General features: G+C 37.2%; 11 protein-coding genes across 16 annotated transcripts in view; 5 read left to right on the top strand and 6 right to left on the bottom strand.

Moving 5' to 3' along the window:
* The first annotated feature begins 46,890 nt into the window (after window positions 1–46,890).
* mkln1 (muskelin 1, intracellular mediator containing kelch motifs) lies at window positions 46,891–75,913 on the top strand. The gene is made up of 18 exons (XM_046872487.1): window positions 46,891–47,014; window positions 48,282–48,351; window positions 53,513–53,655; window positions 55,537–55,625; window positions 58,123–58,232; window positions 60,430–60,622; window positions 61,259–61,336; window positions 61,632–61,697; window positions 62,260–62,372; window positions 63,854–64,066; window positions 64,361–64,582; window positions 65,481–65,610; window positions 68,894–69,041; window positions 71,054–71,168; window positions 71,375–71,514; window positions 72,867–72,969; window positions 73,685–73,739; window positions 73,859–75,913. The coding sequence occupies exons 1-18, from the start codon at window positions 46,935–46,937 to the stop codon at window positions 73,978–73,980; spliced, it is 2,190 nt and encodes a 729-aa protein (XP_046728443.1). The 5' UTR covers window positions 46,891–46,934; the 3' UTR covers window positions 73,981–75,913.
* podxl (podocalyxin-like) lies at window positions 75,721–91,744 on the bottom strand. Its single transcript, XM_046872489.1, has 8 exons — window positions 91,346–91,744; window positions 80,618–81,502; window positions 79,945–80,003; window positions 79,816–79,842; window positions 78,224–78,341; window positions 78,074–78,117; window positions 77,872–77,991; window positions 75,721–77,179 (listed from the first exon to the last, which is right to left on the bottom strand). The coding sequence occupies exons 1-8, from the start codon at window positions 91,374–91,376 to the stop codon at window positions 76,988–76,990; spliced, it is 1,476 nt and encodes a 491-aa protein (XP_046728445.1). The 5' UTR covers window positions 91,377–91,744; the 3' UTR covers window positions 75,721–76,987.
* Window positions 91,745–108,294: 16,550 nt separating this feature from the next.
* Window positions 108,295–117,284, top strand: LOC124401114 (histidine ammonia-lyase-like). The gene is made up of 19 exons (XM_046873095.1): window positions 108,295–108,538; window positions 109,242–109,288; window positions 109,390–109,464; window positions 110,171–110,243; window positions 110,852–110,918; window positions 111,000–111,037; window positions 111,945–112,070; window positions 112,468–112,607; window positions 112,704–112,751; window positions 112,836–112,983; window positions 113,742–113,837; window positions 114,116–114,171; window positions 114,247–114,327; window positions 114,907–114,972; window positions 116,065–116,230; window positions 116,324–116,458; window positions 116,545–116,653; window positions 116,922–116,991; window positions 117,165–117,284. Exons 1-19 carry the CDS (start codon window positions 108,295–108,297, stop codon window positions 117,234–117,236), a joined length of 1,857 nt encoding a protein of 618 aa, XP_046729051.1. The 3' UTR covers window positions 117,237–117,284.
* A 6,071-nt stretch (window positions 117,285–123,355) lies between these two features.
* LOC124401544 (histidine ammonia-lyase-like) lies at window positions 123,356–130,719 on the top strand. Its single transcript, XM_046873934.1, is given in 21 exon segments — window positions 123,356–123,618; window positions 123,852–123,869; window positions 123,976–124,006; window positions 124,090–124,164; window positions 124,664–124,736; window positions 125,099–125,165; window positions 125,298–125,335; window positions 126,117–126,242; window positions 126,409–126,548; window positions 126,711–126,758; window positions 126,847–126,994; window positions 127,627–127,722; window positions 128,273–128,328; window positions 128,410–128,490; window positions 128,616–128,681; window positions 129,567–129,732; window positions 129,813–129,947; window positions 130,043–130,093; window positions 130,096–130,150; window positions 130,284–130,353; window positions 130,498–130,719. Coding segments are annotated over 21 exon segments (1,641 nt in total). The 5' UTR covers window positions 123,356–123,616; the 3' UTR covers window positions 130,597–130,719.
* Window positions 130,720–131,465: 746 nt separating this feature from the next.
* On the bottom strand, window positions 131,466–172,153 carry stab2 (stabilin 2). The gene is made up of 68 exons (XM_046873931.1): window positions 171,997–172,153; window positions 169,403–169,530; window positions 168,932–169,050; window positions 166,966–167,051; window positions 166,790–166,856; window positions 166,541–166,636; window positions 165,765–165,887; window positions 164,677–164,873; window positions 164,434–164,564; window positions 164,190–164,323; window positions 163,968–164,053; window positions 162,444–162,587; window positions 162,128–162,271; window positions 161,849–161,911; window positions 161,644–161,760; window positions 161,423–161,473; window positions 161,239–161,319; window positions 160,422–160,574; window positions 159,875–159,934; window positions 159,215–159,310; window positions 158,314–158,400; window positions 158,087–158,198; window positions 157,811–157,991; window positions 157,327–157,420; window positions 157,007–157,165; window positions 155,367–155,462; window positions 155,001–155,096; window positions 154,258–154,305; window positions 154,022–154,158; window positions 153,366–153,474; window positions 153,189–153,266; window positions 153,015–153,104; window positions 152,813–152,920; window positions 151,649–151,780; window positions 151,299–151,427; window positions 150,872–150,940; window positions 150,675–150,755; window positions 148,806–149,001; window positions 148,589–148,684; window positions 148,388–148,433; window positions 147,532–147,611; window positions 147,278–147,403; window positions 147,096–147,169; window positions 146,339–146,410; window positions 145,237–145,356; window positions 144,576–144,620; window positions 144,204–144,284; window positions 143,072–143,218; window positions 142,863–142,997; window positions 141,929–141,988; window positions 141,664–141,840; window positions 141,475–141,564; window positions 140,712–140,858; window positions 139,663–139,725; window positions 138,738–138,861; window positions 138,452–138,601; window positions 137,785–137,889; window positions 137,553–137,660; window positions 136,834–137,027; window positions 135,340–135,481; window positions 134,585–134,718; window positions 134,341–134,506; window positions 133,694–133,800; window positions 133,288–133,407; window positions 133,033–133,182; window positions 132,636–132,884; window positions 132,069–132,176; window positions 131,466–131,909 (listed from the first exon to the last, which is right to left on the bottom strand). The coding sequence occupies exons 1-68, from the start codon at window positions 172,084–172,086 to the stop codon at window positions 131,850–131,852; spliced, it is 7,644 nt and encodes a 2,547-aa protein (XP_046729887.1). The 5' UTR covers window positions 172,087–172,153; the 3' UTR covers window positions 131,466–131,849.
* cped1 (cadherin-like and PC-esterase domain containing 1) lies at window positions 169,351–245,553 on the bottom strand. Of its 4 annotated transcripts, none has more exons than XR_006928583.1 (22): window positions 244,222–245,553; window positions 234,616–234,787; window positions 232,435–232,529; window positions 231,315–231,396; window positions 229,218–229,302; window positions 228,954–229,110; window positions 225,211–225,341; window positions 225,039–225,111; window positions 221,814–221,972; window positions 221,105–221,209; window positions 220,801–220,933; window positions 219,724–219,777; window positions 219,462–219,648; window positions 218,082–218,250; window positions 197,464–197,560; window positions 196,671–196,807; window positions 192,831–193,051; window positions 192,520–192,621; window positions 192,110–192,197; window positions 191,331–191,477; window positions 189,322–189,764; window positions 169,351–169,402 (listed from the first exon to the last, which is right to left on the bottom strand). XR_006928583.1 is itself a non-coding variant. In XM_046873932.1 (21 exons), the coding sequence occupies exons 1-21, from the start codon at window positions 244,495–244,497 to the stop codon at window positions 189,543–189,545; spliced, it is 2,892 nt and encodes a 963-aa protein (XP_046729888.1). In that variant the 5' UTR covers window positions 244,498–245,553; the 3' UTR covers window positions 188,496–189,542. The 4 variants fall into 4 exon arrangements, 2 of the variants coding, with proteins under 2 accessions (XP_046729888.1, XP_046729889.1); XR_006928584.1 differs by lacking the exon at window positions 169,351–169,402 and having other exon boundaries at window positions 188,496–189,357; window positions 189,465–189,764; XM_046873932.1 differs by lacking the exon at window positions 169,351–169,402 and having other exon boundaries at window positions 188,496–189,764; window positions 219,724–219,776; window positions 220,800–220,933.
* Window positions 176,537–178,643, top strand: LOC124401113 (parapinopsin-like). Its single transcript, XM_046873093.1, has 4 exons — window positions 176,537–176,870; window positions 177,734–178,062; window positions 178,151–178,396; window positions 178,491–178,643. Exons 1-4 carry the CDS (start codon window positions 176,537–176,539, stop codon window positions 178,641–178,643), a joined length of 1,062 nt encoding a protein of 353 aa, XP_046729049.1.
* wnt16 (wingless-type MMTV integration site family, member 16) lies at window positions 182,060–187,741 on the bottom strand. Its single transcript, XM_046873936.1, has 4 exons — window positions 187,462–187,741; window positions 186,909–187,135; window positions 184,933–185,219; window positions 182,060–183,207 (listed from the first exon to the last, which is right to left on the bottom strand). The coding sequence occupies exons 1-4, from the start codon at window positions 187,554–187,556 to the stop codon at window positions 182,743–182,745; spliced, it is 1,074 nt and encodes a 357-aa protein (XP_046729892.1). The 5' UTR covers window positions 187,557–187,741; the 3' UTR covers window positions 182,060–182,742.
* A 1,199-nt stretch (window positions 245,554–246,752) lies between the features above and the next one.
* ing3 (inhibitor of growth family, member 3) lies at window positions 246,753–255,313 on the bottom strand. The gene is made up of 12 exons (XM_046873935.1): window positions 255,160–255,313; window positions 254,946–255,017; window positions 253,715–253,815; window positions 253,369–253,434; window positions 253,062–253,158; window positions 251,257–251,328; window positions 250,949–251,065; window positions 250,591–250,754; window positions 249,993–250,183; window positions 249,221–249,413; window positions 248,224–248,262; window positions 246,753–248,031 (listed from the first exon to the last, which is right to left on the bottom strand). Exons 1-12 carry the CDS (start codon window positions 255,185–255,187, stop codon window positions 247,915–247,917), a joined length of 1,257 nt encoding a protein of 418 aa, XP_046729891.1. The 5' UTR covers window positions 255,188–255,313; the 3' UTR covers window positions 246,753–247,914.
* Window positions 255,314–260,575: 5,262 nt separating this feature from the next.
* tspan12 (tetraspanin 12) lies at window positions 260,576–281,050 on the top strand. 2 transcript variants are annotated; one of them, XM_046874300.1, is made up of 8 exons: window positions 260,576–260,998; window positions 261,142–261,245; window positions 264,272–264,354; window positions 266,182–266,317; window positions 272,194–272,259; window positions 275,177–275,284; window positions 275,788–275,931; window positions 280,154–281,050. In XM_046874300.1, the coding sequence occupies exons 2-8, from the start codon at window positions 261,180–261,182 to the stop codon at window positions 280,442–280,444; spliced, it is 894 nt and encodes a 297-aa protein (XP_046730256.1). In that variant the 5' UTR covers window positions 260,576–260,998; window positions 261,142–261,179; the 3' UTR covers window positions 280,445–281,050. The 2 variants fall into 2 exon arrangements, with proteins under 2 accessions (XP_046730256.1, XP_046730254.1); XM_046874298.1 differs by having other exon boundaries at window positions 260,576–261,245.
* A 3,273-nt stretch (window positions 281,051–284,323) lies between these two features.
* kcnd2 (potassium voltage-gated channel, Shal-related subfamily, member 2) overlaps window positions 284,324–288,358 on the bottom strand; it is a 152,111-nt gene continuing 148,076 nt past the window's right edge. For both annotated transcript variants that reach the window (XM_046874287.1, XM_046874288.1), the window contains one exon: window positions 284,324–286,660. In XM_046874287.1, coding sequence (XP_046730243.1) covers window positions 286,480–286,660 — 181 coding nt within the window. In that variant the 3' untranslated portion in view covers window positions 284,324–286,479. The remainder of the gene's footprint in view (window positions 286,661–288,358) is intronic.

The following is a 288,358-nucleotide window of genomic DNA, read 5'->3' as shown; positions in this document are numbered from 1 at the left end:
CAGAGACAATGGAACAAATATGTGATTCCTTATACGCATCCTCAACTACTTTTTGTCAACCTGCTGCTCCTTTTGTTTCACAAAGCAGTGTAACAGTGTATCCGCCCGCTTCAGCGTACAAGAGTTCACAGACACCCATAACGTTAGAGTTAATTGACAGCTGAGGGAGAGAATGGCAGGGGTCCCAAAACTTTTTTCCTGTGAGGGCCACAATTTTTCCTTTTTTTAATGGGGGCCCAGGTCAGTCTGTAACAAAAAATTACATGGGCCGAAGTGACTACAGTATTATTTTCAATATTTTACTATCATTTTAAATGTATTTATTATTCCTCCTAATGCTAGATTATTTGATTTTGTTATGAACTATACCGACAAATGAGCATTACTTTTTAAGAGATACCTATTAAAAGAGCACTATAACCATCAAAATTAATTCTACTGAAATCAAAACATTTACTTACTTTTTTTTTTGTTTCGTTTTTTGGTTTTACCGATACCGATAGCTAGGCTGAATCGTATTTGCCGATAACCAGTTAATCAACTGATGATTTGTTTTAAATGAATAAAAAAGAAAAATAACACTCATAACGTAAAACGGTGCTGAACTTTATTACAAAAAAAAAACACAAAACAAAAAAAAAAAAAAACAGTACTGAATCATAAAAAATGTGCTAAAGAAAATAAATATTTCTATAAATATGATTATATAATTAAAAAATTATAAATAATAATTATAATACAGCACTCTGTGCACAGTCTCGTGTAAAAGAAACAGCACGTAATGTCAGCGATTCGCCTCTAGAGGCCGCTCTCGTGAAAAACAGCGGACCGGAAGCTGTACGGATATTTGACGCTATTAACTAGCGGTGCCTTTATTAACAACTAAGGGAAATTTTTGTTTGATCTAAGCTTAATTATTAAACACACTTGATATTAGTTCAACATATTTAAAATGTAATTTTCAAAATATGTCTCCGGCATTGTTCATAGGGCCGTTTCAAATGTGGGAGCGGGACGTACTCGGCCTTAGTTTGGAAAACCCGTGCCTCACACCATCACAGATGGCCACGATTGTCTGGTTTGGACCTTGGGACATTTTTCTTTTCTCACCGAGATATAAAAATATTTCCAGACACACCCATTGAGAACTCGGGATAAAATGAGAGTTTGCATGCATGACAAAGAACACTTCAGTCTGGAACAGTCGACGTAATCAATTTGCAACTCGGGTGTTTCTGTTTAAACATGCAAAATACAGTGTTTGTAAATGCAAATAATGACATGTTAAGTTATAATAAAAAAGAGCTGTCAAAGGGGATAACAATGGGCCAAGATTGTTAATTCATTCTGATTTACATATAACAAATCATCTAAATTGTAACTTTAGTCAGAACATTGTTTTACAAAATAATGAACATGGCTTTACTTTGTCCCACAGCTTAATCTGTCTGACCACATCCCCATACACAAGGATAAAATCTGTCCTTTCATGTAGCTTTTTGAGTCCTAATTCATTCATCCTGCTTGAAATTTAAAATAGGTTGCTTTGTAAAAAAACATCAGGATGTACCCCAAAATATTGTGGACACCTGACCATTACAGCCATTTGTGTTTTTTTCTCCACTCCATTTCCATGGAGTTAAATTCACACAAATGTATGACTGTGCTCTTTTGCCTAAAATAGAAGAGCCCCAAACTTGTTCAAGCATGACAATGCTCCTGTATACAAAGCAAGCTCTATGAAGATTTGACTTAGCTGCAGTGGAAGAATTCAAGTGGCCTTGTCAGAGTCCTGACCGCATCCCCACTGAACATATACGTGATGAACTGGACACCCAACATCAGTGCCTGACCACACTAATAGTCTTGTGGCTGAATGTGCACTTCCTCACAGCCCCACTCCAAATTCTAGAGAAAAACCTTCCCAGAAAAGAGTTTTTATTTATTTAATTTTTTGTTTATTTATTTTGTATAAAAGCAAAATGAAGAAAATACTTTTTCTGGTAATAGCAAGTTTCCAAACATCCACATTTCCAAACATCCAAATTAGTGCTCTTTATAGTAAATTGGAGTCAACAGCCTTTCTTACTCTGTTTCTGGGGATTTCCATTGTTATGTGTATTACTGAAGCTTACATTTGGCATATGGCCCAGAACAAAAAAAAAATCACCCACAGAACTGTCATGCATTTCCATCATAATGGAGGCTATTTGGTTTCCACAATATGCTAATCCCAGACACACAGTGACATTTTCACACATACGCGAACACACACACACACACACACACACACACACACACACACACACACACACACACACACACACACACACACACACACAGTCACCACATTCATATATAGGAAGAATCACTACTGTGGCAGGTGCCTCTCCAAGCAATAGCACAGGAATCCAGTAATAGAATTTTCACTCACACAGACAGACATACAGACAGACACACAGACACACACAATGTTTGGATTTGAGAGTGGCGCCAGAAAGTGGAAAGCTTAAAGACCGCAGAGGTACAACTCATGCTGTGGTCATGTGACTCAATCCACAGGAACGTGATGGTCAGTAACTAAAAAGTGTGTGTGTGTGTGTGTGTGTGCGCACGAGCACAATATATGCATTCTTCTTCCCTTATATTTGTCATTCACAGCCCAAACCAGTCCGGATGTATAGGAATCAGTCAGCAGTCGCAGCCTCACTGCCTTCTTTTCTTTCACTCCTCTGTTCTTTTCATTCCTCAACCATAGAGTTCTTCAACTATCATTTTCCCCCCCACTGAATCATGTGCAGTCAATAAAAAGTAAATATACATGATACAATGTATACATGATGGCTGTATCATATACAAACATAAAATACTAACATTTAGTTTGATCATAAACTGACATGCGTGCAAAACTAATACAGATTTTTAAAATGTCATTTTTGACTTTGATTTAATCGTTAGTATACCGTAGTTTTGTTGCACAATAGCTTACACACAGCACAAAGAAGTTTCTTTTTACATCTAATTTCTCTCAATACTCACCAAGATGGACATTTCTTTGACATAAGTTTGTGTGCAGGATTCAAAAAATCATCAGTGTTATGTTATGGAGGAATACATGTAAAGGGCGTGGCCTCAGTGGCCCTGCAGTAAGTGTGCTGTGTGCATGTGATTGATGAATGTGCAGAGTAGAAATTGCATTAAAGCTGGTTGTTTTAACTGAGATTACCCTGCAAGATATTTTTTCCACTACATTTAAGTTCCCTGTTACAGGCGAACCTGCAATTTTGTAAATTTCCAGGTTATTTCCTTTTATTCCAGTTAATTTCCCTTGGGAGGTTTCCAGCCTTAAAAATTCTTGGAATTTTGCAAACCTAAGACAATGCCACTGTGTACAAAGCAGACTCTGTGAAGGCATAGTTTGCCAAGTTTGGAGTGGAAGAACTCAAGTATCCTGCAAAGAGTACTGCCCTCAACCCCATTGAACACCATGGGTCAGGCAAGATCTAGGCTGCTGATTAAACCTCTGTACTCCTCACCTGACTTTAGTGCCTGACCTCAATAATGCTCTTGTGAACGAGCACAAATCCCAATAGCCATGCTCCAAAATCTAATGGACAGCTCTCCCAGATCAATTTGGAATGGCATGTGTCCACATGAGCCTGCACATCCAGAGATCTGCTACAAATGCAATTTGTTTTCGACCATAAAAAGAGGAAAAATTATCTGAAGGTAGGAGGAAAAGTTTAAGTCTCTTGTAAAAGAGATTATTCATCTCAATGGGACTTCCTGGTAAAATAAAGGCAAATAAATGAGTGAACATATGAGCAGCCTGGTGGTGCTAAAGCGTTGGCAGTACTTGGCTCAAATTTGGTCAGAATGTTCCTTAGTTCCTCCCCAAATGATGTGCCAAACTTAACACCTTATTTATTTATTTTTTTCTCTTTTTCAAATGTTTCTGCAATAGAAGAAGTAGTAGGTAGAATAACAATAGGATGCCTATAACCATTCAGTGCCTGGCCCTGTAATTATCGCTAACCCTTTCTAGCATCATCAAACATATGGATTTACAGATAAAATTAGGTGATTTTCATGTTCCACGGATTTCCTGGAAATGTTTAAAATGCACACGGCTCTTAAAATGTTTTATAGTAGAACCGCACCAATCGTAAACAACGGCTAAACACACCAATGTGATATATTTTACATGTGAACATGTGAAGATATTGAATGTTATATATAGAATATATATGTTACGTGCTCTAGCATCTCTGAGCTGCATACTAGTTCTTCTGATATATTCAGCAAGTATTAAATTAGCTGAATGTGAACTCAAGATCCCCATAAAACCACACCTCTAAACATAAACTCTGTATAGGCTAGAAGACATGATTGTTAGTAAGATACTGCATTTGACTGAAGCTTGTTACTTTATTACAATTTCATTAATTTTTTCTGGTCAAAATTTATACTTAGTAGCTTTTTCTCTCTTTGTAGTTGGAATAATAGTGAAAAAGAGCTAAACACAATTAAAAAAAAAAGGTCTCTGACAACACACTCCTTTTCGTCTTGATTGCCCGATTATTGGTTTGTCACATTTTGTCAACAGAACCTGGATTTGTTTCCTCTGAGAAGGTGAGAACTTCACCAAATATCCCTGACATTTTAACGCTCATTTTTGAGGTAATCAAATCTGTTTCCCCCGTGCGATCACAACATCCGACAATGAAATGTCAGATTTTCACTTCCTGTAAACAGCACATCTATAATATCCAGGCGATATATAACGACCTGTTCTAGGATCTGATCCGTGCTCGCTTTTCTCCACGGCACTGTTTTTAGCATGATGTGACACGGGCTGCTCTGGGATCAGTGCTGCTCATTGCCTGAAGGGGATTTTTTTTTTTTTCACGTGGCTCTCAGTAATCCCCTCTAACCGCAGTTCACAGGAGACAAAGTTTAGTGTGGAAGGCGTGGTGAGAGTCACAGGCCATGTGTAAAGGATGGTTACACAACAGGTACCATCAGGCAAACACCTGCCCACACACACACACATTCCTGACATTGTCCTAGTGACATAAACACTCTTTACACATAAAAGACCTGATGGAAAAAATGCCCAATCTGTAGCCTTTTACACATTTGTGCAAAGTATATCAGCTTGACTCATTTGTGTAGCCTGTGATGAATCTTAATTAGGTAAGGGTGTGAAAAGGGTTATTAAAAAATGATCATCACCGAGGCGGATTTACAAGCCCCCTAGAATTGACTGATTTCTTACAACAGCAATTCAAAATGTTTTATTCCACTTATTAAACTGCAATTTGCCAGAAGACATTATTGGATTAACAGTCATTTCAACACAGTATTTTGAATCTGTTTGCAATTACATTTAATGCAAAATAAACTGTGGAATGTCAACACTAAAAATTAGTTCCTGTAATTACCTACATTATAGCAGAAGAAAGACGACAAAAAAAAAGGTCACTTGTTAGTAAAAATAAAAATACAGCACACCATCCTCAGTCCTGAACATTTCCTAGTGTTGGAAAAAACTTATTACCACAAAGCGTCAACACTGGATCCTCATATAGAAGTTAAATAAGAGAGAACACACAGACACTAGTCATTCTTTCGGTTGTTTTTGCAATTTAGCCGACATCAGACATGATAAAAAAAAAGCTACGTGAATCTGTAATGTCTGCGGCAGGTGTAAATGCTTATATAGCCTTATATATTTACAGTTCTAGCCCTTCTGGTTTCCCTGTTTGGATGCAGAATACACACTACTGCCACCTGCTGGTTATGCTCTTTCATGCAAGCGCAGAACAAACACGTTAGTTGGCCATTGGCTGTAGTCTATCCGGTGTGTTCGCAGATGCGCCTGCCTATAACTCGACCTAATTTGCAGCACAATCGAGTGATGCTGAATAATAAAAAAATGGCAAATATCAACCCAATCAATCGGTCAACCTCTAATTTAAACAAGTGCTTGTTTATATACTGGGTGTTAAGAAAATAAATCTCCTGACCAATCAAATTTGAGAATTCAACATTGCTCTTGTACAAAATGTTACCCGACCTAAATTGCATGTCATTTTGACACCAAATTTCTCTGCAACCGTCGACTCATATTACAGAAGCCCAAATGCTATATATCTCCCGAATGAACTCGATAACGTGAGTGCAAACACACAAACGCTTGATTAACCTTGGCCACTCAGCCCACCTTAACCTTCACTACAAGAATTCTACACAAAATAATCGGCATGACGAATCTTGCGAACACGCTCCGCACTCGTTTGCTCTCTCTCGCACCTCTCGCTGCTCATTCTTTCACACGTCATTGCTCTGAACTGAAGCAACCAGGACATTCATTGTCTGAGCGATTACATAACGTCGTCATATAATCGTCCTTGGAGGTGCGAGCTGCCGCTTTAACAACCCTTTCAAAAGTTTATTCTTTTGTTGCCATGGCAATATGGATGCAGTCATACAGCACCTTGGACAACATGTAGCAACATCGGGAAGTCAGGGCGATTTTACTGCAGGCACAAAAGAAAAACCCCACTATGGATGTTGTGGATTGCAGTAATGGGAAAATCCCACACATGCTGTGTTACACTGTATGAATACGAGCATGTTTCATCATGCTGGGGAACGATCGCCAGAATTTAGCATGCATGAATGTGTATGTGTAGGTGTGTTATTACTCTTCGGGTTGGAGAAACCTTAGTGAGAATCGAGTTTCTCGAGTTGTATTTATATATATTCAGATATGTTCTTTATTTATTATTCTGTTCCTTGGGACATGCATGAGTGCCCTTTAAAACAAACTGAGCCAAAGTAACACACACACACACACACACACACACACACACACACACACACACACACACACACACACACGTCTGAATACCTTTGGCTGACCTTTGATTAACATAAATTAGCCCAGTATTACAGCTAATTAATGCAACACTACCATTAAATCCAACATTTATTTCATTTAAATCTGCATATTTTATTTTAAAGCAATTTTCAGATGTTTAGTTTTTCTGACCATCTGAACATTTACCAAAAAGGTAAAAAAATGCAACCTATTCCTAATGGCCCTGGTCTTAATCAAGACATAAAAGCCTGTCCTCATACACCTTATAAGTGCTGTTAAAACCTCTTCTGTTATTAGCATAATGATGTTAATAGCTCTTCGTTTTTTTCCCCCTTTACTTCCCATAAAACCCAAGAGTATCTTTCTATTTACTATGGCAATCTGTCACCATTTAGGACCAACCCCTTTACACCACCGCTTCACCATCATCGCTACTCTTGGGAATGAATTATCGAACCACTTACACGATATTTTATTTAACTGTTTATGCACATCCTGAGAAAAGAGGCAAATCAGCCCTGATTCTTTGAGTTGTTAAAAGGAGGTCATTCTGCGGAAACTAAAGAACGATTCGCTTTACTTCGAGGTTTATTAAAGATTGCAGATTAGACATGAATTCCCGTTTGGAATTGCACTCAGGGACCACCGATAAACCAAGGCTGAACTGCACTCAAGGATAACCCATAAACCATCATAAAAATCTGCATGTGGCTGTGAATATTGCTTCCATTTGAATAAAAGCAAAAAAAAAAAAAAAAAAAAACAGCTCGGAGAGAACTCATGCATTTACACAAAATCACCACTGAGAGTGCGAGAGGCACAGAAAACTGGCACACAGGCCGAGTGAGTCCATATACAGAGCTCGATCAGGCAAAAAAGCATCCAGGTGGTGAGATGTGGTTAGTTGAGAATATCGGCCTCTGCAACGCTCTGCCATCCCACGGACACAGAGCAACAGCTTTGCTAGTTAGCTCAGCCTATTATACACTCTCTCTTGCTGCCTCTCTCTCAGTCTCTCGTTTCAACCTCAACAACATCTTTCCTGGGAGAACTGAGCCTGCTGTGCCATTTAATAACGCCTTAACTGGTCTTTTTCTGGACACGTAATGGGATCATTAAGAGGTTTTGCGCCACTGAGTGCTGCTTGGGTGCAAGATAAAGATGCTGGCGCTTTGGGCATATACACACACACACACACACACACACACACACACACACACACACACACACACATCTGCACATCTGCACATTAGATTCTCTTTCAATTAAACCTGACTGACATACAGTACACCAACATAAAATACCGTAATAAGGTTTTGGGCCACCAGAACAGCATCAATGCTCCTCGAGACAGATTAAACAAGCCTCTGGATCTGTACTGGAGAGTAGAGGTCGGCCAATAGTGGATTCTCGATACCGATATATATGTTGGATCGTACTTCACTTGCCGGTAACCGATTAATTGACCGATACTGCATACGGGATAAAACACAAACAAAGCACTTCATGTAAAATAGTACTGAACTTTATTACAAACATTAAAAAATAACAGTACTGAATCATGAAATCGTGCTAAATGAAATACATATGAGTATATTAAAAAATATAATTATATCATTAATAAATTATAAATAATAAATATAATAGGCTGTGCAGCCTGATATATTAAAACAAACAGAACGTGGTGTCAGTGATTTGCCTCTAGAGGCCGCTCTCGTTATAAAAGCGACCCGGAAGCGATAATCAGTATGGATTATTGCTGAAAGTTCCAGCACACAACTATCGGCTAAATCGGTGGACCTTTACTGGAAAGTTGAACACACCTTCTTCTGAAAGATATTCTCTCGGTTACTCATTTAATGCCGGTAGTGGAACAAATACAACACACTGAAATGTCTCATAGGTGTTCAGTGACTATGAAGGGCTATAACATATGATTCGTTTATTTTTATCTTCAGCGAATGAATATAGATATTCATATATAATATTATAGATTTTGATTTTTATAAGCCGCTTGACTATAATTTAAATTCTCTCCTTCCCACCAGCACTGTTTCTAAGAAACTCAGACTAATAATAATAAACTTTCCCTGACACAAACTGAAAGCCTGTGAATGGTCTCACACGGTCTTCTCATACAACACCGCACCTAAAGTTATCAGAGACGTTAATTGCTAATGCTCTGCGTGAGCTCCTTCTATTGTTCAATATGTACAGCTGGCTCACATTCACACAGCTCTATCTTCAAAGAAAAACTAATTGGGTTATAAATTTAATATACCAGGTAATCAGGCTGTGTCATCGTATTGGGCATGACTGATACCAAAATTTGGTGCACAGCAGGACCAGGAAATAGTCACGGTTTAATGCACAAAGCCTTTGCGGAAATAACACGTAGACAAGCTGGCATGCTCGCAAAATGGCAGTCATGCAAAGTTAATTGTTAAATCTTTCTACCCAGTATATACATTATGTGGTTTAAACCCGAACCTATAGAAAATGAATCATTACTCGCATATATATAAACATCAGATATTGGAAAAGTGCAACAACCAAAATATCAGTATACATGGATTAAAAATGCTGGTTTTAATACAAAGTAATAATAAAGTTTCTTAATGATATGTGTTTGAAGGATACAAACTTCACCTTGTGGGTTGATTATGAATCGTAATAAAGAAAACCACGTATGTCAATTTTTGCTACAGTCTATTAAACAAAAACATTTACAATAATCACAATAAGACCTTTTTTTCATTTTTCAGCTCAAATGCATGAGAATTTATTTATATTGCTATAAGATTACATGTTTTATGATACAGTGATTTGAATTTCAGCTGGAAAAATTCACAATTAGATTTCATTCTGAAAATCTTCTTTATAGTGACAGGACTACATTTCAAATCAAATACAATGAACTGGAGAATAAGAACGACATCATAAAAGTGTGTGTATATGTGTATGTAAATGATTGAATATTCATAAATACAATAAGAAATTGTATTTTACTCAAATAACCAACTAATGGTATAAACTCTTCTGATTTGGTTCTCATTTAAACTCTGTACTGCCACCTTGTGTTAGGCGTTAGAAGTACACACTTTAAGACAGTCAGCTGCCAAAAATATTTCTTCAGCACAGAGAGTTGCACAAGATGCCCAGGGTCATATTTATCACTTTCAAGTTCTTAAGCTGAAGTATTAATCTTGCGGAAATAATAGATTATTGCTCATGAAACTGAGCTAACACAGACCATAGGATAAGGATTCCTTATTTTGTCATTTTTTGGCTGCCTTTTCCATTCTGGCCTCCTCTGCAGCTGATACACACTTGACAAAATACTGACAAGTGTCTTCTAAATTAACATTTACAAATAGCATTTTCTACATTGATTACATGATTAGTTTACAACAGAAACCCATATTTTAAAGTAAAATGGAAAATTTCTCTGTGCAATGAAGCACTTAAGATGATAATTTAATCATTTGACTTCCTCTTGCTCAGTTATTTTGGGTTAGCTAGCCGCCAGCATAAATAGTTAACATTGTGTGTGCAAATCCTTCCGGAAACCTTAGAATGTTTGTGTTAATTACAATGATCAAGTTTATATTCTAACCATGTGGCTAGAATTATACCCACAACATTAATGAGTAAAAGATTATATCAGAACCAATTAACTTGTATTCATTAAGTGGATAGTATTGGAAGAGAAGGTATTGAAAATGCTTACATTTGAACTAAAAGTCTACTCAGAAAGACTGCCAGGCTAGCCAGTGAGCTAGCCAGTGAACTAGTCAATGAGCTAGCCAATGAACTAGCCATTCATCCAGTCTGGTTATCTCAGGTTAGCTTACTGGCTAAACGAAATCTCATATCCATATTTTTATCCAAATACACACCCACAATCCTAGCTTCGGCCTATCGCGCACATCCGCACGTCTATTCAGACACATTTTCTGTGGAAAGAATCCGCTTCGATATAAAGAGAAGGAAAAAGGCTGAACTTTTTTTACACAACATTTTTGGGACTAGTATTTGCAGGGTTACTGTGACACAATTGTAATCCCTGTTTATTCTCGTGGCGTCTCTTGGCATGGGCAACGGCGAACATTGTGTTCTAGTGTCGTCTTTTTTGTCCGAACAGCCATTTACCTTGCCAAAGAATGTGCTTTTTGGCTTCACCATCGTGCCTGAGCAGGGCTCCAGGTTCCCTTTCTGATGATCTGCCTGGCCAATTTTTCTGGCTTTTCCTGCTTTTCCGAAGCATAATTTCGTGGGGTTTTGCTCTTAATTAAAGCATAGCTACATATCTAGCTACTAGCCAGCTAGCTTCACTCTGTACTGGAGATTTACTGCAGGATAGTATTTCTGGTTTGTCCAACAACATGTAAATTACTCATATTACTAGCATGCTATTTGAAGAATTTGGTAAATGGCAATGTTACAATATTAGTAAAACTGATGAATACCTTTAAATGCACAAGTATTGTAATCTTATCAATATATTTCTACAGATCTCATAGAGAGTTTATTTTTAACATGTACGCCCACCTGCCCCCTCCGCCTCCGAAATGAATTCCTTACTACGCCACTGCTTCTGTTTACTACCTCTGACTTTCTTCTCTTCTGTCACTCTCGATCTTCACGTTGCCTACAGTACATTCTGCACTTTGTCTTCATCTACATGCTACAATCTGTAGAAATCTCATCTTTCTCGATTTTTTATTTCCTGCCTCTCTCTATTCAGTTTAAAAACTTGAATAAATTTAACAGGTTTGCATGCGGTAGACCGTCAGGAAATAAACACTTTATTTATAATCAGAGCAAAGTAGGTGAGGGAAGAAAAAAAACCCTTCTGAGCAAGAAAACCTCATTTGTGGCCTGGACTTTTACAAGAATTCTCAATCTGAGAAGAAAAAAAAAAAGAGAAAAAACACACACCAAAGTTTTTTACTCCGAGTACATTCTCACAAAAGGGGCCTCGGTCCGCCGGAAACCCCAGCCGATACATCTCTTTCCTAAGAAAAGGTAAAATCCCCGCGGGAGGTCTGGCACGAGGCCAAGCCCACGTTACCCAACAGTACGACACTTTTTCTGACTGACGTGTCATGCGGCCAATCAGCAGCCAATCATTTCCGAACTAGTCTACCATGATACAGGTCCCACCCTTCCTGTTCTGTTTTGACTGTGCATGCGCTCTCAGTACCCCCACACACCCATACACGCGAGCACTCATTTTTACTCGCTCTCCTTCGATATTACAGGTGGGAAAAGCGCCAAAAGCGCTGGTCCATTGATCCAGCTGCGTTTATTCTGACCTGGTCCGTGACATGAGGTCACAAGTTGCAAATTCACACGTGAGCCAGAAAATATATATTTATAACAAGATATAACAAAGATATAACAATAAACTAAAAATACAAAATGTACAAAAGTCAGTGACGCACTTCGAATAGCAATACAGAATTTGAGAAACTTTAATTTTTTTAACAAAAGTTCTTCAGATACACGAATCACGAATATCCTGCTTTCAAGCAAAATACAACTAACGTAATGAGCTGCATTTATTCATGTATAGGGAAAAACAGAAAAAAAGATGATTTAAATATATTTAGAAAAGGCGTAAAGATTAAAATATTCTGACAGAAAATATGAGCGGAAAAAAAAAAAGATAGAAAGTGAGACAGAGTGCAGGCTACTCACCCCGGTCTCACATCACTCTGGCCCCTGTTTCAGCGCTTGTAAATCTCTCCCTCGTTCTCCCAAGCGCAGAAAGGAAAGAACCACAGCAAAAGAAGAGACAAGTGCACACTGCCGAGTCGTTTCCCCTCCTTAAACTGAGCTGTCACTTCTCTCTCTCTCTCTCTCTCTCTCTCTCTCTCTCCCTCCCTCTTTCTTTTCTCTCTCTATTAAGAAGCAGCAGCTTGCTATCTATTTCTCTCTCTCACTAATGAAACTAGAGCATGACTCACTAACATGCACACACACACTGCCATCACAGGTAAAAGTGTCCTCCTTTCCTGTTCCTCCAAAGTCCAGGATGTTTTTTTTTTCCCACTGGGCTCCTTTTTATCACTTGTGGCCTGATGATTCATTCGCTTGCACAACTAGGCCGAAAAAACACACTTTTACAAACAGCCAGGAGTGAGTGGGACAACAGGCCATCTTTACTCCCACACGCGTGCTCGTGCGCACACACACACGTACACACACAGAAAGAGTGATTGTGAGCATAAAACATGGAGCAGGATTAAACAAGGGGAAAATGGTTTTTTTTTTTTCTTCTCCACAGACAGTTACATCCTTTTGAGCTTATTAAGCAAAACTGCCTCCGTGTTACGGCTGTCAATTAGGAATAATCACTATACGACATTGAGCCAACCGCACACACACACACACATTCATACACACGCCTGCGCACACGCACGCATTCATCACAACCCTTAAGCAACCACATAAAACAATTCATTCATTACTAGCAGTTGTAAAAGCTGTTTTTTTTGCTTACAGACACACAGGACGCATTTTTGCATAATCATCAACAATCGGGGATCACAAGCACCTGCGTGTGTTTGTGTAAGCGTGTGCGAGCCGGTGCATGAAATGTGTAGAAAGCAATTTTGCCAAGGAAATCTTCTCTCAAGTCAAACTAGACAATATGCCAAGTTCGAAGAGGGATGATGATGATGATGATGCAGCATTGCAGTTTTACATCACGTTAGAGCATCAACAACAAAAACAGCACCAGTTTGGGGAACTCGAGCTCGAAGTCAGTGAAGAACCAGCAAATGCTTACTGAGACGCACATTTCTTAACCTGATTACTGGAAACAGACAGGATGTGTGTTTGAACCTGCTCTAAAGATATATCAAATATAACAACTTCAATAAAGACGAAGTAGATCATTTCATTCGGTTTCCCCTAAACAAATTATACAAATATGAACAGGTAGAAATTTGAGAATGCTCTCTTCCAAGGTTTTCAGTTGAATGTCGCATTGTTAGGTTTATATAATATGTAACCTCAGAATTCATTTCTACACTTATTGCAACACAAAATATAAAATAATTGAATAGCAGTTTTCATAAATGTATACATTATTTCTATAAGTAACTATAATATTCTACTAGTCAGAAAAAATAACTATGTTAAGATGTGGTTCTGTGAATATATATATATATATATATATATATATATATATATATATATATATATATATATATATATATATATTTTAAACAATATTGCATTATTATATGTACTGTATATAGCAGGTTTTCATCATGTTTCCCTGCGGATTAAAAGAAGTCGAGGAAAAAGTAGGTGCGATTAAATCAATTAAGGATCACATCAACTTTGTGTTTGTTTTGCTGATAAATCATAATTATTTACATTCAAATGTGACTTCTTTTAAACAGAATCTATTACATGCATGACACATTTGAATGTTCAAAAATAATTTGCATAATTTATGTGTTTGATATTTACAGTAGCATAATATCATCTCTATATTTAACAGAACATTCATGGTGACTGGTAGAGTGTTTGGTTCACATGTTCTAAAGCTAATAAAAAACATTAAAATGTATTTAGAGATAGAAAAATATATATAATTGCTAAAATATGTTATATATGTTATGTTATATGTTATATGTTGATGTAAACTGGATGGAAGGAGTCCCCAGTGTTACAGTTCTGTAACTGGACATTATTTCTCAGTAACAGTCAACAGTTATAGTCTGATTTATATTAATAATGTAATCTAGTGTACCAGTGTAGATTTATTTATTGCTAGAGACTCAAAGCACTTTTGTACGTCGCTCTGGAACAGGGCGTCCGCTAAATGTTGCAAATGTAAATGTGACATGACAATCATATTTTTGTTTTTCTCCTATTTGCTACTAACTGCTGGATGATCTACCACACAAAGCACGATAATGCTGCATCACGTGGCTGGATAAGGAAATAAGCATTTGTGATGGTGAATTACTGAGAATCTAAGGCTTCATCATCTTCAATCCGGATACATTTGAAAACATTTCCGTCTTTAAAAAAGCTCTGCGTGTGTCCACAATGTCGTTTCCAATCATATACCAAAAGTCCCTCATCCACACTGAAACGTCTAAAAATGCTTATGTCTCTGTACTGCGCAGGAGTTAAACATAAGATAGTTCGATCTGTGTCAATTCCATCTCCTGTTTATTTACTTTCCGGCACTTTGGAACCTCGTGGCAATTTCGAGGAAAGGCACCGGCACATGAAATAAAAAAAAGTGTGTCATCAGTATTGAAAGCCTCCGTTTTCACAGACATTTGTGGACAATCAGAATGTCATGCAATAAAATGGTGTGCTTCATAAAATAACTGAGAAATGATATGGATCATTTCAGATTTATACTAGATATCGTTTCATACTGGACATTATCGAGGGAATAGAAAATTGTACATGTAGATTTGGCATTAGGGGTTTTTTTAGATCCATTTTCTCAGAATTATTTCTCTCTCTCTCTTTCTAGGATTCTTTTTTGCACCACCCGACAACGTATTTCTACTAATCCCAACAAGCCATACTTCATACAAATGTAAAAATAAAATAAAAAATGCTAAGCTCTAGCACCACCTCAGTTTAAATACTAATAAGTTGGTTTGGGATTTGCTTTTTTTTTGTTGTTTTCTTCCTAAACTGTGATTTTTAACCACAGGCTCATACTTGATGCATCACCCATGTACATCTCACTGCTAAATCTCACATTGGCATCTACACAAAAACATACGAAATAGGGTAATTTCAGGGAAATGCCACTTTTATTATGTCCCTACTAAGTAAGTGTGTGTGTGTGTGTGTGTGTGTGTGTGTGTGTGTGTGTGTGTAAACTTCTCTATATTACTACAGCAAATGTACTCAAATGAAAACCTATGAGCTGTAACAGTCATCTGTTATAAATTTTTTTTTTATTAAAAGCCCCTTTAACTTGCCCTTTTAATAAACTGGACAGTCTATGTGACAAGGCGTAAAGAAAAAAGGACACTGTTTCCAGTTATTAGAAGGGGTGGGATGGTCAGTGGTTGTGAAAACATGACTGCATTCAGGAAGACCAGGAGCTTTGTGAGAAGCTGAAAGCAGACAGGCAGGACCACAGAACATGACGGTTAATTATTTCGTTAGTGTGTAATGACTTAGTCGAGTTTCTGATTGACTGATCTCCTAAATGACTGGAAGATTACATGCTGCAGTCTCATCATTAAAGCATTGCTGGTTAACAGGGGTGATTTCTGTGTGGATGACTGATTCTGTGGCTCTGGAAGGGGGTGAACGACATGATGGTGCAAATTGTTCGTTAGTTTTGTTCAAGAACAATACTAAAAGTACTCTAAAAATCATGGCTACAAGTTTGTGTTTTGTGAAATTACCTTTAACTACCTCTTTGACTCACTAAGCACACCTTATAGTTATTAACATTCATGAACATACCTCAATGATCAGTAATAGTCATGAAACATTATTAAGTGGCTTTTATTAATCATAGCAAGAGTTTAACATAAGGGACTTGAAAGTGAAAAATAAAATTGTCACACAGCAATGTGTAATACTGAAACATTGTTCCCCAGCACTACAGTAGTACAATTTCACTCATGCACCCCATTTAATTACTAAAACTAACCCCTGTGTACTGTCCCACAGAATACTAGACTAGAAGACTAACAGCTACTCAATTACCACAAAAAAATGCTCAAATAACTTACAAGACAATATCTTCTATTTAATAGGTTCTATTTAAGTAATTGCTTGATTGAAATGGTTCGGCAGTAATCAGTAATCTGGGTGTGGCAAGTAAATGTGCACTTTTCCACAAGTGTGGTTAATCGCAGTTCATATATGATTTAGGTGGGGGTGGGAGGGGTCGATGGGGGTGTTGGGGGTAGTTGGGGTGGGGGGACCAGGCAGGTTTAGACAGTTTTGTTTTTTGCACTCAGGTTATCAGTGTTAAATGAATAATCGTTTCATGATCTCAATTTTATACCTGCCAAATATGAAAAAATTTATAAAATTAGGAATGGGACAAATACTTTTTAATAGCACTGTATATCACTGTTGTTAACATTTTTCTGTACATTGATGGAGGAAGTCTTCAGTGCCTGTGCTTTGGAAGTCACAGCAAAAGCCATAATGTGTGTTCTGGTTTCTCAGTAACATCTTATCAAAGTTTAGCACAGAGATAGAAAAGGCTCTGAGGGAAAATGTTATTAATAATGGGAACACACCTATTTTATAGACATTCCACTATTTATAAATCAACTATAAACAGAGTTTGGGGGCTTGAATCCATTGTTTTTAAAATTTAAACTAGATTCTTAGAATTTATTAGGAAATTTGAGATTCTGGATTTACATTCTATTAATTGTTCATTTAGCCTGCAACAGCAAAGGAAAAACCATGGCTATGAACAAATATTAACTGAAGCCTAATCTAAACTAATATCAATGCTACAATTAAAAAGTCATATCCAATGCAACAAAATTATGTGGCGAAAAGCTATAAAATACCCTCTTAATACAAAAAGTCATGACATGGATTGTGTAATGTGATATTATCAATGGAAAAGGGAGTAATTAGGCACACTCAGATTGTCTAAGCTTGCTTACTAAATACAAAATAATCAAATCCACTACTTAATTAATATTTTATTATGAATTGTATCCACTATAAACATTATTATATAAACTGAGTTAAAATAGTGAAATAATATCCATCAAGTCTACTCCCTCGGGTGCTTTTTGAAGCAAATATATATATCATGTATAATTATATATTTTAAATTTTAAATATAGTTTTCAATTTTTTTCAGCTGGACACAATATTATGTACAACTAAGTCATCTAAAATATAATTCAGGGAGGAAACAAATAATCAACATAATTTCACAGAATGAATCCTTCAAACTAATGTTTCCTGGTGCAAAAGTTTCAAAATGCTTTTAAGAATTCCTTCCAAAAAGTCATTAATTCTACATTATTTATTACTTTAATAATAATAATAAAAGAAAATGGGTTGGTGAGTTAATATTTCATGGCTAGGTAATGCATTGTGTTACTTATTATACATGCCAAGAAAACAACACACAATTCCAAGCTAAAGTGTGAAGGTCTTAAAAAATTTAGCGAGCCCAGAGGAATAACTATTCTTGAAAAAACTGACCGCGTGTTAAAATAGATGGCTGCAAAGATGGTAAAGATGAAACAGGGAAAATTCAGCAAAGAGAGCAATGAGGACAAAAATCAAAACAGTCAATTAGTCAAACGGAAATACAAAAACGTTTGGTCTTTGCAATTTACTCAATGTTCAAAGGCTTTATGTACACAGATCAGCCAAAACATTAAAACCACTGACAGGTGACGAGAATACCACTGATTATCACGATACAATGCCACCTGTCAAAGAGTGGGATATATGAGACAGAAAGTGAACAGTCAGTTCTCAAAATTGTTGTGTTAAAAGCAAGAAAAATGGGCAAGAATCAGACTATTTTGTTAGAAGCCAATTTGTGATCGATAGTTAATTGGGTCAGAGCATCTCCAAAACTGGAGGTTTTGTAGGGTGTTCCTGGTGTGGTTAGTTTTTACCAAAACCGATGTAAGTGGTTTGGAAATCGAACAGTTGACGCAGGATGTTGACGTGGCACTAATAAATAATTTCAGGTGATAATTTGGTTTCAAACAACAAAATGTTTATTGTACAACCGCAATTTCAATAAATGAAATTGAATTAAAAACAGCATGCAATGATTTGCAAATCTCTTAAACCCACATTTTATTCACAATAGAACATAAACACATCAAATGTTTAAACTGAGGAAATGTGCCATTTTAAGGAAAAAAATAACCCAATCTCAAATTTGATGGCTGCAACACGTCTCAAAAAAGTTGGGACGAGGTAAAAAAAAAAAAATAATAAGTTGGAGAAACATTTTGCAACTAATTAGGTTAATAGAGAGCAGTTCAGTAAGATGATTGGGTATAAATAGTGCAGAGTCTCTCAGAAGTAAAGATGGGCAGAGCTTCAGCAATGTCAGTGGTCCTCAAGCCCTCAGGCGCCACTGCATTTAAAACAGTCATGATTCTGTATTTCACTGCATGGGCTTATTAACACCTCCAGAAATCATTGTCTGTGAACGCAGTTTGCCATGTCCTCCACAAATGCAGGTTAAATCTCAATCATGCAAAAAATGCATGTGTGAACATGATCCCGAAACGCCGCCATCCTCACTGGGCCAAAGCTCATTTAAAATGTACTGAGGCAAATTGTAAAACTGTTCTGTGGTCAGACAAATTGAAATTTCTATTTGTATTTACAAAAACATTGTGCCTCCAAACAAAAGTGGAGCGGGATCGTCTGGCTTGTTATCAGCGCTCAGTTCATAAAGCCGCATCTCTGATGGTATGGGAGTGCATTAGTGCTTGTGAACTGGGCAGCATGCACATTTGGAACGGCTCCATCAATACTGAATAGTCTATAAAGGTTTTAAAGCAACAAATGCTTCCATTCAGGAAGCATCTTTTTTTTAAGGGAAGTTCTTGCATGTTTGAGCAAGACAGGGCTAACTACCAGAACACCCAGAACTGTTGAGCAGCTAGAATCCTGTATCAGACACATACAGACAACATTCCTCTAATAAAACTTCAGCCAATGGTCTCCTCAGTTTCCAGATGGACAGATGATGTGATGCAACACAGTGGTAAACATGGCCCTGTCCCTGTAGCAGCCATCAAATTCAAAATTACCTTATTTTTTTTCCATTAAATAATAGATTCTTTTTCTATTTTATTTGGAATAGAATATGTATTTATGAAATTTGCAAAATCACTGAATTCGGTTTATTTTACATTTTGCATCCCAACTTTTTTCGAATTGGGGTTGTACTTTGACGTACATTCATTTACGATCATTTTATACTCAGCAATAAATGCTGACATTCTTTTCATCTTAAGGTCAAACATTAACCGCAGGAGCGAAGGCTTGAATATCAACTGTAGATTAGCAGGCCCTCTCCTACATCTTGTAACATTTGGAACGGACTGTGTTACATTCTAACCCAGAGAAAGCTTCAGTCTTATGTTTGTTGCTGTTCTTGTACGCCTGCGATAATGGATGACTCATGTGGCATACGTGTACTTTGTACTTACACAACAAAAGGTAACACAACATGATTACGAGTAGTAGTGTTTCAGAGTCAACAGATTCGTTAGTTTACAACATTGATGCCTACGCTGGGCCAGAAACCGTGGAACTGGGTCAATGGTCAAGGACAGAGTGGAAGATAAACTCAAGGCATTTTACTATTCTTGGGGAAGCTTTATGTAGATAAAGTCATATACATTTTTTTTGTCTTTTAAATTTTGGATAATATGACAAAAATACATTTCTTTGATACATACTATTTATCATGATGGTGCTGCTTTTTATTTATTTTATTAAGTGATATTCTTTTAATAAATTAAATTAGAAACTGATATGAGTTTGGTGCCATTAGATAAGTAAAATGTGATTGAATAAAAATCCAGTTCCCTGATTGTGATTTATAAAACCTCCGCATTAACATTTTAGAAAATCCCAAGCCGGCAGCTGGTCTGATAGTACAGGACATTTGAAGCATTTCAGGTTTAACATGATTATGGGATGGAATATCATCATCAGCTGGACAATCAGTAACTGTAGCTTTTCTTGTCCTTTTTTAACCCTTTTACAAGAGGTTGTCTAACATTAACCTTTTCACTGTTTATGTTACTAGGCTGAACATGGTTTAGACAATGTGATATTTCGATTTTCATAGATATTTAGTTCATTTTGAATTTTAATTGTAAGCCTAATTAATCTTTAATCTTTTAACTTTATTTACAGAAGGTATACACAGTGTTTATACAGTGTTCTAACGGTGTAGTGTAGAGTTCAGTAGTGTGATGGTGGATGGAAAAAATGTAACCCTGAACCTGCTGGTTCTGGTGCGTATGTTCCTGTATCTCCTTTTTGATGATAGGAGGTTAAACAATTTGTTAATGGAATAGTTTCTCAAAGCATTTCATAACAATAGGGGTAAGTTCAACTGGGCGAAAATCATTCAGCTATTCTGCAGCTGAGTGCTTAGGCACTGGTATGATAGTCTTCAGGCATGTAGGAACCGTGGCTTAGGCCAGTGACAGGTTGAAAATGTCAGTGAAGACCTATGCCAGTTGTCCAGCGCATGCTCTGGGAACACGTCCCGACCTGCTGCCTTGCGTGCATCCACTCTGCTAAACGCTGAATAGACGTCCATTGTTGAGAGTGACAGTGGACTGTAAGGAGAAGAAGAGTCAACGATTATGGTGAAATGTCCTATGCCTTGATAGAAGTTTGTCCGGTAGGAAGGCACTGCTGGTTGGTTGAGATCGTGGTATCAGTGTGTAGACTATAATGGTCTGGATGCCTTTCCACATGCATCTGGGGTCAGAATTGTGGTTGTTCTTCTCTATATGGAGTTTGTATGTGTGTTTAACTCTCCTTATACCCCTTTTCAGGTTTATGTATATTGTATATACCTGATCCAGTGTGTCATCCAATCTGGTAGAGCAGGAGACATTATGGTGTAATTTTGATGAAAGCTCCTTTGGGATGTGCAGACTGTTTGCTAATAGCTGCGTGCAGTTCCTCCATAGCTAATTTACAGTTAGTGTCCGGGGGAATGTACACTGCAGTAACAACAATGGCTGAGAATTCTCTCGGTAAAAAAAAGGGCCTGCACTTAATCATCAAATACTCTATATGAGCAGACCAATGACTTGCAGTTACAGTAGAGACCGTGCACCAAAATTTGTTAACAAAAATGCACAGACCTTCACCCTTGCACTTAAGCAGAGTCCACTGCCCTCCTGTCCGCCCGAACAACACTGCGACCCTCAAGTTTAGTGGCGCTGCTGGGAATGTTGTAGTTGAGCTGTGTTTCCATAAAAATCATGACATTACATTTCTTAATCTGCTTGTGCAATGTTAACCGAAGCAGCAGTTCATCCATTTTGTTCACAAGAGACCGTACATTAGCAAGAAGGTGCTTGGAAGAGATGGTTGATGCGGGTATATCCTCAGCCTAACCCTAATGCCGGTGCTGGGGTTTTACTGCAGGCCGAGCTGGATCAGCGGCTACCGGCTGTATGAGATATGTGTAAGATTATTCTGAGTGAATAAACTTGCAGTTCTTGAAGAAATTACTACCGAATCATGAAATCTGGAGAGACGCTGGGTCTGCGTTGTGCTTGCATGCATTTAAATACATTATGGGCAAAGATATACTAGCAATTTCTGCTCAACTGTTGTGGTGGTGTTCGTTAGTATAAACGCAGGGTGCGGTTTACCCTCCTACGATCTGGTGTCAACCAGATGAGAATGGGGTTTCTATTTAGTCTGGTTCTCCTCTCGTCTTCATGAGGTCTTGAGGGGATCCAATCAGATCTGTATATCCGGATCTCTGCTTGGTGACAATGTCTGTTAATGCGCTCTAGAAATAAAAGTAAATTGAACTAAACTTATAGAGGAGACTATTAACATTATTTACTGCGTTTTTGCTCAAGGATCGAATTCAGAACCATCCAGTCACAAGCACAGAAACCTAACCGATGTGTCTCAAACCGAAACATGAAGTGTGGTTCTTCTTTTACACATCAAGTGCCTGTTTTCTTCACTACACCGCCTGGTAATTAAACTGTAACCTGTTTTTGTGAACGGCATCTCTCTCTCTCTCTTTCTGTTCTTATGTCTCATTTCTTTTCCCTCGCTGTCAGCTTTAAATCAGAGGTCTTTGTAAAGGAGGGCGAAAGTATAATGAAGGAACTTTCATTTCAAATAAATCATGCATTCTTTCCTAGAAAAGATGGTCAAGGAGTTTTTGTGAATTCATCAAAAATGACAAACGCTTCAGCTAATCTGCTGCTGCCATGTCATGACTTTCATGCTAAATTTACTGTGCAATACTTTAACATAGAAATGACACTTCTTTTACACTGGACTGGACTTTCTGGACCGTCACTTTAACTCCGGACTTGAACAGCACAGTGTCACTTTGTCATATTAGACATGGACACTTTAAGGATAAATCACACTGAATGATTTTAATCTGGTCTCTGTCAATATCTGCCGAACGCATTACTTTATTTTATACTTTATTTTTATCCTTATATTCTATTTCTGTTAATGTTTAGCTGTTAAACAGTCGAAAAGAATTTCACTACATGTAGGTATGCGTTCATACGTACTCTGTGTGAATGTGTGTCACAAATAAAATAAATAAATAAATAAAATTAGAATACACACATTTGACCTTTATCGCAGGGTTCACTGGCATTTAACCCGTTTACTGTATGTATATATTTATTTTGATGTGGAAGCACGAACACAAGATAGAAGCCTCCATGGAAGTGGAAGAAAGTGTAAAAGAGAAGTTTGCTGAAAGAGAAAAAATACAACACGAAAGCACAGAATGTTTATGTCAGCAATGAAGTACTTCCTTACAGTGGTTCTTAGGGGTCGTTTACAGTAAATGGAAGTCAATATAAATGTTTATTGTGTGTGCCTATGTGTAAGATCACATCTGCTGTTATAACTTCCTCCATTACCAATTTATCACTTCCTGCTGTCTCATGCCGAGTACACATGTCCTATTGTTCTCCACAGTTGTGAAGTTGCTATTGCTTATTATTTTCTCTCACTATATATATATATATATATATATATATATATATATATATATATATATATATATATATATATATATATATATATATATAGCTATAGACCATTACCGCCCTGCATGGAGGAAAAATAAGAGAGAGAATGACCAAAGGGAAGTGCGTTTTGTGTGTGTGTGTGTGTGTGTGTGTGTGTGTGTGTGTGTGTGTGTGTGTCTGTCAGTGGGGAAAAAAGGCTTCTAGTGTGCTCGAAGGCAGCTAGAAATAATTTATAAAAAAAACTATATGATGTAGTTATAATCCCACAGTCTTCACTTAATGAAGACTTTAAGAGCCATGTTTGTATAAATCAGTGGTTCTCAAATGTTTTTCTGCCATTCCCACTTTAGAGGGGGATGGATTTCCAAGCCCACCTGTCCTCAATCGCCCCAAAAAATAATAATAATAAAATCTTTTAAGTTCAAACATGTCTAATTCATTGAAATATCAAGTTCTAAATCATCAATAGCATCAAGTTAACGTTATAATTGAACTTTATTTTTAATAGAGAAAACCATAAATGAAGTACACATAAAAAAAAAAAAAATCATAAATTCTGCCGTACATTGTGCCCCACCTGTCTTGCATTTATTCTCCACTAGAGGGGCGCACGCCATACTTGAGAACCACTGGTATAGAGAACCCACCCTGACCCGTATGTTCAGTGTATCTATGATTTTGTTACGTTTCCCGTGCGTTCCCTTGTGTCCTTCTGTTTCGCTCTCAACTAACCCCGCAGCTCGTTTGATTATTTCTCAAACACGCAGTACATGTTAATATGACAAAAACAAACAGAAGCAATACTGCCCTCAACTGCTTCATTACTGTATTACAGTCTTATTATTTTTTTTATTTTTTTGTAGAGTGCACACTTTTTCACTGCAGTACTGCTCATATAATAACACAAATAAAACAAAATATAAATATAAAAGGATGAGTTTTCATTACTGATGTTGTCTGGTTTGTCTGCTATTGTTGCAACCCCAATTATACGATCAACTTTAACCTCTGACCAGTTTATCTTAAACACCATGAAGGATCAGATGATTTCCTTAATAACTGATGTTACATTATATTTGTGCACAAATTATGATCTGTTCCATTAGCTTTTTAGAATATTGTGCAATCTCAAGATCAACACACATACATATACACACATACATACATATGTATATACAATATGACACTGTATACTTCAATATTCATCCTAATACAGTCACACATTTATGTTACTAGTAACACTTCCTTTAAAAAACAAGGAGAGATCTGAAACTGATTAAGGAATGGAAACAGACATGACATTAACTGAAAGCAACTGGACATCTGTCCTGTGTGTGTGTGTGTGCATGCGTGCGTGCATTTGCAATGCAGTGTGAGGGGGAATACAAAAACAAATATTAGACATGAAACAAATTCTTCCATCTGTGCGTACTTACATCATACGGGTTGAAAGTATTTGTGTTTGCGAATGTGTGTGTTAGTGTGTGAGCACGCACGCATGTGTGTTTGTTTGCCTACAACTGTGTTATTGACTCATTCTTACGTCGTGTGCCAGGAAAGATTAGCACTATAGATTTGCTTGTTTGTGTGTGTTTATCTGCAGACAGCCACTAGATGGAGGCAAGCGTTGGTTGGGCCACAGTGTGTGGAAAGGGAATATGGAGAGAATAGTGCATGGTCATGATGACCAGACTGCCAGATCAATGACAGGTTGCGTCAGCGTGGTTTTGGGGCTGATGTAACAACAGCGTGATGCAGATGAGCTCATTTTAGGGAAAGAACGTTCAGCTGGAATGTTGAGATTAGAGGCACGGTTGTATAATTTGCGTAATTGGACACTCTGTGATAAGAAAGGCACTAACCCCGAAAAGTGATATCCGGATAAATATAATTTTAAGTTTTTAAATCGTATTTCTAACCATTTCTAAAAGTTCTCCATAACTCTCAGAATTTTCAACCGATCGAAAAACTATCCAAGGTTCGATCCTATATAAAATACATAGTTTGACATATTTCATTATCCTCCTGCAAGATAGAACAAAATCTCAATGCCTCACTCACATGCTCATATAATAACCAGCGTTTTAATACTAACAAATTAGCTCTATATCTACAGGGATTACTACTGTATATATCATTAAGTCCTTCCCACAGGCCTGTCTCAGCTAGGTGGGGTATATATACACTGCTTTCAGAGATCTGTGAGACAAACCATGGTTTAAATCAAAGCTACTACTCACATTTAACTTTATATGTGATGAGCATAGACGTGGAATGTAACAGGCAGCCTGTATAGCTTGAATAACATGCTGTGTCTTTCGTTTCCTTGGTGCCTTTAGATTTACTCGACGTGTCGTTCTTTGGCCTTTCCTTCTTACTCTACTGTAAGGCAGAAAATATCCTGGTCATGAGGGAGACTCAGAGGGAATGTGGCTAAATTAGGTGGGCATGCCAGGTCCATTTTTATCAAATGTAGGACGATCAGGGACAGAGGCACAGTGAGAGAGAGAGAGAGAGAGAGAGAGAGAGAGAGAGAGAGAGAGAGAGAGAGAGCGAGAGACTTAAGAAAACAGAAGCCGCAGTGAAATCATGGATTGCCAAATAGTGAGAACAGAGAGCGAGACCCAAGCAGCATGGCCTCATCAAAATGACAAACACTTCTGTATTGCTACAGATGGGTGACATGACAAGATGCACAGTATACCAGCATTTGATCACTGGGATGGATGGATGGATGGATGGATGGATGGATGGATGGATGGATGGATGGATGGATGGACGGACAGACAGACAGACAGACAGACAAATTCTGTATCTGTAAAACTATCTATCATTTAACATTCTGTACAAATCAGTTAATATTTTTGCAGGTAATAACACAAGCTGCACTGACAATGCATTCAGTACCTTCATGAATGTCTTTTTTTATAAAACGCTTTCATTAGCACACCAGCCTCTCTTCTCCTTCTCTCTAGCTGTTGATAGAACAAACAAAACTTGTCACGTTATGAGAAACCACAAAGTGCGATCTTCTTTGTCCCTGCAGAGCCTCAAATACTGTCACTTGCAGTTACAGGTTACAGATGTGTTACAGGTGTCAAGTGCAAAATCTGAATTGATCTTTTGAATAGGTATTATAAAAACAAAAATAGAGACCAATAATGAAGGTGTACAATAAAGCAAGTTTAACTGTATATTCCTATGGTTGCAATTGTTAATATTTGAGCATTTATTTATACGGGTGATTAAACTGACCTCAACATGCAACGGTTTAAGCACACCTGCTAGCCAATCAGAATTGAATAATCAAACAAGACAATGGTATAAATCAGTTATCACTCTGACTAACGACTAGAGCAATTCGAACACAAGTGGCACGTCCATAAAAAAATGTCTAGTTGATTCGCACTTCATTGTCAGCTGTTTAAATCTGCCCTATAATTACAGTTTCGCACCTTACAGTATGGCATGCCCTTGCCACCTTGACATTTATTTGTCTAACAATCTTTTATGGCTGTTTATATTAGACCTCGAACGCAAATGTGATTTATTATTCAAGGAACCTGCGTGTCAATCACGATGTTAATGAAGGAGCAGTCCATCAGAACACTCCTTTGCCATACTGAGGTACTTTATGGGTTATCATTTGTTTGAACTGCCCTAGTCGTGACTCTTTAAAGCACTAGTGCATCACTAGATGTTTACTAGGGCCATGACTCAGCTGTTTCACGCCTGCTCCAGAATTAAAGGATAGATGTGTCTGAGCTTGAGACGTGATAAGCCCAGAGAACAGTAATGAGGTTGCAAATCAGGCTCGGTGAAGAGACTGACAACATGCTGTTCGCTGTGCAAATGGGTCCCATTGATTTGTTTGTGTGCTTTCCTTCTACACTGCATTCAGATCCATCAGACTCCTTACAGAGACAAAGTAAAATAGTGTGGGTTTAAATACGAGACATGGCTTGCTTTTCCTGTGACCAGATGGAGTTGACCTGATTTTCATTTGCCCCTGAAAGGCCTTGTTCTCTATAAAAACAAGTGATCCTACCGCCCGGCTCGTTTCTGTATCGCAGAGGACTCGTCAACGGTCAAATACATCGGAATTTGTTAATTTGTGTCCTGTTTTCCAAACTAAAGCTCTGCCAAAGTCTGAAAATGACCCATTACCGTTAAATCGGAACAAAACAAGATGTTCTGATGGACGGGCCAATGATTGTTTCATGTTATGAGAAATGTTTACTTAATCCCAGCCAAACTCTGAGACACCACAGCGTTTTTGGCACTTGGCTTTCTATAGTAATGGATAGAGAAACTTTGACATATTTCAACACTGTTCAGACTGTTAACCCTTGGTGAATAAACATTCCACCTAAAATCTACTTCATAAACATTTTACCAAATGTAACTGCTGCTAATTTCCACCAGAGGTGGCAGAGTGGCCACGTCACAGTTCAAGGATCCTCTTAGAAACATGCCAGTAGGTGGATTGTTGGTGCTACATTGCTGAGTAAATCATCTGGACCATTAACGGTCCACCCAACTTCTGCACAACCGTTATGGCATGCCGAAAGCTGAAACTTAATTTCCTTTAGAAAATGTCATAGGACAGCTGAACAGCCTTAGAGGAGACCACTAACTTCTACATGAGATAAACAAACAAACAACAAACAGCTTCTGAGTATTCCACAAATACATTTTGAAACGACACAAGTTCAGAAACGCTCTAGTCTGCCAGGTCTCCACTGCCCTGTATGCGGTCCTGTCTCTGCAGTACTGGGTTTTGATGTCCATCCCTGCTGCGGTGCAGCAACAGGTTGTGCAATAGGAACATCTTGTCCTCTCTCTGGTTGCTTACAATCAAAGCATTTTTGGCGGTATCTGCCAAGTCAAGCTTGTGTAATTACTCTGTGTAAAAAGTATCCCTCTTTCATGGCAGCCACTTTCAAAGCTAGGGTTTGTCTTTCTTACCTGCCATTCCCTTTCTCTTGCTTGCACTCACACGCACACATGCAATCGCAGGCCGGGTCTTGATGGATGTGGTTTTGAATAGGTAGAGCGAAGTGCCCATAGAGAATTGCTCTTTGTGAGGGACATTTTAAGAGAGATGAGATTTCACATCAAGTGGAGCACAGGGTCAAGGACGATGCCAGGTCTTGCTTGCCTGGCCACATTCCTCTCCCTTTGAGTGCTTGGGAACCAAGGTTTCAGTGCAAAGTACAGTGTAAATATTGCCTATCCCACAATGCCCGACTTTGACCGGATTGGGGGAAATATAGAGGGGTTGCTGCTTTGAATCAGCAATGTAATGATGTGGGTAATAATAATTGACCATAAATCCAATCCAAATACAGAGAATCATTACTACACTTATAACCCTAATCAGCTTTATGTTGCATTACAAAAAAAACTTTAGATGCACCATCATTGCACCAGCTGCCATCGACATATACAGCAATATATTACCATAAAAAGGAAGAAACCATTTAAAACAGTGGTCCCCAACCTTTTTTTGCACCACAGACCGGATTAATGTCAGACAATATTTTAATGGACCGACCTTTAAGGTGTGGTGGATAAATACAACAAAATAAAATGATCCGAGTGGCATAAAAACTGTTTTTTTTCTAAATATTATAATAAACGTTGTTTTTTGTTCATTTTGCTGGCTTGGGGGTTTGAATTTAGCAGTAATGTATTATGTGTTAGCGGCCGGAGCAGCCCCTTTAAGAAGGTAGTGGATGGAGGTAAAACGTGTGACCGAGGCAAACATCTTGACATGCATCAAGAGTGAGTCATAGACAGATGTGGCGGAGAGAATCCGGTCATTTTCCAAAAGTAAACATCGTTCAGAATCAGATAATAAATAAAGTTATGTATTCTTTCTGTGCGGCGCGGTACCAATCGACCCATGGACTGCTTTAAAAGACATAGTTGTAAGCAATTGGAAGTCAAGAGAAAAAAGTATTTTCCATGTTGCAGAGGTCTGTGGTCCATTGCTTGCAAAGTAGCTTCACAGCTCTATTCTTTTACAAGAAAATCATTGATGATTGTTAGGCCTGCTGTCTTGAAAAACAAGATCTCCAGAACAACTCCGGTTGCTAAAGCTGTTGGAGCATTAGAGAGCCGGATGCACTTGTGGTAAGCTTGTGTGAGGTTTAATGTGTACGTGTGCTCAAAAAGTTTGAACTTCATCGATGTTTCGGTGTTAAGTAAATTAATCATGTAGGTGTTAGCATGCAGCACTGTTCTTAGTGAGAATCCAGTCAGTATGAACCTTAGTATGTTTTTAAACTTCATGTATATGTGGAACAGGTTCCTCCAAAACATGGAAATATTTACCAGATTTCAATTTCACTTTTTCTTACTTTGTAAATAGAAGTTAAACCTAGCAAATGTCACAAGAAGAAAGGATACATACAGTAAATAATCAGAACAGAATCTTATATACATCCAGCATTTAAGAAATTTGTCATTAAAATTTTTGCATTTCGTTCAAGTATTTCTTTTTAACCGCCGTAGATTTTATACCAGATCACTATTTACACTGCTTTACTGTTTGCTTTTAAACACTAAATAACAAAATATGCTATGATAATATCTTTATATAATCACAATAGCATATTTATTGTCATGATGCTCCTATAATGTTGTTTGGATGGTCTGTGCTATTGAGTGGGGTGAAAACTGGGTTTGTGTATTATGGATATGTGAGCAGAAAATTTCCGTTTATCAGTGACAGAGTTTAAAAGCTGACTGATTTTGGTTTATTGCGCAGTTTAATATTAGCGTGCGACGCCGAGTATACGCTTGTCTGTGTTCTGTCTCGCTCATCTGCCCCTCCCATTGCTTTTCTCTGCCTGGCCATTCTTATCTTTCATCATCTGCCTTTCAGTTTTGCTGTCTCTTATTTTTTCTTTTCTTTTTTTTTTTTACTGTACACAACCTCTTGCTATAAGCTTCCTTCTCTCGCTCGCTCATTTTAACCCTCCCTTCCTCCTTCTCTCCCTCTCTTGGTCTCTGCACCGCAGTAATGGCAGCAACCTCTGCTTCTGCGTGCCTTTTTTTTTCTCCTGCGTCACTGCTCACCACCGCCGAATGTAAACACATGCACTCACATAAGAACGACAGATGCGTGACCACGCGCATGCAAGCCGTTGTACAGCTGAGACCTGTTCGGATCGCGGTCGCATAAACAGACCTGACTTCCTATAATGAGCACGTAGTCTATATTGTTAAGTAATTATGATAAATGTATTGCCTGCTACCGATCTGAGTGCTTGCTGGCATGACTGAACGCATTTTGCTAAACTTGGCATGTAAACTAGGCTGCCAGGACAGTAAAAGCTGCTTTGTGTCATCATAATCGTACACCATCACGACACGTTCCTATACTACAGTCATTACAACTAGACAAACATGTATACGTCTGAATATGGCCACTGCATAAACAAATGTAAATAGCAACTCCTGCAGACAAAGGCTTCCATTTAGATGTTTAACACATGTAAGCGCCACAGAAATGTCAAGAGAACTTGCTTTGCCTGGAAAATGGTACAGCCAGAGTCCCTTCGTTCTTCTTAAGGAAGTGGGTTTGCTGTATATTTGCATCAAAACCTTTGCCACTGTTGACTCATCAAAACCCTGAGCAGCTTACAGCAAGTCAGCTGATGTCCCAAACTGTGTAATGCCTGAATGCTCCTAAACGAGGCAGGTTATTTGCAAACGAGGCACTTTAATGTGGTAGAAAAGCCATCTGCATGGTATCGACCATTACTGTGTAAGCTAGTCGTGAAAAAGGTCCCGGCGTGGCTGTCTTTATTGCGCTTTGTTTTCTCTCTCACACGTACGCAAAGTAAATTCTCACGCAGCAGATGTGATTACCTGAACGACTTATTGATTGTTTCAGATAAAGTTTGTTTCAGATGCTAATCTTGTTGTTCTTCGGCGTGTGGACATGTCTGGCTCGAAAAGAACTGCCCAGACATTAATAATGCCTAATAAAAAACATATAAAACACCACCAGGTGTGGACTTCAGCCAACCAACCTTATTAAACATCCTGAGGGAAACTCGGGGCAACCTGGTTGTGTGACTGGTTTATTACTTCTTATTCGCTGTTGCCCAGAGGACTAGAAAACAAACTCCTACTCCTTAATGACTTTCACAAAAACTAAAGTTTGATATACAGCTATGCGTTACATTTACGTTTACGTTACGCACATGGCGGACACACTTATCCAGGGCGACTTCCAAAAGTGGCTTGAAGTCTGCTTCAATAAGTACATTCTGATGTTGGATCATTAGGACACAGACAAAGAATATCATTAGTCTGAAGCACTTTTGGGAGAGAATATAGATTATAGTCAGAAGACAAGCTTTGTATCTATAGGAGAAGTGCTAATTTGGGTACTGAAGGTAGGTCTTTAGATGTCATGTAAAAGACTGCTAGTGACTGTTCAGACATCATGTGGAAGTTCGTCCCACTACTTAGCAAAGCCACTTAACAAACCAAGAGAGGGGTCTTAAGGCATGTCTTAAGACTTGGTGGGCCAGTCAAGCATTGGTAAAGGACTGCAGGTAGCACGATACACTGTGGGGTGGGATAAGTGTGAGGTGTGAGGGTTGTTTATTCTTGGCTTTGTAGGCAAGCGACAGTGTTTTAAATCTGACGTGGGCTGCTACAGTAAAACCAGTGGAGAAAGCGTAGCAATGGGGAAACAAGTTGAAAACAAGCCGTGTGAGATGCTAGCACAAGGTGCAGTCACCTCCGAATTAAACATTCTGAGAGACATGCTAAGTTAAATTGAATAATCGAATACGTATTATGCGAAAACCGATCCCAACCTTTCATGCTGCATTTTTGCTGAGAAAAGTATAATGATAGTTTTGAGTTGGAAGAAAATAGGGGTGTAGCTGGACATAAGTAAAATGTGTTGTTATTATATCAAAAGAAACAAAACATGACTATGACTCAGCAAAAACGTTATAAGCTGTAACTAAGATTTGTATAACTTCTAAATAACATTCTGCATTGTATACTTCACACTGCACGGTTAGAGAGGAGGATATTGAGGTTTGTATAGGAAACAAAGCAGATAATCAGGTAAACGCATGTTTTGAGACAACACGTTTTATTTTTATCGAACTTCGCTACAGACACCATGTTTCCCAAGAGAAATTTTAACCACGGTGATCAGTCAAATAAGAGCCATCTATGAAGGATTCCCAATTCTATCATCATTAATCCTATGCCTGTTACCTAAGCCTTCATTAATGCTAATAGCTAGCTAAATAGCTACCAGATTATAACCTTAAGTTTCCAGACCACCAAATCACAAAGCATGCTGACTCACTTGGTATGGTATCCAATAAATAAAAATCATTTACCATTAGTCCACCCTTGAGTAGTCATCTGACTGCAATGCATACACGAAATTTCGTTCAGCTTTTGGGTAAAACTACAATGACAAATCACATTGGTGTCACAACAGAACAGCTGGAATGTAGAGGTCGTTGGCCACGCAATAAAACAGCTTTTTGTTTTGATGGCTGAGGGGCCCAAAGATTTAACAACATTTTCTCGTCCCACATTTTAGTGTTGCTTACAGTTACCTACTTTCTAGACTGATCAGCAATAACATTCATACCATTGGCAATTGTAGATTCCACCATTTGTGCCTCCATAACAGCTTAGACCCTTTGATGCATAGACTCAAGACCTCTAAAAGTGTGAGCTGAAGCCTCCAAGGATCTGAATTGTTTGTCCATTACATCCCACAGATTAATATCTGAGGAGTTTAGAGGCAAGACTTTGCAGTGAGGCAGGCTGCACAATTTTTCCCAAGCAGGCTATTATTATTGAGTACTGTTGTAACAAAGGGGTGTACTTTGTTTAACAACAATGTTTACTTAGATGGTATTAGTCACAGCCACAAAAACGCAAGCAAAACATTGTTCAGACCAGCACACCGTTTCTGCCAGACTCAGTCGTCTTCTAGTGCACCCAGGTGTCATCTGTTCTCCAGGCAAGCCATACACATACGCAGGAACATCAACCTGATGTAACACAAAATGTGATTCATCAGACCAGGCCACCTTCTTCCACTGTTCTACAGTTCTGTTCTGAAGCTCACATGCTCACTGTAGACATTTTTAGCAAGCTCTGGTACACTATGTGTTCGAACACCTTTCGATAATAGCAATTTGTGCTACAGTAATCTTTCTGTTGGAGGCAAGCTTTTGCTCCTTACACATATTAGTTAGCCTCTGGTTTCCATGGTCTGGTGGCCAATTTACTGGGTGATTTTAGTAGGCACTGATACCAAGAACTGCATACCAGTAACAATCTACAAGACCTGCTGTTTTGGAAATGCTGACCCAATCATCTATCCATGTCAATTTGATAGTCAAAGTCACTCAAATACTTACGCCATTCTTCCTGCTTTCAGCACATCAACTTTGAGAACGGACTTTACACTTGCTGTTTTATATTTCCCACTTTCTTGACCAGTGCCATTAAACCGAGACAATCAACATGGTTCACTTTATCTGTCGGCAGTTTTAATGTTATAGCTGACCAGTGCATGTCCGTGTAGATTTACTGTACGTAGTGGTCCATCATTGTCTCATGTGTGCAACTTTGTCATTTTTATTCCCAAATACCCAGCTGTCTGAATAGATAGAAAATCTAAAAAGATTCCTATAATCCGAGGCTGAAACGTTTTTAATCGCTGGTTTGACGTGTTCGCCGACAGCCAATTAATGGCCCTTGTGATTATTTTTCCTCTGATGAAATTCTAGCAGTGTTTCAGATTTCAGACACTGTAGTGTGACGTCTCCTAGGATGACCGTCAAACCAAGAACCAACAGGAGCGTTCAACCTGATGAAGCAATTAGCAACTTTACAGATTGCTTTTGTTTGCTGCTAGCTGGCGAGAGAACACGTGTCTGAACGAGTCACGGATTGATGGCGTTTTTGACTGTAGTACAGTCTGACATTATGACAACGGACATCCTACAGTGTGACACGAGGATCATGTTTGTAAAGTCTGACAAGCAACGATCGCAAAAGGACTATAAAAAAAAGAAATGGCACAGTGTGTGTCCAGAATTAGGGATAGGTTTAGGAGCGGTGTGTCAGCTTTCATAGCTTTTTTCAGTTGATTTGAATGATTTACATAGGGTTGGAGTTGACAATTACTGGCACATGCTTTTATTCAGAACAACCAGGGAGAATGCGATGAAAAAAAAAAAAAACATTTAAATAAATTCTAGTTTATAATTATATTTATTTCAATTACGATGTGTATTTTTTCATCGCATTCTCCGTTTATTCTGAATAAAAACGTTTGCCAGTATTTGTCAACTCTGACCCTATGTAAAGTAATCCAAACCCGGTCATGCAAATCAGAATGGCAGCAACTTAGCTGACATATATTTTAGTCAGTAATAGTGATCACTCATATATATATATATATATATATATATATATATATATATATATATATATATATATATATATATATATATATATAGTTACATACATTTTCAGTTTTCACGCTAAATTTTCACAAATTTCCTGTGTTAATGCAACTGCGAATAATTTACAAATAAACCCGTTCACGTCCAGTTTCACTCCTGTCTGTGAAAAACCAATGTAGCAGCACGACTGTTTAATCAATGTGCTTTATTTCAATGGAAATTGACATCAAGGAAATATCTGGGAAGTGCGTCTAAAACAAGTTTTTATACAACAAGGTCTTTAAACTAGCAGACTGACAGGAAAGCGCCAGCTTCAGTGGGATCGGATATCCGATCTCTGTGCAACAGTGATATCTGATATTGATCTAATATTGTTATTCTTGCAGTAACTATGCAGACGCTCTGCTAGTTATGCAAAATGGCAGATGCGCAGTAGCGAAGCCCCTGTGTCGTGTTTATGTGCTGAACGTGTGTCCTCTGCCCTCAGCCAATGGTGCAAACCGCCACTGAACCCTAATGACTCCAAAGAGACTCGCAAAGCTCGAAAAGAAGATCTAACCACATCTGAGAAGATCTAACTAGCTATAAACCACTTCACTCTTCAGGTGCCTTCTTTGCAAACTAGATGATCTCAGCTGTGATTAAGTCTCATGTGCAGATTTAAACAGACCCCCTGTGCTGTTTACTGCTTTCTCTCTTTCTAGCTCTCTCTCTCTCTTTTCCCTCTTGCTTATTTCTGTTTCTTCTTCCTCGCACTCCTCTTTTCTCTCCCTTTCCTTCATCTCTCTCTCTTCAATCTCGCTTACTTCTATCTCTCATCTCTCTCTTTTACAGCATCTCTCTGTTCTCCCTCACTCTTATATCTCTTTCTTGTCTCCCTTCTCTCACTCTTATCTCTCTCTCCTCCCTATTTCTCTCCTCTCTCCCTTTCTCTCTCTTCTTTCTCATCTGTGTGTGTGTGTGTGTGTCCGACGCGCGCCGCACCCGGCCTGCGGTTCGTGTTGCGCGCGCGCGCGCGCCCGCCTCCACAGACGCTAGCGCGCGCTCTCAACCCGGTGATCAGGTGTAAAGGAAGATTGTGGCGTCACACCATAATCATCATAAAGACTTCAACATAATATACAGTCTGTGAAAACCGGGCCTTTCCTCCGTCACCTGCATGCACACCAATCACTTCATTATTTACTGAACATTCATACCTGCGACATCAAAATATATAATAACAGGAAAACAATTCTGACTAATAAACTCCAGCTCCAGACCTCTGATAAGTTTCATGAAGCACCTAATGAAACATGCCTGAGCAGGATACCTTTCATCTGCACTACTGGCAAAGTTAAATAATAGTAATATCTCTTTTACAATAAGAAAGAAATTAAGAGATTAAGAGATGAATATTAGGTTTCCAGCAACAAACACACACCACCACCATCATCATCATCATCATCATCAAGAACAACAACAAATGTCGCAAGAGCTGCATTATGTGCCGAGATGATTTTCAAGGCAGCGTCGGTTTTAAACCAGCAGAAGAAAACAGCGCAAATAAACCCGCAAAAATCTCACGCAAGGAGGCAGCGAGCAGGATCTTCTGGCGTCTCTTGCGCAGTTTGTAATCCTGCTTTGAGGACCAAGCGGAGGTCTTGGTTCCGCTTTTGCCCCGTCAGTGCACTGATGACGCCGGTGCTGGAGGGGAGAAAAAAAAGAAAGAAAAATAAAAACTTACGAAAGTGTTTTCCATTTCTGTATTGAATCCGATCAAAACTTAGCATCTATTAGACTTAGCAAAAAAAAAAAAAACCCGCACGCGCTCAAATACGCCGTCTGTACCGGAAAAACTCCGACGCGCTCGCGCTTAGACGCAGCTTTTTTTTCCCCCTGCTCTATAAGCTGTAATGATGAGCTCAGGGATCAGGAGTCGGTTCAGCAGACACGACTCTTTTAAGTGACTCGAGAGAATCGATTCACAAGGAAGAATGGCCCTAAAGTTAGGCACAGTCAACAGAAGAGCTGCTAGTTTCTTGCTTCCTATTGACAAATTAGTTTACTCTTCAAACACTGTGCAGATGTGATCGACAGGATAATAACACAAATATCTTAATTTGTGTTTTAAAATTGTTTCTAAGATATTATATATACTAATGGATTTGTTGGTGGAAACGCTATTCATAAAAACATATGCTGTTCATATTAATATATTATTAATGTAATAATTCAAGTATCCACCGTGCAACCGTGGTGAGCAGAAAAGCATCTCAACACACCAAACCTTAAGATTGATAGGCTACAACACATTCCTGTCAAGACCATCCTGGACATGGACCCACCCAAACTCAAGAGTTTCAATGAGACTGTGTCCATGATGTGCCTCAGATTCCTGTTCTTGGCTGACAGGAGTAAAACCCACTGTGATCTTCTGTTGTAACCCGTTTACCGCATAAATTAAAGCTTTGTATATTTCAGTTACTGTAGACGTCTTGCCAACTTAAACCAATGTGGTTATTTGAAAACAATGTACCAACTGTTGCCTACACAATGGTGTGTATAGTAGTTTTTTGTCTTCTTTGCCCAGTTCAGTGTGACCTTTAAAGCAGAGATGCCCAAACAAGGGCCCATGGGCCAAACCTTTGATTTGTCCCACCATGCAATATATATACGAAAAGAGGGGGAAAATGCCATTTTTTCATTCCACAATGATTGACAAAGCAAAGGATTTGGTCCCAGATACACTTTCAATGACAAGAGTAGCTCAATATTGTGAGGAAAGTTCAGTCAAAACAGTTCAAAACAGGACCAGGAGTTTAATGTAATGTGTTTAACAGAAACGTGGATTAACCCGAACAAATATTTAGCATTAAATGAAGCCTCCTGAGTATATAGTTACATACACAAGCCCCGTCTAAATGGCGATGAGGTGGAGTCGCAGCTATTCATAATAATAATAATAATCTAAGCGTCACACAAAAAACTAAACACAAATGTAACACATCCGAAGTTCTTTACACTAACATAAAATATTTAGCGTCCGAAAGCAGGTCTAGTCAGTCAATTCCATTAATTATTATTTATAGACCCCCAGGGCCATGATCTGATTTTCTCATAGAATTTGCAGATTTCATCACAAATCCGTTGTTATCAGAATAACAGTTTTTATCATTTTTTTTGCATTTTCTTCCCTGTAGAATTTGCACAAAACACACAATTTGCCTTTATTTTACATCCCAAGAAAACCATAATGCACAGAAAACCCCGGAGTTATTTTATAAGATTATATTGATGCTTCTGCTAGAGATGATGCATGTCAGAGGTGCAGCTGTGGCTGCGGAGAAAGGAGGTTTATGTTTATTGGGTTTCTTGTTTTAGTAATGGCATTCATTCTCACTGCAGAAGATACCTGTCTGTGATGCAGCACTCTGTTATACTGAGTTTCTGTATAAAATAATAAAAAAAATTAAAAAATAAAAAATAATGATGCTATTAAGAGGTGGACTGATTCAGGAAGGACACCACTGAAGGCCTAGGTGTGAAATGCATATTTTTATATACATACAGTCTCCCTCCCACCCTCCCTCAACTCCTCCTCCTCCCTCCCTCTTCCCTCCCTCCTCCCTCCTCCCTCTTCCTCCCTCCTCCTCCCTCCTCTTTCCTCCTCCCTCCCTCTTTCCCTCCCTCCTCTTTCCCTCCCTCCTCCCTCCTCTTTCCCTCCCTCCTCCTCCCTCTCTCCCTCTCTCCCTCTTTCCCTCCCTCCTCCCTCCTCTTTCCTCCTCCTCCTCCCTCCCTCTTTCCCTCCCTCCTCCCTCCCTCTTTCCTCCTCCCTCCTCCTCCCTCCTCCCTCCCTCTTTCCTCCTCCCTCCTCCTCCCTCCTCTTTCCCTCCCTCCCTCCTCCCTCCTCTCTCTCTCTCTCGATACGTGAATGTTGTGTACCGAGTTGTGTACATGGCAGATTCTCCAGGCTGATAGTGCTTGCTGGTGGAATTGCGACAGCTTAAAAAGGCAATTTGGATGGCGAAAAAAGAAAAAAAAGAGAAAAAAAAAAATCGCAAGACAACAATAATTGTGACCCACCACTTTAGTTGAAAATGTGCACTTGTATAAAAAAAATAAAAAGACGTTTATAAGACATTTTTTAACCAATTCATCATGGTTGACGTCATGAAAGTCCAATACTTCAAGGCCTCCCTCTGTTTTCTTATTTGCAAAAACTGACTGTTTTTTGTGATTTTTTTTCCCACCTTACAATTATTAATGTATTAAGGAAATAACGTGTAAAGATAAAGTGCCAGGTAAACAAAATGGGACAAACTGTCTGCTTTACAAAAGGAGTACCTTTGTCGAGTCTCTTTGGAGCCAATTATTACATATACTAGGTACTTTCTTCAGTCTGTTGTCTCTCAGCCACAGACTGCGAAACGGAAATGCCCAAATATTTAACAGTATATTTGCAATTGTGGTGTGATTGCGAGAGTGGATTTACATAATTTAATCTTACATTAAAAAATATTAAGAGAAAAACCATGGGCTATAGAGAATTGTTTAATCACAGATAAAGCATATGATACTTGAGATTTGCCCTTCAAAAAAAAAAAAAAAGTCTAGGATCATTCTGAATATCGAAAGACTCCAAAACCTTGTCTGACTCCTCATTCTAAATTAAACCTGTAGTATGACAGAACAGTTTATATCATTATAGAATACGCTGACTATATCAATAAATGTCAGAGAAACCAAAAGGTTTAAGAGACAAATGACACCCTGCTTCATTAATACACTGAAATAGGGGCATTTTAATCACATCCCAAAAGTGCTGGTAGAATTCAGAAGATAGACCATCATAACCATGTGATTTGTGGTTTTTAGGTGAGAAGACAGCTTCAGTTATTTCTGCGTGATCTGATATCTGCATCGCAATCTGATTTTCTCCTTCTCAGTGATGACCGGTACAAACAGGAATTTTATTTAAATAATCGGAGCACCGTTTTGATTGTATATTGGACTTGTATAGATTCTCATAAAAGCAGGAGACGGCACATGAGATTTCTACTGGGTCTGTGCAAAGCACGCCATTAATCATGAGAGTACAATCATTTTCTAGAGCAGAAAAAGCTAGTTTTTTTTCACCGTTCTTAAGCCTTTTGGTATAAGACCTAATGAAAGCAGCTTTTGCCAAATCCAAATATCTTTGATCAAATTCAATTTGTATACTAGTTAATTTTGTCTCTTCCTCAGGTTTAACAGTGTCTAAACTCATCAAGGATTTCAGTTTGTTCAGTAAGTTAGTTTCCTTCGTATTCTTGGTTGAATTCTTTAGATCGTTTTATAGCTTCGTTTCGAAACCGATACTCAAAAAATTCCCATTTAGTTTTATATTTCTTTTGTCAAATTCACAAATAGTTATTTTGCTGTTTCCTGTACAGTAATATTGAAAGTTTCATCTTCAAAGAGCTGATTGTTAGATTTTCAATATCCCCTTTCACCTTTAGATTCCTGAGCAGATTTTAACTGAAAAATAATGAATTTATGATCAGATAAAGGAGCAGAGATGTCGGATACATCTGTGACAAATTATAGAGCCGTATAGGAAATTGAAATGAAATCAATCCTAGATCTCAGAGATTATCCTTTACTGTGCCAAGTAAAGTCTTTAATGTCTGAATAAAAAAAAAAAATACCATGTGTCAGTCAACGAGAGCACAAACAGATGAAATAATGTTATAAGAATGTGAACCTGTGAATTGTCTTGGTGGAAAATGATCCATAGATTCATCTGGACATAAGTTGAAGTCACCACATAATGCGGTGAAGATTGTAAATACAGTATTTGATCTTACTAGCAGTATCCATAATTAAGTCTTTATATAAGATAGAATTAAAGCTATTCACATTGTCTATAATGAAAACAAACAACTGTCCAATTTAACCAGAATTAGCCATCTGCCAACATCTAAAGTGAATTTTGCAAAAGGATACAATATCCAGCAGAATGGTTGGACCAATGACTCAAATAAATAGTACTTCCCCACTGTGATTTCCAAAACCATGAATCACTTTTAACCGAATGAGTCTCTTGCAATAATATGACATCAGAATCAGTTTGTTTACAATGCAAAAAAAAGATTTCCTCTTAGTGATGTCTCGGATATATATTACACTTACAAGAAGTAGTAACTAAACGTCCAGCAAAACCAACACTGGAATATATTGATCAACCTACACACAAAAAAATGAGAAATATAATTCAGTACGACACAGTGAGAATCATCTTCAACCAGTGCTCTCACTGTCCATCTTCTTTCCACTGATGATAATGGAGCAACCATACCATGATACCATACCATTATCTTCCTCCCTCGCTTTATAAGCAAAGGCCACAATTTGTCCCTAGCAGCTTTATCCTCTGAAGACTGAGCTTTAGTAAGGTAAAGATTGTTCTTTAGGGAATCTATTTCCCCAAATATGATCCCGGTAGTAGCGCATGGAAAAGATCACAACGATTAAACAGATAGATCCGTCCTTTCAATCTGCAATGTCAATTTCATCTGTCAGCTTGTTCCCAGATTCAGAGACCACTTAGCCCAAAATATTGAGGATGACCTGTCGTGTATCCCCCCCTATTCTCCTCCTTTAGATCGTGCAGTTTCGTGCGGCTGTATCTCTGCATGTCCACTATTTTCATCTTTAGCTGTTGTTTTTTTCAGCTTTAATTTGCTCCGCCATTTCTTCCAGTCAAATCATTTTCGTTTTTGATCACTTACATCAACAACAAGCTGGTTAACTGTAGCCATGAGAGATGACAGAAAGAAACTTTTTCAACGGCAGAGACTTTATCACTAAAGCTTTCAAGGTCTCATGTTAAGCCAAACGTCTCTGGATAGCTTTCAGCACTGCATTAGTGTCACCCTCGTTCATGTTTTTCTCTTGTCTTTGTCTCTTTGGAGGAGGCCAATTTTTTCTGGAGTCTCAGAAAGGGACTGAGCAAGAACATCTAGATGTATTTTTGGGTTATTTATTTTTTATTTTTAGTCGTCCCCCCCAATAACCCTGTCACCATTTTACCACTATCCCATCCTTAGATCACTTTTGATAGATATTGACCACTGCAGACCAGGGACACCACAAAATAGCTGCAGTTTTAGAGATTCTCTGACCCAGTCGTCTAGCCTTCACAATTTGGTCCTTGCCAAATCATCATGCTTGCCCATTTTTACTGCTTCTAACACATCAACTTTAGGACAAAATGTTCACTTGCTCCCTACAATTTGTCACACACCAACACGTGCCATGATAAAGAGATAATCAGTGTTATTCACTTCACCGCTCATAATGTTATAATATCATGCCTGGTCTGTGTATAAACACATTATATCAAGCACCCGGAATGAGTCAGTCTAAATGAGTCGATTCTTTTAAAATGAGGATTCGAACGAATTGACTCAGAGACTCGTTCTACCCCGGCGTGTTTCACGCGAACTGCGCACTTTGAGACGCGGTGGATATTTTTTTCAAGACTAGTGCGTGGATCACAAAAAAAAACACATCGAGCTTTAATCTCGAATGATGACACGGCAAGCCGCTAGCATAGCGCTGCTCGGGGTGGGGGTGTTTGAGCAGCTCGCTGCCCGTGGAGCGCTGTGTGTGTCTGCGCCGCTGCTTGTCCGCGATCCGCCTTTCAATTTTCATCTGCGCCACAGCGCTCGGAATGCGGACGTTGGCAACGCGCGCACCGGCCGAGCGGAGCTGCGTGCCAATCGTGCTAAAGCATGTCGTACCAGCCCGGTGTTGTGGCTGTTCCTAATAGCGACCCGCGCCTTCTAGAAGCGTAAACAGCGGCTCTATTATAGACACACACGCAGTAACACGCGCGCACACACACCTGCGCAAGCGGAGTTCTTACAAAGCACAAAAAAGAACTTTACTTACTCCCAGACTTGTCCTCGTGCGCCCGGTGGAAACACCCCAGTTGAAAAGAACGAACAGAATAAAAAAAAAGGAAGGAAGGAAGTGATGGTAGTGCGGCAGGTGCAGTCCACCATCGGGTCCGGTGTGTACCGCAGCAGCTGCAATGCTCAAACTAACCATTGCAAAGCTCTTCAAGTCCACCGAGAGACACCGGGAAGCGTGGACGAGCTCGTGCGCGTGGGGGGGTTACGCGGTGGCCATGCGCGCGCTTTCGGCTTCTCCGGTTATGTCATCGTTCGTCATGTGACGGCGCGCGTGGCCGCCCTTTAAAGCCCTACTTTAAAGGGACCCCACCCACGTGACTTGGTGATTTCTTGGGGCCACGGTACTGCACATAGTGAAGTTTAATTGGTCTGGGGTGGGGGGGATAATACCGAATGGAGCTGATCTGAACTGGGTGTGTGCAGACGCATCCAGATCAATCCAGCTGAATCCAGTCTTGTCCATCTTGCTTTTATCCGAAATAAACCTCAAATTGAAAATATTGTAGTAAAATTCATATCCAGCTTTATAAAATCCCATTATGAGCTGATATCCATTCATCCATCTATCTATAAAGTTCATGGCTGCAATTCAGGTAGCTTATAAAATACTTTAATTATGTTCATGCTGCCAATCCAGGTTTCTAATTGCAGCCCATACCCTGAGATGATGCTTTAATAAATATGTATGGTTTTGTCATCAAAAACATTTTAAGAGAAAAAAAAGACATGCTATTAAAAAAAAAACACACGAAAAATACATACACTTCATGTGAAAATATTTGATGCTACAAGACGAGAATTGGCTGATCCCAAAGAACACTGAGGAAGAAGAGCAGTAAAACACTTTCCATTCTTGTTGAGCGAATTTGAGGTCAATTTACACATTTACACTGAAATGCATGAGATGGACTTCATCAACCAGCAACAGGGTCTGATGCAGAAGATGTGCTCATGTGTTGTGCAAAAAAAAAAGTTTCTTTCATACGATATTTGGTTTAATTCGCTGAAATACTTTCCTAGGTCTGCATCCAGACCATAGTATAGCATTCAGGAAACGTTGTAGCTCTGTGATTAAGGCTCTGGAATACTAATGGGAAAGTCAGGGGTTCAACTCCTAGTATCTCCAAGCTGCCTCTATTGGGCCCTTGAGCATGGCCCTTAATCTTTGTGCTCCAGGGGTGCTGTATGATCCTTACCTTCTTCTTTGATGAGTCCTGCTATACAGGATATGGTTGATTAGTTACAGCATTTTACATCCTGTCAAACATCCATTAGATTTTATCTTTATGCTTGAACCCTTCCACTTTTCACATCACTGAGCAGCAAAATTATTTTCGGACCATAAACGATTGTTTATGATGATTCTGATCAGCATTAAAATTACAATTAAGCTTGTTTAGGAATCTTTCATTCATTCATTCACTCATTCATCCATGCATTTATCCTAGGTCAACTTTTATTTGCACGGAGGGGAATTTTAGATTAGCATTCATCTACCTGCACGTTTTTAGGAGGTGGGAGGAAACAAGAGAACCCCGAGAAAATCCTTTGGGAGAAACTGCAAAACTTCAGACTACTACAACTGAAAGTCAGGTGTTTATGCATTACTGAACTGAAGTACAACGGAAACTAAAGTCTTTTTATGTAAAGTTACAGGTCATTAATTCTGCACTCTAATGTTAAATTTCCACATAACTGAGCGGTGGTTAACTATGAATCAGAGTCACCTACAATCCCGCCATCATTTACGGTATATTAAAAAAGTTCTTGCCAAAGTCCAAGACATGCACTTAGCAGAAATTGCATTATCTCTGACTACTTACATCAGCTGACTTCCGGTAAAAGACACCGTCACAGAATGATTCACCAGAGCCAAAGTGCCTTTATCTGCAAGGTCGTTTCTTTGCAGTGAATGATGATCAGACACCAGAACTCGTTAAACTCATGTGGCTAATGATTTTTTTCTCCACCTCACACTATTATGGTCAGGACAATGTGCATTTTTGGACAATCATATGTAAACGCTTGTCATCATATTAAGTTATATCTTGGACATAATGCTGCAGGACGTTGCTTTGTCTTTGGAGAAAAGTTTATGCGCATATAAAAACAATATAGTAATAATATTAGTAATAATAATAATAATAATAATAATAATAATAATATCAATGATAATGATAATAATAATAATAATAATAATAATAATAATAATAATAATAATAATATCAATGATAATGATGATAATAATAATAACAATAATAGACAATGTAATTTGCAGTTTGAGATTCTAATAAACTTTTACACCTGCAATATCAAGAGCTTCCTTATAGTCTGCATCACAGCCTAGTTTGTAAACAGCACCAAGCAGATTCGGTGGCTCTCAAATGAGTGGTGTGATCAGCTGAGTGTACGATCTGCACTGAGCTCCCTGACCTGCAGTCTATCTGCAGCAAGTGTTGCTGGACCAAATCCAGGAAGATAGTAAAAGACAGCCAAATGAACAACAGACTCTTTTCTCTGTTAGAGAATTGCTTCCAGCTTTCTAAAGGCCAACACAGAGAGAATAAGGAGGAGCTTCTACCCATAGGCATTTCAGACCTTCAACCAGAACAATATGTAGGACTAGAATTTAACCTTGATTGATTATCCACTATTCCAGCTTGATGCTGCAAACCATATACTGCATGAAAACTGCATATATTTTTCCTACCTGTAAAAAAATGACATTCTGGCTTATGCCATTACAGTTCATTACATACATCATACTGTGTATGGTTGTGTATGAGATGCACAATAAGATAAATCTAGAAACAGATTCATATCACAAATGCAATGTGATGTGAGGCTTTGCTTTCTTTAGGTTTTATCTGAGATTTAGTAATTGCAAGATGAATGCACATAAGATGTAAAGAACATTCATTTTTCTATAACAGAGATGCCCAAACTTAGTCCAAAGCTGGCCTATTGTGACCTTTGATTTACCCTGCGCCATATATTATTTAAAAATAAGAAAAAAAAAATGCCTTTGACACAGATATTCATTTTTAATTGAACAATAAACATAACAGAAAAATGTAAAATAAAATTCAATAGAGGGAATATGAATTAATTCGACTTGTTTTATTTGGTGTAAACGCATACTTTAAGATTGTCTGCTGTTTAAGAAGAATATAGTATTTGTTATAATGAAGCTAAACATTATTTGGCTTTCTCAAATGATGATGGCAACAACATTGACTCTCACGCAACATTAACTTTTGGCCCAAAAGTTTGGAGCACCTCTGTTGTATAAAGAATGGTAAAAAGAATTGTAAAATACAAAATAACTACTTAGAGGTGCAATAGGCAACATTAGACCACTATTATTTTGAGTCTACTTTTTGAGTTTTATGAGTTTACTATTTGAATGTACACGCCCCTTTGGATGACGAACCCCGCCCCCAGACCTACACGACAACACGCTATGCACTGTCAAACTCGAGCACTTCTTTTAAGTGTTTTTTCCCTGCGACTTAATACATCCTTTATCCTAGAACACTGACTTATTCACTTGTGTTTATCACGTTATACAAATTATTATTATTTGTACAAGCAAAGAAAAAAACCCGACTATTGCACCTTTAAAGCACAGTGTTTTTGGAGATTAATATCAGCAACCGGGGTTATATAACAAAATTATATAGTATATATACATGACAATAAAATATCGAATATAATACAATTATTTTTACAATTATATAAATTAAGCCTTGATTGTCGCATTATTATTATTGTTATAATTAAGTTGAAACTTCTCGCGCGCGGCCCCTTTAAGACCGCCGCCACGCCCACAAGAGGCTCGTGCACGCGGCGCGCGGCTTGTTGTTTGTGCTCCAACAAGATGGCGGTGGCTCCCGAGAGCAGAGTGCTTACCTACACTGTTTATAAATGGAGTTCCTACTCCTCGACATACTTACCCGAGTGAGTAACGCCACGAAACACTACTGCGACTCCTCCAGCTCGTACCCACTCCGAAATTGTGGCTGTGAGCTGGATCAAATAACAAAAAAACAATAACGAGGCCAAGCGCTCTTTCCTAATGGAGACTCGAGCTAGTTGCAAAGTCAGCTGGGCGGTTAGCGGCTAACTCTGCTTAGCTTAGCTCATCTTAGCCCACGAGCGGCTCGTGGGAATGTTGCAATATTAATTGACAGCGGAAATCGCACTGCATGGCAGGAGAGGAAGAGCAGCCATCAGCTTCTAGTAGTTTACCCTGCTAGCAAGCTGATAACCGGTCTGGTTTAGTGACTAGCCATCGAGCTCGCGCCTTCGCTCGCGCGCGCGCTCCATACCCACGCAGTCATATCGGCTAGCGAACTTTCAAGTGAACTTGAGTGCACGAAAGAAGGAAATATTAGCGATATTATTAACGCGTTTTGTGCATTATGCATGTTTTTGTATGCAAATGAGAAACACAAAAAAATAAGCATCGTGTTCACAAGTTAACTAGCATGTCTACTTTCAGTCAAAGTTCAAGCTAACGGTTTCGGTTTAGTCATCATTTTACATTTACTTTAAAAAGACAACTTTACGTCACTTATGACCTAATAGAAACACTATTATCCAGGGTTTGTAGCTTTACACGCTGTGTAACTGTTACTCTGTGTGTAAGTATTAGATATTTTGCCACCTGTCATTCCAGTGAGCAAAGATGTCTAGTTTTGAGCATATTAGTGTGCTGTATAACTCTAATACAACTTTTATTAGAATTTTCTTTACTATTTTCACGCATTTTTCATGCAATACTTTTTGCAGTACTTTGACAAGATCAGTAAATATTGTATCGTTAAGTGTTTATACGTATATTTGTATACTTGTGCCATTCTCCTATCTATCTATCTATCTATCTATCTATCTATCTATCTATCTATCTATCTATGACACACATCTAAAACATTTGTATTGTTTTCCTGCAATACTATTTACAATGCACAATATAATGTATGTGTGTGTGTGTGTATATATATATATATATATATATATATATATATATATATATATATATATAAACAGTACTGTGACAATGTGAGTGAATATACTGTGTATGCACATGTATATCTCACTTAAACCTATAAACACAATATGTTGCTTGAAATGCATTATTATCTGTGTAGAATTCAGCATGATGATAATGTAATGGATGATTGGAAAATTAGTCTCACATGGTTTGTTCTTTCCTTCCTTGCAGGAACATTTTGGTGGATAAACCCAATGACCAGTCTTCCAGGTGGTCATCAGAAAGTAATTATCCTCCACAGGTGTGTATTCGTGTAGCGTTCAGTGTGTCACTGTGGTTTATATTCGGATCCAACAACCATAAAATGTACCGATACCTTTCCATGTAGTGTTTCGAAACTCTGTTGTTTCGTTCTTGCTCATCTCTCTGTGTAGAGGCAGGTCTCGGGATCGTTATTGTTTGGTGTTTTTGTGATAACATTTTATATATGGATGACATGAAAATACTACAATTTAACACTTACTGTATTTTGGCTACATGAGGCATCATTAAAAAAAAAAAAAAAAATGTAATCCTAGTTATCATTAAGAGCTAAACTATACATATTACCTAGACAAAAATAATTAAATATGGATTTTATTTACAAATTAAAAGTCCTGTTCACACTAAACACACCAGTACTGACAGGATTCATAATTAGATCTCAGGTGAAAATGCTTTGAAATGATACATTTCATCTGTAAACGTGCATAAAATGTGTTGTGAAGGAGTATTTCAACACAATAATGATATAAACCAAACATCATCAACTAAAGAACTAATATTTTATAGGTCTAATGCAGTATATGAGTTGAAATTAAGCGAAGAATGTTCCCTCTTCAGTGGCGTTTTTTTTCCGCTGAATGTTCAGGTAAAACGATCTAGAGTTGATTTCAAGAGTGACTTTCGCTTTGGAATCAGTTGCTGTTAATTCTGAATATAAGTCTGAAATGATGTCAGTGAAGCAAGCCATCTTTAGGCTTAAAAGATATACCGTATTTTTCGGACTATAAGCCGCTTTTTCCCACGCTTTGAACCCCGCGGCTTAAACAACGTAGCGGCTAATTTATGGATTTTTCCTGGGTTTTTCCCGGTTTCACAAACTTCAAAGCCAAAAAACTGAGACCCATAACATTAGACCAATGAAATTGCGGAACGGGTTCAGGTGAACCAATGAAACTCTTTATATTAAATCAGATGCGCTCCCACTGAATCAGACCGCACCACATCATAAATATGGATGAGGTTCCTCTGACGTTTCACCTGCCGCTCACTCACTAACTCCAGTTGCAACAGAAATCATATAAGCACAGACAGGTTTCCAAAACTCGTGCTTTTTTATTTTTCTTGGCAACAGCATTACGGGTTTAGTCAAAGAAACTTAGAAATTAGCATCAGAAAATAATAAGGACATATTCCTCGGTCTTGCACACATGCAGTAATACCGGAAAAATTCGGCGGCAGCCTATTCCCAAAATGCCGCTCTGCTCTTAAAGGAGCCACAACATATTTCACCCGTTACACCGTGTTACAGACACTGTCTTTCGTTAAAGCCTGTGTAAATTTCATTAGTTTCAGTGTAGACAGGTGCGTCTTATGCACAGGTGTGGCTTATTTATGTTCAAAATAAAAATCTTTGTCAAATTCAGTGGGTGCGGCTTATATATGGGTGCGCTTAATAGTTCGGAAATTACGGTAAGCAATTTAGTACAATGTTAAAGTTCCTACACTTTTGATTGTAAAGACCATTAAGTTGATTTAATTTAAACTCTTGTGTATTTTTATTATCATATGCTTTGATTATGGTATATATAGACAGACAGACCGTATTGTATAGAACCTGTCTGGAAGTGAGAGCAAGTTTGGTGATTGTTCTGGAAAATTCTATGTAATGTGTTCCCGCTATCCATTGTACTTGTGTCAGTTCTGATCGGAGTTGTAATTTTCCCGAGTGCACTGGATTGAATCATTTGTTCGTTTCTGGAAAGTTTTTTTTTTTTTTTTTTTTTTTAAAACCTGATGCTCGTCCTGTAAAAACCGAAGTGTACGACGCACTTCAGAATTCTATAACAGTTCAAATCCAAACGAGAGTTATAACAGCATAAAACCACAGGTTTCAGGCATGGCCTTTGGGGTCTGTGGTCTTATGCATTCTATTGTGTGAAGATGATAACACTTTGGTCTAAATTCTGGCTAATCTTAAAATGGAAAGAGGAAGCAGCTAGTTCGTCACATTGGCACACACCAGGCAGTGCAGACGGTCTTGTGGTTAGGCGGAGAGGAAATTGAAAGTGTTTTTTTAGAGCTGCTTTCACATATACATTCAACTTTTAACCCCTGATTTCACAAGCACACCTGCCATTTCCTGTCAGTCGTTTTCCTTACCACCAAATTTCCTTCACAAAGCTGTTCACTAACTATTATAATTCATTGTACTGCGGTGTGTATACTTACAGTCACATATTAAAGATGGCTTTAATTGTAGATTCTTTGGTGACTAGGAAGCGATTAAAATGGTTTTGGAAGCCCTGAGAGGCCATGCATTATTATACTTGTTTCTTTCCTGTTTTCTTGTGATCTTGAAGTTTTCTTTACACGATCACGGCCTAATTTTCCTCATGATCTTGACATAACAAACATTGCTTCCTCGTGATCAGTACCCTAATTTTTCTGTGTGTTTACCATAAGAGCATGTTCTACAGGCAGCATCATCGCGGCATCATTGATAATAACGATAACCATTTGTGGTTATCCATGCGCCCGCTGCCACAAATGGTTATGGTTATTATCCATGAAGCTGCCTCTAGAACACGCTCTAATTCCGAATACACCGTACTGATCGCGAGGAAACAATGTCAAGATCACGAGAAATTTAAGTTGTGCTCACGGCCAAACAGCTTATGTCGAGATCACAAGAAAATATGAGAGAAAGAAAAAAGCTCTTAATACTTCTGTACTGTGGTGCAGCAGTCTGTCATTTCACATTAAGATCGCAAGTTTGAATGCGGACAGCTTTTTATGGCCAGGGTCCAAGAGGGTGTTGGGTTTTCTCATTTCTTTATTTACACTTCATTGCCCTTAAACACTGCAGGTCTTACTATGACGATGTGACTAGCAGGGTGAGAATCGAGGACAGAGGAATCGATTGCAGACAGGTGTGATGTGTCTGCTCAAAGCAGCGTTACTTATCGTTCAGTGCTCCCACCTTTCTCAAGGCACCTGACCGTGTGATTATACACTGAATTAAATAGACGATTCGTTCATATGTACGTTATATGCTTAAAAAAGTCGTTTATTTCTATTGCACTTTTCACAATGGACATTGTCTCAAAGCAGCTTTACAGAATTTAACAGTTAAGGTGAACTATGTGTATTTATCCCTGATGAGCAGACATGGCGACTGTGGTAAGGAAAAACACAAGTTGATAATGTGCATGTGATCAGATGTACTGGAGCACAAGGTTATAATATGTGACGTGTGTTGTGTAGGTCTCAACAAAAAGATACGTCTTTAATCTGCACTTAAACTGGGAGAGTGTGTCTAAACCCTGAACACTGTCAGGAAGGTTATTCCGAAGTTTAGGAGCTAAATGTGAGAATGTTCTACCGCCTTTAGTGGATTTTGCTATTCTAGGAACTACTAGAAGTCCGGAGTTTTGAGATCTCAAGGAGCGTGAAGGATTGTAGCGTGTTAGAAGACTAGATACTGTAGATACATGGGAGCTAAATCATTTAGTGTTTTCTAAGTAAGTAGCAATAGTTTGTATTCAATTTGAATACTTAACAGGAAGCCAGTGTAGGGATGATAAGATTGCGGTTATATGATCATATTTTCTCGACCCTGTGAGAACTCTGGCTGCTGCATTCTGGACTAACTGTAGCTTGTTTATTAATGATGCAGGACATCCACCTAGTAATGCATTACAATAATCCAGTCTGGAGGTCATGAACGCATGGGCGAGCTTCTCTGCATCAGATATAGACATGTTTCTTAGCTTAGCAATATTTCTAAGGTGGAAGAAGGCTGTTTTTGTAATATGTTTGATATGATATTTAAAAGACAAGTTGGTGTCTAAAATAACTCCCAGGTCTTTTACTGTTGAATGAGTAGTTACAGTACATCCTTCTAAATGCAGGTTGAAATGCTGGAGCTTCTGCGTACTGTTTTTTGGGCTGATTAACAAAATCTGTTTTAGCAGAATTTAACAATAGAAAGTTATGAATCATCGAACCTTTTAATTCTTTGACACACTCAGTTATCCGAGTCAATTGAGCTGTATCGTCTGCTTTCCATGAGATATATAGTTGGTTATCATCAGCATAACAGTGGAAGCTTATCCCATGCCTTCTAATAATATTTCACAAGGGAAGCATGTATATTGTGAAAAGCAGGGGTCTTAGAACTGAACCTTGTGGCTCCCCGTAATTTACTTGCATTAACCTGGATAGCTCTCAATTTAAGTCTACAAAATGGTAACGATTAGACAGGTAGATTTAAACCATCTTAATGTTCCTGAATGCCGATGTAATTTTGTAAGCGATCTAGGAGAAGATCATGATCTATAGTGTCGATTGCAGCACTAAGATCTAACAAAACTAACAGAGATGTAGCCTTGGTCTGAAGCTAAAAACAGGTCATTAGTAATTTTAACTAGAGCAGTTTCAGTGCTATCATGGGGCCTAAAAAAATAGTTCTCTTGTAAGTATTTGTAAGTAAAAAAGTGTTTTATTTATTCAGGGTTTTATAGATAATTGAGGGTGTGTACAGAATGAATAGCCGACGCGGTCGAGTGATTTTCAGGTTTCAGGCATTGCGAGGATGAGAAAAGAACTTGGAATGACCCTGAACAAGGGTGGCATTGTTTCGATTCTCTGATTAGTACAATGAAAGGCTGTCACAGGCATCTATCTGTTCATGTAAACAGCTTTGTAAAGCATTGTTTTAATCCTGGGTGTCAATTGTCAAACTCGATTTCCTCTTGGACCATGTTGGCATTTTATGTGGGCTGCTTTTATCACCGGGTGCAGCAGTGAAGTAGAGACATGGTGAAATCGAACACCTTGTATTATATGAAGTTATGAAAGGGACAAAGTGTTTTTATGTTGTGCATGAAGCTCAACCAGCGTAAACATACAGAATTTGAGTGTGGTGAAGTTTGACAAGGTGTAGAGGGAGAATGTTGCATTTAAAGATTTTATTTAAAATTCTTTGAAATATAGCTGTGCACAGATTATGTAAAAGCAACTGTTGATTGAGTGCAGTTGCATTCAATTTAATATGTAATGAATAATGTTGGGAAATCAGTGAGCTCTGCTGGACTCTGAACAAGACCGGAGGTAACCCTGTGTGTACCGTTATGCCATGTCTGCCTCTTGTTTCTTCACAAATAATATTTGCTAAAACTTTTTCTGCCTTTTTACAGTACTTGATCTTAAAGCTGGAGAGGCCGGCTATCGTATTAAGCATTACCTATGGCAAATATGAGAAGACGCACGTCTGCAACCTGAAGAAGTTCAAGGTGTTTGGCGGTATGAGCGAGGAAAACATGACCGAACTCTTGTCCAGGTGTGTCTAGGGTACTGGTGATTGGGTTACTTTCACCACTCAAATTTTTATTCCTATTTTTGCATATACATATCCGGTTAGTTTGTCTGGAGGCACTGCGAATAGATTTTAAAGAGTCTCAACACTGATAAAACTCTTGCATCCAGACGCCTATAAAATTATGACAGGCGCCGTGAGTTTTTCGTTATCAGACAACCGAATAATTTGGTAAATACAGTAGGTCATTTGGCCTGTAATATTTTCAGAGGAACAGAAGGCACTTTGTAACCAATGCAATGTTATTTGTATAGTGCTTTTCACAAAGGACATATAAGGTTATATAAAAGAATGCGCAAGTTATTGGCTCTAAGTTAGTTCCTTATAATTGTTTATCCCTGATGAGCGAGCCAGTGGTGACTGTGGCAACAAAAAACTTCTTGCCACATATGTATGAGGAAGAAACCTGGAGAGTAACCAGACTCAAAAGGCAACCCAACCTCATCTTGGTGGCACCAAATGTCCATTCATTGCAGTTACATTGTTGATGTGTAGAAGTATTCATGCATTTTGTGGTCCTGAGCCATTGTGTTTATATTAATTACAGTCTGGATCAGTCCTCAAAGTTCATGAGTTGCTTAGAGGCTTTATGCATCTTAGACTGTAGGTAGGACATCGGGATGAACCCGGCAGATTCGAATAGTAGAAAGGACAGGAACACTGATCACTGCAAGCGTAAGGGCATGTTTACTTAACGGAGAAAGAGCGAGAACAGGGTTTACAAGAAGAGAGAAAATAAAGATTAAGCATTTTCATTGCTTAAGTGTTTAAGGACGCTATATTGGGGCTCCGTAGAGGAAACCTTGAAGACCTACTGACAAAAGGCTAGACTAAATAAATGTGTTTTCAGTCTATACTTAACACTGAGACTGTGTCTGAGTCCTGAACACTAATTGGAAGGCTGTCTCATAACTGTGGGGCTTTTGTGGGGGAGCTTTTCCCTTCTGTCTTTATTATTTTAGGTACCAACAAATAGCCTGCACCTTTTGATCTAAATAGGCGTGAAGGATCATAAATTATGAAAAGTTCACCCAAATACTGTGGCGCAAGACCGTTCAGTGCTTTATACCTCAGTATTAGTGTAGACTGATTAAAACAGGGGTGATGTGGCTGTGTGGATTTCCTGGTTCTGGTAAGGACTTGCTGCATTCTGGACTAACTAAAGCTATTTATTTATAATATTTATTATATTTATTATTCATGCCCTTACTAGAACATCCAGACAGTAAAGTGTTACGTTAGTCTAATCTTGATGTAACAAATGCATGGATTAATTTTTCTGTATCCTGTAACATTATTAAGAGATATTTTGGCCTGTTTGGATAAAACTTTAAAACACAAGAAGCGGTCAAAAATTGCAATTTAAAAATTGTCAATGCAATTTTTTTTTTATTATTATTATACATTTTCTAGTTATATTTAATGGCTTTTGAATTTTTATTTTATTAATAATTTTTTTTTTTTTGTGCTGGTAACAGGCACCCAGAATCCACTTTATCCTGTAACAGAATCCACTTCATCCTGTAAACTTTACTGACCCTTCAGTGCAGACACTGTTGAATCCTTCCATAAATGTTAACGTATACCACTACTTACAGAGTGCGTCACAAACTCTAAAAGATCTGTTGATCATATGGAGCATCCACCGCCCACATGTAAACTTTTACTATAACAATGATAACGATTGTGTTAATATAAACCTGTAATGTGAATTGCATTTGGCAGTAAAGTCAAAGCTGCTTTTATAGATAAATTCAAGTAATCAGCAACTACTGTATGTAGTATAGTCAAGGTATAAAATGGTTTGACTTCATGGCTGCATTTTTATTAAATTTTTTGTCATAGTGGCCTTAAGAACGACTTCAACAAGGAGACATTCACGCTGAAGCACAAGATCGATGAGCAGATGTTTCCTTGCAGATACATTAAAATAGGTGAGTGATTCACTAAAGGAGTGACATCAGAATAAACTCAGCAGGGTGACACAGTCCGGATCACTGAGTGCATAAATGATTATAGGCAAAATGAAGTCAAGTGGCATGTCTTTAAATTGTTGGTGGAAAGTGGATATTTATTTAGTTATATAAAAGCATTTTAAATTGCATTTGAAGACATTTCTGCTAATGGATTTTCATCTAACCTGCTATAAAGAGATGTTTGCTATAAAGAGAGGCTGAAATGCTAGTTGTAAACACTTTTATTATTTCCATTTCAAACAAGAAGGTAGAAAGTGTAATGCCCACAACTCGTCGTTTTGTATGATGGGGGGAAAAAGCCACGTTGAGAGAGCACTAATGTGTGTTTCAGCTACTCACTATTTCAGAAAATAGTTCCGCTAGTGATGGCAAAGTATCGTTTTCTATTAATCACTTTAATTATATTTGATACATAATTGATTAATTTTTTTATATACAGCACACGTTTTGGGCAGCTGTGAATCAATATTTCTCCTTTTTCACTATGCTGAAGTTTTTAATGACACTATCTGTACGGTCATTGTCCTGCAACAGAATAGATTTGGTTCCAATCAGACCTGATGTTGTTGTATGATTGATTGACCCATGTTTCTCACACAATTAATCCTGACCAATACTCTAAATAAGTTTGTGGAAAATGCAGCCCCAAACGTGCAAGTAACTCCCACCATGCCTCATTGTTGCGTGCAGATACTTTTTATTGTACCACTCTCTAGCCCTTTAGCAAATGACTATTTTATTTTTGAATTTTTTTACTCATCAGTGAAGAGCACCTGCTGCCATTTTTCTGCACCCAAGTTCCATGTTTTCGTTCACAGTTGATTCGTGTAGATTGCTTACATTTTGGAGACATGGCTTTTTGTCCGCAATTCTTTCAAGACCACCACATCTGGCTAGTGTCCTTCAGACAGTAAATAGGTCTACCTTGGTCCCACTGGTTTCAGTTCATTGCTCGTGACACTGCTGGACATCTTCAGATGTCGAAGGGAAGTAAGCATATGTCGTCTTATCATAAGTTTCCTTGAATGACCACTGCTTCTGTGGTCCTCAACATTGCATGTTTCTTTGTGCTTCTTCAAAATAGCTTGAAACTACAGTCTGCTTTGAAATCGCTGCCTGGAAGAAATCTTGCTGAAGTAGTAAACTACATTGTGCTTGTTGCTGTGCTCAGTCTTGTACCCGTGACATTAAACTGTCATTCACAACCTCACCTTAGTAGCAGAGTTTGGCTGTTTCTCAACCCATGTTCCAAACCCACATAGGTGCTTCAACCTACATATGGAATTCATGATCATTACCGCCTGCTTGGTATAATTGTTTAATCCCACCCCTGACTCTCTTACATCATCTGACTTTTAGCAAGTGAACAATGTGTGCAAGTGTAAGAATTGAAAGCCATTTTAGTTTGTTAATTTACTTTGATAAAAATAAACTTATAAAAATGTTTTAAGAACTTTCGCCTGGAATTTTTGCATAGTAATATATAATTTATTTAAAAAATAGAGCAATTCACCAATGATGGAGATTAAATCGTATTTGTATGTTTATAGTTACGTTTTGTGTGTGTTTAACAAGTTACTTCTAGTTATCACTTCGGTTCCAGCAGCTATTAACACTCATCTTTTACGAGCATCTCTCATTAATTCCTGCCTTATTTAAAATTTTTTAAATGCAATTCTTCCGAGAACAGAGAAGCTTAAATATTAGTGAAGACTTTTCAGTGTTATAAACATAGAAGGAATAATGAACGAATGTGTGTGTAAGTGTGATTTTCTTGCAGCTGGAACTGCTGTCAGAGCTGCCTGTAAAAATGATGAACATCTAAATTTGACAAGTTCAGAGGTAAATTCTCTATGAGGAGCTTCTTTAAATGGCAGCTGCTGCTGATGAAGAGGTGGTAGCTTAGTGATTTAAGGCATTGGACTTTGGATCTGAAGGTCATGAGTTCAAGTCCCAGCCATACCAAGCTACCACACCTGGGCCCCCAAGCAAGGTCCTTAACCCCATATCTGCTCAGTTGTATGAATGGGATAAAATGTAAGTCGCTCTGGATAAGGGCGTCTGCCAAATGCTGTAACTGTAAGTAGGGAAGTGGTAGTTCAGAGGTTAAGGCGCTGGACTCCGAATCGAAGGTCGCAAGTTCAAATCCCAGCGCCGTCAAGTCAAGAAGCTTTTATTGTCATTTCATCCATATATAGCTATAAACGAGACAACGTTCCTCCAGATCCCTGGTGCTACATAAAACAACATGAAGCTACAAAACAGAAAACACAGAGATAGGGACTAGTGATTTGTCTTCGCCACGTAAAGTTCATTGTGTGCTACCTGGTGCAACTTGCTGGGCAGTAAAGGAATTTCCTTAACCCCTAAACTGCTCAGTTGTAAGTTCTGGATAAATGCTGTAAATGTAAATGACGACCTGCATGTGTTCTTATTTCCATTTCTGTGTGTTCAGTGCCTCTGATGTCATGGGGTCCCAGTTTTAACTTCAGTATCTGGTACATTGAGCTGCACGGGATAGAAGATCCAGAAGTAGTCCAGCCCTGCCTTAACTGGTACAGTAAGGTAAGTTGTTCTGTTTTCCAGATCGATGTGTTGGTGTTCACGTAAATTGGAGGGGCTCCAGGGAGCTGAGCTGGCACAGTGTTATGTTCTCTAAATGGCAGCGCTCCAAATGCTTGTCCTTTCCGTCATAGTGTTAATTCGGATGAGTGAAGTCACTGCCTTGACCTGTAGTCAGATTCTCAGAAACTCTATTTTTGCTTATTACCGTCTGCTTGTAAAGTGAGTGTAAGCCAGTTTTATAGATGATGTCTGTATTCATCACTCCCCCTCGTTTAAAAAAGGAATAAAAGAATACTTTCAGCTCAGCATAACAACCATTACAACAGAATCCTCGAGCGTAAATCCAAGCACAGTCACCGTTGACATTTGTGTTCAGCTTACCAAAGAGCGTACTGCTCTTTCACTCTTTACACATTGTTTCGATTATTGTTTTGCTCTTTCTTTCTTTTTCTTTCTTTTCATTTTACTCCTTTGCTTTCACTTTTACTACTTCTGTATTTTGCTTTTGCTTTCTTTCTTTTTTTCCTTTCACTTTTGCTTCATTACTTGTTCTTTCTGTCACCCTGTATTTTGCCATCTCCTTTTTTCCTTTGTAAGCCTTTTTTTTTTTAATGATTATTTTCTTTATGATCATCTATAATAACCTATAATCTTGTTTATGGAACACAAATGAAGCACATCTGTCCAACCTCAACACCAGCAGTTTGAGCTCCTTTTCTCTTTGCTCTTTTGCCTTTTTGTGTCCATGTTTTGTAGCTCAGTAATGAATAATTAGTTTTTATAGCCTCCGTTTCACATCATCTGCATAAATTGGGTCTTTTTATGTAAATCATTTGCGTATGTGGTAAATCAGGCGTGTCGTATGCATATGAAATGTAAATAAGCGCCCGATATATGGGTTCTTTTTTCCACTTGACTGAAGCTGTATCCTCAGTCACTGATCGTTTTACTTTCGTTACTTAGCGTCAATCATCAGAATAGATTTCACGCTATTTAATGCCAAGGCCAGGACCCTTGCATATGCACTCATTTCTCTAAGTTTAATTAATGAGTCATTATTGCATTTTAATGCTTTTTAATATTAATTACATGATTGTGTTGATTGAAATTGTTACTTGACAAGATTCCTCCATGCGTACTTTTCATCTAGAGGTGTAGCTGCAAGAGAAATCTTATGATTACTTGCTGTTGCTTTCAAACATATATTAATGGACTGCAATATTTTTAACACGATTGCTTTTCTACTCATGAAGTCCTTATGTAGGAGTTATCCAAAATGCATCACCGCAGAAAATTCTAAAATACTTATGGAAATTGAAGGACTCCATATAACTTAACGTCCCATTATACTTACCTTGATCCTTTATCCATGTAGTAAAAAAAGTACAATAAACAATACAAACAGCCTGTTGCTTTCTGTCTTTACCACTTTTGCAAATCTTTACACAAAATTGTTACAACATTCATTTTTCAACAACATTGTATCATAGCTTTTGCTACAAAAATCATATTTCGAGTTTTTCCTCTATTGCTATCATGACTGCAGTATTTTAAATTTCAGTTTAAATAGAACAGTCAACATTTTCTGTAATCTGATTACTGTATGAAATCTGGGCTGAATTAGCTTTATAAATGTTTGAATCCACAATCCCAATTACTTTGTCTAGTCCATGAGGTTTGAGTCCAAGACATTCAAAAATAAATCTTAAACTGTAATGCATTCTACTTAAGACGATGCGTTATTTAGATGATAATTATCTTATCTTTTTTATTTATTTACAAAAGGTGATTGAGTGTAATGGGATTCTTTTATCATTGCTGGTATACGTTTTTTATGACGAGGATGGACAGGATTAGAAACGAGACATGGGGTATATCGGCATGAGAATACTGAGGATGGAGACACCAGGAAGGAGGAAAAGAGGAAGGGCAAGGAGGAGGTTTATGGCTGTGGTGAGTCAAGGTAGTTGGTTTGAAAGAGGCAGATGTAGAGGACAGGGTCATATGGAGACTGATGATCCGCTGTGGCGACCCCTAACGGGAGCAGCGGAAGAAGTAGTAGTATACGATATAAATGCTTTTTTTCCCCCTTCAGAACGAGTTTTCAGTGGTGGTGTGGTCAAAGCCAGAAATTGTTCACACAGCCCTGTCACATCGTATAAACAGTCTTCTGATGTTTACTTCTTTCTGTCTCTAGTACCGTGAACAGGAGGCCATCCGCCTGTGTCTGAAGCACTTCCGGCAGCACAACTACACCGAGGCCTTCGAGTCATTGCAAAAGAAGACACGCATCGCGCTAGAGCACCCCATGCTCACGCACCTCCACGAGCGACTGGTCCTTCGCGGAGACTTCGACGCCTGCGAGGAGCTCATCGATAAAGCTGTGAGAGGTACTTTTTCTAAATGAAATACTTCTTTTTAGACAAGAGGTACACAATATATGATGAGCACACAGGGCATTAATACTACACCATGTAGCACAAAACTACAAAATGAGCAAATTATTGACAGTGCGATACAAATAGTGAATGTGATCATTTACAGTAAATGCACAGGACAGTGCACGCTATCTACACACTTATATAGAACTATAGTGAATTGATTACATTTTCTATTTAAATCAGCTAGCTTATCACTGGCATTATGTAAGTGAGCAAATGCATCTTGAATGCAAAGGGATGAAATTTGAAGAAATGTAAAGGTTTGTATGTTTGTAAAGATGTTATAGTTCCTTGCAGAATAAAGGCTGGATAATGTAGATGATACACTTAGATTATTTGAATGCTTTAACATTGATTTCATCGTTAAACTTATTTCATCGTAATCTATTTAAACAGTCTCAAGGTAAAGCAAGAATGTGATGAAATAAAAAATGAATAGGCTTTTCGTTTTGTTTCAAGTTCAGCTCCAATAGCTGTCTCCAGGTTGAAAAGTATTTATAGCTCAGATTAAAGTTCTAACTGGCTCATGCTTCTTTTCTCCTGGTTTGACTCCCATGTCTCTTGTTTCCTGTGCTCGTTTTGTAGATGGCTTGTTTAATCAGTACATCAGCCAACAGGAGTACAAGCCACGCTGGAGTCAGATCATCCCCAAATGCACCAAAGGTAGTACCTCTGGTCCACTGAGCAGCCTTAACGCTAACAGTCAACGTCTCTGAGAAGACACAGCAGCATATTAAATGTCTTGCATGGCTCAGAGATTAAAGGCTGTTTTCATTTTCTCCTGTTCTGTCCTCTCCTCTTCTCTCCTCTCTCTGCCACCTTTCTGCTGCGGCTTCTTTTTTTTTTCTAAATTCTCTCCCACTTACTGAGATTGATATTTATTTATTTTTGCATTTATTTTATTCTGTTCTTTCTCCTTGTTTCATCTCTCTCGTTTACTCTGTCTCTCTCGGACTAGGTGATGGGGACGACAGTAGGCCCGGGATGAGAGGTGGTCATCAGATGGTGATAGATGTGCAGACAGGTAAGATGTCTCGTCTCAACATAAATCATTAGATTCCACGCAAAATAGCTGCATATGCGTTTTAGCCCCACATTTAGCCTCGGAGTGCAAGAAATCATTTCCTGTGACCCTATTTAACCCCTCTGGTCAGAGTGGCTTTGAGTTCCCCCGCTACCTCAGAGCTCAGTTTTGCGTCAACACAGTCCTTCCTATTGCCATAGCAATGCTGCCATGGAGACCTGTTCTGCACTCCCCTGCTGCACCGCGCTGCCACTTGAAACAAGTTATTTCTCTTTAAATGGCCGATTAAAGCTAGGATTCCATCCCAGAGTGTTTTTGTTGACTGTATTATCATGCATGCGGATACCACTACTGCGGCAATGCCATAATAGTCTTGTTGTTGTCTGATGCTTTTTATAACACAAGAATAAAGCAGCTTTGTTTGTTTGAGGGGGTCAAGCTTTAAGACATCTGGTTGCAAACAACTTCTCACGCAGAGTGACCAGAGGCTATAACTGTTCTGCCAAATCTTTCACTCGCTCTCACTCTCCCTCCCTCCACCTTTTTTCTTTTTTTAATATAGAGACCGTATATCTGTTTGGAGGTTGGGATGGCACTCAGGATTTGGCAGATTTCTGGGCCTACAGTGTACAGGAGAATCAGTGGGTCTGTATCTCCAGAGACACAGAAAAAGAGGTAAGACAAACAAATTTATTATGGTGACTCAGCAACAACAGCAGAACAATTCCTCTGCTGATCTAGCGAGAATCAGAATATGACCCCTCACCCTAGAGATCATCATGTAGCAGTGGAAAGTGAAACTTAAAATCTTAATAGTAGTGGTGTTTAAATTTCTTTCACCAGGCACTAAAAGTGAAATGTATTAGCACCAGCATTGTAGTAAAAAAAAAAACTGATTTTACTGTAACCTCAAAGGCCCTTAGTTATCGGTTGTGACTTCATCAATAACGCCAATGGAGAAACCCACATGTAAGCACTATTGCCAAATGTTTAGGGTCACCTGACCTTCACATCCATGTGTGGGTCTTTCTTAAACTGTTTCCACACAATTTACCACCGAACAGGCATGACTTTATTACCACCGAACAGGAATCACATTATGACCACCTGCCTAAGATTGTGTTGCTTCGCCTTTTGCTGCAGAAACAGTCCTGACCTGTCGAACATAAAAGCATTAGTTTCAGCAATTTGAGCTACTAGAGCTCGTCTGTTGGATCGGACCACACGGGCCAGCCTTCATTCCCCACGTGCATCAATGTGCCTTAGCCCCCCATGTCTTGGTCACCGGTTCACCACTGTGCCTTCGTTGGACCACCTTTAATAAATGCTGACAGACTGCAGACTTGGAACATCCCACAAGAGTTGCAGTATTGGAGCTGCTCTGATCCAGTCGTCTAGCAATCACAATTTGATCCTCGTCAAGCTCACTCAAATCCTTACGCTTGCTTCTAACACGTCAACTTTGAGGACAAAATGTTCATTTGCTGCCTAATAATATCCCACCTACTAACGGGTATATGATGAAGAGATAATCCGTGTTATTCACTTCACAAGGTTATAATGTTATGCCTGATGTGTGTAGTTTTCCTCTTTATTGGAGCTTAAAACATAAAAATGCTCTGAAGCACGAGGAAGAGTCCTGACCTCAAATCCTACTGAACACCTTTTGGATGAACCTGAATGCTGGTGGTGCTTCAGGCCTGCTCACCCAACATCAGAGTCTGACCTCGCTAATGCTTTTGTGGCTGATTGGGCAGGGCTGCAGTGGCCAAAAGCTGCTGTTATAGAACATTGATCAACATAATTTTACTAGTTAAATTGAGCAGTTTTTTGCTGGTATAGTTTTTTTTATCTCCCTGAGTGATATAGGAATTTTAACACACAAGACTTAGTGACTGAAATATTAACTTTGGTAGATTTATTGTGAACATGGTCAGAGTTTAGAAATGAAAAGTTGGGCAAGTTTTGCTTTATCTTTCACACAGCTGGAAACGTTCACATATCAGGCAAATTCAGACCAGTTTTTCACACTTTGAAGCTAAATTGATGTATTCAATCAAATAAAATCTGTGTCCCAACAAAACCACGGACAATAAGATTTGGTTAAGTGTTGAAATATGGGAGTAAGCAGTGAAGCTGTGGTGTTTTTGTGTCAGAATGGTCCCAGCGCACGTTCCTGCCATAAGATGTGCATCGACTCTCAGAGGAGGCAGATATACACGCTGGGCCGCTATTTAGACTCGTCTGTTCGAAACAGCAAGTCTCTGAAGAGTGACTTCTACCGGTACGACATTGATGCTAACACGTGGATGCTTCTCAGTGAGGACACCTCGGCAGACGGAGGTCCTAAACTTGTGTTCGACCACCAGGTAATCGCCTGAAGCTCACCACCTGACCATAGCAGGGTTTCCTTAAAAAAAAAACTTGAAAAGCCTAAAATGTACAAATCTAAATTTGTGAAAAAGTGTTAATTTTAAACAGGTCTCAATTTTCTGATGTCCATCTAAAGCTACCTTTAATGCTCAATAAAATGCTCTTGCAGAGCTTTAGAATGTGTGTTTTAACATTATAGAGCTCCAAAGTAATTGCGGTGTAAAACAATTTTTGTTGCACTGGTGTAAATAATGCAACAAACCTATAAATAAATAAATTCACTCATGTAGATGTGCATGGATTCGGAGAAGCACATGATCTACACATTTGGAGGGCGGATCCTGACGTGTAATGGCAGTGTCGACGATGGGCGCACGTCAGAGCCACAGTTCAGCGGCTTGTATGCGTATCAGTGCCAAGCGGGTACCTGGAGCCTTCTGAGGGACGACTCGTGCAACGCCGGCCCTGAAGACGTGCAGTCTCGCATCGGCCACTGCATGCTCTTTCACACGGTCAGTTCCCATGCTTCACAGAGATCAAGATTTTATGAACGTTTAAAAATTTGAAGAAACATTTAATCATCGTAAAAGTTAGAGCTGCGAATTTAAACAGATTTTATACGCTGTTTTACGGTCAAGATTTTTTTTCATTGGAAGTTCTTTATTTTTGTGCAGTTTTTCTATTGGTTGCATTGGTTGAATTTCACGAGAGAGAACCTGTTTATGGTTGCTATAACAAGTGATAACCTTTTGCTTTACAGCATTGAACAACTACATAACAAACATCTGCAAATTGCAGTATTTTAGGAAATGATCTTGGAATCAACTTCAGAGTGGGAAGATTTACTCTGCTTTTTGCCATCGCAGCACACCACTCTGCCATCGATTATTTTTCTACAACGGCGTTCTGTTTTATTCCTTACGTACCCATTATTTAAATATTCGGTTTCTCAATTGATCAAATATAATTGACTGCAATATTTTATTTATTTATTTATTTATATTTATGAAATATTTTTTTACAGTTTTATGCTTCATGAAATGTGTATATTTATGTTGAACAGGCTATTTGCTGGATTAATTCTGAGTTTTATATTTATCAATAAAAAAATATTTGTGTAGGGAGCAGGTATTATGATTTAAAGTTCATATTTGTGAAAATATATAACGATTGTCCCGTTAATGTCTTGGTCCTGAGTTGTGACTAATTGTGCAAAATAATTCAGTTTTCAATTTTGAACAACTCCCACGCCCCCCATCCCACCCCCACACTCACACTGTGTTTCGTTGTTTTGTGTCTTTGCTATAAAGAGATATTATTGTGTGTTATGGAGTGTTTTCGTTTTTTTTGGTTAGGTTGTTACATAAAATGCTTTATAATAACAGTGGTTTATTTGGTTCTTTTGCTCAGAGGAATCGCTGCCTGTATGTGTTTGGAGGCCAAAGGTCTAAGACGTACCTAAATGACTTCTTTAGCTACGACGTGGATGCTGACCACGTTGAAATCATCTCAGATGGCACCAAAAAAGATTCTGGCATGGGTAAGCTTTTACTACTTTACTAATGTGTTTGTATGGAGTGGAATAGAGGTTGCTTTTGAGGGCTTTGTGCTATGATGCTTTTGCAAACTCGTCCACCGCTTGTCATTTGCCCTCGCACATAGTGCAGGTATGACTTCATTCTCTGGGTGTAAAGGGTGGCGTTTTCAGAAAACCCTCCATAAAAGGAAACAAAGGACTCTCGGGAATGAGAGTGACCTCATTCCGAGAAATAGACAGGAGTCAGCGTGCATGATTTCACTCTGTACTGTAACTCTGGGACATGGGAAAAACTAAAGCTCATCGCTTACTAAACAGAATGTATATCATCTCTTTTCTGATCAGCCATCAGTCATCGGTCAGACTGTAAGGCACGAGGAACAACGGGAATACCCAGATTACAGAAATACAACAGCAGCAATGATGAAGCAAAAAGTGTTTTTTATCGTCAGTTAGTGTAAAAAAATAAATAGTATTGTCTGATATATATTTTGTATATATTTAAAAAAAAAAAATACATTTGTAATAATTAAAAATATATATATTATTAAGAATTGAATAATACCTAATGATGCAAAGTAATCCATGACTGAATGGTATGATGATGATCACCCCAAAGTTTCCAGATGTGGAATTTTATTAAAAAACTGATTAAAAATGGCATCAATGTAAAGTTACATTTAATAGTGTGGAAATCTATGAATCAAATAGCTTTTTTTTTTCTTCTGTGATGACATAACAGCTATAAGTAGCCTTCTTCCACATTATTTTGTATTTAATAAGGCAGGCAGATTATCATATTACAAATAAAATGCATTTTATCATATTGCTGAGAAACATGAAGCACAAAATGTCCCCAGTCCTGAAACCTGTCTGTTACTAAAGCCCCGGACTCTCTTTCTATAAATATTAAATAAATGGCCACAATTTAGAAAACACAACGTTTTTTTAATCTGTTTGTCTGTCTAGTTTTAGGAACACGATCCTCACACTAATTACCGGCTGTTCTACCATTCATTTCATACACTGAGTGAACAGAGTCTTCCACAAAATTCTGAGAAGTCGACTCTCATTCTAGAGAAGCAGTGGAGTTCTTAGAAATCCTGTACACCCACGCTGTTTTATGGTAATTTACAAACCTGATGGTAATTTCATTGCTCAACCACACCATCCCGCGCATTTATATTCATGTGGTGTTGCAAATTTAAAAAATTACGTGTCCGAGCATTTTCAAACAAGACAAGATCTATTAGCTGAAAGGTTTAAAATGGGGGTCTGATATGGTGGCTAGTTTTGTAATGCTGCTTTTTATTTCCTTTATTTCTTTCAAAACTTTGCATCACCATTAATCAGCACCTATGTGACCCCTATGGCGCTTGTAGATGGTTATGGATGATGCAGATAGTGTCATGCTTGTAGAAGAGAAAAAGAAAAACCCAGACACAGGCAGTGACACGTTTCCTGTCCTCGTAAACAGCTTTATACTTCAGTAGGCGACTTGACGCAATATAAAAGGTCTCTGAGGTCTCGGCGTTCTCTCTCTCTCTAATTGTGCTATTGGTTTGTCTGTCTGTCTGTGTATGTGTGTGTGTGTGTGTGTTTGGAAGAGAGTGAAACAGAAAGAAAGGGGTGGAAGAGAGCAAGAACCCGGCCAGAAAGAACGGAATGTTTTTTGCCAGCAAGGAAGCAGCAAGTCCAAACACTGTGCACATAATCAGTCTCAAATGTTTATCTTGCTTCCTCTTGAAGTAATGAAAAATATTTCCATTTTGGTGCCAGGCCTTTTGTTGTTCAAATCCAGGATCTTGGCCTTGATCCGATCCAGTGTACCGAGAGTCAGTTTTTGTACCACTGCATGGTTTAGTGTGCTGTTTTGGGCTTGTGTGTGCCATTTCCTGTTAAAGCACGGCTTTGACGCACGTACTCATGCGTGTGATGTGCGACAGGGCTCTGTTGGTTGTAACCTCAGTTCGGTAAATCCCACGTTCAAGATTAAGTGCCTCAGATAAGCTGGTTTTGTAAATTAACTAGATAATCAGGCTTTCAATCTCGGATCTTTTTCTCTGAAAACTCGTTTTGTTATATTTATGGGTGGATATGTGGACACAGCTGCATGAAGCATGTGACAGAAAGAGGATGCTTGTTAAACTCCCTTTTTAGTGTCATATATAAGTAATAAAGGCAGTAGTGTGATGCTGCTTTGATTAATCTGTTACGATTTAGTGTTTTCCAATTGCAGTGCTTTATTTCTCTTTTCAATGATTATAAAGAATGTGTGCTACACCATATTACCAGAAGTTTGTGGACACCAGGTCATTAATATGTGCTTTTTGAGCATCGCATTCCACATTAGCCCCAATTTGCTCTTGGACTTTTCTTCACAGTCCTGGGAAGATTCAATAGGTTTGAGATCAGACCTCTATATCAGGAGATCTTCCACCCCTACCCATGCAAATAAATCTGAAGAAAAAAAAAAAAAGAGATTGGGGCATTTTTAAACTGGAAGAGGTTTGGGTCTCCTAGTTCAAGTACAGGGAAATTGTCATGGTACTAAACATGAAGACATTTTATACAATTCTCCCTTCAGCTTTGCGATAACAGTTTGGGTCCCAGTACTTTTGTTTTTCCATACAGTGTATAGAAGTCCCTGTAAATGTTTAGAAAGAACATTAATTACAGAAATATTTATAGATAATTCAGTCATTGCTAGAGATCCACGGTTTATTCCTGAATGAATTACAACTGAATGTCTGTCAATATAGAGGTCTTTCCACATGGTAATATAAGAATAAAACAATAATGAAATGAAAAGTCTTGTAGGCTTTGTGCTACATGAAAGCAAATCCTGTAATTAAATACGAGCTGTATCGACTTCACCAACAATATATAAGTGCATTTTTATGGACGACGTCAGCTACTTTTTTACTTTTTTCTTTCAGTATAGCCCTTGTTGTTTACTAGTGTCCTCCCAACCTCTCCTGCTGTTTTCAAAGAGCGATTCCCGTTTGCCGATAGCTTGAGCTCTTCTTCTTTTTTTTTTTTTTTAAACCCTTAGTTACAATGTAAACAATGTGTCCTGCTGCTTTCTAGTGTGGTTAGGAAATTGGAATCCAAACAAAGAAGTGGTGTATTTTGTGTGTGATCTCCCTGGTGGCATTCCGGGGAAAACGAACACTGTCCATCAAGCAGAAGTGCTCTTTGTCTTTCCTCCATGTTTCTTTGAATCCACTGGGGGGTTGTAGCAGTTGGATGCATGGCTGATTACACTACAACTTCTGTGTTTTAGTGCCAATGACTGGCTTCACCCAACGTGCCACCATCGACCCAGAACTGAACGAGATTCATGTTCTGTCAGGCCTCAGCAAAGACAAAGATAAACGAGAGGAGAATGTTCGCAACTCCTTCTGGATCTACGACATCACTCGCAACAACTGGTAGGTTGTCATTCTTTTGCTCGCTCTCTTTCTCTTTCTTTTTCTTTCATTCTCACACATTCTGTCGATCTCACACTCATTTGAACTATTCTCAAAAAAACTCCATTTCCTCTTGTGAGCAACTCTTTACAGTAGCTGACGATGAACTCTTTACTGCTTTACATAGTCAGATTTTACCCCCAGCTATATTTACAACATTGATGATAAGCGCATGCAGCCATATTTACACATAGATTTGTGCACTCACTGTGTCACTCTGTCCAGGTGTTGATGAATGATTAATTCAAAAGCGTTTTGCAAGTTAGTAGAAGCTTTATTTTTCATTTTATCGTCCTTGACCTACAAAACCATTCTGGGGCCCAAGCTACCGATTTGTCCACCTCTGTTGTCCATGCGCAATTAATTCTCTCTGAAGCATTACCAAAGTAAATATTAGAATGAAATGGAGTCTTCTGAAAACAAATGCTGAAATGAAACTGCTGAACCAAAGAGTTAGTGTACAGTTACAAAGGGTTTCCTTTCCCAGCAAAAGAAACTCGACACCTAACAGACTAAAGTCTTCTGACCAAGCGGGCATGTTCTACAGAGAATAAACTCTTCATGTTCCTGTTCAAGGGTACGCAGTGTTCTCTTCTGTGTGAACCCATCACTTATTTCCTGAAGGGGAAACCCCCGTAGATTTGTTTCTCTGTTGTTTCTCCTGGTTGTGTCGTGGTTTGTGTGGCTACAGTCTGTGTACATGATGAAGCTGTCTTTTGTCCTTAATGGGTAAGTTTGGTCATTTTTAAATAGCAATAAGGGTCGGTGTAAAAAGATATGTCTCCACTGTTTACAAAGCCGTTTCAGAGAAAAGAGACTGAAAATGTTAACCAATAACATCGCTGTTTCTGCATACATCTGAGGAAGGACCCTTAAATCCTGAACAGGTGGGAATAGTGTTTGTTGTCGATCCACTGGGTCGCTGCTGGACGCGTCGATGTTTAACAAATGCCCTCACTTGATCTGTCTCATCATAATCAACATACACAAATGCAATGTGCTCACTAGCATAGAATTGTGAAACATTAATTAACTACCTACAAACACTAATAAAGCTACAGTGAGCACAGACTGATCAATCCAGAGGATGAACTTTTCACACACAGTTGTATTTTTCCATGTTTGCTCAGATTACAAGAGTTTAAGTGAACAGGAAAATATCAGTGGCTGAGGTAAAATAGGTAGCTGACAAACTGCTCCTCTTTCTACTGAGTTTTTGTTTGTATGTGTATAAATATAGAGTGAAACTTTAGTGCTTCCAGAAAATGTCATTTAGTGAAGACCACATCAAAACCTGAACTTTCATTCAAATAGTCACAAAAGGGATGCGATTCAAACTGAAAGTGTTTATACAATTATTTATCAGCACACATGATCAAAAAGGACTTTTTTTCCCCCCTTTACCCCATTTTTATTTGACATAGATTATGACATTTGATTCATCGGCAATTAAAGTGGATAAACTCCAGGACCAGTGTTGCACTATATTGCCAAAGGTTTGCAGACACCTGGTCATAAGTATGTTATGCGCTTTTTGAGCATCGCATTCCACATTTAGTCCGAATTTGCTCTTATAATTCTCTCTACTCTTCTGGGAAGATGGTCCACTACATTTCGGCGTGTGCTTATGGATATTTGCGCTCATATAGACTCGAGTGTTAGTTAAGTCATGTACTGATGTAGGTGAGATGATGAGGCAGTCAGCGTTCCAAGCAGGAGATCTTCCACTCCAACCCATGCAAAGCATATCTTCATGGATTTTGGGGAATTGTCATGCTGGAACAGGTTTGGGTCTCCTAGTTCAAGTGAAGAGAAAATGTAATGCCATTGCGTCCATAGACACCCGATACAGTTGTCCCTCCAGCATTGTGATAACAGTTTGAGAAAGAACCACATATTGCTGTCAGGTGTCCATTTGACTTTTGTCCATAAAGTGTATATGTTGATGTAAATGTGTGTATAAATCCCTACAGGTCGTGTGTGTATAAGAATGACCAGGCTGTGAAGGAGAACCCTAACAAGACACTGCAGGAGGAAGAGCCGTGCCCTCGGTTTGCTCACCAGCTTGTGTATGATGAGCTGCACAAGGTAAGAGTGTGAAAATGTTCTCTATAACATGCACAAAATAATACTCAACAGTTCATCACTGGACTTTTCTAAAATGTATCTTTCATATGTGCCATTATTTTCTTCTACTCAAAATTATATAAAAGATTCTTGTTTGGCTTTGCACTTGGTTACACATGCTGATCAATGAGTGTGCGTGTGCGTGTGTGTGTGTGTGTGTGTGGCAGGTGCATTACCTGTTTGGGGGGAACCCAGGCAAGTCGAGCTCTCCTAAGATGCGACTGGATGACTTTTGGTCTCTGAAACTCTGCCGCCCGTCTAAAGAATACTTACTGAGACACTGCAAATATCTCATCCGCAAATACAGGTACCTTACTACTAGTAGTCTGTTTGTCTTCTTCAGGAAGCTCTACATTAATCTAGCAGACATTTTCATTTTGCATAGCGTTCATTAATGATCACATTAATGTTTAACTGGCTCAGTCAAATGAGGAATTAAGTATGACGTGCATGCTGTTCGAGGAAAATTATTAATGACTGGGCGCCAACACTTGAGCTTGTAAACAATTCGAATAAAAAAATATATACGTTTAGTTTCTAGGTAAAGTTTTGGGAAACGGGTTAGTTCCTGTTATTACTTGCATTATAGCAGTAAACCCCTTAAAAGTAATTAATAAATCTGCTTATTATTAGTCCACTAAACAAGTTCCTGTTAAAGATTTGTTGCTTTAGAGCGCTAACATTACAATAAGTGCGTTAATATAGTAGTGACTGAGACATTAGAGACTCAATTGCCTTAAGTTCCACACCATTGTGGTATACTATACATTCTTTTAGTAGATCTTGCTTACGATACAGCAGCTGTATTTTGTGCCACTAAATTGCATTTTATAGTAAAGTTTTGGAAGAATTTATTTGACAAGCAAAACAAAATCACTGTACCTGTTAAATGGGTATATAATTATTGCACTTAAAAATTTTTACGTTACTGTTTTGGATTATACCTTCTGTATATCTATTTCGTAGAGTTTTTAGATCGGCAGTCTTGTTTCGGTATTGTTCTGTAATTAGGGTCACGGTGATTGAGTTTCATTTTTTGGCGCTAAATCAGGCTGTAATTTTCCATGCGTCATAGTCATTTTTGCTTATTTAGCGCCCTCTGCTGGATATCTTTTGTTATTGCTGGGTAATTGACCTCTCTTTGCATTGCTCTATGTTCAGTAGTAGCAGTGTTTAATACTAATAATTTAGATGCAAAATTACAAGAAACCTGGACTGATTTAATTAATTCACCTTGTATCCATATTACTAGAGGTTGACCAATACCGATATTGATAATCGCTTAATCAACCAATAGTTTTAGAATACTGGATAAAACCAAACAGAACACTCTAAAATAGTACTGAACTTCAATACAAAAATTTAAAAGCAGTACTGAATCATAAAAAATGTGCGAAATAAAATAAGTATAATATATAAATTTATAAATATTATTTATTTAATTATAAATAGTAAATATAGCGCTTTGTGCAGCACAGTCTCATGTGTAAAAACAAACAGCATGTGGTGTCTGTGATTTACCTCTAGGGGCCGCTCCTATAATGACAGCGGTCCGAAAGCCATAAAAACTTCGGTCGACCTCTACATCACTAATAAACATCAAGGGGCTGGAAATCATCATCAAAAATGTGTGAATTGAAATTCTAATATTGTGTGCAGATTTGAGGAGAAGGCCCAGACCGAACCACTGAGTGCCCTTCAGTACTTACAGAATGATCTCTCTATGACTGTGGACCACTCTGACCCTGATGAGACTAAAGAGGTGAGGACTGATTAATCAGCATGAATTCATAAGGAGTGCCTATATTTATAAATGCGATCATCAAACCTGCCGAACACGCGGCTGCAGCTCAGTGAATGAAATCATGTAGCTACAAGGTATTTGGTTAATGTTCCCATTTAAACATCAGAATGGGTTCAAGGTTCCCTGGTGGTCTAGTGGTTAGGACCGCTGCGGCCAGGGTTCGATCCCCGGTCAGGGAACCAACCCCAGCCATTAGGGTTGCACAAGCCTTAGTGCCGGTCCCAAGCCCGTATAAATGGGGAGGGTTGCGTTCGGAAGGGCATCCAGCGTTAAAACATGCCAAACCAAACATGCGGATGATATGCTGTGGCGACCCCTAATGGGAGAAGCTGAAAGAAAGAATGGGTTTTACGGAAAGAATGATGCAGAAAACAAGAAGCATTAATTGACCGGCAGATTTGCAGGTAAAAACGGATCAGTGGAGAATGACTGGTATGGGTTTCTCACTTAGCGGCTAGAGTAAGTCAAATAACCACTTTTTACCACTGTGGTGACCAGAAAAGCATGCCAGAAAGTGTACACCTTGAAGCAGATGTGCTACAACTGCAAAAGCCCATATAAGATCAATGAGATTGCATTATTTTACTTCTTCATGAATGAAAGAAAATGAATGTTGTGTAACCGTGTTTTGTTGGACATTTAATTATTAATATTAAATGACTTTGCTCTACAGTTCCAGCTCCTGCCCTCAGCTCTCTTCAAGTCTAGCTCAGACTTCATGCCACTAGGTAAGATATTCTTAGTCATAATTAGTCTGAGATACTTACTGTGTCCAGATTTTTGGATTTTTTTGCTTTACATAATTTGTTCGAAATCTCATTTCATACGCTGTTTTTTCTTTCAATAGGTTTTTCAGACGTAGATCAGACGTACGCCCAGCGCACGCAGCTTTTTGACACACTAGTAAACTTCTTCCCTGACAACATGACCCCACCCAAGGGTAACCTCGTAGACCTCATTACCCTGTAGCCACACCCACTGAGTGCTCTCCATCACACTTAATGCCACTAAGACTCTCCCCCTGAAGACAGAAGTTATTTTTCTACATACATTTCCGAATCGCTATGCTGACCAAATGTCATTCCTTCACAAGCAAGAAGGTCTTTTGAACTACCCCTTGATGGTAATTTATCCAAAATGCATTCGTGCTTACAGTAACATTTACTTTATTCACCCCGTATCTGAAGAAATAGGCCCTGAAGTGTCTGCAGCACTTGTGTCCATTTATCTTTCCTCTTCGAAGGTATCTGAGGAAGATCAAATCCACAAATCCAAGACTCGCTTTGTTTTTCCTCTTTTATTCCAGTCGGGTCTAGCTCAGCGTTAATCTGAATTTCAGTTTATGAAGGTGTAATGCTCACTATAGTACAGGGTGCATTAGAGACGACTGCCATGGTAGTTGTCTGGCCCTTTAAACCTCTCACTCAATATGCTGTTTGAAGTAAGTGGTTTATTAAATGTAGGCTTTAATTTGCACCATTTTGAATTCTGCTTGGTTTTGCCAAACGAAGGTGTGAGACGGCAAGTTTACACTTTTGGTTTCTCAGCTTACAGATTTGTGTGAATGTGTGCTTGTTTGCTTCTGTTCATTTTTTGACTACACACATCATGAGTATTCAGCACGTTGTATTGATAGAATTCGATCGTCATGCTTCAGGTGAAGGTCTCTGCTCACTGGTACTAAAAAACAAAAACAAACAAAAAAGATTTCCCTTTCATTTGTGCCATAGTTGTATCTTTATTTCTGCCTAAAAGTAATTAATAGAATTAATTTCTCACCTAAGCCGTCTCGAATAACTGAATAACGATAGAGAACGTTATCGGATTGGTGATGCAAATAACTGCAGTGTGAAATTGTCCACTGAGCCTCATTTGAGACTTTCAGAAAGTGTCATTTGTCTCCTTATGGTCCGTGTGTGTGTGTGTGTGTGTGTCAGCGTGAAAGCTTGCGCTTGTTCCCCCGAGTCTCGGAAATCAAGGTACCTGATACCGTATGTCTGTGGCTGCACTACTGAACATGTTGGAATGTTACTTGGAGGTCGTCTTCCGTTTAATGTAGTGTGTAAATATAACCGTGTATAAATGTGTGTGTGTATATAAAAGATCTCCTACTGAAGTATTACTAATGACCTGATTTTGAAGGTTTTTCCCCACTGAAAGCATAATATATTGGCACATCATCGTGTTGGCTTTATTAGTTTAACAATTAGTTCAAAACAGTGTTGAAACTGGCTTATTCTCTCCTAATGCTTATTGGAGGTTATATTAATAAAACGTGCACGTCAAAGTTTATCACGTGTGCACATCTGTACAAAATCAAATCAAACAAGAAACACATTCTTAACTGGGTTCTTGTCTTAACCTGTTCTACATATCTTCCTTCCAGCATTACCTTTTTAAAGACCCTGCATTTAATCGGTTTAATTACATTGACAAGCCGATTTTAAAGTGTATGCGTTACATTTATTCCCATCAATAGCCTCCATTTTATCAATTAATTCCCCAATTGTGTGTTTCCTGAGCTTGAGTGCAGTTCGAGCTGCTGCATGAGTCATTTATAATTTTGGGTTCTGGGACAAGGTAGAAGGTTCCACATGTGGATTGTGAAACATGTAAAAGAGGAAAAACACAATGGGAGCACCTTTTTAGAAAATGCTTTCGCTTGGACTTTTTTTTTTCTTTTCTTTTTTTTTTTTCCCCTCTCTCAAGTCATTTTTTCCTCTTGAAAAAAAAAACATCTCACTTTTCCTCCGCTCTTATCTCCGAGTGAGGATATCGGAATATGTGAACACTACACTGTGGCAGACATGAATGTGTAGAGAAAAAAACAACAAAAAACAAACGCATTGTATGTAATGTACATAACGAATAAAGATTGTATTTTGTTCAGGTTTTCTAAAAACAGACTCTTTTTTTTGTCCTTGCATATTAAGCACATTTTAATGAATGGATGTTTTTTGAAATAACATTTTATTTTATATAAGCATTTAATTTTTTTGTCAGAATAATGGACTGGCAAAAAAAAAAAAAAAAAAAGGCAATGTAACAGCAGTGATTTTGTTTTTTTTTTCCAGTGTGTCAGACTCCTGTTTGTTTTTTTTTTGCCTTCCTGAGAAAGGCAAAGTTCTAACAGAATATAAAATACATACAAAATAATATAATGGACATTAAAGACCTAAATCATAGACACTTAAAGACTGTATAAATATTTACATAGAAGGATGTGAGGGGAAAGAAAAAAGGCTTTGGAGCATTTCTACATCAATGTTTTGAAGAATTAATTTAAACATTAAGATTTCAGTGAATCAACTTTTATATTGCAATTTCAATTTAGATAATAAATCTAATGTGTTCCAGGTCAAAAACTATCGTCCGCTCTTAGGAAGCGCTTTGGTCAATGACTTGCGTTATTATTTACACCTTTATATTTCAGCAGTTTGGTACTGAAATACATTTAATAGGTTCATAATGAAATGTTTGCTGGGTATTTTTTTTTTTTTTGCACTTCTGGTAATTGGTAATTATGTAATCAGAATAAAATTATGAGGAAATATCTTGGAAGCAAGTCTGTAAATAAGGTGTGTGCAGTGTAGAACCAGGATGAGCAACATTTATCCTTTGGTCTTGTAAAAATGAATACTAGTGGTCAAAATACTGTTCTACACACACTACAAAACAAACAAAACACTATATACAGGTGCAGTACTGTACATTTCTCCAGTGTTCTAAATGAGAAATGTTTTTGTGTGAAAAATCACACCAAATCCAAATCTCTGAACATCTCAACTCAACGTTTCCCTCCAAGATTTGTTAAATATTTCTCCTTATGGCTTGTGCCCTTCGACAGCAATAATGCTGGTTTAATAGACAATAAAAAGGGGACCCTGTAGTCCTTTTGCTTTTTTGGCCATTTGGAATCTTCACACGTTCTAGTTTGTAAGATATGAGATTGGGGAGCTGATGGGCTTTGCACACTTTACAGATGTGTGTCCTCCTCGTCAGGTATGTCCTTGCAGAGGTTGTCGTAGGGAACAATCCAGCTGTCGTTAAACTCTCCGTTTAGCGACAACTTCTTCTCCTGCATCTCCGGCTGCACCTCCATTACCTCCAGCGTGGGGTTGTCGTGGTAGCCGTTCTCCACCGTCTGCAGCTCTTCAGTCAGATGTTGCTGTGGAGACGTCATGGACATTGGCGATTAAAAGGTGTTTTTTTTTTTTTTTGTAGACATTAAATAAATGTGTTGCATGTCCACTAGATGGACAAAAGTTTGTGGGCACCTGACTGTAAGATTAGTAGTTGCTTTTTGAGCATCACATTCCACATTTAGTTCTCATTTGCTGTTCTAATGAGCTCCACTTATCAGGGATGTTAGATTTTGGAGTGCTTGTGGAGATTTCTGCTCATTCAGACACTTCTAAAGTCAGGTACTGACTGATGTAGTTCAAGTGAGGATGCCTGCGATACAGTCAGTGTTCCAATTCCCCCCAAAGATATTTAATACGGATGAAGTCAGAGCTCTATAGCAGGATCAAGCTCTTCCACTCTAACCCATATAAACCATATCTTCATTGAGCTTTTTTGAACACAGGCATGTTATGTTGGATCAGGTTTGGGTCTCCTAGATCTCCTAAGAAGGGAAAATGTAATGCTACCACCTCCAAAGACAATTGTGTGCCTCCAGCTTTGTGTTAGCAATCTGGTTGCACATATGGCTGGGAAAATCAGGGTGTCTCAATACTTTTGTCCATATAGTGTTTATACATTATTAAGCCCAACACCCCGTCCCACCGCACCAGCACTATATTTTCATCTTTAAACAGATGCTCTGTAGGAAAGAGGAATTTTAACTCTGAGTGTTACCTGGTTCTTCCTGTAGGATAAGCGATGGCAGTTGCAATAGATCCCGAACGCGAACAGGATGAACATCAGCGCACCGCATGAAGCCCCAACAGCGATCAGCATGTTTCGCCTATCTTTTGTCTACAGAGAGAAAAGTGACGATTTTCTTCAAGTTCTTGAAACACCATTATATTTAGATCATAATCACAATCATGTGTCTTACATTGTCTTTCGAAGAATCTTTATCTTTCTGCGTTTCTGTCAGCACTGGTGGATCAAATACACACACAGAAACATTAGATCGCTCAGAATGTGAAGAATTGTACATAAAGGTGAATTTGATATAAATGAGAAAAAAATTTTATATCCTCACTGAATATGTGTAAAGATTTAAACTTATAATTTCCACCGGTCTCTGTTCCAACCATGGTGCAGTTAATAGTTGCATTGACCACCTCCATGAGTCTTGCACACATGCTCTCGAGGTATTTCTGTAAATAGGTGCATACGGTCAGGTCGAGAGATATCACAGCCCTTTAAGCAAACAGTTTTTCCTGGTTGCAGATGGTTTTTTGAATATGTGCATCATACAATAATCTTTTAATAATGTATTGAACTTTCTGAAAACTTTCCATGGGAACTTCATCTGGAGAATTTGGAAAGATTTCCAATTTGGACACTTACCAGGAGTTTATGGAAATTACTGTGAAATTTGGATAAATGTATATAAACTCATATACAAATATACACATTTTGTTTGGTCATAAGCTGACATGCATGCAAACTAATATAGATTTAAATAAAAATGACATTTTTTACTTTGATTTAATTGTAAGTTCAATTTTTTTGCACAATATGCTTACACACAGCACAAACAAGTTTTAAACTTATATTGATGTCATTTTTATGTAATTTCCATGAAGATGGACAGTTTTGTTGGTGTTATTTTGTGTCTAGGATTCAAGAAATATCTGTGTTGTGCATGTAGAGGTTTATGGTCTCAGTAACCCTGCTGTGTACATGCAATTGATGAATATATATATATTTTCTTTCAGCTTCTCCCGTTAGGGGTCGCCACAGCGGATGGTCCGTATTAATCATCTGCATGTTTTATTTGGCATACGTTTTACGCTGGATGCCCTTCCTAACGCAACCCTCCCTATTTATCCGGGCTTGGGACCAGCACTAAGAGAGCACTGGCTTGTGCAACCCTAATGGCTGGGGTTTGTTCCCTGATCGGGGATTGAATCCTGGCCGCAGCGGTGAGAGTGCCGCATCCTAACCACTAGACCACCAGGTAACCCATGCAATTAATGAATGTGAAGGGTAGAAATTAAAACTGCATAACTGCTTGTTGTTTTAACCATAATTATCCTGCAGGATTAGTTTTTTTTCTCAACTTCATATAAGTTCCCTGTTATTGGCTAACCTGCAATTTTGTAAATTTGAAGTTTATTTCCATTAATTCCCATATATTCCTGGTAATTCCTTTAGAAAGTTTCCAGTCTTTAAAATTCCTGGAATTTTGCAACCCTAATATACCAAATTAACAAAGATAATTCTCGGACACAAAATCAATTGTTGAACCAATATAGTAAACCCTGTGGTTATCCCAGTGCTTGAAATTTTTATTTGTCATAAGGGGTCCCGGATCCTCCCAGCCACCCTCAATTTGAGCACTGGGTTATCCCAGAGAAAAAATGTATACAAACATGGAGGATAGGCCGAGGCCTCTTTTAAAAAAATCTTTTACTTAGGACAGTAGTTTTCATTTAAATTCAGCTGCAATGAAATTTTGCCAAAATGGAATGAATGCCTCACACACACAGGTCTTTCTGAATAACACTCAGCACCATAATGACTTAAAAGATTCTTGGTGTTAAAATCAAACCAAACTCCCAAAAAAATAGCTACTCGAAAATACATTTCCTATTTGCTGATTGAAAGCTAAAAAGCTGCTCCTACCCCATTCTTGTTTGCAGATACAGTCACCTGCAAGGGGAGAAAAAAATAAATACATTTCATAATCTGTATGAAGCAGTAAGAATCAAAACATTTTCAAAAAATGATTAAATTTCAAATTGAAAATCTTACATTGAAGTTTTTTTCTGTTTTGGATATTTTTTCTGCTGGGGTACTTTGGAGATTAAATCCTGATGAAAAGGATGTGGGAAAAATATGAATTTTAACATTTAGTCCACAGACATTTCATCTTGTATAGAATTGAATTGAATTTTTCCACATCAAATTTTACTAAATTATACCCACATTTTTAGTGATCTACTTTGACAGAAAAAAATATCATTTCAGGGAAATACTATACACAAAGTATTCAACTGCATAGATTTGTGAAGTCACCTAGAGCAAAATCTGACCTTTCCTTATGTAACTGTTCCTTTTTTAATGATTCATTTATAATTTGTAATCAAGAGAAACTCATACAGAAAGAACATATAGCCAAAAAACAGGTAAATATTCACATGAGAAACTTCCATAGAAGATCCAATATATCCAATATAACGATATCAAGACAAAAAGAGGTTCTGTGCAGTAAATTGGTGCAATAAGGGTGAGAATACAAGTATGGATTTAAAAAAAAGGGTTTATCCTTTCCACAAAAAAATGCAAGGAAAGGGAAATTTAGGTGACAAACACAGACTGTGCAGTTGTTCTTAATATAAGTGTATAAATATAAATATAAGACACTCGACTAATCAGATCAATGGACTGGAATGAACTATTGTGTAAAAACTGCAGAAATTCTTACCGATTGTACTCTTTTGTGTAGAGATTTCAGGTGTTAAAGTAGCAGTGGGTGTATTTAAATGACCAGCAGTAGGGGTAGTTATATTGGGAGAACCTGCAGTAGGGGTAGTTATATTGGGAGAACCTGCAGCAGGGGTAGTTATATTGGGAGAACCTGCAGCAGGGGTAGTTATATTGGGAGAACCTGCAGCAGGGGTAGTTATATTGGGAGAACCTGCAGTAGGGGTAGTTATATTGGGAGAACCAGCAGTAGGGGTAGTTATATTGAGAGAACCAGCAGTAGGGGTAGTTATATTGGGAGAACCAGCAGTAGGGGTAGTTATATTGGGAGAACCAGCAGTAGGTGTAGTTATATTAGGAGAAAGAGTGGTAGGGGTAGTTATATTGGGAGAACTAGCAGTAGAACTAGTTGTATTAGAATCAGTGGGAGGTGTTTTTGAAATGTTAGCAGGACTATGGAAGGGTGGAGCAAGGGTGGTGGGTGAAATTGAAGAATGAGCCGTAGCGCTGTTGGAAGTTGGATTAGTTGTAGTTTCCTTAGTTGAAGTCAATTCTGTTGGCTCACTTTTTTTTGTAGAGTATGGTGAGATATTGGTGGTGGTGGCTTTTTCAGGATTTGCTGAATTATTTCTCACATTTTGGGAAGTATTAGGAGATGTAACTTTATTTGTGGTTTGGGTGAGTTGAGTACTGGCCAGTCCTATAGTACTGCTTTCAGAAAGTGGAAGTTTTGTTGAAATTGGTAATATACTGTTAACTGGTGTTGAACTTGTAAGCAATGTAGATACAGATGATACAGTTGTTGATTTAGTTGGCATGCTGCTGACAGCTGTCTTATACGCTATTGTTGTAGGTTTTTCACCATCCACATCATGGAGGAGAAAACCTATGAAAAACAAACCATCATTAATGGACACATAAACACAGGGTAATTTGTTACCATACATATATTTGTAGAGTTCTGCTATATTGTTGTCACTGATATGAAGCTAGGAAAGCTATTTTGGTCTGAGGTCCTTGCCAGATTGACTTCTTTGTGTTGAATTAAAAGTTAGGGTGTCAAATTGTTCAGCTAAAAAGAAAATGGAACGGTAAACCAAATATTTGTAGTGTTGATGGTGGTCGGTTTTACTACTTATTGCTGCTTAATTCTCTTTAACTGAACCTTTGATCTTAGCGTGGCGTTTCATATGATTAGCATATTTGTAAGAAGCCTCCAGTGTCGGTGCTTTGACGCTCTTTGGTGTTTTATGTGATCATTACGTTTTGTTGAACATTTTGTGGTTTCACTTAGATGATGAAGATGGAACGACGGAATGTTTATGGCTGTTATCAAGACTGTAAGTGTTAAGACGAATCACATGGTTTTGCTGAACTGCAATAGCATCATGGAAAACTGAAAACATCCAACCGTATTAGTTCCATCGTACTAAAGAGATGTATGAAAACATTTTCAATACATTTTATTTCATGTTTTTCCAGAGCTAGAGAAATCCATGTTGTTTAAATTCATAAGTATGCCATTAGATTTCTGTATTATAAAAATAAGTGCTACGGTCCACAGTCGCTAAATTGTGGGTTTTTTATTTTTTCTTTTCACAGTTTTATACTTGACCAGAGTGTTCATGAACTTCCTGTTCCTTTTCGATTGTTTTCAACTTTTTAAAAAAAAAAAAAAAAATCCATTCACACATTATGTGGGTGGGTCAGAATTCACTGTGATCTCCACCCATTCTGTTTTTGAAGGAAATTATATTTAAAAACAGCTTCACATTATCATAGGTTGTAAGAGCAGCAGCATTGTTGGTGTGCTGTTCGCTTTTGGACTTCAATAGCGTTTAAAAACCTTGGCCTATCTTTTTTTTTTTTTAACCTCCATTATTCTAGCATTTGTGCTTTATTAGGAGTCGTCTCTATTTATAGATTGCAGGAGTAAAACAATAAAGCTAGGAAGTAACACACCTACACTTAGTGAAGAGGACTTAACAATGGTGAGCAGCCCCAAGAGACTGAGATGAATGCCATTTCCTCATCTTTTAAACACATAGCATGACTCTTATTGCTGTGTGTACAAAGACAATGTATAGACATTGTCTACAAGTCTATAATACGCAGCACAGGAAAAGCCGATTGTTATAATATTAATTATGTTTTTATATGTAAGTAATAAAAAACACTATTGCATGATTTCCCTAAGTCCCTATAGACGAACCATTTTCAGGCTTGATGAAAAGGTTGTGCAATAACATCATTCTGGCTGATTGACTGTCTTTTCTTTTCCACTTTATTATTATAATTTTTATCCTACAGTACAAGCAGAACCAGATATAAAATAAAAGTCACCAGGATGTGTTATTGTTAAAAAAATAATCAATGACCGAGCCGAGTGACAGGAAGTGCCCGAGCCATCACCATCTCAAAGTTCATTACTTTTCAAAAACAGTGTTTTATCCCTCTTATACCGTGCCACATTTTTATCCATTGATAGTTATGTTTACTCTTAATTATAATTCACAGGTGTATATTAATAAGACTGTTATTTTTATTGTAACAACTCATTATCAGAGATTTGATCTTTTTCTCAGATGTGCTACACAATCAAACTGTAAATATTAAGGGGTTCAAAAATCATTGATGTAAATCGATAATGATTTGATTTGTTTGATTGTTAAATAAAATAAAATAGTAAATTGCTGTGGCATAAGGTCATGCAACCATTGAAAAAATAAATAATATTGGGGTGGTAACAGTCACCATTGCAACCCCGAAGTTCATTTATTTCTAAAAACAGCATTTCCTCACATGATTTTTTACCTTTAATACTTCAGCAGTGTTTCCATTTTCATTTCTTGACATCATATTATTGATTTTTTGTTAAATTCATTGTTAATGGAAGGAGTTCTCATAAATTGGAGGCCACTCTGTGCAGATGGGGATGGTTCCACATTAACACCCTAAAGATCCATGAAGTTAATGAGCAATTCAAGAACGTTGAGAATGAATTTGAACTGTAATTAATATAAACAGTCTACTACAATAGCCACAGGTTGCATGAACAGTCCTGCATTTAAGCGCCTATTATTAAACAGTACACCCCAACAATGATGCAACTGTCTCAAGGTTTCTTCCTCATGTCATCTCAGGGAGTTTTTCCTGACCACAGACACCACTAGATTGCTCATTAAGGATAAACTTTTACAATTATAAGGAACAGACTTATAAGCACTAAAATAATACATTCTTTTATACAACTTTACAACCTCTTTATCTCTGTAAAGCTGCTTTGAGACAATGCTTATTGTTAACACCGCTCTACAATTTAACATTAATTCAATTAAACATTTGGTAATATTTGTAAAATTTTTCTTATAACAGCATTATGATTTACAAACAGTAAAGTAAACTCAAGGCACACTGTTTCTTTTTCTAATGGAGCATCAACACAAGCTGATTTATTTCCATATTTTCTTAGTGTTTTATGGTAAATTTGGGTGAAAAAAGACTATATTGCCAAAATTGGGTCATAAGTATGATATGTGCTTTTTGAGCATCGTATTCCACATTTAGTCCCAATTTGCTCTTGTAATTCTCTTCACTCTTCTGGGAAGATGGTCCACTACATTTTGGAGTGTGCTTGTGGAGATTTGTGCTCATTTAGACATGAGGGTGTTGGTAAAGTCAGGTACTGATGTGGGTGAGATGAGGAGGCCTGGGGTGCAGTCAGCGTTCCAATTCATCCCACAGGTGTTCAGTAGGGTTGAGGTCAGAGCTCTATAGCAGGACCAACCAATGCAAAGCATATCTTCATGGAGTTTGCATTGTGCACAGGGCATTGTCATGCTGGAACAGGTTTGGGTCTCCTAGTTCAAGTTAAGGGGAAATTTCATGCTACTGCATCCAAAGACACCTGATGCAATTGTGTGTGTTTAGCTTTGCGATAACAGTTTGGGAAAGAACCACATTTGGCTGGGAAAGTCGGGTGTCCCAATACATTTGTCCATATAATGTAGCTCTAAACAAAATAAAATGTCTCCAAAAAACATATTACACTTAGAATTAAGAACTTCTGGCTATTTTAACTTTAGACATGAAGTTTAAGTTATATCCAATCCACTTTAGCGTTTGTATTCATGATATGAGAACTATAATATCAGTGTTTTTCCGTGGTATTCTCCCACACCTCTTCCATCCTGAGCTGAAGAGCAAAATGAATAGAAATGAATGTTTATTTATATGCAGCTTTTAATGTCTGTCTGAATGATACAAGACTGAACACATCCCCAAATGACTCTCAGCAACCCTGAATACTGAACTAAGGTTAAGTGTGACAACTCTCTTTTACTCTCATGTCTCTCACACATGCCTTTCTTTTCAGTTTCTCTTCATGTTCTCGGTGATAGCCCTGATTGACCCCCCTATCATTATCTTGCATGCCTGCTGGTAGTGGGCTTATCAGCAGAGACACCATGTAGAGACCTGTCACCCACCTGAGACTCATCAGAGACTCTTTCTATTCATTTCTGTGTCTGTGTGATCTTTTTGTTTCTCTGTGGCAAAGACTGTCACACTGACAGCTACAGGTCATCTTTCTCACTGATAAGTGCAGCTCACGCCTCTGGAACAGCCTCAGTGACTGAAGTCTGTAGATATGAAAGACAGGAAACAGATGCACTGCCCTCTTTATTTTTAATCTTTAGCGCTTTGCTGTTTTTCCCACACGCCCAATAACTGGAAAAACTCTCTCTAACTGCTACAGCTTTGCCACGAAAGGCCTGAGAAATATAGTACTATAATGTTTTGCTAAATAATAGACAAGGAAAAGCATTATTTCATGTAACACTCTATCTATCTATCTATCTATCTATCTATCTATCTATCTATCTATCTATCTATCTATCTATCTATCTATCTATCTATCTATCTATCTGTTTGTCTGTCTGTCTGTCTATCTGTCTGTCTGTCTGTCTGTCTGTCTGTCTGTCTGTCTGTCTTTTAGTAGCAACACATACAGTATATATTTTTTGTTTCATGGATTTACACTTTTAATTTAGAGAGATAGATAGATAGATAGATAGATAGATAGATAGATAGATAGATAGATAGATAGATAGATAGATAGATAGATAGATGGATAGATAGATAGATAGATAGATAGATAATAATTTCATACATAATAATATATAACCGAATAATAGTTCAAACAAATATAAATAGACTTTTTTTTCTGTGAATGGATTGTCTCTGTCTGTGAGACCCCTCTGATTTTTTTTTCTCATAGGGTCTTCCTGCCTGCTGTTGACCTCTGCTGAAACTGGATGTGTATTTCCTGTCTTTAGCATCTGTCAAAGTAGCAGTAATATGTATCATTAGCAGGATTTTAGTGGCATGATAGTTCAGCGCATAGAGCTTTGCTTCCTTACAGCTCCAAGTCTTTAGTTTTACCAGAACTTGTGCAACTGTCTGTTTGTGGTGAAAGTTTACTAAATTATTACTTACTACATTATTATATAAATGAGAAGTTATAGAAAACTGCCACACACTCAGATAAATAGTCGTAGTAAATTCAGCCTGAAAGCTCCTGTGTTAAACGTACTAAGGGCTATTCGGTTTAAAAGAGAATAAATGTCGGATGTGAGGGTGAAGACCTTGGTACTGGACGGTCACAAACATAACAACAGTGCCATAAAATAAACTCTTATTTCTGAAGCACTTAATGCTTTTAAACCTCCTGCACATCGTTATTTACAGTGTGAATGTGATTTTACCTTCTCTACTGAAGCTTTGTTTTTTGTTTTAATGCAGAACAAGACTTGCCTTGTGCTTCTGTCCACATTAATGTAATATCATATTGTCTTGCTGATGGTGTTGTTTGTATAAGATTATTACATACAAATGCATTTTAAGGCTTAATATATTTCTAATTAAAATTCTAATGCCTGAGTGGCACAACAGAAAAACATTCGCTTTCCTGTAGAGATCGAGACAATGATGGGAGCCAAGGAAGCACAAGCGGCCACACTAATTGTGTCAGAGTGTCTTTGAGAACTGCTATTCAACCAGGGGATCTTTCTGTGAGCTTGTGTATGCGTATGAGAGTAGCTAACGCTTTATCAGCAGTTTAAGGCAGAAGATGTGTCTTAAAGGAAGCAGTATCGACCTACATTAAATTTTAATCAACTTGCTATCATTTAACAAACTCAACTTGCCATGTAATGCAAATTGCAACCAATGTTTTAAGAAACTGATTCTACTTAAGATTTAACTAGTATCCATTTAATTATTCATGATTTTTCCCCCTCTCCCAAATGGGTAGAATAATTGCTCTCCTCTGACCACCCAGGGTGACAGGTGTAATTAGTACATGTTGTTTGGGAAGAGGGGTAGTTTAATGGTCTACTTGTTTAAACACTTCTTGCATGTCTATTCTAATGGCAACGATGCTATTTTACACCCAAACTATTTCATGATATCCATTATACAAGAAAACCATCAAAATGTTTTAAAAATCATAGAAAAAAACACCCAAGCGAAGCAAACATTCATCTAATTTTAATTAAAAATAATAACTAGATATTGATGTTTCAAAATGAAAATAAATTCTAGACTTTTATACAGTCCTAGCTTTTTTCCTTAGAGATTTTTGATCCTAACAAAATCATAGATAGCACATAATAACATAACATAAATGCACAAACAGTGCTATTCATCCTTTTGTCTTCTTTTATTAGTGTCCCTGTATGGATGTAGACATATCTATAAGTGTGGACGTGCTTTATTGATAATCTACACTTCACCCTGCAAGCCTTCCAGCTAGTAACTGTGCATTAGTGCACACAATAGTCTCTCTTTTTTCCCTGTGTGTTGTCTAACTCTAGCTTCCCTGCTGTCATCTGGGGTCCTCATATGTCTGTCCACCTCCCCGACACCCCTCCCTATGAGATCCTTCTTCCAGCAACGGCATCCTATTCAGGCTAATTGAAGAGGCCTGTAGGGAGGGAGTTCTTTATGGGGCTGAGTCACAGCTCAGCTCCTTTGCTGAAGGGAGGAGGAAGAGGAGAATAGTGAGGGAGGAGGGAGGAGGGAGGAAGGTGCAAAGAAGGTTAGAAGAAGGCTGCACGGGGTCGCCGGGTGTTTGTGTGCTTGACTAGGAGCGCATTCCTCGCCTCTCTCTCACACACACACACATACACACACACATCATTAGAGTCCTGTAGTGGAAGTTTAGACAGATACACTTTATCTTAATCATTAAAAAGTTGAACAGTGATCGTTTTTTTTAAATCTGATATCTGAGTTGTTAAAAATAATTTCTAAGTGGAAAAAGTATTACAAAGAAATTGTTTTACTCCGAATTAATTTAGAATAGATGTCTAAGGGCAGTTGTTGAATTTCATTAATAGTTTTTTATGTATGTAAATTTTTAATATAGACTCACAACTATCTAACTTTCATACACAATGAATGGAAATAAATCGCCTGTGAATTTAATACAAATTTGAAAAATATATACAGAATCAGCACTTACACTGATCAGTACAAATCACTCCCTCTGCTCAACTTACAGATTGACTGAAAAGTTGTTTAAACTCGTTTTATCCTTTTTTCCTTTTTTTTTTTTCTATTCTATTTTCAGGCTTAAATGTTATATTGCTGTGCAAATATAGTGCAAATTCACAATAATGATATGGACAATAACCATAAGGAACAATAATGGGGAAAATACTCTTTCTTCTTTCTTTCTTTCTTTCTTTCTTTCTTTCTTTCTTTCTTTCTTTCTTTCTTTCTTTCTTTCTTTCTTTCTTTTGTCAATGTTTTTCAGCTACTCATGTGTGGCTCTGCAGGAATTAGGGAGCAGGAAAGCTGATGATAGTGCCAGTCTCAGAAGTAATTAATAATAACACAGCCAAGGAGGAGAAAAGAGGATGACAGATGCCCTACCGAAGGAATTCAACGTAAGATTTCAGCACCTCCATGCACATGTTTTTCTTCCTACTCTTCTACTCCTTCTTTTGCTCTACAGGCATTATGATAGAAAGTGTAGCAGTACAAAAAAAGACATTTTCAACTTTTTTAAAAGGTAAAAATGTTACCGATTACAGACATTGTTTTATTTCTCTTATACAGCAACAATTTGCTGGTCAAATTGGCTCATTTCTAAACACACCCTACTTGTACTAGAACTAGTTAACGATGCAGACTGTCCACAACACAAGTTAGTTTCTGTTATTATTTATCATCTATTAGTTATTCTTTTAATTTCTCATCCACCATTCTCACATTTCTTTCTTTTTGAAGGAACAATGACACACTAAACGAACAAAAGTTTTACGACACCTGACTTTTCCCAGCCATAGGTTTTTCTTCCTCAGGCTGTTACCACAGGGTTGGAGGTACACAATTGTTTATGGGTGTGGTAGCATTACATCTTCCCCTTCACTTAAACTGGGAGACACAAACCTGCTCCAGCATGACAATATCCCTGTGCACAAAGTGAGCTCCATGAAGATATGGTTTACATGGACTGAAGTGAAGATCTTGAGTGGACTGCTATAAAGCTCTGATCTCAACCCTATTAAACACATTTAGGATGAACTGGAAAGCTGACTCAACATCAGGTCTCTTCACCACTCATCAGTACCTGACCTTACTAACATCCTTCTGGCTGAATGAACACAATCTAATGAAACATCTCCTCAGAAGAGTGGAGTTCATTCAAATGTGCAAATGAGAATTAAATGTGAAATTGTATATTTTAAAACCACATATTAATCATGTATGCGCAGGTGTCCACAAAAACCTTTGTCTGTATTCTAATTGCATTACTGAGTAACATGGAGACTCAAAGACGTTCCTGTTAAGGGGAAAAAAAAATCTACATCCTGTTTAATGCCATAAAACTCCATTCTTTTGTGTCAGTGAGAGAGGTGTGACCTTCAACTCAAGGCCTGCATTTCTGAAACTGGGAGTATTCAGACCAGTCAGAGTAGTAGGAAAGCAGAATATAGCACCATGCCACACCTTCATTGGAAAAAAAAATAGGGATGCTGGTAACTCTCCCATCTATTGTTCTTTCTTTTAACAAAACTTTGTGCTAGACAGTTCTGCTAAGAAGCTTCCATAACATACCCATATCCAGTTGGAGCATTTTTCCCATTTTTATTGAATTTTTTCTGGAATCTTGACATATTCGTGATTTTGCAACTTTCCAGCAGATAACGAAGGGATGACAGATTTATTAGTACACTCTGATTTAGTAATGCAGCCTGTACCTAAGGAATTTTGGTACTGATATCATAGCCATCATACCCGTGTATTAAGAATCACTTCGCATGATGCCACACAGATGTAACCCTGCCTCGAACGGGTTTTAAACTGCCTCACGTGTGTTTTCTAACTGAAACTGATCAGATCTGTCTAAAAGGAAGTGATCAGAGCTGTAAGGTTCGGCTCTCTAGTCACCAAAATATACTCATTTAAAAATGCACTTTCCTTTTTAATGAGATAACATTTACACTAACACTGCACTTACATTAACACTTAGGAAAGGAATCACATTCTTTGCAAAATAGGCTTATAGGAAAATAATCAATGGCTAAGATGTGCCCTAATTCTAGACATTACTACCCTGAAAGTTAGTCATTTATAGTTACAGTAAAAGTTGTTGAACATCTTTAAGACAAGTTACTTGATACTATCACTGAGAGAAAAATGAACCACAAATGTCCTGAAGACATTCCCATGCTGTTACAAAGCACTGACACTGGAGACTCCTTCCATTTTGATTCCAGAGGTTAGAGGTTTTTCTTTGGTAAATAGGAAACATTTGTCTAATATCTGGTGTAAAAAATAAAAATCACCCATTTTTATTTATAAAAATAAAGCAAAATCACCCAATCAATACAATGTATATGGGAAGAAAACAGATAACTGACATCCCATCAAATCCAACCATTTCCCATCAAATTGTGAATTTTCAATTTATTCTGATTCATCTCTGATTATTTCTTTGAGATCACAACAAGATATATAACCTTGGCCCGACAATGAGACGGATTTACTTTTACGCATTTCACAGACACCATTAAGACACCATAATGACAGTACAAACAGATTTACTGGTTTCATTAATACTACAAATATTTGCCATTTGGACACAAACTCTCACAAACCATTTCAACGAGACTTAGACGACCCACAATGCCCAGGAAACATAAACACTCAGCCTCAGTAATTTTTTTTCTCTCTTTTTGATGACTATGAAGTGGCAGGTGTGACTCATGTAATTAAAGAATAACAGCACTCCTCCGTCAGCTTTTCACCCTCAGATCTCACACTGTTATCTTCTACTTGAGCAAACAACATGCCATTTCAGACCAAAAAAAAAATCAGAAAATGTTGTTTTGCAGATGTTGTACTTCCCAGATCGCTTTGTGTACAGGTTCTATAAATGGCCTATCGCAATTTCAAGGCTTTGAGTCAAATGATGATATCAGACATCCCACTATTGAAAAAATATTAGTGGCTGTGTTTAACTGAAAAATAATTAACTTTTTAAAAACAATTTCTTTATTTTTAAGCATATATGCTTCTGATCATTTATAGTAATTACTCAAAAGTGTTCCCAGGGAGGTACATTTGTAGCTTACAAGCTTTATTTCTGATTAGACAAATTTCTCTGTTTATCTTTGTCATGGTGCATTAAAAAAACAAAAAAAATAAACAGACTCACCTAACAAAAGGATAGTCCATGGGATCTGCATCTTATGTGGTTTTTGTAGTTAATCAGTGATGCAGAGTTTGTGAGATCAAAAAAGTTGGTGATGCTGGAGGTGACACGCCGCCTTGTTGCGCCTTCTTCTGTTGAGCCTAAATAACTTCTGAGTGTTGAGCTTAAAACCAGAGCTCTTTTGTCGGTTACTGCTTTTATCTCTGTGTGAGTGAGTGTGTGTGTGTGTGTGTGTGTGTGTGCGTGTGTGTCCCTCCTGAGCAGAGGGGATTTGAGTCCGGAGTGTTTGTAGGTTTCCTTGGCTGCGCTCTGGCTGTCGGTGCTATTCAAAACACGTGAGCAGTTCTCTGCCCTACTGAGAAACTTTTCCTCTCTGTATGTTCTCCAGTCTGGACTGTTCGCTGTAATGCAGGGGGGATGGACACACACACACACATACACACACACATAAGCAAGGCACTGCCCACATCTGAAAGCTGTCACTAGTGCACTTATTACTATGCAAAACTCCAGACAGCCATAATAGCTTTTCAATAGACTCCACTAGGGAGACTAGGGGAGATGAATGATGGGAGAAAAAAGTGATATGTGAGCTGAATTAGTGAACTCTACACTGGGCATGTTTGGCCGACTAAATTGTGCATGACCCATCTTATAGTGTGATAATATTTCTTGTTTCATCATTCATCATCCATCTGTCCATCTAGCCGTCCAACCATTTATAAATCAAAGCCCACATCAAAATTTGTGTAATTTAAAATAAACAGATTTCAGAGAATTTTGAAAGAAAATAAATGTTCAATGTTCCACATATTTATGTTTGTTATTATATAGCTTTATGACCAAAAGGAGCAAATAAACTTGTAAAGCTAATTCATATTTGGAACACGTTATGGTACAACAGCCTAAAGGAAATAATCTCATTTGCATAAGGTGGGCTTAACTTAAATAATGCTTTTACCTCTTAAACATGGTTAAATCGCAACCATTATCCTTAATGAATTACAGTTGTTTTTGACATAGCACATCCACAAAAAAGGCACTTTGAGTTTTTGAAATACAGCTAATAAACTGAAAACCAGACACTCCGCATTCATCATGTTACTAAACGAAAACATCAAAAGTTATACAGAAACAAAAAATACAGAGCCTGTCAAAAGATTGGCAACAACTGCATTATAGTTTTTAAAAAACACATGCATGTTCCTTTTGTTCATATGCAACAAACTAGGTAATTTAAATGTATGAAGATTAACTTTGATTAAACAAATATATAAATGTACAGACATTAAACTTTATTTTCATTGAAAAATTCTCCCTTAGCATGAATAACTGCTTCATAAACTCTTGGCATCTGAACAGTTAATCTCTCAAAACATTTAGCTCAAATACTTTGCCATGACTCTTGTAAAACTTGCAGAATGTGGTTTTCACTAGTTGGATATTTTTTTTCTGACTTTGTTGTAAAGTTCATCCAGGAGCAGTTCAATAGGAGTTTGATCTGGTGACTGCACAGGACATAACATGATAAATAACACTAAATCTGACTGCTCTCTAAATAACGCTTAGACGTACGATTTAAGTCATTGTCTTGTTGTATGGTGAAATGGGTTCCAATTAGCTGCAGTACAGACAGAATTGCATGGTGGTGAAGTGAAATGGTCTTTGGACTTGGACTTATCCATCCACTGTCTTCTAGTGATTCACTGTCCATGTCTTGTGTGTTTTCAAGTTAATTTGTTGCAAATAAACAGAAGGAACATGTATGTGTCTCAAAAACCATATAAGTCCAGGTGTTTCCAAACTTTTGCAGGCACTATATATAAAACATATCCTTTTTATGACCTACTATTTTTAACGTTACGCAGGTGTAATATCACAGTCATGCTCATATCACAGCACAATATTTAATCACAAATAGAAATATACAAATATAATATCACAAAAAGAAAGTGCTATAAATATGTAGGATAAATTTCATTATTTATATGCATGATTATTTGCAATATAATTTCGTTATCATTTTTTTTAAGAAGGTGATTGTCATTGTTGTCGTCTGTCTTGAATGTATGAAAGACTTAATTTTAAAAAAGATTTGTAATTTGATATCTAAGTATTTGGAAAAGTTTACAATCAGAATTAATTAGATTTATTGCGTTAATCTATATTACTAATCCACAGGCCCTTCTACTGTTACCTTAAACAGGAATCTCAACCAGCTGCTAATCTAATTGTTGAATTTAAAGAATGGGTAACTCTAAAGAAGTACCATGAAAATATTGTTTTTCAATCATAAACCTACAACATGTCAGTGAGCTACAAAGATGTTGCCCTTTGCTTTTCGGTCAGTTTTGCTCTGCATGAGAAAAAAGCTGGGTGTTTCCGGGTTCCTTGTTGTTATGGCAACAACTGTTTGCTTTCCCACTTTGAATGCTTTGGATCTTTTAAAGATGAACAGGAAATAAAATGGCTACAGGTTCACAGTGTGAATGATGTTCTTCTGGCTTTACAGTTTAGTTTCTGAATGGGTTTTTTTGGCATCAAAATATACCAATTTACTAATTAACTCAGACTGGATATAACAGGTTACATTTACATTGTTTATAACCTTTTAGTTCTAGTATCTATGTGTTTATTGAACTACCATCTGATACCATGTGAGGATGTTTGTCCTGGAGGTTTTACACATCCATTATCAGGGTCTGTCTTTACTCCCCAGATAACTGTCTGATTTGGTTATTTATCTGCTTAGTTCCAGAAAAAGCTGCATCTGTATTACAGACACTTCCTATCCTGGATGAAATTTGAATCAAGAACCAAGAGTCATTTGGGAAATACATTTTTCTATGTACACAAACATCAAAGAACCAGTTACTGTATAAATAGGTCTTTTTGATTAGTTTTTGCTCATTCATTACCTTTTATTCATTTTAAAATTTACATTTATAAATAAGTGTTGCAGGTTGCATTTTCTGCTATTGCTACATTATATGGACAAAAGGACCTACATCAGTTCCTGGCATTACTGATTATTTTGTGGTTGAATGATCACAAATCTCCACAAGCTCACTCCAATATCTAGTGGAACATCTTCCCAAAAAAGTTTTATGGTCAGATGTCCACAATTTTTTGTCCATATAGTGTATATCCATTATTCAGCACTGTTGAATTTGACAAATCACAAGGACTTATATAGCGTTTGTGTAGTTTTTTTTGGATTTGATTGGATTTTGTCCTGCTCCATATCATACAAGTTTAGCCATATTTGAAGAAGAAAATGTGTTGCTGCAGTATTTATCAAATTAGAAATCAGAAATCAGAATCAGAAATAGCTTTATTACCAAGTATGCTTACACACACAAGGAATTTGACTTGGCGTCAGAAGCTTCCAGTGCAGACAGTTAAATAGTGCAATATATACAGAGTAAAATAGTTGTTAAATAAATGTACATATGTTATTAACAAGTGTTCAGTTTACAAATGGACCATTTGGATTCTATGTACAATGTGTCAGTTATGATGGACAATGTGTAGTTATGAATATTTTAATTGTTCATGCTGAGTATAGCCTGTGGGAAAAAAATGCTTTTGAGCCTAGCTGTTCTGGTAGACCTCTGTAGCGTCGACCAGAAGGCAACAGTTTGAAGAGAGAGTGGGGTGGGTGTGGGGTCCAAAGTGATTTTCTTAGCCCTTTTCTCCACTCTAGATGAGTAAAGATCTTAGAGATTCGGCAGTGGGACACCAATAATCCTCTCAGCAGTCCTGACCGTCCACTGTAGCCTCTTGATGTCTGATTTGGTATCTGAACCAAACCACACAATTATAGATGTACAAAGGACAGACTCTATGATGGCCGAGTAGAATAGTTTCAGCAGCTCCTGTGGCAGGTTGAATTTCCTCAGCTGGCGAAGGAAGTACAACCTCTGCTGGGCCTTTTTTTAGCAATGGAGTCAATGTTATTGTCCCACTTAAGGTCCTGAGAGATGGTGGTACCCAGGAACTTGAATGACTCCACTGTTGTTACAGTGCTGTTCATGATGGTGAGTGGGGGGGAGTGCTGGGGGATTTCTCCTGAGGTCCACGATCATCTCCACTGTTTTGAGCGTGTTAAGCTCCAGGTTGTGGTGGTTGCATCAGACAGCCAGCTCTTTAACCTCCTGTCTGTCAGCATACAAATACAACTATTTAATCATTGATAATAAAATTTTCTTGAAGGATGTTTTTATTTCACACATATCTAAGGAGTCTTACATGAAAGTTAAAAGATAAATCAGTTGGCTTTGGTTTCACAAAACTTCAGGACAGAGAGCTCTGTGGGTTCATGACAAGTAACATGACAAGACTTCTTACCTTTTAGAGAGAGAAAAAAAAAAGTTTTGTGAGGGACTTGTGAGGGAATGACTGTTTAATGCTGCCATTAGTAATAATGGGAACCCTCATTTTTTGTATGGATATTTTACATTAAATACAACAATGTGGTAAATAGATACACATAATACAAAAACATTTATTGCCAATTTGCTACTGTACAAATACTTTGGGACATGTTCTTGGAAAATAATAAATGAGGTGTGATGTAACTCGGAAACAGAAACAGCGCTTTTGATTACCCGTAATGGCACAATGATGTGATTTCTTCTCCACGTATTCTGTGTATATATTGTGGGTGTTGCAGCAAATCCAACAGGTGAAACCCCTTAGCCTTCATCATCTATAACTTGTAGCACACTTTCGTCAGGAACTCTTAACATTTAGATTTAGGTAGGTCATAGTTCTGAGTTCTAAAAGTGGGGGTGAAGGCTAACAGGTTAAAAATACTTATTCTGATCCTAATTACATTTGCGCTTTAGAAACATTGGCATTTATTTTTTCCAGAATAGTTTTTTCCGGGTACTATTTGTAAATCCTTATATTACTTTATGGCATACTCTTAGCAGTTTCTCTCTGTCAGACAGGAAATTGTTATCTCCATCAGCCATTCCATGTCTGTTAGGTAACACCCAATAGTGGCCACAATTATAAACTCTCTTCAGTGCAAACCCAGGCAACCCTTACTGACTTATTGGTGATGTATAGACTATGACTCATTCATATGAGTTCCTGTGTGGGGACTGTGTGAATTTTTGGGCATGGCAGACTGGAAATGGCCTCTGCTAGACCCACGCCTATGTGTGCCATTTCCTCCTATAGAAAGGCTGAAATCACCCTGCTCCTGTTCCTGGGGAAGCTCCTGTTGCCTGCTTCCTGTGTCCCTCCCACAATGTGTATAAACAGAACATGTCTGTGATGTGGTAACAACCATCTAAATCTCCATCTCTCCATAAAAAAGGCTTTTCCTTTGTTTCTTTACCATCCATGACCTTTCTAATTACTGTGGTCTTCCAGGGTCTTACTGCGATCATGGTTATTTTATTCTGTCTGTATAAGACCACACTGACAGGAACATGCTAGGTAAACAATGTGACTGCCGTGTCCTACATCAATCATCATGCTCTGTCCATTTGTGCACTCATTTCAGAGTGAAGGCCTGTGATAAACCCACACCCCTAACTATTGTGAGAGGAGGACTGGCGTGGATCTTCTGTCCTTGCTATATCAGTCACAGTAGGGAGCTTTACAGTAGCGTGAGCTGATAAATCCACATGGCTCTGCGGTATCAGGCAAAAAGATAGCTGTCCTAAAGAAAGTTGGTAAGTCAAAGGTCATTGTTAAGCTCGGACATATGGGCTGGAGCCACTTGGTGAGAATATCAGTGGAAATGTTCTATTGTTGTTTCTGAATGCAAAAAATAGGGCTGACAAAGCCAAATCCATATTAAAACTCTAACACTATACACTAAAGCATTTTTAAAGTCATCAGATTTTAGCAGTAAATCACTCACTTTAAAGTAAAATGTTGTTGTAACAATGCACTGTATGACCTACTTTCATAACCAACATAGTTATTTTCTTTCATTTAAACATCTTCCAGCCTTCAACCATTTCTGTTCGAACTTAGATAGGTTATTATTCAAAAAAATATTTGTCTAAAGTTTGTTTTCAAGCCAGCTGTCTGCTATAATTTGTCCAGTGGGAATCACCTGAAATAGGTCTAGCAGGAGCTGACCAGGTAAGGTGCCAAACCACCTCAACTAGCTTGACAGAATTGCACCTAGACAAAAGAAATGGACATGGGACCAATGGGGTCAAATAGAAATGAACCATTAAACAGAAACCTTTATTTGAAAACTCTGCTTTACCCCAATAAACCAATACACCAACTGCATATGGAAAACTGTTTGGTTCTAATTTTCTTCAGACCAGAGGTGTAATCATACTTATAGATACCGCACTGCAAGACTTACTTCAAGTTAAATGTCACCAATGACTGGAGTAAAAGAGTATCTAATTTAAGTGTTTTTCTCATACTGAACATAGGCTTAAATATGCACTAGTCCTCAACACCAAGACCCATGTTAGTAAAAAGCCAAAAATTTGTGAGGTTTTATTCACTAAAATACAAATCAAATTGTATACCTCAACACTGCATTAACCAAAATTAACACAACAATCTCTTTAACATGCCAAAATGAACCAAAGATCCAACAGGTCGGTCCAAAAAAGACAAAGTAGTCAAACATTTTTTACAAAGAAATCTCTAAATAACAAATAAAATTACAGTATCATGTCACAAATTAGAAAAAACATTAGTATGCAATGAACAAAAAAGGCGATGGTCTCTTCTAGAGAATAAATAAGCCATGGCGGATAAAGATGGCATGCAAAATGTAATCAGTAATGGTCATTGTCAATTAAAATACAGTGGAGTAAAAGGTACATACACTACAACATAGGGACAAAGGTATTTGGACACTTGGCCTTTCCTGCCATATGTGGTTCTTCTCCAAGCTGTTACCACAAAGCTGTTATACTGGATGTCCTTGGATGTGGTACAGTATAATAAAATGTTGCATTTACTTGACCTTGGAAAACCGTCCTGCTCCAACATAGTAATGCCCTTGTGATTTACATGGATTGGGGAGGAAGATCTTGAGTGGCCTGCAATAGAGCTCTGATTTCAACCCTATTGAACACCTGTGGGATTAATTGGAACATCACCCCAGGCCTCCTCACCTCACCTACACCAGTACCTGTCTTTACTAACACCTTGTGGCTGATGAACACATGTGCACAAGCACACTCCAAAATCTAGTGGAACATCTTTCCACAAGAGTGGAACGAACTATAAGAACAAATTGTGTCTAAATGTGGAATGTGATGCCCAAAAAGCACATACCATACTTATGACCAGGTGTCTGCAAACATCTGGCAATATAGTGTATATTGAGTCATAAATGTAGTTGAGTAGAAAAATGTTTCTCATGTTTTTGATACCCAGAAAACTAGAAAGTATCCAAAAAATGATTTAAGTACTGTAATGAAATGTACTTAAATAATTTACACCACTGGCACCCTGACTGCTAAATGCTGGGGTGACCTGCCCTGCCTTTATATCATCTTGGTTGTCTGTAGCTGTCCAGTGCACATTTATGAACAAGCTCATTGGAAGATAATATCCTTCTATGAGTATTGTGTGACATGGCCTGCAGCATGACTCACACATTCCATGTATAAAGGTTGAACGCTGAAATGCTGTAAAAAGTTAAAAAGTGAAATACGTCAGAAATGTCTTTGATCAAGTACCTGGATGGGGTTACTTAAGCACTTGCGCACACACATACAGGTTTCCTCCCTCCAGGCATCGGCTCCTCTTGGTACCAGGCATCTGATAAGGAGGTGCAGAGTGTTCTGTGTCCTGTCAACTCCTACAACTTACCCTCTCCATACTTCATTCCTGGACAAGATCACGTGGTCCTGCACAGATAATACAAATCTACCTCATAATCTTTGAAAAATTTCAAATCTTTGCATGTAGTTGTGAAAAGTGATAGGAAGGAAGGTTTTAGTTAGAAAATAGGCAGTTGTGGATAAGTGTAATAGCAAGTAATCACTTTTTTAATGAGTTCAATATACAACATTAACCTGGAAGAATGTAACTATATATCATTTGAAGACGATGGTATGGAAAGGGGGGTCAGTTACACTGACATACAATGCGCATACTAAAACCTAAAAGAGATGAACTTGCATTACAGTATGGCTCAAGAATTTGCTTTCTAGGTGCCCTCCTTCCCCTGTAATCTGTCACTGTCCAGGGAGGAAAGCTAGCTTCTTTTATTTTTACACCGCATGGTTAATTAGTTTCAAGTTGACATCATCATCATCATCAAAAACGCATAGCATTGTGAACTGCTGAGAAAAACATTTGGGCGTAATGGGTGAAAGAGCTTGAGACTAATGGCTCAGCAGAAGGAGGACTTGACCACAAATATGCGCCACTGATGCTTGGCACAACATCACTGAAGATTAACGTTTTTTGAAAAGGAGCAGAAATCCTCAAACATTTGCCCCATGTACATTGACATTCCTGGAATACTCCCACTCCCATTAGGAGCCTCCAGTGCGCAATGAGTGAAACAAGGTCCTCCAGAACCCCTTGATCAAACTAATGGGGAAGGAATTCCAAAAGTGAATGCCAGAGCAGGGCATTGCAACAACTGCAGAATAAGTGGCAAGCTCCAAATCTTTTAACATTCACCACCTTGCTCATTGGCATTGCAGCATGATGCCACTCAGAGCACATTTGATGAAAAGGAGTCTAAAACGAAAGCCTCTACACGCACACGATACAATTTCGGTTCGATACAAATGCAAATAAGCTCGTGGTTCTTTGTTCAAGAACCTGTAGAAAGTTTTCGCAGTTCTCGTTACCCATTCACTAGAGCGACCTCAAAATGGGAAGAAATCGCTGTATAGAATTATCAAGGCAATAATTAATCATTCATCCTCTTACCACTATATATAGTCAGTGTAAAATGTGATGATGAATCATTTTGCAGCTTGCGATCCAAGAGTGCTTGGAAGACTAAAAGCACCATGCAATAACTATAGATGAATCTTTTTAAAACAAATTAATGGCACATTTGCAACTATGAGTCATTGGTGGAGCATATAGGGACTAGAAAGAACACAAACTAGTGGCTGAGCATATGTTGCAAATAGTAAATAAAAAAATTAGGAATAAGTCCTTTTTCTGCAATCGGCTCCTGACTTTTCAGATATTCTGAAGTAGCGAGGAAGTGGTGGTGGGTGAGAAGACCGATAAGAATTAATATAAAGTTAAATAGGAATAAGTTTAAGCTTTAGGAATGCTTGTTCTCCCACTCTTTCTGTGTTTCATAACTGCATTAACATTTGTTTTGCCAATTTAAAATGAAAGTATGTTAAAATAAATGTGCTGCTTCTCAGTAAGCAAAAATATATTCCATGCGTTAAACATCTTTTTTTAGCACCCTCACTTCCTTACATTTCAGTATCACACTGGAGGGCAGTAATAGATCAAATCTGTGAGAACGCTGTAAATGAAAGAAAAAAACACTTGTGTACCAGACTGCTGGAATAACTGGGTAGAGTCTGATAAAGTCTAATACTGAGATGCATTGTCTCATACCTACAGTCATTTTACTAATGACTAATGACTGACAAAATAATCTTGGTCAATTATCTATGAAAAAAAACTTGATGCTCTATATTCCCACAAATCTGTGAGTAATGTGAGAGAAATGAAGACAAGTAAAGCATTTTAATAAATAAAGTACAAGCTAGTCCAGTCATTATCACCATTCAAAAGGTTTCTAGCACATAACTGGACAAATATAGCCTGGAAATGTTGGAAATGTTTATTTTGGTACACGGCAAGCCATCAGGAAGACAAGCCCACCACACCCATGTGTTTATTCTACCAAGTAAACGAACACTTCCACTCTGGTTTTAACTCAAGCTCATACTTATGCTGCCTTACATCTCGGTCAATTAAACTGTCTCAATGCTTTATGTAGTGAAGAGTATTAGCAGATAAATGCATATTATCCAGTGATATAATTTATTTAGGTACTAATAACCAGTGTTGTGCTAGTTACTAAAAAATAGTAACTAGTTACAGTTACTCGTTACTTCATTCAAAAAGTAACTTAGTTACTTTGTTGATTACTTACACCATAAAGTAATGTGTTACTGTTAAAAGTAACTTTTTAGTTAATTTTTTAAAGAACCTTCTTTAATGTTCCCATTAATGCCCTTTTAATGCGTTATGGTCTACAAACACAAAACTGACTTAAACACAAAGTAATTTATAAACACTATTTTATTTAAGTCAGACCAACACAAACTGAATATATCACAAGGATTTCTGAAATAAATAACAAAACATGCTGAATAAAAGATTTAGAAACAAAAACTAAAGTGGCTTCTGCTGTTGTGTTGAGCTCTTAAAAATGTTCCTTTCACATCTGAAGTATGAAAACTATCAACAATGTAGAACAGAACACCAGGTTAGCTTCTAGCTTCTAGCTTCTAGCATGGAGTTCCTGGAGGAGCTTCAACAAATTGGAGTTGCTGTTTATCGCAGTAGATACGACCTTCGAACCAGAAAGACACAGCTTACATTTGTCTTTATGCTCAACTAAAGTGAAATAATTAGCATATTTCCACTTTGAGAAACTCGTCTTGCTCTCGATAAACGGAGACACGCCCACAGTGCGTCTTCTTCGTGTGTATACAGAGGGTAATCCTCCAATCCTACAATGCGTCGCTGCTGTAAACAGGTTAGACTGTAGTCTACACTTCAGCCGAAATTCATTCATTTAAAAAAGTAATGGGTAATGCACCATACGGTAACGGTAACGGAGTTACAGAATTAGTTACTGGTAATGCATTACTGTCCAACACTGCTAATAACTAAGATTCTGGGAGTATAAAGAGTTAAAGACCATAATTTGTTGTAGAAAAGTAGTTTGTATATGTGGAAATAAATAAAATAAAGTACATATATTCTAAATAAAGTACTTGCTATAATTTTGTCTCATTCTTAACAATGAGTATGAGTATATAACTCAAAACTTTTCTCACATTAGACTACAGTCTAACTTCAGTCTAATGTGAGAAGAAAAAAAAACATTTCCTGTTATAATGTCATTTATGATAATAAGAGAAATCAAACCAGCCATTAGGGTTGCACAAGCCAGTGCATTCTTAGTGCCAGTCCCAAGCCCGAATAAATGTGGAGGGTTTCGTTAGGAAGGACATCCAGAGTAAAACATGTGCCAAATCAAATATGCGGATAACAAATCAGAATTTCATACCAGATTGGTCGAGGCCTGGGTTACCAACGAGCACCACAGGTATTGTTAGCCAACAGGGTACCGGTGGAAATTGGGCAACTGTTACTGTACTGCATTATTTGCTTTGAGAATGTTGATGGAAAAGTATAGAGAAGGTCAGAAGGAGCTGCATTATGTGTTTGCGGATTTGGAGAAAGCATACAACAGGGTACCAAGAGAGGAGTTGTGGTATTGCATGAGGAGGTCAGGTTTGTCAGAGAAGTATGTGAGGACATGTACTAGGACAGTGTGACAATGGACTGGTTCAAGGTGGAGGTTAGACTGCATAAAGGATCGGTTCTGAGCCCTTTCCTGTTTGCAGTGGTGATGAACAGGTTGACGGACGAGGTCAGACAGGAGTCTCCATGGACTATGATGTTTGCAGATGATATTGTGATTTGTGGTAAGAGTAGGGAGCAGGTTGAGAAGAGCCTGGAGAGGTGGAGGTATGTGCTGGAGAAAAGGTGAATGAAAGTCAGTAGGAGTAAGACAGAGTACATGTGTGTGAATGAGACAGAGGGCAGTGGAGTGGTGCGGTTGGAGGGAGAAGTGGTGGTTAGGGTGGAGGAGTGCAGGTACCTGGGTTCAACAGTGCAAAGTAATGGAGAGTGTGTTAGAGAAGTAAAGAAAAGAGTGCAGGCAGGGTGGAGTGGGTGGAGAAGAGTGGCAGGAGTAAGTTGTGATAGAAGGGTATTTGCAAGAGTGAATGGGAAAGTTTATAGGACTGTGGTGAGACCTGCGATGTTGTATGGATTAGAGACAGTGGCATTGAGTAAAAGTCAGGAGGTGGAGCTGGATGTAGCACAGCTGAAGATGTTGAGGTTTTCGTTGGGAGTGACGATGATGGACAGGATTAGAAATTAGTTTATTAGAGGGACAGCGCATGTAGGACGTTTTGGAGACAAGCTGAGGGAGGCTCGATTGAGATAGTTTGGACATGTGCAGGGGAGTGACATGGGGTATATTAGTAGGAGAATGCTGGATCCCGTCAGGAAAAAGAAAAAGAGGAAGGCCAAGGAGGTGGTTTATGGATGTAGTGAGGGAAGACATGTAGGTAGTTAGATTGAAAGAGGCAGATGTAGAGGACAGAGGGTGTGGAGACGGATGATCCACTGTGGCGGGAGAACCCGAATGAAGAAGGAGAAGATGATAATAAGAGAAATCGCAAATACAGATCCAGAATTTAGACAGTGAGCACATGCATTGAACAACTTTCGAATCGACAGCATTTAGCTTTTAGCTGGGTCTGCATCACTGGCGTCTGTCTTTTCCATCTCCATCTTTCTTCTTTGTGAGTTTAACGTGTTTGTTCTCTGCCTATCAGCCAATCAGAGCAGTAGTTTCCAGGAGGCAATATTTTTCCCCTTGCATTATTTTCATTAATTCATTATTAACTGTCAATACAATACAATACGTCAAACAAAACATTAAAAGTTAAAAGTCAAATTCCATATTTTAAAAGTAGAAGTTCATAAAACTACTCAGTTACACTAATGCAAGTAAAGTATTTGTTATTTGTTACTTTCCACCTCTGGGGAAAAGTAACAAAAATGCTGAACACATAGAACAATTGTAGAACCTGTATCAACAAGAAGATCCCCCTAAAAGTGCTTTTAGCTAAAGTGTGTTGTTGGAATGAGTGACTGAAAGTCCCCCTAGATATCACATAGAATAGTTCGGAATGCTAGTTATGCTAGTAAGCACATTTCAAGGTGCTGCCACTGACACATTTCAGTTAACCTTATTTAGCTCAAAAATTCATCCAAACGTAGTTTAACAGGTGCACTTAAAAAGGATTTTATTATGAGTTTGCTGTTAGTGTTTGACTGGAAAGAGTGGTATTTACTTTCACAGTATAACTGGTATAAAGACTAGTGCTTGAGAAATAGACACCATTAGTTTAAGTAGAGTTGAAGTAGGGAAGGTAGCTAACCTTTTATCCCCTCACATGACCTGCATGTGCATCTTCTGCATGTTCTTCTCACCGGCCTCCCCGGTCCTCCCATCAGCCAAGCTGTTTGTCCTGCACATTCCACTAACCTCTCCCCCATCACACATTTAAACATTCTGCTTGTTCAGATAATATTGGGAACTCTGTGCATCCCACAGAAAAATAACATCTAATAGCAGTATTTACAGGCTTGGACATGGTTTTCTGTAGTTTAGAAATATATGGTTAGAGTTATTACACAAATACATTAGGAATTGGCCGATTTATTTCTAAGGCGCTGAAAAAAACCCGAATTAAAATAGTAAAGGGACATTTTACTTGGTTTACAATTAAGGGTGAAAAATATCAGATCAGTTCATTTGGATATTTGAATTAAAATCATTCACTGCTTTTCGAACTTTGTTCAAAAAAAGCTTAATATTTAATATATTTGATGTTATATTGAAATTACAAAGAGATTAGGCATAATGGTTCACAAAAAGTAATTAGATTTCATTTATTTGTTGAAACTGCTTTATTCTGTTTATTATCTGGGTGTATTCCTGGGAGTTACACTGTGTTATGCGCTCAAACACACACAATCACAGTTTAAAAACATAGTTTCACATATTAGTTTTTTGGAGGTAGAAGGAAACTCACATGTACATACAAAGAACAAGGGCTACTCCACACAGAGAGAAACATGCGTCGAGGAACAAACCACCGACTGTGAAAAAGCTTAGATACTACTTACTACTCCACTTTTCCACCATGATATTTGATTATACCTGATTATTTTATCTTTGCAGTGGTTGCAATATGCAATATGTTTTTGTATGATATGTTATTAGACACGTTTGATTTACTCTTGCCCTTTGATTAGATCATGTTTTTAAAAAAGCTTAAATGATGAAAGAACAGATAAAAGCAAACGTTTATTTATGTAGCTAATGAGCTGTGACATTTCCTAAAAGTATGTAAGTACAGTAAAAAATAATAAATGAATAAATACTGTTGGTAATATAACGCTCAGGGTACCTTCTTGTCATTCAAATTTCATTTTAGAAAGAGTCTACAAAATGAAAAAGGACTGTTATTTTTATTTCCTTCTAATACTCCAGAATCAAACTACAGAAAAAAAGCAAGTAATTTTTCTTTGTCTTAGTCAATGCACAAAAAAATAAAATCAAAGAAAAAAAAAAACGCTAAAGAAGCAATCCACCTGTTTACTATGCTCCATGAAGTTTTGAGCAAACTATTGGTGGAACTTCAGGTACGACATAAACCCATCCCTTTCTTAACAGAGGAATGGGAGCATGATTTTAAAAATGTGGATGCGTATAACGTATTTTTAGCTACACCCAAATTCCGTAACAGTTGGGATGTTTTTTTTTATTAGAATTAAATGAAAACTAAAAGATTTTCAAGTCACATGAGCCAAATTTAAAGTGGAACATAGAGAACATAAATGTTTCAAACTGAGAAATTTGACAATTTTATGCACAAAATAAGCTTATTTCAGTTTTGATTTCTGCTCGAGGTCTCAAAAAAGTTGTTGTGAGCAATATGAAAATCTCAGAGGTTTAACAAATACATTCAGAGTTATAAAATTGGCTGTGTGCCATTCAACGATGTGGGAATTTTGATTAATTAAAAGATGATGTACAGCTGAGTCAATGCCTGGATGTGTCACACCAAAAAGCTTTTGTTTTAGTCAGCATCAGGGTGCTCATGTATCGCAGGGTGCCCATGTAGTCATGCATTTGCAATACTGTAGAATGTCAGTAAATTAAGTAAAAAAAAGATGAATATGCTGATGACTTTAAATAAAGTGTGTTTAACGACTATCTACTAACATTTAAATAATAATTTTGATGCAATGCACTGTGCATTGTGTACATATGTTTTTACATTGTACTACTATGTACTAATCAGGCATAACATTATGATCACCTGCCTAATATAGTGCTGGTCCCCCTTTTGCTGCCAAAACAGTTCTGACCCATTGAGCATGAGCAGCATTAACTTCTCAAGCAATTTAAGCTACAGAAGCTCATTTGTTTGATCGGATCACACGGGCCAGTTTTCGATCACCAATTATATTCGATCATCAATGTGCCCTGGTTGCCCATGACTCTGTCCCCGGTTCACCACTTTTCCTTCCTTGGACCATTTTATAGACACTGACCACTGAAGACTGGGAACAGCACACAAGAGCTGCAGTTTTGGAGATGCTCTGATCCAGTTGTCTAGCTATTTTAATTTGGCCTTCGTCAAACTAGCTCACGCCTTAGGCAGAAGAGGTAGCTCAGTGGGTAAGGTGTTGGTTTACCGATAAGCAAGTTCCCACAAGATTGTGAGTTCAAGCCCAGGCATAGATAAGGTAAAAATTTTATTTTTCTTTTGAAATCTAATAGTTTGCCTACTTTGTGACATTAAACTGTAAATCTATTTGTTAATTAAAGAGACCTGTTTATAATTACCTGTTTAAAAATATTTCTTTGTCTTTTGTGAAAGACTTCTTTGGCCTACTTTAAATATGAGTTACATGGTGTTGAAGTATGGAAAAGAAGCCATGTTGGTTCATTAGGCTTATTGACTGGGTGTACAAGTCAGAAGAGGTAGCTCATTTCCATTTTTCCTGGACAAAATGTTCACTTGCTGCCTAATATATCCCACCATTAACAGGTGCCATGATAAAGATATAATCAGTGTTATTCACTTCACCACTCATTATGTTATAATGTCATAATGTTATGCCTGGTTGATGTATTTACTTGCATGTAATTACCTCAAAATCTTACACTGCGAACCCTATGAAACCATGCCAGCCTAACCCGTATTAAGTCAAATCAAATGAAGTATAACTATAAAGTAGAAAATAAAAGTATAAAAAAAATACTGTATTATAAAATATAAATACAAAAATAAGACAGAAAGGGATACGTATGGATATTGACAGTAATCCAGATTTAAAGTATCACAGTGTCATTGTCATTAAATTGTTCTTTTGCTATATTAACCTAAGTCACACCTCAGTCACAATTTTTTGTTCAACCCCAATAATTGATTGAGACAAATAACAAATATTTATGAGAGATTCGAGTTGTGATTGAACATCAGGGTAAACCAGTTCCATCAGAATGTTGGAATTCAGTCATTTACAAAGGGTACTGTCAGCGGCAAAGGTGTGAAAGTTTAACTCTTCTGACTCTAGGACACACTTTGCAGCTCGCTGGCTACTGAATGTCCTTTTATAGCATTGGTGTGATTGTGTGATTCTGAGTTTGCATAATCAATAGGACAGTGAACATGATGTCTGTTGGGTGTTGTCTTTGACGATTGTGCTTGTAGGCAGCTTTGAGTGAAGCAACGCCTATTGATGCATCACTTAGAAGTTTCGTCACTTTTATCAGTTAATGATTTGAAAGTTGGAAGGTCAACAGGGTAAAATATGTTGTTTTTTATTTGTTGCCTATTTACAAACTTAATCTACAAAAGTAAATTTGTTACTTGTAAGAATAAGGAACATTCAGTAACTTCTAAATCTACATCATGTCCATTTTTCAAAAATATTATCACCATCTGCCTTATGTGTATTGACAGAGGAAAATATTGACAGGGTTCCATACTTGATGAGACCAGAGTTTGATCTTTGACCCCCGAATGTGTTTTTCTTCCCATAAAAGTAGACTCGGTTAAGTGGCAGTTTGTCTTGTAAGTTTTGTTCATCAAACGTTGACTATAACTCTTCCTCCAAAAGATATGCTTCAGGTGAATGTTCGTGTACGTAAGGAATGGGTGGTGGTCCCATGCCCTGATCAATCTCACAGCATCCGCTGGTTGGGTGTGGAGGCTCTGCGGCTCTACGCTAAGGCACACCCCAATGACGATATAACTGGCGAGGAAAGCTTCATGATCCAGAGGCACCTGAATGGAATAACACTAGATTTGGATGACACCCTAAGCAGTGTTCTTTTTGCAGATGACAAAAAAAATTTTGAACTGAGTGAGTCAATGAACATTTGAAAATGTTTTGTGTTTAGCTATACAGACTGTATTTTGTATGAAATTCTATATTCTTTCTTATATTTAACAGGAATTAGCGACCAGCCTTGGGATGATTATAATGTGATAAATCCTGACAGCATGTATCCTTTATTTGTTTTCTAATGCTCAATGCTTTAATCCAATTGTGCAAACTGTGTCAGTGAAGGTTCTACAACAGGGCAAATCTCAAGTTAATGGAAATATGTTATAATTTCAATTTTCAGTTATTTTTACAGGGGCTTGTATGGTGGATGTGCCACATAATAGAATCCTAATAATAGTAAACAGAAAATGCATTGTTATGGTTCGTGTTTTTATAGGGGAAAGGTTAACATTTATGGGCAGCGTGTCAGCACTTTACAATTTAAAAGCGAGAGTCTTTTAATGCATAATATATAATATATAATATTATATTATCTTCAGTACTAATGAGAGAAAAATTAGAGAATGGTGAAAGATGGCTGTTTAAAGCTGTTCCAATAAAAGTGATAAAAGGTCTTATTTCATAGACATTTCATAGTATAAAAGTTTGATATAAATGGATAAAAAAACAACATATTTTGATTTAACTGTATAGCTGACACACTAGGAGTTCACTCGTGCTGAATACGTGTTTATCTGATTTTATTGTTTACTAAACTTTTGCACTTATTTACTTAAAGTACCTCTAAGACTTGATAGAATGCTCCAGCAAAAACAACAAGAGAAGGTAGGCGCCTTTTAAGGACTGAATTGTTATCGAATGATAATAATGGTGTCTTTGTCTGATAAGTATGTTGTTCAAGTGAAACCTTTTTCTTTCTTCTTCAGTATATCTCTTTAGATGGTAAAAGCCTCACAACTGCTGACCTGATGCGTTTAGGAGACGGTGTTTATAAAATTAAGGTATAAAAAGGATTGCATCACATTGCACTTTCTCTGAACTCATATCTATCATTATTTTGCATACCTTTAGACACAGAGTGTTTTTCAGCCATTTGTTGTTCTTCTCTAAACTGTCAAATGCATAGAAAGTGCGTGTTTATACATTATATGAACAAAAGTATTGGGACACCTGACTTTACCAGCCATATGTGTTTCTTTTCCAAACTCTTATCTCAAAGCAGGAGGAAAACAATTGTATAGAGTGTCTTCTGATGCAGTTGCATGACATTTTTTCCTTAATTGATCTAGAAGACCCAAACCTTTTCTAGCATAACACTGCCCCTGACACAAAGTAAACTCCATGAAGATATGCATTGGTTGGAGTGGAAGATCTCCTTCTGTAGAGGTCTGACCTCAACCCTGATGAATACCTGTGGGATAAATTGGAACGCTGATTGCACCCCAGGCCTCCTCATCTCACCTACATCAGTATCTAACTTTACTAACACCCTTGTGTCTGAATGAGCACAAATCTTCACAAGCACACTCCAAAATCTAGAGGAACATCTTCCCAGAAGAGTGGAGGAATTATAGAGCAAATTGGGACTAAATGTGGAATGCAGTGTTTAAAAGGAACATACCATACTTATGACCAGGTGTCCACAAACATTTGGCAATATAGTGTCCCTATCTATAGAATTAAATTTGGATTATTTTTGTTTCTTAGCTAAGTGCTGATGCAGAGATACGTGTGACCGGAGCCAGAGAGCTCATCAAGAAGATCATATCTGAAGCTAAAGGTACTGTGCGTTGACTCAATAAAAGTATTTATACTTATAAGTTGTCCTGCAACTATTATCCAATGATTACTTGCTGCTCTCTTACCTTTCTAATCACTGCTTTGAGAGCATGTTGTAAAATTTATGAATGGTGAACATGTCAAGTATGTTTGAGTATAATTGTGCACATAATGAAATCCATTGTACTGACAGGGATGTTACATTTTCAGTAGCATCTTGCTCAACAGATAGTATCACAGATATTGGGGCAGAGACCCTTCAGATTCCAGAGAGCATTTCATTTGGACAGAATATCTGACGACAGGCAGAAGTGCAAAATGATGTCATCAACAATATTGATTTGCACTGGTGAAATAAAGAGAGACAATACATTTTGACTGCATATATTTTTTATATCTACATTTTGGCATCATTTTGAGAGTGCTAGCTTGTTATAACTTTATGGCTAACCTATTTAAACTAAAAGCCACAATCTTTTGGCTGTTTCATTTCAAGTGATAGGTGATAAAGATATTTCACAACAACAAAAAAGTCTGAATACTTATTTCCAATCATTGTGTATTCTGTACATGTTCTTAGTTGATTTTGTTCTTTCTTTTTCATTATAGTTGTTTATGGAGTTAACACAGGATTTGGTAAATTTGCACAGACTGTCGTGGGGAAAGATCAACTGAAGTGAGTTGGATATTTTACTCTGTATGTAGATTATAATAGCTGTCTATTTAACGTGTGTGTGTGTGTGTGTATGGTTTTCAGGGAGCTGCAGGAGAATCTGATCCGCTCACATAGTGCTGGCAAGTGTTACTTCGTTTGTCTTAAATAACATTCAGTAAGATCAATGTTTTACTGTCATAAGAGAAATTGTCTGTTGTTTCACCGACCAGTGCATTTCAGTATGCCGCTTTGTTATTTATTCAATCATTCATCGTTAGTATGCACTTAATCCTGGTTTATGGTGAAGCCAAAACCTCTCCTGGGTTTTGTGGGATTAAACTCTGGATGGGTTGCCAATCAATTGCCAGTTAAATACTCACATCAGGGGCAAACCAACGGTTACTAATTCACATGCTAGCATGTTTTTTTAAAGGTCAGAGAAATGCTGTGAACTTACAGGGTCATGATTGTGTATTGGTATTACTAGGGCTGTCAAAATTAATACATTAATAACGCGTTAACGCTAATTAATTTTAACGGCACTATTTTATGCACTTCTGTTCGACTTTAAAAAAAAATAAAAAATAGTCGAACAGAAGTGCATAAAAATATTGGCGTTAAAATTAATTAGCGTTAACGTTATTAATGTATTAATTTTGACAACCCTAATAATAGAAATTTACTAAACATTTGTTTTACTGATTCGCTAAATCTCAAATCCAGCACCAAAATCCACCATGCTGCACACATCTGGCAATTTAAGCCGTCCGTGTGGAAACATAGCAAATGTTTTGTTTGGTGTCCTGACAAGATTTTTTTGTCTTCATGCTTTATGTTGAGTTTGGTTTCACTAATAATAAACATGCATTTGCATTAGGCATCCATATTTGTCCATGGCCATGTTGATTAGAGTATTAAAAACTTGAAAAGTATTAATTAAAGGTACATTTAAAACAGATAAAAATGTGTGATTAAGTTGCGATTAATCACAAGTTAATATTTAAATTAATTGACAGCCCTAATTATTACATATTTGTGTGTTGTCAGGAGTCGGAGCCCCACTGAATCCGGAGAGGACCCGGAGGCTTCTTGCTCTCAGAATTAATGTCTTAGCTAAAGGTCATAGCGGGGTGTCCTTGAAGAATCTTCAGAAAATGGTTTCAGCCTTTAACGGTAGATATTATTTCAATGTTCAGATTTTTCATGCCTACAAATCAAATCAAATTGTATTTGTCACATACACATTCATTCAGAGTACGACATGTACTGAAAAGCTTATTACAACTGTCCTAATTTTAATTTAACTTAAATAAATAAATAAAAAATAAAGTATCTTAAAAATATAATGTATAACTACAAGCATAAAAATTGGAATAAAAAATTATTCATGAAATATTATTGATATTTACTGAACTTAATATTCTTAATAACAATAAAGATATCTTATTATTTAAATTCATCATTTCATCATTTACACTCAAAAGTAGATGTTTTTTCCCTCTGTGTATATGTGTGCGTGTGTGCGTGTGTGTGTGTGTGTGTGTGTGTGTTTGTGTGTGTGTGTTTGTAGCCTCCTGTCTCTCCTGGGTTCCTGAACAAGGGACAGTAGGAGCGAGTGGAGACCTGGCCCCTCTAGCTCACCTGGCTCTGGGGCTGATAGGAGAAGGACGCATGTGGTCACCACAGACTGGTTGGACTGACTCCATAACAGTGAGGCTTGGTTTTCCCACAATGCACTTCCCTATACAGAAAAATGTCACTTTTGATTTCCACTCACAATTTTCTTCATCGTCTTCTATTCAAAAGGTGCTAACTGAACACGGTTTGACTCCAATATCACTGAAACCCAAAGAGGTATTAATATCTTTCTTCATTGGAAAATTATATTGTTCTCATTTTGTTTAGTAAAGAAAGTGAAAGTATATTATTACATTTCAGGGACTTGCTCTGATTAACGGGACTCAGTTGATAGCCTCACTGGGTGCTGAGGCATTAGAGAGAGCAGCAGCGATCACCCAGCAGGCTGATGTCATCGCTGCTCTCACTTTAGAGACACTAAAGGGGACCAATAAAGCTTTCAACATTGGTGAGAGAGAAGAATGTTTTGTATTTTATTTTTATTTGGCTATACCTAAAATTTTAAAGTGAAAAGATTGCACCTATACAGAGACTCTAAAAAATAAAACTCGCAAAAACTCTACCTACAGTTTACATCTATTGTCTCAAATTCTATCATCTGCCTCCCATTATTACATCTTCTCCTACCAGGGCAATGTGAGCTCTAGCATGACCAACTGCTTTAATATTTCCATATCCAGCATTATGACTAGTCTCATATTATGTTTTGTAATGTTTGCTGGAATCTGATTTCCTAAGTTCATCCTCATGTGCTGTAGTAAAGCTTGTGCTTCTCCAGTGGTTTGATGAAGGCAGTTGCCAGGCTGTCCATTTGCATCAATCTCCAGTGCTGCATATTGTATCAGCAATTGCCTTTAGTATGTGGTTATGACAGCCCAGTAGCAATTTGACAATTTGAGAGTTGTTTGTGCATGTGTCTGTTTCATTTCTTTCTTTTTTTGCCAGAAATAAACCACAGCCACATATAACAGGGTTTTCTATACAACCACAAAATTAGAACACTAACGTCATTAGTGTAATCTAAAATGTGCTCTTTTTTTAATACATGATTTAAAATGTACGATTTTTTTTTTTTGCATGATAATCGAGAGAGTAAATAATAGAGATCTTCCTGTCAAATAAATACAAAGAGTCACTGTGGAAAATGTGTGCATGTGGAAGTATTCAGATTGTGCTGCAAAAGCTGTGCATTTAATCCTGTTTTAGAAATCCATGCTGTGCGGCCTCATCCAGGGCAGATTCTAGTCGCTCAACGATTTCGCTCGCTGGTTCATTCTGACTTCTTTCCCTCAGAAATCACAGGTACAACCACTGAAACACAATCTTTTTCATGCTTATTAGTAGAACACACACACACACACACACACACACACACACACACACACACACACACACACACACACACACACACACACACACACACACACACACACACAAACACACACAAACACACACTCACACATATCATTGTAACCAATGTTTCTGCTAAGCATGTGATGCACTTCAATTTTATTGTACTGCTTGTTTACTGTACTACTATAAATGCATAAGGCACTGATTTTGCTTTGGTGTGTCTATAGATGAAAATTTGTACGATAGAGTTCAGGATGCCTACACACTTCGATGTTGCCCTCAGGTAATCATTTAAATGATGAACAAAAATAAGAAAAAATTTATATTTCTTAAAAAAAATGCTGTTTTTCCCCCATAGGTTCATGGAGTAGTCAATGACACAATTGCATTTGTGAAGAACATTCTCAACACTGAATTGAACAGTGCTACTGATAATCCTGTATCCTCTTTACTTGCGACAAATTCTCATATCTGAGGGCTGACAGATTAAAAGATAAACTTACCATCAGAATCAGGTTTATTGTCCAACTGTGCTGACACACACAAGGAATTTGGTTAAAGGTGTTAGTGACATAAAAGTAAGGGCATTTTGCAAATGAATGATTTGCTGCATGATCATTGGTTCACTTTAAATAATATATTAGTTAAAAGTTAAATATTTATACATTTTATGTTGGCTTTAAATGGCACTTCACACTATTCCATGGTATATACATGTTATAAAAGGTCAGACAGTGACACTGCAATAAATAGTAACGCTGTAACGAAACTGTTAATTTGTTAAAAACAGCATTACATTTTAAGCTTGAATGGTATAAGAGTAAGCGACATCTCCGTTTTTGTCAATCTCCACCCTCAAGTGTGTAACTCAGTACATGTATGTAACTAAACTTTGAACATTCTGGCTACACATCTACACATCTTAAAGAAGGATGTAGAAATTCACTTTCATGAATGTAGACAAAGCAATTTATACCCAATCTCCACTAGTAAAGTTACTTAACCTTGTTACAATTAGTTGGTGTTTCCGGAACGAGGATTTACTATTTCAGGAGGAAACTTCCATGGTGAATATCCTGCTAAGGTATAAAATAAGACAAATTCCTATAAAATATATATATAATATGTCAGTGGTGGGCTGTCAGGGCCAGCAAAGCCTTCTCTGCTGGCCTAAACACTATCATATCATATCATCACTGACCTACATTTACAACCTAAATTCTAATATTTGTTACATGAAATTGTATTAATTTATTTCGTAGCGTTTCTCTTGGCTGCACTGCTTCCAGTAAGTGTTTGTGGATGTTAGATTTTTTGTCTAATCAGACTCCAGCCTCTATGTGCTGCCATGTCAGTCTCATCTGCCCAGAGCCTTCAGAATTAGTAGTGCTGGCCATTGTACCTTAAACTATATTAGCAATAGGTCTGTTTTTTTAACCAATGAGATTTCAAATTCACCTCACAGGGCCAGCTAGCTGGCCCAGAATAGCATCAGCATTTTTTTTATCCTCTGATTGGTTGGTCAGAGGGAAACAGTTACAGCCAAGTTCAACTGGCAAAACACGTCTGTAACGCTCTGCACACATTAATACATCAGAGTTAGACTTTTTTTATGCCTATGGAGGAAGAGAAAATCATTTTGCTCGCGTACATACTTAAAAATCCATTTTCAAGAAAAGCCAACCCAGAAGCTAGCTAGCTTGTCTCAGCCCAGGAAAGGGTTTGTTCACCACTTACAGACCAGTGAATACGAGCAGTACCACTGAATTAAAGCCTCTGAGGAGTGGTGCAGATTATGAGTCTGCATCTCTGGTGAGCAGGTTACATTTTATTTACATTTTTTATGTTTTTGGCGTTATTAGAAAATATTGATTCTGAACTGCTCCAGATGATGTAGGTGCACAGTTGTGGTTGTAGTGTAGAGGTTTGGAGCTTGCTTTAGTAAAATAGTTGTTACCCTCTATATGTGAAATGCCTCTCTCTGTTGTTAAATTGCATTTTTGAATAGTATTGATGGTTTCTATAATTGCGACATGTTAGTGGTGATATTAAGAGGTGAATTAAGTCGGGTAAGTCCCCACTGAAGGCCCAAGTACAAAATGCCCCGCCCGCCACTGATATATATATGAGAGAGAAATGTGCCGGAGTTTACATCCTGCTTCTCTTCTTTTCTAAGGCTTTGGACTTCCTGTCTATAGGAGTGCACGAGCTGGCAAGTATTAGTGAGCGGCGTATCGAGAGGTTGTGTAACCCCTCACTCAGTAATCTGCCTGCCTTCCTTGTGAAAGAAGGAGGATTAAATTCAGGCTTTATGGTGGCTCATTGCACTGCTGCTGCTCTGGGTGAAAATCTAATTTCATGCTTGCATTTCCGCAAATTATTTGCTGTCTTACTTACAATATAAATGAACATATACATGAACTATATTTCTCTAGTGTCTGAAAATAAGGTGCTGTGCCACCCGGCCTCTGTGGACTCTTTGTCCACCAGTGCAGCTACAGAGGACCATGTGTCTATGGGGGGCTGGGCAGCCAGGAAGGCCCTGAAGGTGGTCGAACATGTGGAGCAGGGTACAGATCCAACACTGCCAAACAAAACTAACCTGAAAAAAACGCTTTCAAGGATCAGGTTCTGTTTAATTTTTTTTCATGTGCAGTCCTTGCCATAGAATTACTCGCTGCCTGCCAGGCTCTGGAGTTTCACCGGCCATTAAAGACCACAGCACCTCTGGAAAAGGTGTACGAGTTGGTGCGCTCTGTAGTCAGGTGATCACCAAATTTCACTAAAGTCTAAGTATTATTTAGAATGCCAGAATACATTTCTGATATTAATTTTAATTTTTTGTCTTTGGTTGTCTGTTCATTATCCAAGCAGTCGAGTTTACATTTGTGTTCACATTTGAACTTCCTGATGCAGCCGTACACTCAAAGGACAAAAGGACAAATGTGCTGCATCCTGTTGGTGATATCAGTGTTTTTTCTTTAGTTTATGATGTCATTCTAAAGCCTGTACGCAATGTGAACTTCCTATTAGATCCTGGGACAAAGACCGTGTCATGAGCTGTGATATCGTAGCTGCTCACCAACTCCTCCGAGAGGAAAAGGTGCGTCATTTCTACTCAAGTAGTTTCCTTGACTACAGTCTACTCAAGCTCTCATTCTTATTCAAAAGACATTGAACTGTGTTTAAATGATGAACATATATATTTCTTTGTGCTGCATTAAGAGTCAGTGATAATGACAACAATGATGGTATTTTGTGATGATGCGTGTTTAGGTGTGGAAGGCAGTGCTACCATACATGGACCAGTACAAGGAGAATGAACATCATCTTTCATCTGTTAGTTGAACTGGACATTTTTTCACTCTCTGTTTCAGTGCACATTCTCATTTTAAAAGAAATACATAGAAAGTTCACTCCAAAATCTTTCAAATATTACTACATTTGCAAAGATTCAAGGAATATTAGTCACTTAGACATAAAATGGATGTCCTGAGATGTCAGCCTGAAAAAATATTACAATAGCACATTTTTACTGTCTGTGCTGCCACCACCATGCTTCTGTATACCACTCATGACATTTAATAGGACATGCATGCTACTATGATTTGCTACTCAGATGTCTAAAAAAATTAATAAGTACTTCATATATGATGCAAATTTTAACTTTAACTCACATTAATTAGAGAACAATTAGCAAAAAAAATGACAATCTGTTATGGCATTAAGTGTTATGAAGGGTGTGATGAAAATTTTTGCCAGTGGTAACCTGGAACTTGCATAATACTTCCTATGATAGGTTATGACAACTCACTACAGCATATGAGATCATGAATGATATGACTATGTACATGTGCAATGATGCTGGTTTAATGATTTCAATCGCCAAATCATGAACTAACTATAGCAATAGACAGAGGAAGATAATCAATGGAGATGAATAATTTGTTAATATAATATAATAATAGGGTTAAAACTATGATGATTGAGATTTTATAATTGTTTTTATTTATATCAGATTTACTTTTTCCTTTTGCAGGAGTAATGTAAGGAGTAATGTAAATATAATAACATCAATAATATTAAAAACATATATGTAACTGTTGAAAATAATTCTATTTTTCCACAAAATTATATTTTGTGTTGGTAATGAAGTGATCAAGGTAAAAGGTTTATGTATTTAATTTTGTTTCTACTTATCTTTCTATCGATCTATCGATTAATTAATGATATGTATCAAGACCAAAGCCTGGTAACACCATCAAAAACCAGAGTTAAAATCAATTGAGATTTAAACCAAACTCTATAACCAGCATGGATTAAAAGACAGTTTGAAACTGGTCCACTAGAGGGTGCTAGATACATTTTTGCATTATTTACAACCTTTTCCGCTATGAACATGTGCTGTTTGAAATTGCATGCAGATACAGTTTATGTTTACATACTTGAATTCAGGCAATTTTGCTATCATTGTTATTAAATGTTCTTAAAACCTTTTTTTTAATGGAAGATTGCAAATTATTTGTATGGTGTGGGAGTGGAGCTTGTGGTGGGCGGGCAGAGCCATGGGGGGAATCTTGACCAAGGTTCCGAAACAGACATCGGATATATCCGGGCAGATCTGACAGAGTGTATGGGGATGTGTGTGGGAAAGCGGAGGTTGCCAGGTGAAGTCTATTGTCTCCGTCGTCTCTTTCTTCCACTCCGGAACCAGTGAGATCGGTTAGAGATTTGTCATACTGCCACGTAATATAGCAACTTTAATTTAATAAATATTGTACAGTTTCTCTCTCTGATCAGTGTTGGTGACCTTAAAGCTGAAATATATATTATAAAGCTATATAACAGAGGTAGCGTTCTTTTGGCTACCAGTTCTGCTCGGAATCCACCTTCACCTGGTCTCCGCGCTGCAAACCGGAAAGTCACGTGACCACACACGCCACACGTGCCCTGCATAAATTATGTTGGTTTCGGCGTTCTGAGTAAAAAAAATGCCACAAAATGTGCCAGTGCGTTTGTCGACCCCTAGAGGAATAATTGTGAACATCATGGCAGATTTCGGTGCTGATTTGAGACTTGGTGCATCAGTAAAACAAATGTTTACTGATTACAAATAATTTTTCGATGGAGCTCATTTAGTATTTTTTATATCTGAGCAAAGAAAAGACATGAATAAATGTGTGTCTTTTATATTTATTTATTTATATTTTCATTAAGAAGGTCAAATGGAAATGCACGCTGCTTTAATCACATGATAATAATTATTTTTCATTTTGGAAGCCTTAATTGCTATATTAATACAAAACGTTTTTTTTTTTTACCCGATAAATGTATACAGGCTGAACATTCACCACCACAACCAGAGAAAAGATGATGATCAGGTGATCAGGAATGTCTCTCTTCTCAGTCATGTTAACATCACTGACTCCCTCTGTCTCATCCACATTAACCCCAGACTTCTTGTTGCCTTCTGACTGCTTATTGTTATCTTCATAATCTAGTCTACATATGTGGTGAGTGAGAGACAGGAAATGATACACCTGTGGCTGGTTGAGAAGCCACACAGTGACAAGAAATATCCTGATTGTTTGAAAACGGCTCACAATGAGAAGGAAACAAATTGACATTTCACCAAATAGATTAAAAATAAAAGTAAGGAGCCTGTTTTGAAAATGTAAGAAGTAGAAAGTACAGATATCTGTGTAAAAATGTAATAAGTAAAAGTAAAAAGTTGTCCAAAAAATAAATAGTGAAGTAAAGAACTGATACCAAAAAATCTACTTAAATACAGTAACAAAGTATTTGCACTTTGTTACTTTCCACCTCTGTCTATCATAACACAACCTGCCCAGGCACCGGACCTAAATCCTATTGAACTGCTCTGGGATGAACTGGATCACAAGGTCAGGAAAATATATCCAACTAGCAAAGGACACAAAGAACAACATCTGTACATTTATATATTTGAATAGTAAAATTAAATCTTCATACCATTACACTAGCTAACATTCATTCTCTCTCAAAAACAATAAAGGACTAGGTTTGTCCAAAAAATGTAAATAGTTAAAAGCAAATCACAGGTTTATAATAATATCATTAACGGATATTGTGATTTGTGGTGAGAGTAGGGAGCAGTTAGAGAAGAGTCTGGAGAGCTGGAGGTACACTCTGGAGAGAAGAGGAATGAAAGTCAGTAGGAGTAAGACAGAGTACATGTGTTTGAATGAGAGGGAGGGCAGTGGAGGGGTGCGGTTGCAGGGAGAAGAGGTGGAGAAGGTTTCGGAGTTCAGGTACCTGGGGTCAACAGTGCAAAGTGATGGAGAGTGTGTTAGAGAAGTGAAGTAAATAGTGCAGGCAGGGTGGAGTGGGTGGAGAAGAGTGGCAGGAGTAATTTGTGATAGAAGAGTATCTGCAAGAGTGAAAGGGAAAGTTTATAGGACTGTGGTGAGACCTGCGATGTTGTATGGTTTAGAGACAGTGGCATTGAGTAAAAGACAGGAGGTGGAGCTGGAGGTAGCAGAGCTGAAGATGTTGAGATTTTCATTGGGAGTGATGAGGATGGACAAGATTAAAAATGAGTTTATTAGAGGGACAGTGCACGTAGGACGTTTTGGGGACAAACTAAGAAAGGCCTGATTGAGATGGTTTGGACGACATAAAATGTAATCTATAACCTTTTTGTTTATACAAAACATGTTATCAGAACTTCTATACTGTATTTACTTAAAAGTGTATATTAATTTAACTTTAACTAATGTCAACACAAAAAAAAAAAAAGTTATGAAAGGTAATCTGAACCAGCTTCTTCTTTTTCCTTGACATGTCATCAGTGGTGGGTGGTCAGGAAGCACTGAACTACATTTACAACCTTAATTCTAATATTTTTTCCATGAAATTGTATTAATTTATTCCCAACAGTTTATTCTCTAAATTTCGTAGTGTTTCTCTTGGCTGCACTGCTTCCAGTATGTGTATGTGGATGTTAGATTTTTTGTCCAATTAGATTTCTGCCTCTGTGTGCTGCCATGTCTATCTAATCTTCCCAGGGCCTTCAATGTCTGTACTGCTGGCCTTTTTGACCTTAGTCTCCTTAAGAAATAGGTCTGTTTCTTTAACCAATCAGATTTCAAATTCGCCTCCCAGAATAGCGTCAGCATTTTTCTGTCCTATGATTGTTTGTTCAGAGGAAAACTGGTACAGCCAAGTTCAACTGGCAAAACACGTCTGTAGCTCTGCACACATTAATACATCTGAGTTAGACTTTTTTTATGCCTACGGAGGAAGAGAAATTGATTTGGAACAATAAGCATTTTTGCTTGCTCTGTATAGTAAAATGGGAGTAAAATGTTATTTTTATCTAGCATCTGTGATTGCTGTTCTTATTTAGAAACTTTTTAGTATTTTGAAAATGGTCATGGCGATCGCGCTGTTTTGAACTCTTTATAATCGAAAATACGGGATGACACCTCACATAACTGCATTACAAGCTGCTTTTTTTTTTTTTTGCGTACTTGTTTAGCTTCATGCTTAGCAAACTCCCGAGTGATGCATTCATTTCTGTGCCACCAAAAAGCATTCAGATGATGGGACCTTTCAATAAATGGTGGTATTAACTGGTTCCACTTCAGGTGAGTGACAGTTATTTATTTCCAGTGGGTAAAGAGCCTTGTCTTATGCTGCCCGTCTTAATTGCTTAACTAGTGTATAGGTTTGTTAGGGTTATGGAGGCCCCTATCCAAGCCAGAGGCCTGAGGCAATTGCCTGCCCTGTGACTAAATAATGTACTGTAGTTACTGTAGGTCCTCAAGCACCACCCTTGTGTTCACTCAAATAAGCAACATACCGTTATTATTATCATTTTTTCTCCTTTTTTCTTCTTCTTTCTGCTGCTCCTGTTCGGGGTCACAGATCATCCGTCTCCATTGTACTCTGTCCTCTACATCTGCCTCTTTTAAACCAGCTACCTGCATGTCTTCCCTCATCATATCCATAAACCCTCCTTGGCCTTTCTCTTCTCCTCCTTCCTGGCGGTTTCATCCTCAGCAGTCCCCTACCGATATACCATGTCCCTTCTCTGCACATGTCTAAACCATCTCAATCGCACCTCCCTCACCTTGTCTCCAAAACGTCCCACATGCGCTGTCCCTCTATTAAACTAGTTTCTAATCCTGTCCATCCTCGTCACTCCCAATGAAAACCTCAACATCTTCAGCTCTGCTACCTCCAGCTCCACCTTTAGTCAATGCCACTGTCTCTAAACCATACAACATCTCAGGTCTCACCAAAGTCCTATAAACCTTTCCTTTCACTCTTGCAGATACTCTTCTATCACATATCACTCCTGCTATCACTCTTCTCCACCCACTCCACCCTGCCTGCACTCTTTTTTTAACTTCTCTAACACTCTGAAATACTTTGCACTGTTGACCCCAGGTACCTAAACTCATGAATAAGCATAATACTGTATGCCCAGTTTATTAGCAGGAATATAAAGGGTTCTTCTGTTACTCGTTAAACTCCAAGACACTGACCATTAACCACAAAGTACAAGGGATGGATATGCATGAATAAATCGACACACTGCAAAAACACACGGTACATCGCTATTGAACTTTATTTAACATTACTCAACAATTCTCAACTTGTTTTGACAAACCAGGACATTTCATGCTAGCAGGGACATCATCTAGCCACATGTTTCATCATCTAACCATATGTTATTTTTTATGCAGTTGAATAGTGTGTATTCTTTTAATATTTTCTTTGTTCAGCACATGAAACTAATACCATCTACAACTGTTGACCTTGTTTCAGTTAAAAAAAAATCCACTCTAATTAAGCACAATAGCAAGAGAATATCTGAGTGCACATTAGCTTTCCTCCTGCTATTTGTTTATTTATCTGTGTGCATTCATTTTAGATTTAGTACCATTTCTAATCCTGTCCTAAACTACTAAACTTTATTGTGTTCGCCTATGCTGTGTTAGTAGTTCATTGTTTCAACTGTGTATAGTGTTGTATGCATTTCTTATGTCAATGTATTGTAAGGAAGCACCATTTCTGTAACGAAATATATAAAAAGGACATGTAGTCTGCAAATAGTCTACATTTTAGAATCAGTCAGCAGAGTGAACTTGACAAGTAATACATTTATCAAGTCTCTATTTTAACATGAAATTATTATTTCCTTGACGTGAAGATGAAAGGTCAAATTGCTCATGAAAAACTGTCATTTAGTGTAATTTTTAATTTCTGGTTATTTACATAACCTTATTGTTTAAGTCTGTGCATTTCAGCTACAAAGTAGAGAAGGAAACAGCATTTGTAAGCAAGATTATTACTATTATTATTATTAGTATTAATAATTTTTTTAAATCGATTTAACAAGATAATATGTTTGTATGTTGATTTACATCAAGCAAATGACTGTGTTATAACTTGTTTAAAGGTTAGAGATGCCGGTTTTTTTTATTGCTTTAATGCTATGTGCAGCAAATATGAGTAGAAGCCAGTAGAAGTTCTAGTAGAGTCAGCAGTCAGTTAATTTGTAAGTCAGAATTAGAAATTGCCCTCTGCTTTTCTAAAAGCACCCAAGTTTAACGGAGGAATCATTGTGCTTAGCTGAGCTATCATTTTAATCATTTCTAAGTGGTTGAGATTTAAATGGGCGTGGATGCTCTGCACTTACTTACTGAAACCTTTTTAGTTTGCTGTATAACAACTGAGATATGTAAGTATAAAAATATCTATCTATCTATCTATCTATCTATCTATCTATCTATCTATCTATCTATCTATCTATCTATCTATCTATCTATCTATCTATCTATCTATCTATCTATCTATATATATATATATATATATATATATCAGGTTTTAGGTTTTTTATGTATGTATATGTGTGTGGGTATGCGTTTCTTTAAATTTTCCTCTTTATCCGTTTCTTTTATGTATGTATTTTAGGGAGGACTGCAAAGACATGTATCCTTTTTTTGCTCATGCTGTATTTACACTGTAATTTACATAGAAATGAAGCATTTATCTACATCTAGTTTAATTGATGATTCTATTCTTAGCTAATACATAGTGAAAAAATCCAGCTAAAGAAGCAAGATGAGGTAAGAGATCCATACAGTTTTAAACAGACACAGTGGTCAGGTTTCATTTTGTTATTTATACTGTATATAATCTTTTCTTGCAGTACATCTCTTTAGATGGAAAAAGCCTTACAACTGCTGATTTGGTCAGTTTGGGAAAAGACCATTATAAGATTAAGGTACAAAAGTTGCTGCATCAGACACAGTGTTGATTCATTTATACTTCAGTTCTAGGGATTTAACCAAAAAAATATGTGTCATATCTCACCAAAGTGAGTACACCCCTCGCAACCATTTTAGAATATCTTCTCAAGAGACACTTCTATAGAAATGAAACTTGGATATATTTTAGAGTAGTAAAATACAGCCATTATTGTCAAAATAGCTGGCAACAAAAGTCAGTACACCCTGTGATAACAGCTCTATTTCGCTGAACCATGCAAAGCCACATGTTCTATTAATCATGATCATGTTTTTGTCTGCATTAAAGGACCACACAAATTTGTGTATCTTGTATTATAGCAGTGAAATTTGGTTCTTTGAGTACAATTCTCTCATTCTGACCACTGGATGTTTAATGTGTCACCTCATGGCAAAGACTCTCTGATGATTTGAGAATTAGTATTGTTGCTCTCTACATCTTGCTATGAAGTTGTGGAGCTATTTTTTGTCTCTTAGCTGAGTGCCAAGGCAGAGGAGCGTGTGATAAGAGCTAAGGATGTTATCGAGAAGCTCATATCTGAAAAACAAGGTATTATATTTAATGTATTACAGCATTTCATATGGATATATTTTTTTTATTTTGGGAAATTTACCAAAAAGCGATCAGAAAGCTTGCAGAAAGCTATTCAGTGAATATCTACCACAGGTTTCCTTTTCTAAATTAAGTCATTTGTTAATTGTGTAATGTTGTTACTCTGTTTCTGCTTAAAATTCATTGCCAGACCTGTGTGTTAAGGTTGTTAATTCACTGTATGTACACTGATGATTGCTATCGCAGTATCGTTATTTTGTGAACTGCTTGATTAATGTATCATTATGGCATATGTAGTGTGATTTAAAAGTCTAGCTTCCTTGTCCTTTAATTGTTTTTGTATGTCTTTATTTGTGTAGTTGTTTATGGAGTTAATACAGGGTTTGGAAAATTTGCACAGACCGTTGTGGAAGAAGATCAACTTAAGTAAGTTGCGTATTAACTTATTATAAAGTACAGATTGTACAGATTCTGGGTCAGAAAGTTCATGGTTGGTAACAATCTACCCTCTTTGTATGTGTGTGCGTGTGTGCATGTGTGTGTGTACATTATTTTCAGGGAACTGCAGGAAAATCTTGTCCGCTCCACAAGTGCTGGTAAATGTTTTAGAATTGAGCTGCAATTGTTTTGTTATTGCACAAATTCCTTCGTTTGATTATAATTTGTTGGATAATCAATGATGGAATTAATGATTAGGTAACAGGTAAAGGTCTGATTATTTGTTGTTAACAAAATCTAGACTATTGGATCTTTGTGGGACCAGGTGCAGCATGACCACCAGTGGTCCTGAAATAATTATACTGAATAGTACAATGTAAAGTCTGCATCTGAGATGGTCAACTAATATAATATGATAAGGTGGTGGGGGAGATGGTAGCTTAGTGGTTAAAGCATTGAACTTTGGATCCAAAGTTTGAGTTCAAATGCCAGCCACACCAAGCGGCCACTTCTGAGCCCCTGAGCAAGGCTTTTAATCCCATAGCTGCTCACTTGTGCAGTACGAATTGGATAAATGTAAGTCACTCTGGATAAGGGCGTCTGCCAAATGCTATTAATGATACCATGCTGGTTCATTAGAAGCTGATGCCACATATCAGAGTTTCAGAGATACTTCAAATTTGTATACAATCCTTTAGTGACAGTTATGTCATGTCATCACGCCATAATAAAACACACCATGTATTCCCACATCTCTATCAGGGTTAATTTTTTTTTAACCTTTAATATTGAGACATCCTTAATCTGTCAGATGAAGGTGATATGAAAAACAACCACTGGATTAATCACTGTAAAAGTGGTGTCTTACTTTTTAACCTTTATTCCCCCTAAAATGTCTTTGAAATTTAAAGTTTGAAGTTTAAATGTGTGTATTTGTAGGGGTTGGACCCCCACTAAGTCCAGAAAGGACTCGGATGCTTCTTGCTCTCAGGATCAATATCTTAGCCAAAGGTTATAGTGGCATTTCACTGGAGACACTTCAGAAAATGGTGAAAGCCTTTAATGGTGATTATTATTTACAATGTCCTTTTTTGGAACTTTGAATATTTTCATAAACTTATTATGTTTTGGTTCTCCATTAATGCTAAATTACTTTTACTTTTTACTTTGTGTGTGTGTGTGTGTGTGTGTGTGTGTGTGTGTGTGTGTGTGTGTGTGTGTGTGTGTGTAGCCTCCTGTCTCTCCTGGGTTCCTGAACAAGGGACAGTCGGGGCAAGTGGAGACCTGGCCCCGCTAGCTCACCTGGCTCTGGGGCTGATGGGAGAAGGACGCATGTGGTCACCACAGACCGGCTGGACTGACGCCAAAACTGTGAGACTCAGTTTCCAACGAAGCACTTCCTCATTTAAAATTAAAATAAAAAAAACGAATATAATCATTCCAAGTAGCAACCCAAGCTAAGGATTCAGACGACTTAGTATTATTTTTCAGATCCAGATTAAATTCTTCTATTTTTTCTTTTCCTTTCAAAAGGTACTCGAAGTACACGGTCTGACCCCAATATCACTGAAACCCAAAGAGGTGTCTATATCTAATATCTTATACTATTAGGAAATAATATTCTTGTTTAGTTGAATAATAAAAGTGACAACATATAATTACATTTCAGGGTCTTTCTCTGATTAATGGGACTCAGTTTATAGCCTCACTGGGTGCTGAGGCAGTAGAGCGAGCAGCAGCGATCACCCGGCAGGCTGATGTCATCGCTGCTCTCACGTTAGAGACACTGAAGGGAACCAACAAAGCTTTCGACATTGGTGAGAGAGACAGAGATAATATATTATTATCCACTATTGCAATACTACTCAGTGCTTCATTATATTTAAGTGTCTGAACTTTTTTCTCCGAATACTTTTGTAGTACATTAAAAAAATATATATCTTTTGTATACTTATAATTTTTTTAGACAGGTCAGCAGTTACACACATACATATTTCTAATAATTTGCATTCACATTTCTATGGATTAAAACACCATAGATTTTTTTAACTCATAACTGAATACTTATATTGTACTATTTCTATTCTCAATTCCAGTATCTAATATATAAAAACTGCCTGGTGCACTTCTTTATTTACATAATATGCTTATTAAGAACCAGTATGGTGTGTGCATATACTTGGTTCTTTGTGAAGACTAAAACCCCACACAATAATAGTATTATTAAAAAGTATCCATTGGAGCATTTTTATAATCCATTGAAGCGTTATGCATTTGGCCGGGTATTCTTTTACAAGCTACTATTACAAACTTTTAAAACTAGAAGGATATGTTCTGTGGGAGTAGCATATTCAGCCCCCAGTACTACAAGAATCACAAGGTACAGAAGATTTTTAATGAAATATATTTGAATGACAAAATTTCAGCTGTGTATCCTGTCCTCTATCAGATGTCCACGCAGTGCGGCCTCACCCGGGTCAGATATTAGTTGCCCAGAGATTTCGCTCACTGCTTCATTCTGATTTCTTTCCCTCAGAAATCACAGGTAAAACCTCTGAGAAAAATATGTTTATTATTTATTACATTTTTCATTTTTTTTAGATAGTCTAGCTGAATATTTTCTGATAATAATTAATATCTGTAAAACTGATGATTAGCTGATGGGTTAAATTTTGGTCCATTATCACTTTGTACTGGGTTTAAAACATTTCCCTGCTGTTAAATCACCAAATGCAGCTTTTGTGCTAGTTTAACTATACACTGAATCAGATGTGTTTTGTAACATGGGAAAACCTAAAAGGACTGCAGTGGACTTCTAGGAACTGGGGGGAAGAAAACCCGAAGTCATATTTGCTGGTTAAGCACATTTATACACATAATACTGCAGTTAACGATCTTTCTACATACAGCAAGATAATTCTTATTAGTTGTACTAAGGTTTAAAGTGTTTGTATTTATAAGTAAAATAAAAGGAATCGTACTTGAATTTTAGTATTTGGTCACATTCTGTATTTAATTGAAAAAATGATTTAGCCTCAGCTCCGATTCTCATTAATGAGCCTCAACAAAATATCTTATTTTCTTGTATCTCAAAGATGAAAAGTCTTATAGAGGTGTTCAGGATGCCTATACCCTGCGATGCTGCCCTCAGGTATGAGTGCTAATAGTTATAATAAAGCCGTATCTATATATTTTCCTTCAAACTGATGTTTCATTTTTCATCGCTGTATAGGTGCACGGAGTAACCAATGACACGATTGCTTTTGTGAAGAACATTCTAAACACAGAGCTAAACAGTGCCACTGACAATCCTGTATCTTTTATGACCATCTTATATCTTTAATAAGTACTCAGAGCTTAGTGAAGTTACACATTGTGCTTGTTTCTTGCCTGTGTCATGGTAACTCGATGGAAATTGCTTAACCTTTTGTCTATCAGCTGGTCTTTCCAGAGCGTGGAATCACTATATCAGCAGGAAACTTCCATGGAGAATATCCTGCCAAGGTACAGTCAGTCCAGTCACTCATTTGAGGTTGGTTTTGGGTTATTTAATAGATTCAGCACTTGAATAATGATAAGTGCTTTACAGAAGCATAAACATTAGAGAAAGTTTGAATTCAGCTGTCATTTTATCCATTTTATTGACATCAGTCAAGTGACAGGTCGTATGGTGACAATCATAAGACGTGTTTATTTATACAGCATTTTAGATGTTACATAATGGTAATGTCGAGACAGGCAGAGACCAGTTCAATTTAGAGATCTATCATAGTGGTGTCCTCTGATTTTTAATGAATACATGACAATTTAATGGCATTGCCATTACAAAATTATGTACATTTCTTTGAAACTTACTGTAAATATAGGAAATTTAATGTTTTTTTTCCCCATGAAAACTAATGCCAATGTTACATCACAGTAATGACTTATTTTTTATACAGCATTATTCCTGATTTACATTATCACCATTATGTGATTTGAATGAAACCAGTTATTTTGCTGAGATAGATTTTTATTTTTGACACTTTTTTGTTAAGACTTGACTCTTGACTTGGACTTATACTTGACTAAAGTATTATTTAAAAAAACGTCAAATTACCAGTGCTTTTAAAGAAATAAGTCTTTATACAAATGGTGGTAAGGAAGAGCTCATGTAGGTCAAATGGAACCATAACCATAAGGTTTTACCATATAACTTGAATATCCAATGGCTTCCTCAGTTTTATGAAAGACTTTCAATATTCACTTTATATAGTAAAACATAACATCTGAAATACAGAGTGAATAAATATAATGGACTCTAAAATCATGACTAGCTGTGCTCGGGTTTGGTTAGAAACTTTTTTTATTACTGAAGTAAAACACTAAACCTTGCCCACTTTTTCTAAGGCTTTAGACTTCCTGGCTATTGGAGTGCACGAGCTGGCAAGTATTAGTGAGCGACGTATCGAGAGGTTGTGTAACCCCTCACTCAGTAATCTGCCTGCCTTCTTGGTGAAAGAAGGAGGAATAAACACAGGCTTCATGGTGGTCCACTGCACTGCTGCTGCTTTGGGTGATACCACATTCCACATACACACACAATGAATGTGATTTACAGGATAAATACACTATTTTTTTTTTTACATATTGTAGTGTCTGAAAATAAGGTGCTGTGCCACCCGGCCTCTGTGGACTCTTTGTCCACCAGTGCAGCTATAGAGGACCATGTGTCTATGGGGGGCTGGGCAGCCAGAAAGGCCCTGAAGGTGGTTGAGCATGTTGAGCAAGGTACCGATCCAACACTGTCAACTAAACATAATAGAAATAGGATAATAAAGGATAATCTTTTCTCTGTTCATTGTAATTTCTTTATCTGTCTGCAGTCCTTGCTATAGAGTTACTTGCTGCCTGCCAGGCTCTGGAGTTCCACCGACCCTTAAGAGCACAGCACCTCTGGAGAAGGTCTATGAACTGGTGCGCTCTGTAGTCAGGTGATTACTGAATCTAAAACACACACTCTGAAAGTTATTAATTTGGATATATGTGCTATGCTTTTTATTTAAGGATTGTTTCATTTCTTTCTTGTTATGTGAATCTAAGCATATTGTATACATTTCCCATCAGGCCCTGGGACAAAGATCGTGTTATGAGCTTCGATGTTGAAGCAGCTCACCAGCTGCTCCTAGAGGGAAAGGTGCACTTCATTCACATCTTCATTTTATACAGTGCCTCAGATTAGAAATATATTTTAGATGTCAGTTTTTTTCAGAATTTGTGGATGATAATGTTGATGTTGATGTTGATAATGATGATGATGTTGATGATTGTGTATGTTTAGGTGTGGGAGGCAGTGCTACCATATATGGAGCAGTACAAGAGGAGTGAACACGTTTATCTTTCTGCTGCAAATTGCGCATCCGAATTAATTTTGTTTTGACGGTATTACTGTCAGATTTACCCCTGAAACTGACCTGTAGGCATATTGTGAGCCCCGGAATTATTGGCACGTCTCATGAAAATAAGCAGAACGTACTATAAAATAAATTACACATTCAATGAGTATTATTTTGAGCTTGTATTTTTATTTAATTCTCATCATTTTACATTTTAAATATTTTAAGAGCATTGTTATTAAATCAGTAAGTGGTGGAAAACCAGAAAGGTAGGTAGTTTCTTATATATATTTAATAATAATATGACTTACATGTTATGATAATATATTATTGAAAAATCTATATTTTAATACGCTTTAATTTACCCAGTTTACCAGAAGGTTCCAACTAAACCAAGCCAGTTTAAAACAGTTGTTAGGCTTTTTCAAGAAACATTTTTACTTTTGTATTTTCTTCCTGTAGAATTTGCACAAAAACGCACAGTTTGCCTTCATTGCAAATCCCTTAAAAAAATAATCTAACAAAAAAAAATATTGCATAGAAAAAAAATCACAGAAATGCATGGAAAAACCTGGGGTCATTTAATAAAGCTAATTAATGCTTCTGCTAGAGATGATGTATTTGGGCAACGTAGCTGTGGCTGCAGTGAAAGGAGCCGTTTAATTGTGTTTATTGGGTTTCTTGTTTTAGTAATGGCATTCGTTCTCACTGCATGAGATACCTGTGTGATGTCAGGCAGGACACCACAAAAGCCTTAGGTGTGAAAATCACGGCTCGCTACTGATTTGAAGAAAGAATATAGTGATTATATAAAACTGTTTCAAATTTTTAAACATCTATTTGGCCTGTATCCATTTAGTTTCCCAGAAAACTCAAATAAAACACACTCAAATGATATGCATGAGACACTTTCAAAGATCTGACATTATTTATTAGACAAATGTAGCAAAATTTTTGTCCAAGAGAAACCCAGCAATAATTCTGAGATGATATCCAATAACGATATTCATTATTATTATTATTATTATTATTATTATTATTATTATAATGATTATTTTTTATTTTTTGAATTCACATTACAGTTAGGGGTGTTTTGTCTAAAAAAAAAACCCAAACAGTTACTGTTTCTGAAACTTTCACATGTTTCATATGCTCTCAATCACATTCACACATACACAGTGATTTCAGTTCATCAAATCACTATTATTCATCACTGCCATTCCACAGTCTCCAAATATACTGCAGGGTCCAGTGCTTGCTGGCAGATACCGAGGGTTAAACAGCGTGTGCTGTTTTTTTAGCTGTCCTGGAACAGGTCAAATGAACCTCCATCAACTACCTGGTGCTTGTCATCCTTCTATAAAGTGTTACAGTCAATTATTAGTACTGTCTATATGATTATACATCTTTACCAAAAAAGTATGAGGTTAACACAATAAGCTGCTGTTCTGTTACATGTATCTATGGTTATAAAGCAAAAAAAAAATTATTTTGCCTCATATTTTCTTTTACTTACATCTTCCACAGGGAGGTCTGGGGCACTAGGGGCAGCTGTAGTCTCATACATGGGGTTACTGATATATGGTGTAGATTCGGGTGTGCTTGTATCTTCTAACTCATCCTCCTGAAAAGAAATGCATAGAGAAATGAAGAAAGAGGTCAATAGCTGGAAATCCACCTATGAACTGAATTCTGTTAGATTTATATATATATATATATATATATATATATATATATATATATATATATATATATATATATATATATATATATATATATATATATATATGAATGAATGAAATAATCAACAGGAAAATTCTAATAAAAGAATACTATTCTAAATATTTCCCAAATGTGAAGGCATAGCTTTAGAAGAATAGCATAGAAGAATGGATAATTTCATATATTTTATACAATAAAACAGATTTTGTTATAGTGGAGTTACTGTTACCTTTCTGATTTGGCTTATTTTCCCTGTTATTAATCATTTTTACCTAATACACTTGTCACATTTTGACACACACACACACACACACACACACACACACACACACACATACACACACACACACACACTACATACCCTAAAGTAGTGGAACTGGAATGGTTTGGCTTGCCGGGTGTAGAAATGATAGGCCACGAATGCTGCAGCGACAATAAGAATTATCAGCAATATGACACCGATCCCCAATCCTGCTGAATGTGCCTGAGGAAGGGACAAGGGTGGAGGTGGTGGGGCTTTCAGTGGTCCCTGCAGCACATGGATAATCCCATTGGATGCAAGAATGTCAGATTCGATGATGTAACGGTCATTGACATATCCTGAAGAGGCCTGAAGGGAGGAAGGTTTTGTTGCAGTGAGTATCAGTTCATATCCACTGAGCCATTATGAAAGGAATTATGGTTCTCACATTATTTTAAGTGTATTCTTCAAATGCATCTAGTAAGCATGGCACTGTTTTGTTCAGGTCCACTTTTACCTCTGTTTGGGGGTTTTGGAGACTAGGAACCCGTTTCACGTTCAGGGTGTGTCCTAGATATGACTTAACATGACTGATGTTAATGAGAGCCTGCAGGACTAAAGCTCTCCCATCCAGCAGGTGGTGCTCTAAATCTCTGTAGGACAGTGTCTTATTCAAAGAGAGAGAGAGAGAGAGAGAGAGAGAGAGAGAATGTTTTTTTTCTTTATAACATTTTATTTTTATGTCTGTGTGGTACAGAGGGAAGTTATTTACCTGGTTCTCGTAGAGACCACTGTTGTCAGGCACAAATAGTGTAGACTGTGTAGTTATATTGCTGAGGCGTTTCATAAACTCTTGCCCTTTAGGGGCAACTCTGGAATAATTCATGATTTGCTGGAGAAGAAACAAATTTGTAAAAAATAAATCAGAGATTTCATCACAATCTTTCTGTTTATCTACTGTTGGTAACATCCTGAACTCTGAACTGACTGGAACTTGAATTGATATTTTTTTGTGGTGTAAACACATTTGTGCTTCCCCCCCTCATTCCGAATAGTGAAAATATAACTTCAATGAATGATTGATTTTTGTGTTTTTATATTTGAAGTAGCATTAGACACATAAGCTTTTTTCAAGATTTGAGTGGGTGTGCAGATTTTTGTAGAGCTATTGTACTCACTGAAAGAAAGTTGGAAAAGTTGGGCTTGGTGGTAAGAACCTGCAAGATGTTACCAGTGCAAGAGTATCCATCACCTATGTAGCCAATCTTACACTCACACTTAACATCTGAAACACATAAACATGTGCAGTTAGGTGCAATAGGGAACATATATTGTCTAGAAGCCTAATTTCTGAGGCCTCACCTCAGAAACCCTATTGAGGTTAATTAAAAAAAATAAAAATAAAAATAAATAAATCATCCCCAAGGCATAATTCCAGGTTTAATAATTATAATTCTAGAAGCCCAAAGCTGACTGTTGACTTCTAGAAGTCTAATGCTCTTGGCCTTGTATCAAAGTCTCAAGGGTTAATTCCAGAGGTCCCATGTCTAACACGATACATACCACATGACCCTAATCTCAAACCATCATAACATGATTCTGAAAACCCCATGCCCAAGAGATAATCTTGAAAACCTTTCACAAGATCTAATCATAGCTTTTACTGTCATGAACCAAGTGTAGGTCTGAGCTGAATCCCCATCTCTGGTAAAAAATGTAAAATTAATTCAGATTAAAAGTATACTACACATTGGCTTAAAGAGGTTAAGTTATGGGGTAAGAAATATGCATAAGGAGTTTAATTACGTTTATTAAAGCCACATACCTTTTATCCGGTAACAGAATGTGTCCCAGGTTTTACTTAGATCTGTCTGAGTGCCATAGTCCACTATGCCAACATGGCCAAATCCACAGTTAGGGTTGGAGTAGCTCATGGGATAAGCTACCCGGTTCTGTGCAAGCCACCCGGCTGAACACAGGTTATATCCAGCCTGCAGAACATGCAAATAGAATGATGTACCTCAAAGGATAGCTATAACATGAATGAGTTTTTATGCATCTATACATACCTGCTGTGCATATGAGAGCTGTATATAGGTAGCGATGGTGCCACCTGCCTGCTTACAGGCCTCTTGAGCCTCTGTGTAGTTCAGCTTGTATACTCCCAGTGGAGAACGATGGTGGAAGACACCAAGTGTTTTATCTAAAAGAAACCAAGACTAACATTTAGAAACATTCCTTCTAAGTATTAAAAGATTCAAAGTCGATTTTTATTAAACACTAGATTTTTTGATAGTTCTGTGTTGACTATGGACAAAAGTAATGGGATACCCATTTCCAACCATATGTGGTCCAAACTGTTACCACAAAGTTGAAGGTACACAATTTCTTTCTTTGCACAATGTGAGCTCCATGAAGATATAGTTTGGAGTGGAAGATCTTGAATAGCCTTCTATAGAGCTCTCACCTCAACCCTATTGAACACCTTGGGGATGAACTGGAACTCTGACTATGACCCCACTGCAGGGTACCTACATCAGTACATGACTTGACTAACACCCTCAGGGTTTAAAGAGCACAAATACCCACAAGCACAATCCAAAATCTAGTGAAACATCTTCCCAGAAGAGTAGAGATTATTATAACTGGAAATGCGACATGGGATGTTCAAAATGCACATGCAAATCTTATGGTCAGGTGGCAAAAAACCTTTGTCCATATAGTGTATTCGTATTTATGTGGATGATTTTTAGTTGCATTGCCTTTTTGCATTATTATGCTGTATGAAGTTTATGAAAACACAGATTATAACTATAACACCCACCCTCATAATGCAGGTCAGTACACTGTGCGTCTGAATGACATTGACCATTATCCACCATACAGCGGTTCACTGGAAGCACCTTCAGTTCACACGTCAGCCCGTCTCCAACATAGTTCGTTTTACATTCACACTTTATTTTCCCCTGCAGTTAAAAAAAATCCACAAATGAAGCTGAATTTCTTTCACTGAGGAAAAATAATCATATTGATGACACAGTTAGTTAGTGATGACACAGCTAATTGCTTCTGTAGTGCACTTGTTACCTTTTTTCAGTAGTAGCTTGTAAGTGTTATGTAAAGCATTATATAATGTAGTCAAAACTATGCACTCAAATGTAGGCTATTAGATATTGAAATCCATCAGATAAAGTTGCTAGCAAATTTCCAAACTCTGTGCTAACAATAATATTGTGCAAACCAGTGTGCAAGTTAGTAAGGTAGTAATTAGTAAGTAGCAATGGTTCATTTAAATTCACTGACTTATGTTTGAAATTTTTTTTGTCCATGAATATGTTTAAAATGATCCCCAATAGGCTATTCGCTTCATCGTAGCGCTTCTCTCGGGTGTGGTGCTGAACAGAGCAGAACCTCCATGAGTAATTTAACTTAGTTTGTATCCAATCAGATTTTTACCATTAAATCACGTATTGCCATACGGCCAGCAGAAATCAACAGTGCAGGCTCTTGGTAGCTTCAAATCCATGTTGCTTGAAGCTGTTGCATTATCAATGAGATTTTAAGTTCGTCACTCCAAGGACCTCTTGAAGGCATAGAATCATAGCATTTTCACATCCTTTGACTGGATGGTCAGAGATTGTACTAGTCAGAGCTACGAACCCACATCTGTACAAGCTCAAATATAAATATCTGTTTTTGTATTTTTTTTTATTCCACAATGGCTAACAGAGGAGAAGAAATCGATTTGGTCGCAGATATACTTACAAGGACTTCAAGACAGACTTTTAAAGAAAAGCGGGATATCATGAGGCCAGGTTAGCCGAAACGGTTCAAAACAGTAGTTAAGCTTTTTTATGAAATATTTACACTTTCGCGTTTTCTTTCACGTAGCATTTGCACAAAAACACACAATTCACCTTTGTTTCAAATCCCCAGGAAAACTGTGGGTGAAAAGAGACTTTTTGTATTGTGTTCAATGGGATTCTTGTTTTAGTAATGGCATTCATTCTTGCTGTATGAGATACCTGTCTATAATGCATTCCGGTATAACATTGATGGTTTCTATAACCATGGCTTCATAATAATGCTATTAAGAAGTGGATTGATTCAGGCAGGACACTGAATGCCTAGGTGTGAAATGCATGACCCACAACTAGTAATTAGTGTGTGTGTTAGTGCTGATTTCTGATTTCTATCCTCTACAAAATAAATCTTACAGTTGTTAATACAAGTCAAATATTGTAGGAAATATCTGTAAACATGATGTCAGTTGTCTAGGTAAACAATAAGACTAAAATAAGAGAAAAGTCTTGCTCACAGGTCCAGTCATAGTGCAAAGGGCATGCTCACTGCAGCCTCCATTGTCTTCTTCGACACACGAGTCCTTCGGCAAACACACAAATCCATCTCCCGAATAGCCTTTTAGACATGTGCAGTTTAGCTTTTCTCCTTTCTGGGAACATTTGGCATCCTTTGAGCAGCCACCATTCCAGAATTGGCACATGTTCGTTACTGGAAGTGAGAGGACATGCATAAAAATTAGAATCAGAATACTTTATTCATCCCATAGGGAAATTGTTTGGTTGCAGTTGCTCACAGTAAAGTAAAGTAATTCATATATTAAGTGAAATGCAATTTGTAGCAACAGGAAGAAAAAAAACAGAAACGTCAGACTACAATAATAGTTATAAAAGTTATTCCACATGTAACTTATTATTATTATTGCACTGAGATTATTGCTCATAATATCTATATTTATATCGAATTACATCGCTATCATGGAGCAGCTGTTTAATATTCAGAGGGAGGGGTTATATAGATGTCCCAGATGGAGTGTACTTTGAAGAACCTCAGCCTCCTTTCTAGTCTATTGTCTATGTAAACCCCCAGATGTTTTTATTCCTCCACCATCTCCACATCACCTCTCCACAACGAATGAAGACATTAACAATAATGTTTGGATGAAGATTAAGGTTTCTACTTTTAGTTTTTTTAGAAGGGTCAGTGAGGGGAACCGGACCAAAGCAAAAAGTTTACCTGTACAGGTGATTCCATCTCCCTCGTATAACGGCTTACACATACAGGTGCTGTTCTGAGTACACACTGCGTTCTTGTGGCATGCAGGGAAACACAGTGGACCATCAGCTGCAGCATGAGAAATAAAGCAAGCACTTTAGTATCAATGTGGAAGTAATTACATTCCATCTTTTTTTATATATAGAAATAATACATTGAAATGTTGTCTCAAACATGTACTATAGTTACATGCCTAATTTATGTTCACACTGTGGACCAGTCCAGCCCTCATCACAAAAACAGGAGCCTGTTCCGTCTTGACCCTCGTTACATGTTCCGTGCTCGGTGCAATTACAGGCTATAGGGAGGGAAATACAGTTTAAAAAAGTACAGCTGGATTACGATCCTCCTCATTCTATGTTTAATAAAATATATCTAAATGTAAAGTGTAAATGGTAAAACCCCCAGTGATCTATACATTATTTTAAAAAGATACATCTGAACACAGAACTTATTTTAACTAATCAACACAATGTCATTAATTTTATTAATGAAATAATTCATTAATTTGTTCATCTTTTATCAGCAAGTGCTTTATCCTTGTAAGGATTGCTCTGGAGTTGAAGTCTTAGAGGAATCAGGGGAACACTTAAGGGATATGTCATGGATGGGACACATGGTGTTAATAAGGACCCAGGGGAAATTTAAAATAGCCGATCAACATTACATGTTTGGTAGGTGGACAAAAACAAGAGAACCTAGAGGACATAGATATTAAGAGAACCTTCAAAGCTCATCACAGACCTAAGCTCAATATAGAATAGTGTATTTTGAAGTCGTGAGATAGTAAAGCACTGCACCCAAGCTCAGTTTGTCATTAGTATGCAAAAACTATTACACTCAGCTGTAGAAAAACATACCTTTGCAGTCAGGTCCAAAGTGGCCTACAGTGCACAGTTCACACGCCACGCCCTGAAACCCTGCATCACACCTGCAAGTCCCATTTCCTAAATGATCGTCATCGCACCTCCCATGGTTACTGCATGGTGATCCAGGCTCTCCAGGACAGGCTGGAGAAAAGGTTTTAATATCTTAATATCGCTACATTTGTTATCATTGCAAACGCTATAATGTGAAGTGGCTTCCAATATTATTATACACATAAATGTAATGTATTTCTGCATACGCCTGTAATGTAAAGCCTACCAAGACAGTCTCTTCCATAGTAACCTGGACAGCATTTGGGTTTCCATATGACCATGGAGCACACAGATTGGCATCCTGCGTTCACCGACAAGAGGTGTCTTGGAAGGTCACAGGGCTGTGTAGCCTGTATTGAAATAGGATTTTCATAAATTGCGGCAAAGTAATCCAAACCCATATTAGTAGCATATTAGTAATAATACTAGTAAATTAAGACGTTCCAACAATAAAAAGGAAATACTATTCGTACTATTTCCTTCTTTAATGAGCAAGCCAGAGGTGACAGTGGCAAACAAAAACCCCTAAAACAACATGAGGCTGGTCAAAACTTCTGGTTGCTACTATTTGCACTTCTCTCTCTCTCTCTCTCTCTCTCTCTCTCTCTCTCTCTCTCTCTATCTATCTATCTATCTATCTATCTATCTATCTATCTATCTATCTATCGATCAATCTATCTATCATCTTCTTTGTATTTTTGCTGCAACACTATCTAAAGTCATAATTATGTAAAACCTGTATATGCACCTTGCACCTCAGGTAACTCGTACACTGCAACTAAAAATAATAAAACATCCCTCATTTAGATACTAATACTGTATTTCTTTATAAAATCCTGTAGATTCCAATATGCATGGGTTAAAGAGAACAAACCTTCATATTAGTGGGCTGCACATGTAAAAGAAAGTGTATGTAACTGTATTGTTGTAATAGATCATTAGTGCAATATTGTATGTATTTAAGTACAATTAAGTTACAATTATTTAATTACATTCTGGTTTAATTTTTCTTGCTTTCCTCCCCTACTACTGTTTGTGTAACCTGCTGCTGCTGTAATGCAAAACCTTTCCTCCTGGGATTAATAAAGTATATCTAAATCCAAGTCTAGATTCCACACAAGTTTACCAGACTTACTGTGATTGAAACCTACCTTTGGTTTGGAAATTGCAGGACAATCAGATCGACTTATGGGAGAACAATATCTGCAGGGCATCTGGGAATAACAACAAATGGTAAAATAATTAAATCATGGAACAATTAAAAACAATTGCTATCCAGAGTTTAGTTAGACATGACAAATAGCTGTACTCTATAATTTAGATTAATTCAAACCTTTTTTCCACAGATCACACATTCCAGTTATTAATCCTTTTATTAGAGGGGGGGGGGGGGGGGAATTTGTGCTCAGCCACAAAGATGTTAGTAAAGTCAGGTACTGATGTAGGATTAAGAATCCTGTAATGCAGCTAAACTTCCAAATTATCCCAAAGGTGTTCAGTAGGATTGAGGTCAGATCTCTATAGCAGGCCACCCAAGATCTTCTGCTCCAAACCATATTTTATGTAGTTCACTTTGTGCACAGGAGCAGCATTGTCTTGCTGGAACAGGTTTTGGTTTTCTTAGTTCAAGTGAAAGGCAAATGTAATGTTTAAACATTCATAGACATTCATATAGTCTATAAATATGGACTTTATATTTCTTATAAGATCTCCTGTTTGTCATTATTGAAAATGCTCAGTAGCAATATGGTTTTTTTGGTTGACTATGTGTCAAATATAAAATTAGCGAAGCTGCACTCATTTGTACTACAAACCACTCAACTCCAAATAGGGAAAAATAGTCAACATTTCCTTAGGACCACTTCAAAACAAACATTCAGCACAACTGTCAATCATTTCCAAACACCAATTTCTCTTTTTTTGTGTCACTGAGGACGACTTTCTATGTAATGTATTTCAATAGGAAGTATTTTTGGTGCCTCCGCCAAAGGATTCCTACTGCCACTGGATACCACAAACACAATTGTTTTTTTTTTCCTGGCTTGTAACTGATTTCTTTTACTTTTAAGCACTATTGCACAACATTTAACAGGAGAATTTAGCCTTGTTTTTAATGCTTATTTTTATTTTTACATTTAAGAATGCTGTAATGAACACAATGTCAGTATCATGCCATAGTTTAGTCCTACAAAACACTTACAGTAATGTCTACAACGTCCCTCTTATCACAGCGTCCTCCCAGACTGGGCGGGGTTAGAAAACAATCAATACCATAAACCAGGCCTTCTCTGAAATCCAGATTCCTTTTGACAATTCGACAATTCTTATTATTGATATATAGTGCCCCCTAGAGGATCAAAAAAGAAAACAACATTAATCAGGGTGAACATAAACAACTCTGAAATCTTTTCACAATATCCTATATTTTGTTTTTTAAATATATATTTTTTTAATAAATAATGAATGGTAAATATGTAGCCGTGTAAACGACACCCATACAGCTAGTTCAACTATTTGTTAAATATGAAATGAAATATTTTGGGGCATGCAGCTCCAAAAAATTATCAACAATGGACTGGTGATGTCAGATTGTTAAGTATTTTCCAATAACATCATGTTCTACTACAAAATTAAGCCAATGTTAACAATAATTTATTTACTGTTTATGGAAACATTTAGTGTTGTCTAATGTTTATGATACATAATACTTTGATTCATTATTTCCTAAAAGAACTAAATAAATGTAGAGAAAAAAACTAAAGTGCTGGAAAACCACAGAAAGTATCAACTTTACTTCTGATAGTTTACAAAACACTGACACTAGAGCTTCTTCCAAGCATGTTAACTAAATGTCTCCTCACAGAAAGCTTTATATGGATTTTCTGCTGTATAAGTCGCTATATACGCTGTAATGTAGTGTCAATTCTGTGTTGTAAATGTGCCTTTTTTCCATGGTCACTTACTATGTTATCTTCTCCAGCGCAGCTCACAGAAACATCAGAGCCTTGAAGAGTCTTGAGGGAATCAAAATGCATCACCTCTGCAGAGTGCACCTAAACCAGACACGTCCAAAATATATTTCTTTCTACCAAACACGCTTCATGGTTTTATTTCTATGGAGTACACATTTTGTGCGGTGCTACATTCCAAACCTTTTTCTCCCGGAGGATGTGGTACTCAAGATACTCCACCAGTTGAGGTCGGTTTTGAAGGCCATACAGATAATCCTTTTGTGCTTGAGATAAAGCAGCCATGGTAGAGTCTGTTGGCAGGAACAGTGTGACCGGTACGTGAAGAGGGTCCTGTATTTGTTTGATCACCCCTGTATCCTACAACAAAGCAAATGCACAATCGTTTTTCTGAAACACTTTCTTTACAATAATTTTTACTTAGAATGATCAATACATGAGTACATACTTCCAGCAGTTTGTAGAAAGTCTTGAAACCATGTTGATCTGTGATGTCTTTAAGGGAAGTCTGTTTAAAAAAAAAAGATGTCAGACAGCTGAACTGTGTAAGACTATATAAACATTTTAAATGATCAAAACAGAGCACAGGTTTGGGCACACACCCTGTCAAGTCAAGTCAAGTCAAGTCAAGTCAAGTCAAGTCAAGTCAAGTCAAGTCAAGTCAAGTTTATTTCTATAGCGCTTTTCACAACAGACATTGTCTTAAAACAGTCAAGGTGAATGGTGTGTATTTATCCCTGATGAGCAGCCATGGCAACTGTGGCAAGGAAAAACTCCCTTAGATGTTATGAGGAAGAAACCTTGAGAGGAACCAGACTCAAAAAGGGAACCCATCCTTATTTGGGTGACATCAAGAGTTTGATCATAAATCTTTCAATAATACAGAACACTGGAGATTATCATACGAAAGAATTGCCGCCTGGTTCATGAAACACCAAAACGTGCGGTGATTCGAGTAGACCGAAAAAAGAAAATCGCCTTCAGATTTGTGGACAAAACACTGTTTTTATTTTAATCTTAATTTTAATATAGTGTTTTTAACAAAGACAAAGTGCTTTAGTGACCTGTGTATAATTTCCATTAATATGTGATCTCTGTTTCAGTGGGAAGAAGAGAGGCTAAAAAAGGTGGGAGTTGAAATCCTCAAGAAAGAGAATGACACACACAGAGCAGTGTGTCTGTATATGTACAGTATATGTGCTTCAAACCACTGAAAAGTGAAAGTAAACATGAAAATAAAGCTATATTTGATAAACTGATGCCTAACTCTCATTCCTTTCACTCTGAGCCATCAAAGATTTCTGCAGTCATCAAGCAAAATTAAAGGTTCATGTCTCACACGACCATAAGAAACAGCTGAAAAGTAAAATACGAACACTTACATTTGCTTTGTCTATCGCTTGTATCTTCTGATAACTGGGTGGAATCATAAAAGTGTCAATTTCGTAGAAGATCCCGTTGCTACTTTCTTGATCGGCGTACACCACTTTCACATTGTTATTGATTTGTATTGTACCCTGAGGGCAAAGTTTTGAGTTAGATCACAAGTTTTGTCTTATATAATCCTTTATGCTGTGGTTAGACAGGGTACCTCTGAATATGAAACAGTGAGGATTTCACCGGTGAGTGTGGTGAGGTTGCGAGGTTGCTGCAGATCTCTAGGGAGGAGGCTCCGGCAGGGAACTATGTGGTACAGAAGGAGTGCAGCATTTGCCTTTTTATTGACCAGATTTTGATTCTACAGAGAGACAGAACGGGGGAAAAAAATTTCAGAGTAAAAAAAAATGAAAAAACAGGAATGATGAAAAGCATAAAGGGGATCGAGAAGATTGAGAGGGGTTTTCACATGGATATAAGAATATCCAATGTTGTTCAGGACTTTTTGTTTACATCACAACTTTTCTACTTCCATGCGAACCGTTTCAAATTGTTTATAATCAGAAGCAAGAATTTGCACATAAAATGATATATTAGTTGTAAAACAAATGAACCTTAGCCATTTTGAGGAACCCAGGAGCTGAGATTTATACTTCATTCAATATATGAACTATAAACTTGCTTTATAGAACATTCATGCAATTTTTGGGAATGTGTTATGAGGCCTCATTGCTGGTAAACAAACTATATCATAATAAATTCATGAACAACCATTTACAATATTGTCTTTGAATATAAAATGTATATTCAGAGAAGTTTCTTATGAAAGCTAGGTTATAATTATGTTAAGATATACTGTAAAGTCATAGTTTAAAGATTATAATGATCAGATACGATGCAATGATTTTTAGATACTATGACAATTTCATGATATCCAGTCGGAATTACGAGATAAATTTGTGATATTTTGCTAGAATATACCACAACATCTCAAAATTACCAGTGTGACTTTTTAGATAGATAGATAGATAGATAGACAGATAGATAGATAGATAGATAGATAGATAGATAGATAGATAGATAGATAGATAGATAGATAGATAGATAGATAGATACAACTTTATTGTCATTGCATAGTACAGGTACACAGCAACGAAATGCAGTTGTTTATATTTTATGTGCGAATTATCTCATGACTGCAGTATGACTTAATACCTTCTTAAGTCATTCACTAATTATGACTCCTCACAGATTCTTTGATATCTCAGAATTTTAATTTGAGGTAAATGAAATAGGCTTCTAGAGTAAATCAACATAGAAGTGTTTAATCAAACTATTAAACTTACCTCCAGTTTATGAAATGCATTATTATTAGGAGCAAACACAGTGTATGGCCCTCGGCTTTGAAGATAAAAAATGTCAGCTCTCTGTGGGGAAAAATATGTGCAGCTTATTTAGATGTTATAGCATCTGTTTAAGTGAGTAGAAAAAAAAAAACATTTTAAATGTCCAAACATTATTTACTTTCAACAAAATTGTAAGTGATTACAGATTTATTTTTTTTTAACTGTTTTTAACTTTTACATAAACAAAAACACATGATAAAGGCTACTGAGTTTTTTTTCCTACAATACGTTGAAACGTATCTCTTGAGACTGCTTTTTGTAGCTACATTTAATTTAAATATTACACAGTATTGTAAATAAACACAGACTTACATCCAAACTGTAGTAGAAGTCAGTGAGACCTCTCTTTCGAATCTCCTGAAATCAAAATTGAACAAGTTCTAAGGTAAATATCAAAATATTTGACACATAAAACAGTGTTAACTTTATCAGGTACTTTATCTAGTTTATAAGTTTCCTTGGCATTTTACTGGGTTCACCTCAGTAAGTACACAGTGTAACCTTACCTTTCTTTTTTATCAGTATATTAGATGTTAAATGTACCTGTATACCAAAACTAAAAAACCCCAAATGGCAGTAAGAGGAAAAAGTACTTTAAGCTTTAAAAGGTCTAAACAAACAATGAATTGTTCAGAAAATAAGCAAGAAATAAACATATAGAAAAAGTAACTAAGGATATCCTTTCCTGTTAATTTCATAAAATATTTAATTTATGTAGGTAAACATAAGGACAGCTTAACATAGAGAGAAGTCAACATTGTTGCATTCAATGTTTTCATTTACTGAATTTTTACATTAAAAATGTTTAACATGATCATAATTATACCTTTGCATATGTGTGTACATTTCCTTGTTTGTATCCTTATATATAAAACCCAAATAACTGTACGCACAATCTCGGTGTACATAATTAAGAAGCATATAAATGCAGTGGACAGCATAAGAGACTTCTAAATGCTCTAGTTTGAGTTACCTGCATAAGTTTAGCTTTGCAGTTGATCCCATCTCCAATGTAATCTCTTGGGCAAGTGCAGTTTCTCTCTCCTGGGCTTGTCATGGTACAAACTGCAAATGGGTGGCATCCTCCATTTTTCTGAGTATCAGATACGCACACATTGGGTCAACTCACAAATAATGAATTGTGCGAATACTTATTGTCACTCATTATATTATCCTGTTCATAGGAACATTGTGCATTCTGTAACAATAAGTGCATATCATATTATAGTGTATTATACATTATACCTTTCTCAGTTTCTCAAATTCTACTCAAATCTAGTGTTTACACATAATGGAGCACTGTCTATGGTTATTACAGGCTCTATAAAGCAAGCTTTAAGTCTTTCAAATGTAGAAGAAATCTCATTTACTAAAACAAAGGTGCATTGTGTATAAGCTGCATTGCAGGCATTATACCTAAACCTGTGCATTACAGCAATAGTGTCAACACAATTTAAATACTTTATAATGTATTATATCATGTGTCTAATGGCAGGCAAAGTTTTATGTATGATATATAAGAAGTTACTGAAGACAAATAACTCATAAAATGAGTTCTAAATGCTTTTACAGTGCATTAAAATACATTAATACAATAATCTCTGGAATGTCTATATAAACAGATTATTATGCATTATTATGTCATTCTTACACTTCATTATTGAAGAAATGTTTTGAATAGTGATATGTAACTATAACAACTAATAGGGACATAAGTTACTAATGATGAAAATGATTTTCTAATTTGTAAAAAGTCCAAATTTGTGGAAAAACAAGTTTTTTTTTATTGCTTGTGCTTCAGCTTGGGATACCGAGTTGAAAATTAAAGGTGACACTTCCTGCATTGCAGTATGCAGCTTTATGAAGGCTACAGTACAGTATATAAAGCATGTTTCAAGAAATAATGTATATCACATACAAAATGCACATTGAGTACATGTTTATAGTGAATTATTCTTGACGATAACAAAGCAGAAAAAAAGCTTGTCATGTTACACACTGGTGCATTATAATTATTATAGTGTTGTTAAAAATATATACCAAACTGTACCAAATGTGTGTGGTTTTTTTTTTACCTTTTTACACAAATTAATTGGAGAACATATATTTCCATTTCTGTAGTGGCCTGGCAGACACACACATGCAGACTGAAAGCACAAAACAAAACAAACAAAAAATCATCAGTTGGCTTATGAAATGCTTCATTGTTTTCTTCACTTTCTTAAAATATATTTTATTAAATAACAAATGTTGCTATTATTTACTTTTATTTGTATTATTATTTATTGGTATTATTTTATTACTTATTCTAATAAATCACTGAAGGATGTAGTCTGGCTTCCAAAAAACAAAAATATAAAAAAACATTACAGTACATAAGAATCAGTTTATTGTGGATTCAAATAACAGAGTATTATGTGCTTTTGTTTGTATACTGTATATATATATATATATATATATATATATATATATATAAAATAACATACATCTACATTATTGCACACAAATATAAACACATATCAACGGATACAGTTTAAAAAAATTAAAGAAGATTAATATATTTGTAATAAAGACAAAGTAAATAAATGTCATAATAAAAGTCAGATATTAACCGTAAATAGTATTCATAGTGATCAGATATTAAAAGTTGACAAAAATAAGTGACTGAAATACCACATAAAATTTTTTACACAATTCTTTAGGTTTTGTTTTATATTTTCGATTGTTATTTTATAGATATAAAATTAAAGGTTTTTGATATGTAAACATTCCACAAACACATTTAACTGTATAAACAAACATTAATCTTTTAGCTTCTTTAATTTGCATTACCTTGTTTGCTCCTGTGTGCACGCACTCTGAGGTATTACCACAGCCTCCATTATCAACCAGACATGGATTAATTGCTGGAGATATTCACATAGTCAGAAACCATTAAATAGCACTATATATATAAATAATACAAGATTCTTAAAGTAGAAGCAGTAAAATAAAAATAAAGATGGCAGACTCACACACACACACTCGCCCATCCCCTGCATAGCCGGGATTACACACACATTGCCTTCTTCCAGGGAGAGTCCTCTTACATACAGCATTGGGAGAACAGCCTCCATTATTCTTAGCACAAGCGTCCACCACTGGGAATGTAAACACACACAAACACACACAAAAACACACACACACACACACACCAGTCTAAAAGTGTTCTCTGAGTTGTGAAATGTGTGTGAGAGTTTTAAGAACTATAAAGCAGCATGTACTATACCTGTACAGATTGTACCATTTCCCTCATAACCAGCTGCACAGCTGCAGTAATACGAATTATCCTGTACTTTAAGCAGACAACTGAAAAGTGTGCACACACACACACACACACACACACACACGCACACACAGACACACACACACACACACAAGTTGGTGATATTTCCAACCACCTTTGAAGCTCCCAGATGTGTACAGGACTCAATAGTGGCTTAAATATATTTACATTTGAAATCAATTCATCTCAAAGCAGCTTTACAGAGAGATTCAATTTATATAAAAGATTGTATATGTTTATTGCCTTTAAGTATGTTCCTTATTATTTTAATTCTATCCTGAATGACTGAGTCAAAGGCAATTTTGGCAAGGAAAAAAAAACCCTGAGATGGCATGAGGAAGAAACCTTGAAACGAACCAGACTCAAAAAGGAACCCATCCTCATCTGGGCACCAAATGTCCATTCATTGTACATAAATGTCTGTGAAGGTTTTGCATAATGTGTAATTTCACTTTAGAGTTATCCAAATTTTTCTTTCTTGGTATGGACCAAATCCAATGATAAACACTGTTCTGATGTCTGAGGAGAATACCCAGACTGGTTCAAGCTGACAAGAAGTCTACTATAACTAATTGTTACAATTAATTACACTAATTACATTTAATAAGTAAAAAACACTTTTTACAAACATAATAAGAAAAAAAGCATTACAAATATCCCATCACAGTGAACCTCGAGAACATCACATCGTTTTTGTGAATTACCATGCTGTCACGTGATTGGTTGACAGGAGAACTGCATTAATGAGCAGGTGAACACATGTTCCTAATAAAGTGTTCCTAATTAAGATTGTACTTACTTTGCACTGGTATGGCACTTCCCGCCACACATGTCTGAAGTAATGGCTGAAACACAAAAACATGCATTAAGCCACCATAAAAAGGAAATTGATGCATAATTTGTGTGTGTGTGTGTGTGTGTGTGTGTGTGTGTGTGTGTGTGTGTTTGTGTGTGTGTGTGTGTGTGTGTGTGTTTGTTTGTGTCTGAATGTATGCCTTACCAACAGAACAGTAGAGTCCTCTCCATCCCACATCACACTGACAGCTTCCGTCTCCTTCCAGACCTTCATTACAGCGACCATTTACACATTTACACTCTGAATAATGAAAACACACAGGCAGGGATATAAATAAAGATTATTAAGAAAAGAACAATTAATTAAGTACAATTAGTGAATAATAATAAAGGGATGATAATAAAGGGATGAGGCTGGATACCTTGATCACAGTGGATGCCATATTTGCCACTTTGGCAGCTCTCACAGGCTGTGCCATTAAAGCCAGTGTTGCATTGGCACACACCAGTGCCGTTGATACCATCCACACACACACCATTGCCAAAACATGGCTGGCCTTCAGGCCCTGGACAAGTCTCACAGTTAGTGCCATAAAATCCCTCACAGCATTTCCTTATCTAAAGAAAGACACAAGATATTAAATAGGTCTCTATATACTATAAGAGCTGTCAAATGAATAAAATATTTAATCATCATTATTTTTGTCATGAGTTAACTTGTGATTAATTGCAACGTAATCACACATTTTTCTGTGTTCTAATTGTACCTTAAATTAATACTACTCAAGTTTTTAATACTCTAATTAACATGGGTTTGGACAAATATGGATGCTTTGTGCAAATGTATGCTCATTATTAGTGAAACCAAACTCAACATAGAGCATGAAGACTGGATGTTTCAAAGGTCATGTTTTTTAACAAACTTCTTAATGTCTATTAACCACTTGGAAAAAAAATCATAGAAAAACCAAAGGTTCCAATTAATTATCTTAGTTTGCACTCCAGCTGCTCAAACAGACAAGTCTGTTATATTTTCAGATGACAGGGCAGCTCGTAAAAATACTCCCGTAAATGTTTTAAAGTAATTATGGTGTTTTTAATTATGTAAAGGAAATGTTAGGAAACTAAACTGAGCTTTTTGCAATGTTTCCACAAGGACAGTTTTATTTGCCGGACGTGTGCATTATGTCGGATTTTGGTGCTTGATTTGAAACTTGGCACATCAGTAAAACAAATGTTTAGCGAATAAAATTTTTTTTAGTGGAGTTTATTATTTTTTTGATATCTTAGTAAATAAAAGACGTCGTGAATAAGTGTGTGTGCATTGAAGAATTAATTTTGCCTTTTAAATATTTATTTATTCATTTTTAATTCAAAATTGTTAAACATAAATGCATTAATCGTTCAGAGGGCTCAGTTTTAGTATCAATGGTATCAAGTGAAACTTGAAGCCTTGCGTTTTGCCGTCGAGCAGTTTTTTTAGACATAACAATTTTGTTGTTACTGTCCAACGTTTTAGTGGTCCATTGCCCCCCACACTCACCAGATTTGTCTGTCTGCAATTTCTTTCTTTGGGGTAACCTTAAATCGAAAGTCTATGTTCGAAAACCCTGTACAGTAGACGAGCTGAAAGTTGCCTTTTGCTAAGAAATTGCAACTGTGCCAGAAGAAATGTTGGTAAGTACAAAACTTCGAAGAATGTGTGTATAGCGAGATCATTTCATATTTCTGATATAATCTTTTGTTATTAAAAAATCAATGTATACCTAAAAGAACATTTATTGCAGATTGTTCTGGTGTTATTAAAAAACATTATATTGAAAATCAACGAAGTTACACTTATTTGAAAAACATGCATTCCTTTTGCACCACCCTTTATGTATATTTAAGATAATGCATTTATTTAAAAAAAGCAAGAGCATTCAAATTATTAAAATAATAGAACATCACAATCACAGTGACACTAGCCAATTATTTAAAAAATCTGTGACTTCATATATGTAGAAAGTAGTGGATAATGCTTTGAAATGTATGTGCTTGGCTAGATACACATCTGACTAAAGAAGCATTAGCCTTTAACCTCCCTGTTGTTAGCGTTTATGTAAAAGGGTTGGCTGGTGGGAGGAAACTGATGGCTGACCAAATTGGTAAGAAATTGGAAAAATAAAACATTTTAAAAGTTTTTTAAACAACAAGTTTTCCAACATTCTCCAGATACTTCAGTTCTCAAATAAAATGGAACAATTGAAAATAGATAACCATACTGTATCAAAATAGAAACCCATACATACAATCTTGTTTCTGTCACAGAAAGCCGCACAGCCGATGAACCGCCCGTATCTCCTCATACTGAACAAACATCTCTTTGGTGACTGAATATAAGACACAGAATCAGCATGCTTTGTAATATGTACACTAATTATTTTATTCCAGCAATGCAAATGCAACAAAGCTCATAGTTCAAGAGAAATATTTGTTGTGCATTTACCAACTTCAGTTGCTTCGTTCCAGCTGGGCAGCGACTCTCAGAGGGACGGAAGCAGTCCATACATTTTCCCTACACACAGTACCATCATCAGACACATAGGTTAGTAATTACATCAAAATTGGACAGGGCTCTAAACAAGATCAGCTTTATCAACTTAAGAGCTTATCATTTTTAGATGTAGGGCAGATATGGAAGAGTATAGAGAATCTGTTGTAAATGCATTCTGAGGAAATCTTTATGTGATAGTATATAAAAGCTGTTCTCAAATACAAATCTAGATTCCAACTGAGATTATCCATTAGAACAAGAGTGAGATTTGAGAATAACTAACCAAGAATCACCAAAACTTGGGACACATTAATGACTGAACAGTGCGTGATTCAAAACACAACTGTAGAGAAAGGTTGGAAGAGAAGTTAGGTTGTACCCAAAAACTCCTGCCGGAGGCTCTGTCACAACGGTTTTTAGGAATCTTCAGCACAGCAGACAATTCATGGATCACTCCTTTATCAGTCTCAATATCTGTAGCATTCATCTGGACCTTGTTAACAAACCACTAGATACAAGATTCGGTAGAAGGATGGGGAGAGAGAGAGAGAGGAAGAATTGTTGGAGAAACTGAAACATGCTCAATTGTTATATGTTGAATAACTAGAAAAACTTTAATTCTGACCAAATTAACTTTAAATACCTACATTTAGTACACTTAGTATAAAACGTTGATTAATTTTAAACTTTTTTTAGGTAGATTATGGAGGGAAGGAGTATTTGACTTACATTTCTGTCATTCAAGAATATACCCAGCTGATAGGAGAATCCCAGCATAGTGTCTTTATACAGACCTTCTTGCAGGTCAACCTGCTTCAGAGTCTCATCCAGGACAATGTGGTATTGTGTCATATTCATATCCTGAAAACAGGAAATCATAAAGACACACATAAACACAAGCCAGATGATAAATGGACATATACCTGAATATTATGTAGGGTTGAGTGAATGTTCCTTATGTTCATATACATATTTAATGGTATGGAAATTGACATTGACCAACCAAATTTATCAATGCAAAGATGTTTAGCTTTCAGTGAAAAATCATCCTTTAGCATTAATAACTGCTTAACACACTCTTGACATACAGACAGTTAGTGTCTACAAACATTTATCTGAAATACTTTTTGTAAAACTTGCCAAATGTATACTTTGCTAGTAGAGTAGTAGTGATTTTTTTCAGAATTTACAATCCAGTTAATCGCAGATCAGTTCATAAAGATTTATGTAGGCGCTTTCATGATAAATAACACTCAGAATGACTGTTTTCTCACTAAATAATCCTCACAGAGCTTCGGTTCATTGTCTTCATATATGGTGAAGTTGGTTCCAAGTAGCCATAATTGGAAGTCCAGAAGGAATTGCATGGCGATGAAGTATGAAATGAAATCCATGCTGATTCAGTATTGCTTTCAAACAGAATAAGTCTCCAACCTTTCCTGCTCTAAAACAACCCCAAACCATTAAGCTTCTACCTCCATGCTTGACTATGGTGGTGAAGCAGTCTGCTAAGCTGATATCTTCTCTCCTGTTTTCTATCTTACATAAGTTCTTTTGTTAGTTACAAATTGTGTGTTGTTACCTTTTACCTGGTTTGTTACATACTGTAGAAACAAAAGAAACATGCATGTGTCTCAAAATGAATTAAAAACTATGTGTTTTCAAATTTTTGACAGGCTCTCTATTTATAAACATTTACATTAAGTAATTTTCTGGTGCTGCAGCTCAGTAGTATAGTTATTAATTCTGTGTAATCTGATATTTTGAAGGTTTCTGTAAAGGCGTGTTTAACATTTATGAGGACTCCAGTGTTTTGTGATGGTTGTTATTAAAGCTGAAAACCAGTGTTCCAGTGGGATGTGAGCTTTCATGTGCACGTATTGTTTGTTGTACCAGTGTATCCTGGCCTGTACTGTTCAGGTATTTTCTGATGGCATCGTCTGTAGGTGCAAAAACTGTAAAGCCAGAGGCCTCTTCTATATCTTTAGTCAGGTTGTATGTCTAAAACACAATCAAAACAAATTAAAATGTTGATGTTAATCTCATTGTTAAAACAACAGACAGCTGTGCAGAGATATTTTTAATTTAATCCTACCATAAGCGCATTCTTGAAGAGAGAGAACTCTTGTCTCTTGTCCAGCACCCCAAGTAAACCAGTAATCAGTTTACGATCAGAGATAAGGACCTGACAATGACAACAACACATTACCAGCCATTTCTAAATTAATGCTTAGATTAAAAAAAAAGTTTAAAAAGCCAGACCACTTGCTTTATCAATCAGATGAATGAGTCCATTCCTGGTGACTATGTCTGCTGATGTGATTTTGGCCCCAGCAACCATTGTGGTCTAAATAAATATTTAAAAAGGTACAATTTAGTGAGAACTTTACAGTTTTGATGTGTGTGCGACTATTATAAAGTTTACTGAATTTACCAAATCTTTTACCTCATTGGTCGAGGAAACAAGAAGTGATCCTCTTAATAAAGAAAGCAGGTTTGGAGAAGGAGAACTACGCAGGTCTGATAATCTATAAAGCCCAGATACCACATGACCCCTAAAACACAATAGGCATTTATTCATCACACAGCTATATTATTATTATATGTCCAAGGCTATTATTATATTATTCATTTATATATATATATATATATATATATATATATATATATATATATATATATATATATATATATATATATATCATTGTCAGTTGTTTTATCTAATTGATATCATATTAAAAAAAAAACTTAATTAGGCTTTAAAATATCAAATTATTTTTAATCTTATTTTAAAATATACTCAATATACTATAATATAATGTAATGTAATGTAATGCTATATTATATTATATTATATTATATTATATTATATTATATTATATTACTGGGCCCAATTTTTCAAGCTTCATTTGAACAGATTAATTCATACATCATTTCAAAATTATACTGTAAAATCTTTTTTGGGAAATCTTTTTGCTACTTTCTTAAAATAACTGCTTATAATACAGACAGTAATCATATTCAGGACGCATAAATCAGAGGTGATTGAACCATGGGTTTATTCATGACTCAAGCGAGTCCACTGAAATAAAAAAAACTTACATGACCAGACTTTGAACATTGCTGCTTGACAGCCAGAAATCCTGATCTTCTTTGCTCATGTCGTTGACAGCTGATAACGAGGGCACGAAAATAGTAATGTTCTCCTTTTCGTACATCATCTGAGTGAGATCTGCACTCTGTGAATCATTCGAGAACAAAAATGATAATTCCCTTTGACTTTCAAAGACAGCTGAGAGTCTAGCCATTTCTATGACCTTGAAAAGTCTTTTACTTACAGAGACCCATGTATTGAATCCACTCAGGTCAAGATTGCTTTCCAGTTCCTACAAAAAACACAATGAGGTAATTGAGATTTGAGAAAATTATCATTGTAATGCATATGTAAAACAATTACTGTCATTTAGCAGAGGAAGGTATTTTACAGATAAGAGCACCATATAGCTGTTAAGATGATATGAGCAGGATGTAACCAAAGCAAAAAATCACTAGTTAATATTTAGCTTACATAATTGATATTTTAGCATTCATTTTTCATATATTTCTTTTTCTATGGAATCTAACATTTTCAAGTATTCTTCAATCTGATTGTTATTCTGGGTAGATAGATGAATTGATGGATGCATGAATGGATGGATGGCAGAGAATTTAGATGGACTGATAAATAGTTGGATGAATGTTTGGTGGATTGATAAAAAATGGATATATAAATGGATTGATAGATAACATATCAATGGTTGGTTAAATAGATGGGTGTTTGGATGGATGGATGGATGGATGGATGGATGGATAGTTGATTATATGGATTATTAAAGAAATATCTATAAAAAAAAATCAAACACTGAAAAAAACTGAACACATAAATAAATTTTTATTCTGCCCTAAAAGTGTGAATAATTCTGCACTCAATTGTATAACGTGCGATTATAAGTTAATCTAGAATTTGACTGAGCAGATATCTGGTGTCCTAAAATCTTGAAATCTTGATCAGTTAAAGTTGTGACCGTTATGGCTGTCTTACCTGTGCAAGATATCCATAGCAAATCCTTCCATCTCCTATGTAGCCGGTTTCACACACACACTCAAACCTTCCAGGATACTTCATCACACACCTGGCCTAAAGGAAAAACATGATTATTTAAAGTCATCTAATCATTTATCTTGAATAAGAACTTCATACTGGTCAAGCTGATGAGATATTCATAGTTTATCCCATAAACGCCAGTTTCAGAAAACATAATGGAAACACACAGTCAGTAACCCGAATTACCTCAGGATCAAACCTGAGCTGTAATAGGGCAAATGCCAAATGTCATGTGTGTGTGTGTGTGTGTGTGTGTGTGTGTGTGTGTGTGTGTGTGTGTGTATTTGTGTTTAAACTGCTCACCTGTTGATGGCATCCTCCCATCAGGCTTACACACTGATTTGCAGGTTCACAATATCTCCCATTTCCACGGAAATTTTGCTTGCAAATACAGTCATTCTGAGAAAAGAAACACAACAAATTCATTGAATTCAAAGAATGGATGGATGAATGGATGGCTGGATGGATGGATGGATGGATGGATAGATGGATTTTAAACTCGTGTTAAATAAATGCAATGCACACAGACTGAAGTAGTTTAAGTCTTTGGTTATTTTAAGTGTGATGATTTTGGCTCACATTTAAAAAAAACCCACCAATTCACTCAAAAAATTTGAATACTTCAAAAACTCCCATTTTTCATGAGCTGAATTCAAAGATCTAAGACTTTTTTTATGTACACAAAAGGACTATTACTCTCAAATATTGGTCACAAATCTGTCTAAATCTGTATTAGTGAGCACTTCTCCTTTGACCGGAAACCAGTCAGTATCTGGTGTGACCACAATTCGCCTCACGCATTTTGCCCTGTACAGTGAAAACCAGGATTCATCTGTGAAGAGAACACCTCTTCAAATTGCCAGACGCTATTGAATGTGAGCATTTGCCCACTCAATTCGGTTATGATGACGAACTGCAGTCAGGTTGAGCCCCGATGAGGACAACGAGCATGCAGATGAGCGTCCCTGAGACAGTTTCTGACAGTTTGAACACAATTTTAAACAAATTCTTTGGTTGCAAACTGATTGTTGCAGCAGTACGGGTTGCTGGTCTCAAACAATTTTGGAGGTGAAGATGCTGGATGTAGAGGTCCTGGGCTGGTGTGGTTACACGTGGTCTGTGGTTGTGAGGCCGGTAGGATGTACTGTTAAATTCTCTGAAACGCCTTGGGGACAGCTGATTGGTAGAGAAATTATCGTTCAATTCACGGGCAACAGCTCTGGTGGACATTCCTGCAGTCAGCATGCCAATCGCACGCTCCCTCGAAACTGTGGCATCGTGCTGTGTGATAAAACTGCACATTTAAGAGTGGCCTTTTATTGTGGCAGCCTGAGGCACACCTGTGCAGTAATCATGCTGTCTAATCAGTATCTTGATAAGCCACACCTGTGAGGTGGATGGATTACCTCGGCAAAGGAGAAGTGCTCACTAACAGATTTAGACAGATTTGTGAACAATATTTGGGAGAAATAGGTGTTTTGTGTACATAGAACAAGTCATATCTTTGAGTTCAGCTCATAAAAAATGGGGGCAAAAAACAAAAGTGTTGATTTGAATTTTAAATTTATATAGGTGGTCGGATAGATGAATGGATGGATGGATGGATGGATGGATGGATGGATGCATGCATGCATGCATGAAGAGAAGGATTCTGTTTGTAGCTGTTTGGATAGATGGATATTTGAAAGGATAAAACTATTAATGAATGGGTAGATATTTAGATAAATGAATGAATGGATGCCTGGTTAATTTGGTGAATTCGTGGATGTGTGAATGGACTGATGAAAGGATAGATGTAGTTGATTGGGAAAATAAAGGGATGGAAGGATAGATGATATAGTTTAGTGAATTAGTGGGTGATTGGATAGATTGAATGGGTCAATAAATAAAATAGACAAGATAGAGAAATATTAGGGATAGATAGTGTAAAGAAGAGATTCTACCTGCCCAGGACCCACATGGACACAGGAGGCATTAGGATGACACCCCCCTTTATCTGGCTCCAAACAGTTATTAATGGGCTGACACTCATCTCCATCTTCTTTCCACCCAGTCAGACACACACACTTGTGTTTGCCAATTCCGAGCTTTACACACCTTGCCTGGGACATTTTCATAGAATATTGTGAAACGATCAAATTAAAATAATGTTTATATACTTTTTTTTTTTACATTTTTGAACAGATTTGGTGAAATTGGAAATAAAATAATCATTTCAATTTTAATGTGATATCAGTCTATAACACACACATTACTGACGTACATTGTCACCACAGCCTCCATTTTGTTTCCATGTACATGGGTCTTCATGCACACACTGGAATCCATCACCCATATAACCAGGCTTACATACACACCTTTAATAAAAATAAAATATAAATCAGCTTAGATCAGTCTATAAATGGAAAAGCCATTTTAAAATAGTAGAGTCCATAAATTTTATTCACAAAGCTCAAAAGCACTGCATTGGAGGTGGTCTGAAATTGTAAAACTGTAGCCTATACAAAAGAAGAACACCTCAAAGAAATGTTTATGAATACGAAATACTGTTTTCATTTATTAATTATCCATCAAAGGATTTACTCAGGTTAAGTTTAAGATTCGATTTCTTAAGTCAGATTCAACATTAAGTATAGGAACAAATCATCAAGTAATATAAAATATAAAATACATTAGATTGTAACTGTTTTAGTTCTGGCTGTTAGTGCAGGAGATAAACTGGTGGATCATAATTCCAGGACACTCACTGTTGCTCCCCTTGCGGTTCCAGGATGCAGTTGGCGTGAATGTGGCACATTTGGTTCGGCCCACAGGGAAGTGCATGTTGATCGCATAGCTCTCCGGTGATGCCTGGCTGACAGGAGTTTGGCTTACATGCTCCATTTGCTTCAGGTCGATTGTCACATACCCCACGTACACACCGACAGGCTGTAAAACAGTTTTGTATAGTATTTTAAATAGAAAAAAAAAAACATAAAATTTTAATATATGCAATTTTAGTTTAGCAGTGAGTTGGGTCTTACGTTGGTCGCAGAGAGGCCCGTATTTGTTGGGATCGGTGCAGTACTGGCAACGCCACCCTTTAAAATTGGGCTCACACTGACACGTGCCATTGCCATCTATGCCATCCAAACACTGAAACAGCAGGGTTTTTTTGTTGTTATTTGAGAGCACGTGTGTGTGTGTGTGTGTGTGTGTGTGTGTGTGTGTGTGTGTGTGTGTGTGTGTTTGTGTGTTTCCTATACTGTACCTTGCCATGAGAGGAGCACGGAGTATTGAACCCACCAGGGCAAGGAGAACAATCTGCTCCATAGAAGCCTTCACAGCACTTAGGGGTCTAAATAAAAGTCACATAAACTCACATGTAAAAATGTACATAATTAATATATGCATTATTCTTGTTGCACACATTTTTTTACTGTTTTCCATACATACAAAATTGACAAATGTATTGGGACGCCCAACTTTTCAATCTAACCATATGTGTTTCTATCCCAAATTGTTACCAGAGATGGCACACAATTGTTTAGGATGTCTTTGGATAATGGAAAATGTGGAAATTGACGTTTAAAAAATATATAAAATCTTATGCTCAGTTTAAAAAAAAAATGTATAATATGAATTTCTTTTAAGAAACGTTTATCTATTTTACAAATGTGGAAGATTGTGATAACAAAACAACAAATAAAAGAACAACTGTTTTTGCTTTTTAATCAAATGAAATTGTAGATGTTTCTAATCACTTGGGAAGCTATTTATTTTTCATCATTTGGCTCATCCTGTGTTCACATATGCAAAAAACTGTAGTGAAGCTATCTCAAACCATTAAACTTACATTAACAAATTCCAGAAAAAGTGCATCTCATTGTCTTCACGAACTGTCCAAGATGCCAAAAGTCTATTTAAACACGTTTTTTTTTTTTTTCATTATCAGTCCACCATGCTGCATTTTCAGGCATTTTCATGACTTCAACTCAGCATGTAGCTTTCTAGAACCCATCTAACTTTTTTTTACTGGCAGAAAGCATTAATTTGCACAGCCTAATAATAAAACAAAGGTTTGCTTGAGTTTCTAAAGTTCAAATTTTAGGAGGCGTAGATCTTAGACATAATAAGTGCTACATGTGTGAAATGTTCGGTGTGATACTCACAGTACGGGTCTCGTTGCAGGACAGACTGCAGCCTATAACAATGACATCAATGCCAAAAGCCTTCTTATTGTACAAACAGCCTATGGAAGTTTTGTTCTGTGCAGAGTTAGCATAAGAGGTTTTAGATTCATCCATCCATCCATCCATTTTTACATATTTATAGCCATTCACTTGAACCTTTTGTAACTTTTCAATTGTCATACAAACAACAAACATGAAATTATAACATTAATCCAAAGTTTAAGACATAGGTGTTCAGCGTTGGGGTCAGTTGAGTATATGAATTGGATTGCTGAAACATTTTTCCAGCAGTTGATGTCTATGCATAAAAACCTGATTTGTTTATGGAAGCAAATACAGTGGTGCTGATGCTGCACATGAGCTGGAAGATGATGTAAATATTGAGGCTTAGGTAGATCCCAGCCTTTATAATGGGATCACAGGCCACAAAATGTGTGTGTGTGTGTGTGTGTGTGTGTGTGTGTGTGTGTGTGTGTGTGTGTGTGTGTGTGTGTGTCATATATATATATATATATATATATATATATATATATATATATATATATATATATATATATATATATATAATTTACACAATGCAAATATGAAATGATCTGATAGAAAAATGATGCAAGTGCTAATTATTAAGTATTTCCTTACCAGTGAGACGCCAGTTGGACAGAATGCCTGGGGGAGTGACCTACAGCTGACACATGGACTCTGAGGACAGGATGGAAAAGGTTTCTAAGGTTCTTTGCAATCAAGTGTAACAGCACCACCACCACCAGTTGAAAGAAATAACAGAATGATTTGAAGAGAAGAAATTTAAAGAAAGGCCTGATTACTTTCTAGCTCAGACTCCAAATTCATGCATCCTGTTAGTGAGAATTGATTCATGTGATCACAGATGCATTTGCTGTTCATTTAGACTGCATCCATAACACATCATCAGCTCTGATTAAGTAGGTTCATGCAAAATGAATTTGTGTGTAAAAGTACTAAAATGATTATCTAGAAGTGTATGTCAAATCAAAAACCAAGTAAAAAAATAACAGGTGGCAAAAGTAGTTTGTTCTTCAGTTTGAGGGAAATAATGCAACTGATCAAAGCTTTGTGGTATAAAGCAATGTTCAACCCTAATAACTTTATTGTTGATAATTACTGATAGATTAATAACGATAGATAACCATTATTGGCTGATTCTCACCTTATAAACTTTATTTTCCGTGATGTCACATCGATGAGGGAGAATGGGTTCTATAGATGGTGGGATTAAAACATCCACCAGGGAATACAAACATCCGTTCTTTGCTTCAACATCTGCCTCAGCTACTGCTACCCCACTGATCAGGATTTGACCCTGATTACAGAGAGCAAAACCATGTTACGTAATGTTTACAACATATTTATAATCATTTACTATTCCAGTTCAGACTGCTCATAATAGAAAGAAATGTTTTTTTAAAAAAAATCTCATACAATCATTCAAATGATTATTATTGGCACCCATAATGATAATTATTGCCACTAATAAGGATTATTATTGGCACCCACAATGAACATGCTGTATAATTTATCATCACAGAAAATAAACTGTTGATATTAATAGGTCTTAGTCTCCAAAAACCTGTTTCCTTTTGCAAAGTCAGTTTGCTGTCCATCATCAGGAAAAGTCCTATGTGAGCACAAACTAAATGTAAATTTACCAAACACCTTCAGATGCGAAACTAAAAAAAAAATTGAACTCTGTACAAAAGGATGCATCTGATATTTAAAGTAAATGTAAAAATTGCTTTGGGTTCAAAGGTAATGAAAAACAAAAAAGAAGAATTTTAGGTTTAACCTAAAATATGGCTGCCATTTTTTTATTTTTTATTTCAGGGTGCCAATAATTCTGGAGATGACTGGATATTATTCAAGGCATTCCTAATTAAACTGCAAAGTGTCATTATTTATTTTAATTGACAAGGTTAGCAATGAAACATCTCTTTTAATTAAAAGTACAGTTGATCTCCAGTACTCACGACAGCAGTCACATTAATCTTCAGCACTTGATTAGCCATGGATACGGTTTGTGAGATGGACACGATGTAGCTGGCTTTCAGCTGAGGAAGAAAAAAAACACAAATCAAGGACTTTCAAAGAGACATATTTCAAGTTCCAAGAGACTTAAACCTCATCATGTTTTCTGAAAAGAGCGACACACACCTGGGCAGAGACGACATGGTTTCTCAGAAATTCCAGTAGTTTTGGTTTCCCCTGCAGATTCAAGGTGAGGAAACACAACAGAAGAAAACACTGATTATTGTGTAGTGCATTGTTCTGTTCACAAACACAAAAATAGGCATGTAGTATTTAGAGCGAGGGCAGATAATCTTTGACAAATGTAATGTAATACGTATAATATACTGTATGAGGTACAGGCCTACCTCCACAGATTTGAGGTAGTTTAGCTGACTGTCCTGCATTAAAGAAAATGCTGCATTTGTGGGAGCAAATAGTGTATAAGGGCCATCCTTCTCCAAAATATCCACCATGCTGGTTTTCTACAGGAGTGGGATGAAGTCAGAGATTAGCAGTCTTACTAATATTTTGGAAGCCCAAATTTATGACAATAATAGTATTCTTCATTACCTCGATTAAAGACTTGAATATAGAGAACTTGCCATTGTCCGACAGAATTTTCAACAAGCTTTCCTGTTTATTATAAGAGATACAGTAGGTTATGGAGGTATGTTATGGTAAGGCATAAAGCATTTCATAGCATGCTGTTGTTGAAAGAACATTAACATTGGGTTATATGGGAACTATTGCAGACACAAAGCGTCAACATTACTGCTGAATCATCACTTTCTGACTAATGAGATTCGAGAATACAGCAGAAATCATGAGCTTATGTGTGTATGAACGAACCTGACTGTCGCTTATTACAGTAGAAGGGACTGTGTCCAGAAGTTTATCAGTTATGTGGATCAATCCATTAGAAGAGATAATATCTGACTCCAACAGTGCTGCTTTCTTACGACTGCCATGGATACGGACCTTCACCTGCCCTGACTTGGTAGAATGGAAGATGGATTAGACCAAGCTCATTTTGTATTCTTTCTCTCTCTCTTTCTTACACACACACACACATATACACACACACACACACACACACACACACACACACACACACACACACACACACACACACACACACACACTCACAAAAGAAAGCCTTCTCTACCTCAGTTATTGACTCAGCTGATTTCCCAGTTAGAGTGTAATAGACTATACCATTCTTCAGTGTATCAGAGTTCACTTCTCCTGGGATCATGTGCATTTTTACGAGATAGCGAGCATTCGCCTGATCTGCCAGCAGAGTTTTCACCTGGAACAGAACAGCAAAATGTACCAATAAATAAGATTGTCTGTACACACTAATCATTAGGTTTAAGTAAATGGGATGAATAAATATATAATTAATTGAGTTCACTCATTTTTGCAATTCATTTAAACTACAAACTCTTTAGCCTCTAAGCAACTCTTGGCCCTTTGTTAGTCGCAGAGTTTTTCCTGCTCTGCCCAACATATCTGTTCCTAGTGTATGTTTTTTACTGGTTATGATCAAGGTGGATCTGGAGTTTATCACAGGAACACTGGGCGTGAGGTGGGAAACGTAGGGCACCAGTCCATCACACAGCTCAATACACATACATTTGCACATTGATACACACTGATTTAGAGTCTGATCCAATAATTGTCAGGTTTGAAAGGTATAAAGAAAACAAGAAAACCCAAAATAAAACCCATATGAGCACAGTAAGATCATACAAAACTCCACAGAGGCAGGTTTATGCTACTATGGTTTATAGAAAAGAAAAATGGATAACGAGTGGTCTTCAAATGCACAACGATTAGTCTTTTTCACACACCCGATGCTAATGTGACTCCCCCATTGATAATGACTCATTTCAGTGCATGCGCAACCTGATTAATGTTAAACAAACATATATTAAACATCAGATCATTTATGATATTTGAGGGAGAAACCTAAATGTTTTTCATTGACATGAGACTGAACTGAGAAACAAACACACCTTTCAAAGCCATTTCTAATTCTAATCACTGAATTAATTACATTTTAAACTGTTGCATTGTTTAAGTCCTAAGAGACTATTTATTATAATTTTTTTTCTTGTGATCTCGACAAGAAGACATAAGGAGTCGTTTGTTTGTGATCTCAACAAGATGTGTTTTTTGTGATCACGACAATTCTCCTGACAAAAGTTGTTTTCTCATTATCATGTCTTAATTTTCTTGTGATCTCAACATAACGTGATGTTTTCTCATGATGTTTTCTCATGATCTTAACGTAAAACCCTGTTTTCTCACGATGTAGTTTTGTAGTATTGAGAGAAAATTTTCATGATGCTGCGATGCTAGTGCTTCTAGAACATGCTATTATGGCGAATATACAGAAAAATTATGTAAGAAACAATGGTTGTTATGGTAAGAGCAAGAGATATTTTTTTTCTATGGCCAGAAAGTAATTTCGTGATCATGAGAAAACAAGAAAGAAACAAATGTGTACAATGCATGGCCTCTTGGAACTTTTTTAATTGTTTTTACATTTATTTTGTGATAAATAATAATAATTGTGAAGTGGTAAATAAGATGCTTTTGTGTGTGTGTGTGTGTGTGTGTGTGTGTGTGTGTGTGTGTGTGTGTGTGTGTGAGTGTCTGTGTTATTATCTAAAATTGAACTCACAGGTTGAGTAGGTTTGAAAGCCCTGTTCTTTGGCACAAACACAGTGAAAGGTCCGAGCGAGGTCAGAGGCCAGGACATGACGCCCTCTAAAATCAGAACATAATGTTTGTAGGTCAATTGGAAAAAACAGAACGTCTTTCTGTAGTTCCACATTAAAATGACGGCATGCTACATTGTCAATAAAAGGTATTTCAGACATCTGACTGCACTCGTGTCACTCACCAAACAGACTGATGGCATTAGAGAGCTGACCGTATGAACGACTATCAGGATCTGTGTTTAGTTCTTGCAGACGCTGGATAATGTTGCCAAAGCAGACTTTTCCATTGCCTAGGAAACCGTCTTGACATGTACAACTGTAGAGGAATATGACCAGAACAAAAATGTGTTCGTTTGTGTACTATATTACTATATTAGAATTAATAATAAAAAAAAAGCTTGCACATGCATGCACATGGAAACATACTCCAATGTTAATGGTGCCACAGTAGTGCAGTAGGCATTCTTATGGCATGAGTCAGGTTTACACACATCTCGCAGGCTGCAGCCTACTCCCATGACTAACTTCTCAAAACCGTCTAGACATTCACAGTGAGCCTATTTAAAAAACAAACGCACATAATCACGTGGATATTTTTATTCCATATCGCATATGTAAGACATATATACGGGTACATAAATGTAATGAAAGGAATAGAGAGGGAATTACCTTCCCTGGGCCATCATACACACATCGTGTGGAGTTGCTTTGGCAGTTTCCATAGCCAGTTTGGCAGGGATCGATGGGCAGACACACCAGGCCATCTCCCTGATAGCTTTCCATACATGTGCATGTGTGTTGGTTTGGCCCAGTGTGCACACACACCGCATTCTCATGACACACACGCTTAAGACATGGATTTATCACTGTAAAGAACAGCAGTAATCCTTTGAATACCACAGCAATTTAAAAAAAATTGCATTATTTAATTGTCATACAAATCGATCCTGACATAAGGGTAACTATAACAATGATTGCCAGCTAGATGTTATCGAAAAATGCATTATTGTGTGTTTCAGATTAAATTTAAAGTGGGATGCCATCTTGAATTCGTAAATAACTTTCAAATAGCCAAGTTTGTTCTTTTTTTTTTTGTTATATCCCAACCGTGTAATATTGACCACTGAATATCTATATGCCATGAATCTGTTAATATTTATATCAATATTAATATCATGTCCAATAATATATATATTTTTTTACAAGCACTTTGTAAAAAAAAAAAAGAAATAGACATCTCTCTGCAAGGTATGAAAAGAAAAAAGAAAAGAAAGCTGGCAGAAATGTGGCATTATTGGGGAAAGAAAATCCAAATGTTAAAAGCAGCCTAATAGTGATGAATTTTGATGGTTGATAAGACAAAATAATTCACAGCAGTGTCACGGCTTTGCCATAGGTGTTCATGAAAACCTTCCAAGAAATGCGCTTGTCTTCATGACCATGAGAACCAAATCTGTTACTGCTAAAACCTTCACTATGTACTGTATCATATAGCAGTGTTTTATGTTTCGATCAATTTAGATTTGAATTATTTTTACTTGGCATGATGACTAATATGGCAATATGGGAATTGATTGAAGGTTGTGAACCTGCGAGCATGGTGACTGTGAGTTGCTCTGGATAAGGGCTTCTGTCAAATGTGGTATGTGATGTGCAAATTTTATGTATGGAAAAGGCATCTAAAGTGATTATTTTTTTAGGAAGGGTGTTCGTTTGGTGTGTAAAGACTCTGGCAGATCCATCACACGAGTACTTACCGGTACACTGAACACCATCACCGAAGTAACCGGGTTTGCATTTGCACACCAGTTTTCCTGAAATTGTATCTTCAAAACAGCGTGCATCAGGACCACAGCTCAGTGCGGCACATCCCGGGAGTTCTGTAAGAACAAACAGATCCACACACGAATACAATTACACACAGGGTGGCCATGTCTGTGCTTTTCCTGCAAAACTATGATATGTGATTTAAAAAAAAAACGCTTTTAATATAAAGTTGAAATAGTGAGGTAAAAATGTGTAATCTATTAAAATGTGTGAATTACCCAGCAATGGAAAGATACAAAAATGTGATTGCATACTATTAACTCAAACGTGCCAGATAAATCTCTGTAATATTTTCTCATAAGTGGTTAAATATGAGTTATGTAAAAAAAATGGTTAGACAGAAAATATTAAGAAACATAGCAGTGGTTCGAATGTGGACTAAATAATAAAACTTGCTTTAACCTAGTGAAGTTGGGTTAAAATGCTCATCAACATATTAAGTTATCAACCTTTGTGTTAGATTACTAAAATCAATGCTTTTGACAGCCAAATTGTTACAATTAAAGGTTTTTGATCATCATATCAACTATAAAAAGGATCATGTAGCAAAGTTTTTACAACAAACATAGCATGTCATTATTTTGCTGTAATTATTACAAGGTATTTGCATGTTGAGACTGGTTTATTGACCATTGAATTGCTTACATAGTTTAAATCTGGCAAACTTAAAAAGCACTTCCCTGGAAAAAAAAAACCTGGAACATACCCTGGTCACAGTCTGGCCCTGTGTATCCTGAAAAACAGGTGCACTGTCCGTTTCCTCTCGGCCCACTGTTACACAGGCCATGCTTACAGGTGCACACTAAACAACACACACACACACACACACACACACACACACACACACACACACACACACACACACACACACACAAACACACATATGCAGTAGTTAAACATAAAGGAAAGCTAGCACTACTACACTATTTTGTATAATGGCTGTATATTTTATTACCGTTGCTGCATGTGGGTCCATACCGGTTCTCTTCACATTTCTCGCATGCTGTTCCTACAAATCCTGCCTGTACAATATAAAATACACATACATTATAGATCATTTAGGGAATGCATGTGTATGAGTGTAGGGATGTGTGTATGAAAGAAAGCGAAACGAGAGGGGGGGGCACTTACTTTACAGGTGCAATTCCCGGAGCCCGCAATGCCATCAGAGCAAACCCCATTATTATTACAAGGAGTAGCTGCTGAGCCCGGACACTCTAATAAGTAGAAATGTTCATTCAGAGACAACAAAAGCAGTGTTTGACACAAATGTAATACGTTGTTCAAAATTCAGAAAATATATAATATATAGGTATTAAATAATGCAGTACATTACATATATATATATATATATATATATATATATATATATATATATATATATATATATATATATATAAAATATCCCAGTAGACCCAAAATAATTTTGTCCTGTCAGCACAAACACCTGTGTGTGTGCGTGTGTGTGAGGCAGATTCTCTATATTGACCTCTTTTCCTTCACTTCCCACTATTCTTTCTCTCAACAGTTATCTCTCTGCACCATTGTGTTTTGATTGAAATCGCAGCCTTCCTGTCTCTCTCTTCCTCTCTCTCTCCCCTTTCTCTATTTCTCTCTCTCTCTTCTCTCTCTCTCTCTCTCTCTGTCTTGCTCTGAATTGTTTCTGTGTGTGTAAATGATAGAAAGAGAGAGAGAGAAAGAGAGAGAGAGAGAGAGAGAGAGAGAAGAGAGAGAGAGAGAGAGAGTGTAAGAAAATGCTAACCATATGTTAACCTGAATCCTTACTTTGTACATTATGTGTGATCTTGTATATGGAAAAGGCTCAGTCCTACATAATCACAAATAAAAGACATAATCATATGACAGTATGTGCTTTTTTTTTTTTTTTACAGTACACTGTTTAAAGTCCCACTGCAAATTTAATAGAGTTCCTGGAAGGCTCCTCTAATCCTCAGGACGCATGAGAAGCGCAGCACTTAACCCACAGTGACTTATAAGAAGCTGATGTGAGGAAAAAAAATTAGCATGGCCACACTGACCTTCCCATACTGACAGGAAGTGTTGGAAATTAAACTTTTACATTGAGATTGTCAGCACATTTTCTTTTCATCAGTAAAGACACTATATGTGTCTTTACTATTAAGAGAGGAAGTGTGTGATTTTTGTCCTGTAACAGCAAGTCCCCTGTTTTTAGAGCATGAACATGTGCAGCTACAGAGAGAGAGATTAATATATTTATTATTTTGAATTTTTTTTTCTCTCTCTCTCTCTCTCTCTCTCTCTCTCTCTCTCTCTCTCTCTCTCTCTCTCTCCATCTCTCTCACACACGCACACACACACACACACACACACACAGAAACACAGAAACACAGAAACACCCACACACACACACACACACACACACACACACACACACACACACACACCTTTTTGTTCCTCTAGCTTAAAGGAAGTCAGTTCTTCCTTTATCAACATTATCATGCAAAATTTTCCCTCAGTGTCCACCACTGTCCAAAGCAAAGAAACAATAAGAGAATAACTACCTCACTCTTTCTTTATCTCTCTCTCTCTCTGTGTCTGTCTATCTCTCTCTCTCACACACACGCACGCACACACACACACACACACACACACACACACACACACACACACACACACACACACACACATATCCAGTTGTTAAAATGCTAAATATATATATATATATATATATATATATATATATATATATATATATATATATATATATATATATTTCCTTTTTCTGTCCTCGAGCTCAAAGGGAATCAGCTCTTCCTTTATTTTGTGTACCATCAACACTATCCTGTACTTCCTGTCAAAATATTCCCTTAGTGTCCACCACTGTCCAAACAGAGAAACAAGAAGGAAATAACATCCAACCAGCACAGATAACAAGACAGAGGAAATACATTTTTCCTTTTTTAATAGAATCCACACACACACCACTTTGAGAAAAAAAACAAGTGTGCATTGTGCAGAGTGAATATTACTACAGGATATTATCCTGATGTCCTGACGAATGAATGAATAAATAAATGAATGCATGAATGAATTTAAAAAAAGATGGGAAATGTACCCAGACAGTTGTAGCCCCAGTACCCTGAACAGCATTGTTGTTCCACCACATCTTTGAAACATTCGTGGGCACAGCCACGGTGGGTGAGAGAAATCTCAGAAGAGGATTTTGTATGATAGCTTAAAGTATAAAAAAGGAAGAGCATTAATACATGCAAATGACAATAATACAAATACAAAAAGATAATACAAATATTTTTAAACAATGGCTTCACAATATTGACTTGTGAGGACCTTACACACTGACATAATTATTCATAATTAATATAAAATATATCTTTTTTAAGATTATTATTATTCGAACAAAAATTATTTTTTTTATAAGCGAACAAAAAAATCAAATAAATATTCATAATTACATATTGTCCTTGTATAGGCCTGTATGTTATATGAAATTAACACACACACACACACACACACACACACACACACACACACACACACACACACACACACACACACACACACACACCTGCATTCCACCTGACCCTTTCCAGACGTTCTCTTGCTATAGCCTGCTGGACAGTTAAACAGTCTACTCATGGAGCATGCATGGCAGTTCGACACTGTCATCACTTGTGTGGTTCTTTCACAGCGGTTCTTATAAACACACAAACAGAAAATACATCATTTATATATAAAAACAAAGCCTGCTATGATTATAAGGATAAAATAATACTAGTTATGATGTTTCTGCAAGAACGCTGATTAATATATTTATGAAATGTATAGATATGGATGAAAAAGCCACAGATATTTCACAAAGGGAACATTTCAAATGAACTACAAGAGGAATTTGAGTTTATTGGAAGTATTACAGTTACATTTATGGATGTGGCAAAATCCTTATCCAGAGCAAGGTTCAATATTTTGAGCTATGCAGTTTAATGTTAAGGGCCTTGCTCATGGGCCTGGTCAGTGCTGGGATTTGAACTCATAATCTTTCAATCCAAAGTGTAATGACTTACCCACTGAGTTACCACTTTCCTCCACATAATACAGAGGCATATATATATATATATATATATATATATATATATATATATATATATATATTAATACACTATTAATACACTATTACAATTACTCTATTACACTATACAATAATAATATACACTATTAACTTCTATTATCTGAACAATTATCTATAGCCCACATATGACATACATTTTTTTACAACACTGCATTTTTTTTTTTTACATTTTATTTAACTCACATTACTTTATAGAAAGCAAATCGATTTAAAGCTGCAAAATGTATTTATTTGTTTTATATACATACACTGTATGGACTAAAGTATTGCAATGCCTGATTTTTTCAACCATTTGTAGTTCTTCTCCAAACGGTTACCGCAAAGTTGTCCGCACACAAAGCCAGTTCCATGAAGTTATGGTTTACATGACTTGAAGTGGAATATCTTGAGTGGCCTGTGATAAAGCTCTGACCTGAACCCTACTGAACACTTCCCTCACCCTACAACAGTACTTGACTTTACTAACGTGCTTGTGGTTGAATGAGCACAAATCTCTACAAGCTTCTCTACACTTCAACATCTTGTAGAGCATCTTCCTAAAAGAGTGGGCATAAATATAACAGTAAATATTGACTAAACGTGAAAGGGGATGTCCAAAAAGCAGCTCTGACAGGATGTGGTCAGGTATCCAGATACTGTAGTGTACCTGTCCATTAAAGTGAATTAACATACCAAATCTGACAAAACAATTAAAAAAAACACAACTATAAAAGCTTGTAAATCTAAAATGTAATAGCAAAAGTACACTTCCATTAAAGTAAGTAATTTTGCAAACTTCATGATGGCTTAATTACATTTCTGTTTTAATTACATTTGTAACTAAGCAGCACTGTTCCCAAATTATTAGCCTCCCCAGTTAATAAGTCATATTTCATCCCCTGATTTTAGATTGGGTCAGCTGTTAGAATATATAGAGAAGCCATATAATCCTTTTTAATCACATTTATAAATCTGTTTTGATGCTTTAATTTATTATGTATAAGTGCCACCATCTGGTACTTCTTATTTAAAGCTGATTAGTGAGGTTAAATGAACAGCAAAGCACAGAAACAGTCTATATCTCAGTTATCTCAGTGACTTTGACCATGACACTGTTGCAGAAGTGCTCTTTACAATCATGGTGAGCAGAAAAGCATCCCAGAACCCACATCAGGTCAAAATGAGAACAGAATCACCAGAACTGGATGTTAGAAAACAAAGAAAGCAGAGTTTTTTTATATCTTCTACCAAATGTTTAGTGATTAGATGCATGAATGAGCGATTTGTACCTATTCAAGTGACCAGTGAGGGTGACACACTTTTTCTGTGGTTACTGAATAATGTGCTTTGCATAAAGATGAGCAATGAATAAACTGCGTCTTCAAGGGTTTTATGCAATTAAGAGATGTAAAAGACCAATTGAACAACTTAACATGAATAGACAGTAAACATCATATGTACAGAAATCAACGGATGTTCTTCATTCAATATAGGTAAAGTAGCCTTTGTCAATAGCATTTGAACTTTTTTTGTGCTACCCACACTTCAAGTTGGGAGCTGTGACCTCCTTTAAAAATAAAAATCCCAAAGATTATCTAACTTTGTTAAGTTTTTTGAAAAACAAGGTGTTTTTTCTGAGTGGAAAACTGCAGGGAGTAGTAGCTCAGTGGTTATGGTGCTAGGTTATTGATCGGAAGGTCAGGGTTTAAGCTCCAGTATCGCCAAGCTGCCACTCTTGGGCCCTTGAGCAAGGCCCTTAATTCTCTGTGCTCCAGGTGCAACGTATCATCTCTGACCCCAGCTTCCTAGCAAGCTGGGATATGTAAAGAACGAATTTCACTGTCCTGTAATGTACCAAATAAAGGCTACACATAAAAAGACATATCTGATTAAGTACTGATAAAAGATTCCCAATGAAGCATTAAAAATGTCGTAACATGTTCTTTCCTTTAACACTAATGCTGGATTTAAAAATGTGTTGTTTTTTTAATCCACAGCATCTAACTAACCAATTGTGGTTCAAATCATCTCTAGAATATGAATATGTGTCTTACCTGTAATGAAGTAGCCTGTATCTCTGCTCCGACGAGGATCAGCAAGAATAGCATTCCACTTCCACAGACAGAGTTCATTCGGAACTCCATGCCTTTATCTTTTACACACAACTCTTCTTTCTGAGGTTCCTCTCTGGTCTGTGACTGCTCGGGATAGATATCTGCCTTTTTAACTTCCTTTCCTCTCCTCCTCTCTTTCCTGTGCTATAACTGTCCAGGACCCAGGGACTAGAACCTTCTTCCCAGACCTTTCCTTCTGCAAACAAACTGTCAGTAACCAGGCAAGTGCCTTTGAAGCTTAAAGGTAATTTAAATGAAGGCATGACATTATTATTATCGTAATCATATTTAGTAACTACTTTAGATTATTTAATAATTACATTGAAGTTAATAGGAAAAGCCATTATGGAATTTAGGGTCCTACTGTAAGGGTTTTAGAATGAGCAGGACTTTTTTTTTTTTTTTTTTTTAAATACTTTATCAATCCCATTGCGGAATTGTTATTTCTTCAGATATTCCAGGAATCCTAGGAGGCTGGGATCAGAGTGCAGTGTCAGCCATGTTACAGCACCCCTTAAGCACAGGGAATTGAGGCAGCTTGCTGCCACCTCTCAAAAGTATTAATATTAATAATGTAAACATAGATAAATTAAACATAACACAAGCAGTAGAGAAATGAAATCCTAGAAATGATGTTAGCCCTTAACACGTTGCAGAGTGTGAGAGTGCTTGTGGGTTATATGCTACATTTGTTTTTAGCTCTCAAAAGATCTTTATCTGTTTTCAGGTTTAAACAGGAAATGGATGTGGCCGAAACCTTAATTTTGGACCACACCTAAACGTCTATACACCCTAGAAGCACTAGAAAACATAGGAAGAAAATACATGGTGGAGTGTGAATTCTGCCTTTCAAAGTTAAATCGACTTCTGCTACAGGATTACTAGAGGTCTAATCTGTGTCTGAATGAACCATGAATGAACGGAATGTCATAAATGTAAATGTATATGTAGGGGGGGAATTTGAGATGTTTTTTTTAATCCCACTTATCCAGTTGTTCTTTTGTTTGTGATATTCCTATAAGATTTTATCACATACACTGTAGTTGCATCTGTTCATCAAAATACGAACAAAAAAGTACCTAATTTAAACCATATGACCCTGATCAGGCAGTTACTCAAAATGCTGGAAATGCATTGGCCCTGGTCTCCTACAATCATCATTTCTGAATGGTCACTTGTGCCTGCATTAAATTAAAAACCTTCCACTTGAGTGATTCATTGCATCTTGCAGGATCCCAGTCCTCAGGTACATCTTTACTTTCAAACAGATACAGTTCTGATAACCTTCATGTTAAACTCTTTAAACAGTCAAAAAGTAAAAAAAAAATGTTTTTATGTGTGTGTGTGTGTGTGTGTGTGTGTGTGTGTGTGTGTGTGTGTGTGTGTGTGTGTGTGTGTGTATGTGTGTGTGTGTGTGTGTGTGTGTGTGTGTGTGTGTGTGTGAATGAGTGCTTGGGGGTGGGGGATTGGGGGTTAGGTACAGAAAAGTTTCACTTCCAGGCAGCAGAATTACAGGATGTCCTCAGTCATAAATAAGCCAAGTAACGGCCTGATGTTTTGCTTCACACACACTTCCTGTACATACCGCTGTGTCAGAACTTTCCCTGCTCTAGACGTTTGCATGAGATGTGGAATTGAGGCTGAGTAAGCAAATCTTGAATGCACATTTGTAATAGTGCAGTTGTATGGCTGATATTAGTTAAAACAACGTGTACAGTTACCACAAATAACATAATAATTAAATTTTTATTATTATTATTATTATTATTATTATTATTATTATTATTATTATTAATTCAAAAACAGCACTGAAGTCTCAACATGTATATTTCATCTTATAGAAAATCTACTATAAATAGCGATTTGAAATTTTTTACTAAATGACACGTCAAACTTTTTTTGCATTAATTGTCACATTTGATATTATGGAATATATACCAATAGGTGAGAAACTGCTGATCTGTTATTTATTTTAAATAACATGTAAGCATGACAGCAAGTGAGCTTGACCCACAGTGATATAACAAAAAACCCACACTGGTTGAAAAGCAAATCTATGCAAGCCCATATCTATAAAATCATTTATATTTTGTCAGGTAAAGAAAAACATTTTCCTGGGCTCACTGTTCATTAAACTCCACCATCTCTAACGCCTTGCTTGCGTCCTGTTTCCTTTAGAATGTGGAAGATGACAAGCGTGGCCTTTAAGCCCTTCATTGTTATCCCTTACCTCACAAAAGACCCAAATGTCTTAGGGGTTTCCTGATATCATACCTCTTTAAGGACACTAAAGAGTCAGCTAAAGAACCTGATGACATCCTTGTTATTATTTTCAATAGAGTAAGTATGCAGTGATATGGAGGTGAATGAGTTTGATTTGGTCTCTTGCTGATTCATGCTAATGAAAGTGTCTTTCTAGTCATAACTTTTTACACTTGTGTCCAAAATTTAAAAGCCATCACTTGTAAAAAAATCTATAAAAATTCTATAAAAAGACTGGGCTGAAGTGTATATATATCTCAGCAACTTTGCATGTCGACACAAAACTTGAACATCTTCATGACCATGACAGAACCTCCAACTGGTCAAAAGTCACAATAACATGCTCTACATTTCGCTTTTCCTCTTCAATTCTGTCTCCAATCCACACTGGATTTGACTTTTTACAAGTGTCAACATATTCTTGTCACCTGACTAAGCATAAATGATCAAAGACATTTTTTTTTCTCCTGTGCAATAGCAAAATAATTAAAAGGGTTTTACGGTGAATTACAGTATTAAATTTGTTGTGCATTGGACATCACTTGTGGGAAGAGTCGAGTTAAAAAAAAAGGATGTGAGTTAAACCTCTATAGCATGTTACATTAACGTTTGATTAGTAGGTGGTGTTGACAATTGCTGCATAGCCTACATTGGGCATGACTATGAAGATAGTTTTGCAGGTTATGCAGAAGTTTTGTGTCAGTGCACAAAGTCGTTGCTGAGATAAACAAATTGAGATCCTGTTTGGCAGTTTTTCTGTCAAATTGTTTGGAGTATTCAATATTCTTTTGATAGCTTACTTCCAGGTTCACATGTAGATGCTGCATGCTAAATTTGTTGTGCATTGGACATCACTTGTAGGAAGAGTCGAGTTTGAAAAAAAGGATGTACTTGAATTTTAGATGCTGGGGTGTGTTCACTTCAGCATACTAAATGGTTTAATAGAAAAGTAAAAATTTACAGTATTGCCTGTGAATTACAGTAATCCTCCGCTTTATCGCGGTTCGAAGTTTATCGAGGAATTGCATTTGCCACATAACTTACCTGTTTCGCTGATTTTCTCTTGCAGATAGCACGATAGACCAAAAAACGTATAGGGTTTTATGCCAAAATGATAAAATTTTATAATAGAATTATTAATCATAAAACGGAGTACAATGTAAATACAGTACAGTACTGTATACATAAATATTTGGGGTGGCGTCCGTTTATCACGCTTTTTCGTTTATCGTGGGTGGTTTTGGAACATAATCACAGCGATAAATGGGGATTACTGTACACAAGAAGTTTTGTGACTTTTTCAAACTCGACTCTTCCTACAAGTGATGTCCAATGCACAACAAATTTAGCATGCAGCATCTACATGTGAACCTGGAAGTAAGCTATCAAAAGAATATTGAATACTCCAAACAGAAAAACTGCCAAACAGGATCTAAATTTGTGTATCTCAGCAACGACTTTGTGCACTGACACAAAACTTCTGCATAACCTGCAAAACCAACTTCATAGTCATGCCCAATGTAGGCTATGCAGCAATTGTCAACACCACCTACTAATCAAACGTTAACGTAACATGCTATAGAGGTTTAACTCACATTATTGTTACTCCTCTTCCAAATATTGTCTATTCTTTACCAGATAGCCAGTTGTTCATCTAAACCTTTCCTCCAGATAATCCACCACTCTATGTGTCCAAAGCATATCAGTCAAACTACAAATCACTCTGGAATTTATTTGCCTGCATTTATAGCTCTGTTTCGATGTGATTGCTTAAGCAACAGTTTTAATGCATCTTTGAGTGTGCTGCTCACTAACTCTGGGAACTTTGCCCCTAAAAATGCTTTTTGCTCAAATTGTATTAATTTTGTTATGTAGCTGCAGCAATCCGTTATTTACAAGCACTTACCAAAACATGAGAAAAATTACTCTAATTGTAATTATCTTAAAAGCAATGGAAAAATGGAATGACCTAATCCAGGTGACATCGGCATATACAGGATCCATGATTGTTATGGCTTGATCTTATTAACATCCATCTGACAAATGGTTCTTCATGCTCCATGAATCTAATTTGACACCATCTGTAATATGGATTTGGGTCTTTGTTAATCGTGGGATTAGATAAAGATTTATCTTTGGTTGGTTGTCTGATCATCCTTCGTTTTATGTCTTTGAATTTGATCTCAAAGCGCTAATAGAGAACACTGGTTCCACAGACATGAACCAAAGAGCAGAGGACATTACAGAAGAAACATCAGTAGATGTTTCTACTGTTCCTGCGCTAATGTCTCCGTTAGGATATGGGCTTCTGGCATTTTGGATGCTGATTGTCACTATTTTGTCTGTCTTCTGCAACTCTCTGGTTATCGCAGTTATGTTAAAGAACCGACAGCTTTTCTTGCCCACAAACATTCTCATTATGGGTCTGGCAGTCTCTGACCTGTTAATGACCCTCTGTGGATCAGCTGTTGGAACCGTGACCAACTATTATGGGCAGTTCTTCATGGGGAGAGAGCTCTGTGTCTTCCAAGGATTTGCTGTCAATTACTTTGGTGAGTGGATGCACGTGGACTATATTTCAAGCATATACCAGCTGACCAAATTTGTAAACACCATCTTAATTGTAGTAGAATATAATTTTTAAGTGTCATTTATTTATTTTAAGTAACTGCTTTATCCTACTCAAGGTAACAGTGAAACTGGTGCCTCTTCCAGTAATCCCAGGGTGCAAAGCAGACATACACCCTGGATTACAGGCCAAGCCATTGTTGGGCAGCATGCACACACAGGGAATTAGTATACCTAATTGACCTACTATGGGTTTAATGGACGATGAGAATAAATTGGGGAACCTGAAGGAAACCCATGCTGACATATGGAAAACAGTACACACCAATACATTCCACTAATCTAACTGCTACAAGATGGAGACTATAAACATTCAATCAGTTGTGAAAACAGATTTTAAAAGAGTTTAAAGCTTTGCTGTGCAGTATCCCAAGTTGCTGACCCCACAGGTCAGGGTTCTGGGGTTTGAGCCATAGCTCCACTATCTGTAAAGAGTTTTGAATGTCCTCACTCTTAGTAATTGGGTTTCCTTTGGGTACATTGGTTTCCTCTGACCTCTGAAACAGAGAGCTCCTATACAGTAAGACATAAGTATAAAAGAATATGTAAAAGTGTGTGGTGTTCTGCAATGCATTACGTCTTATTAAATTGCACTAAATATTGTTTGTTGATTGTCATTTAAGTTGGTTAACTAGAACCAAACCTTTCATACCCATACTATTTCCAGGAGAGCAGTTGAGCTGGATATCCAGAAAGCAGCAAAATTGTTTCAAAGTAAATCATCCTCTGAGCTGAAAAATATCACCAAACATTTTCTAATAATTATTTTTCCTTTCAATTTCCTTAGGCCTAGTCTCCCTGTGTACACTAACTCTGATGGCTTATGAGCGTTACTACATAATATGCAAGTCCATGGGTGCCTTCAAGATCACATTGCGACGCAATGCTAAGGGTCTTCTTTTAGTCTGGTTCTACTGTTTGTTCTGGGCCACAGGACCCCTAATAGGCTGGGGGTCTTATGGCCCTGAGGGAGTCCAGACCTCATGCTCTCTGGCCTGGCAGGAGCGTACATGGGCCAGTTACAGCTTTCTTCTCCCGTATTGGTTCTTCTGCTTTCTACTGCCCACATGGTTGATCATCTACTGCTACTACCACATACTGACCTCCATTAAAAGGGTAAGGACATGAAATATATAATAGCAGGATTTTAAATGAATTAATATTAAGATTTTTATTTTATTTTCACATTTGTACGTGTGTACAGCTGAACCAGAGCGTGGAGAGTCAGGGAGGCAAGTCACGGCAAAAAGAAGACAAGCATGCTATGTGCATGGTGGCTGCTATGATTGGTTCCTTCTTCTTCTGTTGGCTGCCATATGCTCTTGTATCAATGCTTGTGATCCTTGTGCCTGACATGTCCATATCTCCAGCACTTGCCTCCATGCCTGCACACTTGGCTAAGACCAGTCCTGCATACAACCCTGTCATCTTCTTCCTGGCCAAAAAAAAGGTGAAAGAGAAGTGAATCTAAAAGTGGTTAGTTTGACACAAAACTGTTATTACAACTTAGATCATTATTGATCATCTTCATTTTTCCTATTCAGTTTCGAGATATGGCCTTGGAGATTATATCATGCGGCTGCTACAGACCTGCGTTTCCCATATCAAGCAGTAGCGAAGAGGTAGAAATAGTGGAGAGCGGCTCCAAACAGCTGAGTCCCAACACCATTCAGCCTGAACCTGCACTGACCAACTGAGACGTTATTAAGAAAGACATCAGTAAGACAAAAACAGCCTTTTTTTAGAAAAAATCTAAATAAATTGATACTTTCGATCATGTACCATTGTAACTTATATTGTAGCTGAAATATGTTGTTTAAGTGTAACATATTGCTTCATAATATAATGCAGTTTTTATTAAAACATTATTACATCAATGCAGTTGAAAGAGTTCTTTCATCAAGGGTAAAGATTGGCCTCAGATTATTTACAAGGCAAAATGTATGCACACACTATAACCTACAGATAAAATTTTATCTGCAACACTTTTTTTGTGTTTATGAGATTTGAAAATCATCACATTCTTTTTTTATTAATATTTTACACGTTGTCCCAACCTTTTTGGAATTTGGGTTGTATGTAAACTGTGTATTACATTTTTTGCATTAATGGACACATTTCTAAAATTCATGTATTGCACTCATAATGGCAAATACTTCACTTATGGACAGAAAAATAATCACAGCAAGTAAGCCAAAAAAGAAACCAAGCTCTGTGGGGAAGACATGGTAACCCATCCCAAGCATGCGTGACCTTGTATGCATGTCCAGTAGATGGAGACAAAGAGCATTACACTGGGGTAAAGACTGATAAAAAGTAAACGGTATATGTTTAAATAATGCAAATAGGGCATGTTAGTAAAATAAATTTTTTAATCTGTAACTGATAAGGCCTTGAAAAAAGCCTGAAAAACACTGGCCAATGACTAATCCAATCCGCTTTAGGCCTTCAGCAGCACTACTAGACACTAATATAAACCCTACAGACTTCTGGGAAAGTTTACAAGCTGTAAAGCCCCATAGAGAGCACAGGGAAATGGAGCATGCTGCTTTATGCATCTATCAACTAAATTAACCAAAATTCCAGCTGCAAAAAAGTCATTGCTTACAAAGGTCTGGAAAGGCAACTAGCCTGACAATACCTTTAGCATTAGCATTTGTGATTGGCTATAAACAAGACAATTCAAAGTTACTACATTACGGATTTGTATTTTTAATTTCCCACTAGGGAAAGAATGCTTATTTCCCAGTCCATTTGATGTAAACATCCATTAATACAGATACATGCTACAACTTCGGCTTTGCTTCAAAAGACAACCTGGTTCATACTTGGAAAACTGGAGCCGCTAAACAGCCATTTTATTTTCTAAAATCCAGTTCTGCTAAAGTTTCAAATATAACTATCAGATTACATCCATTGCTCTGGAAGTGTTGCGTTGTATGCATTGTACTACGTACTGGTTGGACCACACATATACAGCATTTGTGATTAATTTACCCCATGCTGGTTTGTGGAGACAAAATCTATTATGCTCATAGCCCATAGCACTTGTATTGTTGGCTTTTCACAGGACTTTGTTGAGTTGTTTATATTGCAAATGATGCATATTTCGAATGAAAGCGAATTATTGCATGGACACAGAGTTACTTGTTACGCCTTGGGTTTAAGCTTGTTAAATCTTGACATTAAAAGATTAGGAAGAGAAAACAATTTTGGTAATTGTTGGATTATAGTTCATCTAGTGCAAGAAAAAATACATGCAGTGTTTTTGGATGTTCGAAAACATTCTGTGGCAATATCGTACATCTGGCACAAACGAGCAAAAAAAAAAAAGGCATACCTTTCCTTTAACTGGATAATAATCCCAAATCTGTGAGGATAAGGATGAGCGTGAAGGCATGAGAGAAAAGAATACTTGGCAAACATTTGTGTAATTGGCTTGTTCTGTTGACTAATACTGCCGCGTGGACTCATTTATCTGAACTGTGTGTCTCCAGGGTTTGTTTCACATCCAGGCCTCCGTCTTACAATGGCTTCCTGGCTCAGTTACTCATATTGAGCCTGGCTTTACATTTTTACTTGGGGATGCAAGGAATATTCAAATTCTTGAGGCAGTTGAAAGTTTTATTAGCTGGACAAATCAACAAGCTGTGACTGGCTGGAGATTTAGCTCATAAGATTTCATCTTATTTAGAGATTTCTTTCTGCTGCGGAAGAAAAGCCAATAAAATAAATGATGTTTAAAAAAAAAAATCAAGCACACAACCAAATTAAATGATTTATTGGATTGCAGGTGAAAAAGTGTTTGCATACAGAGTTTCTCATTCTTGAGAGCTGCAGTTATTTCATTTTGAGACTAGGTTCTCCAACAAAAAATGGACTAAGCGGTTACACAAAACCAGACACAAACAGACAAAATTCCCTCACAAGTGCATTCAAATGTGTAAGACAATAATCAGCTGCCATTGTGTGTTCAGTACGAGCCTTGAGGAAGCTCTAACAAAGTGTCACTTGCGTTAGCTTTTTAGGGCTGTTTTTAAAAGAAAAAACGTGTGGTATTTGACACACGTTTGTGACTTCTAACAAACCGGGACATCTTGTAGAGAAAGAGCGCATGTGGTAAAGACTAAGAGCATACTGCTAATAAAAAAAGGTTGGGGGGTTTCCTTGAAATGTCTTTTTTTCAGATTGTTCTGAAAAGTCGAATACTACACAAAATTATTTCAGAGACAAGCATAAACCCGTCTAAGGAAAAGGGCAAAAGGACAACATCAGGAAATGATTAAACATCATATAAAATAGATCATGATGCTGGAGTTTAAAAGTATTATTTAATTTGTACAAAAACTTTAGTGTTACTTTCAGCTCCATATGCTAAATGCTATACTTTTAGAAAAAGGATTTAAAATTGTATACATCATTAACAGTTCTCGATTTCGAAATCCGATTGATGTTGGATTATTTATTAAAGCAAAATATTTAAAAGGTTCTCTCATAAATGCAAGCATAGAAAAACTAATATTGTAATATGATTAGCATTTTTTGTTGTAAAATTGTTTTATGCTGTGAGTAACAAAGTTGGAGGACCAAACCAATGAACCCTATCCACTGATAGACTGTACTAAAAAAGTTATATGGTGGAGTTTAAGGCAGTTTACATGGAACCTTTTGTGAACAGTTCCAGGGTTTTGGAAACCTTTGGGTTTACCCATAAGGACAAGACTAATGAATCCTATTTGCCATTATTTTTCACTCAGATTTGGGCTTGACTAGGAACAAATGTTATCTGAATGGAAACAACTCTCTCTGTAGGGGTTGTTGGATAGCAAATGGGTTTAGCTTGTTAGAGCTGCTTAGAACCATTTGTTAAAAAAAAAAAAAAAAAAAAACAGAACAGAACAGAACAGAACAGAACAAAAATTTAAATAAAGAAAAGCCACTGTCCGAGTGCTCTGAACGCAACAACAACAAAAAAATCATTCATGGAATCAGTGGTGATAAAAATGGTTCATAAAATTCTGCTTGACAAGTTGTGTGGTGATTGTTTAAAATAGTCTAGCTGTCATCTAGAAGGACAGTATTAAAGAACTCTATATTGTCTGGATGGATGATAAATAGCTCTTTGAAATCTTACTTGTTCTAGCTTTCTTGAAGGATTCTACTTGGATTGTTCAATGAAAAAGAATGGTCTTTACTAAGAAGAGCAATATCATTTAGCAGACTATATACATCATATAAGTATTTCACTACCAAAAACTAATAAGTTATTATAAGCATGATGGTGCTGTGTTTTTATTTTTAAGTACTTTTGATTCTTTAGCTTCTCTGATAGTTAAGATCCCAGTGAGGGGCAAGTCAATAAATTTTAACATTACAAGTATTATTCAAGGCTGAAATATTATGACATGAATATAGATCATCTGAATTTGATCAAACTTCAACCCATATTAGAATCTAATTGACACTGGATCCCAAAGATTCGAAGTTGTCCATTGTATTGTCTTATAGGGGGAACTGTTCATAAGAAGAGAATGAGATTAACTCTTGATCACAAAAAAGCTGCTTCAGTCATCAGTTCTCACAGTAGCACTCAGTCATCAGGTAATATTTCATCAACTTCCTGAGAATCCATCCAGCTACTCAAGCACTGCTGAATCAAGCTTTTGAGGTGAATGCCAAAAAGAGGAAGAGGAAGGAAAGGAAGTAAAAGAAGAACCCATATAATCTCCATTTCCCCAATCAAACTTCATCTCTTAAATGTCCTCTCATAGGTTGCTGTCCACTGGTCTCAACTGTCTATTTGCACGTGTGAATGTCATTCATGGTCTCGCAGCGTCGGCAGCGCACATAGCAGCACCAGATGAACTTGCACTCGCAGCGCTCCACATGACGCACCACATGCGTGTTGTATCCTCGGCCACAGCACAGCAAGTTACAGCTGTCCGGTCCAGCAGATGTGCGGTTGCAACGGCGCCCTCTAGTCCCGGCCACACCCAAGCGCCGGTCCTCCACACAATAATTGGGTGACTTGTTAAGGAAGATGAGCTCCTCCCGGCCAATTGGCATGTGCCTCTGTTCCTTTTCCTTGCGACGGAACTTGCGCTTGGTGCGGTCTAGCACCTGTACGCTATTCTCATAACGGTCCTTTAGATAGTTGCCTACACGCTCAAAGGAAGCCATGGTCTTCCAACATGTCTTTACAGCACAGGACCCTGAGACGCCATGGCAGCGGCAGTCTGTCCACATTGTCTTGGCTACAGCCTGCATTAAAAAATAAATAAAAAAGTGTATATAATTGGAAATAAGAGCTAACTTGAATTCCCCATGTTGTTATGCAATCTTTGTGGATTATAATGAAAAAATTGAAAGCACAGCATATAAACTGTGTGATTTTATGAACTCACTTGAATTCTTTGAAGTTTACATTTTATGCACACACACACACTCCCAAGTAAAAAAATAATTACAGAAGATGAGTAAAGTGTGTGGAAAACATGGCATGTGAGCTCAAGTTTGATGTGACCATCAGGTATGAATTGACCTTTATTCAGGTCATGGATATGTTATACACAGCAGTAAAAACACAGCCACATGCACAAACTTGGCCGCAAGCCAAATCTTACACAATATACTGGGGTGAACAGACATTGCGTACTTCAAGCGAATAAAATAAGTGTCAATCTCCAGAATTCACACACTTTATATTTCCAAACTACAAAATCAGCAGGCGAGTGGGAATGTGGAGAGTGGGAAAGCTGTGAATTTGTGAATTTAAACATGATGTTACACTTCCCAATGACTCATTATCTAAATCTTTTCATTAAAGTTGAATTACAGCTTCAAATCTTCACTGAAATAAAGGGAAAAACTACAACCTCCCGCCTTCTTTAAATTTAACCAACGATTGTGGAAAAACATTAGCTAAACCTAACTAACATTTAAATTTCTAATGTCTGTTAGTTAGCAAATACTAATATATACATAGATCCCCTATATTGACAAATGTTTGTGGTCATCAATAAGATTCATATGTGCTTTTTGAACATATTCCACATTTGCTGCTATTATAACCTCTACTCTTCTGGGAAGACGCTCACTCAAAAAGGCCACTTAAAGACATACTATCGTGTGTGTGTTTTCTTTTAAGTAATATTGCAATATCAGATCTAATTTTAGAGTGTAGAATGAATTTTTTTATTTAATACACAGATCTAGTATTAGATGAAGTTTAAACTTGTTAGGAATTCAGATTTGAGGACAAATGTCTATAATATATTTATAATAAGTGAGTGGTGTAGTAATGCAGTTGTGGACAAAAAAATGAATAGAAAGTAGAGATTTTGTTTAGATTTTTTAAACATTATCTGTGTGATGCTTAATGGTTCTAAACCACGTGTCAACTTCCAAATAAAAACAATTATTGATACTGATCTTTCAGCTACTCATGGATTACCACAGTCTACTCATTTGGCAAGGATAGTTTATTTATTTATTTATTTGTTTGTATGTCTGTCTGTCTGTTTATTCATTTATTAATGGGAAGTGGTAGCTCAGTGGTTAAGGTGCTGGGTTACTGATCGGAAGATCAGGGACCAAGCTGCCACTCCTGGGCCCTTGAGCAAGGCCCTTAAGGCTCCAGGGGCGCCGTATCATAGCCGACCCTGTGCTCTGACCCCAGCTTCTGAGCATACTGGGATATGCGAAGAACACATTTCACTGTGCTGTAATGTATATGTGACAAATAAAGTCTATTCTATTCTAAGCTCATTGTGCATGTACTGTTTTAGCATTTTCACAGTATTGTCACTTTCATAGACCACCCAGGAAACGTGACATTTCTCTGTAAAAGTGTCCATAAATATATGGTATCCTAAAACAATGTTAAGGACCTATTATTTGTTATAATTCTGGGTAATAATTGATTAATTCCTACAATGTCATATTTAAAAATTGCATTGTAAAATATGCCCTCTAAATCTGTCTCACCTGTCTCCCTGCCTCACTGTTATGCTGGTTCATAAAGAGAAGAGCCTCGTCTTCATGCAAAGAAGCGTTCTTCGTTGCGTGGTCAATAAAACGGCGGCTAAACCACGTCCCATAGCCGATGTCATCGGAGCAGCCACCCCAGTGCCAGCCCTCAGTTTGTGAGCCACTGCCCGCCTGCCTGGTGTCACACGAGCACTCAGTCATGTTCCCTGCACTGCAGGACCGGGTGACTGAGTGCACCAACCCTGCCGCCATGATAGCGTAGATAAACGCTGTTTCTTTCGTTCCTGAGAGCAAAAAGAGTAAAGGGTAAAGAAGATGCGGGTTACTTTATGAAACTTGTACCTCATGGATCGACTTACAACACATTCTCTAGCATTAATTAAACATTTAATTGAAGATTGTTCTGGGATGTTAAAAAAATAATAATCCTAATGTAGAAATCTATAAATGTTACTAAATAAAAATCTGTGAAATCAAGATACTTTCAGTAGGAATTTGGGTTTTCGAATGTTTTTAGATAATGTTTTTTAGAAATTGTAAAAAATAAGTTTGTCAATCACATTAACAACTTCAATCAGTGTCAGATATAATAATGTTTGAGTAAACAGTCCAATGTGTTTCTCAATCAATAATTATGACAACGCTGATGATATGTTGCCGGCGTGCCAGCAAATTTGGATGGAAAATATGACCCAATATAAAGATAAAATCTAGGAAAGATTTTACTCTGTGTATGACTGGCACTGATAGGTTAGATTAATCTACAGTCTGGGCAAGAAAGAAATCAGTCCCAGCCTCTTTTCATTATACCATTCTGTGTATCTTTCCACCAATAATTGCTTTTTTTCCATACAAGTAAACATCAGTCTCTTTATGGACACAGGAAATAATCTGAAGCAAATGGCAAATAATCTGATGTGGATCATATACCCTGTGTAGACTTTAACTTTCTTGAACATAATTAAAAAGAAAAAAAAGTAATAAAAAAAGAAACACATATAAAGAATTGCATAAGTATTACTTTTAAAGTCTACATTTGAAGCATTCCATTGAAAGAACAGAATGTACTGAACTATCACTCTGTAACCAGTCCAGCATTAAAACTAAGGCATTTCATTTTTCGATCATTGATCATTTCGCTTAAATGCTTAAAGGTTCTGCTTTTAGACCTGAAAGTTTGCTGGTGTTTTAATGTATTTCCTGTCAGTCATTTTTTAGACACTTTACGGACCACTAATGATCTGAAAAGCAAAACTTTATGAACATGGTGTGTTTACATGATGTCAACTGTGAGATCTAATTTTAAAACTAGAAAAACTAATCTTAGCTAATGCAGCTGAAATACACTTATCAATCTTGTAAGATCTGGATTAAAGGTTTTAGGATTGGAAGGAAGCGAGAGGTGAAAAACTGGAGGATTCTTTCAAACTGAGGTAATAAAGGACTCAGATGTAAAAAGCCTTAGAAGCTATATTTAATCATAAGAATATTTCAGGCTATAACATAATATATAAACACAATACTACTACTACTACTCATAATAATAATAATAATAATAATAATAATAATAATAATAATAATAATGTCTATATATTTTAATATGATGTTATATATGATTCTATCAGACAGTCACAGAATTCATCAGCGATTTTCAAAAAAGCTACCAGACTATAATTTTCTATGCTCCTGGTTTGAGCCCATGTTCTATACCTTCAGCATTTATCATTCATCTGGACACCTGAATAAAGTGAACCTCTGACAAGAAGTTAACTGAAAACCATCAGGATTTTACCCTAGACATTATACCCCAGTATATTACTCTAAATACGCTACTCACACCACATGCACCTTCCCAGGTATAGGCTTCACATTAAAGCTACAAGAAAAAACTATTTCTAAAAGTATAAAAAATATTTCTCTTTTCGAGATGATGAACTAAAGAATAAACGGTGTGTTTTTGTGAAAGTCCTCACCGCTGGTGAGCTCATAGCCGAACACAGATGGTTGTTTGCTGGTGCTGCAGTTCCAGCGCTCATGTCTGAACTGGGACTGACACTCTGTGATGCCTAGACGTGCCCCGTCTTTAATGCTGGGGAGCAAGTAGGGTTTACGCTTACACACATCCTTCTGCTTGCTGGACAGGGGCAAATTAGAGCAACCCATCTTCTCCACTACTCCCACAGATGTGATGCCCAGCCACCTGTGCAAAAAAAAAAGCATAGTGATTTTATATATTAAAAAAGTACAGGAAGACACCTTTTATTTAAATTCACCTTTCCACATATCCCATCATGCTGCACCCCATGGAGCTGAGAGGGTTAAGGGCATCGCTCAAGTGCCCATATGGGCAGCTTTGTGGTGTGAGAGCTTGAACCCCAACCGTCTGATCAGTAACCCAGAACCTTAAGCTATGCACTTCACAAAAAAACTCCAAAGGATGCACTCTGCCTAAATGTATGCTCTTCTCCATCTTCTACAACACACCCAGGATGCAAAATATTAAGAATAAAACGCAAGACTACTTACATCCAGCTTCCCTCACAGCAGATCGGGTAACCCGAGAGCAACACGAGTAAGAAGAGCTCGAACCCATGTAATCCCCAGCTGCTGCTCTTCTCCATGACCGCCTCATTTAACGGGACGACTGCAGCTCCATGGAGCAACTTCTAGCCGTCACAGTTCCATCACATATCACATCAGTAATCCTTTATCCTGCTTTCTTTTCCTTTCCTTTTCTTTTTCTTTATTTCACAATCATCCATTCAATCCAAAGGCTGTCAAATCCTGTCTCCTCTGTCCAGCGCGCGCAGATATACACGCTGCTCAGCCTCAATCAAGGCTCCTTGAACCTTTATTTTTTTTTTTGCGCGCTGCCGCTTACTGATTGGACGAAAGATTTATGAATATTCACGAGACGCTCTGGTTCTGTGCGCTGATTGGACGGCATGTTTTTAACCCGCTTGTCCGAATGAAGCAAGAAGAATACGCCACTAATTCACGAATAAACTAATAAATATATGAACGAACAAATCAATAAATTATTAAATAAAATTAACTAATAATAATTACAAGTATTATCGTTTACGTTAAGAGAGATTTTGTCTATAAAACATGGCGCAAAAATATAATAATAATAATAATAATAATAATAATAATAATAATTATTATTATTATTATTATTATTATTATTATTAGTGCTATAAATAGTAGTAATAAATAGGGTCAAGTAAGCGAAAAAACAGAAGGTAGCAACCGATTGCACTCAAAAGCCCGACAGTAGACGAATCGGTGGAGATTTCCATATAACAGCTCAGTCATTAATGTCTCATTATAATCTACAATATTCATTTATCAAAATTGTGGACAAGAATAATACGTTAATAAACAATTTATTAGAGTTTTTACATTAAATATTAAACCCGAATATCCACGTCGCCTTTCTTGGTAAGTATAATATTTATAACAACAAGAATACAAATAGAAAAAGTACAATAATTACATTTTATACAAACAATAAATACAAGGAAGCATCCATAAGAAAGAAAAAAGACCCACAACTGTTTTAATGCGTTTGGGTTTTTTCAGGTTTTAATTCTTAAACAACACTGATGCATATTATATACATTTTAATAGCGCAAGATACAAAAGTTCCCAGTTGTAAACCAATAAAAAGGATAATAATAAAATTCATCATTCATATCATTCTTGAGTACTTCAGACAGCTTATATACATTTTAGCTTTTTCCTAAATGTAAACATATTCATCCTAAACTTAAACAACCTGTGAATATATATATATATATATATATATATATATATAAAATGCACATTTAAATTATTCCCAAAGTAGAAGCAATTTTTAAACATATTAGAAGTAAAGTTAATGTTCTTTAATGTGTAAATATAAATGCGAAGAAATTTGGCTAGGCATGCCAGCATTCCAGAACAAAGCAGAAATCATCAGTAACCTTAAACTATAAAGCTTTTTCATTTATTTATATATATATATAAGCATGTGCAAGATATTTTACACTGATTATATTACATTGGCCATTAAAAGTATGGAAATAAAAGACATCTGTAGAAAAATATATGAGCTATAAATTTGTGAGGTATATGTAATCTTCATAAGACCTTTGGTAAACGCAAAACAGCACTTGCAGGTTTGAGGCTAGGGGTTAAACTTCAGAGTCACCCGAGCTTCCGTCTGACAATCAGATACTGGGCGACATCAAAGGCACTACTGGAAAACCATGAAGCCGTTCCAGAAACGTCCTAGGAACGTTACAAGGAACGTTTGGAAATGTTTTCACGGTAGGCTTCAATCAGTGGCACAATCTAAAAGTAAGGGGCAGCTGCTAAAGCTGTTTTGGAAGACTCACCCACACACACACACACACACACACACACACACACACACACCTCATGCTTTACTTTCACTGTATCGCACCAAAGCCTCTGTGGAAATGGCTTTATTTTATACAATTACATACATCCTATGGCATTAAGACAGCACACTCCCAACAGACACACACACACACACACACACACACACACACACACACACACACTTTATTCACACCAGCTAACAGCTTAGTAAGTCTCTGTCAGTGCTGGCTACTGGTCCCTTTATTGATATAAGACATGCACACTCGGCTGAGCAGGATCTCGGAGTACACTTGGTTCACTGCTCCCTTCACGTGGTAGGATGAGCTGGGTCGAGACGATGGCTCTGGCCTCATGCTAGTCACACTGGAGGTTTTTTCAGCATGGATCACTATTCGCAACCTTTTGTGGACAGGCACCGTGGGAAGCAATGGCTTACCAACCTGAAGAACACAAAATTGGGGTGGGATTAATGAGTTTTTCTAATCAAAGTAATTGCAAACAAAAAATGTACTACATTTTTGAGTTTGGATAGCTTTTAACTAAAAATAAAAGGCAGTTACAAAGCATTGACACTATACACCAAAAATATTAATATCTCTTCCTAGAAAACCTCACAATTGAACGGACAATTTTTTATCTGTTCATGTGAAGTGACTATTAACATATATTTTAATTATATAAACTAGCTGTCAAAGGTGCTTTCTTAAACAGAATCAACACCTTCTGAACAGTCAGAGTTGAGAATTCAGAACATTTTATACTGATTTAATTTTATTTAAAATCAGTATCCTAACATAAATGATTTGTCCATTTTGTCAGCATTACAATATTTTTCATAAATTGTATAGATTGGATTTTTTCCTTGTTTTGGGAAATTCCATTATCATGAGACTGTGACAGCTGACGTGGAAGAAGCCTCATTTTAGGACACTGTGGAGTGCAAACTGATTGGCTTGGGTAAATATTTACAGTCAGTCAACACAAGTAACACCATATAAACCTGGCAAATAAAAAGCCTGATTGCAAAAACTTGTTTGTCTAATTAGAAGAATTCTCTTAAATTCAGTGAAAGTGTTAGCTATGAAAATTTGATGTTTGATATCTGTTTCAATTATAATCTAATAAAAATACACATGGTTTCTTAAAAAAAAGTAGAATCAAATCTCAATGCAAACTGTGTGACAATGTCTGCTGGTTAAAGTGCACTGGGTTACAGTCAGCTTTGTGTGTTGTGGTGCATTAGAAGAACAGCCATTTTTTTCAGGCCCATATGGAAGTGAAATTCCCCACTTCAAGCACTTTTCCTCCCTCATCTGCACCCAACCTGTTCTTTAAAAGCTAATAAAGTCCTGTATAATTGCTGATATCTCATTAAATGAGCCGTTGGCCAATTTATGGTGGAGTAAAAAGCAGCATGAGTGCTTTCAAAAGCTAGATTTATTAGACTGTGTTTCTTAAAGAACTTGTCAATAAATGGAAGTGGTTGGATTGGGTAATTGGAAGAACAGTGATTTTTCTTTTTCTCTCTCTCTTTTTCTCACTCTCACACATACACAGTGAGGACTGGAGTAGTGCCTAGCCTTCCAGGAAAACGAGGTTGACTCTAAAAGTTGGTGAGTCAGCTTATGTGCTTTCTGGGTGGTAAATGTACCCATAATTCTATAATTACAGAAACAAATCCATGGCATTAGCGCACACACAGGCCACCGCTGGCGCCTTTTCTTTTACACACCGCTAGGTCGAGATTAATACGATAATTCCAGCAATACCAAATATCAAAGTAATATATATACTCAGAATAAGTGGTTGGGTTTTTATCTGGTAACTTGCATGGTACATGTGTGGCATTTTTTTATATAATTTGGCATTAGTGTGAACAGAGAATTTGCTGACCTTAACAACACCGAATCTCCATTTGTTACGGAACATCCACATGCTCTTTATAAAATACAGCAATTTTTTCAGGTCAAGGCATGAGAGCTGATCATCAGTGATGATTGGTTTACCTCGTGGAAATGGCAGGCACAACGGCCCTGAAGAAACTCCTTGTAGCGGCCCATGGTGATGCTGAATGTATCGATCACCTCATACCTGAGGCGCTTTGCACTTTCCAGAATGTTCTTGTTCATGCTGTAGAGGTCCTGCACTCCACTCTGGAAGATGCAGAAAGACTGTGAGGTACAGTAATCAGCGCTAAAATACAAATTATATTCAAGCTAAAATAGCTGCTTTTGTAAATATTCAATAGACAGACAGACAGACAGACAGACAGACAGACAGACAGACAGACAGACAGACAGACAGACAGATAGACAGATAGATAGATAGATAGATAGATAGATGATAGATAGATAGATAGATAGATGGGTGTTATGTAGATAGATAGATAGATAGATAGATAGATAGATAGATAGATAGATAGATAGATAGATAGATAGATAGATAGATAGATAGATAGATAGATAGATAGATAAAATGAGCTCGATGTATGATAGGTAGGTAGGAACTGATGTACGCTAGGTAGGTAGATTCTGTACAAAACCCAGCAATAGAAACTTCCATATACAAAACCCTGATGAGCTAAAAAAAAAAAAAATTATAATTAAGTACCAAACAGAATAAAGTAGGCGAGGGAGACAGATATGAATAAACTAGTTCTAAATAAAGACAAACCTAGTGTTCCTGTATTTTTTTAAACAAGACTCTATAAAAATTCTAACATACATAAGCTACAGTGTAGTTCCATTTTTAACACAAGTTTCTTCTTCTTTATGAGCTTCCTCACCAGGGAGAGAGAGCGAATGCCATCCACTGGCAGATGAAAGCCCATTCCTAAAGATTTCACCACCACCATGATGTTCTGCAGCTTCTCTCTGGGAAATAATTGAAAGCAGTTACTTTCAGCTAAAAGAACACAGCTGTAATATTTTAATAAACTTTTCACTCAGCAGGCATTTTATTATGTTTTGATTAAGACAAGGTCCAGCTTTGAGAAGCAGAGAGCTGATGTAAGAAATGGTATTTCAATTACACATCAATCTATTATTTTTCCATGAGCTGCATTCACTTACACTGATTTCCAATACCGAGCACACAAACAGGATCATTATAGTTTAGGTTTAAAAAAATAATAATACAACAACAGAGGCATACAGAATGCAGGCACCGCTAGAAGCAAACAGGTGTGTGGTTTACCTCTCAAGGACGTGCTGCATGGTTCTCAGATGCTCCAGACTTAGCCACTGGACCCCTCCAGCAACCAGCACAGTCTCAGGAGAGTTTTCCAGAGGTCGTGACCTGCCACAGGTTACAGCCAACAGGGTTAAATGTTAAAGTTCAAAGCCACATCTGTGAGTTTGTGCAGCTTTTCATGTGCATTCAAAAACACCTTATATTACATATTAATACACACACACATACACACACACACACACACACACACACACACACACACACACACACACACACACACACACACACACACACACACACACACACACACTGACCTTGCTATGAGCTGTTCAAGCGCTTGCTTGAAGCTTGGTCTCTGACTCTTATGTAGCCAGAACTGGGGGTAGTAGGAGTAACTGATGAGTGTCCTGCCCTGGTTTAGATTGTGATAGATGATGGTGTTATGAGCCTTGTCCCAATCCTCCAGCGTAGTGTTTACTCGCTCCATCAAGTAATACATCATCCCTCGGTTAGTTGAATCACCGATGAACAGGACCTAATGGAGAACAGGAGACACACAGACAAACGTTCACACAACAGGCAACAGAAACATCAGCTGAGTGTTTTTATTCAAATATTTTATATATTTTAAATATCTGTGTGTTGGTGACTCTCAAAAGACTCAAAATGCCTCTCCAGCTGTTAAAAGAACAGACATAAATAACATCAGGATATATATATATATATGTGTGTGTGTGTGTGTGGGTATGTGTGTAGCATGTAGAATTTGTTGCTTAATGCAAAACAAATTTCTTCAGTGCTTTGCTCCCCAGAATGTACAGCATTTGCCAATTTACATTCTGCCTCATTAAAGGAGTAAAGTGTTTTTCAGCTTCATCTCAGTCCATTTGTAGTGTGAGTTCAAGAGAATTTACAGAAAAACAATTTCTTTGTCCACAGAATAAAAGTCTAAAGGCACTTGTAGAATTCAACGAATGATATGTTTTATAATACGTATTTTTCAATAGCAGCACATCACGACTCTCAAACTTTATCTCTAATTTTTGTCCTTAACAACATATTAGACTTCAAACATCAGATGCACACAACTGAATATCACATCCCTAATATCCCATTCTAAAAGCATGGAATTGGAAGGGTTGATTTATTGATGATTAATGCTGCCTTTTATACCAATAAAAAAAAAAAAAACTGTAACAAATATGTGGAATTGACTTGTGAGACATGTGCATCGTGAAATTGCGATGGCTATGCTCACAGTTCCACTCAAGTCATCTTGGCAGGAACAGTGTGTGCCAGACAGAAGTCAACATATACACACACTCATACACACCCTATCACCATGGCATCAGAGACAAACAGTTGAGATCAAGCTTAGACATTCAAGCGGACACACACTTCTGCCACTTTTCAACCCCTGGTCCAGCCCCCTATCCTCTGTCTCTCAGCCTGCTGCCGTGAATAAAAGAAATGAGGGATGAACGAAAGGAAAAAAGAGAAGGAGGGAGCGAGTAAACAAGTGTGGTATTGTAAGGGTTTTCCACAAGTCGCTGGAGATCACAGAACCTCAGCGGCAGTTCACATGTCCGTGGTGGACAAGCTGGAATGACGAATGCCAGCATTAATCACAAATGAGTGTTGTAGCCATGGGTTATGATCATATAACACACACTACAAACACTCAGAACAATGCACAGATTCATCAACTAATCAATATGCCGTCTCATACCAACAACTGCTAGTCATTAGAAAAATTAGTATTCAGCCAAGCTAAAGCTCCAAACCTTGACTTTTTTTTATTTAATATATAAACACAGACTATTTGATACATAACCATGGCAGATCCACAGGCACTTTCTACCACTCGTATAATTAAAACAAGAAATAAAATAAAGTGAAAAAAAATTATTGAAAGATAAAATATTTACATTGATGGTATTGAAATACATAATGAATACACAACACCTTTTTTTTCTTTTTTTGAACATCAAAATCAATAAAAAAAAAGAAGTGACAAAACAAGAAATAAATATCTATTAAGAAATTATAAAAAAAAAAAAAAAGGTAGAAGGAAACCTAAACACTGAAATTTTACTTAATTAACTTTCATTTTATGATTATATTTATTTCTTTATTTTAAACTCTGAGTATGTAATGGGAAAAAATATGTATTGGGTGACATATATAAACTTTTTAATGGGTAAATGATGTAATTGAACCCAGAAAATCTTTCCTAGCTCAGGCTGCCTTTTAAATAAATACTATGATCTAGCCACAATGAGCATTCTCTGCACTATTCATCTCTGAGACCCCGAGAGCTCTTTGCATAAAGACGTGCATGTCACGACTGATCATGTGCTTCTTAAATCAGGAAGTGGAGAAGAAAAAGTCCTGCTGAGGAGCCGAAAGCCTGTAATGTGCATGTAGAAAATTAGGATACAGGCTTTGGCTCGGACGTCTAAACCGTTAATGTAACTGTTTATGAAGGCTCTTATAAAAGATGGATGTGGAGAAAGAGACTTTTCTTAAAAGGAGATTAATGCTCTATATCAGTGTATTAAGTAAAGCAGATGTACCTATTGCAGAAGACGGAAAGAGAGCTGGGGATGTCTCAGTTTTTTTCTTGGGACCCTCTTAGTGCATTATTTACTGTTTTTGCTTTGATTTGGCCTCCAGAGATGTTTAGGGTAATACTGTTATTTAGGTATGTGCACTTTAAAGCTGATATTCCCATGTATTAGTGAAACATCATTCATCGCCATTCCTCGTTTCATCTACTGTTTTTTTTACACAGTCTTGTTTAACAAATGACACTCCAACAAGTAACACTGCAACCACACTTCAAGTTAAATTGCTCAAAATAAGCAATATATATATATATATATATATATATATATATATATATATATATATATATATATATATATATATATATATATATATATATATATATATATTTTAGTTTTAGAGAATACAGCATTTATTGGGCATGTTAACACCTCCTTTGGGGTTTCTTTCTTTTATTTATGTTTCTCGGAATTTGTATTTTATTTATATTCCTTATATCATAGTGAAATATGTTTCTTTTGCATAAAAAAATTACAATTATTTAAATAAACTTGCTTTATAAATTTTTTTATTACTTCTTTAAAACCTTTTCAGTATATTACACAAATTATATTTCTCCAAGGAAAATATTGGGATGTTCTAGTTTAGAAAAGAATTGATAAAGTGATGTTGAGTTTGTTTGTCAATATCTGTGTTTTCTAAAGTTTTTTTTTTATAATAATAATAATAATAATAATAATAATAATAATAATAATAATAATAATAATAGATTTTCTAGGAATCAAATGAGAATATTTAAACTGTTTGTATTCATGAATAGTTGCATTTAAAATTGCTAAAAGTCCAAAAAAGGTTAGTTCCTGTATTCATTTCTGTTTTTTCACCTACAAAGAGTTGTTTTCTCACCAGCCTCTTTTGTCTCTATTTTATATCCAAAGAAATAATGCTATGAAACCAGTCCAAGAAGCCTTTGTTTTTGAAGCCTTTCCTTTGCAAAAAAACATTTATTCCAAAGTGCTGACATCTTTTTATAAACTTTCTCCTACATAAAATGCCATATCAATAATTTTGTAAATCTGCTTAACCTATTGTTCACTCTTTAAATATTAATGAAAAGTAATAAATAATGAATAATTATGTTACATTTTATAGGTATATTTATAATATATTAATAAATTAAAATGATCAGATTTGTATAGTATTTTATAAAAAAAATGTTGAATGCCTATGCATTTTAGAATTTATTCAAAATAATAAATGAATGGATTAATGATTAATATAAATACATTAAAAGCAATAAATATGGTGTTTTTAAAATATATTCATAAAATATATTGTTTAAAAAAAATTATATAGAGGTTAAAAAAATTTATACTTTATTAATTTCATTAAAAAAATTAATTGTTGGTTTACAAATATCTGCTAATAATATATTGTCATGAATTTGTGTCCTTACATGACTATAATATGTGTAATATCATTCATCCTGACTATTACAGTCTTTTACTGAAATATTCTTACTGACTATATTAACAGTATTGAATGAAGTGATGCCATTATTATCATTATCATTATCATTATCTTACCTTCTTGTCCATCATGCATCGCTGCAGCTGTGGCTGCTCCAATACAGGATGCGAACAGCTGTCTGGTTGCCAGGCAACATCCCGCCAATCACACGTCCTGTTGTCTGAACAGCTTAGGCACGGCACCACCCAGCGTCCTGTACACAATCAAGTAGAGCTTTATAATCTGATGCATAGCAGTAAATTTCCATTTCAACAAAAGACCTTTCATTTATGCAGCTGGTCAGTATTAGTAATCTACCTGCAGATCAGTCTTTCTAATAAACTCAACTTCTGGTATGTAACATTGTGCAGTGATTCAGATGGATGAAACTGCTGCACTTTATAGTCGAGTTGTTTCTCCAATAAAAGATGTAGGATATGGGATTCATTTGGAAGAGAAAATGGGTTATACATGTTGGTTCAGTGGTTTGTGTCTCCTAATTCGAGTAAAGGGAAAATTACCAAAGATATTCTATCCCAGCATTCATCCAAATGTCCTATACAATAATTTGCCTCCAACTTTGTGGTCACAGTTTAGGGAAGAACATTTTCCACATAAAGCTGGAAAAATAAAGGCAGGTGTCCCAATACTTTTGTCCATATAGTGTATGTTCAATCTGCACATTCAGACAGAAATCATTTTAGAGGGAGTAAATAACTTCAACTTATATCTCTGAAAAGCATTTGCACTGTTTTTGTTTTATAAACATTTGAGTTATAGATGTGTGCTCAGCTATGATGGGGCTGTAGATCAACAATTACTGAAAGAGTACTTTAGTGTACTGTGTACCAGGAAATTGTCTAAACTCACCGGGTGCATCTCCCGAAGAGCAAATCGGAGATGATTTAAGCTCAGGAACAGGTTCCAGGCCACAGGGCTGATCAGGTCTGACCACCAGACCACAGTCCTGCATGCCAGAGAGAAACACACTAGAGTGAAATGAAGCAAACTTGACATTACATGCCCTGTAGACAGTAAAACACAGTTAACTCAGTGAGTTTGTTTTTTCTATGTGTATTTTCCTGCTCTAGGCTTCTGTCCCCTGTCTCTTCCTCTGTACTAAATCAAAGAAGGTTAATACCACCGCCTGCCCCGACACAGCCTTGCCAACCGTCTGGAGTCAAGAGGTCAAACTAACTGAAGAGTATCAAGGAGACCGATGCGACCTCCTCAGGCCCCAGTGGGAGCCATCAGGTCTGGTTCTCTAAATGACAACCAATCTCCCTCTTACCCCCACTACCCACCGTGCCTTCACCCACTGCGCTTTACACAGAGGCTTCACAAGGCCACGTCACATTCCCCATCGAGCCGCCGCTGCTCTCAACAAAGTGCCACAAGACAACTTAACAGGGATTTTCTTGTTCATACCTGCGGTCAGTGTATCCGCGCAAACACGGGCGGACTTTTTGATTCGGCACAGGGCCGCATAAATCAGCGAGCTCGGGCAGCGGAAACCGTTCGGCGCTTTTCTTCTACGCACTCGCCCAGAAACCTCACACCCTCACGCTAAAGAAAAACGTTTGTAATTACAGGACATTTAGAGATAGATCATTTTTCTTTCTTCTTCTCCCCATGTGTCGTCTCTGCATTCACTCTGTGAGAAAAAAGGTCAGGTTCATTCAGCTGGACTGAAAACTGACTGATAGGAAAACCCAATAATGTGCCCTAGACTGACAAAGTGGCAATTCTCAAGTAATATTATATAATAATAATAATTAAAATAATATACAAAAACAAACAAAAAAACCCAGGTTGCACAGAATTATTGGCACGCTTTAGTAAATAGCGATGACTTATTTTATTAAGTAAATAAATTATACACAAATTAACATTAATAAACCTGCTTTAAATATTCCTTAATAGAAAATGGTCCATGACCCAAACACTGCAAAATTGTTTATATATATATATATATATATATATATATATATATATATATATATATATATATATATATATATATATATATATAATGTTTTTAAAGCTAATTTTCATATAATTTTACAAATGACTGTATTCAGTTTATTTAATGCCCCATTGTCATAAGAAACTATATACACTAAAATCCTCAATTAGATTAGAATTAATAAAAGTTGTTAAATTATGAATTTAGAAATTAAAATAATCCAGACACAATTGTAATTAGAAATATTTTCAAATATAATAATAATAATAATAATAATAATAATAATAATAATAATAACAATAAAATAATCAGAAGAAGAAGAAAAAAGATGAAGATAAATGGATTAAAGCTATAGCTATAGTATAGCTAAAGTATAGCAAAACATAACAATACAAAAAAAATAGTAACTGAGATAAAATTTTAATAGGGAATTGAGCAACATGGAATTGCAGTTCCAACAAACAACAAAAATAAAAAACAAAATGGACATCACTATAAAACATCCTCAGAACATGTCAAATATACAACTATCCAAGAAAAGCTCAATTAAAAAGATTTCCTTTGTGCATCCGGTAGCCATTTATGTCTACTACAATACTGTAATCTCAGGTGATAAAAGCATGAGCCTAAGCCTTTTCAATAGAGCTGTCTGTATCCTCCATTAGATCAGTTCCCACAGTTCCACCTACAGGAACAGCCTGAATAAAACAATCAACACTATTTGACAGCCCTCCAGCCAGCCTTTTTACCTCAGAGTTCATCCATCAAGAAAGCTCTCAAAGCAAAGTCCTCCTGGGCTATAATAAGCTTGTTTAAAGGACAAAACCTGGATCAGTAGGATTAAGGAAATGAAAGCGGTTCACAAGAGATTGAAAAATATCAGTGCTAAAGTAAAAAAAATCAAGTACTTTGATTTACCGCCCAACACTTACTCCCATCTTTAATGCCAACTCATATATTTAATATATTTACATACAGTTAGACATGTTATTTAACATACTAACATAAACCTTAAAACCGTCCCATCAAACTATGTTCAAATTTGCTTCGAATAATTGATAGTTATCCATAATGCTAAATTGTCAAAAAAAGTTTTGATCTTTAAAAAGATGTTGCCATTTATTGGACCCATTCTTTGCTAATATACTTTATTGAGATCATGTTTAATCCTGGTTATATTTTTTATTTAATTTTAAATTAATTGTACCCACTCATAGGGTTCAGGTTTTTTTATCAGTCATGTGGATGTGGAATAAATTCATAAACTTCAGTTGATCAAGTAGCCCCCAACATTACAATGATTAGCATCAAAAAAGAAATTACGCTATCTGATTAAGGCATGTGCATAGCTGCTATTTGGGTCCATTTCTGACCACAGAATGAAGTGACCTCACAAAATGAATTCAATATAATCCTTCAGAAAATAGGATTAGATGAAAATACCCAAGCCTGTGATCTGATAGAAAAGTGAATGGAGCCTAGGATTAAAGCTAATCCAGACTCTACATAGGGCAGCCACTTTAAGAGTAGCTGGAGAAAAAAGGCAACAATTTAACACATGTCAGGTCTTTTTATATATAAATAGAGAAAGCAGGATGGAAGACAAAGTGTATTCAATTACATTGTAATTGGAATGTCTGTGTTTTGTTTGGTTGAGACAATAGACACTGTCTTTTCAGTGGGGTTCAGAAACGTCAAGGGCGAAGTAGTTACAGTAAGTCTATAGAGGAAGGAGTGGAAGTGCTGCAAATCAAAGTATTGTTAAAAACAAAAGGAAAATAGACATGAAGGAATCAATGTGGGATCCATTAATCACAGTCTCAAACCAAGAGAAATATTTTCAAGTGTTTCTTTTACTTAAAATGTTTTTTTCACACCATATACTCTTTTAGATATTAAATGTTTTCTTGAAAAGTAATCCCAGCATTCCATCCCCTCCAAAAAGACTGCTAAAGACTAAATTATTGGCACCTCACATCACAAAAATTTGGCAATCCATTCCTGAAGAGAAGAACAACCCTTTGCCTCTTCCTGTTTGGAAACCACAGGATTTTAGACAACAATTTCTTGGCAGGCTTTCACAATTTTACACTTTGCACTTTTATTTATGTTTCATCAACAAAGGCCAACAAGGGATGTTCTGGAGACATAAGCAGAATGATTTCAAACATGGGAATGTGTTTTTGTATTGATTTTGAATAATTCTTGGGATCATTTTTTTCTTGTTAAAAGAAACAATACTTTGAAACAGGACTTTTAGAAGAAAGGAAATGCAAATAGTTACAATATGTGGTGATTATTTCTAACAGCTGGTTTTCTCATTCTTTTAAAAGTTGAAAATAATTTTTGTAATTGACATTATTCCATATATATACACTTAATAAAAAAAGTGAAACATTAACTATATTATTATAAACATTATGCTAGTTTCAATAAACTATTCTTTTAATATAAGAACTATTGTAAGATCTTACACAGAAATTTGACATAAACTGAAAAAAAAATATCATTCTAAAAATGATGAAAGTCTCCAATATCATGAAACAAGTGTATATGATGAAATAAGTGTATATGATGTATATAATTAACTTCCCCCAACATCCACAACATTTGAAAACAACTATAAATAGATAAAAAATTTAACTATGACCTGTCAATATTTTGAATCATAGTGACAAAATATACAGCCTTATTAATTAATTACTAAATAATAATAAATAAATAAATAATAATAATAAAAAAAAAAAATAATAATAATAATATTAGCAGTAGGATAAGTAGCACATTTGGTCAAGACTTGGGCTCTTATTTCCAAAGAGTTAATATCCATAGAGATAGAGGAATCTGAGTACATGCACATTCTCAGTAATCAGCCAAAGCTGAGGAGTAATAGAATAAAAAGACAACACTAACAATACCAAATGATTTTGATATGCTGTCTCTTATTCAGACACTTCTCTATCAACTTGCTTACTCTGAGTTTTTTTTATGACTTCATGCATATATAAGGCACACATGGATATAATCAGCTGGAACAAATGCCAGACATCCTCATACTACTAAGATGGAAGCAGTGTTAAGGTTAATTTTTGTGGAGCTAATCTCTGCAGGCTGCTCCTACTTGGATTTCGTTTGGAGGAGGCTGAGAGAAATCAGTGTGTTTTGTAGTAAGTAATCCAGCCAGGTCTGCATTGTTCTCTTCTTCCTTCCATATGTTTCCTTAAAGTGTTGCTGTCATTCACTGACACATCCATAATTGCAGCATAACTACAGCACTCAAGGGGAAGTGGTGGAGAAAGAGTAAGGAATTTCTACACAAAACAAAAAAGATTGATACAGGTCTGCTGACATGTTCATTGAACAAACCATACGAGTAGGATAATGATGATAAACACAAATCAAACTTTTGTCATGTTTTTCTTTGTAAATCATGATGAAATAACTTGTGGTAAGCAGCTTCTGCTCTGAGAACAGATTTCACTAATTAGACTTGATGTGTGGGTTGGTTTGTTGTTTGGATGGATGGATGGATGGATGGATGGATGGATGGATGGATGGATGGATGGATGGATAGATGGATGGATGGATGGATGAATGGATGAATGGATGATAGGGTAGGTGGTTGGATATATAAATAGATGGGTGGGTGGGTGTTAAGGTAACTGGAAAGATGGGGGATGGGTAGATAGTTGGGGTATAAATAGATTAAATTGGGCAGATAGATAGATAGATAGATAGATAGATAGATAGATAGATAGATAGATAGATAGATAGATAGATAGATAGATAGATAGATAGATAGATAGATGGATGGATGGATGGATGGATGGATGGATGGATGGATGGATGGATGGATGGATGGATGGATGGATGGATGGAAGAAACTGAAGCCATTTGCTGCAATTGCTTTATAGGTCAAAAGAAAAGCTGAGGGGATGTAGGTCACGTGAGTGGGTTCACAGTTAAGACCTCTAATTGTATGTTCAGCTCACAGACTCCAATTTCAGAACAGATCAAAGCATGTATAATCAGATTAATGTGGGCAGGTTATAACAAGCAGTATTTTAGCTGTCGAAGATGATTACATGGGAAATTAAGTATATGAATACTTTACAGGCCTGCAATAAAATACAGCCAGACATTATGAAGGGAAAAGAAAATATCTGACATATTTGACACAGAGAGTCAAATGCCAAAATGTCTTCCATGCATTCCCAAATGCCCTAATTACCTCTAGGAATATACGAAAGTCAATGTCATTTAAAACACATAAATGCAAATAATAACCACTTGGGGAATAACTGGGTAGTGTGATGTGGCCTGATTTGGAAATTATTGTTACCACAGCAAAAATTGATTATTTACTTTACTTGGCTTTACTTTAATACTTTTATTCCTGTTACACAAAAACAATTTGTCAATGTAAACAACATACATTTTTATTGATTTATGGTGTGTTTTCCAGGAGACAGGTTATTTCCAGTTATTGCTTATATTATAGAAATTCTATACAGCTATTCCAGTGCACAATCCAAGCTCTATGAAGATATGTTTTGCATGGTTTGAAATGGACGTGCTTGAGTGGCCTTCTATAAAGCTCTGACCTTAACCATACTGAACACCTTTGAGATTAATTGGAACACTGGCTGCACCCCAGGCCTCCTCGCCCTTACTTCAGTATCTAAATTTACTAATGACTTGGTGGCTGAATGAGTGAAGAGTAATTATAACAGCAAACGAGGACTAAATGTGAAATAGGATATTTAAAAGGCACAAACAAACTTATAACCAGGTGTCCACAGACTTTTGTATATATAGTGTATTAGACACAAATACATATTATTTGAAATAAAATAAGGGGCATTATCATTAGTGCTGGTGCAGTAGAACATTCAATAGCATCTGATTAGCCGGATTTCCAAATGCAATCATGTGTTACGAAAAAGGTATATAAAAGCATATAGGAGCCACTAGGAACAATCATATACTTATAGTCACAAACACACAAATACATATTCTCTCACACACTTACACACACACATTAAATTACTAATATTAAATTATCTTTTTCCTAGTCAACACTTACACACATACACACTTGGGTTATCAGGACACTCTGGTACACACTACACTAAGGCAGGACATGAAAGCAAGCATTTGTCACTCTGGAATGCTTTGTGAAATTTTTACACAGTCTCTGGGAAATGCAGGACAGAGCTGATCCACACCGCGACTAAGCTACTGAGACCAAAAACACACACTTCAGAGGACTCAGACTTAAACCACATCCAATCTGCCACCACCTGCAGTCCTTGATGTAAGAGAGCACAGATGACATCATTCAGTCTTTTTATTTCCTACAAAATCATTAGTCCTCGGTTGAGGACAGACTGGAGAACTAATGACAGAGTCCTGTTTCCTCGATGAGCCACAGCTGTGTTGACGAAGACTGAGATCACTCCAAGTTTATGTTCTCCGTGCAGTTCCTGGCAGCACGCAAGTTGTTCTGTGTCAATACAGTATGACCTGATTACTTCAGAGATCCACTAATTTCATCAACATGTCTCTGTCAAATTGGATTAGGTAATGTGGGTACCAGATATAGACTGAGGCCTTCATGAGACTGAGCAGAGACACAGCATTCATTCCCGAATGTACACAATCATTTTGAAGTCACGCTGTTCAATGAAATTTTGCATTCTCCCTGATTATATGGCTATTTGTCCTTAAGTGCAAGATCCTTCAAGAATTGAATTACTGTATACCGCATGTCACAATCCAAAAAAAAATAAAACGTTTTCCCTATCAAAGCAATTTGCCATAATTAACCAGTTAATTCCTGTTTAGTCAGTCAATGGAAATGGAAAAAAAAAAAGGAAAAAACCTGAAGCTTGTCGCAGACAAATACATACTGCCTAAAATCCTTTTTTTCTGAAGATCTTCCTTGAAGGAAAAGTGCCAACACTGGAGACTCCTTCCATAACTGTTAAACACACATCTCCTTACAGAAGACATCATCATAGCAAAAAATAGCCATGGCGTTTGCTTTTAAATACAATATTTTGTTTATCTCTTGATTATCAGCTTTAGATAACTGTATGTGGATTTTTCATACAATTCATTTGAATGAGAATTTGCTATAGAAACACTGATATATTAAAATGATCACATTCATTGAGACCTAGCTATTATATTAGTACCAGCACTACAGTCAGAGCTGCTGTTATAGAGCATGAATCAATACATTCTGACCAATCAAAATTGAGAATTAAATTCAAAACAATATTAGAAACAAGCATTAATCTTAGGAGTATGACAGAACACAGAGACATGGTAAAATGATAGAAGTGGCATTACATACAGACAACATTGCAGTTTGTGTATATTATTTGGATTTCCAGAGCATTTAGTTTTGTGTGTATGTTTAAGCAACTGACATTTGTACAAAATTTGCTCTGAATTTAACATCACTTACAGTCTTTTTTTTTTTCTTCAAAACAGCCTCTTATTTCCTCATATTGAGACCTCAATTACTCTGTGGCTGAAACATAACTGGAGTTCTACTGGGCATAGAACACAAACCACCACTGAATTATATTAAATTACTCTTTCATGAAAATCTGACACAAGTTTATTCTACAATTATGATTGGCCTCCTTGTGATCATCTCAGCTTTTAAAATGGACAGTTTGTTGTTATTAATATGCAAATCCACTCAGATGCTGAATAATTTCTAGTAAAGTTCAAAATTAAATTTGACAGCTTTGGAGTTTGACTATACCTAGAAATATTTCCAAAGACGGAAAAACTTACAAACAGAAGAGAAATGGTTTCACGTATGATTGAACACTAGCTAAATCCTCTACTGCTAGATCCTCTACTGATTTGGAAAAGGATTAGGAAAAATGGGGAAATATTTGGGATATATCTGATACTGGAGGGCTGATTAGTTCCGAACCCAAACACCGAACAAGTGCCAGACCACCAAATAGCTTAAAATATTGATTTCCTATCCAAACACACGCAAACATTTTATTTTGGAAGCCACTATTGTGACATACCTATCATGCTGTTGACTGGTTTATAGGCTTATTGACTGCAAGATAATGTCAACTCTGATCTACTGAGAGGATGATATCTAGTTATGTGTATTTATGTATTAAGACATGCATACATTTAAACATGCTGTTTGATTTGCTTCTAATACCGAAACATCATAAAACATATTTCTACTCCGGAGAAATTGCACATTCAGTAGCCAGACCACTACCTGTTTGCATTTATATGCAAACCTCCACCAGGGTTTACAAAGCCACCTACATGTGTAGAAGAGAAAAAAGATGCTCAATTTGTGCTCTACAGCTCTGGCTCTCTGCACTGAATCAAGATGTGTAAAGCTTACGTGCTTGTTCTCCAGTTCTAGACCTGGCATGGACTGGCTTCCAATCAGACACGAAGAGCCATAGAAAGAGAATGTGCCAAGAGAAAATTACAGACATTGAAAAAATTAGTGTACAATCAAGCTAGATCAGCAGCAACACAAATGCCAACAACACCAACACTTGCACTACAAACAACAGCCACAACATCAGCAACAACACCAGCGATACAACCACTAACACGTCAAACTCTACCACCACCATGACCAACACAGCAGCACCACCACTACCACCCAATTATACATGTATATGTGTTTGTTGAACATCGCACCCCACGTTAAGTCTCCATTTGCTGTTAATATAACCTCTATTCTTCTGGGAAAATGGCCAACTATATTTAAGTGTGCTTATTCAGCCAAAAGGGTGTTAGTAAATCAGGTACTGATGTACAGTGAGGAGGTCTGGGGAACAGTCAGTGTAATTTATCAATGGATTGAGGTCAGAGTTTTATAGCCGCCCACTCAAGATCTTTCACTCCAACCCACAAAAACCATATCTTCGCTGTGTTCGAAGGTCTCCCAGTTCATGAGGTAATGACTCATGAGGAAATTTTATGCTAACAGAACCAAAGACATCCTATACAATTGTCCGCCTCCACCACTTTGGAAATAGTTTGGGGAAAAAACACATATTTGTCCATAGAGTGTATGTACAAAATACAAATAATATACCATTTTAAGCAACTATTTAATTGTACAAGTATTTATAAAAATAATATTTTTTCATTTATTTATATGTACTTATAGCACAAAGCATACAGTGTATACGGTGCATTCTTTCACAGTGTCTAGGCATTTTAGTGGATATGAGAATGAGAACAATTCTACATATTTATATTGATTCTAATTTAAATTAGTTGTTGGAGATGTCAATAAAAGCAATAATCCAGAGAAAATAAAGAAGAATAAATACCAGACTTCAGATATGATGCCACTTTAAAAAATGTCTTCACAAGAATTTCTACATTCATTCATTATTTTTAATGTATTGTTTCATTCCTATTTTTTTCTATTAATATTTTAATATGCATCAATCTGTAAACCAAACACATTGTCTTGTTGGCATAAAATAAATGCCATTTTTTTCTTGAGAGCAGAAATTATTTACCTCAACTGTATTATATAAGTGGGCATCATGCACAGCACACAAAGGTTAATTTATAACTTAATTTATAACTGTAATTGTCCTTCAGGTACAGGAAATTTTGTGGTATTTTGTATAGTTAAGTCGTGGAAATGTCTTCCTATCTTCTTCATAAACTTCATCTCATAAGTCAAGATTTGAGAGCACACTAATTACCCTGAAAAGCAGTCAAATGTGGGTGGTAAATGTGAGTTTTGTGGGTGGCATTCATATTTTTTTTCTCGCTCCCGTACCCTTTTTCACTCTGGTCACAACTCCTGCAAAAATCAGCTCTGATAGACTTGAAGCATTGAACCCCAGATCACAAGTACACATTGGCTCAACTCACAATTCCATCCACCACCCTGACAGACCAGAGAGCTACACCAAAGACCAGTCTCTCCGTGTTTATATACAGCTGGAGAACAAAGTGAGGAAAATCTGGTAGCTCTGTTATACTGTAAGGGACGTTTATTTGTTTTTCCAGCATGCTCTGACTCTGTTTGTCCTTGCAAATCAATACAAAGCTCTACTGATTAATGGCTTTCATCTGGTAATGTAACACATGTGAACCCTAATGGGTGTAGTCACTTCCAGGATGACTCCGCCTCCCATCCACAGTACATGCAGGCTCACTAAATGACGATGTGGTTAAAAATGATGTAAATCTGATGCCACCATATCAGAACGTACCTGAACAGTTATGGATGATTTTTGATAACATGCACACAAAACATCAGTAAGATTTTTATTTTTTGACATTTAATTTTATGGCATTTGTCAGACAGTGTTCTAGGTTTATCTCATCTATTCAACTGAGCAATGGAGGGTTGAGGGCCTTGCTCAAGGGCCCAGCAGTGTCAGCTTTGGATTTGAACTTATGAGCTTCTGTTAAGGAGTCTAAATGGAAATGTGGGAATGTTGCATTCATTACCCAGTACATAGCCAGAGGTTTTTTATAGAATCAACTCCAAAATGCACTGCAGTTGTTTTTTGCAAAAATTTAACTTTTAATGTTGATGTGTCACCTGTCTATATACAGTATCTCCCAAAAGTGAGTACACCCCTCACATTTCAGCAAGCATTTTAGTATATCTTCTCAATGGACAATACTATAGAAATGAAACTTGGATATATTTTAGAGTAGTCAATGTGCAACTTGATTACTCTCAAATATACATTGACTGTCCTGTAAAAATTCTCTTTTGGGAGATACTGTACATGTATTTGAGAGACTAGAATAAAGTTGCAATATGGGTGCTCGTCTCTCGTGCTCTTCTGCTTGACCATCGTTCACCCTTTCATTTGGGATTCGAAATGCACAGCAGGAGCAGTCATGAGTTTAAGAGAGGAGTGGAAAAAGACCACACGGCAGTTTCTGCACTCGCATTAATCATGCTGCTCAAGTTGTCCTGTCAACACCTGTCTCAAGCCAAAGAAAAAGACTGGCTGTGGAAGCACAAACGTAGGACATAATGCTTAACAGCTCCAACAGAAAAAAAAACCCACAGTTAAGGAAATGAGGTGAGACATTCCATTTTCGAAAAGCCAATTCATCCCACAATCCCAACGCATTCCCTCAAGCCAATGATCATCTAATTAACCAGAGCTGGAGCTGAATGGGGTGCGGAAGAGAGGGAAAAACACTACGACTTTTCTGTGCAGTGTCCATTGTAGTTTGCGAGTTAATCAACTGATTAGTGCTTTATGTTTGTCTGTTTTTATAATTACACACAGCTGAATACATGATTGAAGTCCATTATTATAAAATGAATTATATTGCTAAAAAATGCTGCTTACCAACCATTTTTTAAATAATGGAGCATAATGGAAAACATAATGGAAAAAGGAAAGTGTCACTGAGGCTACTCACTCCGGACCGAAAATATGATTTGTGTTGTGTATGCATGAAGACTCTAAAGCAGGGGTGCACAATACATCGATCGTTATCGACCAGTCGATCGCAAAGGTAGTGTGGGTAGATCGCATCGTATTCATGGATTTTTATAGTAGGTAGATAATTTTGACTGGGTCATTTATAAGTAGCTCGCATGCTAAAAAAGTGTGCACACAACTGCTCTAATGAATCAATAGCGCTAGCGTTAGCCGCTAACCAGGAAGTGGTATTACCACTTGGGGTCTAACAAATGTCAATGATTTAATTTAAACTTTTCCATTTGTTTAATTTTATTTCAGCAATTTAATTGATTACTAAATTTAATTTATATAATGAAAAGTGTAATGCATTCATTTGATTTATTTAATATTATAAAATATTATTTTATGAATTATTTAACCAAGCAGACATTTTATTGAAAATTATTTTGAAATTATAAACTGTTCAGATGTGGGTAATCCCAAATTGTAATAATATACTGTGTTAATAAAAAATACAAGCAATTTTATGTTTTGCATTTCTTCCCCCAAACGTTACCGAAATTGAACCAAACTGTGGCTTAAAAACCGAAATACATACGGAACTGTGAATTTTGTATACTGTTACCCCCGTATATATATATATATATATATATATATATATATATATATATATATATATATATAAATAAAACAAATCAGGCCAGTAAACTGAAAAAAATAAAAATAATTATGCCACTGTGGATTCCTGAAAGAAAGGGAACAATAGGAATGTTTTTGAAGGTGTTTTTTTGGGGGTAGCAAAAGCAGCACTAGTTATAGTGCCCATGAGAGGCACACAGCACTCTTTTTCATCACTGGCGGAAGAGGAATTCCCAGCTGGCACACTTTAAAGCAACGCTGAGAGAACTGATTAAATTCTCCAAAACATTAGGAAGTGAGCGCTTTAGTCCATATAACCATGCTGATGCACACATACACAAACACATAGTTTAGACAAAACGTCTAAAGCTATCAGTAATTTGACTTCATTAAAAAAATCCATCTGGAAAGCAGCCACACAGAACAGCACAGTGAGGAACCTGAACATTCAGACTCAATTTTTTCATCATTTGGAGTCATTAAAAAAATAATACTTCTTATGATATCAAGAACTAGAACTAGAACAAGACTCCCTCCGAACATTGCAAATAAAAGTCTTCTCACACACAATATTGACATTTACACATATTATTATTATTTACAAACTTCTTTTTTACCACAAACATTCGTTTATAAGTTGCTACTATAAAAACTGCAACATTTTACAATTTGTGAGATGCTGTTTTAGAAAAGTAATCAACATCTTCTGACCAATCAGAATTAAGGATTTAGTGCTTTGGTATATCAGAGGTAATACAACAATGAAATTATTATAAACCATTTAGAAATTGATGTACAGTATCTTAAATACAGTTTGTTTATAACTAAAAAAAAGAAAGAAATTGAGTTGTTGACACAGTAGGTAGCTGCATTGTACTTTTTAATGCTTGTAATAAAACCCCAGAAGCTGCATGATAAAAGGCTTAAATATAAAAGCACATGGCAGGTGCTATGTTCGTTCTATGCATCCCAGCTGGACTGTTTTATATGGTACACTCAAACACTCTCCTCCAAGGTGTCCTGCTGCTGCCTACACGTTCTACTCCATATGCACTAATGCCTGCATAGGGTAAAGGCATTAACACAGAGAGAGCATCTGTGTGTGTTTGTACAAGAGGTGAAAGCACTGGGGGGTGGGGAAGCAGGCATATAATCCTCCAAAGGTGACACCATTGGCACATATTGATATATAAAGATATCCAGATATATGGAAGGTTATTGAGAATATGTTTTTCAGCACTATGTGGTTGTGAGAGAGAGGAGTTTGCATTCCTGTCCCACTACATCCTGCTCATTCAGCTTATAAAAAAAAAAAAATCAAATTGCCCCCAACATCCCAGCAAGTTTTCCCCCATTAGCCTGACAATTTCCTCGGCCAGGCTCCCAGACACACGAGAACACTTCAAAGAACACCAAGCTGAATAGACTTAGTGTTGTTGGGGGCCCCTGGTGGTCTGAATTCTGCCCTCCACCATCTAAAAGAACCCAGTCTGAGCATCTCAACTGACCCATGGGTGAAGGAAATAGCAGGAGATGAGGAGAAGAGACCAGATGATAGAAAGTTTGGTGGGTAAAATAAAGGCACAGGTGTTTCTGGTGAAATTTGCATTTTACAACTGCAAACATTAAAAATAAATAAATAAAGAATTCATTATCTGTTTATCTTTTTAACAAACATTAAACTGTTTGTCTTTACTGCTCCTGTATGCTGCAATACATGTCATTCAGAATTGGATAGTTGTCCTGTTTTGTTGAGTTATTGCCATTATTGGCTCACTATAGGCCGAGATCTGAGTTAAGTTACATTTACCATATTTTTCGGACTATAAGCCGCTACTTTTTTCCCACGTTTTGAACTCCGCGGCTTAAAAAACGAAGCGGCTAATTTATGGATTTTTCATGGGTTTTTCCCGGTTTCACAAACTTCAAGCCAAAAAAACTGAGCGGCATAACATTAGACCAATGAAATTTCCGAACGGAAATGAAAAAACGCACCTCACCTGTGTTCTGAGCTGGGCTGAGCAAAAACTTTTTTTTTTAAACGCACGACAATGCCAAAAGATAAACTAAATAGTTGTGAAAGAAAGGAGGAAGACAGTGAACAATTAATTTCTTGGTAGGCTACTGTTTAGATACAAGCCGTTGTAGCGTGTTAAATCAGGGTTAAGGGAGAGCTCGAGTTGTGACTCCAGTTGCAAGAGAAATCATATAAGCACTGACAGGTTTCCAAAACTCGTGCTTTTTTATTTTTCTTGGCAACAGCGTTACGGGTTAGTCAAAGAAACTTAGAAATGAGCATCAGAAAATAATGAGGACATAATCCTCAGTCTTGCACACACGCAGTAATAGCGGAAAATTTCAGTGGCATGCTATTCCCAAAATACCGCTATGCTCCTAAAGAAAGCGCAACATATTTCACCCGTTACACCGTGTGTAACGTGTCTTTCGTTAAAGCCTGTGTAAAGTACATTAGTTTCAGTGTAGATAGGCTTATAGACAGGTGCGGCTTATTTATGTTCAAAATAAAAATATTTGTCAAATTTAGTGGGTGTGGCTTATATATGGAAAAAGTCCGTAAATTACGGTACTTAAATTCTTCCTCCACACAAAATATTTACTTGGCACAATAATCTTAAAGCTGCATCAAGTTGTACACGCAAGTGATTGCTGAAATATATTCAAGCCAAACTAATTTAGTAATAACTAATAACTAATGCAGGATCAAGTGCATTTCTACAAGCTGCCAAATAATGCGAAAGGAATCGGATTAATACAATAAAAACAATTATAAAAAAATCATTAGTAAAACTCTACTGGTAATAACCTATACTCTGAATAGATGTTTATATCAATCAATTTTTCATGCTTCTTTGTTGCATCATATTACTTTTGACAACAAATGAGAAAACAAAACACATTATTTTCTTTTCCAGTCTGCTTTTTCTATCCCTGATTGTTTTTTTTTTTACCCACAATTAACACAAAATGCTTTTTTTTTTATTTTTTAAGAAACAGTGTTTTAAACACTGAGGAACAAAACAGATTTGGGAAGTTTTACTAAAAAGCAATTACCATAATCTAAGGAGAAAAATCTAATTATCCAAAACTGAACACATGAATTTTTCCCTGCATATATATTACTTTTAGACTGATTTTAAATCAGGGAGGTCGCTATAAATATAAATGTACATCCAGATTTCTGTAAAGTTGTAACAATGCCTGCTGTTAAAAGTGACAAGTTAAACTAAATTTAAATTAATACAGAGCCTACAATGTTTGTGTCAAGATTGTCTCTGGATGATTGAAAAATATATATGGACAAACTGGTTTGGTGACAGATGTTGTTTGAACATACAATATATGAAGGATCACATCAAGATTTTGTTTTTGGATATTTTTGGAAGCAGAACATTAAAATATTACAGTGTCGACTTTGTGGTTGCCATGTTTACTATGTTCTTATCAGTGCTTTATCATGCATTGGGAATCGAACAATGTGAGCAGGAGGAAGTCTGCATAATATTCCAGTTTGCTAATGGTAACATGAAACAACCCTCTCTCTTCTCCTCGCTGTCCTTGCAGTTCGGGTCAAACATACCAAGGTTTAAAAAGTGAGCGATTTGTCAACACATAAAGCATATGTCAATTGCCATGCAGAGAAAATCCCAACTCCTAATGGACCATTACATCTTGGAGGCCTTGACGAGTTGTATAAGTTTTGGCGATGTGGTTCTATTGATATAACAGGACCTCATCTGGATCTTCACGGTGCCAAGCTGATACACAAAAGTTTCCTCTCTTATTATAGACTATACAGATGAGGGAAAAGGTTGGGGAAGTGAGGGTCATTTGACTAATGACTACACCATACGTGGGTTCTGGCTGCACTCAAAAGAATCAGAGATGGGAAAGCTTTCAGCTTCTAAATGGGGCAATGAGATTCTCACAGCTGCTGGAGGCTAACGACAATGCTGGTTAGTTCAATCACATATGGACCATAGGGTTAAGCAATTGGATGTTTGTTTCCTGCTGTGCAGCTTTGATGGAAACCTGTGATGGCAGGGATCAGTGGAGGAGAGATGAGTAAAAGAGCTTAAAAAAGACAAGAAATTTGACAAGACTTGGCTTCAAAAGAATTCCTCAGCTCTGCCATCTTGGCACCTGTATTTCACACGTTCTAATATTTTATAATGGATTGGGTCCTGTTTAAATGTTTTTAAACTGCTAAAAACATCTGCCAACTCCCAGATTAACAACAGAAAAATGTCTGTTAAAAAAAATGTGTGGAGAGAGGTGAAAGGATGTCTAACACAGTTGGAACCATTTAAAATGAATATGGGGCAATCAGACCAATACAGGACAGGGGGAAAAAATTTATCTTCATGTCTTGTATTCTCTGAAGACCCTAAGCCTTTGCAAATCTTGGCCTGTCTGTGCCTCAATATGAAGATATACAATACTGTTTAAAGCTAAAAGGTTATGGTCAAAATACTGTTTCCTTCGCAAAAGCAAGAGTGTGACCGAAAGAGTCAGGACAAGACAAGGATGGAGAGTAAGAAGAACTAGACTCGATTGTTCATCTTCGATAAATGCTGTACCTTAGTCAGTGTTGCAATGGATCTGGAGTTCATTCCAGAAAAAACTTGCCGTAAAGTGGGAGAATTCACCCCAGTTTAAAAACATGCAGTGTTATATTTATTCAAATATACAGTAAATTAAGTGTAGCCAATATACCATTTTGGAAGGTGGGAGGAAACCAGAGAAATCTGAGGTAAGCCCATGCATAGAGAACATGCAAAACTACACACAGGCACTAACTAGATCTCACAATTGAACCCCAGAACAATGCCCCCAACAAATCTGATTAGACAGATAAACAGATGCATAAAAAAATCAAATCTTGTCACATTCATACCATAGTTTTTTGCCATTTTTCAAAATAACATTATTATTACCTGGGAGTACCTCATAACCATTTTAGTGTTTTTTCTCAATCAGGTTTGTGTCCTTGTCCTACTGAGCTGTTCATCTATTGGTATTGGGCTATGCATGTTGATTAATGTCTCTCTGTTGGTGTCATTTGACATCATTAATGTCCACCAATCAGGCATTACATTATGACCACCTGCATAATATTGTGCTGGTCCCCCTTTTGCTGCTAAAACAGTTTGGACCAGTCGAGCATTAACAACAATAACGTCTTCAGCAGTTTGAGCTACAGGAGCTGTTGAATCTGTTGGATCGGACCACACGGACCAGCCTTCGCTCCCCACGTGCATCAATAAACTTTGGCTGCCCATGACCCTGTTGCCGGGTCACTACTGTTCCTTTCTTGGACCATTTCTGACAGATACTGACCACTGCAGACCAGAAACATCCCACAAGTTTTGGAGATGCTCTGATCCAGCCGTCTAGCCGCCATAATTTGTCAAACTCACTCAAATCCTTACACTTGCCCATTTTTCCTGACTCTAACACATCAATTTGCTGCCTGATATATACCACACATTAACAGGTGCCACGATAAAAAGATAATCAGTGTTAATCACATCACCAGTCATAATGTTATAATGTCATAATGTTATGCCTGATCAATGTAAAATTGCATACCACACAGAGCTGAATTAGTCTACACACCATTTACATTTGTACATGCCAAGACTCTCAGTTTCCACAAATCACTTTACCAAAGTGTATACTGTTCACATCTGTTATATATTACATCAGATAAAAAATGAAGTATCACACTTCATTTCACAGTTTATCATTGGTAATGGAGCACAGGTCAAACATGCACACAGCCATGTTAACCTCAGGAAGTAAACTGTTACTGACAGAGTACACTATTGACCCATAGTAAGAAGAAATATTTGTGTTAAACGTGTATCATCAACACAGCATGAAAAAGAAGTCAGCATGAGTCTGCGCCGGCTGTCACACGATGCTCAACACAAGACAGCAGAAGGATTAACAAAGAAAGACAGTATATATGTTTAAGCGACTTCAGGATCAGCGGTGTCCTGCATTTTCTATTTACACATCGTTAAAAGTACCACTACAGGAGTCTTTAAATGGGAACACAAACTCAATTTATTGCAGGTAGGAGCACACAGGAGAAATGTACACCTCTAAATAGGGACTTATTGCCTGAAAAGCTGCCAAAAGCGGAAGAGACAAAGATTTCAGAAAAAAGTGAGGCATTAAAAGTAAAAGAAATATTGAGTAGTAAAGTGTTTATTGCAAATGCTTGTACTATGATACACTTACAACTCAGCATCTCACTCACACTGTTCCAAATAATTCTGATGTTTTTAATATTTCATGGCTAAGGGATTCTTCTTTTTTTTTTTGAAGCATGGCTTTATAGCTGTAATTTTTCGTAAAGTTTTTATCACCTTAGTTTCACAAGCTTAAATGTGGATCAAGATTCAATGAAAAATAATACAAACTAATGTCACATGTTTTATAAGTATTAATAAAACTTAAAAAAAAAAACTCCAGTAAAGTACACTATATAGATAAAAGTACAGACACCAGACTTTTCCAGTGATATGTGGTTCTTCCACTGTTTTCAATCTTTGTAGGCACAATAGAAAAAGACCAACCCTGTTCCAGCATGACAATGCACCTGTGCACAAAGTCAGCTAAATGAAGATATGGTTTACATGGGTTGGAGTGGAAGATCTTGAGTGGTCTGCTTTAGAGCTCTGATCTGAACCCTACTGAACACCTTTGGGATGAATTGGAATGCTGACTGCACCCCAGGACTCTTCACCTGACCTTCATCAGTACCTGACATTACTAACACCCTTGTGGCTGAATGAGCACAAATCTCTACAAGTACACTCCAAAATCTAGTTGAACATTTTCCAGAAGAGTGGAGGGAATTATAACAGCAATGGAACTGAATGTGGAATGGAATGTTAAAAAAAAGCTTGAAACTGAATGAAAAAAAAAAAAAAAAATGAAACTTTGGTCCATGAAGTCTGCGCTATTATATCATTAGAAAAAAATAAATAAATAAATAAATAAATAAATAAATAAATAAATATATATATATATATATATATATATATATATATATATATATATATATATATATATATAACTGTTTGACTTAACACAGTTGATAAATAAATGTACATTTCACTGAAAAAAGTTCAGTGATTAGATTATAGATGCTCATTCATTTAAAAGATGTGCAAGTGCATTATGAAACATGGAGTAATGAGCTATATATTACACAATATAATAAGAATATAAAAAGTATAAGCCGACATTTAGTCCATCGTTCTCAGTGTTCTCAGTGAAGTTTTTAATATTAAGCCAAAAAAAGCATGATAATGTGATCGAATAACGGAATAGCATTTTGAAATGTTGGCAAATAACGTCAAAATAATGAGAGAATATTTCTAAATACCCAATCAATGACAACATCTGAAAATAATTATTATGCGGTCTCTTTCGGTCTTCATTCTTTTACAACTTGTAATTCAGAATAATTGTGAGCTGCAGTCGTATCAGAGTTATTTTACTGCAATTAAACAGTATAACAAATCATTACTTATTCCATTTCAATTCACATTCAGCAAATCTACAAGCCATCCAGAGTTACAACATGGATTAATCAGCTAGATTTGTTTGACAATCTTGAAAATTGTTTGACACTATTTAAACATCGGTGCTCAGTTCTTTCCCTTCTCCTCTCTCATATCTTTCTTTCTGTTCTCCTGCTAGATTTATTTTAGGCTCGATCTGATGTGACTGATCTGTCAGTACACACTGCCTTGCTGTCAGACACGGTTATACACTGTGGACAAGTGTAACAGACACACACTCAGATCTACCTCATCACTGAGACATTGATCAGACCTATCAGCTTGCACTGAAACCTGAACATGGCCTTGGATGAAAGAGGAAGAAAGCAGTGAGACCATGGACAGAAAAAATTAGTTTCAAGCATTTTTATACAAGAAGTACTGTCAAAGATAGTCGAATCAAAATAATAATTTTGCATGATTTCATGCACCAATCAGAGACATTATCTAAAGTATCTGATTGACGAAAGAGAAAAATCTGACTGCTTTTGATGATTTGCCACTGTTTCCCAGCACTACTGCAATCACACTCACAAAGCACAACTAATAGATGGTTGAAGAGCATAAATATGTCTCCACTATTTGGACATCTGATGCAGGAAACCAAGTGTTGCTGCAATAAAATAAGTAATTACAGCAAGACTAATAAGATAAGTGTGTAGCTTTGAACCCTGGACCCACAGAGAGATCTTGAGAGTTTGACAAGTTAACGCAGATAAACTCTGCTAACACAGATCCTTTGAGAAAACCTAAATAAATCACACTCTCAGTCCGTCTTCATGATAAAAGTATCTTTGTATTTTCTGGTGGGAAAAAAATCATGAACGTGTGTGTGAGACTTTGTACCTGTATGAAGCCGCACATCACATACTCGTCAAACATCGGCAGGCTGGGCCGGCTCTCCCGGAATATGTGCAGAGTGTATATCGTCATGACGACAGGCTCCTCCTCCGATTCATCCATCAGCAGAATGTTGATACGGCTGTTGCCCAGGCCGAGTGGGTAGTTCACCATTCTGCGAAAAACGACAAATAAGTTTTCAGAAACCGACCGTAACTAATCTCACTCACACTCACACTCACACACACTCACACACACACACACACACACACACACACTAACACACACGAACAAAGAAGATTAGTGTAGATCAAAAAGCAGGGTCGGGTCAAAAAGGCAAACTAATATCCACGTTCAAATAAAAGACATAATTACCGAACTCTGCACATACAACCTTAATTAACCTTATTAAAAGGAATTCAGGAATGTTCCATTATTTTGTCAACCTGATCTTCCTATAGCACCCAAAACACAGTTACAATAGAAATCCTAGTTCAGCTGTTATGGCACTTAATAAAAATGTATGTGTAATTACGTTTATATAGAAAAAAGTTGCATTTCCATGCATGCCATTCAGTCTTGTTGGGTCTTTCAACACAAGCACTTTCTTTTACGACTGAACATCAAATCATGGGAAAGCAGACCCAGAAATTAATCTGATAATCTAATAAATCAGTCAAAGGCCAATGGGAATGCAATCCGACACATCAGAGGAGAGCAAGATATTAACACAGGACAGCTGGAATACTGCCCACTGAGTGTCCATTGTTGTAATGTTGAGTAGATATTTCGAAATATTTGAGCATTTCTTTTTCATTTCTGGTTTGAAATAACCAATTGGACTATAAAAAAACGTACATATAAATATTGATTAAAACAGTGGTCCCCAAACTTTTTTGCACCACAGACCGGATTAATGTCAGACAATATTTTCAGAGGCATCATGGCATCAAGAGTGAGTCATAGACAGATGTGGCGGAGAGAATCCGGTCCTTGTGTTTATTAAAAGTGGTACAAGGAAGGAACAGTGGTGAACCGGCGACAGGGTCATGGGCGGCCAAGGCTCACTAATGCACGTAGGGAGTGAAGGCTGGCCCGTGTGGTCCGATCCAACAGACGTACTCCTGTATCTCAAATTGCTAAAATGAATGCTGTTAATGGCAGTAATGTTTTGGCAGCAAAAGGGGGACCAACAAATTATCGGGCAGGTGGTTCTAATGTTATGCCTGATCTGTGTGTATACAACAAATAATACAGTATATACTGTGTATTCAGGTAATTTAAATGTCTTGCAGTCTAAAGGTTCTGCATTGGTGAGAATGTCCCTCATATCTATTTTCTGTGTACGGCATGCACAGGTCAATAAACGCTGCGATTCGGTCGTACCTGGGGCCGTGATGTTCGTCCAGGTGAACATGGCACTTTGCACTCACAGGTTCCGGCCTGATCCAGATAGTGATCACGTCAAACGGTACCTCTGCTCTGTATTCCTTCACCCGAGGGTTAAAGAGCGGTGTAAGAACCAGAGGAGGATGGGTGTATAACTGACGGAGATGAGGTTTCACACACCTCCCTACAGAGAGAAACAATCAGTTACGGGAAACAGTAAACCCCATAAATATTCCTACACACCGTAAGCAGTAACTACCTGTTTGTGGTGGCTGTAAATCCCATTTCTCAGGCTTGTCTGGATCATCGCTGCGAGGAAAAATGTCAATCGAGTCTTTCTATTAACTTTCCAGATCATTCTCATAAAACTGACCATAAAAGCGCATATATTCCAGTTACAATAAATGTTGTGGTTCTATTGCTTCCGTCACATTTACTATCAAACACACACACACACACACACACACACACACACACACACACACACAAGTGGCCTTGTGTTGAAATTTTTCGGGGCTAAAAAGACCCAGATGTGAATTCCGGACCTCTATCACAGTTTTTGTAAAGTTTCTGAAGGACGCTTTATTGTTGTGTAACGGTGTTGTGTGGCGTCCAGCCCCGAATTCATCCTGCCGCTTAACATAAATGGGAAAATCTCTCCTTCAATCATTCTTAACAACATGCCCTATGGGAGCAGGACTGGAGCCAGTACTGTAATCGCTTTGGACCTGTCTGGCACTGCGAAACTTTTCCTGCCTGTTACGAATCTTAGAGCAGCACTTAGCGGTTTATCGTACCAAACTCCATCCATTCTTTCCCTCAGACAACACGTGCATGTGAGAATGATTTATATGCACATAGCAACAGGAGTGGAACCTTTATTGTGTTGCTGTTCAAGTCTGATGGAAATTAGGACAAATGAAAGCTTGTGCTGGAATATTAGTGTTGAGCTTAATAATTTTTTGCGTTTTTGATTATTGCATGATCAAAAGCATAATTCTTTACCTACTGCACACTCTGCAGCACTGTTGAGTCAAATTTGACTATTCAGAAAGTTTGATTGATTTTCTGATGTGTAACAGACAATATGGCACTGTTCAATAGTAACAACTTACTCAGAAATTTGCATGGTTTGCACTTCAAACAGCTAAAGCTAATAATAAATTTTAATAATAAATAGTTTAGTAAAGAAAAAGTATAATTGTTACAAAATAACATGAAACATTAAAAAGTATGTAAATATGCAAGGAGTCTCCAATGCACAATATTTTGTGTGTGTGTGTGTGTGTGTGTGTGTATGTGTGTGTGAGTGTGTGTGTGAGAGAGGAGAGAGACCTCTGTATGTAGGATAAGCTTAGTTGTTGGAGAAGTTCTGAGAGACCTGTTGCCCTTCCAGAATCCTCTGCAGTTGGAAATCTTTGAAAGATCTCATGCTGGAGATCAGAGAAATGAGATGATCTGGGGTATAACTGCCAAGGCATGCACACGCACACACGCACACACACAAACAAACACACACTTCGATTAATACCAACATACAGCAATAATAACAAGCAAGAACTACCAGAATTACAAACTGAATTTGCCATAATGTACTACACAGTATACAACCTTATGTAATATGTAGTAAGTTCACTTACCAGATGAAAGCTGCCAGATCTTTTGAGCTGTTGATGAAACTGAAGCAGGAAATGCATTTTATCTGGTGTCAAGCACAGACTGTTTGTCTGCTCACAGCCACTGTACTGTAAATAAGAATACAGACAAGTCATGACATATACACTGCATTAACAACAGTAAAGATTTGCATTGAATTTTATTCGTCACCCTAGAAATGTGAACTCCTATTGAATACACATAAAATATCTATGCTGACTTTTAAAACAAATTACTCTAAAATAATTGAAATAATAATATTTCTTGCGTCCATTAAAGCAAAAAATAATTCCAACAAATAAACCATTTACACACACTAATTCCTAAACATTTTTACAGTGTAAAAATTAATTGAATTTATTTCATGTAAAAATCATCTACAGTATCAGCTGTTTTTTTAAATAAATATGGACAATGGATTTACAGTAAAATAGGAAGGAATAAACAAACAAACATTAGTCAGATCATTTTTATAAGTATTATACATATTTAATTATAAAGTGTACTACATCTGTAAGTTTCATAGTATGGTAGTTATTACCTAATAATAATAATAATAATAATAAGTATATGTATTATCAATACTATAAATATAATAATAGTAGTTGTGTAATAACTAAATAATTGTCAAGAACTAAATAATTGTAGCAATTGACCGAAAACAAGCTGAGACATCACTCATTTACTTTCTACCTGGATTTCCACTGTATTCTGAGAACTTTGAGGAGATCTGTCCTCACTGTTGCATGCTGGGAAGAGGAGCTTTAACATATCTTCTAATATGTACTCTTTGGTGATTTGCCCATCCAAGTCTGGATCTTTTATTCCACCAAAGTGCAAGTCCGTCTGTACCTGAAGAGAAAAGTCAAAAAGCTGTTGAGAACAAATGTGTGTTTTTGCTGCCATCTAGTATTCTGTGTTGATGGCAGCAGGTGGGAAGGCATATAAACATGTAACAGTTTTATTAAAAAAATGTACAAATAAACTTAAATGTACAGAGGAAAAAGGAATAACATTATCAGTGTGAAGTGATGTTGCCTAGGTCAGGGCTGTACAAATTGATATTCAATAGTGCGCTTTACTTGGGTGCCTGGTTGGATTTCATCAAAATACATTTTATATATAATACAACCTGATACAGGTTAAAATAAATTACCAATACAGTACAGCTAATTGGTAACTAAATCAAAATATATAAAAAAGTTTAAATTGACATAATTAATAAAAAAAACATTGCTTTTTCTTTACACAGTAGAATATAAGTGTTACATGCATCAAATGTCAGTGTTACATGCATTAAAAAGCCCAGTGTAGAATTTACTAATGGATTTATATATTTGATTGTATAAAACTACAGCTGCTATGTGAATGCAATATATAACTGCAATTAGCTCATGTATATACAGTATCTCACAAAAGTGAGGACATCCCTCACATTTCAGCAATTTTTCTTCTCAAGGGACAAAACTATAGAAATGAATATTAGATATATTTTAGTGTAGTCAATGTACAGTTTGTATAACAGTACAGTTTTACTGTCCTCTAAAAGTAACTCAACATAAAGACATTATGTCTAAATAACTGGCAACAAAATTAAGTACATCCTAAGTGAACATGTCAAAACTGCACACCAAACAAACAACTGTGTCCAAAGTGTCAATATTTTGTGTGAGCACCACTGTTATCTTGCACTGCCTTAATCCTCCTGTGTATGAAATTCACTAGAACTGCACAGGTTGTTGATAAGATCCTCTGTCACTCCTTCATAGTGACATCACTGAGCTGCTGTGTCCGCTTGAGGATGCCCCACAGGTGCTCAATAGGGTTCATGTCTGAAGACATACTTGGCCACTCCATCACCTTCACCTTCAGCTTCCTCTAGTTGTCATCTTAACGGTGTGTCTGTGGTCTTTATTATGTTGGAAAACTGCAGTTCGTTCACGTTTTGCTTCAGAATGTCACAGTAAATTCGTTTCCCTTAGTGAACCACAGCTTCCCAGTACCAGCAGCACACATGCAGCCCCAGACCATGACAGTACCCCCACCATGCTTGACTGTAGGCAAGACACAATTTTTTTGGTTCTCCTCACCATGGCGTCACCACACAGGCAGAACACCATTTGAGCCTAACAAGTTAATCTTAGTCTCAACAGACCATAGGACATGGTTCCAGTAATCTGTGCTCTTGGACAGGTTGTCTTCAGCAAACCGTTCAGAAGAGGCCAGCTTCAGAAGAGGCTTCCTTCTGGAACAATGGCCATGCAAACTGACTTGCTGCAATGTGCCGCATATGATCTGAGCACCGACAAGCAGACATGCATTCCCCGTTGCATCATTTCGATAAGCTTCTGCAATGTCACAAAATGTATTTACATCCAAAGGAATTTTAAGTAATTTTTCACCAAAATCTTGTATTGATCATGGGGGAGTCAGACTGCTGCGCAAAGTGTTCTCCAGCACATCCCAAAGATTCTCAATGGGGTTAAGATCTGGACTCTGTGGTGGCCAATCCATGTGTGAAAATGATGTCTCATACTCCCTGAACAACTCTTTGATGATTTGAGCCCGATGAATCATGGCCTTGTCATTTCGGAATATGCCCGTGCCATCAGGGAAGAAAAACTACATTGATTGAATAACCGGCTCATTCTGTATATTCAGGTAGTCAGCTGACCTCGCTCTTTGGGCACATAACATTGCTGAACCCAGACTTGACAAACTGCAGCAACCCCAGATCATAGCACTGCCCCCACATACTTGTACGGTAGGCATTAGGCATAATGGGTGCATCAGTTCATCTACCGCTCTTCTTACCCTGATACGCCCATCACTGTGGAACATTGTAAATCTCAGACCATCAGACCAAATGGCCCTCTTCCTTTGCTCTAGAATCCAATCCTTATGCTCTTTAGCAAATAGAAACCTTTTTTTTTCCAGTTAGCCTTACTGATAAGTGGTTACACAGCTGTTCAGTCCCAATCCCTTGAGTTCCCTTCTCATTGTGCTTGTGGAAATGTTCATGTTATCGCCGATCACAAACATTCAAGATTTTTTTCCGACCACATTTCTTCCTCGAAGATGATGGTTCCCTTCTATCCTTCCAGTTTTTAATGATGCAGTTCTTAACCCAATTTCAGTAGTTTCAGCAATTTCCTTAGATGATTTCTTTGCTTGATGCGTGCCAATAATTTGACATTTCTGAAACAGATTAACATCTTTTCCATGACCACAGAATGTGTCTTCCGACATGGTTGTTTAAGAAATGCGAACCTACTCACTGCATCATTTAGGGTTAATAACTTGCCAGCTGAAACATAATCATCCATGCCGTAATTATCCAATGGGAGGCTCTTACCTATTTGCTTAGTTTAAAGCCGAGATAATCCATCCACGTCACAGGTGTGGCAGATCAAGATGCTGAGTAGACAGCATGATTATTGCACAGGTGTGCTTTAGGCAGCCACAATAAAAGGCCACTCTAAAATGTGCAGTTTTACTGTATTGGGGTCAAGGGGTGTCCGAAAACCAGTCAGTATCTGGTGTGATCACCGTTTGCCTAACGCAGTGCAACTCATCTCCTTCGCATAGAGTTGATCAGGTTGTTGATTGTGGCCTGTGGAATGTTGGTCCACTCCTCTTTAATGGTTGTGCGAAGTTGCTGGATATATTGCTGAATAATATACGCTGTCGACAAGCATGCAGATGAGCTTCCCTGAGACACTTTCTGACAGTTTGAGAAGAAATTCTTATGCAAACCGATTGTTGCAGCAGCTGTCCGGGTGGTCATTATACTTAGCTGGTATATTAAGGTGTCTACAGCTACAATTATGTGTTACAATATGAAGAATGATACAGTAATGACTCGCAATGTGAAATCTATTAAGAGCATACAGGTTAGTGGCAGGTTTGCTGTCATACCTTAACCACCACAGGTCGTACAGATGCATTGTAATGCAGTGTGAAGGTCATCAACTGGAAACACAGTGAACACCTGGGAGTAAATAAAAATGTACATTAATGCCACCTGATTCATTATAATAATCATAGTTCTAAAATGTGACACGTGTGTGTGTGTGCGAGAGAGAGAGACCTTGAGCGAGAGCTGGAGTCAGCTGTGGTTAAAATAGCAGCTGTGAGAACTTCACTGATGACCTGTCTCATGAGTTCAGATGCCTGGAGAGCCGCTGTAGGATCAAGTCTATCTGTAAAGAATGACTGCAGCTGAAAAACACAAATGCACACCCCATTGACAAATGCAAAACATTCTTATAATCAAATTCTTACTCTTCATTCTAAAAAATGATTCTAGTACCACAAAGACAGGAACAGAAGTGAAATGACGCTAACAAATATATTTGTGTATTTAGCCACACTATATGAAAAAAATTGATTGACACACCTGACATTTAACAGCCATATGTGGTTCTTCCACAAACCGTTAAAACAAAGTTGGAGGCACACAATTGTATAGGATGTCTTTGGGGCCGCTAGCATTAAATTTACCCTTAAATTGAATTAGGAGACCCAAACTTGTTCCAGTATGACAATGTTCCTGTGCACAAAACCAGCTCCATGAGCAGATGGTTTGGAGTGGGAGATTTCCAGCCTGCTATTGAGGTGAACACCTTTGGGATGAATTGAAATGTTGACTGCATCCACAGGCCTTCTCACCTAAATAATTACCTGATTTTACTAATACCCTTGTGGCTAAATGAACACAAACCTCCCCAAGCACACCTAAAATCTAATGGATTATCTACCCGGTAGAGTGGAGGTTATTACAACAGAAAATGTGGACTAAATGTAAAATGAGATTTTCAAAAAACACATGAATTTTATGGTCAGGTGTCCACAAACTTTTGTCCATATAGTTAATACTACTGAAGGGTAGTTTTTTTTAACTCATGTAAGGCAGCAAACTAATCAGTATGCAGGTATGAGTCTAAATACCATAACAACACTTAAATTAAACAGTTTCATCCCAAATAAGCTAATTACGATAAATGGCCAAAGAAAAAAGTACTTTTCAAGTGAACACAAAAGACACTGTTTGGCAGAGAAACCAGTCAGTTGTACATTATGTGCAATGAAAGCAAAAGTCAAAACGCTTCCGAGCCTTGCTAATGACACAATCTTCTCAGTAGGTGGCAGCAGTGTGTAAAAAAAGTTGGGCCAAGGTTGAAATGAGATGTAGATGAGACGTTCCAGCTCGTCTTGTTTTCCCACGCACACACTTAAGAGTTTATTGACTTGTGAATGACCCACTGATAAACTGGTGAGTGTGCATACAAATGTCTGGACACACAAGCGAAAGGCTGAAATGCATTAAACACAAACACAGACCCTAGAGATCATATGGTCGACTGTTTGAAATGTTTTTAACTTGTTGCATCTTCTTCATTGCATCAGGTGGGCTGGATTGAATCATCATAAACAATCAAGTCCCTACACTACACTACACCACACACACACACACACACACACACACACACACACACACACACACACACACACATTTTCCTCTCTCTTTCTCACTTCCTTCTTGTGATGAGAGCTTTTACACTACCCAGTGTAAGTCTAATGAGCATCTCTTGCCAAGTTTTAACTCCATCCATCAGTGCACCCTCCTCCAAAACAACTCAATTTCCAAATATGTGCTCTAGGGTTTCTTACAGTTGCTGTTGGAGGCAGCAGTGAGGCAGTTGCCATCAACTTCCTTCCTGTAGAGCTTTCAAAGGAAACAAATGGTGCAAGTATACAGGCTATCTGTGTGTAAGCCAGTGTGGGGATATATCAGCTAGCAAGTGAGCATTCTTTCTTTAAAGTAGGAAAAATGGGTGGGCATAAAGATGTGAGCGAGTTTGACTAGAGCGAAATTGTGATGGCTAGACGACTGTGTCATAGCATCTCCAAAACTACAGTTCTTGTAGGATGTTCCTGGTATTAATGTCTAAAGGCAGGTGGTCATAATGTTATGCCTGATTGGTAGCCATAAAGTTATGCCTGGTCATTATTTATATATTATATATATAAAGTAAAGCATATATTCATGGAGCCGGCTCTTTTGCACATGGACATTGTCATGCTGGAACATGTTTAGGTCTCCTAGTTAAGTGAAAGGAAAACTTAATGCTACTGCCTCCAAATACTACTGTGTGCCTGCAACATTATAGTAACAGTTTGGGTAAGAACCACATATATGTATATTTAGTTTATAGTTTAATCAAATCAAATCAAATCAAATTTATTCATCACATACACATACTTACAGGGTACGACATGCAGTAAGTCATTAACCTTTGATCACAGTTTGGAATATTACTAATATTATATATTATTATTTTCAAAATCTACTTGTTACTAGTGTCTATGATTAATGATATCACTGTTATTTATTGTTTTTAAGGACAAACACGGTCCATTGTGTACAACAATATAAAAAATATATATATTAATAATTAAAAGACATTAATAGTCCACAACATCATGCATTTACATACAGACTAAAACGCCAGTGGTTTCAAATATTGAAGAAAAATTTGACTTTTTGTCTGACTATTTGTCAGTGTTGAAATTATACTGTTTAGACTCTTATAGAATGCACATACCTCTGTATATGAGATTCTGTAACACAGCATGTTACACTTAAGCAACAATCTCATTCCATCATTATATGCTACCTTATGTTTCTGAAGGTTGCTAGATGATATATATGATATAATAAATAAATGATTTTTCTGGGCTGTTATAAGTCCTCTCACAATCCTATAATAGCACCTCACAATTGTTCACTTTCAGACCTGTTGCACAAGTATCTCACTTGCCATATGCCAACACGTAATCAATCATGATCACATTTGAAAGTAGAAATCATAGCACAGATAGACTTTTTCCTCTATTATTTTTGCTAACTAAGTACATTCAGCCACACAGAAGGCATGCAGTTACATAGTCCTCAACAGGCAACTTATCTCACAGATCTTTATCAATAAGATATGTAAATGTAAATAACATGGCTCCTACATAGAACATGCTACAAATAACTTGAGTCAAGACACTTCTAAAAATAGCTTTTAGTAAATCCTGCAACCACAATAACATCATAAATGTGTAGTTTATTATCCATGAAAAGTCGTGGTGTCACAAATTCATTTACAACTACTTTCATTTAGTTTTACTAATAGCCAGTTACCAAGATCTCCTCATTCCTGAACACATTTACCTCACATTTTTCAAAAATTAATATAAATGGGCTTAGAGATGATATGACACAATTATAAAGAATTTTGAGCAGAATATGTAATAGTGTAATATTCATTATAATTACTTTTTCATTCTTAAAATAATATATCCTGTCAAATTAATTATCATATAGCATTTTATTCTGTCATTTGAAATGTCAGATAAAGGACAAAGATTCCACCCACAAGCAGAAACCACTGCATGACAGAATATACATAAAATATATAATGTAATAAGTATAGAAAATGATGCATAGATACTGGTGTAACACTACTTTATATAGAAAATGTGCAACCAAATTGATTTCTGCTGATTCATTCAATTAATAAAATTGTGGAATGATAATTTTATTAACCAAGTGGCTAGAATTTATACAGCTTGAAACAGAAAAGTTTCTAAAGTATTATATTAAAGCACAATGTATAGTAAATAAATTATCGTATAATATTAGGAATAAATGTAATACTAATAAAAACCACTAAATGAAAAATAGATTTTCATTTAGATCTCTGCTGGCTCCTCATTTTTATTTTTTTTACTGACATGATGTAGCAGGATGGCAGTCTAAACAAAAAAAAGAAGCTACTTTACCTGAGTAATATAACTGTGTTTGTCCAGATGAGTCCTGACCAAGCCTGTACGATGGAGGAATGCAGTGAGGGGATTTGCTGATGTGACCAAGACATACACATTCACTAAGGCTACCAGATCCTGATTAGTTCGGGAGGCTGACTGGGCTGCTTGGCTCCTAACAGACACAAGAGCAGAGATAAGAATATAAAAGTGATATCAAATGTAAAATACAACTTCTTTCAAGAAGCTTTTTTAAATTAACAAAAGAAATATGGTTCTAACCAGATATGTTCAGTGTGAATTGGAGATTTTTCCAGCTTTGCTCCAGAAAAGGTGCAGGCAGATGGAATTATGGGTAATGACAAGCCTGAAAAAGAGAATGCAAAAATGAAAAGCTAGTTAGAAGGTAAAATAAAGTGTATAGGTTCACTCAAAGGTTCTTTGGATTGCTAGACTAGGATATAGTATATATGCTACAGATTATGGGCAAGTGAACAACAGAAACTCTGAATCTACATCACCAAATGGGTGGCGGTGGACTGAAAATATTTGCCTTAGTCATGCCGGTCCCAAGCCAGGATAAATGGGGAGGATTGCGTTAGGAAGGGCATCCAGTGTAAAAAAACATGTGCCAAATCGAACATGCGGATCATGAATACGGATTTTCCGCTGTGGCGACCCCTAATGGGAAAAGCCGAAAGAAAGTTGAGTCATAAATCATTTCCTCACTTCATCTTTAGGAAAACTGTTTTACTTGGATACCTATTCTAAACAGAAATACCTCTACTTTATGAAGAACCTTAATGGACAGCTGTTTGGAATGCAATCCGGCTCCTGAAAGGGTGCAGAAATTTGGCTTCTGACTTTCATGTCAACTTCAAAGTTTATCATAGAATTGGATTCGGATTTAGGGACCAATATAGATTGTCCCGGATTTAAAAGATAGATTTATTCTTGCAGAGCAATTTGTTTATCGTCATTGGGAATAAAATAAAGTCTTCTATCTTGACAGACTGGGTTGTGCCATGGTGAAGAAAATCAGGAACCAGTGAAGAGTCTTTATCCGAATATGTTGAGCAAAAATGACACAGCAACTGAGAAACTGCATCGAGTGTAAGGGTGAATATTGTATATAGGGCATATTCTGTGAATGCTAAATACAAAAATGAATTAAAGGTATTTTGTCATTGGTTTTCTAACTTTACAACAACCAAAACCACTCTCATATAGATGCTCTGCTGCTTACAGAAGCATGTCATGATGTGTAAATGAGTTAAGGTATTTATGAGTATAATAAATACATCGCCAGTGATTTCTACCCCCCTGTGAAAGTGTATGGAATGTATCCCATATCTTGGTCAGTTTAAACAGGCACACAACCAAGCTTTTATATATGACAGATATAAACCACACAGACAGCACTGTACACGATACAGCCTCAAATATTCTTTTCTCAAAAGACGTAGGAAAAAAACACAGTAGCCCCATTTCATGGAAAACCCATAAACATCTTCAGAAAACCCTTGAGATCAGTGCTGTAGCTGCATTTAGTCTCAACCTCGCTGACTAAACAGATACCTCATGTGTGTGTGTTTGTGTGTGTATGTGTTTAATGCCTTCAGATGTTATCATGAAAAGGACACAACCTTTCCCAGCTGCCCCCTTCAAACAACCAGGACTCGATCGGCCATCATTTGTGTGGGAGGATTGCCAAGAGGAAAGACAATATTGTTACAGACTTGGAGACAATAACCCTCTTTCACAAGGAACGGCACGACTGCACAGCCATGGGCCAAGTGGCAAAAATCAATCACTACTGCTTTGAAACACACAAGCGGTTATCTTCATCCAGCGCTGATCTCCATAATTAGCTTGAAGAATCAAACACAAATAAGCATCATGCTCTTCAAAGACCTTGCCATGAATGCCGGCATTTTTTTATAAGCATCTTCTGCTTATTTAGGAAAAGATAAGTCTTTTATAATGGATGTATATTATAAAACAGTGTTAATGGGCCATTATAAAGATTATATGGCTTCCTGAATTGTATATTCATCCTTCTAATCAGTTGCGATGGCAAGGACGTCTGGGTAAATATCATCCAAGATGCTGACCTTTCTCAGTAATTACAGACCCGGCACAGATCTAAGGTACACTCTACTTTCATTACTAGACCCCGCAAATCCCTAATTAGAAGTGTGCATCTATGACACACACAAACACACTATAAATATTATTCCTTATCAAGATTGCTTTATTACATTTTGATTTATTTCATTTATTTCAGCATCACTGGTGCTCTGGGTTACACCAGACATGAAACATTTCATATCCGGACACCTGAATGCAGTTAAATTTTCACAATAAACACACACCCACCTGACAAATGACTGTCCGTTAGAAATCGACAGACTCCGCCCATGTCCATGAATGCCCTAACAAACGATGGTATAATATTGACCTACAAAGAGAGTAAACCAATATTAAACCAATGTTTAGCTGTACAGTATGCGTAGAATACTGTTATTAACTAGCATTGTTTTTATAATTAATAAAAGAATGGACAACTGTAGCATCACAGATTTATACTGCATGCATTATATTCATTATGCATTAAACAGTACACAGGATCTAAAACTAAAAAGTGATCAATAGTATATATTATACTACAATTAATGTTTTGTCACATATACTATATGGACAAATGTTATTGGCACCTGACCATATGGTTGGTGTGGAAGTGGAACATCTCATTCCATTTTAGTCCCCATTTGCTTTGATAATAACCACCACTCTTCTGGGAAGATGTTCTACTAGATTTTGGAGCGTGCTGGTTGAGATTTGTATTCATTCAGCTACAAGGTACTGATGCAGGGTGAGGAAGCTTGCAGTCGGTGTGTTCCAATTCATCCCAAAGGTGTTCAGTAAGGTTGAGGTCAGAGCTCTATAGCAGGGCACTCAAGATCTTCCACTCCATCTTATGTAAACCATATCCTCCTGGCCCAGGCTTTATAAAATGGGAACAATGAACAGGTTTGGGTTTCCTAGTTCAAGATACCAGGTTATTGGTGGCTATCAAGATTTGCTTTTGCCATTTGAAACGGAGATTATTATATGATGCAAATTGACATGTTCAAGGGTTTCTGAACCAATGGCTCAGTTGTCTACTAACACTTGAGCCAGTAAACAGTTGTTCACGGATGTTGATAAAGATATAATTGGCTGGTCGGCTTGGTAACAGTAGCACTGTTTATTTGGACAGGGAGCTGAGATCACAGCATGAAGGAGTGCTCTTTCTCAGCTCTGGGTTGGAGCCATGCTAAGGTCTGCCTTCTATAAATATTTTGGATTTCCAATCTCTTTACCTAGATTTGATTTCATATCCATTTTCAAAAGAACAAAACAGGACGAAGTGTAATTTCATTAAAAATGTGCTTTCATATTATACTGCACTACAGAATTCTTTTATATGCAATGTGTACAAACTGTTTTTTCTTACCCTCTGGTACGGCTGTGAACGGGCAAAGTTGATTTTACGGAGGCAACTTTTTTCTGTTCCTTTGAGACATATCAAGAGAGACCATTCCTGACCATCTGTGGAGAGACATGATGAAACAATCATGAACTGATAGAAAAAAAAAAAGATAAAAATGCGTTTTTTTTTGTATACAGTTTATAACAGTTTCTGTGCTGTATTATAAACGAAAGAGCCTTGGGTTCTTAGACCCCTGAACATGCCATTTTAAATCCATACAATTGTCTATGAAAATCAATAAATCTATAATCTATAGAAAAAGAAATCGCTTCAAATGACCTCAAAACCTAAAGTTCCTGTGCTTTAAATGGGGGATTGAACTCTAAGAGTGGGGTTATCCAGAATCCTACACTGACCTTGTAATTCCTGTGGGCAATTTAGCATGGAAAATGCCTGGATTTAGAAAAAAGAATATATCAGGATCAAGCTTAGAGAATCAAACAAACACAAAAAATCTGTGAGGCAGGAAAGTGTAGTAAGAGACTGAAAAAAAGACACATCTGGGAGCAATTGTGGTGGCTAGCAGAGCTGAAGGAAATGGGCTGTGTGTGTTTAGCATTGAATCTAGGCAGTTCTTGTGTGTGTTCATGTGTGTGATTCTGAATGACAGGAAGTACCGTGCAAGGCCAAGGGCTATTGTCAGACACCAATAGTATTAAACTATTCTAATAAATCTGAACACAAGATATTGTTTTTGGTGTGCTTTTGTATTAAAATTGACAACAACAGGGTTGTGTGATGAAGTCCAGAGTCAGAAGGAGTAAAACTTACAACTGCATGTGTATAACTCTCCATTAATATCTTGCACCAATGAGTACCTTTTTATATCGAGATTTGGTTATACTTTAAGACGTACACACAGACACATAAACACTAAAACACACCAGCACTATCTCAGCTGTACTAGTGACGTCTCTCTCTTTAAATAGAAAACATGGTGTTTGTGTGTCTGTGTGCCAGTGTGTGTGTGTGTGTGTGTGTGTGTGTGTGTGTGTGTTTGATCAGCCAGCCAAACTGTCAAACTAGCACGCAGCTGTTTAAGGCCTTCTTCTGAGTTAAACATTCAATAAATACTGGGCATACACTTGTAAAGACTGGATACACACCTGCTCTGAGCCTCACACATAGACAGTTTTTTTTCTTTCTGTCTGTCTCTGTCTCTGTCTCTCTCTCTGACACACAGACACAAATACACACAGACACAAATACACACACACACACACACACACACACACACACACACACACACACAAACACACGGTCCCACAACCTAGCATTAAATAATTCAAACAATCTATCTATCTATCTATCTATCTATCTATCTATCTATCTATCTATCTATCTATCTATCTATCTATCTATCTATCTATCTATCTATCTATCAATCAATCATAACCCAGAAAAATCTAAATTGTCAGTACTTGTTTTATATATAAAAATATGTATATTAGTTGATTATAATGATTGCAATAATTCTGGAGCAGATTGTAATAAAATTGGCTTTTGTGCCTTTGCAAGAATTATTATGCCATATAAAATAAAAAACGCCCCAGGAGTTCTCATGGAATAAGTTACTCTTTAATACAAGATAATACAGAGATATACTTGGGTAAATGATTATCATTGTCCATGTCCTCAGTGGCCACATCGTCCATCACAGCAAACATGTTTCACTAAAACATTTATAATCATGTAATAAAAGTATAGAGGGATAATAGGACGAATAATTATACATTTTTAAAAGGGTTCAGAATCAAGTGTAGCCATTGGTCCAGTAAGCAAATAATCATAATGATGTGATGTACACTGTATAGACAAGATTTGTGGAAATCTGACCTAAGATTGGTATGTGCTTTTTGAACACCTTATTGTGAGCTCTTGAATGTGGAAGAGGGTAGATAGAGTATTACTCAGTTATGCTACATGAGTGCAGCAGTGTACTGGGATGTGTATTGGGGAGAAAATCATGCGTTCGCTAACTTTCATTGTCCCTGGTTGGTAAATTTAGGTAGGTACTGTATTAAAACTGGAACCTTTTCAAGAGTAAGCCAAGATGCTTACTCGGCTTTAGAGATGGCTAGAGTGACCAGAGACCTGACTTGTATTTAAGAAGGTAATATACATCAGAAACCCACGTGGACACACCTCTGCCGCTGTGTGTGAGGGTAGCACTAGTCTCAGCATAGCGTCCTTGGTTGACACGGTAACCCTGCTCCTGAAGGACTCTGCGATAAAGCTGAACCTCTGTATCTGATGGGACATGCTGCCCTGTCAATATGACTGCCTTCCCCACACAGCTCCTCTTAGACCAGTGCACCTGAGACAGAGAGAGAGAGAGAGAGAGAGAGAGAGAGAGAGAGAGAGAGAGGGATGAACAAAAGTAAATTGGACATCAGCATAGATTTTTCCCTAACCTTAGTGATGATATGAGCAAATCTTGCCCTTCATATACCTATTTAAACAAAGCATGACCAACATAAAGCACCTCATGAGGATGGGTTCATCTTTTGAGTTTGGTTCCTCTCAAGGTTTCTTCCTCATAACATCTAAGTTTTTCCTTGCCACAGTCACCATGGCTGCTTATCAGGGATAAATACACACCATTGACCTTAACTGGTAATTTCTGTAAAGCTGCTTTGAGACAATGTCTGTTGTGAAAAGCACTATAGAAATAAACTTGACTTGACTTGACTCATCATTAATGACAAACTCAAATACTTACTGTGTTAGAAAAAAAATAGCTTATTATAGATCTGTTGTAGCTCAGCTGCTAGACTAATATACTCTGAGAAGTTATGCATAGGGGTGAGAGGACAGCGGGATTAGGACTTCAGACAGCTGAGAAAAGATGACGAGACTAAGGTGGTCACCATGACGTAACAGCAGTCTGGGAAAGTCATCACAGACATGAGTGAAGTGACATAAACAGCCTAGTGTGTCAGGAATAAAACAGGAAATAGATCACATAAAGGAAGTCCTGAAGCATGATTCTGAATAGTAAAGGAACTTCTCCTCGTTTTTATTTAGTTACAATAACATTAACATTTTGTCCACAAACCACGTTAGCTATAGAAACTATACAATTGTTCTTTTGCCAGCCATTTGTTTTACTCTTTTGGAGAGGCAAACTCAACATCAAAGGTGGGAAGTCTGGTGTGACAATAACAATATGGAATATCTTTTTTTTTTTTTTTTTCCTTTTTCTCAATATCACACTAACATATCATTCTACTGAAGCACAAGTTCTAACAAAACTAATACATTTGATTCAACATGGATCCAGAAGGTTTTGCCCAAACTTTAATACATGCCAAACAAAAAACGAACATGCAAACGTCAATTAATCTACTTTTCAGTCAAGTAGTTATCTAAACGATTATTTTATAAGAATCATTTTATAAAATTGTAAGTTTTTTAAAGAATCTTTTATCCCATTTTACTTTTAAAAAAAGAAGATCCATTTCAGACATTTGACCTTGCTGTGGCCTTTACCCTATTTGGATAAATTAAAAAAATCTAAATCAGTTACAAAGATGATTTTATATAAATTCTACAAACGTCTACTTCTTCAGATATCGTGCAAGTAGAAATTTTGACAGGATGCATTAAGGAACATGCAATTGGACTCATGGCCTATATCATAGACCGCAACAAAAGTTCTGAATAAGTCTTCAGAGAAGCAATTGAAGAAACATTATTTAGGTTATTAGACCTTAACATGACCTCGACTCAATGCGTATCAGTTTGTCCGCTAGTTATAATTATGATTCTACATAAATCCTTCAATCGGGCACTGATTCTTGAGATATAACCTTTACAATAATCTTGGACAGACAGATGAACAGACAAATCCTGGAAGCTTTATATTCACTTACTGAACACAACGTGATTACGCTGGAGACTCCTTCTATAAACGCAAAAAAAAAAAATGCTTACAGAAGAATTCATCAGAACAAAAGAGATTTTCTTTAATAAAAAACAGCAAATTTATATTATGGAATGATGAAGTGTTGCTTTTAACTACTGAGCATAGCAAATTTAACTAAATAACTCTTTTTTAAACACAAATACAAGATGAAATGTCGACACAAAGCTTTAATGTTCTCAGCTGTTCCATATACAGTATAGCATGGGATCTGAAGAATGACTAACAAAGGGGAGAACTGAAGAGCTTTTGAGAACAGTTAAACCCCCCTCTCGTCTGCTGCACTACAGATGAGCTAGGAGTTATTTTCTTTTCTCTGCTCTCTCTGTTTATGTTCGGTCCTTTTTAAAAGCTTTGCTGTTCCTCTATCTCAGATCTCTCTCTCTCTCTCTCTCTCTCTCTCTCTCTCTCTCTCTCTCTCACCCACACACTCTCTCTGCTTCTTTCTGTCCGTCTGTTTGCTTCAGGCCTGTTCAGGGAAGTTCTGTAATGAAATAATAATGTTTGAGTCTTGGCCGCAGCCGGGCCTCGGGAAACGAAGGCAGCGGCATAATTGCATGGTTTAGATTAGCATCTGCAGATGGAGGTCTACAAGAGGAGGAAAGGGGGACAGACAGACGGTAGAGGACTGGCTGATGGACCGAAGGAGCGATAAGGGAAGTAAAGAGAAGAGAAAAAATATGTTGGTAGGCTTCTTTGAGGAGCGTAAACAAATCGTTGAGAAACCTGGGGTTCTGGCAATGAGGGAACACTTGAGGAAGTTGGAATGAGAGAGTGAAAGAGAGAAACTTCATGATGGGCTCTGGGCATATGAGTTTTCTACTCTCTGATGTGGCTGAGCTCCAAGATGGAAAATAAATATATATATATATATATATATATATATATATATATATATATATATATATATATATATATATATATATATATATATATATATATATACAGTATATACAGTATATGAGCTGAAAGAAGTATGGCATGGAAAAGGGTGGGGGAAAGAAATAAAAAAAAAATAGAGTAATAAACGCAGAGCTGAGAGCGCAAAGAAAAAACTGGCGCTTATCACTGGCATTTCCTCCTAACTGGAAGGCCAGATTTCCCAGAAGCCCTGCAGAGTTAACTTCATACTAGCACTCAGAAGTAGTAATCAAAATAAGGCCTACATTTTAGCATGCAAATATTATAGTATTATATTTGAATGGAGTGTCAGCTTTAAATAGCAGAAATGAACTGAATGTAAAATATTTAGAAAATAGATGCATAAAGCATAAAGAAAGATACATAATGCATACATACAATCATACAATAGATAAATAGATAGATAGATAGATAGATAGATAGATAGATAGATAGATAGATAGATAGATAGATAGATAGACAGACGGACGGACGGACGGACGGACGGACGGACGGACGGACGGACGGACGGACGGACGGACGGACGGACGGACAGACAGATAAATGTGTATAAACACACCTATATATATATATATATATATATATACATTTGCAGTTTATAATATTGCTGCCTCACAGGGCCGAGGTTTTGATCAATGTTATTGACTTGGAGTTTCACATATTCTCCCCAGTATATGTTCCTCTGGTTTCCTCCCACCTCGCAAACATGGTGACTATTAACTGCTCTGAGTGTGTGAAAGTATGTAAATGTGCATGTACTGTGTTTCCTGCAACAAGCTCATATTACCCATTACATGAATAATAAAAATTGTGTATGCATTACTTATTATAAGCATATAATGATTTCTGGACATTATTTCTCATTTCAAGCTTGCTGTTTCTTATTATGGGGGAATTTGCATAAAATTAGCAAAATGATTTGACAAAAAAACAAGACTTTTAAACTGAAAAAGTGTTTAAATTGGATTAAAATTGTAATATATTCTAGATATTTCCACTTGACCCCCTCATTCTCTCCTCCCATGACTCAGGTCTAAGATTGGGTCAGCATGTGTATGTGTGTGTCTGGTGACAGCACATGCTGGTACCGAATTCCACAGTGCACAGGACAACTATATTTAAATTCGACTATATTTAAAAGCCCTACCTCCCTTCTCCTGTCCATAAAGGTCAGAACTCCTGCTGAGACAGTGTCTCTTACAATGCCATGTCTGGTATTAGGGAGTACCTGTAAAAAGAAAACAAACACAATCCTCCTGTCTCGGTCCGGCTATGTGCGCATGCCAAGCTGGCACAATTTATGGAATACATTTTGATTAGATTAAAAAAGAAAAAGATGCCTATCAACAATTTGTCCTCAAGGTTGATGTGTTAGAAAGAAAAATGGGCAAGCGTAAGGATTTGCGCAAGTTTGACGAGGGCCAAATTGTGATATCTAAAGAACTGGGTCAGAGTATCTCCAAAACTGCATCTCTTGAGGTTTGTTCCGAGTCTGCAGTGGTCATTATCTATCAAAAGTGGTCCAAGGAAGGAACAGTGGTGAACTGGCGACAGGGTCATGGGTGGCCAAGGTTCATTGATCCACATGGAGAGCGAAGGATATCCTGTGTGGTGTGATCCAACAGACAAGCTACTGTATCTCAAATAGCTCATTCAGCTACAAGAGCATTAATAAAGTCAGGTACTGATGTTGGGTGAGGAGGCCTGGGGTGCAGTCAGACTTCCAATTGATCGCAAAGCTGTTCAACAGGGTGGAGGTCAGAGCTCTATAGCAGGCCACTTAAGATCTTCTGTTCCAACCTATGTACATTTTCAGAGCTCTATAGCAGGCCACTTAAGATCTTCTGCTCCAACACATGTCAACGCTTTTCATGGAGCTGGCTTTGTGCATATGCGCATTGTCATGCTGAATCAGGTTTGGGTCTCCTAGTTCAAACCACATATAATTGGAAAAGTAATGTGTCCAAATACATTTATATCTTTAGTCTGTCTGTGTCTGTCTATCTATGGGATTTAACCCATTGTTCGTTCTGGACAGTAACTGAATGTATACTTCAGCAATTATAGCAAAACTAAAATGAAAGGTGAATTGAGAACTTTAAAATATATACAGTTCTGATAAGGGTTAAGCATCTCTTGAAAATATTTAAGCTTAGCAAAAACGATTTTTAGGGCAGTGTTTAATTATATAAATGATCTCATTTAAACCTTCGCCTTTTGACAAATTGAATCCCCATGAATTCGTATGGTGAGGTTTTACACAAACGTACACACAATGTATACACACAATGCTAGAGAGTTTTGAGAGAGAAAGAGATAGAAAGTGGGTTTTGTTAGTATTCAGTGATTAACTTCGGGCCTGATTGTCTATGCAAAGTGGTTGCTTTGCTGGGTAACTGCTGACAGATTTGGCAACAGCTCCACATTTCATTTAAACTCCCCCTCAATTGCAATTCCACTCTTTCCCATTCTTCCTTCTCGCTTTCTCACTATCACTCTATACCATCCTGGTTTTTCACGGCTCCCTTACCGCTTACTCCATGTATCCGGTTCTAAAATTTTATGGTATGGCTTTCCAGAAGTTCAAGTTATAAATACTTTTACCATGTTTAAAAATTCATTTGACATACCACCGTTTCATTTGAACCTCGGATACAGACAACAAAAATACACGTAAACTAGAGCAAACGATATATGAGCAAACAGTCTAATACATGTTTACATAGATTTTATATATACTTGATGCCTTAATACTCTACTTAGTCTGCACTCGATCATGTCAGTCAAGCGGTACACATTCCAAGCCTGCTAACTCCGAGCGCTCATGCTGGGAATCATCTGTGATTCATCCAGAAGAGAGTTTGAGAAAAATATACAGCCTGTATATGTGATATATTCTAGTTTAAATTACATACTGTGGCCATGGAAAATTTTTTATTTTACATACAATTCAAATGGACATAATATCTACACAGACATTTAAATGATGAACATTGCCATATTTGATCTATTATGCATAACTTTGGCTAAATCACTAAAAGGACTAGAAAAATAGATACGATGTATTAAAATTATGACGAACAACTGTATGATTTTTTTTTTTTATTAACCAGTAACATTTAAAAAAGAGGACATGCATTTTCAGATAATCCCCTGTTAGCTAGCTGACTCGTATTAGCCTTAGAGAATTTAATTATTTTAAAATAGGAATAAAACACTTCAGATTAGCATTGTTAGCATTTAAGGTAAAAATACATTTTCAGAAATATGACAGTCACTGAGAAATAAAGGCAGGTTAGGTCACATTTGCCAGTTGACTAGTATTAGCATTGAGAAGTAAGATTAAGAATTGTTTTCTCTTAAAAGGGATGTCTGGTTAGGTTTTTCGCATTAATGTGAAGACTAAAGAATATAAATAAAAGAAAATCTTGTGACTTAATTACTTGTTAGCTAAAGATAACATGTATTTCCTCTCAGAAATCCTGTGAGGTTAGCTTTGATTAGCATGCTGACTGTGTCGGCAGTGAAGATTAAACAGATTAATACAAATATTTAGCTAGCTGTAAAGATTAAAAGCATTTTTTTTTTTTCTCAGAAAACCTTTCAGGTTAGCTTACGTTGGCTAGTTTAACTGAAGATTAAGAACTTTTCAAACTACGTTCGCTGACTTCTAGTGCAACATTTAGCCAATAACAAAACAAATTATAGAGTAAAAATAGATATTCCAGCAGTCTGAAGAGCAAGCAAACAGTAAATTATTCATCTTATCATTAATGTTCTTTTAACTTTTCATAGTAGGTTCCATTGAGATTTAGCTTGCAGTGTAAAAGTCATAGCTTTTATCACTCCTAGAAATGAGAAACTCCTGAGAAACGGTATACATTTACATTTACGGCATTTAGCAGACGCCCTTATCCAGAGCGACGTACAAAAGTGGTGCAGAGTGCATGAAGGAGGCAGTACCCTTTCTGGACTGTAAGAAGGGCACTAACTCCTGAGTGCAGTCACAAAAATGACTTTTCGTCTAAGAATACAAAAGCTTCTCTATTTACAACAGTGAGAAACAAACACCAGGAAAATTGAAGGTCGGATACAGAGACACAATAAGTTCTGTCAGTCAAACAACAGTCCGGGTACATCACAGTGTAACAAACAGCTCTGAGATTCTGCTTATGAAGCTAATCCAAAAGACTGAAACACTATAAGACTCTAGGGAATGTTTCTGTATGGCAGCGAACAGGCAGGGCATAGGACAAGCACATAGTCATAAATCTGCAAACTTGATGACATGTGACCCAAAACTAAATGTGCTTACACAGGATTAGGGGGACAACAAAGATGTCTTAATTCAATATAGTTTAATTCACTTTTATTTGTATGTCACTTTTAATAGTGGACATTGTCTCAAAGCAGCTTTACAGAGATTGAGTCAAGTCAAGTTTATTTCTATAGCGCTTTTCACAAAAGACATTGTCTCAAAGCAGCTTTACAGAATTTAACAGTTAAGATGAACGGTGTGCATTTATCCCTGATGAGCAGCCATGGCGACTGTAGCAAGGAAATACTCCCTTCTATCAAAACACAGAGAAATAACTTCACATCCTGGGTAAGCAGATGAGAGTTCGGCAGCTAAACAACCTCACAACTGAGTAACTTTCTTTCGGCTTCTCCCGTTAGGGGTCGCCACAGCGGATCCTCCGCATGTTTGATTTGGCACGTTTTTACGCTGGATGCCCTTCCTAACACAACCCTCCCCATTTATCCGGGCTTGGGACCGGCACTGAAAGTGGCTGGGGTTGGTTACAACCTCACAACTGAGTAAACAATGCAAATTCCAGATTATAACCATTTACTAGCTTCACACACAAATTAATGAGCAAACAATTTCTCATTCTATCAATCCTGAATTTTATTCTCCCCTTAGCAGACGTTAGAAGTCGTTTCAATTATTTTTTTTTTCTTTGCATAAACCTGTTTTTATCTTTCTTTTTCTCTGATTGGCTGCAGCCTGTCAATGTGTCTTTAATGCATAAAGTAGGACATTATATTTCATGTATTTAAGTTGGCTATAATATGTGCATTAAAATTTTACACACACACACACACACACACACACACACACACACACACACACACACACACACACACACACGATTAATGTACCAAAGATTGTACATTTCTATGACAGGACTTTTGACGAGAGATGCAGATTCCCAAGAACATCAGACTATGCAACATTTTTGACGATTGAGTCAGTAACAATATGAATTTACATAATACACACTAAAACCAAAAAACCATCAGCTTTTTGAAGGTAACTAGAACTCACTTAAAGACGCATCATACCACATGGCTGGTCATTAATTTCTTAGAACAGCACAAGCTCAGGTAATATTTTCTGATGGTGAGAGTCTCGGCTTCGAATAGGAAATTTCGCACCATTTCTATATATCGGAATGTCAAAGGGGAAAAAAATAAGGCATTCATGAGGAGCTAGCCATTTCATAATTACAAGTGCACAAGCAAACATGAACTCAGAAAGACACCTTTTATGGTCTGTGATCTGCAGTTGGACAAATTGGCGTTTTATCAACCTAAACATAAACTCCTGGCTCACTACAAATAACTCAGTACAGACAGTCTCACACAGCATGAGAAATCCAGCTTACAACACTATTAGACTAAGTGATTGCACACACGCCCCTCACAGGGAGGGCTCACAGCTGATCGGAGACACCTGTCACACACCACAGCACACACACTTCCTCCTCAGTGCTGGTTAGCAAGGGGATTATCTGGGTCTCACTATGACAGTACGCGTTAAGCCTCTGCTCGGTTTACCCTCATTCCTTCACTTCATCTTTTCCTTCTACCATGTCTTACAATCTCACACTCCAAAACACACTTGGGCCAAAAACAAGAATAAACAGACCACCAAAGCTGGTTTATCTTGAAAAAAATTAAACTGCTCATATTGCATGCTCCGATCCTGCATTTCCAAAACGTTGCTGCAGGTGGACGCCATGTCAGCGCAGATCAGAAACATGTGTGCAGTCGTAAATCGACATTGCTCCATGAGGGCCTCTTAGCCAACTGCCAGCCAGCCAGCCTTGAGCATGTCCTCCCAAAATACCATCACAAAGACACCCCATCATAAATAAACAATACTTATCTGCTATATTTAACTAGGACTTTTAATAGGGTGAGTGGGGGACCAGGCAAAACATCTCTAAATGGACCACATTGATTCAAATTCCTTGGGACAAACATGATGTCATGGGGGGATTTTTTGGACACCATGCCAACTAAATTGGTGATTTTATTTACAAATAAATAATTTTTTTTGTATGGAATCCTGATGGTCAACAAGGCATTAAATGTGTAACGGGTTTCAGTCATCCGGGTCATATTAAAGGTCAAGTAGTAGAGCGTTTAAAGGACTGGATCTCTGTTCTATTTTAATTACAAGGAGACACTGAGACGTTCCAGATGCACAAACTCATTCTTAATACTTCCTCTAAAAGATCTCAGAAGAGACTTGATGACTGCTTGAATTTTGTTCACTCACTATCAAACATGTTTAAACTTAAACCTAAAATGCGAAACACACCTGATCCAGTTTATGAAGAACTGTAGAAAATATGGAATCAGGTGTATTCATAAATCCGAACAATTGTTTTTTGGGTTGTTGGCTATAATTATGACCATGCTCCACTCTCTTTCAGTATATATCACATGGAAGCCTTTACCTGGACCAGACTAATCAATGGAGCACCTTCTCAAGTATAAGACACTTTAGATACAAAACATATACATTTGATGAAACAAAGAGAGTTCGGAAACAGTTGGGTCTCTGACACAGAACTTTTAGAACCCAGGAGCCTTATTCCCAAAGTTCCACTTACTTCACCGTGATCATTCCAGGCTTCTAGTAAATAGCCGAGATCTCCTCTGTGCTGTAGAAGCACCGGATGGTCCCTCATCACAGAATTGTTCTTTTGGTCCTCTTGTCCAGGTCTGAAGCCTGTCCGGTTCAGAACAGAGGTGTGGTAGAGAAGAAACACAGCCAAACCCACAAGCACAAGTGGTGCCGTGCGCCATGTGCGCATCAGCGTCCCGATCCCCAGGATCCCCAGGATCCCCAGGACCCGGCGCAGCAGCATCCCGATGCCCAGACACATAAGGTACCATGGATAGAATAGGATGGAATGAGGATGAGGATGAGGATAATATGATGTCAGACGCGCTGTTGCATCCTTCTATCGATCACATCCCCGCTCAGGTTTGCACACAAGCGCAATTTCGGAAACTTTCAGAGCCGCATTCCAACTTTTTTTAAATAATTTTTTATATAAATCACGCGCAGTGATGCTCGCCAAGGCAATGCGCGTTCACGAACATGGCCACATCATCACACAGTCTGGGATATTGTACAGAATATACAGGGCAACTTGTGGAAAAGGTAAAAAGCACTCTTTCTTCTTCTTTTTTTTTCTCCCCCACGCAGAAGCTGCAGAAGAGCGGATCTCCAACACCGCCTCCTCTCTGCCTTTCAGTCTGCTCCAAAACTGCGCTCCTGAGCTCCAGCCAGGCGCAAAAGGCACACACCAGGAATAAAAACAAGTAGGAAATCTCAGAGGAAGACTGTAAATCCTATTTCCATAAGAAGAAAAACGGTAGCGGGTAGTGTTTTCGCTTGCAGTTCAATGCGTGGCAGAGCCCTTCCACCTGGTTCGCGTTAACGGAGAGAGAGAGAGAGAGAGAGAGAGAGAGAGAATAAACAGTTACTTCCTCTCTGGATTTGGAGTTTGGAAACTAAGCTCTTGGTACTGCTCTCAGTAAAGAAGAAGGGATCTTTTACAGATGCATAAGAAACCACGGCGCTCAGTGGAGCTCAGCTTGGAAATAGCGGAATAACGGATTTGCGCACGCACGCACGCACACACACGCACACGCACACACACACGCACACACTTCCCTTCAAACTCATGCTACACACATTACTTACACTATATGTATAAAAGTTTGGTGACACCCCTCCGCTGTTATAATCACCTCCACTCCTCTGGTAAGATGTTCCACTAGATTTTGGAGTGTGTTTGTGGAGATTTGTGGAGATTCATTTAGTGTTTGTAAAGTCAGGTACTGGTGTATGTGAGGTGAGAAGGCCTGGGGTGCAGTTAGCATTCTGATTTGTACCTTATGTGTTCAATAAGTTTGAGGTCAAAACTCTATAGCAGGTCACTCAAGATCTTCCACTATAGCCCATGTAAACCTTGATCGAGTTGGCTTTGTGCACAGGCACATTGCCATGCTGGAACAGGTTTGGGTCTTCTATCGCATCCATAGACATCCTGTATATTTGTGTGCCTCCAAGTTTGTGGTCACAGTTTCACCTGATCAGGCATAACATTATGACCACCTGCCTAATATTGTGTTGGCTGCCCTTTTGCTTTTACAGTCTTGACCTGTCGAGCATTAACAGCATCAACAGCATTAACGTTGGGCTACAGGAGCTCTGTTGGATCGGGACACACGGGCCAGCCTTTGCTCCCCATGTGCATCAATGAGCCTCGGCCGCCCACAACCTTCCCAGGTTCAACACTGTTCCTTCCTTTGACCACTTTTGATAGATACCACTGCAGAACCCAGAACAGCCCACAAGAGCTGAGGTTTTGGAGATGTTCTGATCCAGTTGTCTAGACGTTACAATTTAATCCGTGTCAAACTCACTCAAATCCTTACGCTTGCCCATTTTTCCTGCTTCAAACATGTCAACTTTGAAGACAAACTGCACTAACAAGTGCCAGGTTGAAGAGATGATTATTGTTATACATACATTACATACATTATTTGGTCTGATCCTACAGAAGTGCTATTGTAACAAAAAGTTAATGCTGGTTGTGATTTAAAAAAAATAAAAACGCAAAGCAACACCACACGGTGCACAATACAGGCTGGACAGGGGGGTCTACAATAGTCAGAAATAAAAAATAGAGCAATGGAAGGTTGCCGGGTTGTTACCTGTAGAAGAGATGGCTTTACAAAAAAACGCAAGCCGGTGAAGGCAGTGCAATACGCTTCTGCTGAGAATTCTTGGGTCCTGGCATTCATGTGGATGTTATACTGACATGGCAACACAGCGTCCTCCTGGCATTGGCTTCTTTTAGGAGCATAATGCACCCTACCAGACTGCAAAAAGAGTTATTTAAATTCCTTGATCTACCAGGCATCTGTGGGATCTGCTGGACAAACAAGTCCAATGCATGGTGGTCCCACATTACAGCACTCCCTCACTCTCTCTCCAGGCCTTGATAAGTCAGAACTGTTCCTTTCCGTGGTTTTATAAAGTTTAAGCCTGACTGGTATAGTCACATCTAGTGGTCAGAAATGGGTTAAGCAAAATTAAAAAAAAAGAAGCCTTCAACACAAAAAATAGCAAAAATTATTGATCGTTTTATTCTTTTTTTTTTTCCTGCATAAAAGAAAATTTGAATCACCAGTTCAGTGCAGGCCAGACTACACATTCACATACATTCTGTACACATCACATCATATCAAACACACACACACATACACACACCAACAATCACTGTGTTCTTTCTATAGTACACCCGGCAGCACCTGGCTTTAAAGGAATGCCAAAAATATATTCATGCTTATCTGCAAGGTGTGCACAATTTCCTTTTGTTTTTATTTATTTATTGTGCACTCAATCATTCAGCTGAATAAAATCCTGACTAATATGCAAATAAATGTATTCTTACAGATAAGCACAAAATTCCATAAAATGTGTGATGTCTTGGGTGATATGAGGTTTCATCCCAAAGTGAAGCACAATTCAGTATACTGCAGTGTATCCCATATTTCTGGTCATTGAGTACTCCAGCATAAGGGTACATTTAGTGTTGTTTCTGCTCCCAACAGACCTGAATCTACTCACCAGCTCATTACTGAACTCTGCATGAGTTAAACAAAAAAATGTGCACTTTAGAGCAGAAAAACACCAAATCAGCAGTGCAGGGGGAACCCCCATGACCTGGATTAAAATCTACTGTTGTACTGAATACACAAATACTTCCAGACAACACCAGAATGATCATTAGAGTCTTCTCATTCGGAGGCTTTGGGAGTTTCGGGTGAATTTCCAGGATCCATGGTTTATCGACACGCATCCCGAGTTCGTCTTGTCTCTGTGAATATGGATTAATAGGAGTGAGATGCACTAATTTGTGCTGGAGGTCATGACCCCTACCATCACGCATGGTAAAGGCTGAGGAATGTCTGAGGGTCAGGTGCATATCAACATCCCTCCCCTACCAATCAGGACTTTAATCGAAGATAAAAAATAACTAAAAGGTCATGTCACGTCTTACATTTACACGCACACTTTCCTCAAAGCTCTTTCACATTTCACAAACTGGAGATCACATCGAAAATTTCTCTTGCACCGTTGGGTTTTTTTGCTTTCTTTTTTTGTGTGGTTTTCTTTTTTTTTTTTTTTTAAATGAAGGAAAAGGGGGACAGAATCAGGCAGTGAGATTGGGTTGAGTGTTTTGGGTAGGTTTTTTCAGGGTCAGCTCTGGGGTATTGAATGTCTATTTATGTCTGCTTCCTCTCCTCTTCATAGCTGCTGTACACTGTGGGCAATACCACTTTCCTTTAGGGGCCTCAGTCAAGCCCACACAGCCGTAGTGGAACCACTCAATGGGACACTGCAGAAACAAACAACAACAAAAACGAGTTCAGATTAACACCATCATTCCTAGTGTTTATGTCTAATGTAAACACCTTCATCATCATTATAGAGGTCAGTAAATGACTGGTTCATAAATCTAACACAGGTTTTATATAATGCAGGTGATCAGGAGGAATGGGGAATACATGAATGAACAAAGTGTACTTACATCCTGGTTATCGCAGCCAACCATCTCACCATAGGACACCTGCAAATGAAGAGAGACTTATTATCGTTTACACAGAGGGAAAAGGTAAAAGACAGAGAGAAACAGACATGATACTAGATATATGCAATATGCTTAATGAAAGATAATGTGGCCAGTTTTATTAATAATAAAAAAAATACATTTGCACACAAATATAAACAAAAAAAAAATCTTTGCACACAGACTAAGTAACTAACCAAATATATCCAGTATTTATCTCTGGCATTTGCCAGAGCGACTTACATTTATCTCATTCATACACCTGAGCAGCTATGGGGTTAAGAGCCTTGCTCAGGAGCCCAGGTTTGCAGCAGGGATTTGAACTCATGACTATGAATCCAAAATCCAATGCCTTAACCAATGAGCTACCACAATATCACTGTGTGGTTAGGGCTCACTGTAGACAACATTTTTTCCACAAAAATATTCCCTGAAACAAGCGGGTGTGGGCTGTAATGGAATTTGGAAAATGGCCATATCAGCCATACGGGAATTTCCAACAACAAAAAAAAAACAAACAAAGACGACAAAAAATATGAATCTTAAAATAAATGCTTTTTAAAATAACCATGTAAAATGACAACTTGAAAGTACATTTGCTTCAATAGATTGTGAATTTTGGAAAAACAGGGAGATACTCTAATGATTATAAAATGGAGAGGGGGAAGAAAGAAAGGAGACGGCGAATGGGGATGAATTGATGCCTTCTTGATTAATTGGAGTATTTATACTCAATATAATTTTTTGTTTGTTTTTGGAGTAGGAACTAATTTATTTATATATTTTATTAACATCTGCCTAAATGCCTATTAAAATTGTTGTAAATGACCTCAACTTTCAAAACAGATTTTACGATAAAAAAACAATATGCTTATTGAAGTCTCCTGGAACAACGTCGTCATGAACAGGACTAATTTATTCAATGTGCCTGTAAAAACAAAAAGAAATGTGTGAGCACCTGGTTGCAAATGCAGTAACGGGGCTCGTTTGGATCGTAAGTCCAGTCCACTTGGCCGCTGCTGTCGCTCTCTGGTAGCGCCGCAGTCTGTTGGGCCAGCTCGTGAGCCAGAGCCGAGGAAGAGGAACAAGACGACAGGGAAGAGGAAGATGAGGATGATGAGGACTGGTGGTTGGAAGACTTATTGTTGTTTCTGCACACACAGGATACAAAAGAGTGATATTTATCATATGCGCTTTTCATGTCATGTACATGTGTAAGTTAGTCTCATTTGAAAAGGGTTTAATTTTTTCTTTGAAACCAATCAACCCTGAACAGATATAGGACACCGAAAACACAAAAAACTAAGTATAATGAAAATAATAATATATAGAAGTGTAATATTTCTTTCTAGAAACATGTAGACTCAGAGTTGCATAGCTAAAAACAAAGACAACTGCCAAAGGAAGTGCAATGCTAAAGGTCATTAAAATAATCCGTTCAGCTCTAACATTCTGCTTTCCTGGAATAAAAATCATAATCCATCATGCACAAATATAATTACTTTGCACAAATTTTTCCTGCAACCAGACAAAAGTAACTAAACTTCTGACATACACTGATCAGGAATATCATTATGACCACTTCATACTTCACCACTGTTCCTATCTTGGAGCACTTTTGATAGATACTGACCACTGCAGAATGGAAACACCACACAAGAGCTGCAGTTTTGGAGATGTTCTGACTAGCTATCTGGCCTTCGCAATTTGTCAAACTCGCTGACTCTTACTTGCTCTTGCGTCCTGCACGGGAGTCTGAGCTGTTGCTGGTGCTGAGGTTCTGTGTGAGAGTGGAGGCCAGAGTCGAGGACATGTAGCCAGAAGACTCCCTGCTTGAAGCAAAGTCCCGACCCAGGATGTCAGTATTCTTGATGGCTTCGTAGGAAGCCTTCATACTTGACGTCCTCCTGCCCTCCTTCATCTGCAATGCAAAAACACAAAACCCTTTAAATCAGCTGTTAAATCTAGTATAAAACATTCAACATTGAATTTAATCGATTCTACCTAATGCAGTGCACTTAAAAACAACAACCCACAATTAACACAATTCTAATAATAAAAGAGATTTTTGACAACTCAAACAATTAAAATCAGTATCACTTTGAGGCTAGATGTTTTGCCCATATTACAAGAATTCAAAAGAATAATGTGCTAAAAAAATGCATGAACAAAAATAGGAATATTAAACAGTCAACTTACTTTTGACATAAGTATTTAACAGTTCTACAGTATGTGCACTAAAACAATACTGATGTCGCAAAAGAAAAAAGGAAGGAAAGGAGGGGATGAAGGAAGGAGTGATGTTTGTTTTTCTCCTTTTTTTGGTACCTGTGCTGTGGCCTGCACTGCCTGAGCTGCTGCCATACTGATGGCCCCTGCACCGGCAGCTGGACCCATTGGCAAAGAGCTCAAATTATAGGAGGAAAGAGACTGGGAGTTGTTCACATTGTACACGCTGTTGGACGAGGAGGACGTGTTGTTCACCCGGCAGCCTGTCTCAAACACACACACACACACACACACACACACACACACACACAAACAGAACAATTTTGGGCAATCAATACAAACAAATGTTTATAGAAAGAAAGATTTGTGCACAAACATGGGACTAAATGGCATGTATTGAGGTGTGTATGTGTGTATGTGTGTGTGTGTGTGTGTGTGTGTGTGTGTGCGCCTTTACCCGGCGTGTTCTCTTTGGAGGCGTCTGATGTGAGTGTCGAGAGCAGAGCTTCGGATTTAAATTTCTTTTCTGGCACATGCTCAGTAGTGTGGTGGGTTGGCGCGCTGTACTTCCTCTCTAATAAGTACACACACACACACACACACACACACACACACACACACACACACACACACACACGTGCGTTACAGTTAGAAATGCTGAAGAGTAGAAGTATAAAAGGATATCTGGGGGAGACAGAAAATAGGAGGGAGGAAGAAAGAAAGAAAGAAAGAAAGTAAGAAAGAAAGAGCAGTGGTGCATCTTACTTTCTCCGGTGACATGCGAGTGAACATGATGGTTATTGACAGGTTGAGAAGGACTGTCCATTTCCAACGATCCTGCACAGAGAATGATTTTAAATGGTTTGAAAACAAATATATAAACATGCGAATGCAAACACGAATCCACTTAAACTAAAAAGGAGCAGGGTAAAATCTGCAGAGGTGCCTGCGAGATCAATTGCATTTGCAGAGTTAATAATGATAAGCCTTTTCCCTCTTTCCTTAAAAACAACTCAATCCCCCTCTGGTGCCTGCAGTGTGCTTAGCAAGCCCAGTGAGAAGTAAAACTTTCAGGAGATGACCGGTCCCATGATTAGGTTGCTTGGAAACCTAATTGACGAGGCTAATAAGTGGAAGCTAATGTAGTGTGATAACATATGTCGAGTGGATTAATACAGACCCGAGGAAAACAAATGAGCTTATATTTGAGTTGAGGAAAATAAATGAACTCCACTTACAACAAGGTTTCTAATGTAGCATCATACTGAGCTGTGCTACAGTCCTCACATGCCATGTACGTCAAACAGCTACTGTGTGCGACCAGCATGGTCATTTTTCTCTCAGTATGCTTAACTGGGACTGGACTGCTAGTAGTTAATTTAAATGTTTTATGGCTGCTTTGCTTGGGACTTTTTCTTGTTCGGATTTGTCAGTTTTCGCGTTCTGCACGTTCCTGAATCCAAATTGAGTGTCTGAACACATGAGTCAATCTGCCTAAAAAATAAAAATAAATAATAAGTCTACAGTTTGTTTATTGCTTTTTTTGGTGGCTATTTTCATGGCAAGGTCAAGGGGGGTATAATGAGATGTTATAGCATTTTACAGAGATTTGACGGCAAAGTTCAGTGGTTATATGGTTATACGGCAGTTTGATGTTCGGTAAGTATTCTAGTATTTTCTTAGGTGATACATTTTGGCAGATTCCTTCATCTGTACTTTCTGAGCAGAAATTCTTTTGTGTTGTGTATTGTAGTCCATTACAGGGTTTCTGCAGGTTTCTCACAGGCATTTAAGATTTAAATTTAAGACCTATATCACAAAACCACACACAATTACGTTGTTAGCAACTGGCCTTAACTTGCACTTCCTTCCGTTTTACGTCTGTGGTACAATCCAAGAGCAGAAAGCTGATTGGCTGTTGGTCTCATTTTTAGTCGTAATACAGTAAATTATATTTAGATTAGCGAAAGAAAGAACTACAGCACCACAAAAACTATTGAACAAAAACAGTGCTTCGGGAGCATTTCAGTGAGCATTAGAGTGGTCATTGTTTAGACTTTTTAAGGCCCTGCCATTAAAATCTGTTTTATCTTCAGGTTTGTTTTACATTAATGACATGTTGGAGATTCTTCTCCGTTAAGCAGGAAAGCGTGTGAGAGTGTAGCGTGTCCAATACGGAATCTTGGATATGAGATCTGGTCATGTCTGGATTCAGAATGGGAGTTGAGAAATTGTCTTTGGTTTATAGTTTGGTTGATTTGATGTAGTTTGTTATCTGTGCACTGGTCACTCTAAGGTCTACCAGACTGCACCTTAGCCATGAGTGTGTATTGTAGCAAAAGGTAGGATTGGAAAGAAGTACTGTTTTGCAAAAAATCAATAAGAAGAATGGCTTTCACTTTTTAGTTGATCAGCTGTTTCTGAACGACAGGCGGGTATGGATAAATTTTTTTTTTTTAAAAGGATCGGTAGATACTGCAGCTGAGTTGCTTTAACTCAGGAGAGGACCGGGGTTCACAGATGTAAGAGTTCTACGCATACTTACTAAATAGCAGCTGTCTAATACTTACTTCTCTCCAGAATTTCTGTAATGCCGGCGTTGTCTGCTTCAAGCTCCATTTTGAACTTTGCAAGCTCCTGATCCAACTTCCTCAAATGTCGATCCACCTAATTACAGCACAGCACAACAAAACCTCTTAATCAGCATCAAGGGAAACATCAGCATTTCATTTTTTGTTCCAATTTCAGTTATAAAGCAGCACAACTGTTCCATGCAAAATTCAACTTCATCCTAAAATCTAGTTTACTCAGCATGACAATGCCACCTAGTGGCGAATCAGATGTAATGCACAAATAAACCCTTTTTTTCCCCCTCACCAGATCGTAGATTTGATTGGCTAACTGGACTTTTTCATCAGCATCCTCCAGCGCTTTATAATAGTCCTGTAAGAAAGCAAATCATTCCTGAGTCCTGACAGCTATCACTTTCAACAAGCTAAGTTTGATAAAAAAAAAAAAAAAAATAATAATAACTTTCATGAGGGATTACATATAGGGAGAAGGATTTTACTATAAATATATAAAAAACAGCTAAAGCAAAACACATGCACACACAAAAAGTCTACAGGAATAGGAAATAAAGCCGCCTGCTATGAGAGTGAAGAGCTATTTCTGGCAGATGTTCTCATGGTGCTTGGTGAAAACTGCATCTTTTGTCCTCTACCTTCTTAATAACCTCCATCTGCTCCTCCCTCCACTCGGGTTTGTTCTTCTTAGCGTTGGCAAAGAACTCATTAACTCTCTGTTCCAGCTGGTCCATGGCATCTGTAAAGCACAAGCAGTGGGATTTCAATGCACTGATCCAAAACTTTTGAACTTTTAATCAGACTTGTCTTTTCTATAAACTTTGGACAATACAGGACCGTGATAAGTACTGATACTTCTCAGAAATCCTTCCAGGATTAGTCTTTTTTTTTTTTTGTATTCTTTCACACACAGATGTGCAAAAACATTTTCATACTCAGATTTTCACCACCACCAGCCGGTGTTCATGTATAAATGCCTGATCAACACAGTGATAGTTTTACATGCACTTTTCATCCTGTGAAACTTTTACTACTACTACTGACAAAACTCATTACTGCTCACACCATCTGCTCTGAGACAGGTCTCATCTCACAGGGGCGAGTGCATGATATGCATTTTTATACACATTTGGATCATTGCTCTAAAAATCTCCAACATTTGCCAGCTAATTACCTTCCTCAGAGACTTCATGTGAGGGCTGTGAAAATGTGCAGACAGCTCAAATTTCATTAAACTAAATAAATAAATAAACTAATATATTTTGGGCCAACATGGAGTTAAAACGTCAGAATCTCCATCTCAGCTTAATAATTTCATTCATTCATTTAGAGCGTTTTATCCTGGTCAGGGTCACGGTGGATCTGGAACCAAACACAGAAGACCTCTAGAACAAGTCTTTGGGTCCAGATCAACTTTGATGGACCAGTGTGTTTTTGGGTGGTGAAAGAAAACCAGAGAAATTAATATTTTTTTTTTTATACATCAATAATATTAATGCAAGATGCTGCATTTGCATAATTTGGGAAAATCAAAAAAATATATATATATGATAAATGACTTTACATGTTTTGTTTTGATAACTATAATCCAAACTTCTCATAATAATAAATGGACTTGGATGCTTTTTTTTTAGGTTCTGGTACACTGGACAAATGAACTTGCAATGAACTTGACAGTAGTTTCTGCGCCTCTTTAGTTTTAAAGGGATGCTTCCAAGTTCATGTGACTTTCAGAGCTGTTTTGAACTTGATTTATTATATATATATATATATATATATATATATATATATATATATATATATATTAAAAGTCAGGGTGTTGTGGTTAGTTAGAGCGCACTCGGTTGTCGCCCGATCGCTGCGTCTTACTCTGCACTTGCAGGTCCATCTCTCGCATTTCCGTAAACCTGTCGCGGAGATCCATGGGTAGCTGCTCGATCACTGCCAGAGAGAAGAAAAAGCCAAATTACCGACTAGCCTAGCATGCTAACAGCTGCCCTCCGTTATCAACGAAACACGAGCCCGAGACTGAAATAAACCCCCTTCTGCAGCTGGAAACAAATAAAACCGCATATATACTTACTTTCGAGGTAGTCCTCCAGGTACAGCATTCTGACAAATTCGGTGTTTTTTCGGGTTTTGCAGAAAACGTTGGAATCGTCAATATGGCGCCGACGTTCGCTGAACGCTGAGGACGAAAAAAAAGCTCCAGTCAAAGGGGAGGGACGTTACGGCTACGACGTGCACACTCATTGGGTGTTGAGCCCATACACGGAAATGGCGTTACTCTACACGGATCATGGGATTTGACGTTCTTTAACTGATCACCGCCCACTTTTGCACTACAGTATTTTTAACATTCAAATTGGTTATGAAGGGGCTGCAGCAAATTTCATATTATTTTCCCCCCAAAAATCATAAAAAATAAAAAACGTTTAAAAAACTCATCATGTAAATATTTGTAAATAAAATATTCCCATTATTAAGTACAGTATTCTGTTATCTGAAATAATAATAAAAATTAAAATTGATAATAACAATAAATAAATCTCAGGAAATAAATAATAATATTAAAACTTAAATAAAAAATAATAATAACAATAATAATAATACAAACACAAAAGTTAAAACAATCCAACTATATATAAATTATGCTTTATATATATATATATATATATATATATATATATATATATATATATATATATATATATATATAATTTTTATTACATTTATTATTTTATACATTTTTATTAAAATATTTATTTTACATTGTAATGTAGTGACACCAATTTCAGCATATTTATTTATGCAATGACGGGGTTAGCAAATAGTAATAAATACATATTGTAATAATTAGAAAAAGGATTCTTAATTAAATTGAAGAGGAATCTAGGTTATATGGGGTGGGTCAAAAGTTTGTCAACACCCAGTCTTTTATCATTTTTGAGACAGATGCATGTTTATTTTGCAACAAACTAGATGTATGTATGTATGTATGTAAATGTATGTAAATGTAGATGTAAAAGTCAGTAACACACAATTGGACAGTGAATGACTGGAAGAAAGTGTTGTATACAGATGAGTCTAAATGTAAAATTTCTGGCTCTAACAGAAGAATTTAAGAAGGAGAACAGGAATAAAGGATGTTAGCAGACTTCATTACCCCCACAGTCAAACATGGTGGGGGAAGCTTAATGGTTTGAGGATGTTTTGGAGAAGGGAAAGTTGGAGACTTCCAGGTGAAAGGAAAACAGAACATGTACTTGTGTTGGCAAATGTGTATATTTGTGTTAAATGAATCACTTTTTACATATGTGTGTAATGAAATCAGTTGAAGTCAAAATCCATATATGTTATTTAACAGTAATGCAGATTTACCTATCAAAATAGAACTTCAGTAGTCATGCTAATAATTTCTGGTGGCAGCTGCACTTCATTTAAGTCAGTTCATGGTAAATATGTAATACTTCCAGAGCTGTATTGATCTGAAACTGGGCATCTTTTTCAGGATAACACTTTATTAACCCCACTTGAAAAGTGTTGAAATGGTATTGTGGCATATTTATAAAATTGTCTAATCTGTTTGAAACCAACACAACACAGACACATGAGCCTCTGATTTTTCAAGTATCTTAGCAGGAAAATTCTGCAAACTACATATTTTTTCTTACTAAGAGGACTATAGAGGGCACATAGTAGTAGACGTGTTCAAGGAACATCATCCTCAAGAGGGCAGTGGAGTCTGAGAATTCACAAGCAAGCAGCTTCATGAGGTGTAAAATGTTCAAGAAGTTGGTAGAAGTCGCCAGATGGTGTCACATTCCATGAATCATTATGTCCATTTCCACTCGAAATGTGCAACATAAAGTTCTAACACTTTCTGATGACATTTTAATTATCAGGAAGGAGATACAAAGCAATGGAATACCTCACATTTATTACATGTGCCAAGAAAAGAGTCTGAAATACCATCAGTGAATGATCACTAGGAACAATGATCAGTGATTAGTTATTAAAAATAATGCTGATTAGTGATTAGTCATTAAGGATGATAGAGATCATTGATTGGTGATTGGAACCACTGGTGATCAGTGACTGCTGATTCTCTCAACTCATATAACAGGCAGCTTGAGGCAAGAAGTCACTAATCTTTGCTTACTAGACTTGTTTTAGGACTCCTATTTGAAATAAGATCACTAAATTGGTGTAGAAAATCACCAATTTCTTTCAACAATGCCCTCAAATCAACATCATTACTCATACAGTGTGAACCAATGAAAATATAGATCTAAAATATTTATACATTCCTGCAACTGAATAAAAACAGCCCTAAAAATTAAGTTAAAACGTGCTTTCACACTTTGTCTGTATGCACTGCCTGGAACAGACAAAGCCTTGCACACTGTAACCACTACAATACTCTTACTATTCCTTACCTCAGGTATTAATCTGACATTAAGCATGAAGGACATTGGCCCATTGTTTCATATTGATGTCCAGAATAGACAATTATCTATCATTAGATTAGTGATAAAACAGAGGTTAGCTTTCAGTAGACACATAAAATAAAGAAAAATATGACCAATCTTATACAGTCCTATACAGTCAGTTGACATTGGAACCAGGACCCACTGAGAAACTCAATAGCTCAACATCTGAGATCATCATAGATCCAACACCAACTCCTCCATGCCAGAGCCTTTAAATGTTCAAAGCAGTCCAATCTCAAAACTTTACATGAAGTGGGATCCGAATGGCACCAGTACATCTCTAGATATTTTTATTAAAAGTCCATAATCTTCATGAGGTAGGACACAACCAGAGCTACTGCAACCTCAGGATGCCTCGGGATGAGTAGAAGAAAGAAAAGCAGTGGAGAGGAATTAGTGTAGCTGCTGTTCATAATAATAACAAGCACAAATTGATAATGTGCATTCGGTCAGATGTACTGGAGCACAAGGTTACTATATGTTATGTGTGTTATGTGTAGGTTTTGCTAAAAAGATATGTTTTCAACCTGCACTTAAACTGGGAGAGTGTGTCTAAACCCTGAACACTGTCAGGAAGACACTTCCAAAGTTTAGGAGCTAAATGTGAAAATGTTCTACCGCCTTTAGTGGATTTTGTTATTCTAGGAACTACTAGAAGTCTGGTCAAGGAGCGTGATGGATTGTAGCATGTTAGAAGACTGAATACTGTAGAAACATGGGAGTTAAATCATTTAGTGTTTTGTAAGTAAGTAGCAATAGTTTGTATTCAATTTGAAACTTAACAGGAAGCCAGTGTAGGGATGATAAAATGGGAGTTATATGGTCATATTTTCTCGACCTTGTTTATTAATGATGCAGGACATCCACCTAGTAATGCATTACAATAGTCCAGTCTGGAGGTCATGGATGAGCTTCTCTGCATCAGAAATAGACAACATGTTTCTTATCTTAGGATTATTTCTAAGGTGGAAAAAGGGTGTTTTTGTAATATAGGTGATATGATTTTTAAAAAACAAGTTGCTGTCTAAACTCCCAGGTCTTTTACTGTTAAATCAGTAGTTACAGTACATTCTTCTAAATGCCAAAATTGGTGTCTCGTCTCAGGGTAATGTGAGTTATTCCACCTGTAACTAATCCTTTGTATCTCTTAACTGATAATGTAAATATCTTCCTACTTCATGTAGTTTATTTCAATTGGAAATGGTCATAACCATTCATAGAATGTGACACCATCTGGCAACTTCTACCAATCGCTCTAGTTTGAGTAGCTTGGGTGAATTTTGTATATGTTACTGATGTAGATCCAACGTAGATCCATAGTGGAAGTGACATTAATTAACAAGAAGAACCACAGTAAGACAGTCTAATGATAGTAGTGTCATATTTACCAAGCAATATCATAGTAAACCAACAGTAGTGTTATAATTATAAAAAAGAATATAATTAAACCCATGGAAACCCATGGAAACCTAGAGGAAGCATAATAAAAGCACACAGGCATCATACTTACCAAAAAGAACCAAGTAAACCAAACGTAGTGTCACAATTATTGAAAAGAACCATAGTAAACCCATAGCAATCAATAGAGTGTCATAATTATCATTAAGTACATAAGTAAAGCCAGTTTAGTATGAAGCCAGGAAACTTTCCTAACAATAAACAAGATAAATATGGCCAGATACCAGACTGTCACCAGACAACAACCATTTTCAATAAAATACACGTGTTAGAAGCAGCTGTAATAAAGATACAGCATGTATGTATATAGTAAGTCTCTGACAGAAGTACAGGTTTAAACAACTTCCCATAAACACTTTCCATGGTTTAATCCTTTCTATAACAGGCAGTCGACTGCAAGGCTCCATAGCCATAACAGTAAATTTAGGTGACGGCAGATGCAGATACTTTGATCTAAAATGAACCTTGAATACAATCCAACCACTGAGCTGACAGCTGACAGAGACAAATGGTGCAGGACTGAAGTCTCCAGCAAATGATCAGAAACAAAAAAAGTCACAATTGTGGGATGAATGAGGGATAAATGTCACTGTCGGGTGCCTTGAACCCATATCATATTCATGCGTTTTTAGTTTAAATCCTGCTTTTCAGCTTTTGTGAAATAGCAGCACATTTTAAAACGATGATGAATCACGTAAGCAGATATAAAACAACTTATTTATGACTACTCTAAATAGTACAAAGTATTATAGAGTATATGCTGGATGTGGACTGGACATGAACAAAAATACTGCTGAAAATCTACAGATGAATGAAAAAAAAAATCAAAACAGTTCACACTTTCTGACCAATCAGATGTCAATCAGATGTCGTTTTCATATCAACGCAATTTTATATATATATATATATATATATATATATATATATATATATATATATATATATATATATATATATATATATATATATATATATATATATATATATATATATATATATATATATATATATATATATATATATATATATATATATATATATATATATTAATGGGATAAAGTATGCATTGTATTGTACTGTTCTTTATCATTTCTTTTTGCTCTTTTTGATATGCAAATGACTTCATAATGTCATGACCAAGCAAGTACCCCCTCCCTTTTTCTTGGCATTAGGCTTTTTACCCCCTTGCAAACCATTTTCTTTTTTTTTTCTCTTTTTTTCAATTAGATAAAAAACAAACAAAAAATTATAATCACTTGACTAATTCTTTTTTAAATGGCTGTGATGGATCATTGTCCAGAGTGTTGGCGCTGCACATCTGGAATTATGGGATTAAGTGTCCTGGAAGATATGACGACATCCGGGTAATTTGTGTGCAATCAATGCGTGTTCTGTTTGTCCTTGGGCTGATGTTCAAGTTAATGAGGAGGAGGCATTCAGTTCGCCTTTAGGACCCGGAGGCAGACACCCGGGGAGGAGAGAGAGACAGAGAGAGAGAGAGAGAGAGAGAGAGAGACTCTCCCACACATGCACAGTGAAACTCCCAGATCCTGCCCCAGACTGAGCTCCCAGCTCCTACTACATCTACAGTAAAGTGGAGGTCCACAGTCATCCGGAGTTACACAGCGCGTGCACTTCACCCCTTCACTCTGGGAATATATTCTCTTGCATCACTTTTTATTTTATTTCCCGATGGTCCTTATCCAGTAAACTGAAACTGCACATCGGATTATTATGATTAGAATTAACGCAATCCTGTTCACATGGCTTTGGGAGTGTTTTTCGTCATAAGTGCCTCTGCGCGCGAGCATCCGCCGTCCTGAAAGCGCGTGCAAGCAGCACTACCACCTGTTGCATCTGCTTTCCAGTGGAAACTGGGGGGGAGAAAAGAAACACAAAGTAAAGGAAACTTCTCACGGATATAACATACACTATGAGTCCGTGAGCGCGCTGCTCGTCCGTCGCGCCAAGGTTTCACTTTAATCTGAGTGACAGTGCAAGAAGTTATTATTATTATTATTATTATTATTATTTTTTTATTTTTATTTCGTGCTTCTTGTACTTTTTGCCCACTTTTTGCCTGTGGATCTGTGGATCGCGCGCACGGTGGACAGCGTCCGAGCGGTAGAATGAGGACTGAGGCGCGTGCACGATGGCTCGGGAGGACTCGGTGAAGTGTTTGCGCTGTCTGCTTTACGCGATCAACTTACTCTTCTGGGTAAGAGACCCATGTCCCGGGCACTATAATAGATCCAATTCATGCAGCTTATGCAAAAAAAAAAAAAAAAAAAAAGAAAGAAGTCCGAATAGGGCAGCAGGTGGTCGAGGGGCCGCTCTCGTTACACGCCTTATGGGACGCCCAAAGGTGCAAAAATACTTCACTGTCACCGCGCACGAGCCCAACACGCTCTTGCTATGTACCATATGCACATCTGGAGGATTAAAACCCGCGTCCATTAGTCAAAAAATACCCCTGTCCTCCTGGTTTCCAAGTCGAACTGTAATATGTAAAGATCTCATCCGCAACAGAATAAGTTTGGGTTCAACTTCTTAAAAAAAAAAGAAATTCTTCTATCATTGGGATATTTGTCATGACATTTGATTTCACGTCCGAAGTTTATTTACTCCAGAAAACTGCAACTCAAAACTAATCTTTTGGCTGGCTGTGGAGTTTTACAAAAATGTAGACACATCTGTAATAAGAAAACACGTTTGTAAATAAGCAAGAACAATAATAAATTCCCTGCTGTCATCATAATGGTTTTCATGATCAACAGTGATCATCTTTCCCATGCAAAGTCAACCAGCCTGAGTGCACCATGAGTAGTGATTACACTAATCTTATTTAATCTCATTTAAACTGTGTCCTGTTTCTCATACATCATTCAACAAGTGAGATCTGCAAATAGAAACAGGGACCTGTTTTTTTTATATCAATATCATGAATGCAGCTTTATTCCCATTATTCAATGTATTATTGAGTTTTATTAACTTATTTATTTGACTTTAACATTTACAGCATTTTACAATTTACAGAAGTGCTTTGTATTATGTTTTAACCCTTTCCCATAGATTTGGGTCAAAGTTTAAAACAGACTATTATCATAAATGAGCTGATAGTAATTGAAAACCGAAGGTAACAGGATTAGCAGGTCTCAAACCAGCCAACTGAATAGCACAAAAGAGCGATTTCAGGAACAGGAAAACAAAGACATGCTTTTCTTTATTTTCTTAGTCTTTGCATGGGAAACAGTGTCATCAATGAGCACTTGCATTTTTAGGACTGTGGTGAGACCTGAGATATTTTATGGTTTAGAGACAGTGGCATTGAGTAAAAGACAGGAGGTGGAGCTGGAGGTAGCAGAGCTGAAGATGTTAAAGTTTTCGTTTAGAGTGACGACGATGGACAGGATTAGAAATGAGTTTATTAGAGGGACAGCGCATGTAGGACGTTTTGGAGACAAGGTGAGGGAGGCACGATTGAGATGATTTGGACATGTGCAGAGGACGGACATGGGGTATATCAGTAGGAGAATGCTGAGGATGGAACCACCAGGTAGGAGGAAAAGAGGAAGGCCAAGGTGGAGGTTTATAGATGTGGTGAGGGAAGACATGCAGGTAGTTGGGTTAAAAGAGGCAGATGTAGAGGACAGGGGGGGTATGGAGACGGATGATCCGCTGTGGCGACCCCTAATAGGAGAAGCCGAAAGAAGAAGAAGAAGAAGTATCTGAAGCACTTGGTTTTATCATCATTTCACATGGCTGTTATCTGTTCTATGATCCTGTTTTCCTTTTCCAATCATTGCAATAGATCTTGCAACAAAAATAGTTTTAAACATCATTTATATTTATGGCATCTGGCAGGCACTCTTACTTAAAGCAACTTATAATTTTACAGTGTGTTCATATCAATTGAGCAGTTGAGTGTTAAAGGCCATGCTCAATGGCCTGGAGTGGGAGCTTGGTGGTGTTGGGATTTGAACTTACGACCTTTCGGTCAGAAGTTCAAGGTCCCTGCAATAGCCTCTGTTTATAAAATCGATATGATATGATTCTGATTGCTTGCTTTAAAACAATGCTGATTCTTAAATATAGTCACTTGCAGACACAATATCTGTAGAAATTAAGGTGGCATTGACAACCTGACAGCCTAGACAAGTAGGCCTGTTGGTGGGAATTTCAGGAATAAACCCTTCTGCTTCTGATGTAAACTTATATGTACACTAAACATTTTCTACAGGTTATCTTATCTGCTTGTAGAGAAGCTCTGTTTCCGTGCATGTCCCTAAAATCTAAGCCTTATTGTAAAAGAAAATGACTATATGAAAGTTTATGGAAAATAAATTGTATGAATTTGTTTGCCTTAAGGTTATGAAATGATAAAAATTGCATTTAGAGCATAAATTACTGTCTCTCTCTTAACCACTAATAAAGATCAACAGTTTTGAATAGAATCAGCTTTGTTGGCCAAGGATGCCTGAGCATTCAAGGAATTAGTTTCCAGATCAGAGCAAACCAACAGGTGACATCGTTCTGTGATTTAGCTTCTCATTAGATTTTCTTTCCAGTCAGATGTTCTGTAGTATCTGTTTTTTTTGTCGAATGCTACTACTACGAAGTACTTGCTTTCAGATTAAACCATCATCTAAAAATGGGGAGGAATCACTCGATATGCCAAACACTGAAGTCCTATTTCAGTGTAAAGTATGCCTTTTCAGGGTATCAAAATATTGCACCTAAAAATCCACGCCTATTATAGATCATTGCTTTTATTTTGGTTTGGATAAATTGTTCTTCCAAAAAGGGAGAGGAACAAATTTTAAGCATGCAGTAGGGGTTTCTGTGCTGATCCATTTGGCTTTCCATACTTCTGTTTCAACAACTGCATACTGAATTAAGCCCTATTAAGCCCCAGAGCCATATCTCTATGTAGTGTGCTGCCTCGGTGACCCCCAACCAAGCTTGTGCTGCATGTTTCACATTCTGCTACACACTATTTTAGGGAATTAAATGTGATAAGTGCTGGGTGTCGTTTTCACAGCTATTAATGCCAACGGAAACTAAAGCACGCTACTCATATCTCAGGGGGTCAGACACACATGCCACGGTAGCCTTACACAAAAAGGTTTCCAACACGGTTTCGAAGGGCTCCGAATAGTGAACGCTGGAACGGATGTACATTTCTGAGTTGTGTTTGTATATATGTTTCTGTGCTGCCAGTCTAAATGCTCTTTCTGTCCACAGCTAATGGCTCTGTGTGTGCTGGGAGTGGCTGCTTGGCTTAGGGATTACCTGAACAATGTGCTCACCTTAACCGCAGACACCAGGTGAGAGTTCCTGAATGGCGAGGTGTGAATGGCTGCAGCTACAAACAAGCCGGTCATTTCAAACAGCTCACACAGTTTTTTTAGAGCATAGCCTATAAGTGAACAATCAGTTCAGTTCAATTTATCTTTATTCGTTTCCCGAAGGTAATTCGGCTGCAGCATACAAGAATATCACAAAAAAAAATTAAAACAACTTAAACACATTATACATTATGGTTATATGGTATAGTAGCTTGATCATTTTTTATAATTGAATTTGCTTCTGCGACGGCAAATCATATTTTTCATTGAAAATCATGGACTTTCAGAAAGTGACTGACTGTTTTTTTTTTTCAGAAAATACGTTTGCAGGAGGTTTGAGAATGACCCATTCAATGTTAGAATAATGGTTATGATCTTATATGCAAATTATAAGAGTTAGAAATTTTAACAAGAGTTTTATTAACCACTGATTACTGATTGCAAGAAGAGCTGTCAATAACACCTTCTGACTCATCAGGTTCAAGAATTCAAAAATAATGTGGCATAGCGTAGATATTCTCTAATATTCTGCATAATGTTTAAACTTGAGAAATTACCAAAGATTACCTAAAATAACAGTGGTAAATAGATAGATAGATAGATAGATAGATAGATAGATAGATAGATAGATAGATAGATAGATAGATAGATAGATAGATAGATAAATAAATAAATAGTGTTAGGTCAGTGGTTCAAAGACGCAACTTCAGAGGTCATGAGTTCAGTTCCCAGCTGCTACTTGTGGCCTAGAGCAAGGTCCTGAACTCTCATCTGCTCATCTGTATAAATGAGATAATAAGTCACTCTGAATAATGGCGTCTGCCAGATGCTATTAACGCAAATGAAAACCAACTAAGCTCTTTTCAGCATATGGACTTTCACTGGATTGATCCGAGTTTTGAAGAACTAAAAGTTCAAATTTGAATCGGCTGGTGAGTTGAACACCAACTTGAAGGCTCTCGCCCCTTTAAAATAGATGCTGAACAGATTCCTATGGCAATATGCTAAATTAAGAATCTGACACTTATGTTCTTCTGTCAGAGGTGTAATTTAGCACCGTGAGACACTATTTAGCCGGCACACACATCATGCAGCGGTTTCCACAAATATATACGGAAAGCCGAATGTGTTAAGACGTGATTGCAGTATGGCAAGATGAGCTTTCCAGAGCTGCAACTTCCTGACCTGCTGACTCAGTTCCATTTTGCAGCAATAAAAATCTCATCTGCCCTGAACGGATGCCACATAATGAGATAACAGCTGAGTCGAGTATTTCAGTTTTGCACTGTTGTGTACCCATTGTGGGGATGGTTGAATGCATGTGTGTGTGTGTGTGTGTGTGTGTGTGTGTGTGTGTGTGTGTGTGTGTGTGTGTGTGTGTGTGTATACGTACGTGCCAAGAGAGAAAAGTCATCCAATAGGTCAAAATGTTATGTTTTTGGTTATTAAAAGGCACACGTGTATGTGTGTAGAGGGATCACATGTGATTTACACTCTTTCAAAATGATCTCGGCTACAAATCAAGGCTTTCCCATGTCCTTTCCCGGCAATGCATCATTGAGACACAAGGACAGAAAGAGTTTGAGAGGGAGTCGGAGGTTGGAGTCTTGCATTCCTACTGAGTGCGATCATTATTTACTTGTAACTGGTGAATTAATAAAAATGCAGCCCTGTGAGACTAGAGGATGCAGTGGGCAGGATACAAGGGAAGGGGGAGCAGGATGGATTGATAAATAAACAAAATGACTGCCAATGAATGACTTCCCAGTTCCTCTCTCTCTTTTCCCCTCTGTCTCTGGGTTATAGGCTGGAAGAAGCAGCGGTCCTCACATACTCCCCTGCAGTCCACCCTGTTGTCATCGCTGTGTGCTGTTTCTTAATCATCGTGGCTATGGTGGGCTACTGTGGCACGCTGAAATGCAATCTGCTACTCCTCTCCTGGGTATGTCTCCATGTGGGGTTTTGATTGTGTGTGATTGTGCATGCGAGAGAGAGAGAGAGAGAGAGAGAGAGAGAGAGAGAGAGAGAGAAAAGCAGAGCAAGGAAGAAAGAAACAATAGGGTTTTTTTTTTCAAACTATTTAGTATGTAAGGCAAAAAAAAGGAAAAAAAAGAAGAAAATTACCAAGCACACGTGCAGATTATACAAGTGCCTACATTTCATATTTAAACAATTAAATGAACACAAAATATATGAATATTACATGCTGTGTGGCATTATTTTTCATATCACATAAACAACTTAAAAAATGTAATTAGAGTTTATCAACTTCCAGATGTTTTGAGATTTTTTTAAATGTATTTATTAATTTCAATCTACAATCTATTTTTAAGTTACCTTATGTGAAACATAATCGTTTAGTTCATCTTAATGCAGAAATACTTTTTATTTGCTTCACAGTTTCTTTTGTTAATGTTTTGTAATTTAGTTCCATGTATTCCTTATGCCTTAAACACTGCCCAGCTTTCAAAGTTGAGAAGCAACAACATGATGCCACCACCACCATGTTACATTAGAAACACTAGAAAATGTGGAGAAGTTCAAGGGGGTGAATACTTCTGAAACACTCTTGCTATTTAGGGTATAATAACCAGGTTTGGGTATTGTAGTGATTTCAAAATGAGCTACATTCTCAGCATTATTTAAATTCAGTCTCGAAAGCCCAATACATGTTACTGTTACTGTAAGTTCATACAGGTAATATCGCTTTTAGGTTATGTACTGTCATTGGTACATAATATATAATACATAATTCATAATACAGGTAGTCCCCGAGTTACAATGGTTTGACTCACGTTTTTTTATCTTACGATGATGATAACGATACGACAAAAATTTAGCAATATTTTAAGTTTTGCGCAGCAGGTGAACGTAGCAGCATGTATGGGGTATGGGCCGTTGGGACACTGCCAGGATGTACACATCTCCTGCCTTTTGAAATGCCTTATTCTCACCAGCGGTTGACAGAGTTCAGTTGTCTCGGTTTTAGGGCGTACATTTTTTCTTGTTTTTTTGGTGTTTTAAAGCCCAATTTAGCTCTTGTCAGCTACAGGTGTGCTTCTTACTGCTCATTTCATCCAGCTCTACCATCCACTTGCAAACCAGCACTCATCCACGTGCCTGCTGCCACACACATTGAAACATAATATAGTTTATACATTACGGTATTATAAATTGCTCTGTTTTGCTAGATTGTGTACTAATAATGTGTTGATTTATTTACAAATTACAGTGTCCTACCCCATACTCATCACCATTCTTTAAGACTTCTTGGCAGGTTAGGGTACGTCTCGACAAAATATTCAAGTCATCGGAATGCATCTGACAAAGTATGCCATAAAATGACATTCATATAGTCGGAGCTCTGTTAAGCTAGTTTTTATTTATTTATATTACATGACTATGGTTTGAAAATGACTGAGGTTGAAATATTTTATTCTGCATTCCCTGAACGGTTAAATTAGTTCTTTTAGCCAGCATCTACATGTGTAAAGTACAGTTTTGCAGTTGTAGTTAGACTTTCTGCAGGCAGTAGCTCATTATCTGAGGCTGCACTTCCAACCAAATAAGTCTCTTCAAGTTGTGATGCTTTGCAATTGTTAACGTTGTAAATTTCTGTACAAGCTCAGCTTTGCCCACTTTTCTAAGGCCACACCTATGGTAATGGGATGTACAGAATGCATGATGTACTAGTAGAAAGCTCTTTGTTAGTTTGTAGTGGTTCACTCCCGCCGTTTAAAATGGCCATAAAACATGTGAATAGCCAAGAGGAAGAGTTATGGCTCACGTTACAGCAATTTACAGAGAGGAGGTGCAAGCTACAGCCTCAGGGCTCAACATCAATTAAAGCGATAGACAGGTAAGGAATGCAAAATGAAACCTTGCCCACAAATTTATTCAGAGTGTTGAGGATTTGCATTCTGTGCGACGTTGGGTTGTTAAGTGATGGACTTTTAAGATTGTTATGGACCATTTGCAAAGAGAGGGAAGAAGAGGAATTACAAAAAAAGCCAATTAAAATGAAACAATCCACAAATTATGAAGGTTATAGAGCTCTTCCGCCAACATGCCATCAGACACATTAATGTGCTGATCTGGGTTTAGTTTATGTAGTGGTTTTTAGGGAATGGGGTAATGATGCCACCACAAGGCTTAAATGAGAATGCGAAACCATTTTTTTGTAAGTTACAAATAATAGGTTGCTTATATACACTTTTACAGAATTTCGATTTACAGAACTTTTTATGGGCCTTGTGTTGATTTTGGCATAGTATCGTCCTGTCCATCAAAAAAAGCCTTTAAATTCCTGGATCATCATGGTAAATGTTTTGCAATAGTCAAATCCTGAACTAAAACACAGAACCCTTCAAGTATGTAGTAGGTAAGGCATCAAATCATGCAGAGTGTAGCTTTGTTTGTAGGGCAATAATGAAAATATATTTGGAAGGACATGGGTTGAAGTTTCCTAACTACCTGGTTACCACTTTTCAGACTTTTTAGATAAAGGTAGTCGTCGACTTACGACCACGATTGGGACCGACAGACCGGTCGTAACACGATTTGGTCATAAGTAGAGTAGGCTATGTGTACAGTACTGTAAAATTATGCCCGAAGCTGGTACACACTGTCGTATGCCGCGGCTAGCGATTGTGGTCGTATAGTCGAATGGTCGTAAGTTGACGACTACCTGCATTTAACTGTCCTCGACCCCTTATTGCCCAGTTGTCCATTGCATGCTGTGTCAATTGTAGTTTTTTTTTTTTTTTGGAAACAAATTGTCAGCTGAATGATATACAATGTAGACAAATCAGTGTCCTTCAAGGCTCAGTGTTTGGGCCTTTTCAGTTTTTTTTCCTTTGTTTTGTTTTAAATGGCTTAATCTACCATGGATACAGTAGATTATGTATACCAGGAACACTCATCCTTTTCACCTTTAAAAGCCAATTTATATGTATAATTGGCAGGTATCTCATCATGGATGGCATCTCATCAGTTAAGGCCCAATACCAGCAGGATTGAGCTTCAAAGTGTTCTTGGGAATGAATACCTATGACTTGAAGCCACTCAGGAACTTTTTTGTAGGTCTTTCTGCATTGACTTCACTCTCCTCTGCACCTCAGGACTTGTAACCTCCAATTGTTCCTTGGTGTCTTTAAACACAGATTTTAGACCCTTTAGTAAAAAGTAAATAAATAAACACCCATAATGCAGTTGGATGACTTTCATGGCCAGTTCTTTAGGAAGTCTAACTGCTGGTGCCATGAATCTTTATGGTGTCTGGTTACATAAAAAAAGAATAGTTCTTAAAAGTGTTGCAGGATATTGGTAAACAAAGATTGATGATCCCTCAGTGTTATTGCACTATTTGTGACCCAACAATTCAACCAAGGCAAATCTACATAAAGTATTACTGCGTGGCCATGATTTTCAAGGTCGGCTCCTGATTTCTGGGACATCTTCCCCCACTTGCCCTGTTTTTTTCCTTTCTGGGTCTTTTCATTCATCTGTCTATTCACTGCCTCCTCTCTCTTTTTCACTCTGGCCTTTCTGGGTTTGGGTTACATCGAGCCTGTAGTATTATCTCCCACAGTTACAATAGGTAAGGCAATCCAGGCATGAAACAGGACAACTTAGAGTAAAAAGGCTTTAGTTTCTCTGAGTTTCTGTTCACCACCGGTCATTGCACAAGTAGAGAGAACAAACACATTCTCGCATTCACACAGACACCATGCACACTGTTTATATGAAATGCACATGGAATTTCGGCGATGCGGGTAGTCAGCAATCTCGTCCCCTTTTCACACACAGTTATGATCAGTACACAGTTAAAAGAGTTTTTGTATGATTTGTAACCTAATAACTGAACTGAAAGGAGTGCACCTGCCCACACACACACACACACACACACACACACACACACACACACACATTCACGGACTGTTCACGAAGCAAAGTAGACACAAAGAAAGGAGGGTCAGCATGGAAAAAGTTGGAATGGACAGGCAAATAAAATGATAGCTTGGGCTGTTATGAATTTTTTACTTTCGGGTTCATTTTTAATTTCAGCGAGGCTATGTACATTATTGTTTCGAATTTACTTCGAAAATTTGTTTATTATCCGCTTGTTTCACATGTTCTTCCTGCGTCTGTGTGGGTTTCCTTCTATAAACGTTGTCAAAAGTTAACAATGAGCAGTAGTTCAATATTTTCTGGTTGTTTATCCAATGTCGATCAAGCAAATGAAAATTCAAATGAATAGCCTGGATACAAATTCTGCTTCTTCCAGACGACCAGGCTAGTGACCAAAATTCAGTCTCAGAGTGATGAACGCTACTACTGTAGTATTTTGGCCGATAGTTGATACTTTGCCCCCACCCCCACTCCCACACCACGAATAAGACGCTTGCCAGACTCATATGCATGATCATATAGACTTTACAAAACTTTGCATTGGGCAGCAAATTAGTTTTTAACACTTCACTTATTCTACCAGGAGTAAATTATTTAGGTCACGTGACTTCTTCTTATATTTCCTCGCATATTGTCATGCTGCGACTGTTATATCTTTATGATAGATGCTTACATTTGTACCAATAACAATGGCCTTCAACATTGTTTTTGTTCGGCATGTACTGATATGCAATGCAATGGTCTCATTGTTGTCTTGCAGGTCTATATATGCCATGTCTTTGTCATTAAACCGTGTATATCTTTTATACACGTCCTGGTGCTGATAATCTTGGCTTCGTATTGGAGAAATTGTACAAGAAGGAGTGGGATGAGGCTCTTGATAATAAATTTCAGATTGGTACAACCTTGATTAATGACTAATATGTTATTAAGAAAAACCTACCGGCTATGGAGGCACATCTCATACGTTTGTGTCTGCTGTGTGTGTGAGAGGGAGATATTGAATGATAGAGATAGAAGATCAGAAGGTTAAAAGTTCACACAAGCTAGATTTAGAGTAGTGAGATGTTTAGATGAAGGCGTAAAATACATGTCAAAATTTGGTGGTCAGTGTTTCATACCTTTGAGTGCATTTGTGTGTCGAGAGTGTGTGTGTGTGTTAGAGTGTGTAAGACGAATAGCAAATGGATCATAGCGCTACATCGAACATCTGTTTAAGAGAAATATTTGGAGTTTCCAAATAAACACTGTCAGCCCGGCCCGCGCCACTCGCTCGCTGCCAAATCCTGCTCCTGACACAAACATTCATCTTAATAAGGCCCCACAGTACGTTTGCTTGACAGTTGAAGTGTTAAGTCAGATACGCAAGCCAAATGGACGTGCAACAGAGTGTGTGAAGTGTGTGTGAATGTAGAAAGTTTTCCCTGCTATCTCGGACTGAAAGCGCAGGTGTGTCCTCAGCGGAGTGAACCATCAGTCAGTTACTGAGATGACATGAGATAATAAGAGTATGCAGGGATATCTCTATCTCTTACACAGCTCATCCTTCTCCATCATCCAAAACTGTTTCCTCCATCTTGTTCTTAAAGAAATACTCCAGAGCATTTAAACCAGATCATCTGTAGTGTATGTATAATTATCATGGTCCAGATTTTCAGCATGATTTCCAGTACAATAACAGAAAAAACATGGTGATTATTAAAATCATGCTTATAATATACATTTCTAGGGATAGGGATTATTATATTATACATAAATACATCTGAGAATTCTCACCCTTGAAGTTATCAATGTAACGAGTTATCAATGAACCCGACCAGGCATAAAATTGTGCATCAAGTGTATTGTATGGTGAAGCCAAAGACAAAAGTAAATGACAAATAATAAATATGTGTGTGTTGTGTACAGTATTTTGGCAGTCTGCTGGTGATCTTCTGTGTGGAGTTGGCCAGTGGCGTGTGGACATATGAGGAGGTGAGTAATTCCATAAATAATAAACTGTATTACTTCTAACATTTCTCTCTTTCTCTTTTTTATTCTCTCTCATACATTTACATTTATGGCATTTGGCAGACACCTTTATCCAGAGCGATTGACCGTTATCTCAGTTATACAGATGAGCAATTAAGGTTTAAGGACTCTTGCTCAAGGACCCTGGAGTTGCAGCTTGGTGATACTGGGATTTAAATTCATGACCTTCTGTTCAGAGGTCCAACATCTTCTCCATTAAGCTACCACCTCCTTTACACCCTGTCACATACACAGAGAAAAATAAGAAACCTATTTACTCTGCTCAATGCACTTGATCTGGTGGCTTCACCACATGAAATGACATTTTGGAGGTTATACTTTGGAATTGGACTCAAAGATCTAAGACTTTTTCTATGTACACAAAAGGCCTGTTTCTCTCAAATATTGTTCACAAATCTGTCTAAATCTGTTAGTGAGCACTTCTCCTTTGTCGAGATAATCCATCCACCTCACAAGTGTGGCTTATCAAGATGCTGAGTAGACAGCATGATTATTGCACAGGTGTGCTGGCAGCCACAATAAAAGGCCACTCTAAAATGTGCAGTTTTACTGTATTGGGAGGTCCCGGTCCAAAGGGGTTAGTATCTAGTGTGACCACCATTTGCCTCACGCAGTGCAACACATCTCCTTCGCATAGAGTTGATCAGGTTGTTGATTGTGGCCTGTGGAATGTTGGTCCACTCCTCTTCAATGGCTTCTGACAGTTTGAACTGAAATTCTTTGGTTATGCTAACCGAATGTTGCAGCAGTCCGGGTGGCTGGTCTCAGACAATCTTGGAGGTAAAGATGCTGGATGTGGAGGTCCTGAGCTGGTGTGGTTACACATGGTCTGTGGTTGTGAGGTAAATATTTGTATTTATCCCTGATGAGCAGCCATGGCGTTTGTGGCAAGGAAAAACTCCCTTGGATGTTATGAGGAAGAAACCCTGAGAGGAACCAATCAGCATGCCAATTGTAGACTCCCTCAAAACATCTGTGGCATTGTGCTGTGTGATAAAACTGCACAATGCTGGTAGCATCTGCTACTGTTAGATTGAGTGGATCAGAGATAAGCCTAACCTCTAGGGCCATACACACACACACACACACACACACACACACTCATAGACCCACACACACTCATAGACCCACACACATCCTACAAGCAGGATCTTATCAGCAAACGTAAGACCCTTTAATGGTTCTGATATATCTGCCATAGCACAGGTGTGACCGAAACTGACCTGTGTGTGTGTGTGTGTGTGTGTGTGTGTGTGTGGCCACTTGCTAAAACCCTACGCCTCTGCACCTGGCCCTGCAACATTATCCCTGTTGTCCCTCCTGTCCCTTTTCTCAACTTCGCCATGTGGCGGTTAGTAAATCCCCCTTCGCTGCATTTTGCCTATTTTCTCTATCAGACTTCACTTTCTGACACACACCTGCCCCAGGTGCATTGTGGGTACACTGCCAGACAGTGTGAAAAAAGCAAAACCAGGTTTTAGCATGTGAAAGGTGCCTGAAGCAGCATGTCTCGCTCCAGCGGTCTGCCAGGATAAGGTGTTTAAGTGTGGGATGTTTTACAGCAGTGCTGCTCCATAAAGTGCTCATGAGAGAGACATTCATCTGCGAAATATGGAGCGCACTGATGTTTCAACCGCCTCATGTGAATTAATATCATGCCATAAACTTGAGGAATTAGTGGAAATTATGCTGGACCCCGCTGGTATATATCACACTGCAGGGCAAATAAATGTCTGTCCAAGAGTGACAATTCTAACTGCTCTCCCAAGCCTACTTTTACATAACCAGTAATATTTTCAAAATCCTTTTTAGAAATACTACAAATACTAGAAATTATAATTTTTTTATTTTGAAAACTGACATCTATCCACAGCATCTGTAGCAGATGTGTGCTTAGTATAGACAAGAATTTCAACCCATTTATCAATACAGAAAATGTCTTTATTCCGAACTCATTAATAAATACATTTCTTTCGGGATAGACAGTCAATAAACGTGTATGGAAAGTGCTTTATGTTGTGGATTGCATGATCAGTGTGATAAAAAACAACAGCACTGACCAATGAGAGCCAGAACGGTTGAAGTGGTGTAGTCTATAAAAAACAAAGGAGAGAGGCGTAAAATACTTAGTTCTTAAGTTTTAGTAGAAGTAGTAGTAGCAACATCAGAAATAGTAGTAGTAGTAAAAATAGTAGAAGTAGGAATAATAGAAGTTTTAGTAGCAGCAGTGGTAATGGTAGTAGTCCTATTAGAATTAGAAGGAGAAGTAAAAGGTAGTAGTAGTGGTAGTAAAAGTACTCGTAGTAATAGTAATAGTAGAAAGTAGTAGAAAGAGGACTAGTAATAGCAGTAGAAGTGGTAGAAGTAAAGACAGTAGTGGTAGTAATAGGAGAAATAGCAGTAATAGTGAATGTAGTAGTGGTGGTAGTACTAGTACTAGTAGAGCAGTGCTGCAAGTAGTCATAGAAAAAAAGCAACATACACAGTAGTAGTAATAGTAGTAAAGTTAGTAGTAAAAGTATTATAAAGCAGTAGTTGTAGTAGTAGAAGAAGAAATAGCAGTACGATTTGTATTAGTAGCAGTAGAACTAGTAATAGGTATAGGAGGAGTACATGTACTATATGTAATACACAGTTTGGAGTTTTTATTTTATAGGACATTATTATTTGCTTTTACACAACAGGTTATATTAGGAGATCATGTTAGATTCATATATACATGTCTGTTTCTTAGTTTTAGCATCAGTTACCACACATACCTTCACCTAAAAGCACAAGTAATTGCAATTTGTAACAGTGATGAATGCAGGTTTCTGATGTTGTTCATTCTCTATATCTGTGTGTGTTTGTGTGTATTTAGCCATCGGTGCAGAGGTCCGATATGATCAGCCTGAAGTCGCGTATGCCCAACTACGGCCTGCAGCGCTACCAGTGGCTGACACACGCCTGGAACTCATTTCAGACTGAGGTGAGGATGCATTCATTTTGAGATTCCTCTGTTAAAACACGACAAGACGTGCTGTTTAGTGGAAAATAATCAAGGATATGGTGGTGTAAAAATGTGTTCCTGGTACTATATGGTATGTTTTTATGTCTAGTCATATTTTAATGTGGATATTTTTAGATTCTGTTATCATTATATTATAGCAGCTATAAACAGTCATTACAAATACTGGTGTAAATAAACAACAAGCAAATAAAAATTGGTTGTACACCCCCCCCCCCCCACACACACACACACACACACACACACACACACACACATACACACATACACAAATGAAAAAATATAGAAAACGGTGAAATAGGATCAAACTACATCGATTTTTCATCTTTCTTTTCGTAGTCTTAGATTTCTTTTCTTGCCGTTTTTATTTTCATGCTTTTCATTTCTTTTATTACCATTGCAGCATTTTTTCCTCTAGACAGAATGAATGTTTAACTCCATCATGAATCTGTCCTGCGTTTCAGTTCAAATGCTGCGGCGTGATCTATTTCACCGATTGGCTCGAGATGACGGAGATGGAGTGGCCACCCGACTCCTGCTGCTCCAATCAGTACGCAGGCTGCGCTCGCCACGCCCACTACAGTGACCTGAGCGACCTCTACCAGGAGGTAAGACTGGGTGGAGGCCAGCGGTTGTTTGGAGGAACGATTGACTGAAATGGGCTGAACCGTAGCCTGGGGTAATTAGAGAACGCTCAATAGCCTGGGGCTCTGAAAGCTCTTTTTTGAAGACGAGCCTCAGCCGCTGAACTCTTTTGTCGAAGGTGATTGTAATGCAGGAGGACTCCATAATGAGAGATAAAAGGGTCTCGACAGATAAGAGGGTCGAATGAGAAGAGGCTAAGAAATGACTCTCCAAATGTGTGTGTGTGTGTGTGTGTGTGTGTGTGTGTGTGTGTGTGTGTGTGTGTGTGTGTAAAGAGGGTGAAGACATCAATTTTGCTTCTTGATTCTACTTGGATAAGAAGCTGAAGTTGAGCAAACATACAAACGCACACACACACACACACACACACACACTCACACACACACACACACACACACACACCCTTAGTAAATCTAGAGTGCTCACTAGACAGCTTGAGAAGTCTTTCTTATCAGGTTCAAGATCAGTTTTCAAATATTTTTCATGCTCAGAAACTCTACATTCAGGGCGTGTTCAACATTTCGAGCTTAATGTTTGTTTATTTTTAGTTTTTTCATAAAAAGATGACCTTATGTGTTGGAAGAATTAGATTAAGAGATATTAGGTGAAAGCTGAAATTTAACTTTATTACCGATTGAAGAAGGCTGTCTAAAGTTTATTATATCTAATAAATGTCTGGTGTGCTGATCAAACTCACAGTACAGTGCATAAATCTGGAAAAATTGGATTTAAAAGCAAGGATGGAGAACATAAAGGGGAATTTGACTGATATTAATGCATCATTTTTTATTTTCTTATGATCCAGGGTGGATTGACTGGCTTTTTCGTCACTCCATAGACTTGGATCCTGAATCCATCCTGAATGAACTGTTTATATATTCACTTTTCACTCATAATTTTATTGACATTTTGCAGTGCACACACAGACAATAAAATGCAAGAGCCATAAAACATAAAACAATCCACAAACAAATAAAAAAGAAAGCAGTGTATATGATGAGTCTAATAAAAAAAAAAAATCTATATATGCAGTTAAACAGTTGTTCAATAATGTGGTAAATGGTGCGAAAAACAAAAAACACCCTGTGAGTGACTGTTAAGTGAATTTTTTTATAGTAATTAATAAACAAAGCTGGTGCAAGTACAGAAACATTGCAGTTTTAGCCTTTTTGGCACCGTAGATTCCTATTTCTTCCCCCAATAACTCCGCCCTCCTGCCACAATGCTCCACCCCCACACATACAAATCGTTCGCAACCTTGAATTATGTAAACATATATTGTAAATTAAGACAAAATAACGTGACTCCCGATCCTGCTCCACCTGACATGCTTACACACACACACTGCTTTGCCGAGGAGTCCCAAAAACCTGGACACGGGTACTTATGGACGTCTGACACCTGTGCTAATGGACAGTTTGAAATGAAGATTACTGGGAGCAGCTCTGATTGTAAAGTCTAATAGCAGCAGGGAGAAAAGACCGTCTGTATCCTTCAGACACTTAGGGTATACAGTCTGTCACTGAAGGAGCTGCTCTGAGATTAAACTGTTTCATATAGGGGGTGAAGGTCCTTCTCCAGCAGTGGTGATAGTTTAGCTACCATCCTCCTTCCTCCCACCTCCTGTACAGTGTCCAGGGGAATCCCCAGGACTGAGCTGGACTTCCTAATCAGCTTGTCCAGTCTTTTCCTTTTTGCAGTAGAGATGCTGCTGCACCAGCAGACCACACCATAGAAGATGGCTGAGGCCACCCAGAGTCAAAAAAGGTCTTCAGGAGCTTTCTTTGCACTACAAAAGACTTTAGTCTCCTCAGCAGAAAGAGTCTGCTCTGTCCTTTCTTATAAATTGCGACTTAGTTGATTGAGGTGCTGTGGCTCGGGGAAAACGTGGTTTATGTTTCTGACAGGGGGAAAATGGCCTTGTTGTTGAAGGAAAAAATATTAGTAGACATAAATTTGAAATAACCTTAAAACGTGTGAGCTCAACCTTGTGTCCTGACAGGATTGCAACAGTCATATTGGTCAACACACAATTTGATTTAAAAAAGATATAAAGTTTTAAATTGAAATAAACATTTTTGCCATTTTGATCAGTATCATCAATAGGAAGTTAGCTCTGTGATAATTTGTAGGTCTCAGTGGGGTTTTGGTGATTATAAAGTTTCCAAAGAACCACTGAGGAACTCTTATTCCTGAGTAAACTTTTTTATTTCAAATGAGCTACCAGGTGCAGGACTGTTACCACTAACAAGCTAGCACACTTTACAAAAATGTCAAGGTTTATTTTGTCTTCGGCTGGCAGCAGTCGAGCTTATACAGAATTCTGTCAGGCTTTAGGTGTGTTCAGATTCAGGACGGTGCTCTGAGGTCGGTCAGGATGGCCTCAGACAAAGTGTACTTAGGTTGCGGTAAGGTCACATTCGAAACTCCCCTTCCTTATTACGCCCTAGCATACACACACGCACACACACACACACACACACACGTACACACATGCAGACATTTTTTTCTTTAGGAAGCACATTTAATCTTTCAGGAAAAATACAAAAAATTTTAACATTTATATAAACTGTCAGCTCCAAAAGTATTGGAACAACATGCAATCAGTCGTCTTTTTCAGCTTGAATATATTATAAGCAACATATATATTTAAAAAAAATTTTTTACGATATAATTACAAAACCGAACTGATTTTGCGTCTACGTTTTGCCACTCTTTCTTTTGTATGAAGTGTTAAATGTTTCATTTAATTTTTAAAGAAATTATTAAGTACTTAAGAAATAAAAATCTAATTCTTTACGGGTGTCAAATATTATACCACATTATTATTATTGTTATTAAAATATTAACATTTCTTTACTTTCAATATTTTAAATATTCTAACAATGTTTCAATAATTGTGAGAGAAAACACAAAACTTTTCAAACTTTTTTTTTTGCATGTGAACCATTTTCTTAGGGGTGCCAAAATTTTCACATCACAAATCGATAAAAGTATCAATAATTTTTAAAATCTAACAAAAACTTTTGACAAAATGTACGTTAATATATTACATAATAATAATAATAATTATTATTATTATTATCATTAATATAATTATCATTTATAATAGTTATTTAATACACTCATATTGCCTTAAATCATGAAAGGGTGCCAAGTGTTCTGTAATTCACAGCTGATGCTTGGCATTTGAGAGTTGAATGACTGGTTAATAAAATCGTTCAAGTGCAGATTTTACCCTCCTTCCTTTCTCTTGACTGATCTTTATCTCTCCCTCTCCTCCTCTGCTGTGAGGAGGTGTGTCAGGCATAAAGCACAAATCTCTCACTGGCAGGAAATAATGTACGTACCTTTACACATTGCTCCATCTGCATAGGAAATATCACTCACACACAGCCCCGCACACACACACACACACACACACACACACACACACACACACACACACACACCCACCGGATGAGTGTTGCGTTTCTCACATATTACTGTGGCAGCTGCTGTGCTGACAGGCATTAGAAATGTGTGCTGTTTCTGGACAGAGCAGCACAACACAACCGAACAAGGGCAGAACTTTTTTTTTTGTCACAGCACTCCTAAATGTTTTGTAAAATTATTTATGAGTTTTTTAAGAAATAATTATAGACGCTTGAACATGCCACAGAATTTTTTTATTATTATTATTATTAATCACTGTATCACAGTTGAATTAAATCTTTTAATTTTTGTTATCATTTTTCTGGCCCAGAAATAGGCTCCACCCCTAAACAGCTGGAACAGCTCATTAACTGCATTGCTTTATCCTAAAGTATGCTGTGTGGGATTATGAATCTTGAGTTAGTCACGTGACTTCTGCCTACTTTAACAAAAAAAAGAGGCGATAAGTGGCGGAGGAGGAAAAACTCGTTTTTTACTATCACTCCTGTACACTACGTATCCCTAAACGTATAAGTTATAAAAGTTATAATTTGAATAATTATGTATGACCCCCAGAAATTCAGGGATTCAGAAACACAGAAAAAAGTAGCCTTATAAACATGTTCAAATGTAATGAATTACTTTTTAAAAACAATGATCTTCATTAAAGCGAGTATTTATTAATAATAAGTCATTTATTTAGTTACCTTCTCAGTGAGCATTTTAAAAAGCAGTGTCACTATAAAATTTCCATTTTTGTTCAATTTCCAGGGCTGCGGTCCAAAAATATACAGTTTCATTCGAGGCACAAAGCAGCTGCAGGTCCTACGCTTCCTGGGCGTGTCTATAGGAGTGGCGCAGATCCTGGCCATGACCCTGACCCTCACGCTGCTCTGGGCGCTCTACTATGACCACAAACCTCCTGATCCTGCTCCACCTGACACCCTTACACACACACACTGCCTTGCCGAGGAGTCCCAAAAACCTGGACACGGGTGCTTACGGACGTCTGACACCTGTGCTAATGGACACAGCCAGTTTGAAATGGAGCAGCTCTGCTAGCAAAAAATTTACGCCATGAATGAATTGCTTGGTTACGTTACATCTTTGTTGTTTGTTTTTTTACATATATGAAAAACCTATGGAGACTGGAACTGCATCTACAAAGGGGATAATGTAGCAGCACCATAAACACAGCTATATATTAGGATGCTGTAAAACACTCAGAACATACCACTAAAAGCTTTAAGTGATGAGAACATTGTGGAAGTCCACCTAAGAAGCTATCTAGCCTTTTCCGTCTATAACCACTAGAGAACTGAAGGAGAGCTACAAGTTTTAATTATGGTTGTTCATATTTCGTACCTGGACTTCAGGATTTAAAGGGCTGTCCTTACTAGACATGCACATAAACTTGGGTCTTAACTGTTTTTATAACGGTGCCTTTATGAATTTCTCTGCTATGCTAAGCTTTATTATTTGGATGTTCTAAATATATGTCTTAATTTACTAGCATTATGTAAAGTATTGAACAGTTCTAGTCTAGTAGACAATAAAATGTTGCAGAACGGCTTTGCTATGGGAAAAGTTTGAAACAGAAGCCGTGTTTTTTAATGATGTAGCATGTACACTGAAGCGTGTGTGTGAATTATAGTTCATTTACAAGAATCCTTTTTTCATTTTATTTTGTGTGTTTTCTGAAACTTCGCTGAAATGTAGACTGTCCATAATTGCAGTTTTCCACTGCCAACACCTTTGCAAAACATCAGCATAACATTTTCCACTACAAATACCACCACAGAACTTCAGGATAATGGTTTCCACTACAAATACTATTAACAAAAGGGTATTCACTGCAAATACCATGGTAAAAAAATCTGCATAATGGTTTCCCCTAAACCCTCCTAAGTTTTGCTTTTGGAGTCAAAGCATTCCATTATCGGGTTCTTCCATTCGGCCTTGCCCTGTCACCTGCACCTCCATGAAGTATCTCGATGCGGATCTGACTTCCCTGAGACTTCAGGGCATCTGTATCCACAATTATATAGACGATTGGTTGATATTAGCTCAATCAGAGCACTTAGCAGTCCGGCATTGAGATGTTGTTCTTGCTCACAAAAAGGAACTGGGGTTTCGGCTAAATACCGGCGCGCCAGATCCTCCTGTCGAGACAGGGTCTAAGCCCGGGGAGTGGTGCCAAAAGCAAAAGCCCCAATTTTGACTAATTACTTAGAGCATGGACAATGCGGTCGTGTTCCCAAAGTGTCCGACGCAGCGTCTCGTTCCCTCAGGGAACTAGGGTTACATACGTAACATAGAGATGTTACACACTATCAGCATAATGGTTGCCACTACAAATGCCACTAAAAACCATCAGTGTAATTGTTACACTACAAACCAGCAGCTGTCAACTATAAAACCGTTACCAAATGGTTTACATTAATTGCCAAACACAAGAAACTATTATAAAAGCTTGCAGAAAAGCTTTATAATGTCCTAATGGTCCTTACTGCTGACAAGTAGGTACCAACCTACCAACATACTACAAGTTGCCAGAGGTCTATTCTGGTATCCACTAGAGACCAATAGACAGCAAGAAATTAAACAAGATTAAAGTCCAACAGGGACCATTACAGTCATTACAGTATATTTTGGTGGGAAGTCTACAAATTTTGATGAACTACACCAAAAAAAAAAAAAATGAACCCACAATATTTATTTTATTTAATGATTAATCACTGCTCAGCAATTTGGGTGTCATTGATTTGTCTAGTAAAAAGACTGACTGGAAAATGGTTAAGCACCACATCACTAACTAGCTGAGCTACAAAACTAATTTCGTAAACATCGTCTCATAAACCAACTACATGTTTTTGAAGTCACCAAACACCATGAGGGAAACCAGTGTGAAGTGATCATGTGATATTTCCAGCATAGATGACAATAAACTAGCGCATGTTAGCCATCCTGACTAATTTGCTATCAGCTCCAGTAGCTTCAATACAAAAGTAAAACTAAAATGTAGAGACAGTACAGACATGAAACTTTGACAAATTAAATAAATATAATAGATTTTGGTGAGGTATTCCTTTTATACTCTTAATGGTTTTAATGGTTCCACTACAAATACCATTACAAACCATCAGCATAATAGTAATTACTACAAATACCACTGAAAACCATTGGAGAACCCCTCCAGTTCAGTTCAGCTCTCAACCATTAAAACCAATAAATGAGAATAAACATAAGTGACAAAAAAACAACACATTTATCTGACCTAGAGATGTGTGTGTGTGTGTGTGTGTGTGTGTGTGTATTAAGCAAAAGAAACGATGAGTCAGACTAAAGCAGCCTCCTGCTCTTGTTGTTTCCTTTTGCCTGAGCAACATGAAGGATTTGGTTTATGAAAGAGAGAAACACGAAGACAAGCTTACAAAAGATATACTGTTCCCTCTCTTGTTGCTGTCAACCCACAATCCCTGTCGGAACGTCCCTCTATTCATAAAGTGTGTGTGTGTGTGTGTGTGTGTGTGTGTGTGTGTGTGTGTGTGTGTGAGAGAGAGAGAGAGAGAGAGAGAGAGAGAGAGAGAAGGAGCGAGAGAAAGAAATTTGCCAAGAGTTGTCATTAATCTGCTATTGTATGATTGTAAAGGTTTTGCCAGGCTTGTCAGCATACTCCTGTGTGACAAAATGTCCTATGTGACTGTGTGCAGTTGTGGCCTGACACACACATCACCCTCCCTTCCCCTGTCTCTTCCTGCAGTACATCTGCATACAGTAAAACAAATCGGTCCAGGAAATAAAAGCATTAACCTTTCACCTTGGAGTAAAAATAGCACAGTGAGCACTGGACAGCTGCAGCATGTACAAATCCTTTTGCATTTTGTCCCTGTCATCTCTTATCGCTTTCTTCTGAGCGTATCATTTTGTTCAATCTCTTCACAAGCCTCTGAAGAAAACATCTCAGTTACCTTCTGTCTGATAGGAAATATGCTAATTTGGATCTCCTGGCTGCTGCCTGTGCTGGATGGGTGCAGTGAGTGTGTCCATGTGCATTCTTGCTGAACAAAGACACTTCTTATCACACCAACATGCTGCAAGTTTTTTTTTTCTTTCAGATACACTATATATACAAAAGTGTGTGGACATATGACTCTAAGATTCGTATGTGCTTATCGAACACCCCTTACCACTTTTAGGTTTAAAGTACCACTTTAAACCTCCTCTCTTCTGGGAAGATGTTCCACTAGATTTTGGAGTGTTCTTGTGGAGATTTGTGCTCATTCAGACACAATGGTGTTAGTAAAGTCAGTTACTGGTCCAGGGTGAAGAAACCTGGGGTTTATTTAGAATTCCAATTCTTTCCAAAGGTTTTCAGTAGGGTTGAGGTCAGAGATGTGGAGAAGGCCACTCAAGATCTTTCACACCAATCCATTTAATCCATATCTTTATAAAGATGGCTTTGTGCACAAGTGCATTGTTATACTGGAACAGGTTTGGGTCTCCTAGTTTAAGTGAAGGGAAAATGTAACACCACATCCAAAAGATACTAACGCGTGCCTCCAAAATTGTGGGAACAGTTTTTCTGAAGAACCACATGTGGCTGCAAAAGGCAGATGTCCCAATACTTTTGTCCATGTAGTGTCTATTTTAATTTTTCTAATTCTGGACTCAAAGCATGTGGTCTTCTGCTGCTGTTGTAGCTCATCTTACTAAATGTTTGCTGTGTTGAGTGTTCATAGCGGCTTTCAGACAGACAGACGGGCGGACGGACAGACAGACAGACAGACAGACAGACAGACAGACAGACAGACAGACAGACAGACAGACAGATAGATAGATAGATAGATAGATAGATAGATAGATAGATAGATAGATAGATAGATTCAGAATCATTATGTGAACACACTGAATAATACAAACATTATTTGCTATCTGTTTTTAATGGAACAATGATTTATTTCTATTTATTCATAGACACTGCACCGGACTAAACAATTGCATTGTATTTTTTTTATATAGCTTTTCAATATATTATATTGTCTATAACACAAGCTGGAACAAATATAAATGAAAGCCATCATCTTCATCAGAAAATTTGTGTTGATTCATGTTATATCACAAACAGGACAGAAATGTCTCCTCTGTATTACAAAAAAAAATTCCCCCGAGTTTGAAATGAACACCATGGCTATCTCCACAATCACATGTTCCTTGATCACAAGCACCGTGTTTGTCTTCCAAACTGAAAAGGGGAGTAAAAAAAAAAGATACAGCAATAGAGTCCGTCATCCTGCAACTCAAGGACATGGGCCTTCTGGGAAGGTGACAATAAAACAAGGAACTCAGATAAATATATATTTACCACACCAAAGAACAAATTTACAACACAGGTGCACTAGCAAATCTCTCATAGTTCTTTTTTTTCTCTTTTAAATTCTCTTTTGTACAACTGAAATAACATTTATAATTTATAATCAACACTATCTGATTTTTAAAAAATATGTCTTTTTGTGAATCTAGACCTCACCCCCCACCCCAGCAACCCCGTCAATACCCCCTTTAATACAAAGTGTATCTTTACAAAAGAAGAACCTTGTTGCATAAGTCACATGGTCAAGCTATAATTGAAAAGAGTGCTGATGTGTGTGTTTGTAGGGTTTAAGCTATTTTTATGACAAAAAAGTGAAAAGTGAGAAAGTGCAAGAATAAAATAAATCCTTTTTTTTTCATATTATATGCAAATCCTGTGCTAAATAAAGACCGATATGGTGTGCGGAGATAATGACTAATACATCTCTGTGACTCAGAGCCAGCCTTTATTCGTACATTCCCTTTGATATTCAACAGCATGTGGGAGTGGTATGATTACAGCACTCTGTGAGAAGCCCATGACAAAAGGACGTCATCCTAATATCGGGCACGATTTTGCCACCACATATCTTTTATTCAGGGCTTTGTGTTATGGCAAAGTCTTGTATAGATGGGCGTGGAATTTGCTGCTCGGACATTCATTTAGACGTACACGGAGAGGAACATAAAGACAAATTTTCCAATAAAAAGAAAAAAACCAAACCACATTGGGGTATGCTGGCCTTTTGGTCCATATCCCATATATTTTAAGACATCATGCACAGTCTTGGGACACTGAAAGAAAAAAAGTTCTTCCACAGTACATTCAGAACTCGACGGTAAGAATAAAATGATATATTTAAATACAAAAAGGGATGAGGGAATGTCACGTGTGGCTTCAGAAACATATAACTGTCCAGTGGTTCTCATATTGTATGAGCAATACAATATGCGGTTCCTTTCATTCTTTTTCTAGCTTCTTTTTTAAAATATGGTCAGTGATCTATATAACCCTTTTTAGGCCAGGTCTCAAGAGAGGCAACTAAAATGTACAATGGGGAAAAAAAGTCACTTTCATTCTGCTATAAGAGGAAGTGAAGTTTTAAGAAAAAAAATCTACATACATTAGGGATGTAATAAAAAACCCTTATTGCTCATGCCAAACTTGAAAGGACACAGACTCACAAATGCAGAGCATGCAAAAAAGGTTCGCCATAAATGCACCCACACGCACATTCACACGATTTTAAAAACCTTGAATTTTTTTGTGAAATATCAAAAGGAGCTCTGTTTTAGTAGAGCTCTCTAAAAGCACAGTAAACAGCTTAGAGTAAAACTAGGACCCCATAAAGACTCCCCGAAACCGAATGAACACCCGGAAAAAAAGACCCAAATATGCACCCCTATTATTTTCTCCACTTCACCTTTTTCTGTCCACTACGAGTTTAAGACAACAAATGTAAAGACACACAATACTTCAAAAATTTGTAACAAGCATGGAAATTATGCAGTATTCATGGTCCCTCTCTGTGGGTAAAATACTGGTAAGCCCTGGTGCTCAGCATTACAGGCCAAGGTGGCTTTTATGTCCAAGCGCAAAGAAGAAGGGCTGAAATAAAGGTTTCTGATCCTGGCCTTTGCAGTACCTCCTCCTATACACCAGAGGGTGTTCTCTCTTTCTCATTTCCCTGCTTCTCCAGCGTCCATTCGCTGAATGAAAGAGGGAAGTTGCTTTTAACTTAGGTCTATAGAGCTGATACGCGGACAATGTTGCTTTGCAAGAAGTCAGGCTCTCTGGCCGAGTCTCCGCTCTCTGGCGAGTTGACAGACGGAGTCGACATGCTGATAACCGCTGTTGTGATGTAGGGCTTCTGCTCCGAGTTCCATTGCACCGTCTCCTCAAACTTAGCGTTCAGACACGAGCGGCTGCAGAGGGGACACAGACAGAACGATCCCAGATTGTTATTGGATCATAAATCATAAGAGCCTATCAGGATCCAGCATGCAAATTAAAGTTGCATATTTATCACAATTGCTGAGTTGTTTTTTTTTTTTTCACATTATTTGGAAATGGTAATCGTAAAAGTAATTTTATATATATATATATATATATATATATATATATATATATATATATATATATATATATATATATATATAATTTAATTAGATATATGTTCATAGCAAGAATATTTGAATGATAATCAGATCACACATGTGGGTCATATATATTTATGCCTTTTGGAATACACCCTTATCCAGAGCAACTTTCTCTTATCTCATTTATATAACTGAGCTCTTTAGGGTTTAGGAGCCTTGCTTAAGAGCCCAGCAGTGGTAGAGCTAGAACTTGAACTCACAACCTTCTGATCAGAAGCTCAACATCTTAACTACGAAGCTACCATTTTTCTCCAGGGGTTCTCTATTATGCCCCATTAGAGCTTCCCTGAATTAATTTTAGCTGAGTTGGTAGATAGAGTAAGCAAAGACAGAAAGGAAGGGAGAGAGAGAGAGAGAGAGAGAGAGAGAGAGAGAGAGAGAGAGAGGAGAGAGATTCTCCCAGCTGTTGGTTGGACCACACAGGCTAGTTAGTGGGTGCCGCAGCTGGAGTTGTGCTGGATTCCAGCAGCATGATTCAATATGGAAACACTGCTCCCACTCCTAAATACCACACACCCCTAAATACCACACACTCCCTCCACAAGGCAAACTACTAACACACTGTTTAGCATAGCTGGCGGATGGCAGTGTGTCAATCATCGTAAATCTAGCATTGTGACCGACCGGAAATGTCGACGATTATCTGATTCAGGGTCTAATTTGCAATGCTAAAACCCTTTCGCTTAAGTGATGAATGAAACACAATAAGATGAGCTGTTCTAGGAAAATAATCAACAATGGTGTTACTGTTACTACCTCAAAGTGTCCCAAAGTTCTTCTATGGATTTCCAATGGCATTATCATGTATTATCATTACGTATGTATGTATGTATGTATGTATGTATGTATGTATGTATGTATGTATGTATGTATGTATGTAATAATGCTAGATAAAAAATGCCATGTTTTTCAGAATAGTCCTTCAGTCATTCTGTTCAATAAGTTGTTTTAAAACACTGGAACTCAATTGTTTATTGTAAGGTGACATTTATTTTTGAAATTGAAATATCTTGCTTGCACAATGCATTAGTATTCAATCCTTAAAGTATTTAACCTTCATGTGGAAGCTGTCAGGTTATACGAACAAGATACGAGCAGTTTTTAATTTGTTTTCACTTAAATATTTTACAACAACAAAAAACTAAACAATGCAATTTACATTATCTACAATTATTGATTTTGAACTTTTTTTTATTGTACAGCAGAAAATTTCAATAAACAATTTCTAATTCAGTATTATGAGACAATTGGTCTGGAATCTAAATTTATAATCTTGTAATCTATAGCAAAAATGAACACAGAAAACAGGTTTTATTTTGATTTTCATGTAGCAGCACTTCCAAACAGACCTATGCTAACATTAGCTAACAAGTTTGCTAGCTAGCTGTTACTAAGTCAAAGATGACTTGTGGAAAAAAAAGAAGTCATGTTGTTTAGCATTCTGTTTTGTTTTTATATTAGATA

Source organism: Silurus meridionalis, chromosome 18, assembly GCF_014805685.1.
Source record: "Silurus meridionalis isolate SWU-2019-XX chromosome 18, ASM1480568v1, whole genome shotgun sequence".
Taxonomy (NCBI): domain Eukaryota; kingdom Metazoa; phylum Chordata; class Actinopteri; order Siluriformes; family Siluridae; genus Silurus; species Silurus meridionalis.
The sequence above is the reverse complement of the archived record's forward strand: the minus strand, read 5'-3'. Positions and strand labels throughout refer to the sequence as shown.

Excerpts from the sequence above, each read along its gene's own strand:
- LOC124401114 (XM_046873095.1), top strand. The coding sequence starts at position 108,295 with ATGCTTCAGGTGAATGTTCGTGTACGTAAGGAATGGGTGGTGGTCCCA. Across the intron at positions 110,244-110,851 it reads GATCATATCTGAAGCTAAAG|TTGTTTATGGAGTTAACACA; the intron begins GTACTGTGCGTT and ends TTTTCATTATAG. Across the intron at positions 112,608-112,703 it reads GTTGGACTGACTCCATAACA|GTGCTAACTGAACACGGTTT; the intron begins GTGAGGCTTGGT and ends TCTATTCAAAAG.
- mkln1 (XM_046872487.1), top strand. The coding sequence starts at position 46,935 with ATGGCGGTGGCTCCCGAGAGCAGAGTGCTTACCTACACTGTTTATAAA. Across the intron at positions 61,698-62,259 it reads GGTGATAGATGTGCAGACAG|AGACCGTATATCTGTTTGGA; the intron begins GTAAGATGTCTC and ends TTTTTAATATAG. Across the intron at positions 64,583-65,480 it reads ACTGCATGCTCTTTCACACG|AGGAATCGCTGCCTGTATGT; the intron begins GTCAGTTCCCAT and ends TCTTTTGCTCAG.
- wnt16 (XM_046873936.1), bottom strand. The coding sequence starts at position 187,556 with ATGGAGAAGAGCAGCAGCTGGGGATTACATGGGTTCGAGCTCTTCTTA. Across the intron at positions 187,136-187,461 it reads TGCTGTGAGGGAAGCTGGAT|GTGGCTGGGCATCACATCTG; the intron begins GTAAGTAGTCTT and ends TTTTTTGCACAG. Across the intron at positions 185,220-186,908 it reads CGGCTATGAGCTCACCAGCG|GAACGAAAGAAACAGCGTTT; the intron begins GTGAGGACTTTC and ends TTTTGCTCTCAG.
- LOC124401113 (XM_046873093.1), top strand. The coding sequence starts at position 176,537 with ATGAACCAAAGAGCAGAGGACATTACAGAAGAAACATCAGTAGATGTT. Across the intron at positions 178,063-178,150 it reads TACTGACCTCCATTAAAAGG|CTGAACCAGAGCGTGGAGAG; the intron begins GTAAGGACATGA and ends ACGTGTGTACAG. Across the intron at positions 178,397-178,490 it reads TCTTCCTGGCCAAAAAAAAG|TTTCGAGATATGGCCTTGGA; the intron begins GTGAAAGAGAAG and ends TTTCCTATTCAG.
- ing3 (XM_046873935.1), bottom strand. The coding sequence starts at position 255,187 with ATGCTGTACCTGGAGGACTACCTCGAAA. Across the intron at positions 255,018-255,159 it reads CCTGGAGGACTACCTCGAAA|TGATCGAGCAGCTACCCATG; the intron begins GTAAGTATATAT and ends TCTCTCTGGCAG. Across the intron at positions 248,263-249,220 it reads GTTACTGCATTTGCAACCAG|GTGTCCTATGGTGAGATGGT; the intron begins GTGCTCACACAT and ends CTTCATTTGCAG.
- stab2 (XM_046873931.1), bottom strand. The coding sequence starts at position 172,086 with ATGGAGTTCCGAATGAACTCTGTCTGTGGAAGTGGAATGCTATTCTTG. Across the intron at positions 139,726-140,711 it reads GGGACGTTGTAGACATTACT|ATGCCCTGCAGATATTGTTC; the intron begins GTAAGTGTTTTG and ends TGTTATTCCCAG. Across the intron at positions 131,910-132,068 it reads CAGACCTCCCTGTGGAAGAT|AAGGATGACAAGCACCAGGT; the intron begins GTAAGTAAAAGA and ends AACACTTTATAG.
- podxl (XM_046872489.1), bottom strand. The coding sequence starts at position 91,376 with ATGCAGATCCCATGGACTATCCTTTTGTTAG. Across the intron at positions 81,503-91,345 it reads ATGGACTATCCTTTTGTTAG|GTTTTCTCCTCCATGATGTG; the intron begins GTGAGTCTGTTT and ends TGTTTTTCATAG. Across the intron at positions 78,342-79,815 it reads TATCTGCAAACAAGAATGGG|AAATACCTCGAGAGCATGTG; the intron begins GTAGGAGCAGCT and ends ACCTATTTACAG.
- cped1 (XM_046873932.1), bottom strand. The coding sequence starts at position 244,497 with ATGTGTCTGGGCATCGGGATGCTGCTGCGCCGGGTCCTGGGGATCCTG. Across the intron at positions 225,112-225,210 it reads GACTCCAGCTCTCGCTCAAG|GTGTTCACTGTGTTTCCAGT; the intron begins GTCTCTCTCTCT and ends ATTTACTCCCAG. Across the intron at positions 219,649-219,723 it reads TTTACAGCCACCACAAACAG|GGAGGTGTGTGAAACCTCAT; the intron begins GTAGTTACTGCT and ends TTCTCTCTGTAG.
- tspan12 (XM_046874300.1), top strand. The coding sequence starts at position 261,180 with ATGGCTCGGGAGGACTCGGTGAAGTGTTTGCGCTGTCTGCTTTACGCG. Across the intron at positions 266,318-272,193 it reads ATCTGCTACTCCTCTCCTGG|TATTTTGGCAGTCTGCTGGT; the intron begins GTATGTCTCCAT and ends TGTTGTGTACAG. Across the intron at positions 272,260-275,176 it reads GCGTGTGGACATATGAGGAG|CCATCGGTGCAGAGGTCCGA; the intron begins GTGAGTAATTCC and ends GTGTGTATTTAG.